This window comes from Dendropsophus ebraccatus, chromosome 9, assembly GCF_027789765.1.
Source record: "Dendropsophus ebraccatus isolate aDenEbr1 chromosome 9, aDenEbr1.pat, whole genome shotgun sequence".
NCBI classification, from domain to species: Eukaryota; Metazoa; Chordata; class Amphibia; order Anura; family Hylidae; genus Dendropsophus; species Dendropsophus ebraccatus.
Window position 1 is genome coordinate 42,163,385 of NC_091462.1, and position 243,793 is coordinate 42,407,177.

The 243,793-nt window shown below is 45.3% G+C and overlaps 7 protein-coding genes and 1 long non-coding RNA gene across 15 annotated transcripts in view; 2 read left to right on the top strand and 6 right to left on the bottom strand.

Annotated features, from left to right (window-relative positions):
- LOC138802057 (uncharacterized) overlaps positions 1–7,515 on the bottom strand; it is a 9,178-nt gene extending 1,663 nt beyond the window's left edge. Inside the window, exons 1-2 of the long non-coding RNA XR_011364673.1 lie at positions 7,343–7,515; positions 5,735–5,756 (exon numbers count right to left, since the gene is read on the bottom strand). This is a non-coding gene — a long non-coding RNA (uncharacterized lncRNA). The remainder of the gene's footprint in view (positions 1–5,734; positions 5,757–7,342) is intronic.
- An 11,139-nt stretch (positions 7,516–18,654) lies between these two features.
- Positions 18,655–27,023, bottom strand: LOC138800901 (proline, histidine and glycine-rich protein 1-like). The gene is made up of 4 exons (XM_069983081.1): positions 26,945–27,023; positions 23,531–23,559; positions 21,759–22,126; positions 18,655–18,969 (listed from the first exon to the last, which is right to left on the bottom strand). Exons 2-4 carry the CDS (start codon positions 23,547–23,549, stop codon positions 18,934–18,936), a joined length of 423 nt encoding a protein of 140 aa, XP_069839182.1. The 5' UTR covers positions 23,550–23,559; positions 26,945–27,023; the 3' UTR covers positions 18,655–18,933.
- A 10,122-nt stretch (positions 27,024–37,145) lies between these two features.
- On the bottom strand, positions 37,146–51,485 carry FTCD (formimidoyltransferase cyclodeaminase). The gene is made up of 14 exons (XM_069983082.1): positions 51,355–51,485; positions 49,504–49,687; positions 48,764–48,892; positions 46,378–46,466; positions 45,039–45,218; positions 44,615–44,752; positions 44,407–44,538; positions 43,748–43,809; positions 43,150–43,276; positions 41,232–41,393; positions 40,328–40,371; positions 39,848–39,986; positions 39,387–39,482; positions 37,146–37,268 (listed from the first exon to the last, which is right to left on the bottom strand). The coding sequence occupies exons 1-14, from the start codon at positions 51,406–51,408 to the stop codon at positions 37,185–37,187; spliced, it is 1,620 nt and encodes a 539-aa protein (XP_069839183.1). The 5' UTR covers positions 51,409–51,485; the 3' UTR covers positions 37,146–37,184.
- A 4,883-nt stretch (positions 51,486–56,368) lies between these two features.
- On the bottom strand, positions 56,369–78,521 carry MCM3AP (minichromosome maintenance complex component 3 associated protein). 2 transcript variants are annotated; one of them, XM_069983084.1, is made up of 28 exons: positions 78,346–78,521; positions 73,501–76,054; positions 73,132–73,355; positions 71,959–72,037; positions 71,437–71,551; positions 71,159–71,349; positions 70,940–71,079; positions 70,480–70,677; positions 70,049–70,317; positions 68,777–68,939; positions 68,525–68,685; positions 68,198–68,430; positions 66,601–66,755; positions 66,401–66,501; positions 65,904–66,038; positions 65,671–65,784; positions 64,850–65,002; positions 64,427–64,618; positions 64,274–64,342; positions 63,835–63,963; positions 63,607–63,754; positions 62,927–63,164; positions 62,240–62,337; positions 60,414–60,804; positions 60,071–60,322; positions 59,239–59,359; positions 58,620–58,793; positions 56,369–57,259 (listed from the first exon to the last, which is right to left on the bottom strand). In XM_069983084.1, exons 2-28 carry the CDS (start codon positions 76,016–76,018, stop codon positions 56,917–56,919), a joined length of 7,104 nt encoding a protein of 2,367 aa, XP_069839185.1. In that variant the 5' UTR covers positions 76,019–76,054; positions 78,346–78,521; the 3' UTR covers positions 56,369–56,916. The 2 variants fall into 2 exon arrangements, with proteins under 2 accessions (XP_069839185.1, XP_069839184.1); XM_069983083.1 differs by lacking the exon at positions 78,346–78,521 and adding an exon at positions 78,127–78,174.
- On the top strand, positions 78,364–100,259 carry YBEY (ybeY metalloendoribonuclease). The gene is made up of 6 exons (XM_069983086.1): positions 78,364–78,609; positions 88,654–88,867; positions 88,956–89,087; positions 91,699–91,767; positions 92,946–93,021; positions 99,927–100,259. Coding segments are annotated over exons 1-6 (570 nt in total). The 5' UTR covers positions 78,364–78,607; the 3' UTR covers positions 100,004–100,259.
- Positions 100,260–117,331: 17,072 nt separating this feature from the next.
- PCNT (pericentrin) lies at positions 117,332–180,519 on the bottom strand. 2 transcript variants are annotated; one of them, XM_069983087.1, is made up of 51 exons: positions 180,307–180,519; positions 174,458–174,637; positions 173,932–174,093; positions 173,395–173,544; positions 171,626–171,790; positions 169,789–171,525; positions 169,620–169,703; positions 169,381–169,530; positions 166,928–168,842; positions 164,115–164,203; positions 163,926–164,037; positions 163,500–163,831; positions 163,196–163,412; positions 162,662–162,786; positions 161,719–161,942; positions 160,413–161,085; positions 157,161–157,379; positions 156,937–157,086; positions 156,690–156,836; positions 155,127–155,278; positions 154,261–154,430; positions 153,202–153,416; positions 152,909–153,071; positions 152,039–152,245; positions 151,177–151,406; positions 150,656–150,769; positions 149,654–149,674; positions 149,200–149,436; positions 147,865–148,035; positions 146,964–147,116; positions 146,751–146,888; positions 144,321–145,226; positions 143,556–143,726; positions 141,449–141,877; positions 135,117–135,210; positions 134,295–134,407; positions 134,013–134,210; positions 133,601–133,765; positions 132,440–132,635; positions 131,549–131,783; positions 131,284–131,425; positions 129,958–130,674; positions 129,540–129,775; positions 129,070–129,163; positions 128,305–128,466; positions 127,759–127,914; positions 127,433–127,671; positions 127,015–127,091; positions 119,799–119,949; positions 119,590–119,717; positions 117,332–117,658 (listed from the first exon to the last, which is right to left on the bottom strand). In XM_069983087.1, the coding sequence occupies exons 1-51, from the start codon at positions 180,361–180,363 to the stop codon at positions 117,612–117,614; spliced, it is 13,515 nt and encodes a 4,504-aa protein (XP_069839188.1). In that variant the 5' UTR covers positions 180,364–180,519; the 3' UTR covers positions 117,332–117,611. The 2 variants fall into 2 exon arrangements, with proteins under 2 accessions (XP_069839188.1, XP_069839189.1); XM_069983088.1 differs by lacking the exon at positions 149,654–149,674.
- Positions 165,377–207,805, top strand: C9H21orf58 (chromosome 9 C21orf58 homolog). 6 transcript variants are annotated; one of them, XM_069983092.1, is made up of 11 exons: positions 180,596–180,652; positions 191,818–191,920; positions 196,937–197,004; positions 198,424–198,484; positions 201,997–202,070; positions 202,170–202,352; positions 202,696–202,810; positions 203,646–203,782; positions 204,779–205,026; positions 205,193–205,251; positions 207,502–207,804. In XM_069983092.1, exons 2-10 carry the CDS (start codon positions 191,872–191,874, stop codon positions 205,239–205,241), a joined length of 984 nt encoding a protein of 327 aa, XP_069839193.1. In that variant the 5' UTR covers positions 180,596–180,652; positions 191,818–191,871; the 3' UTR covers positions 205,242–205,251; positions 207,502–207,804. The 6 variants fall into 6 exon arrangements, with proteins under 6 accessions (XP_069839194.1, XP_069839193.1, XP_069839195.1 ...); XM_069983091.1 differs by lacking the exon at positions 180,596–180,652 and adding an exon at positions 189,100–189,165 and having other exon boundaries at positions 205,188–205,251; positions 207,502–207,805; XM_069983090.1 differs by lacking the exon at positions 180,596–180,652 and adding an exon at positions 189,100–189,165.
- A 4,850-nt stretch (positions 207,806–212,655) lies between these two features.
- LSS (lanosterol synthase) lies at positions 212,656–241,420 on the bottom strand. The gene is made up of 22 exons (XM_069985193.1): positions 241,357–241,420; positions 240,732–240,891; positions 240,314–240,452; positions 240,120–240,228; positions 238,816–238,937; positions 238,601–238,697; positions 230,063–230,198; positions 229,882–229,990; positions 229,029–229,147; positions 228,846–228,943; positions 227,975–228,002; positions 226,419–226,475; positions 226,243–226,314; positions 225,613–225,663; positions 223,860–224,009; positions 223,682–223,778; positions 223,474–223,579; positions 222,410–222,475; positions 222,228–222,308; positions 214,694–214,858; positions 213,997–214,075; positions 212,656–213,271 (listed from the first exon to the last, which is right to left on the bottom strand). Exons 1-22 carry the CDS (start codon positions 241,368–241,370, stop codon positions 213,125–213,127), a joined length of 2,202 nt encoding a protein of 733 aa, XP_069841294.1. The 5' UTR covers positions 241,371–241,420; the 3' UTR covers positions 212,656–213,124.
- Between the last annotated feature and the right edge of the window lie 2,373 nt (positions 241,421–243,793).

Sequence of the window (243,793 nt, forward strand, 5' to 3'; positions counted from 1 at the left end):
TTCAGAGTAGTGGAGTGGAGTTTGTCCTGGGAGTCACAACCCAGGGTAGAAGTGTGCTCTGCCAGAACTTTAGAAGGAGAAGACGTAAAATACTGAAGAATACTTAAAGGGATATTCCAGGGAAAATCAATAATTTAGCAATGGAAAGGGTTAACCAAGGTTAACCCTTTCCTAATATACTTACCTGTCCTTTTTTGGCCCCCCAAGGAGATCTCCCGTCCGGTCACGTGATGGTCCAAGCTGTGATTTGCGGATCCTCTTCTTCCGGTTCGGTGACGTCACCACCCGGCCGGCGACTGACTCTTTCTTATTAGCAGCAGAGCACTGAACCCTGACTGACTTGTAGTGTGTAGCCAATCAGGGTTTAGTGCTCCTGCTGTACGAAGTTAGCCGGGTTCTGATCCCCCCGGCCCCCTCCTTCTCTATCATTACAGCGATCCCCCCGGCCCCCTCCCTGTGCTATAAGCCCGATCCTCCTGGCCTTCTCCTTCCTATGTAATCTGTCCTGATCAAAGATAGCTCACCCGCATCCCCCAGTGTGCTGCGGTGCCGGCCCCCGTAACGGCACTTATTGTAAGCAGCTGTTCTCAGCTGACAGGCGCTGTGTGTGTGTGTATGAGGCAGGAGAGAGTTCATGCTTGCGCTGTGTACGGAGCAAGCATGAACTCTCTCCTGCCTCACACACACAGCGCCTGTCAGCTGAGAACAGCTGCTTACAATAAGTGCCGTTACGGGGGCCGGCACCGCAGCACACTGGGGGATGCGGGTGAGCTATCTTTGATCAGGACAGATTACATAGGAAGGAGAAGGCCAGGAGGATCGGGCTTATAGCACAGGGAGGGGGCCGGGGGGATCGCTGTAATGATAGAGAAGGAGGGGGCCGGGGGGATCAGAACCCGGCTAACTTCGTACAGCAGGAGCACTAAACCCCGATTGGCTACACACTACAAGTCAGTCAGGGTTCAGTGCTCTGCTGCTAATAAGAAAGAGTCAGTCGCCGGCCGGGTGGTGACGTCACCGAACCGGAAGAAGAGGATCCGCGAGTCACAGCTTGGACCATCACGTGACCGGACGGGAGATCTCCGTGGGGGGCCAAAAACGGACAGGTAAGTATATTAGGAAAGGGTTAACCTTGGTTAACCCTTTCCATTGCTAAATTATTGATTTTTCCTGGAATAACCCTTTAACCTCTTAAGGACATAGGACGTACCGGTACGTCCTATGTCCTCACTTGCACTTCAAAGCGGGGCCGCACGGCGGCCCCGCTATGAAGTGCCGCGATCCCGGGTGCCGCGAGTAGCCCGGGACCGCTGCTATTAGCGGGCACGGTCTGATCGCCGTGCCCGCTAATTAGCTAATCGGAGGCAGCTGTCAAAGTTGACAGCTGCCTCCGATTACCGGAGGCAACGTTTCCCTGGTGTCTAGTGGGGGAGATCGCTCCTCCGGGACCTTGTCCCGGAGGAGCGATCTCCGTTACTGATGCCGGCCGGGGACGCGTCCAAGATGGCGCCGTCCCCGGCTCGGCACTCGTTTGTTTCCGGCTGCAGCAGCCGAAAGCAAACGAGTGCCGATCTCATGGATCTCTGCAGCATATCTATGCTGCAGAGATCTCAATGAGAGATCACAGTGTATATACTAGAAGTCCCCCATGGGGGCTTCTAGTATATGTGTAAAAAAAAAAAAAAAAGTGTTGTTAATAGTAAAAAGCCCCCTCCCCTAATAAAAGTCTGAATCACCCCCCTTTTCCCAGGTTTTAAATAAAAGTAAACAAATAAATAAATAAATAAACATGTTTGCTATCGCCGCGTGCGTAATCGCCCGAACTATTAATTAATCACATTCCTGATCTCGTACGGTAAACGGCGTCAGCGCAAAAAAATCCCAAAGTGCAAAATTGCGCATTTTTGGTCGCATCAAATCCAGAAAAAATTTAATAAAAAGCGATCAAAAAGACGTATATGGGCAATCAAGGTACCGATAGAAAGATCACATCATGGCGCAAAAAATGACACCTTGCACAGCCCCATAGACCAAAGGATAAAAGCGCTATAAGCCTGGGAATGGAGCGATTTTAAGGAACGTATATTGGTTAACAACGGTTTGAATTTTTTACAGGCCATCCGATACAATATAAGTTATACATGTTATATATCGTTTTAATCGTAACGACTTGAGGAACATGCATAACAAGTCAGTTTTACCCCAGGGTGAATGGCGTAAAAACACATTTCCCCCAAATAAAAGAAATGCGTTTTTTTTTTCAATTTCACCACACTTTGAATTTTTTTCTGGTTTCGCAGTGTACTTTATGCAAAAATTCAGCCTCTAATTGCAAAGTACAATTAGTGACGCAAAAAATAAGGGCTCATGTGGGTTTCTAGGTGGAAAAATGCAAGTGCTATGACCTTTTAAACCGAAGGAGGAAAAACCGAAAACGTAAAAACGAAAATGGGCCATGTCCTTAAAGGGTTAAAGTGTCACTGTCATTAAAAATGTTTTTGCAGAAATCAATAGTACAGGCGATTTTAAAAAACTTTGTAATTGGGTTTATTAGCCGAAAAATGAATTTTTATCATGAAAAAGCAGTTTGAAGCTCTCCCCCCTGTCTTCATTGTTCTCCTATGGAGAGAGGGAAATGAGACACCAAAACATGACAACAAAGAGTTAATTTAAAGCTACATCATTTCTCCTCCGTCTCTCCTCCCCCCTCCCCTCTCCATAGCACAGACAGGATCCATCTGATTGAGATTTCCTGATTCTGAGTGGATGACAGAAAGGAGAGGAGGGGGGACCTGGGTAAAGTTTTTTTAAATGCAGATAATGGCATATTTGCCTAATAAACCCAAATACAAAGTTTCTTAAAATCGCCTGGACTATTGATTTCTGCAAAAAAAAAATTTTTTACGACAGTGACTCTTTAACCCTTTAACCTCTTAAGGACATAGGACGTACCGGTACGTCCTATGTCCTCACTTGCACTTCAAAGCGGGGCCGCGCGGCGGCCCCGCTTTGAGGTGCCGCGATCCCGGGTGCCGCGTGTAGCCCGGGACCGCCGCTATTAGCGGGCACGGTCTGATCGCCGTGCCCGCTAATTAGCTAATCGGAGGCAGCTGTCAAAGTTGACAGCTGCCTCCGATTACCGGAGGCAACGTTTCCCTGGTGTCTAGTGGGGGAGATCGCTCCTCCGGGACCTTGTCCCGGAGGAGCGATCTCCGTTACTGATGCCGGCCGGGGACGCGTCCAAGATGGCGCCGTCCTCGGCTCGGCACGCGTTCGTTTTCGGCTGCAGCAGCCGAAAGCAAACGAGTGCCGAGCTCATGGATCTCTGCAGCATATCTATGCTGCAGAGATCTCAATGAGAGATCCAAGTGTATATACTAGAAGTCCCCCAGGGGGGCTTCTAGTATATGTGTAAAAAAAAAAAAAAAAAAGTGTTGTTAATAGTAAAAAGCCCCCTCCCCTAATAAAAGTCTGAATCACCCCCCTTTTCCCAGGTTTTAAATAAAAGTAAACAAAAAAATAAATAAATAAACATGTTTGCTATCGCCGCGTGCGTAATCGCCCGAACTATTAATTAATCACATTCCTGATCTCGTACGGTAAACGGCGTCAGCGCAAAAAAATCCCAAAGTGCAAAATTGCGCATTTTTGGTCGCATCAAATCCAGAAAAAATGTAATATAAAGCGATCAAAAAGTCGTATATGCGCAATCAAGGTACCGATAGAAAGATCACATCATGGCGCAAAAAATTACACCTCGCACAGCCCCATAGACCAAAGGATAAAAGTGCTATAAGCCTGGGAATGGAGCGATTTTAAGGCACGTATATTGGTTAACAACGGTTTGAATTTTTTACAGGCCATCAGATACAATATAAGTTATACATGTTATATATCGTTTTAATCGTAACGACTTGAGGAACATGCATAACAAGTCAGTTTTACCACAGGGCGAATGGCGTAAAAACACATTTCCCCCAAATAAAAGAAATGCGTTTTTTTTTTCAATTTCACCACACTTTGAATTTTTTTCTGGTTTCGCAGTGTACTTTATGCAAAAATTCAGCCTGTAATTGCAAAGTACAATTAGTGAAGCAAAAAATAAGGGGTCATGTGGGTTTCTAGGTGGAAAAATGCAAGTGCTATGACCTTTTAAACACAAGGAGGAAAAACCGAAAACGTAAAAACGAAAATGGGCCATGTCCTTAAAGGGTTAAGGACATGGCCCATTTTCGTTTTTACGTTTTCGGTTTTTCCTCCTTGTGTTTAAAAGGTCATAGCACTTGCATTTTTCCACCTAGAAACCCACATGACCCCTTATTTTTTGCGTCACTAATTGTACTTGGCTGCAGCCGAAAACGAACGAGTGCCGAGCCGAGGACGGCGCCATCTTGGACGCGTCCCCGGCCGGCATCAGTAACGGAGATCGCTCCTCCGGGACAAGGTCCCGGAGGAGCGATCTCCCCCACTAGACACCAGGGAAACGTTGCCTCCGGTAATCGGAGGCAGCTGTCAACTTTGACAGCTGCCTCCGATTAGCTAATTAGCGGGCACGGCGATCAGACCGTGCCCGCTAATAGCAGCGGTCCCGGGCTACTCGCGGCACCCGGGATCGCGGCACTTCAAAGCGGGGCCGCCGCGCGGCCCCGCTTTGAAGTGCTAGTGCGGACATATGACGTACCGGTACGTCATATGTCCTTAAGAGGTTAAAGATAGAAGTATACTTGTGCCTGTGTTTCAACCTTTGATGTTGCTGTACTATTAGGGTGACACAAGCCCCAGACCTTGTTACCTGAGTTGAGCAAGGTGGCCAAATTACCTGGTTACACCTGCGTTGCGAGATAGAGTACATAAGCTTGTAGCAACTTTGCTCTATCCAGATCATTTCCTCTTGTTTCAGGATACTGTCCTGCATCTTTAGAGATATTCACGGCGTGGGTTGGGGTGATCTCTGAGTTGACCTCTCCTGAGTGGCTTAACACAGCATAGTTTGAATAAGTGTTGGTTTTAAGGAAAGAGTCTCTGCGTCTCCCATGTGCGTCTGTTTGCTACCACACTCCCGACTAGGCCACAGTGGACTGAAGGAGGACCTGGCAGAGCCAGGGCCCAGCTGAACTATAGCTGAGACTGTCTTGTCTTGCGTCCTCTCTCCACCAAGACTTGTGTAAGACTCTCTAAGTGTGGGTGTGTACTTACTCTTTCCATGTGACAACTTCCTGCAGGAAGTGTAATACCTCCTGTGAGTGGTGGAGAAGAAAGTGCAGAGAGAAGACAGAGAATAGGAATAGGTGGAGAAAAGAAATGAGTTCCTATTGGTGCGCAGATGACAACAAACAATAACCCCTTGTTCACTACAGCTGTGCAATATGCAAGTGCATATACAAACAATAGTGACATCTAGTGGTAAAACTTAGGTACTACTTCATTACCAGGTTTACTTGAAGTACAGATTTTTGCAAGGGGTGTATAAACTAGTAACACCTGTGGTGGGACACCACATTAGCTTGTCAGGAGATCCTCATCTATTATCTAAATGGTATGGGCTACAATAGACTCCTGTTGGCGCACAAACTTGTTGTACTAACAAAGTCCAGTGCAAGAACAAAAAGTCATATAAATGGTCTAGTTACCTAATAAAACACTACAAATGGGATTTGTTCATGATAAAAGTAAAAAAAATAATTCATACTAATTTTATACTATGTTCTAATAAAGATATACAAAGATCACTGACCTTGGTTTGGGTTCCACATAGTCTAGAATAAAAACAGAAAAAAATACTAAGTGTGAATTATCTGTACACACTGCAAACTAGTATTCTTCTCACAAATGATCATTAGATTATTAGTTAAAGGGACCCTGTCTGGTAGACTTCCAAAGGTTTATTGTCCCAAAACTGCTTGTATGACACCCGTGGAGTCCAGCAATGTAAATTTGACTTTCTGGATGTGGGTCCCACTCTCACATCCTAATCTTCCATCGCAGGCGCATTGCGCCAATGAAGGTACATCTCTCTTCGTTACTTGCTTCATAACAGAGGATCACACCATTCACAACAGGTGATGGTCACAGCTCACCTCCCTCCACCTGCATAATGACCATCGCACAGCTTACAGGACATGTCTTGAAAATGCTCACATAGAAGACGAGTTCCCTCCAGTCTATTTCTTATGTCTGTGCAGCTGCTGTCTCTCATATCTCTCATGTTGGGAGATTTAATATTGCAGCCCCCATAATAATGTTCAAAAAACTAAATTTACAATCAAAAAATATAAACAGAAAATAAAAACAAATAATAAAAACTAATCAGTAAAAAAAGTACCTGTCATTAAAAATAACTTTTGACATGTCACTGCTGAGACCTGGTGAGATCAGGAGATATAGTCAAGGAGAGAGCGCAACGGCCGTGCAATTCACCCTCCAACCACAGTTTAGTCTCATTATAATCTGAGGCTAAGGGCCCTTTTACACAGAAAGATTATCTGACAGATTATCTGCCAAAGATTTGAAGCCAAAACCAGAAACAGACTATAAACAGAGATCAGGTCATAAAGGAAAGCCTGAGATTTCTCCTCTTTTTTAAATCCAGTCCTGGCTTTGGCTTCAAATCTTTGGCAGATAATCTGTCAGATAATCTTTCTGTGTAAAAGGGCCCTAAGATGTCTGAATTAATGAGCATCTGAAGAGTGGTTTACATGGCTGCTGGACTCCCTGGCTATATCACCTGATTTCAGCAGGTCTCAGCATTGAGAACGGCTGCGATCAATCAGTAAAGTCCAACAGCACCAAATTAGAAGAAACCTTTATGACCCTAGAGTGCCAAAAATTCTGAATGAAGTGGCCACTTGTATTACATGTTTGAGAAAAACCTATACAAGTTGAATCTTTGCACTCTTTGTTCTTGGTATTTAAATAAAAGTTTTCATGTTACCTTCCGAATGCCATTCGATTCTTTACTTTGTATGCCTGATGACAGGTTATTTTTAACGTCAATGAATCTTTGAGAGTGGTATAGTAACCAATTCATATATATATATATATATATATTTTATTTTATTTTTTTTTTCTAATTGTTTTATAGTTTAATCCAGCTTTTCTATAGAAAACCAGCTTACATTAATAAAGATCTCCTCTACAATATAAATATGGATAATGGTAATACAGATAATGGTAAATTCATACACTGGTACAGAAATATGAAATTTATAAAATTAAGATATAAAGTAACTATTAATTATAACCGATCACAAATTTACCACTCGTTTTTCCTATTATTCACTGTGAAGAACAGTAAGATAAGAAACTAGTTAGTCCTGGTCCTGCACAGGCTGTATGGACTTACCTTTCCTGGATATAGCTGGGATTTCTTTGACTTTACTAAGTCAACTGTACTAATATTTCTAAGAAGATTTAAAAAAAAAAAAAGGCTGGGTGGGAACTATTAAGGGTGGTGATAAGATACAGGTGCCAGGTTTCCATTACAGCATTCGTGACATTGTTTGTTTTTGCTCAGAAATAGTGCACACACATGCCCTCTGCTAAGCTCCGACTGCAATCTTTGGAGATAACCAGAAACAATGCTACCTGCTATACCACTGCATAAAAAGCAGCTTGGATCTACTGGTAACCATATTCTGATTGATAGTAACATACCCTAAAGCCCTTATTACACAGGGCGATTCAGAGAAGCAAGCAAGAGCCGACCTGTCAGGTCAGCACTCGATTGCTCTTCGTTTCCCGCTCGCTGCCGGCGGTATCACATGTGCCGACAGGGTGCTGGTAAGAGCCGGGGGGGGGGGGCGCGGAGGCGTGGGGGCACATATTCACAGACATAGCAACAAAAAAATTATATACAAGCTTGTAATACAATGAAATCCAAATTTGATGTGATCACAAAACACTCAACAAGAAATCACTCAATAAATCAAATCAATCCTCTGTATTCTATAAATTAATGTAAAAAAAATCAATAATACTGACATATCAGAAGTATGTGTTGATGGAGGTCCAGGTGCTGGGGGTCCCCACTAATCACAATAATGAAGGAGCAGAAGCACATGGCTGCATATGCTATGCCCCTACATCTCTGCTGAGCTCACTATAACAAATTGTCAAGAGAATTATAGGGGAAGTATACAGCACTTCCAGCAATTCTACATGAAGAAAGTCCAGTAGACTGACTGACACCACTGACTCTAGCTGTTTAGAGCAAAGATGAAGGGGCACAGCTGATGAATGTGCAGGCATGCACTTCTACCCCTGTATTCCAGTGGGTTCTCAGCACCTGGACTCTAACCAATACAAATGTCTAACATCACTATATGTCAGAAATGTGTTCAAATGACGGGTACACTTTAAGGCCGGGTTCACGAGATGTAAAACACCGGCTGTTCTGTGACCCAGCCGGGTCACAGAACGGCCGCTGTCAGTGAAGATCATTGCGGCCAGTACTGCAGTAGCGGCTGAATAAATCTGTTACCCCTTCTCTCGTGTGTGTGTTCTTAAGCTGGGCAGGAATTTCCCAAGTTGATCCCTGGCAGAAGGAAGAGAACCTACTGCATACCCGAAGAGCTGCAATCAAGATTTGGGCGGAGGCACTGCTCTATAGTGAGGTGGTTACTACATTACCACACACCCTGCCTACAGAGGTTGGCCCAAAGGGGTGTCACAAATGTAATGTGGGACTGGGGTCTAACATTGTCTAAGACGCTTGGGAAAGATGATGCTTATACAATCCATTTAGGTGGCTATGCACTGTTGGCCAAACAATCTGTCCTGTCCTATCCATAACATTCGGGCCTGCTGTGTCTATGTACTCATTGGGGAGTAGTAAGCTGCAGCCAGACTGCTCTGGTGGCAGCTTATCTCTCCAAGAAGAAAGAGGGTAGGGAAAATTCCATCACACCTGACCCCTTTCTCCACCGACAAGATCTATCAGTAGAGACACAGGAGACCCTCATATACTTTATACTTACATAAGTATATAGGGGGAGATTTATCAAAGGGTGTAAAACAGGGGTCTCAAACTCGCGGCCCGCGGGCCAACTGCGGCCCTCGGGACACTAGTTTGCGGCCCCCACCTCAATGGTATCTTCCCTGAAAGTGCGGCCCTCATCAGCTGCTCAGCCGCGATTGGCTGAGCTTAACTTTATGCTCAGCCAATCGCGCCTGAGCAGCTGATGACGCGGCCGAGGGGGGCCGGCATCAGCGACGGTTGCAGCTGTACTGCCAGCCTCCCGAAGACGACGGAGAGGTGGGCGGTGGTGGTGGGGGTGGGAGGCGCCTACAGCCGCCTACAGCCGCCTACAGCCGCCTAGCAGAGCCTCCGCCCCCTAGCGTCCCTGCCGCACATGCAGCTGCCCGGTCTCTGGAGGAGGAGGCCGCAGGGACTGCAAGGTGATCGCAACGCTGCAAGTCCTGGGGCTGTTCAGCAGGATCGGGGGATGCAGTGCAGACCCCCGATCCTGCTTTACAGCCCCAGGGCTTGCAGCGATGCGATCACCTCACCCTGCAGTCCCCGCGGCCTCCTCCTCCAGAGATCGAGGAGCTGCATGTGCGGCTGAGGAGAGCACCCGTGCTGGGGGTGAGAGGAGGAGGGGTGTATGCCCAGCTCCCCCCAATCCCCTCTCAGTGACCCCCAGCTCCCCCCAGTCCCCTGTGTCACCCCCCAGTCCCCTCTCAGAGACTCCCAGTCCCCTGTGTCACCCCCAGTCCCCTGTGTCACCCCCAGTCCCCTCTCAGAGACCCCCAGTCCCCTGTGTCACCCCCTGCTCCCCCCAGTCCCCTGTGTCACCCCCTGCTCCCCCCAGTCCCCTGTGTCACCCCCTGCTCCCCCCAGTCCCCTCTGAGACCCCCAGTCCACTTTGTCACCCCCAGTCCACTCTCAGAGACCCCCAGTCCCCTGTGTCCCCCCCTGCTCCCCTCTCAGAGACTCCCAGTCCCCTGTGTCACCCCCAGTCCCCTGTGTCACCCCCAGTCCCCTCTCAGAGACCCCCAGTCCCCTGTGTCACCCCCTGCTCCCCCAGTCCCCTGTGTCACCCCCTGCTCCCTCCAGTCCCCTGTGTCACCCCCTGCTCCCCCCAGTCCCCTCTGAGACCCCCAGTCCCCTGTGTCACCCCCAGTCCCCTCTCAGAGACCCCCAGTCCCCTGTGTCACCCCCCTGCTCCCCTCAGTCCCCTGTGTCACCCCCTGCTCCCCCAGTCCCCTGTGTCACCCCCCAGTCCCCTCTCAGAGACCCCCAGTCCCCTCTGTCACCCCCAGTCCCCTGTCACCCCCTGCATCACCCTCCAGCTCCCCCCAGTCCCCTGTGTCACCCCTAGTCCCCTCTCAGAGACCCCCAGTCCCCTCTCAGAGACCCCCAGTCCCCTCTCAGAGACCCCCAGTCCCCTCTGTCACCCCCAGTCCCCTCTGTCACCCCCTGCGTCACCCTCCAGCTCCCCCCAGTCCCCTGTGTCACCCTCCAGCTCCCCCCAGTCCCCTGTGTCACCCTCCAGCTCCCCCCAGTCCCCTGTTTCACCCCCCAGCTCCCCCTAGTCCCCTGTTTCACCCCCCAGCTCCCCCAAGTCCCCTGTGTCACCCTCTCCTTCCCCCAGTCCCCTGTGTCACCCGCCAGCTCCCCCCAGTCCCCTGTTTCACCCCCCAGTCCCCTGTGTCACCCTCCAGTCCCCTTCTTGTGGAAAACCTGATGCGGCCCAGCCTCACCCAGACTCTACCTCCAGCGGCCCCCGGGTAAATTGAGTTTGAGACCCATGGTGTAAAATATACACGGGTGTAAACTATCCATAGCAACCAATCACAACTCAGCTTTTAGCTCTGGTAAAAGAGAAGCTGATTGGGCAGTTTACACCACTGTATGTTTTACACCCTTTGATAAATCTGGGCCACTGTGTATGGGGACCTTTAGACAAGATTAGAGTACGTAGACCCTTTCGGCCGAGGCAAAGTTTAAAGTATATCTGTCATCATAAAAAAAAGAATTAAGACCATTGCCCCAGTCTTAATCCTACATAAACAATCAAAAACTTTTTTTAATAAACAAAAGTATTCATTTTTAACAAATTTAGTCAAAACAAAACAAAAAAGACAAAAGGAATCAAAGGTAAAATAGATGAATAGCCAGTCTCATCCGGTGAAGTGAAGAAAAATTGTAGTCTCCACGAGAATACAACGGTGGGCAGTTGTAACTTTGGCTTATGTATGGCTACTGTGTTACTTAACTACTGATACTGGCAAGCTACAGCTGATGGATATTGTAATTCTCTGTTTAGGGATAGCCAATATTTGAATATATGCTGCATTCTGTTATCCTTATTGTATTTACTTACTGATCTATTACCTATATACTAAAGGGGAGGTCAGACATACACCCCTGAACCTTGTTTCCTGATGAACCCAAAGAAACTTTACGGAGGATACACGTAGGAACGTAATTTTTAGTGGAACATAATTATTTCTGTACATAGTTGTTGTTTTTTTAATAGGGCTTTGTTCACATGAGGGTGCTTTCATTTTCTCCATGCACCTAGCAATAGGAAGAGATCACCATTGTGATTGGGGCAAGCCTGTTAAGGCAGTGAAGCAGCCCAAAAGGCAGGGCAAGTGTAATAACTATTTAGTGTAGAAGTGCACTCAACCCCCACCCCCCTCCCTTCAAACACAAGCCAGATATCCATATATCTTCAGCCGGGTATTGCTTGAGTTTTGCAATTGTTTGTTCATTTTGACATTTTTATTAAGGGGCCATTTTTAATAACTCTAATAAAAGTTAATTTTTATGCCTAATTTGGTCTATTTGCCAACGTAAACTAGAAAAAAATGGAGCAAGGATTTCAAATGTTTGTGTTAAGCACAAATACAAACAGATAGTATCAAGAGCTACCGAAATGAAAAACATTACTGAAAACCACTTCTCTCTGAGGTTAGACTGTTGAAGCAAGGTCCATAGACCAATCAAGGGCCTGTAAGCTAAAAGCCTTCTAATAGAGCAGGGCTCTAAAAAAAGCTTGATTCATATGTAAGTAAGAGTTTTTGGCGCTCTAGCGGTGTTCCAGAACGCCTACTAAGCAAAAATTATAATGTTAATTTGTTTTCCCTGAGACCCATTGGCATCACAACAGAATGGGGTATATTCGCCCCTGCGAGGAATCTTTTTAATAAAAACAATTAATCAATCAATTTAATCCCCTCCCACGGAAGTATAAGTGGGCCCCCCCTCACCTAGTCAGTCTCATAGCACGAAACATAACAGGGAGGGAGTCCTGTGATGCCAATGGGTCTCAGGGAAAACAAATTAACATTATAATTTTTGCTTCCCTATCGTCCCATTGGCATCACAACAGAATGGGGAACTAGCAAGTAAATTCCCCTAGGGTGGGTCATCTGTAGAGGCAGCGTTAAGAACAGCCCTGGCAAAGGCCGTTCTTGATGAAAGCTTTTCTTCAATCCTATAGTGCCTGACAAAGGTAGACAATGATGACCATGAGGCAGCTTGACAGATGTCCTGCAATGGCACTGCTGCTCTTTCTGCCCAAGACGAAGCCACTGATCTAGTGGAATGGGCTCTTGTAAACTCCGGTGGAGGTTTTCCTGCGGAAGAATAACATAAACCAATAGAATCACAAATCCATCGGGAGATGGAGGGTTTGGATGCTTTTTTTCCCTTATTTTTTCCTGAAAACAAGATTAGCAAGTTTTCCTCTTTCCTAAACGAATCCACTCTGGATAAGTAAATTCTTAGAGCTCTAGAAACGTCCAACAAGGAGAGATCAACTTGACTCTGTGGTTGGGTCGTGGGGGAAAAAACTGGAAGAATAACCGGCTCATTAATATTGGCAAATGTAGGAACTTCCTTGGGGCTTTACACAGGCGAAGCAAAAAAAGACTGACTAGGTGAGGGGGGGGGGCCCACTTATACTTCCGTGGGAGGGGATTAAAATGATTGATTAATTGTTTTCATTAAAAAGATTCCTTCGTCCCAGGGGCTCGCAGGGGCGAATATACCCCATTCTGTTGTGATGCCAATGGGACGATAGGGAATGTATATTCCCCCTGCAGTTATGTCACTCCCAGCAACTAATGAGGGCCAAATAAATATTCACTAGTTGGTGGTCATGGAGGAACTAAAGGGGTTATCCAGCGCTACAACAACATGGACACTTTTGCCTCACTCTTGTCTCCAGATTGGGGGGGGGGGGGTTGAGACTCAGTTCCATTGAAGTAAATGGAGCTTAATTGCAAACCACACCTGAACTGGAGACAAGAGAGGGGGGAAAAGTGGCCATGTTATTGTAGCGCTGTAGCCTGTCATTGTTAGTTATATTTATGTCTATAACATTATTAGTTATTTGCCTACAAATAGGGATGGTCCGAACCTGCCGAGGTTCGGGTTCGTACGAACCCGGACTCTCGGCAATGATTCCCGCTGTCTTAAACCTCCGTGCAGAGGGTGGATACAGCGGGAGGACCACCTGGAAAACCGGGATACAGCCATAGCCATAGGCTGTATCCCAGTTTTCCAGGCGGTCCTCCCGCTGTATCCACCCTCTCCACGGAGGTTTAAGACAGCGGGAATCATTGCAGAGAGTCCGGGTTTGTACGAACCCGAACCTCGGCAGGTTCGGACCATCCCTACCTACAAACTAATGTATGTGTACAAGTCACTTTCTCTTGGTCACCACTAGGTGGCAGCAATAGACTTTGTAAATGATGACACCTGGCTGTAGCTACTTCCTCCCCTGCATGATTGATGTCCAGGTTTTGTCTTCCAGCACTGAGCATTGATTATCAATCATGCAGAGCATCGAGAGGGGGGGGGGAGCATCGAGAGGGGGGGGGGGGGGGGGAGGCTCCGCATGGACTCTACAATACTTGAGCTTGGAAAGAAACATGATTTTTAATAAACATGCATCAGCCTCCGGACTCTCTGACACACGACATTGAGAAAAGAAGGATCAGGCAAATTGGAAAACTGGCTGATTCCTTTGTTCTTGGAGAGACAAGGCTCTCTGTATTCAGAACACATGAACACTTATGGTGCGTTTACACAGGCAGATTTATCTGACAGATTTTGGAAGCCAAAACCAGGAATGGATTTGAAAAGAGGAGAGATCCCAGTCTTTCATTTATGACCCATTCCCTGTTTATGGTCTGTTCCTGGCTTTGGCTTCAAAAATCTTTCAGATAAATCTGCCTGTGTAAACACACCATTAGGGTCCGTTTACACACACAGATTATCTGACAGATATCTGCCAGACTTTTGCAGCCAAAGCCAGGAATGGAATATAAACAGGGACAAGGTCATAAAGGAAAGACTGAGATTTCTCTTTTTTTTAATCCATTTCTGGTTTTGGCTGCAAAAATCTGGCAGATATCTGTCAGATAATCTGTGTGTGTAAACGGACCCTAATGCTACGTTTACATGAAACGATAATTGGCCCGATCATACGATTAATGATGTCGGAGTAACAATTTTTTTTTTAATAACGATCAGTGTTTAGACGGAACGATATATCGCACGGAAAAATCGTTTTGCGGTCGTTTTAAGATCGCGCGGCCGCAGCCCAGCCCCCTGCTCGCAGCCCGGCCCCCCACTCTTCCACAGCCCGGCCCCATGGTCAACCGCAGCCCCCTGTGCCACCCCGATCGCCGCCCTGATCGCCGCCGTTCCGATCGCAAAACCCCCCCCCCCCCGCCGCGAACATACGTTACCTGCTCCGCGTATCAGGTATTCGAAATCCCCGGCTCCCCTCTTCACTGATTGGCTGAAGAGGAGCTGTTTGAAATTCCCGGCTCACCTCTTCAGCCAATCAATGCGCTGAAGAGCGGAGCCGGGGATTTAGAAGACCTGCTACGCGGAGCAGGTAACGTATGCTCGCGGCGGGGGCGATCGGGGCGGCGGGGGTGGCGATCAGAGCTGCGGGCAAGGGTGGCGATCGAGCCGGCGCAGGGGGCTGAGGATGAGCGGGGAGCCGGGCTGCGAGCGGAGGGCCGGGTGGCGGGCGGGTGTGCGGGCGGCGTGCGGCCGGACTTTCGTGCAACGACTGTTTACACGGAACGATCGGCGAATTTTTTGTGAACACGTTAAAAGATCAAAATGAACGATTTCTCACTTGTCGTTCGATCGTTCCCTGTGTTTACACGTACGATTATCGTTCAAATTCAATCGTTATTGTGCAAATTCGCACAATAATCGTTTCGTGTAAACGCAGCATTAGGGTGCGTTTACACACAAAGATTTATCTGACAGATCTTTGAAGCCAAAACCAGGAACAGACTATAAACAGGGAACAGGTTATAAAGGAAAGACTGTGATTTCTCCTCTTTTCAAATCCATTCCTGGCTTTGGCTTCAAATCTTTGGCAGATAATCTGTCAGATAATCTTTCTGTGTAAATAGACCCTTTTAGCTGAGCTGAATGTTTGTGTGTAGAGGGTGATTGAAGTTGTCAGCCAAGTGAAAAAAATTCTCTGACAACTACTGAAGGTGTATGTTCATACAGTTAGTAATAACCACATGTATAAACCACCTGAGGGAAAAGGCCTCCAAAACCGCTTGTTAGACAGTTTGGTTTTTACATGTAGTTTTTAAAGTACAGGTGTGATGATTACTCTTTTTCAGGCATTTGTTCAAGCTTCCTTTGTATTCAATGGGAGCTGCCAAGCGGATCTGCTCTGAAAAAGCACAGTTATGCTCAGCCAATCGCGGCTGAGCACAGTTATGACGCGGCAGAGGGGGGCCGGCATGAGGGACGGCAGGAGCGGGTCGGCCGGCTCCTGAAGATTACATCACTGTCAGAAGACGGCGGACAGGGGTCGACAGGTATCAGGTATGTATAATGCACTACACTTCCGGGTCCACCGGCGGGGGTCGGAGAGCACAGGGAAGGGGGCCATTCACATACATAGCATACATTACGGCTGTGTTCACACTACGTATATTTCAGTCAGTATTGTGGTCCTCATATTGTAACCAAAACCAGGAGTGGATTGAAAACACAGAAAGGATCTGTTCACACAATGTTGAAATTGAGTGGATGGCCGCCATTTAGTGGCAAATATTTACTGTTATTTTAAAACAACGGCTGTTGTACTGAAATAATGACCGTTATTTACCGTTATATGGCGGCCATCCACTCAATTTCACCATTGTGTGATCAGATCCTTTCTGTGTTTTTAATCCACTCCTGGTTTTGGTTGCAATATGAGGACCACAATACTGATTGAAATATACGTAGTGTGAACCCAGCCTCATGAAGTTGTATAACTTTGTAATGTGTGTTATTTTGTGAATAATTTCTTAGCGCCCCACTACCCCTTTAACATCCTGGTACCAGCGCTATATGTGCATCCTTCCAAGGGGTTAAAGTCTCACAGTCAGCAAAGTTTTATGCAGTGACTAAGAGCACCACAGCTTGAAACACGGAAGCAAATTACCGCTTTTATATGCCTAAAGTCCAATAAAGTCGTTTCATTCAAGGTTTAAAAGAGTGCTGAAAGATAATGTTATAAATGTTCTTGTATCCACATCTTCTTCTTAGTATTATTATTATTTCTTCCTTGTTCAGGTTTTAGATGGTCTTTGATGTCTATGACTGGCAGGCTTGTATTGTTCTTAGGGCCCTATTCCACCAGACGATTATCGTTCAGATAATCGTTAAATCGTTCAAATCTAAACGATAATTGTTCGGTTGAAATGCAGTTAACGATTAACGACCGAACGAGAAATCGTTGATCGCTTTATAAGACCTGGACCTATTTTTATCGTTGCTCATTCGCAAAACGTTCGCAAATCATTCGCATTGAATAAGACGTCATTCGGTCGTTCGCAGTAGATACGAACGCAATAGCAAAGAAAAAACGAACGCAAATACGATCATAAGTAACGATTATCGTTCCATGGAAATGAGTGAACGTTTTCAGGTCTTTCGCAATAGCGGTCATTTCAGATCGTTAATCGTTAACGATTATGCGAACGATAATCGTCCGGTGGAATAGGGCCCTTACATTAAAGACTGATTTATACACATTATACACTCTTTAGTTGGATGCATGCAGCATTTTGCTGTTGTTGCTGTCAGTATGCATGTGTCATTTATTTGCAGAAAGTAAATCTCCACAATACATCTTTTTGGATTTTATATAATATAACAAAAAATCTGCTGAAGAGACATAAGAGGGTAGAGAAAAGTATCATAGACTTATATGGCTGTTGTACTACAGATCCATACAACTCTATGGTTGTACAATATGAGGTTGTGTACAAATACTCTACCATTTTTTTTGTAGTCTTAAAGTGTCACTGTCATGAAATTTTTTTTTGCAGAAATCAATAGTCCAGGCGATTTTAAGAAACTTTGTAATTGGGTTTATTATCAGAAAAATGCATTTTTATCATGAAAAAGCAGTTTGAAGCTCTCCCCCCTGTCTTCATTGTTCTCCTATGGAGAGAGCTAAACAAAAGACCAAAACAGGACAACAAAGAGTTAATCTACAAATATCTCACTGTTATCTTCTTGGACAGTCACCAGTGACCTGTCTGAGCTCAGATTACAGCTGTCACCCAGCTCTGTGCCTGTAATCCTCTGTTATCTGCTTTCTGCTGCCGGCTAACTCCCTCCTTCCTCCTCCCCCCTCCCCTCTCCCTAGAACAGACAGGGTACGTCTCCTGCAACAAGTCACAATTTTCAGATTTTTTGGAGTGGATGAAAAAGAGGAAGGAGGGGGGGACCTGGGAAAAGGCTTTTTACATGCAGATAATGGCAGATTTGGCTAATAAACCCAATTACAAAGTTTCTTAAAATCGCCTGGACTATTGATTTCTGCAAAAAAAAAAAAATACGACAGTGACTCTTTAAAGTGTCACTGTCATTAAAAAAAAAATTTTTGCAGACATCAATAGTACAGGCGATTTTAAGAAAATTTGTAATTGGGTTTATTAGCCGAAAAAATTTTTTTTATCATGAAAAAGCAGTTAAAGCTCTCCCCCCTGTCTTTATGGTTCCCTATGAAGAGGGGAGGGGTTGAGGGAGATGAGGCACCAAAACAGGACAACAAAGAGTTATTTACAGCTACATCACCGGGCTATCTCCTCTGACGTCAGCACTGACCTCTCTGACCTCTGACTACTGGCTCTCACACAGGTCCTGCTGTGTAATCCTTTGTTCTCTGCTCTCTGCTGCCACTAATCTCCCTCCTCCCTCCCCCCTCCCCTCTCCATAGCACAGACAGGATTCAACAGTCGAGATTTCCTGGTAATGAGCAGTGGATGACCAAAAGGAGAGAAGGGGGGGCTGGGAAAAGTCTTTTTGTATGAAGATAATGCCATATTTGCCTAATAAACCAAATTACAAAGTTTCTTAAAATCGTCTAGACTATTGATTTCTGCAAAAAGTTTCAATCAATGGGTATCTGGGAGAGGTATACAGGGGATAATGTCCTTCTTTATTACATCACACTGCAGAATGAACTGCAAAAATTTACTTTGTCTATGTATCGCTGCTATTTTTATCAGACGTCTGGATAATCTGATTGATGGATCATGGATAAGATGAGCTCTTCAGATGTTTCTTATGGCACCAACAGACAAAGTGATAACAAAATAAATGAAAAGTAAATGACATGTAAAAAGTGATCCAATACAATGGCATAATAAACCAAATAAAAGTGTATAGGCTTTATTCACCAAATACACTGTAAATGATCACACCAGTTGTATGTAGATATAGTGAGTGTATCTGACACAAGGAAAGTTCAATGCAGCAATGCCACCATAGAAAGAAATGTTTACTATACAGGAAAGTTTGAGATGACTGGTGATGTAATCCGCTATTTTTTCCTTTTTCGCTCCTTATTACCATCTTGTTGCATGTATGGGATATATAGGTGAAATATTTGATGGATGAGATTCAAGATATTATCCGGAAGCCATATTCATCCTTCAGTCCGAGTCAGAGCTGCTAGATGAACTTCCATGCTGTAATAAGAAAAAGAGAATGTTTATTTCCACTGCTATTGTAACAATCTGGTATTGTATTAGGATATATGATTGATAGATTGTACCGCCTCAATGCCCATGAATTGACGTGCCTGTGATCCTACACTATGACGCTGTAGGTACTCCATGTTTCTTTATATTGTCTCATTTGATAGAACCTGCCACTTTTTTTTACAGAATTACAGAGTGTTCCATGTTTAATCATGACATACAATGAATATTTGGCACAATGGTGCATCTTACATAATATAGAGACAGTGCTGTTCCATACATGACCTTGCAGCATTTACTCCTTTGTACCCAATTATGGTGCAAGTCCATAATACATTTTATTTGAATAGCCATATCCTTCTTATCCACTTTTTTTCCAAATCTATCATACATCTTGCAAAACAGGATTAAAATTGTCATACCCTGCTGATAGCCCCCTAAAGTGCCTGTGACACTAAGGAGGAAGTTATGTGTGTTACCTTCCTCCTTAGTGCTTGTCCCGCGCTGCTAGTTGGAGTAATCTTCACTCCGGTGCTCTCTTAGAAGAACTGCCTCATCATCCGGCCCATCCCCTCCATTGATTATTGTGGTGTCCCACCACGGGTGTTTCTACTAAGAACACTGCTCGCAAAAGCCTTGTACTTCGAAAGTAAAGTGATGATGAAGTTATGTATAAGTTTTGCCACTAGATGTCAGTAGTATGTATATTTCTGAATATATGTTGCACAGCTGTAGACATCTAAGGGATTTGTATTGTATTTTGTGATTCTGTACACCAATGAGAGAGACTCTTTCTTCCTACCTATCTCTATTCTCTTTTCTTCTCACACTCTCTTCTTCACCACTCACAGAAGCTGTTACATACACCCTGTAGGAAGTAGTCACATGGGGAGAGGAAGTGTAGGTCTACATTTTTTTTCTCTGATTCTCAGTGGAGCGAGACACACAGATCAAGCATCCCTGCTGACCTTAGCCAGGAGCCTGGCTCTGCCAAGTTCACTGTCTGGGACAGACCAGCTGTAGTGTACGGACACACGTATGGAGAACACAGAGACTTTCTTTATTAAAGAAATACGTATAGTCAAGATGCAGTGCTAAACACTTAAGGAGGACAAGTCAGAGAACGCTCCAGCCTGTGAATATCTCGAATATCTTGTAGGACAGGTAAATTGACACTATGGAGCAGAAGGTGGTTATAGCAACAAAGGTCGTAACACGGGCACAAGTATTCTTCTACTAAAGTTCCGGCAGAGCACACGACAAGCTCCTCTCCACTCCTATGAACTCTCTACTCTCCTCAGCATGCAACCAAGCCAGCACTGCTATTCTACTCAATACCTCAGCAACTCTCAGTACAGATCCAGTGAAAGCAAGTCTGTATCAGTCATGTATGGTTCTATTCACCTGTATTACAAGAGACTTGTCAGTAAAAAAAAGTTTATTTATTCTACTGATAATTGCACCAGCACCTACACACAGGCTACACTGTCCTTGGGTCATTTCCCCTTTCTATGGGTGGTGGTACGGACAGTCCAGGTGGGTCACATCTCCACTCCAGGCCACTGTGATAAGCGCCCAAGGGGCCCATCACAGCCCGGCAGGTCACCGACCATTGGGGAACAGTATAGCCAGCCACACAGTAAAAGCTGGTATACCACCACACCTGTGTGCTGAGTTAGCACTGGCGTCACAACAACATCCTAACGGCTGAGCTATATTCCACCGACCATCCACCATAGAAGTGGCGTCACACATACCATCTAGCAAGTGACCGGTCGCAGCAGCACCACATTATCATTAGAAGTAGCGGGCCAGATGACACAGTAGAGCTCCTAACAGTGCACCAAAGCGATGATTACTCCGACTAACAGCGCGGGACCAACGCCAGGGGGAAGGTAACACACATACCTTTCTCCTCAGTGTCCCTGGCGCTATAGCAGGCTATCTGCAGGTTAGATTTGTCTAACCTGCTGATAGTCCTCCTTTATTTTTTTAAATACATGTTATTCTACATTTCTTGTGAATTTCATTTGATAAATATGACACAATGTATTATATATTGTGATGATCACCACTCTTAGGCCATGTCACTGGGGGGATTTACACTATTGAGCCTATAAAACAACATAACTTCATATAATCCCCTCTGGATGACAGAATTAGGCTAGATTACTCACATAGGTTTCCTGCATCCCAATAACTTCTACAACTATATGCTGTCACCACCTATACATATCAGGCAAAAGGGGGGGGGCTATTATAGATATCTCACTACATCCCAACACCCAAATTCATCCCACTATAACACAATAGTAACAGTCTCTCTCTTCGAAAGTATAAGTTCTATAAGACTACAAAGAAGCAACTTATAATTTCTTTCATTTAATACACAAGTGCAGTGTCGTACAAAAAGTAGCTGCCAAAAAAACAAAAAGGTTACAAAAGCACATACATACACACAATGCAGTTATGAAAAGAAATAAGGATAAAAACAGCATAATGCCTTACTGGTGAACAGACGTAATATCCTGGCTGTGAAGTACAGCAGAGAAATATGGGCAGCCACTTCAAGCAAAGTATGGATTCCCCATGGACTGACACAATTTTTTCCCTCCAAATTCTGGCTGGTGATATCACTGAGAGGAGGCCGGTCACATGGTAATGAGGGACACTCCTCTTGGGCATACCCCAAGCAACCATCTGATATCAAACACAACTGCATAGCTCATCTATATATGATGATATGTAATGCATATCTTATGCATGATGATCGTTACCTTTCCGTGTCCATGCCCGTGTCCATGTCCATGCCCGTGTCCATGCTCATGGTGTTTATGTTTCTTGTGTTTCTTATGATGTTGTCCTCCATGTGGATGGCAGCCAGGTGGACCATGGCCATGATGGCCAGGGTGTCCATGGTGGCCTGGTGGTGGGGCACATCCACCTGGGTATCCACCAGGTGGGTATCCTCCAGTTGGGTATCCACCAGGTGGGCATCCACCCGGATATCCACCTGGGGCAGGTGGCTGAGCAGGCCCAGGATACCCTGGGTATGGGTTAGTGCCTGGAGGGCACTGGCCAGGATAAGGGCCTTGTTGAGGAGGACAACCTGGTGCCGGGTATCCCGGCTGCCCAAAAGGTGTTCCTGAAACACAAAAAGAAATTATAAGATTAAAAGAAATCATGAGAAATCAGTGAGCCAATCAATATCTGAGACCAGAAAGCACCGCAGCCAGTAATTGGCTGAGCAGCCTGTCACTTAAGGAGCAACTGCTGCGATTAGCGGGGAAAAGACAGCAGGACACTGGAGGAGGCTGGACAGGTAAGTACAATCACTATTATTTTCCACACATCACTATTACACATAGCGATGCACTGCCGGCTGTCCATGATTTTTAGAAATGTCGAAAGACAATGATCAGCCAATGATCGGCTCTACAGCTGATCGCTGTCTTTATTACACAAAGCGATATCTGTCTGAATCAGCCTGTTGCGGCAGATAATCGCTCCATGTAATGGGGCCCTAAGACATTCATGATTGAATTTGATTTCCAAAAATAAACTAAATGTCCTTATCTTATGCTGCGTTCACACGGAACGATTATCGTTGGATTTTTCGCAATAACAATCACATTTGAGCGATAATCGATTTGTGTAAACACAGCAAAAGATCAAGCGATCAGCGAAAAATCTTTCATTTTGATCTTTCAACATGTTCTTAAATTGTCGTTCATCGTACGCTAAAAATTCGCAGATCGTTTCGCGTAAACAGTCTTTCAAAGATTCACCCTATGTAAAAGATGGGCAGAAGCGATCTTTAAAATGATCGCAATAACAATTTTTCTTACGAACTTTCTTACGATTTTTCTAACGATTTATTCATCTAAACGCTGATCGTTATAAAAACCAAATCGTTGCTTCAAAATCATTAAACAATCCAATGGGCGAATTATCGCTTTGTGTAAACGCAACATTAGTTACAGGATTACCCTGCAATAAAGTTCAATATACTTACCACATCGGTCCCGGTCCTGTCCCGGATCCCACTGTTGACACAGAGAAATCACTGAATCCTCTTCTCGCGCCCATTATGGTAATGAGCGCCGCCGGGCCCGAAGTCCAGCCTTCTCCACACCTCCGACGCCTCGGCACATGCGCAGTTCACAATTGAAGACGCTCCCCAGCTTCACCGTTTACTGCGCATGCGCAGAAGAAGTGACAGGACCTTCGCAACGGCACCTGCGCGGTAATTCGTGAGAAGACTGAAGACGTCAATCAAGTTCCAGGAGGCGTGGATGGGCAGCAACGAGAAGAGGACTTCATGAATAAGCTGGACTCATCCATCAATTCCTATGGACGTTGGACTCATCTCGGCTCATTACCATAATGGGCGCGAGAAGAAGATTCGGCGACTTCTCCGTGTCAACAGCGGGACGGGACCGGGACCGATGTGGTAAGCATATTTATTGCAGGGTATGTCCATTTCTGCCTGGGGCCACAGGGTGACCGGTTCCCTTTAAGATTTCCTAAAATATATTACTTCATTTACCTTGGTTCGGGTTCCACATGGTGTTATTTCTAGAGAGAAATAAAAATGATAATTAAAAAATATATTAATCTCTAATGTTTTTATAGAAACTATAATTGTATTTCCGCCTTATAACAGAGTTTATTTGTAAAAATGTACTTTTTTTTTCTATCCCTACCATTATTGTGATAAAAGACATTCGGAGGGGGTTTTGTCAATGCACACACGTGGCCCAGACCAGGGATGGGGAACCTTTGGCCTTCCAGCTGTTGCAAAACTACAATTCCCATCTTACCTGGACAGTCAACAGCTGGAAGGCCAAAGGTTCCCCATCCCTGGCCCAGAGGGAATGTTGCTTCCAACCTGGCCTATATTTCTGTGCCTGGCTCATGGGCGGCTTCAGATCCTCTGAAATAACTGAAAGGAGTGCGCCTCTCAGTAAATTCAGCACATGGGACATGGATGGTTTTTACATAAGACAAGTGTAGGTAAAAGGGCAGATCCTACTAAGGCTGGGTTCACACTGCGTTTTTGCAATCCGTTTTTTTTATCCGTTTTTTGCAAAAAACGGATGGATAAAATGGATGCATTTGTGCGGATCCGGTTTCTTTAACGGACACAAAAGTAGTGTCGGCTATGTTTTTGTATCCGTCAAAAAAACGGATCCGTTTTGCAAAAAACAGATGAAAAAAACGCAGTGTGAACTAAGCCTAAATCTTCGCTATTATACCTGAAGATAGCCACCTGAATACAGTCGTATGAATAGCCTCATTCACACAACTGTACTCAGGATCCATTTAATGCATGAACTTAAAGGGGTTGTTGACCAATTTCTTTTTTCTTTTAAATCGACTGGTGCCAGAAAGTGCCAGAGATTTGTAATTTACTTCTATTGAAAAATTCTCAAGTCATCCAGTACTTATTAGCTGTTGTATGTCGTGCAGAAAGTCGTGTTCTTTCCTGTCTGGAGAGCAGGAGAGGTTTTCTATGAGGATTTGCTATTGATCTATACAGTTCTTGTATAGATGGCCAGTTGCTGTATAGATGGCCAATTCCTGTATAGATGGACAGAGGTGGCCTCCAAAAGCACCGTGTCAGACTGTAGAAAATACACCACTTGCTGCAGGACATACAGCATCTGATAAGTACTGGAAGACTTGATAATTTTTAATTGGAGTAAAATCTATATAACTTTCTGAAACCAGTTGATATGAAAGAAGAAAAAAATTGGTGAACAACCCCTTTAACCCTTTGCTGGCATTTATGGAAGATGGGTGTAAATAGAATTCATAGTTCCCCATAGAAAAATAAGCACAACTGCCACCTAGTGATAAGAAACTGAAGCAGCAGCATAAGTAGCAATAATCAAAAGTTTAGGAGTGCTAAATAGCAGAAAGTAATCTTGTTATACATTATCACTATTGGATGTTACATGTGGTTGATTTCTTCCTGTTCTACGATACCTGGAACACTCTTTATATGCATATCTTTATATGTACAGTACAGTGAAGGGTGTGACACCTATTATAGTATACTTTCCCCAAACCACTGTCACATTTATGCTGATTTATAGTGTTATAGGTTTAAATATCCAATGAGAACATGTCCACCAGCTTTAATTCCTTTTACTAAACATACAGAATAAATATATGAACAAATAAAATATTTGCATAAGATGCCAGGAAGCTGCCTATAGATTATAACAACATGGCAGCTTTGCTATAAGTGATGTGATATTGTTGGGGTGCAAATTTCAGGCAGATGGTAACATTGTGATCCAGGGCCCTAACACCCTGTTCATAAGTATTAGTATTCTGGCCAGTGTTTTGCATCAATAAAATACCCTAATAGCATCACAATCTGTCAGGTAACCAGTATAAGAAGGAATCTGTGCGGAATATGGCAAGCTGATCTAGATACTGAGTGCACAGAATAGTCCGTCAATGATCACGGCACATACCGTGGATAAGCCAGCAGAATACTTACCTTGGAGGCTTCTCTCTCTTTTGATGTTATAGGACCCCTGGTCAAACAGGTTTGTTCTGTCTAACCCGCACCATTGGAATGCAGCTGATTTGTATATAAACCCACCCATGACACAAGGCATGCCCTGCTTCATTCCTTTACCATGAGGTGGAAGCAAGCCCGCATCTCTTCAACGTCAATAGACAGGGATGGGCTTCACACACCATGTTATTAACTGGGGCCAAAGGCTTCTTTAGTCTATATAGGATTATATACAGCATTTGGTTGTATTAATTGTGTATTCCAGATGCTGGACAGTCTTTAGATAGATAGATCGATCGATCGATAGATAGATGTAAGGATGAATTTATTTTTTTTTTAGAAGATGATGACAATTTTGGAAATATCTGACAATGCTCTACGGCCTAACAGACCTTTGGCCAAGGATTAATGTCATGGATTGTTCACACCAAACATTTATTTGGGTGGAAGAGTAACGCGATCAGCGATGTATTCACGTGCGTGAGGCCTAGAAACATGACTTGCAGGTCAGGATGTGAGATACGGTAATAGGAAATTGGCCAGGTGCATGAGGCCTAGAAGCATGACCTGCAACGGTCAGAATGTCTCAATATAAAATGTAAGCCTTGCATGAAGCCTTATTGGTATATCAAGACTGAGACATGCTCAGCTAACAACGTTCCTCTCTCTAGCTGCTCTCATAGACTATAAGTGAGTGATACTATCGTCTGCAACTGCTTTAACATTGCACAGATCCTGTTCACGTTACATAACTCACATGGGCACAAATCCCTATCTAGCAAACATTACAGGCTGCCAAGGAGTCATGTGAGCTTGTGCGTCACAACAGAAAATGCTGAGATTGTCCCTTTAAATATTAAAGCTTCCATATGACAACAGCCTATTGCTCAATTAGAAAGATATCAGTTGTGTATTGTATTCTACAATGTATTCTATGTATTTCCCTACATCTTCATACTACATATATTTGTATGTATGTATGCCAAATTTTAGAACTGGGGTGCCCAACCACTGTTGCAAAACTACAACTCCCATCATGCCCTGGAAAGCAACAAGTTGGGAAACACTGTGCAGCCATTGGCCTACGTGAAAAGTTATTTGCATAGCTTGGTCTTTCACCTGGCACAGATTTCATCCAGCACAACAATCTTCATACAGTATCCGAGAATAAGTTATTATTATTTGAAAATAAGTAATCATATATAAGGTGCAGGCTTAAATAAAAAAAATCTCTTTTTCAAGATATACTGTATAAACTGTATCTGAGTAACCTTTCCTGCAAACACGCTCCATATTCATCACTTATCCCCCCTCCTTAGCATATAAGAATCTGTTCTGCTTTCTGTACATACATGAAAGATACTGATAAGGAGCATTCCAGTATCCCACACCCTGTATAAATATAAGCAAGGTATATACAGTACATACCACTCCCTGGGAATCAGAAGCTTCTCTTTCCTATTGAAGCAAACCTGCTAGTCTTTTAATACTAATGGAATAGGAGATGGGGGAGGAGACACCGGACAGGTTTCATGGCAATTCTGAGTCATCTAGGAAGGAGTGACCGGACACTCCCTTGTCACAACATCCAAGGCACATAGAAGAGTATACAAATGGGACAAGACATAAGAAGCCACAAAAAAACCTGCGACATTTACAGTGATTGTATTGCAATATACATGTATATTTCTCCCCATAAGCTACAAGAGCAGCCCAGATGTAACTTACTAGGCATAGGGCGAAACTTGCTTGACTTTTGGGTTACAGTTTTTGGCTATGTTCACACTACGTATGAGACCGGCCGTTCCGTGACCCCCGGTCTCTGGCCGGATCATCTCGGCCGGTACTTAAGTACCGGCCGGATGATCATTCCAGCCGCAGAGCTCTGATGCGGGCGCATCAGCGTGCGCCCGCATTTGAGCTTACCATAGCACACAGTAAAGCGAGCGGCCGGAGCCGCTCGCTTCACTGTGTGAACTGACAGGTCTTTCTGCAGCCGGAATTCACTGAATTCCGGCCGCACAAAACTGACCTGTCAGTTATTTGCGGGGCCACAGAGATCCCGGCCGGAGCGTATACGATGTGTATACGCTCCGGCCGGGATCCCATTGCTTAATAGGCTGTGTTCCGCTGCGCAAAAACAACGGCCGTTGTTGCCATCAGCAACAACGGCCGTAGTTTTACGTAGTGTGAACATAGCCTTTAGTTGTATTCTTCTATTTATCGGCTTTTATGCTATAAGAGGACTGCAGTAATGAACATTAGTATTACATAATAATAATAATAATAATAATAATAATAATTACCTACATTTTAATAAAAAGAGGGAAGAGTTGTGGAGTGCTGCAGCCTTCATTTATCTGGTATGAGGACTAGGTCACATATAGAAGGATTGTGTGGCTGAGCCCGCCATACTGCTGCCTGCAAATAGACAGAGGACACCTGCAGAAAGCTGGAAGGGCAGTGTCAGTATTTCTAGCATTTGTTTTCATTAAATATTAATATTAATGAGTTTGCCAAAGAAATTCTGGATATTCCCTTTTAGCCTTTGTTCTCACACAGTATTTTGCTCAGTATTTTTTAACCAAAACCAGAAGTGGGTTAAAAACACAGAAAGGCTATGTTCACACGTTTTTTAAGCTCCGTTTAAAATTACGTCCGTTTTTTTGAGTCTAAAATAACGGATGTCGTTCAGCTGTCTGGCCTGCCCTTAGTTAGTGCAATGACGGCTGTTGGTACATTATTCTAGTTTGGGTTACCAATTGGCCTTTGGATGCGGCTTAATTAAAAAGTTTAGTAAAAATGGAGAAAAGAACGGTGAGAAAAGAAAAACTGTGTGAACAACTAATAAAAAAAGTCAGCTGTTTGCAAAAGACGTCCGAAAATAATTGTCATGATCATTATTTTGACTTCCGTGGTGATAAGGTCCGTTATTCAATACATTGTGTGCATTAGTTGTCAGTTAAATCACGGCAAAAACGGACATTACTTTAAATTGCAAGTGGCCGCCTTTTCTCTATTTTTGACGTTGTGTGAACATAGCAATGGCATAGCATTGATCAGCGTATGCAATCCAATGATTGCATGTGAGAGTCACCCAAGGGGACTTGAAAAGGGTAAAAAAAGTTTTTAAGAAATATTTCAAATCCCCCTTCCCCAACAAAAGTTAAAATGACCCCCATTCCCATTATACAAATCTTGTAAAATAAATAAATAAATATATAAACATCTTATATACCGTAGTATGCATAAGTGTCTGATCAATAGGTAAAGTGAACTGTCAGTTGTTTACAAGGTACAACCTGTTTCTGGATATCTCTACACACGACCATCGGCTAGGACACACACGGAAACTGCCCTGGGGGGAACAACACATACAGTCATCTTCTGTGCAACCTCTCTGTCACTCTGCAAGTCTTAAAGTGACACTGTCACCCCCTTTGTGCATTCTGACATCTCTACACAGGTGTAAAGGGTAAATTTCACGTTTTTCATACCTTATTTCATATCATACGTCATGGTGTTTGTTCAAGTAAAAAGTGTCCTTTTATCAACTGCAGATTGTATTAAGTGGGCATGGCCTTGCGGCATTAGCGCCACTTAGCCCCGCCCACAATGGGGCTGTTGATTCTGCCCCCTTTGCGCCCATTGGTTGGCCGACATAAAGGGGGTGGGGTCTAGACTTTTCGGCCAGCCTGTTCCAATGGCCGGCGAGGAGCGGGGCCAACGATGCCGTTGTCGCGAGGCCACGCCCACTTAATACAATCTGCAGTTGATAAAAGGACACTTTTTACTTGAACAAACACCATGACGTATGATATGAAATAAGGTATAAAAGACGCTAAATTTACCCTTTACACCTGTGTAGAGATGTCAGAATGCAAAAAGGAGGTGACAGTGTCACTTTAAGGTCCCCAGCAGGTTTGGCAGTCAGTATAAAGGGCCTTTTACACGGGCTGATTATTTTGGAAAAGATGGATAAATTATTTTATTTTAAACCATAATCTTCTGGTGTAAACACCGCAATGATCAAACTACTGTACGAACGAAAAATTGTTTGTATGTCGTTGATCGCATCTTTTGAGCTGACCTCAAAATCACTGGTAATCATTGTCAAGTTTAAGGCTATGTTCACACAGTGTTTTTTCAGCTCCGTTTAAAATGTCCATTATTTTGAGTCTAAAATAAAGGACGTTATTTAGCAGCCTGGCCTCCCCTTGTGCAATGACTGGTTACTAAAAGTCCATTGAATTTAATAGTAAAAAGGAAGAAAGAACGGTGACAAAAGAAAAACTGTGTGTGAACAACTAAAAAAAATGTCCGCTGTTTGCAAAGGTCGTCCGAAAATAACCATCATGTTCATTATTTTGACGCCAAAAACGTCTGTTATTCAATACACTGTGTGCATTGGACATCTGTTTTCCCATTGACTTCAATGCATTGCCATAGCAGTCAGTTAAATTGCGGTAAAAACTGCCATTTTTTTTTAAATATGAAAATCGGACGCCTTTTCAATGTTTTTGACGTGTCAACACGTTGTGTTATCTTCTAGTCTAAATGCCGATCGTTTATAAGAAAAAAAGTCATCACTTGTCATATGTTAAAAAAGCAATTAAGCAATTTATCTGTGCATGTAAGAGGTCCCTAAGGTATATTGGGCTCTCTCTTCCAAGCCCCTACAGATGATGTCATTGGATCCCTTTGTTCTGGGAGAGATAAGCCGCAGCCAGAGCTCTTGAACCCTCTGCTGTGCCATATGTTTTAGTGTATGGGGAAGAGAGGGGACCTTTAGGAGTAAGAGGAGTTCCCAAAGACACCCTCCTGTCACTGTAATCATAGTGACCCAGACAGGACAAATGAGAGAACTACGACTCTCAGCATGCCAACAGGTCTCCCATCAAGGCTGCTGCACATGTATATATTTAATGAATCTGTCCACAGTCTTACAGTCAACATATTAAGGTAACATACTTCTATCAGACTCTCACGCAAGAAGAGTCTAGGTTCGAAACCCAGAGTATTTAGTCAAGGGTCCCACAGCATATTGAACCATTTAATTTTGTTCTGAATTATTTGACAGCAGGAAGACCCAATTATATCCAGTAATGGGGGGCTATCACTTTCAAAAAGATCTTTTGGGAGAAAGTTTCCATGCATTTCTGTGACAGAATGCAATTCAGTTTTTGGCACTAAATAAACAGCTGTCAGTGATACACGCCACTATACATATCTGTGCTGTCAGTTTTCAGGGCTGAACAATCGATACAAGGGTCGTTCATGCAGCCCGGCAGCTCGATTTCTAGGCACAGAAAACTCGCTGACCAGCGCTCATTTTTGGCCACCCAGGGCAAGAATTGTAAAGTGTAAAAGGAGCTTTAGGGCTGTATCTAACTTCTTTAACCACCAGTAATCAAATGCAATAAACTCAGGTTTGGATGAACCCGAATGTGCTTGAGGTTCGCTCCTCTCTAATCACTTCTCCTGTATAACTCCACTGAGCTGCATACAAAGTAGTCCCTAACACAGAGCCTTCCATATTCACTTCTTTACGCCTGTATAAGTAAAGAGAGAAGCCTAGTATAGTTATATTTCCACAAATAGATAAATGTATACAGGTATATAATAGAGTTGCTATGCAATACTGTTTTTTCTATCTTTACATCTATTTGCTTAATAAAGTGCATATGGGAAGTATATAAAGCAGAAAAATATAAATGCACCTTGTGAGTAGGCCAGCAACAAAACATGTGGGTGCACCAGAAGGTGGCCCCAAAAATCAACAGAACAAAGAACAACAGGGGGTGCTACAACTGACACCAATATTATATGTCTCATAACAAAAAATATTGTTTGCAACCAATCAATTAACTGATATGGATAAATTGTTTGTATACATACTAATGAAATACACACAGTATGGGATAACTTCTTTAAAGGGGTACTCTTAAGTCTTCCAGTACTTATCAGCTGCTGTATGTTCTACAGGAAGTGGTGTATTCTTTACAGTCTGGAGAGCAGGAGAGTTTTTTTTATGGGAAATTGCCACTGCTCTGGACAGTTCCTGTCACAAAAAAGAGGCAGCAGAGAAAACTGTCAGACTGAAGAAACTACTCCACTTCCTGCAGGACACACAGCTGCTGATAAGTACTGGAAGACTGGACATTTTTAATATAAGTAAATTACAAATCTCTGACACAAGTCGATTTGAAAGATTTTTTTTTTCCACTTGGAGTACCCCTTTAATGATCACCTAGGATTATTTCACACAGTATTCTGGCATAGACAGCGGTAAAGTCTTCTATTGTATACTCTGGACATATGTGAATGTATACCGTACGGTTGCATGTATCTGCCACTGAATCAAAATAGAAAAATATATTAAAATAGTGCATCAGCCAGACATAGGCCTAAAAGAGAAAGGACAATCCATTATCGACGATTGATATCATGGTGTTGTAAGCAAAGCATTGCACACTTAGCAGGGTGTTTCCTCTGGCCTGTAGGGTGGAAAGAAATGCACACAGCTCCACTGCACACTAGCAGGCATGGCGTAATACTACATACACCACTACATACTGGGCTGGAAGAGGGGGTTACATGATAAGAGCACAAGCTATTTCCCCCGCCTGCTGCCTTTATGCCCCCTGTCAAGCACAGACTATTGATTCATTGCTGTACTCTCTGTTGGAAAAAATATTTCCTGATAAAATAAATAGTTGAGATTACTAATGTATGACCTTTACTGTACATGGAGACCAGGCACTGCAGGATTTTGTTCAGATCTGCAATTAATAAAAGGCTATGTCAATTTAAAGGGGTTATCTAGTGAAAATCTTTTTCTTTCAAATCAGCTGGTATCAGAAAGTTATACAGATTTGTAATTTACTTCTATTTAAAAATCTCAAGTCTTCCCATACTTATCAGCTGCTGTGTGTCCTGCGGGTAATGTTGTTTACTAGAGATGAGCGAATCAGCCGGATTTCTGGTTCGTATGAATCAGAAATCTCAGCGGCTGACTCCCGCTGTCTGCTGACTCTGTGCAGCAGGTGGATACATCGTAAGGAATGCCTGGAAAACTGGGGTACAGCCATTGGCAGGTGTTCTTTGCGATGTATCCACCCGCTGCACGGAGCCGGCAGACAGCGGGAGTCAGCCGCCGAGATTTCTGATTCATACGAACCAGAAATCCGGCTGGTTCGCTCATCTCTATTGTTTACCTGTACGCCTTGGAAACCTGTCCCCTGGGCGTACCGGTGCGTCCTGTGTTATGAAGCGCACTCCGGAGCGGGACACGCTTCATAGCATGTTGGGCCGGCTGCAATCAGTAATTGTCGGATCTATTAAAATATAACAATCGCCATCCCGTACAGTGAACAGTGTAAACGAAAAGAGGGGAAAAAGCGCCTGGATTACCGATTTTTTGTTACATTATATATAAAAAAAAATAATAAATAGTGATCAAAACGTCCGATCTACACAAATATGGTATTAATAAAAACTATAGATCATGGCGCTTAAAAAGGACACCCCATACAGCCCTGTAGGGGAAAAACTAAAACCCTTATAAGAGAGTCACAATAGGGCTGTTTTATTACTTGCAAAAAAACTAAAGGATTTCATTAAAAAAAACATTAGAAACCTGTGTAAACCTGCATATGGTTGTGTTCGGGCTGACATATCGAATGATTGTATCATGACGCTTTTACCATATAGTGCATTACGTAGACACAGGAACCCCCAAAAGTTACCATATTCTTTTTTTCCTAAACTATGTAATTTTAGGATTTACTTTCTACGTTCAGCGACTGGAACTGAAGATATTTTGGGGAAGTTGTGGCCACCCGACCTTTAGGGCATTAGAGTCATACCAGATATCATTCCGTGAAGGTCAGCAAAAACATAAGGTGTTGCGCAAAGACTCTAGATTCTAGGCGAAAACTTTCATAATAGCTCTAGGGCTTATATTATTAGAAATCTATACACTGATGCACTAATTGCTATAGCTTGTATTTTATGCCGTATTGTGGTTTACCTAAGAGCTGTTGCCATTTCATATAAAAATTTCTTTCCTGTTTATACCTCTGATGATTTGATCATCACTCCTTATACATAGTTTAGTAAACCACAAAAGGAGAAGCTTATTTCCTAATTACCATTGTTCTACTTGGCAAGTGTTGTTGTGTTGTTATTGTGGTAGTACACAGGTGTGATGTCGGTACCTGTTTTGGCCGTTTTATGTCCCCAAATGGTCGGTAACCTCCGGGAGTATTGCAGGTTCCTTGGCACTTGTCACGGTAACCTAGGACAGGCTAGAGGAGCTGTTCCTCACAGCGGGAAAAAGCTGCCCGGGGAAACTTCCTGCAGGTGGATGCCAGATAAGTGTTGCGGAGGGCCACCAGTAGAGAGAGACAGGAGTGGGCGGTTGTTTGAACCTGCAGTGCCACTCCTGCTTCTCACAGGAAACACACATCTTTCCAGAACCTAAGGCAGCGTTTCCCAACCAGGGTGCCGCAGCACACTGGGGTACCGGGAGAACCCGCCAGGGGTGCCGCGGGATCCTGGTGGGAAATGTGCACTGTCTCTTTAAGCATCCTTCTCGGGATGCACAGATCGCTTTGATGTTCCGCCCGCACAGTGAGCGGGGGGGAACATTAAAATGAGCAGAATGTAGGAGCAGGACCTGTCAGCGTCCTGCTCCTACATTCACTCCCATAGGCTGCCGACACTTCATACCTGCAGCCTATGGGACTCTGGGACGTGACCTCTCCGGCAGGCGTGATGATGTGACGTCATCACACCTGCCGGAGGTCCCATCCCTGCGGCTCGCAAGATGGAGCCAGAAGAGAAGGAGAGTTGCTCTCTACAGCCACACAGCGTGGATTAGGTGAGTAGGATGTTTGTTTTTTTAGGGGCACCTCTGGGGGCATTATTAGTTCATAGGGGGCACTTCTGGGGGCATTATTAGTTCATGGGGGGCACCTCTGGGGGCATTATTAGTTCATGGGTGGCACCTCTGGGGGCATTATTAGCTCATGAGGGCCACCTCTGGGGGAATTATTAGTTCATGGGGGAACAGCAGGGCTACCTACATACAGGGGGCATCCCACATTCCTACTCACTTTACTGCACATAACACCAAACAGCGCAGTTACTTTGGGAACCTAAAGGAGGGAGAAAGGAAGTTTCTAGAAATGTGCGGAGCCTAAATTGTTTGTCTCGCAGGTTTTGAAGAGATGAATTGCAGCTGGAAGAAATCATCATGGAGGACTGGACTGGAGAGGGAAAGTGACGCCTCAGATCAAAGAAGACGTCACCTGTGAATCACTGTATGACAATTTTCTTATTTTGTAGAACATTATTTAGTTCCAAGGGGTGCCCCGAGGTGAAAAAGGTTGGGAAGCACTGACCTAATGGCAGAGTTGCCCCCAACTGCCCTCTTTATAGAAGGGGTGCTACACTCACTCCCCACCAAAAAAACACGTAGCATAAGCTCTATAAAAGAGGTGGGAGATATGGTTTTCCCCCTTTGTCCTCAACCTTCACGAGTGAACGCTTACTGCATGCGTTTAAAGAAGGCTGGCAGCTGTAAAGCTGATTATTTAGCTCTAAAGAGTTTTTTTTTTTCAATGGATCTGGGCCAGGGGAAAAGCCCACACCAAATTGTCTTTGCAGTTGTCTTTAGACAAGCTGAAGTGTTTCTTATTTCGTGATGGTATGTACTGTTTTGTTTCCCTAGATACCATACGGTTTGCTGTATTTGCTTTAACCCCTTGGCAACCAGTGATGTACCCGATAAGTCATGGCACTGCTAGTGGGGTTCAGATAGGGGTCACGCTGTGATGCCACTCGTAGCTATCAGCAGCTGGGGAAATGTGGCTAGTAGCAGACAAGCGCCAACTAATTAAGCATTTAAATGCTGCAGTCAAAACTGACAGCAGCATTTAAATGCTCTAACATCATCATCCCTGGTGATCTAGTGGACGTATTGCCCTACTGCAATGTGAAGGTGGAGGAGTGATCCCCGTTTTTTTGACGGGCCTCAGCAACACTATGATGCCGATCTTGGCTTGGCCATTGTTTACTATGTGCTGCAGCAGTCCATATTAAATCGAGCACCCATCTCAGATCAATTCAGTACATATGTACTGTATTGATCACTATGAGATCAGGGTAGAGCGAAAAGTCTCTGCCCACTCTATGAAGAGAGCAGGTGGGAGATGTGCTTCCCCCCCCTCTGCCCCCAGTCTCACCCAGTGTACATTTCTGTGTGTGGGGGAGAACTAAAAGGCAAGTGTCTGTAAGTCTGCTTATATAGCCCTATACTGTTCTATTATGTCATTCCTACTGTGATGTCATGGACATCTTTGCTCACTAGATAGTTGCTTACAACTTTTCCAGAGAAATTCTCTGGTTACAGGTTCATGCTATTGGACTCCACTTGTCTATGACATCACAATTGGGGCATGACGTCATAAAAAAAGTCTCCCCTACCTGCCCCCTTTACACAGGGGGTGGGGGTTGGTGTGCAACACTTTGGCCCTCCAAAGGGAGGAGGGAGGAGGGAGGAGGGGGGGGAACAACAACAACCTTGTAGCATTTCATCATGTTCCATACTGTACTGCTGCCACAATCACTGCACCTACTGCTAATAGCCCTAGACAGCTGCTAACCTCCTGCCTTGTTAACATGTTCCCAACTGTACTACTCATGCTGCTCCTAGCAATATTCTCATAGCCATATTTCTAAACTTATCCTGTATTTCTAGCATAATTTCCCTATTCTCTACTGCTACTAGTCCTACAAAGCTACACATTTTCCCTATCCATTATGATGCATACTGCATTGCTTTAGCTGCATACTCTTATTGCACAGAGCTAGGCCTTATTCTCACATCCTGTACTCCACAGAGGTTGGAAGTTTATTGAGTAGCCTTACGCTCCGTAACCTCTGTGGATTTCAGAGCGTGCGAGTAAGGCCTAAATGTAAAACCTGAAACTCCTTCAAAGAAAGAAATGTTTCCAGCTAAACTAAGTTCCCCATAAGAAGGCATACAGGCAGCCACCCACCTCCCCCGAACATTTTAGAGACGCAGCAGCTTTTGAGCATGAGTCACAAACTTCACCTATAGATTTAAGGACCCACCCATTGTTTCCACACATAGGGAGTGGCGAAAGCAATGCTGATGTGAGGTTGTGAGGGAAACTTCTAAGACAGAATAAGGGGGCTTTACTGTAAAGGATGGTGGCTATAGTTCCCCTTGGGCATACACTGCATAATGTCAGGCCTTCAGCATGTTTAGGGATTGCAATGATGGTGTAGTCCAGAAAGGAGGCTAGGTACTTAGGTCAGTTTCCCCGCCCCCCAACAGCTCATGATTTAATAGATTATATAAAGAACACCTGTGGTGATACATGATGCACTGACTATAATTATATCACCTGTTAAAAACCTAAAAGACACAACCTGTTTGTGGTTTCTGAGAACTGGAGTCAGGGGGACACAGAGCTAGAGTGTATAGCAGGAACAGCTATAGCTGTGGTGTAAACAGGCAGTATTTCAAATGGCACAATATTTCTATGATTACTCACATTACTGTACTTTAGAAATAAAAAACACAGATCACAAGCAGGACAGCAGATTTTTTTTTTATTTTTTCTTTTGTTAACGTTTAATTTCGTTCTGCACATTGTTTCAGCACAGATTCTGCAGACTTTTTAGCCTCATCCAGCAGCTGGGAAACCTTCTTCTGGGTCTACAAGGAAAGAAACACCTGTCAGTTTTAGTAGGCATACAAACCCAGGAGATCCTAACAACCACACGGTATCCTCTTAACCAGTGCTTCTCAAACATTTTCTACTGGAGCCTCACCCAACAGACCAAGGCAATGCCTGGGCCTCAACAGACTGACCAAGAGGGTTCCTGGGCCTCACCATCTGTGGTGAAAGTCCATTTAAAAGCTGAAAATAATACTAGTTTTCACCTGTCTCCCAAGCTCTATATGTTAATAAAGGAAGTACAAAATAAAATAACGTTGTTAAAATAGAGATTTTTGCAAACAGTCAAAGGACTTTGCAGATCATAGTTACTTTTGTGAAAACTGGCTCCCCAGCTGGACCTCACCAACAACTAGGGGGCGCCTCACTGTTTGAGAAGCACTGCTCTAACCCCTTAAGGACAGAGCCAATTTCGATTTTTGCGTTTTCGTTTTTTCCTCCTTGTGCATCAAAGGCCATAGCACTTGCATTTTTCCACCTAGAAACCCACATGAGCCCTTATTTTTTGCGTCACTAATTGTACTTTGCAATTACAGGCTGAATTTTTGCATAAAGTACACTGCGAAACCAGAAAAAAATTCAAAGTGTGGTGAAATTGAAAAAAACGCATTTTGTTTATTTGGGGGAAATGTGTTTTTACGCCATACGCCCTGGGGTAAAATTGACTTGTTATGCACGTTCCTCAAGTCGTTACGATTAAAACGATATATAACATGTATAAAACTTATATTGTATCGGATGGCCTGTAAAAAATTCAAACCATTGTCAACAAATATACGTCACATAAAACCGCTCCATTCCCAGGCTTATAGCGCTTTTATCCTTTGGTCTATGGGGCTATGTCAGGTGTCATTTTTTGCGTCATGATGCGTTCTTTCTATCGGTACCTTGATTGCGCATATAAGACTTTTTGATCGCTTTTTATTACAATTTTTCTGGATTTGATGCGACCAAAAATGCGCAATTTTGCACTTTGGGATTTTTTTGCGCTGACGCCGTTTACCGTACGAGATCAGGAATGTGATTAATTAATAGTTGGGGCGATTACTCACGCGGCGATAGCAAACATGTTTATTTATTTATTTACTTTTATTTATAACCTGGGAAAAGGGGGGTGATTCAGACTTTTATTAGGGGAGGGGGCTTTTTATTGACAACACTATATTTTTTTTTTTTTTTTTTTTTTTTTTTTTTTTACACATATACTAGAAGCCCCCCTAGGGGACTTCTAGTATATACACTTTGATCTCTCATAGAGATCTCTGCAGCATAGATATGCTGCAGAGATCCATGAGATAGGCACTCGTTTACTTCCGGCTGCTGCAGCTGGAAGTAAACGAGTGCCGAGTCGGGGACGACGCCATCTTGGAACGGTCCCCGGCCGGCTTCAGAAACGGAGATCGCTCCTCCGGGATAACATCCCGGAGGAGCGATCTCCGCCACTAGACACCAGGGAAACGCTGGATCCGGTAATCGGATGCAGCTGTCATGTTTGACAGCTGCATCTGATTACTGTATTAGCGGGCACGGCGATCGGACCGTGCCCGCTAATACCTACAGTCCCGGGCTACAAGCGGCACCCGGGACCGCCGCGGTTCAGAGCGGGGTCGCCGTGCGGCCCCGCTCTGAACGCCCTTACCGGCAATAGGACGTACCTATACGCCCTTTGTCGTTAAGGGGCTAAACCGCAAGGTAACATTTATGGGACACCTTCCATGTACACTATAACGCACAGAGACTAGGAGCTGACCACTAACCTTCACAATTCAGTTTTTAGGTCTAAAATGCAATAACAATTTCATAATGTAAATGGGCAACATCATTAACCATCACAAGGACCTAATTTCCTAATGTGTATTCTGTCATTTTATTGATCAGTCGTCTTTGGCCTTTGAATGTGGCCGGAGTAGGTGCAACTTTTCTGTAAAATAAGTCACAAGGACATGTCTGAGACCCTCACCCCGACTCACAGAGACCTCCATCCAGGCATCTCTAATACAAGTATAGGATAGGGGGGAAATGTCAGCTGTGAGAGCGCAGTGTAAGCTGCGGGAATTTTCAATATATTCGTGCAACATTTTAACCTCACTTATTACCTGACTTTTAAATTCTTCATCCTTGATCTCTCGGAGGTTGATGAGAACATTGAAATAGGCTCCAAACACTCCAGTCTCTAAAGCTTTGGCAGCCACCTAAGTTAAAAGCATAAAGTTACAAGTGTATTTTAGTAAAAACATATGCCTCTATGCACAGCACATATACCAGGTAATTCTACTTATATTTACCTCTAAAATTATTCCAATGTGCACATAGCAAGTGCTAGGGGGTACAGGACATTCAGTACCCGGGTGTGGCTGAAACACTGTTATGTTGCCAGAAAGAATACACTGCAGCAGAGGACTAGTGCAGTGTTTTATGGCAATGATCTACCAAAGACTATTAAAAGATTGGGGGGAAGGGGGGGGGAGGGAATTGGTTCCTATAGACATTATTGCTTCTAGTAGTGTTAGCCAACAGATTGAGTGATACCAAGAAAAAATATATATATATATAATACCTGCAAGTCTGATATACATGATGTATTGCCGTGTTTAGAGAGCTCCAATAATGGCTTCCACAAAGTGCCTATTTTCTCAGCCAGACTTAAGGGAACACCTACTGCCTCCTTAAGGCCATTCTGTAAAGCCTGGAAACGTCTGTCATGAAAGCAAAAATACACATACACATCACAACCATACACACTAATATATAAAAGATATCACGTGTCTTCTTGACCTACCAGCTAGCCAACAATGTCAGCAGCTGGGAAGGTGAATTGCAGACAGATTCACTATAAACATGTCTACTGAATTAGGTTGGATTAGCACATAAGATTTCATTTTCCGATGTTTGGGCCCAACAGGGAATTAGGCCGCTACAGGGTTTAATTTGGGAGTCAAGAGGTTACTACACATTTAAATTTGATATTACGTAACCTTTTTTCTATAGCATGAGGTGCTATAGAAAAACATTTAGAGTAGCTAGCATTAGAACTTACTTCTGTTGCTGCTCTTCAGTGTCTTTTGGAAGTTTCAGAGCAGCCTGCAAGTGAAGACAAGAAAAAGGGTAGAAAATAGCGATGAAAAGGTAAGCAAGGACTGGCTGGAGATTTCCCTTTCGCTTTGTGTAATGGGGCCCTTATAAAGACATATTCAGCCAAATAAGGCAGATTATCGCTCTGTGTAATGGAGACTACGACCAGCTGATCGGATGATCGTTTCTTTAGACCCGGACCTAAAATCATTGGCTATCGATTGAACTAACAGTTAGTACATTACCTGTTCACACTCCCGGTCTTCTCCTGCCTTCTGCTCTCTTACCGGCACTGCGTGCTGCAGCTTCTGAGCCGACAGGCTGCTCAGCCAATCACTGGCTGCGGTGGTCCAAGCCAGTGATTGGCTGAGCAGTCTGTTAGCTCAGAGTTCGCTCTAAAGCTGCAGCCGCAGACCGGGAAGCATGCAGAAGGCAGGAGAACACCGGGAGTGTGGACATGTATGTAATAGGCCCAGTAAACAAGCGCCCATCTAGCAGATTGGCATTCATTTACAATATTGATCAGACCTTCATCGGCCTGTTTAATAATACCCCAACTCTCTCTATCTTCCCCCACCCCTCTCAATAGAGTGCTATGGGCAGCCATAACTCTATACATCAGTGATCTGAGACATTTCAAAATAGACAATAGCAGTTTTTCAGAGTGAATTATAAGTTTAGGATGGAGAGGGGAGCAGGAAAGAAGCATTTTTCTATGACAAAATGACACTTTCTATCATTTATTTGTTCTGATCATTTATGCTATGTGTATGCCTATTTAATAGCTAAATCTATAGTCAAGGAAGAAAAAAGAAAAAAAAAAAAAAAAAAAAAAAAAAAAAAAAGTGGACACAATAAATACAACTTGCCATATAGCTTCCAAATGCATTAGAGTCTGCATCTACAAGAGCCAACAACTGATTGGCTGCGTGATGGAAAGGAGGAATCAGCTCTCTCATCACTCCATCCAGAGACTCATATTGACGTTTTCCGTATGTCATCTGGCCCACCATACATCCCAGAGCTGCACCCTACAATGAGAATGGTACAATTCATAAACAGTAAGCCATTCCTCAGTTAAAGGACATTCACCATTTTAGTAGAAGGTGTATCAACCGCATTCGACTCTAGAAATTAATTGCTTAACCGTGCCATCTTTTATTTATTTTTTGTTTTTTTATGCTTCAAGTTATTTTTTCACAGTTCATCACAACGATATTTCAAACATTTAATATACTTAATCAAGGACGTTTCGGTCGGATGACCTTTGTCAACCAGGTATCTGTAGATAACATACAAGCTTTAGTTGGGTTCTCTCATATATATTAATATCTGACATAGTAGATTATTTGTAAATAAGGGAACTGAGAGTTTGTCCGTTAAAGATTAATAAAGTTATTACAACATGATTACAGCAATGTCAATCCGGTGTCTGACTTCTCTAGGTTCTAGGTAACCTAGAGAAGTCAGACACCGGATTGACATTGCTGTAATCATGTTGTAATAACTTTATTAATCTTTAATGGACAAACTTTCAGTAGATTATTTGTAAATAATGTAAATAATAGTGGAACTATGTCAGATAATATATATAAGAGAACCCAACTAATGCTTGTATGTTATTATCTACAGATACCCGCTTGACAAAGGTCATCCGACCAAAACGTCCTTGATAATAATTGCATATAGAATTGGGTAGCAGTATATAATGCATTATTGAATTTTGTATTGTCTACTTACCTGCACCTACATTTTTATCATACTAGGGTATTTTTTTCCCCCTACGTGTCTAGAAGATGTCACCTCTGGGTCACTGGAGGTATAGTAACTGTACATCCTATAATCACATTCTATAATCTTTAGAATTCTATAGTCATTGGATAGGGTCGAATGTTGGGCTTTGTACTGTTTGTATGTGGTAATGGAATAGCAGTAGTTGTTATCTACAGTGTGTTATACCAAAACAAATGCTGTCAGGGTTGTTCCATAGTTTTGCCACTCGTCTATAGGACTCTATATAGTTATGCCACCACCCTTGTGCATATTTCGGCAATTATAGCAGAACAAAGAGGGAATCATCATTACACAGCAAATCAAAAACAGCAGTCAAGAAATGGACTCCATAACTGTGGAGAAGTGACAGGGGCTTTGCAGCAGACACAGTAATAAGGATAGACAGTGAGTCCTGTCTGCTAGTGTTGACAATATTTGCGCAGAAAAAAAAAAAAAAAAGTGTCAGGGGTGCAGAGGGAGTAGTCACACCTCTTAAGGCGGCCCAGGGGCACAAAAAAAATGACACTGTTCTCAGGGGTTGGTCAAGAGAGTTCAATAACCACCTGACCCACTAGATACTCAAAACATTCCAAGAAAAGGATTTTTTTATTTTTTCCATCTCTCCATAGGTGGAAATGTTTTACAAGATAGAAGACTAAGAACCCTTTCCTCTGTGACTATTGAGCTCAGATATCAAACAATTCATCTCTTATATTCTGCAAAGATTTCAGTCTGGCATCTAAATATACGAAGCCTGGCTACTGAGGAAGGAAGTAGAGAGCAAGATCATGTAATCTCGATGTCTGCATTTTAGAGGAAGCGCCGAATGGCAAGGCATAGAATGGAAGAATCTTGTACCTGCCAATGCCTGGTAATTGGATTGTATCCTCCTTTAGGGGAATCAGGTCAGGACATAAATGAGTTGGTTTTGTTTAGCTTTATTGCTCTAAATAGCACTGTCTTGGGAAGAGAAGTATACTATCGCCATTAGTTGTGCCGATCCTCTGTACTTACCATAGCTGACACAGCAGCTGATACAGAGCCACCTCCAGGGGTAGCGGACCTTGCTCCCACACTTTGCACAAACCCTTTCAAAGTCTGTGTGATAAGTGCCCCAGACATGCCATCCTGAACAAGATACCTGTAATACATAGAGTAGACATTGCAAATGTAGAAGGGGTATGATACCAAAGATTGGGTTATTAAGAAAAAAAAAAAACACCATTTAAAAAGGAACCCTCTGAAGTCTATATCATACTTAGCTGTTTGGGAGATAAAACCTCTCTCTTAGCTGGTGGTTGCAAAGTTCTAAAATCATGTTTTCCTTGTAAGCTTAAGTGCCGTAGAGGCCAGACTGAGCTGCAGAATGCACACCTCCTCCCTCCCCCACATCAATAGAACAAGGCTCAGGGCTGTTAGCCGAAATCAGGTGTGCATACTGCAGCTCAGCACATTCTCTATGCTACTGACCTTGGGGGGAAACATGATTTTATAGTCTGGTATCATTTGTTTTATGTCCTTGTCAGGAGCCCTGATCATAACATAGATCTGACAGATTCCTGAAGTTATTTCTTTGTTATAATGAATATACTTTTAATGAAAGGTCACTCACTCAATAATTCTTTTACGAGGTTCAAAGGGAGCCAGGGAGTCCAGTCCAAGTCTGTTAATAACCTAAAAACCCAGATGACATGTCTTGATTCAATTTAATGGATTATAAATATCTATACAAGTTTTTAAACCTTAAATCATGAAACATTTTATAATTTTAATGAAATCTCCAAGACCACTAAAGTTACATTGAAACAAGTCCTTCAGGAGGACAGTGCTCTTAAAAGGGAGTTATTGTAAAAATTCCCACAGCAGGATATGGATTCTACAGAAAAACTGCAGGGAAAAGGAGTGCTCACATAATTGCTCCTTCCCAGTGTCGGACTCTGGTATCTGGGGGCCTGGGCCCACCAAAGAAATGATGAGGGCCAACCAAGGAAGAACCAGTGGGAAATGACATGTCAGTCAGTGTTAGCGCAGGTTCTAGAGCTGGGGGCCCACCAGACCCTCCGGTCCTCTGGTGGGCCAATCAGATACTGCATCTTCCTGTATGTTCTAGGAATTGATGGGGGGTTAAGACACGGTGAAAACTTTTGACATTCACAGTGTGTTGTCCAATTTGCCACTGAAATGGCATGTATCAAGATACATGGAAGGCAATGAACACAGGACAATAGTTATCAAAACCGTTCTATATTTTAGGTAGGGAGCAGAAGTTACCAATCGAATTTTGTGTTCTTCTTCCAATATAAACAATTTTTCTTCTTTAATATAATATTCTGCAGAAGCCAACAATGCTTGAAGAGGCACTAACCCCACCAACTGGGAGCCGAGAATTGGGAGGTTTAACTCCTGAAAAGACAACAAAGCAGTTTTGGTAAACCAGTCATCCCACATGGCCTATGGGCACAAAATGCAGAACAAGCACCTTGGCATCTTTGCGGGACTCTTCATACACCATGTGTAGAGGGGTAATCTCATAATCCAACAGATTTGCAGATACTTGTGCCAAATTCTCTTCTTCCAGATACCAACCAATAGCCTGCACTTTCTTGAGACGCCCAGGCTGAAAAAAATAAATAAATAAATAAAAAGTGCAAAAATACTTATATTGGGCAAATGCCAAAAATATAATTTTAATATGTACATCACAAAGATGCAACTACTTATTGCCCAGGAAGCATTTTACTAAAAAAAAAAAAAAGTCTTAAACTTTGGCAGGAGGTCCAATAATCTCCAATCTTAACATGCACAGTATTGGGTAATGAATCATTACCTCCAGTTATACAGACAATTTGCCACTTTGTTCTATTCATTCAATAATTTAATTCATCACGGTCATTTCTTCTCACCTGATCCTTCCCACGACCACCTTCTCTGATGTTAAGCGCTATACGATGAGCCAGCTCTTTAGTAGTCAACAGATTTATATTGTACGCAATAAGAAATTTCCGAGCTCCCGTCACAGTTGCCCCCCAGTTTGGAACAAAAACTGACTCCCCAAAATCTGGTTTCCATTCTGGATTTTGCAACTGGAGGAGAAACAATTATACCTTTATAGTTCAGTGCAATGTTATATACGGTAAAGTGTTTATACACAATATGTTATAAAAAGATGTTCTTATTTAAGAGGAACGGATAGAACCCACTATTAGCCTTCATTACAAGTTGGAAATCTAAGGTGACATGGTTGCATGAGGGTAATGCAATGTAGCTCTGTATGTTATATCCGCATAGTTGGTGGAAATTACCAGGGCACCATAAGAGAATTATAATTTTTTTCTTGGTGGGCATTGCATAGTAAATTCCTATATGATAACTTTCTGTATGTGTCTCAGCTAACATCACTAAAAGGAGGAATGAATTTCATCAATCACTTGGTGCAGACTACAGAGATGATCCAATTGGAACCACAATTATAGAACATCTCTAGAACCCACCATTTAGAACGCTAGCGCATGGTAGGGATAACCATATTGGCAGATTACCTTATCAAACGCAGATAGTAATTTCTTCACATCCTTACTGGATGTGGGTAAAGAAAACATTTGCATTAAAATAAAAATATCCACAATTGTGGATAAGTAGCTGCTTAAAAGTATGAAAGTTACAGGGGTTTTCCAAGCAAAAGGAAAAATTCCCTTAGGCAGCATTCCCATATTTGAGCTACATGTAGCCCAAGACATACCTCCATACAGTCACCCATGGGTAGCTACTGAAGGGTATGCTAGTCACACACATTTATCATCTATCCAGGTGGGAAGCCAACACCTGGGAACTTCGCCAATGCCCAGTCGCTGACAATGGACGAGCAGGAGACACATGTTCTGTCAATATCAAATCCTACTACAACAGATTGAAAAAAAAGAATTGTGTACAAAGTATGGAAGTGCCAGGAATAGTTAGGAGGATATTTATATCAAATATGTATTTAAATTTTTTATACAATACAAAAGATACAGCTGTAGTGGGTTTTATATTTCTGGGCTTTATAATAAAGAACAAATAAAAAAAAAAAAAAATTTAACACATGCGAAACTTCACAATGCCAACAACATTGAATATTTCCTAATGAAAACAGGCCACATATTACACACAGTTGTCACCTGCATTGCGGCATAAAATACACATTGGAAAATGCTTGAGAGGTACGCTGTGGCCTAAGGTTTATAGCTAGGAAGCCTCATTTACCTTGGTAGGAAGAGCTTCATACTCTCCGGCTCTTATAGCTGGCAGGGTCCTTCGACTCTCAGTGCGTGCAGCCTCTGCATAAAGATACACTGGAAGAAAAAGAGATATGTTATTTCAGTGTATTGTGTGCTGAATTCTTATAACAGTGCTGCTGCAATAGGCAATATGCTTATGGACAAGTATTGGTTACCATTTAATGGTGGCAAAATTCTTAAAACTATGAGGAATTAATAAATAGAGTAGGCAGATTTGAAAAGAAAAAAAAATAAATCCAAAACAACAACTTTAATTTCTCTAAGATGTACTGTAACACGTAATACCCCTTTAACGTCTGTCATGCATTATGTGTTTGATTTCTCAAGATTTTCTTTTTGCTAATCTCCAGATACCATCACACATGCAACCCACACCTACAGTCTATGCCTCAGGCATCTCTCCTCTTTCAGTCATACCATCTGCCAATCTAATCCCTCAAAAGCAGGTCAACTCACCTTTTTTTAACATGTATTTACCTGGCCTATTGCACCCACTCAATGGCTAGTTTTGTTAACCATTTTCCAACAGTTTATCTATCCCCTGTACAGCAGAGATTTTCACCTTACATGAGCCTTTTACTGATGTATCTATTGTATGACTAATATGCTTTAGGGTATAAACCCACACACCGTATATGCAGCGTATTTACTGCTGCGATACGCAGCAAATACGCAGCAAATACGCAGCAGATTAGATCTAAATAACTGAACACAGCATCAAATCTGTACCAACAAATCTGCTGCGTATTTGCTGCGTATTTGTTGCGTATCTGCTGTGTATACGGTGTGTGGGTTTGTACCCTAAATGGTCACTGTCATTTCAAACAACTCCCCACATGCCCGTTAAAGGGGTTATTCAGCTTTAGAAAAAGTTGGCCACTTTCTTCCAGAGACAGCACCACTCTTGTCTCCAGTTCAAGTGTGGTTTGCAATTAAGCTCCATTCACTTTAATGGAAAGGAGTTGCATAACCTGCACCCAAACTGCAGACAAGAGTGATGCCGTCTCTGGAAGAAAGTGGCCATGTTTTTCTAACATTGGATAATCCCTTTAAAGGAATAGGTAGTCTTAACATCATTGCTTTTTGCAGGTATACTGGAATCACTTGAAATAGATAAATCACTGAGCTTAGCAGGTACACTGAGTTTTGTAGAAACTTGACAAAGTTTATTAGAGGAGATTACTTGCTAGCCATTAAGGCAACCTCTTAGGCCCTAGCGAAGTGCAGCAGAGTAGGGCCTTATTGCCATGTTCCATGTGTATGCCGTATATAGGGATTCTACATGATGCCAGGAGCTTCAATGATCCATTTTGCTGTACACCATTTGTATAGATAGCTTGTGCATGGAAGGTGGGAATAAGGTCTAAGGAAGCTGTAGTTGCTGTTTCCAAACCACTGTCTGTAGAAAAGCTCCTGGTGAACGTGCAGGGCTTGTAGTTCAGAATACCCCCTCAACGTGAATAAGACTAAGACTTTCTCTTCATCAACAGTAGCCACACCAGAGGTTCCCTAGCCAAACATGGCTAGGTTGTAGGAGTGCTTGAAGGTGACAGGATAAAGATCTGTATACAACCTTTGACTCAATGGAGCGCCCAGCATAGGGCCCTGGCCCACTGGACAGGCCCTGGGAAGTCTCAACAGGCAATACTTGTTCTGGCTCTCACAAACACTGGAAATGACTAGACTAAAAAAAAAAAAAAAAAGAGCTACACATGGCCTGGTTCACCTGTACATATATTGACCTGAGGGAGCTTACAGGTTGGTGGAGAGAATAGAAGGAGACTGTGAGACTGACTTGCAATAGGTTGCTAAACAGAGAAGGGACAATTGTTAGGTACTCTTGGGGTTTGGCCAGCTAACAGCGAGACACCTAATGGTGGGAGTGCAGAAGGCACCTTAAAATTCACAGACTAAGCCAATGGTTTCCTTTCAGTGCAGACCTACATAGAGACAGAACAGCAATGGCACATTGGTTCTGGGACATTACATACATGCAAGCCAGTCTGCCTGCTGAAGACTCATACTGTTCCTGAAAGGTAAAGCAATGCTTTTGTCTCATCATCTATACAGGTATGGGTATCTGTCCCTTGTACAAATACGTGTGCCTACTGCTGTATGTCCACAGCCCTGCAGTGTAATCAACACCCACCTTGCCTCTCCATTCTGTATGTGTACCACTGGCAAACAGCCCGGCTCTGGTTCTGCCCAATTAGAGGGCAGAGAAATAATCTAACAAAACCGTTTTGAAACGGAGGGTTTTAAAGCATTAGAGAGGTCAGATGTATTACATGTATAACTCCATGGTGACTGATAACCACATCCTTTTTATAACCATTTGCCTCACTTCTCACCTGGGACATGCAGTTCTTTCACTAGTTTTTCAGCAAATTTATTTGCACAGGAAACACATTCAGCCATGGTGACATTCCGGACAGGAATAAAAGGGCACACGTCCAGAGCGCCCATACGAGGATGCTCCCCTGAAGAGCAGGGTAAATGACATACCTGATTAATGTGATCATTGCATATAATAGATGAACAGATGTAATACAAGTAAAAAAAAATAAAAATTTTCAGGGGAAAGTATATATTTACTTTTTTTAGCCCTTTAAATTTGTGCATGCTTAGCTGAACAAAACAAAGGCAAGCACTTCATAAACGTGCTAGAAACCAACTCTACTTTGCAAATGAGACACAGTTATAGGGAAAAGAAAAAGAAACTAGAGGCACACAGAGAATGGGATCAACGATATTGCTCACATTATGGGGTGGGGACTGTTATTTTGCCGTAGAATATAATTGTAATGGTACTTAAAAGGGGATTGCCCAAGAAAGGCACTCCTCCTAGTTGGGTACACACTGTCGCTCCATTCAAATCCATTAGCCAAATGAAAATAGGAGTACAGCACTCAACTAACTTGGTCCATAGCATTAAACAGAAGGAAAGCATGCATTTCCAGCCACCAATCTATTCAACCAGAACCCATCATTTGTGGGGATGCCAATAGTCAGGCCGTCATCAGACACCCATCCACTATCTTTTGAAAAGGGGATACATTTAATTAAAGATACTGAAGAAGCAGTAACCCACCTTTGTGCTTACTCATATCGATCATCTTAAAAGCAACACGTGCTGCATTTAGTGCCCCTTCGACAACTGCCTCTGGGGTGCCCACAAAGGTGTACACTGTTCTATTGGTGGATGCTCCAGGGTCCACATCTAACAATCGACATCCTTCTGTCTCAGAAATAGCGGCTGCCAGTGCATCAATAATCTAGGGAATGGGGACATTGCAAGAACAGATTACATGAGGCCGCTGTTGTCCCAAAAAAAAACATCACATTCATTGTGCAGATTATTAAAAATGTTTGCCATTCACATAATATAAAAAAAGTGAAGAGTTATGGCATAGTGCCTCCTGTGTTCAATTCATATGTCCACCTAGTGAGCTACTGGAGGACACACCTGCTCAGTCCCTGGACTCTTGCTTAGTGATTCTTAGGGATCACTAAGATTATCTAAGAGATTTTTAAAGCCAGAGCCAGGGATGGATGTGAAAAGAGGAAAACTCAGTTTCTCCTTTATGACCTATTCTCTGTTTATAGTCTGTTCCTGGCCTTGGCTTCAAAAATCTGTCAGATAAATCTCTGTGTAAAAGTACCCATAGTAGCCAATAGTAATAGCCTTCTGCCTTGCATGGAACAGATACTATGGATATCACACAATACAGGCCATCACCACTCTGGATCCCACAATACCCATCTGCAAAGAAAATGAGAAGGAACTATTCAGTCAGCTGCAAGATGAGAAAGGAGACTTATGTGGACTGGAGGCCTTAATATTGGCTGTGCATGGAAAGAAAGACGCTGTGGTGCAGTGCAGTATGGGTTATGGTGGTTTTACACGGAACGATTTATCGTTCGAATTTGCACAATAACAATCGAATTCAAACGATAATCGTAGGTGTACACGCAGCAAACGATCAAGCGACGAGCAAGAAATCGTTCATTTTGATCTTTTAACATGTTCTCAAATCGTCTTGATCGTTTGCAAAAAATTCACAGATCGTTCCGTGTAAACATTCTTTCAACTATTTCACCTATGTGTGAGATAGGCTTAAAAGATCGCATAACGTTTTTTCCGTACGATGTATCGTTCCATCTAAACGCTGATTGTTATAAAAAAATAAAAATAAATTGTTCATTCAAAATCGTTAATCATGCAATCGGGCGAATTATCACTCCGTGTAAAACCACCATAAGGGTGCTTTCACACACACCGGATCCGAAGCGGATTTTAGAGTGCGGATTTAATGCTGTGTTCATTCATTTAGTCAAATCTGCTGCGGATCCGGTAGGTGTGGAGGCACCCTAAGGGTGCGTTCACACCTACAGGATCCGCAGCAGATTTGATGGTGCAGATTTGTTGCTGTGTTCAGTTATTTAAATGAAATCTGCTGCGGATCCACAGCAGAACATCAGCTGCGGATCCGGTAAGTGTGAACGTACCCTAAGGCAAGGTTCACACATCTCACTCACACACACACAAAGAGGGGAGCACCAGACCCAGATAAAGCATTTGCCTTTTTTACACATTCACCATTATTGCACCATTCTCCCCCTGATTAAATGAAAAAAGGTGATGTCAAAAGAGCCTCATAAAGATGCCACTGGTCATTTATAACTGGTTGTGAAGTATAATATAAAATAATTAGGTTGAAAACACTTGATCTGGCTGTGCTGCTGCTTCATTAATTCTAAAATGCTGCCATTAGGCTAGACATTTTCCCATGGCCCCAAAACACTACAAACTACTACTAGAGTAAGATAACCCCAGAAAAACCAGCAGCAAAACTACTGGCAAGGTTTCAGCCATTTTTGTGGCTTTTTTACCATGCTTTTTGTTGTTTTTGAGTGCCAAACAACATGTACACATTCTTACCTCTTTGTTTCTCCCTTCTGAGAAATTAGGGACACATTCCACAATTTTGGACATGTTTTTGCTGATTCTCGTGCCCCTTCCCTCAGACTGTCTGTCTACAACGCTGCTCAGTTACCTGGTTAAAATGTTGTTCTATCTGCAGGAGTTACAAATTAACTCATCAACTGGAGCCACATGATAGGAGAGACAACCCTGCAGCGCCCACAGGTGCTTTTCAGATCCTGCATGGGATTGAGACCGTGCCCCCTACATTCTCCAATGGGCACACAGTGTTGTCAAAAGTCCCAGCAACATCGATCATTACATTGGAGAATGCAAGGGAGCGTAATTTTAAATGTATGAGTTTGTTTTCATGTGGGAATCTAGCCGAACTTGTACATTCTTTGGACGGATAAAGGAATCCGCCTGTGCATAGAATGGAGTCTAGGACACAGGCGGAGATGTGTGCGCCCACATCAGTCTGCCAGTGGGTGCCAGCTGCGGAATGTGCGACGGGTTTTCCACTGCCATTCCGTAGTGTGCACACACCCGAAGGCTATGTTCCCACACAGTACTTTAGCTCCGGATTTTGGTCAGTATTCTTTAACCAAACCAGGAATAGATTGAAAACAGAAAGGCTATGTTCACACACTGCTGAAATTAGTGGATGGCCGCTATTTAATGGCAAATAATTGTCGTTATTTTAAAACAACGCCCATTGTGTGGGGCTATGTTCACACACAGTATTTTTGCTCAGTATTTTGGTCAGTGTTTTGCAACCAAAACCAGGAGTGAATTGAAAACACAGTTCACACACTGTTAAAATTTAGTAAATGGCTGCCATTTAATGGCAAATAATTGCTGTTATTTAGAACAACGACCATTGTTTTGAAATAATGTCCGTTATTTGCCATTCAATGATGGCCAACTAGTCAGTTTAAACAGTGTGTGAACATAGCCTTTGTGTTTTCAATCCACTCCTGGTTTTGGTTGTAAAATACTGACCAAAAATACTGTGTGTGAACATAGTCCAAAGCAGGACATGCCTGCACAGCCCATCACTGCAGTGGTTTCCTGGCCAAAGGTTCCACCTCGACCTCATCATGGAAGCAGGGGAGACCCGGAGCTGCAAGCTTCTGCATATTTGGTAAAACTACAACTCCCAGCATGCCCAACAAGATGTAGCTTCAGAGAGCTACAAACAGCTCTGCAAACTCTCTGGCCTAATATTTATGACTGGGTGTTATTTTGTACAAAACAATATATGGAAGAAGGGGTCAGACATGCAAAGGTGACAGGTCCCTTTAATATTTAACAAGTTGTTGTGCAAATGGGACAAAGCAAACAGGGCTGATAAGATTATACATATATTCAGCATTATAAACAACAGTAAAGAATAAGCTCTATTAGAGGAGGGATTCCCTCCAAGGATGACCCAATATTACTATATATACGCATAGACCAGATTACTTCTTCTGTACAAAATAAATACCCATAAATGATCCAACTCAGTTTGACATTTCACACTGTGTTCAGGCAGGCCTTCTGTTCTGCTCATGAAGAAGCATTGGTTTCCCAAGAAATCCTATTCTGTGTCCTTCTCCTTGGCTCAATCTCAGTTTCTTATTTTGCTTGATATACTCTATTCAGTAGAGCAATTCCCAGCTACACCAACTTTTGTACAACAATTCCCAACTGTGATGTGCCAGTCTTTTAAAGAACAGATTCCCACAGATTTTTTTATTGGCTCCCTGGCTGCAGGCCTGTATACTTGCCCATAATGATCGATTTCCTGCGGCGCATGTTATTCTGGGGCTCTAACGCCTTTTGGATTCTGCTGGTACATCACTTTTCTTCTGACCCCCTTGAGTCACATGGGTGCCAGCAGGATTTGAACAATGTTGGAGCAACAGAACAACGCTGCACTGCAGGAAAGTGATCATCATGGGTGAGTATACGGGTGAGCCTACAACCTGGGAGCAAATAAAAAAAAAAAATATCTGAGAATTGCAGCTTTAAAAAGAATCTGTCAGCTCTAGATCATGGTCTGAGCTCAATGGTCAAGGAAGTGGTGCTGAACTGAAGCATAAATGTCTCCTTCTTCCCCCACCCCTCCTGCTGGGCTATTATATGTGTAAGGGGGGGGGGGGGGAATGAGGCATGCATGCAACGGCAGCTCAGCACTACTTCATTGACACTTGAGCTCTGACCATGATAGAGAAGCAGACAGATTCCTTTTAAGTGGATCTGCACTGTAGCATTTGCTTCAGAAATGGCCACCACAGATCATGACTAGAAGCAAACACTGCCCACTGCATGGCACTAGATTTGAGGGATGGGCCAGGTTGGAAATAAAGGCTTCTGCCTATTAATCAACGCACACAAGTAATTTACAGATGTGCACTGGAGCGTAATGGCTGGACCTAGCTTGGCTTTTGCAGTCTGGGGAAATGCCCCGTAGGCTTTAGCAGCTAATGGTATCTACTAAATCATAGTAGGCAGTCCTGTTTTACCATGCCTTTACATACTATAAAAGCTGCTGACAGGTCAGCCTTAAAGACAGCTAGTCATCATTAATTTGTTTTTATCACCATAGAGGCCAGAGATATGAGGCTTTTAGTTAATATGTAAATGAGGCTTTAAAGGCCAGGGGATGTTCCAATAAAAGCAAAAGCCCAGGTAAGTCCATCCTATCTCCTCTGTATTTAGTGGTTGTCAGTCAAATGGAGTAGATGGATGCTAGTGGATACAGAGCTGGAGAATAAGGATGGGTTTTCACCATGGTCGGGAATACCCCCTTTGGCTTTTAAGCCTCATTTACACATTAACAAAAGGCCTTACATCTCTGCCGCATAAAGGACTATGGAGATAGATGACAATCCTGATGAGAAGCCCTATCTAGTCAAAGGCCCAGATTTATTAGTCTGCCTAAATTAAAAATTGTCTGGGATTGCTCATAGCAACCAATCACAGCTCAGCTTTTGTATCTCGAGTTTTTGTAAAAAAAAAACAAAAAAAAAAACGAAGATGCGATTGGTTGACATGGGTAAAATCAGACAACTTTAGCAGACTAATAAATATATATAATATTAAAACCATAGTAAGGCTTCTATTTAGTTTCCTAATGACACAAACAAGGCCGATATCTACAACTATGAGCTCCGGTATTTGTATTTAACTTTAGAAGAACTTTGAACTTATCAGGAAGGGAGGGGGAATCTCTGGGGAGGGAAGGTCTGCTTCTAAAAATGTGGGAACTATAGCAGATGCCCAGGTTTCAGCTATTGACGTATGACAAACATTTTGGTAAAAAAGTTTTACAGACCTTGTTGTTTTAAAAGCAAATGTGACAAACAGCAGCAGCTTACAACCTCGGTGTGACACAGTGATGGGATGTGCTCTAAACAAATGGCTTAATAGATCATTTGCACATATGTGCTACGATTGTTGCACTGTGCTTGGTGTCCTTTTATAAAAACACTTCTGTTAAAACAGCTGCATGATACAACGTATAGGGTTACTGAGGCATCAGGTAAAAAAAATAGTAAAATGCTGCAGAAACATATAGCATTGCTTTCCTGTTTGACCCAGTTCTGAAACAACCAAAAATCTATTTGTTCATTCTATACTTCCTGGTTTTCCAGTTGCTCAGTACTAGAAAACCTAGAATGCTTTGCTCTCATTTAGTCCCCAACCACAGCACTCCTGCCAGATACCTGCCCAGAGCTGTTGCAGAACATATAATTTCCCAGCAGACTATTGTGCAAACGATGAGGTTTCTGCACCTGCCAAGGCCATCGCCTGCAGCATCACCAGGGAGGAGAAACACCAGGAAAGGCAAGAGCTATACAGCTTCGTCAGGGGAGACTCAAGCAAAGCATGATTCAGTACAATTTGTGATAACACTATATTAGTAAGTTATATATCTTGGGGTGAGGCTGTTATGAGAGCTGGACCCCTCAACAGTAGAGGGCAGGATGAAGGCTGACTGAGAAAGCCACCTTTTGCAGTAGGATTGAGATGTTAAAGTGGTTGTCCAGGCTTTGAAAAACAGCTGTTGGTGTCACCTAATTTTTTTTTTTTTTTATACAAAGGCAGCGCAGAATGGCCTATAAGGAGCCACTTTACCAACACCCCCAGTGCTGCTACAAAGTCTAAAACTAGGCTGCAAATTATATTTTTATTCAGTTTATGACGATTTTTGTCACTATATGGAGCCTCGTCAGATTTTTATTTTATCCACATTCAGGCTATGTTCACACTGCGCATGATTCAGTCCGTAGTGCGAACCGCAAATATACGCACGTAGTTTTGAGGTTGATGCGTTCACTTGGAAGTATACGATATACGGCCGCACAATGCACACTACGTATGAGCTTACGGCCGGATCGTATACGGCGCAGTGAAAAATGAACAAGACCATTGTTTGAGGACGGAAATGTTGAAACTCACGGCAGTGGATTGAACCTGATTTTTCGATCCAAAAGGTTCTGTGTGGTTTACGGGGCTGGGCGAAGATTTCCAAGTAAATGACCTGTTTCAGATCACTTCGAAACAAGCTAGGGAAGCATAACTGTACTACGGGCGTATGTTCGCGGTTTGTAAGCATCCGGCCGCATGTCTATTTTTCCCACGCCCGTAGTTTCAGCCGCACATGTACGGCGGCGTACGATCTACGGACGGAATCATACGCAGTGTGAACATAGCCTCATAGTTGATCATTTTGCCTCATGGTGTATCCTGATGCTTACCAGGATATGTGCAGGGTCTAGGCTAGGGCTACTGGTGGATTTTAACAACTGCAGTGCATTGATTGTATACCTTTGTCTGCCTTTGGACTTCAGTTATAGCTGTATAGTTAAAATCAATTAGTAGTACATGAAGCCCCAGTGTAGCCATAGACTCATAGCACCTTCTGAAGACGTGGTTTGCTAAAAGATTTTCATTCTTCCTGCTACAATCTATTTTAGATTTGACCAGATAATATGGGGCTGTATACTGTTAACATCAATAGGCATCGCACAGACATATCATATAATTTACCATGAAGCAAACTTTATTAAAATATAATGCATTTTAGAAAGCACATAATCGAATGGCTGAGGATTCGTGTTGTATTCCCAACTATATTTACAGTCTAAAGTTAAATATTTGGCCAGCTTATTTTCTCAGATTCCAAAAGATACACACATGAAACATGACAACTATTAGATGATGCAATGTTATGGTAAAAAGAGAAAAAAATATTATATATTTTTGCCTCTGTTGAAATACCAGAAGACGCCATTCACTAATTCTTATAGTATACAGCGCTGTACAAGTACAATAAAATGAATACATTCATCTATAGATCTGCAACTTTGTAGTTACATACATCTCAGAATATATCAGCTGAGATTAAAAAGGCATCAACTCCACATATGCAATGAATACAATGTATTATCATTGTAACTGGGTAAATATAATGCTCCTTTATAGAGGATTTAATTCTTTATTACAGATGTAGGTAATTTCTTCTTTTCCTCATAGACTTCTACTGTAGATATTCAGCATAGGTGGTAGCTGGTTGTGAATGTTATATTTTTACTTTAGGGAAATGCTTCCTTCCTCAAATTTGGCTACATCAAGCAATGTGCTAAGGTGTAAGCTGAAGGTGATGTCCTCCTCTTGATTCCCTCTTAACTTCATGTTCAGCTCCTTTATTCTGTCTTTCACAGATGGCCTTAGTGAGTGGGAGCGAACAATAGGGTCTCGCATGGTTGGAGAAAACATTGTAGTAGTGTGTGTGGATGACTTCTGCAGGGCTGGTACAATAACAGAATTTTCTAAAGAATCCGACATAGAAGGGATGGGTAGGTATACCGGCAGGGAAAGAGATGCATCGAGAGGGTCTTCCATGAGTAGCTGCTGCAGTTTTTCATTAAATCTGAAATGATAAACTCACATATTAGTTCTCCAGTGTTATTTTTATTTGTTTGCTAACTGCCCATAGGAAAACAAATTGCTGATGGCTCTGGGCATGCTCTGCTCTTACATGCACTGGATCTGGTGTTAAGCCTAGTTAGGTCCAGCACCAGAATATAGTCTACAATGCTTTATTTCTTCTCTATTAAAAATGTAAAACATGTGAAGCTTCCTTGATGCCAACCTTTCATCAGTACCTGGAAGTCCTTATGGCCTTTTACCGCTGGCGCAAACACAGGACATCCTGGTCACTGTACTTTGTGAGCGAAGATGCCAATTTGCATGTTTTGCATGAAAGGCAGCAAATTATTGTTAGTTTAGCAGTTCATCCTGCTGGACAACAGTGGCTTCAAATGTATGTAAAATCATGTCCTAGTCTTCTTCCCATACCTTACTCCGTTCTTATATGCTATTTAAAGGGAATATCCAGGACTGGAAAAAAACACAGCTACTTTCTTGCAAAAACAGCACCAGGTTGTGTGTGGCATTAAAATTCAGCTTCACTCACTTCAATACCACACCCAAACTGAGGGAAAGAGTGGTGTGAATCATGGAAGAAAGCAGCTAAGTTTTTATAAGGCTATGTTCACACGAACGGGCTCGCAGCGAGAGGTCCTGGGTCCTGGCAGTTCCCATACACTACATGCTGCGGTCTAAACGACCGCAGCGAGTATGTAATTATACCGCCCTTAACCCCTTCTGCTTCCGCCCCGGCTCCCCCGCTATAAAAGCATACATTACCTGTCCTTGCTGCACAGGTCCGGCGTCCTGCTCTCCTGTCCGGCCAATTAGTGTGTTGCCCAGCCGCAGCCACTGATTGGCCGGACAGGAGAGCAGGACGACGGACCCGTGCAGCAAGGACAGGTAATGTATGCTTTTACAGCGGGGGAGCCGGGGCGGGAGCAGAAGGGGTTAAGGGCGGTATAATTACATACTCGCTGCGGTCGTTTAGACCGCAGCAAGTATGTAGTGTATGGGAACTGCCAGGACCTGCCGGGCTTGCAGCGAGAATCTTGCTGCGAGCCCGTTCGTGTGAATATACCCTAAGGCTGGATAACTCCTTTAACATTTTGTTTTTCTTCATACAGACAGACCACTAACCACAAAGCAGGCAGTATTTCTGTAACTAGAAAGCTTTCTGGGAACTCAAATGACAATAACACAGAGTAAAGCAAACTATTTTTTTTTCACTAACGTTATGTATACCTTAAAATCTGTACATGAAAGAAAAGTATACTGAACCTTTTATGGGGTTCATAACTGTGAAATGTGAAGGTTTCTTTAAAACAGTATTCCATAGTGGCAAAAATGCTTTTTTTTACCTTTCATTCTCCTCTTTCTCCGCTAAAATAGTGCGGTTCAGCTGTGATGGAAGAGAGGTCATATCAGGCAGCTCAGGATGTCTTGGGACTTTCTGTGCATCATCTTCACTGGACACAATGACAGAGTGTACAGTCTGAGATGTCTGGGAGTGACGCTTCCTTCTACTTTGAGGGCTGCAATGTGGTAGGGGAGAAAACACAGTAGTTCAGTTGTGGCACTGCAACGGTATCATAACACATTGTTTCTACTAGTATTATGGCCCTGTGCTTCAGAGATTATTGACAACAGGAGCTTTCATTTATTTCATTCCTGTCTTCAGCCATAACTATTTTTCCATCCAGAGCGCTATGTGTTAGGTAGGACAAGTTATACTTCTTAATGGCATGCTTCATTTTACCATATAATGTATAAGAAAAACAAAAAATGGGGATAACCCCCCCACTACCAACAACTTCTGGGATGAAAACGAGAAAAAGAAGGAAACAAAAACAAACATGCAATTTTTTTTTTTTTTGAGAAGGTCAGTATGATTCAAACAATACCCCAAAAAAAAGAAAAAAAAGGGAGGTTCATTACTTATCTATTCCACATTGTAAAGCACAAATGAAGAACAATTACCTGCTAGTAGTTACAAGTGCATTCTGAAGCGTGGAGGCACGAGCATTTTCCCATGTTTCTGGGTATGCAAATGTTTTTAAATCTTCCTCAAAGAAATAGACATAAAGATCCTCTTCGGAAACTGTAAAGAAAGAGAAAACAGCAATGATCTACAGTACCTGATAAATATATTGCATAACACTTCACCAACCACTAAATCAATGATTGGCTACTACCCCCAGTGCACCAAAATGTCTAATCATCATAGGAAATAAATTACTAATATCACAAACAATGGCACCGAGGATGAAGGTAAGAAATTTACCTTCATCCTCAGCACCCCGTGCACTATATGCTTCTAACCTGCTAATGGTTTCCCTTTAAGAAGGCTTCTGTGGGGGTGGGTGAAGTATGCCCAAATACTTATTTGGCCTAGAGCTATTTCTTAAAGTCAATGAGAAGAGAGAAATAGGCTAATAGGAACGTCTGGACATGCTAAAATTCTGACAACTGCTGTCTGTGAACATTCAGGAGGTTCGGGTATACATTAGATCGCATGTGTCAAACTCAGGCCCTCCAGCTGTTTCAAAACTACAATTCCCATCATGCCTGGACAGCCAAAGCTAAAGCTTTGGCTGCCTAGGCATGATGGGAATTGTAGTTTTGCAACAGCTGGAGAGCCTGCGTTTGACATCCCTGCATTAGACCATTGATGGGCTTGGCTGACTTCTAGCTATTCATTATTAGTATTATAAATTGTATGTAACCAATGTATTCCTGCTAAATTAACCATTTAAGATGAATAAATATTTTATATACCGTAATTATCCAAGTGAAAAATATGAGGTGTTACCTTTTGAATCAGAAATGGATGGGGGGTCCCAGGCTCTCAGTTTGTGATTGATGCAAAGAGCAATAATCTCATCCCAAGGAATCTCTTGCACTGACGGTGTAAATCCTGCAATTCCTTCCTGTTCAAACCAGTGTTTCTTTATGCGATCCAAAAGAAGCTGTACTTCAGAGAACAACAGGGGTTTACTTGATGGTGCTCGAGCGATCTGTGACACATAGCCCATAATCATAGAGCAGACAGGGCCCCAAGGAGCTGCAAGGGAAATGGTACAATAATATTTAATAGTTATAAAAAATTAACATTAGCCACCCCTCTTCTATCTCTAAAATATGTACTTGCTTACCTCCTTGAGGAGGCTTGTCCATTTGTGGAAGCTGAAAACCAAGTATAGCTTTTCTTAGCCACAAAAGATGTCTGGAACAGTTCCAGTCAGTAGGTGGCATTAAGGAGCTGCCACTTGAAGATGTGAACTCTGTTACGGGCCAGGACAGTTCAGTAAGTTGCTCTGAAGAGACTATCTCAGCTAGGAACGCAATGGTTCCATTGTACAAGTCAATGATGGCAGCTGGATCCTGTGAGGGAAGTCCAGATTTCCTTCTTTCCATCTTATCCAGATAAAAAGCATTACTGAATGCACTGCATACGCCATCCTCTATATACTGTCGGAAAGGGAGACTGCGAAGCTCCAAAGAACGGGGGCAGTGAGACAGCAGAAACTCTACAGCAGAGGAGACCTAGGAAAATGGAACGTAAAATCAATAGATTACATGAAACATGGCAATATACCTGACCGAAACGTCTGGAAATTACATTTAAAAAAAAAAAATTTTTTTTAATTCACTGTAATTATTTTTAAGTGTTATGAAATAAATAAATGGTACTTTTCACCACATCCACTGAGTCAATCAGCAAATTGACCATGCCGTGACGCTAACTGTGCGTGACTCCCATTGTAATTCCAATTGGGGTTACGTGCATTACCATCTTGGCGAAGTAGTCTCCATAACTGAACTTCTGGTCGCAGAGTGGAATTCAGCACTGATTGGGTCAGTGGATGTGGTGACAAGTATGGATGTGGGGACAAGCTTTTAAGTTATTCATATGTTAAGGTGGCCCACACTTTCAACTATAGGCAAAATAAACACTTGGCAGACATTATCCCTCCGGACCTCCCCATACAAATGAACATTTGGCAGACCAATCATTCAAGTGTTCTTTATGGGGAGTGGTAAGCTGCAGTCAAACAGCTCTGGCACCAGCTTATATCTCCCAGAGAAAAAGGGTCAGGCAGCTAACATCCAAGATGCTCAACCTTTCTCTCCACAGACTTCATCTGTCAGCGAGGAATCAGAAAAACCACCACATGCCTTAGATTATTTGACAGAACCCAGCAATGGGATTGGTTAACTTTAAAGTGTCACTATCGTTTAATTTTTTTTTGCAGAAATAGTACAGGCGATTTTAAGGAACTTTGTAATTGGTTTATTAGACGAAAAATGCATTTTTATCATGAAAAAGCAGTTTTTAATCTCTCCCCCCTGTCTTTACGGTTCTCTTATGGAGAGGGGAGGGGTGGAGGGAGATGAGGCACCAAAACAGGACAACAAAGAGTTAATTTACAGCTACATCACCGGGCTCCTCTGAAGTCAGCACTGACCTCTCTGACTTCTGAATACCGGCTTTCACACAGGTCCCGCTGTGTAATCCTTTGTTCTCTGGTCTCTGCTGCCAACTAATCTCCCTCCTCCCCTCTCCCCATTCCATAGAACAGACAGTACACGTGATGTAAAAGAGTCGAGATAATGAGCAGTGAATGAGAGAGAGGAGGGAAGTGGGGACCTGGGAAAAGTCTTTTAGAATGCAGATAATGGCATATTTGCCTAATAAACCCAATTACAAAGTTTCTTAAAAGCGCCTGTACTATTGATTTTTGCAAAAAAAAAAACACGACAGTGACTCTTTAATCTTAGTTGTGTGGGAACCTTTACTGGTGATACAAGATACTGCAGTGTTGTTAAGTTCATATCAGCAAGACAACATTGCAGCACTTTGCACGACCACAACTTGTTTTGTTTTTCTGCCATACCTCTGGGTGGAAAAGGGTGGTGGTGGGGAATAACTATCAATATTATGAATGGATCATGACGCATCCTTTAATACTAATCTTACCATGTTTGTTCCATTCATGTCATTTATGCCATCAGGTATGGGGAACACATTATAATCTGAAATTAATCCACTTGACACTAGATCTGATATATTGAGGTCTGAAAGAAACACATGAAGATATAAAATTGTAACATAAAACTAGCAAGTGCTGAAGACATAACTATTAAAATCAATGAAATATTACACATACATAAAATGTCTGCCATAAAAGATGCATTGCATACAGTGTTGGTTCACAACAAGAACAGATGAAATTAATGGACTAAATCAGACTTAAAGAGGACCTGTTCCCCCCCCCCCCCCCGTGCCAGGTGACAGGCTCCCGACCCCCAGCTAGATCCCCTTATACTTACCCGATTCCGCCAAGTCCCGCTGCCGGAGCCAGTCTGGAGAGAGGTCCGGCGTCCATAGAGAATGAATGGAGCCGGACTCATTTCTGATGCGTGCGCACAACTCCATTCATTCTCTATGGACGCCGGACCTCTCTCCAGAACGCGTGCGCCGGCTTCTGACCGGGATATCTCCGTCCTGGGACTCGGCGGGATCAGGTACGTATAAGGGGATCTAGCTGGGGGTCGGGAGCCTGTCACCCTGGCACGGGGGGTGATAGGTCTCCTTTAAGAGAGAATTTAACACTTTTGCAAACTGTAGCTACATTGCAAGCTGCCATTCTTCCACCTTATTCACCTTCTTCTACGACGCTCTCTGGATCTGCATAAGATGAAGGTACCAGAACAGCGAGAGCAGGGGGTGGCTTGAAAGGTTTAGCTTGGAGTAGCTGCTTCAGTTGCAGTATTGCTGCGATGTGACACACATCTGTATCTGACTGCGCTGGCAAAAGGAGGACAATACCACTTGTTCCCAATAACTGGTTTTGAAGCTCAGCTTGTTCTAACTCATTCTCTGTCAGGGGACCATGTACAGCCTGCAGGAGAGACATATCAAGGGGCACGTTTAAAAAGTCAAAATAAAATATAAACATAGTTTAAATAGGTTGTCCATGATTTAAAAATATACAGCTTCTTTCTCTCAGAAGTAAATGGAACTCAGCTGTAATACTGCACACAACCAACTGTACCGCCCAGCGTGGCCTGCATCTGCGAATGCTGGAAGTGAAGATGGCACGGCCCTCACACTCTGGGGATACACTCCTTAAAGTATTGCCCCCCCAAAAAAAAAAAAAAAAAAAAGACAGCCACAATGGTGCCTGTTGGGATTTCATGCTGCCTGTGTCGGGCAACATAAACCTCCGGCTACCTTTACAAATAATCAAAAAGAATACAAGGTTGATTTTTCCAATTCTTCAGTGATTATTTCATTGGCAACATTTCCAAAATGTAGTACAGTCCCTCATCTTACAGCCTCACCTTTACACACACATTAACCCGAACCGAGCATCCTTCCTGAGACTCTAAGGAGCTGTATAGCGCTAGGGTTTCAACTTGCTGCTTCAGATCACCCTCAGGCTTGACACCCGCCCAACAGAATTTGGCCTTTAACCACTCCGACAGAACACTGCAACAAATAATGACAACGTTTATAAAAGACAAGGCTACATCGGTTGCACAATACACCAGAGGATGGTCTTTGCTCACCTTGTAGGATCATCAGGATCTTCAACTTCAGGCAAAGCAAGGACTACTTTCCAAAAGATGCATTGCTTCCATGTGGGAAGATGCTTAACAATCAGAGACGGCAGCTCTACTGGCGACCATGCAGCATCACTGCATTGCAAAAACAGATTCATTTATAAATTAAAGCCTATACAAATACTTGAATAATCTTAAGAAGGCCTCATGGCAAAAACTCTAGTCCAAACGCTCTATTACGGCATATGGACATCAGGGATGCGCTGCTGTATATACGCTTCCAGTTCTTGCAGACTCAAAGAAATTACAAGAAATGCCATTTATATTAAATGCCGCCATGTGGCTGGCTGTAGCTTCCCTCAGAAAAATCAGCTGTTTGCCAGGGGGGGGGGCACATTCTGAAAGGCATTGTCTAGGATAAAAGTAAATGAAGTTATATACAAACCACAACAACTCTTGGAAATAATGCTGAACCTTCATCTGATGAAATATCTGTTCCCTGAGCTGTTGACATCTGAAGGCAAAAAATATTAAATTGTTAAATAAAAGTAGAAAGAAATATTATCAACTTTTTCATTAAAAAGACCAAAAAGCCCACCTGGTAAAGGAAACGCTTAATTTTCCAGCATGACCCAAGTTAACAATTCCTTTAGACAAATTCTGTACATCATGGGTGGCGCTGGGAATCAAAGCTTTCAGTCTACCATCACGGCCTACAGACCCAGGCGCTGCTGGGAAAGCACGCATTTGACGTCTTAACTTCTTTCGTGCAGCTAAAACCTCCCGCCACCTGAAAACAAAGCATATTTAAGGGATTATCTAGAACAGTGGTGTCAAACTCAGGCCCTTCAGCTGTTACAAAACTGCATTTCCAATCATGCCTGGACAGCCAAAGCTACAGCTGCCCAGGCATGATGGGAACTACTGTTTCTGAAAGAAAGGTGCTAAGTTTTTCTAATGCTGGAAAACCTCTTTAAGAAGTTACAGGACATGTTTACAAAATAAAAAAGGCCCAACAGACCTCTGGATGTATTTGCTGCAACACTGCATCTCATAAAGGGTATCTCTGGCTATCTGGGATATCTCCTCATCCACAAATCGACCAACGCACTGGTCACAGACCTTCTGGGAGCACCGTAAAATGCGGTTATTATGATCAATTTGTACCGCTTTCCTGGAATATTAAAAAAAAAATGGTACTGTGGTCAAGGATATAAAAAAAAAAATACTGAAATTGGATGAGTTAAATAGACATGATTATATGAACTCCAAGTTACTACAGCACTCATACTTCTCAACATGTTTATCCATACATTAACTTGTATGTATATTGTTAAAGAGAATCTGTCGGTAGGTGTATGCTGCCTTGAATGAAAGCAGCATACACTAGTGACAGAAATACTCAACAGAATTATTACATACAACATTTTGTTCAGCAGTTCTGTTCTGCCTATATACAGGATAGATAGACCTCTCCCAATCAGTGGCTGGTGGGCAGAGTGTGCTGCTGCTCATGAATATACAGGACTACTGAGCACATAATGGAGAGGACTAGTTATTGTACTTGTCATTTAGAAGGATCTCAATCTGAATTAGCTGCACAGAACAATGTAAGCAATACGTCATTCTATTTAGCTTCTCTGTCACTAGTTAATGCTACCCTTAGCTAGGGCAGCATAAAACTACTAACAGAGTCTCTGCAACTCTGAAATTAACATTACTAAATTGGTGGAGGTAGGTCGGGATAGACTTCTTCATTTTCTAAACATGAAAAGTGCATATACAAAGTTTATTTGATATGGTAAAGGCCTAGTCTGACAAATTATTCCTAGAGACACTCACTGCAGCTCTTCCTTGGATATTTTGTGGATATTCTCTGTAATGACTTCATTTATCAGGTCATGACATTGGGACTGGCTCTCCAGAGAAAGAAATCGCTCTCTTTCTTGAATCCTCCTGTTGTAAAATTAAAAGTCAGATATTCTTACTAACTCAACATTCCAACACTGTCACAAAGCAATGAAAGCGTTAATTCTAGTGTTGTTCCTGCTGAGCAGCAGAATGCAGCCTCATACCTGGCTTCTTCTGCCTTCCTTCGCTTCTCCTCTTTCACCCTTTCGATCTCGGCTTTTATCTCGTCTTCTGCAATTGTTCTTGAAAGATTCACGACAGCTTCTGCAAGCAGCTGATCGGAAACCACAGACGACTCTCTTAAGCAATACAGACAGGAAAATTATTTAGATGGGAATTTACGGATTAAAATAATCCAAAAAAAGAATAAGTTAAAGAATGTTGTTTTTTTACTGCCCTTCTTGCTGGAACCCATAACATTTTTATTTTTCACATGGGGGTCTTATTTGTCTCGGGCCAAGTACTTTTATTGGTTCCCTTCATTACACCATATAGTGTATTGTGAAATCAGACAAACGGTACATACACTTTTTACACATTAAAGTGTACCTGTCATTAAATAAAACATTTGCTATATCAGAGTTACATACAGTATCAAATGTTTTTATCAGTCAGGGTCTGATTGCCCATTTAAAAAAAAACAAAAAAAGCACTGTTATACCCAAGCGCAGCCGAGACGTATGCTGCCACATTGTCGACATAGGGAGCACTCAATTGTTTCACTGTTTCTTCCAAAATATCTTCAAAAACATCAGCCACATCCTAAATAAAATATAAGAGGATAATATTAATAACAATAGTAAAAGCAACCTATACCAGTATAGCACAATTTTTTTATATTTTTTTTTATTTGGTAAGTACCTTGTCACTAAATTTTGGCTTAGGGGGAGATGGTGGTGGTTCAGGAGGCAAGATGGGCTGAAACACTGCCTGAGCAGGCACTGCACCCACTTCCTTGGCTTCAGGCACAAGCACAATTGCCCGTTTATTTGATACTTCTTCAGGGGTATGTTTTTCTGTTAATACAAAAAAGTGAACTAGAATTTAAACTAAAGTCCAAACTAAAGGACTGCTCCGCCCAAACATAACTTTGCATTAGTTGCTGCCCATGGCGAGACTAACAGTTCATTCCGTACTTATAATCTATTCAGTATCTGTGCCCTAACTTTGCACAACCTCCTGTCCCTCCTCCCCGCCCTCCTCATCATTAGGAATGCTCCAGGCAGATTGCCTCCTATTCCCCACCTGTAGCAGCCCGGCACATGGGCTGGATCGTTAAGAACCTGTGCAATGTTCAGCATGGAGAAAATGTTTCAGTGGCATTCCTAATGATGAGGAGGAGGGTGGGGAGGAGGGACGGAGGGGTGGTGCAAAGTTAGGGCACAGATACTCCCGTTTGGCACGGGCTTCAAGTTTAAAAGTATTTTTTTAGGACAATAACTGCATCACCTGCTGAACGGACCGCAAGACAGCAATGTGACCTCAGATTAACCCTTCCAGCATTACAAAGAAGCTACAAGCTGCAGATAGGGACTTGTTTACATCAGTCGTCTTGGAAGGGAGGGGGGGAAACTGAGAGAAAAGCTTACACAGTTTTTGTGTCTTCAGCAAAAAGCAGCAGCTCAGAACGGTCAGAAGATGACCTTATCTTTTCAGTCTCCTTCTGCCAGTTTTGAGCTGCTGCTTTTTGCTGAAGACAAAAAAAAACTGTGTGAGCTTTACTCTCTGTCTCCCCCTCCCTTCCTGATGTAAACAAGTCCCTATCTGCAGTACGGAAAGAACAGTTATTGTCATCATGGGCAGCAACATATTTAAAGTTATGTTTGTGCGGAATACCCCTTTAAATCGAGTTGACTACATCTGCATGCATGCAAAACAAGTAACTTACAGCTTTAGGCTATGTTCACACTACGTGTGTATATATATATATATATATATATATATATATATATATATATATATATATATATATTTACACGTGTTAAACTCCGGCCTGGGATTTACGTAAGTTGCGGCCGGCTACGTACGGTCCGCGAACTTACACCCGTAGTCTACTTACGCTTCCCGAGCGCCCTACGTAGCGATCTGACAGCGGTCTTTTACTTGGAAATCTTCGCCTAGCCCCGGACACCCCACAGAACCTTTTGGATCGGCAAAGAAAAGTGCAAAAATGAAGAAATCACCACTACGTACGGGACCGCATGTTACGCTACAGGCGTAAGTTACAGCATTTTCGTCCTCAAACAATGGTCTGGTTAATTTTTTACGACGACGCGTACGATCCTGGCATAAGTTCTTGCGTAGTGTGAACTGTGCAGCCGTACATCGTATACTTTCCAATGTACGCAAACTACGTAAATCTCCGGCCGCCTATTCACGGAACGCGCTACGTCCGGAGACTTACGTAGTGTGAACATAGCCTTACCCTTCATTCTTCCTGAGTTCCTTTATTACTGACCTGTAGGCTCTGGTAACATTCTGAGTCCTGGCTCATAAATGCTGCTGCTTCCAGTATATTTATCCTGTAAATCAAAGCTGCAAACAGGCACATGCGGAGAGAATTGGGGGAGTGGAGCTCCATTCACAACTTCCCCCACCGACCCTTGGCGCTTATGACTGATATACAAGCACCTCTTTGGCTGCAATGGAACCACCGGCTCGGCAAACGCAGCACGATTTAGCTCTACAAAACTTTGAGAGAAAAAAAAAAAAAAACATAGTAAGAATCAAGGACAATGAAAAATGTTTGTGACCTTTGACCTTTTCTCTTCTGAGGTACACTTACCTTTCACCCACACTTAGGCCAAAGGCTGTAAGGAAATCCGTAGCTTCTTCTGCATCTTGGAAAAACAAGAGGCGAACTATGTTTTCTAGAGGAAATAAGGTGGGTCTCTGAGAGCTAGTTGTGTACGCTACATTCAAGACACGTAATGCATCTCTTCGTATCTGAAAGAAAAGACAAAGATATGGCATAAAACTGCACCCAAGCCAACATAAAAACTCAAAGACTCGACTAAATCCAGAATAAATCTATTACCTGGGGAAAATAACAGTGTAATATGCAGCTGTTAAGGTAAGAGGCAGAACGAACAAGCCTGAAGAACCGGACAAAGTTTGTACTATTCAGTGCTGCAAACACTTGGACAGCAAACTTCACTTCTTCTGAGTTGCGAACAGACTCAGGAAACTGTTGCACCTCTCTGAAAAAAAAAAGAAGAAAGCTGTCACAATATTTCTAAATGAGACATGTTTTGCAAAGTAGAGATGTTATAAAAATCACAAAAGCACAACCTAGTACAGTAACACTGCCCTGAACACAATTTTAATATAACAATGGGCTACATCCCCTTATTTTTATATAAAGTAAAACAACACTTATGGCATACATACACATTATATTATATATATACATATACACACACACACACTTTATTATTAATCAAGTTACAACATCCAGCAAGAAACTATGGGTGATGTAATCTCTCTGCTGCCTATACAGAGCGGGCATTTCTTGTCCACACAGTATGTAAGCAATGAAGAAGAGGACGAAAACTAGGCAGTCTAGAAACTGGCAATAGCAGGGGAACAGGGGAATTAAGCATATATTCTTGTTATGGCAGCCTGGGCCAGGTATGAAAAAGGTGTTACAGGACAACCCCTTTAAAGTGTACATGTAATGCCAATCTCAAGCCTGTTCTTTAGATCAGGTGTGGAGAGACACTTAGAGCCCTATTACACAGCCTGATATGGAGCAGCAAGCGAGCTCCGACCAATCAGGTCAATGTCCCCTCGTTCCTCGTGCCCCGCTCACTGTTGGCACAATTGCATATGCCAGGGTAAGAATGTGTGTGTGGGGGGCGCGGAGAGCTGCAGGAGGGACTCCCCAATCGCCTGGGTGTCCCATAGGAAATAGTGGCAGTCTGTTGCCATTGATCCTATAACCCAGAGCAACAGCAAGCAGACCATCGCTATCGGCATCAGGATTTTGGTTCCTGTTGTAAACCAGCGATCAGCCAACATCGTACATGTCAGCTGATCATTATTTTACAATATGAGCTTTTACACAAAGCCGGGACGGCCAATTACGCGCAATAGTCACTCCGTGTGATAGTACCCTAAGGCAATCATGAGTTCCATTTAGTATTAATAGGAATCATTCAAGAAACTCACTGTACATTGTACAATTGTCCCATAACCCAATCAGTTCAGCATGGAGCAGTGACTCTCCATGCCCGAACTGAACAACAAAAGCGAGCTCAGCATTTCAGGCCCACTTTATTATTAAATTAATAGCTGAGGAAGATTTTACCTGAGAATATCTCCCTTGTTGAGATTGAGTAGAACGCTATAGCCTCTGAACTCAGGTTCACAAGGACAGGTCTCGCCACGATTTTGTAGGTCCTGGTACATCTCCTTAAGGCTCTGCAAACACTTTGTCAAATTCTCATTATTGATTTTTGGATCAAATGAGGACATTGGCTCCTCACAAAGCTGATAGGCACAGTGAATGTGAAAACGCATACACTTCTCCATCAAGGACACAGTTACAGGGTCACACAAGTGTTGCTGTGTAATATCCTAAAACACAAAATATACAAAACTTACATGGTTAATAAATTTCACAAATCCAGTTAATTTCTACTATTCTGCAATACTTTACTTTTATACAGTTTAAAAGATGAAATCTAACAATAAACTATTCACTGTCTCTCCTTACATTATAATTAAGGCTATACTTGCCTTTCGAATCCCACGTGTTCGGTTCCAGACAAAGTCATACCAATCTCGATAATTGTCCTCTCCCTGATCCATTATGTGGTTCACCAAATAATCCATGGTCATGCACAGTACTGGTACAGGACGCAACTCATGAGGGAGGGGCTCCTCTTGATCAGCTGAAGATCGACTGTACTCTTTTATTGCAGCTGCATGGTCCAGCTATAAAAGGAAGGGATTATGTGAGTAGGGAGTCAAAAAGATAATCAAACCTTAAACATACATAAAACACTAGGCTAAAATTCATCTAGAACATTTAGCTTAGTGTCCGAGTGTCTGCAAGAGGGTTATAGCCTGTGCGCAGTGAACTAACACTTTTTGCTTAGCATCACCACCTAGTCTTCAGTGTCTCCCAAAGATACAAGTGAGAAACATATCTGGATATTTGCACAAAACCTGCTGAAGGAAGGCAGTAGATAGTTACCTTATCTGATCCTGGATGTAACTCATAGATGCTAAGCTGATTTCGGGTATCCCTCATGTACCTCTCCTTTTCAGGGCACATGTCAGGACAAGTTCCTACAAAAACTTTGGCTTGATCTAACCCCGTTCTTTTAACTCGAGCTACAAGAAGAGAGGAGATATGAAGGGTAAATGTATAACATATAAACTTGTCTATCTATATTAAATCATCAGATCATACCTTGTCTCAGTATCTTGTCCCTCTGGTCTAAGAGACGATACTTCTCTTCTGAAGTCTCAGCCACGATTCCCACAAGATGTAAAAGTGAAGGCGGTAAAGTCACTGTGGTGTCAGAGGAAGGTGCTGGGGCATCTACATTGTCAGCACTAAACTGAATAATCTTGCAAAACGTGGCATTCTTTATAGGAGATCTGATTAATAAACCAAGCAAAGAAATAGTTTAGTATAAGAAAAAGTTTTGTGAAAAGTTTTATAAAACAGCTATGTGTATTACTCACCCCTTCACTCCTCGGAGAAGAGGTCTGCGTACAGGGGAAACGCCTGGAATGCTCTCAGGCTCATTCTCCATTTCTTGTCTCTCTTCTGCCTGAGCCTTTTTTTTCTTTGCAGGACCTGAGAAATGATAATAATTACAATAAGTCTTAACAGATAATATATGGCAGGATTAATAGCCTATGCACACAGGTGTAGTATGGTTCTGCACAACCTCTGAGCTATATGGAGCTGTTCATATGGCACCCATATGTATTCCTCCAATGGTATACAAATGTGCTATGCTTCACCAGGTGCCGTTTTTGGGGTATGCTCTCACACACACTTATTCTGCTGCAAATTTTGTGCTGTGGATTTGACTTATATAAATAAATAGCTGAATTCCACAGCAAATTGAATATGTGTGAATGTACCATTATGGACAATATCTCTCTTTAAAGCATTGTTTCTACTGCAGAATATCTCCATAATGTGACGCTATAAGGCGGCATTGTATGGCAGTACATGAAGGAAATCAAAATACTCACTTGTTTTTTTCCGGTGCCAGAAAACTGAAATATTCTGACCGAGTTGTACTGCCGCCTTCTTTGCCGCAGCTGCAGAGTTCTGTAAAAGCAAAACCAATAGCCCAGTTGAGATTCTTTTTTTCTTTCCCCCCAAAAAATATATCATAAAATATTAATGCGGCATACCCAACTCAAAAAGTGATGGTACATCCACAGGACATGACATCACTTTAGAAAGAGTGTGGGAATACCGCCTCTAGGATCACACTGATTGTGAGAATAAAGCGGATGTATAGCAGCACAGTAACCTGGCCGTGCTTGGAACAAACCATGAAAGATCAATGAGGGTTCCAGAGCTCAGATAGAAGATATGCAATAACTTTGAGATGGGGAAAAAAGATGGCAACCAAAAGTTATGTAATTGCTTAAAGGATTATTTTACCTGCCTACGATCACCACCACCAGTGTTACTTATTTTTCCTAACCAAAGTCTCGGGCAAAATATTCTCCTAACCACCACTGGGACTTGCTGTTTTCTATGTAACTGTCACATACATTGCTTATGTCCCTTTTTCACCGGAAATCTAAATATATTAAGCACTTAGCTGAGAAAGATTTCTACTTTTACAAAATTTTCCATCAGAAAAAAGCTGTATATAGAACAGTTATGATTAGGATACAGCTGTCCCTTCACTTCTCTGAAATTATTCTTCCAAGAAGTGAATAGAAAGAAAGCACCAGAAAGCTAGAGGCATCAGCCATATTCTGTCCCCTTTAAGGGGTTTTCCAGGCTTTTAGGAAAATTGATCTTGGGACAGGGGACGGGCGAATTGAAAAAAAAAACCAAAAAAACACTGCGCGTATGCCATCGCTGGCTCAGAGTTCTGCGCTGCTGGTATTCGACTGCCAGGCTCAAGTTTCTTGTTCGAGTGACTATATACAGGAAAGTGAAGCCAATTCCTGGCCTCCGCTGCTGTGAAAATGAAAGGCATAAGATAATAAACAGGTACCAGGCCGCATTTCTGTGCAACAATAACTATGATGGAGCCAGTGGTAATCCCGGTCTGACCTCTATGGACTGTGTATTCTTGTGAAAAGCCATCACTTCTAACCATAGTAAGGCCCTTTTAACCAATGCTCCCATAGTACACTTTATAAGAATTATTTTTGTGTGTTTTTTTTTTTTTTACTTACATTGTTATTAAAATAAATGTAGGCCATTTGTTGCATCATTCTGCAATTTACACGTTGAATTTTTCCAAACTTCTTGAAGAATTCCACCAGTTTTTGTTTCTTATTCAGATTATTTGGCAGTCCTTTCAAACAAAGAGCTGTCAGCTCACTGGGGGGAACATGAGCTTGGCGCACAGGGCTATCAGAATGTTTGGCTTTGCTTGCTGCAGTCTTGGGAGAGGTATCTGTATAAAACAGAATAAAATGTAAAAGGCAACATACAGTATTCACATGACTCAAAGTATACCAACTTTATCACCCAAATAAACATAGAATTTTGTTACTACTCTCAACCTACTGAACAGAAAAAAAAAAAAAGTTTGCAGGTACCTTGAATTTCCTTTGGCAGCTCTCCTTCCTCTAGCAAGGGCCGAATTCTCAGAGACATCAGTTCAGGAGGTCCAGCTGAAGAATGATCCCTGCTAGATGCTTGCTGGCTCTGTCCTACAAAAGAAACCATTCTGGAAGGTGGTGTCTGACTTGTAGGTACCAGCTGGGACTTAGTGAAAGGTACTTGACTGGATAATGGTGCTGAGATAGTTTTAACAGGTTCAGTTTGGTTAGGTCCAGTTGAAGAAAAATTTCTTCCAAATGACTGATTTGTCGCTGGAGACTCTGCTTCTGCAACCTTAGGCTGCGGAGCAGCATCATCACCTTTTTTTACCTCTTTCCCATGTTGAGTTTTCATTTGACTTTTCACAACATCATACAAGCTCCTTACCAACATGTTAGCACCCCCTTTCAATTCTCGATTCAATCGACCTGCCCTTTTTACTGGTGGATGTTCACCATGGGTTTCTGAAGATGATTCACCTGAGGTAGCAACATCATTTCTATGTGGGGAATGATCTTGCTCCTCTCTTCGCTTTACTCCTCTCAGTGCTTCATCTCTTCTAGGTTCTTCGGCAAAACTAGAGAAGCTGCTGTTAGCACTTGCAAATGAAGGCCTGGATATTTCACCTTTACTTATCTTGTCTGAAGACAAAGAGAAGTAGTTAATGTTCCCTGGCGTGGATGATACTGAGGGAGTTCCAAATACTGGTTGGTCTTTTGACTCATTTTTAGTGGACATGCTAAACGTAGATGTGGAAGTTTCCTCGGATTTACTTGTTCCAGTTAAGATTGGCTTGAAAGTTGTATGAGCAGGGGGTTTAAAGCTGTGTTCGGAACTGGTTGACACCTGAGCAAAAGGTGATCCTGCCATACTTGTGGGAAAACTAAAGTTTGAGATACTAGAACTGGTACTTATCTGTGTGCTGGTGCCAAACACACTTCCAGTCTGACCTGTGGACATATTTGATGACTGACCAAAGATAGACGTCTTCTCGGTTTCTTCTGCTTTGCTATTTTGTGTGGACTGTGTATTTCCAAATGCAGAAGAGGATGGTTGAGAAGGCTGAGGTTGCCCAAATTCAGAGAGAGAACCAGACTCCTGCTTACTAAATGCAGACTGGAAGCCAGATGGCTGGCTGAAAAAGTTACTCTGCCCAATGTTTACCTGTCCAAAGCCAGAAATCTGGCTTTTTCCCTCCTGCCCAGATTTAATGGAGCCTGTCTGACCAAAATTTTGCCCAGTTGTATTCTGCCCAAACAAAGGTGTTTGGCTTGGGGTTGTCTGGCCAAATAAAAATCGACTATTGGGCGATTGCTGTCCGAACTGTGAACCCTGTGATCCATCTTCAGACTGCCTGGATGTTGCAGATGCCCCAGATGCTGCCTGCCCAAAAACAGAAGCATTGCTTCCAAAGGGGGAGGCTGACTGGCTAGTTGTTGGCTGTGTAAAGAAAGATGCCGACTGGTTAGTAGTGGCCTGAGCAAAGAGGGATGTAGATTGGCTAGATGGTACTTGTGAAAAAGGAGATGCAGAGTTACTGGTAGTAGACTGCCCAAATACAGATGATTGATTGTTACTGCCTTGTCCAAATGTGGGGCCTGTCTGCCCAGCAGATGTCTGTCCAAATGCTGGTACTGACTGGGTATTAGCTGCCTGTCCAAAGAGGGAAGAGGACTGTCTGGTTGTTGACAGGCCAAACAATGAACCTGTTTGTCCTGAAGATTGTTGTGCAAAGGGAGAAGACGACTGATTACTGGTAGTCTGTCCAAAGGGAAAACCAGACTGTCCTGCTGTGATCTGTCCAAACGCTGGAGCAGACTGTGCAGAAGATGCCTGTCCAAATGCACGTGCAGTTGGACCAGATGCGGCCTGCCCAAACACAGTTGTAGACTGACCAGAAGTGCTCTGTCCAAATACTGGGGTAGACTGTGCAGACGTACCCTGTCCAAAAGCAGGTGTTGATTGACTGGAGGCCTGCCCAAATGAAGGATTAGACTGCCCAGAACTTGCCTGTCCAAACAATGGAGCACTCTGTCCAGATGTTGCTATTCCAAATGCTGAAGAAGTTGCTTGCCCAAAAGTAGAAGCAGCCTGTACAGAAGTGGTTTGTCCAAATGTGGGAGCAGACTGCACAGAAGTGGCTTGACCAAACACAGAGTTAGACTGCCCAGCCGTGGCCTGCCCAAATACAGAACCAGACTGACTAGGGGCAGCTTGCCCAAACACTGGTGCTGTTAGTGCAGCAGAATTCTGCCCAAACGCAGAAGCTGACAATCCACCACTTGTCTGGCCAAATGCTGAAGTGTTCTGAGCTGGATTAGCCTGTCCAAAGACAGATGACTGTTGTCCAAACAGGGGAGCAGCCTGGCCCATGGATGACTGTCCAAATGCTGGGGCCGACTGTGCAGGGGCATTCTGGCCAAATAACGATGTCTGCCCAAACATGAACGTGTTCTGATTTTGTGTATTGGTGTTTGAGGTCTGCTGGCCACCGAAGAGGCCGTTATTGTTCATTGTCCGGTGGGGCAACAAAACTTGTGCCTTTAAAACCTAAAAAACATAAAAAGGAAAGGTTAAAATCATAAAAGAGAGACTTATGTCTACAAAATATTGCACTGTGACTGCCCAAGTTTTTCAATCTGCTTTATCATATATCAGGTTGCTAAATGCAGACTGGAAGCAAGATGGCTGGCAAATTTTTATTAAAGTATTTTATTGCCACCCAAAAGTTATAAAAATCCCCAATATACACTTATTACGGGAAATGCTTATAAAGTGCTTTTTCCCTGCACTTACTACTGCATCAAGGCTTCATTACCTGGATAACATGGTGATGTCACGACCCGACTCCCAGAGCTGTGCGGGCTGTGGCTGCTGGAAAGGATGATGGCAGAGAGACACTGAGGGACACAGGGCACTGGAGGGACACTGAGCATCCCCCTGTCATCATCCTCTCCAGCAGCCACAGCCCTGGGAGTTGGGTCGTGACATCACCATGTTATCCAGGAAGGGAAGCCTTGATGTAGTAGTAATCGCAGGGAAAAAAGCACTTTATGTACATTTCCCATAATAAGTGTATATTGGGGATTGGTATAACTTTTGTGGGGCAATACAATACATTAATAAAAAATTTTGCCGGACTTCTCCCTTAAAACTAAGCCCATGACAGACAGGGTTTTTTAGCACCTTTCATACCTTTCACCTGTTGTTCTTGTACTTCTGCTGCATAAAAAAAACACTATTTTACAAATATGCACATTAGTCTTAAGGGCCTATGAGATGTTCCCCAGTAATCCCTGCACTTTTCAGTGCTTGGAGCAGCAAAACAGGCCCACCAAGGGAAAGATATAAAAGTCACCTTGCTGCTAAATCATATCTGACCATAGAGTCATAGCATCACTCATTTAAAGGGGTTGTCCATTGAAAATCCTGTTTCGAATCATCTGGTGTCAGAAAGTTATATAGATTTGTAATTTACTTCTATTTAAAAATATTTAGTTTTCCAGTACTTATCAGCTGTTGTATGTCCTGCAGGAAGTGGTGGATTCTTTTCTGTCTGACACAGTGCTCTCTGCTGCCACCTCTGTGCATGTCAGGAACTGTTCAGAGCAGGAAAGGTTTTCTATGGGGATTTGCTAGAGATTTTTAAACAGAAGTAAATAACAAAGCCATATAACTTTCTAAAACCAAAAGTTTTTTGCTAGAGTCTTCTTTAGGAAAAAGACATGTTAAATGTTTTGATCCGTCAGGGTCTGCATGCTTGACCATCGCACAAGGTGATAAGAGGGCCAAATTCTTATGACAGGTGGAGGTCCCATCTGTGGGGCCTCAGCAATCAGATACCTATAACCTATCCTCTAGAATAGATAGCTGAAAAGATTTAAAGGTTTTTCCCTATTGCAAAATTAGTGATCGGGTATAACTATCTGATCAGGGGGGGTCTGACGGTTGGACCCCAATCTTCCCATTAGAGAATTCTAAAATGAAAATGAGGTCCCTGTTCTTGAAATCATGAGGGGCCCCATTGGTCAGACACCCCATCAGTCATCTCCTATTCGGCGCATAGGGGTATAACCATGCAAGATGAGACAAAACCCCTTTAACTATTGGGTTGCTTACATTTGCACTGTGAACATCATCACAGCCCACTTTAAAATTACACTTAAAGTGACTGTACCACCAGGCCCAGGCTGAAGCACTGTAGGCGGGCCGACCCACACTTAGTGGAAAGAAACTCCAGCCCCTCCATGACGTGACTCCATTAGAATCAATGGAACCCTATCATAGAGGGGCAGTGGTTTCCTCCCACTAAGGGTGGGTCGGCCGCCTCCGGTGCTTCAGCCTGGGCCTGGTGGTACAGTCACTTTAAAGGGTGCGTTCACACGTACAGGATCCACAACAGATCCGCAGCAGATTTGATGTGTTCAGTTATTTAGTTACATTGATGCCAAATCTGCTGCAGATCCTGTAAGTGTGAACGCACCCTAAAAACAAATGTGAATGTAGCCTTATTGCCAACTGTCACAATATAAAGAGTTGACCACATAGTCTAAAAAACAGCGCCACACTTCTCGATGGGTGTTGTCTGGTACTGCAGAAACCAGAAAGCCCAGTGTCCCTACATCCCAATGTAGCAGAACTACAACGCTCATCATGATGGAAGTTGATGGGCATGATGAGAGCCACAAGTTGTTGGAAACTGCTATAGTCTAATGCATATGAAGCAGAAGAGACAAGCTAGGTGCTCGTACAGGTCAGACATGCTGAGGAGAACTAAAAGCTTCAGCAATCCCAGTCATCCGAGGAGTAGGAGACGCCATGACACAACAGACAGGACATACCGGCGGCCGCGCTCCGTACACTGACACATCTACACACGCTCCGGTAACAGGCGCTTTCTATCAACAGAATAAAAAAAAAAAAAACACCATCAAGAAACTCGGACTACTTCCGGTGTCAGGTTCTACTTCCGGTGTGTCCGTGTCCGAGGTGGGGTCTAAGCAAAGTTGATGCCGCGACGAAGGTTCCGCTGTCTTTAGGGGACCGGTCTTGACGGACTCATCGCTCCTGTCGTCCAATCACAGCAGTCAGTGTCGGAGCTGGATGTAAGTCATGGAGTCGGTTCTCGTGATTCTCTTCACAAATTTCTTTAAGACTTTTGCATTTTTCTTAAGACCCCGCAGAAGTAGAGACTGTGACATTGCTAGACTCATCTATGTGTGTGGGTTTGTTTGTTTTTTTTACATTGGTTATTTCCTCTATTTTCTGCCTTATAAATCATAGGGGATAAGTATCAGATTAAGAGGTGTCCCAGCACTGGAAGCCCCCCCAGTCCTGAGAATGAAGCCCTGAATGGTTGTATAGAATGGAGGGTGAGTTACATATGTACTGGTGCTCCAGCCATTGTCTGTGGAGCTGCTGGTGACAGCTGAGTGCTGTGCTCCTTCATCTCATCTCAGGATATATGTGACCCCCCCCATTAATGAGATTATGCCTCCTGAAGTGATGGCATATCACCTGGATTACCCCTTTAAATAAACACATCCTCCCCCATTCTCCCAGCATTGTCGGACTGGACTGTAGCTTGTGTCCCTTTGTTCTTTTTATTTTATTAGATTTTTTATTTCATCCCTTTCCCTTTCTCTTTTACTGCTCTCATGCTTTTTATTAGGAATTGGCAAATTTACAGCACTAGTAAAGGGTAGCACTTCGCTAGGCTTGGCGGTTGGTTTGTCACAGGGCAGTTACTAGGTCATTTTGACAACAGGGCAAATATTGATAAAAGCGCCCCCCCTCCCCCCGCCCTGGGGAAGGAAGGGGGGGGGGGGGGTTACTCCAGCTACTAGGAAGAATATAGTAATAATGCTTACTGCTGTACCCTCCATATAGTAATAATGTCTCCTGCTGTGTGTTTTCCGTAGTAAAATGCCTCCACTGCTGTGCCCTGTGCCTATATAGTAATAATGTGCCTGCTGTACCCACCATAGTAATAAAGTACCCCACCTACCCCCCCGCAACACACAAACACACTACCCCCACCTAACCCACCTGACCCCCCCCCTACACACACTATCTCACCTGACCCCCCCTACACACACTATCCCACCTGCCCCCCCCTACACACACTATCCCACCTGCCCCCCCCTCACACACACTATCCCACCTGACCCCCCCCCTACACACACTATCCCACCTGACCCCCCCCTACACACACTATCCCACCTGACCCCCCCCCTACACACACTATCCCACCTGCCCCCCCCCCTACACACACTATCCCACCTGCCCCCCCCTACACACACTATCCCACCTGCCCCCCCCTACACACACTATCCCACCTGCCCCCCCCTACACACACTATCCCACCTGCCCCCCCCCTCACACACTATCCCACCTGCCCCCCCCTCACACACTATCCCACCTGACCCCCCCCCTACACACACTATCCCACCTGACCCCCCCTACACACACTATCCCACCTGACCCCCCCTACACACACTATCCCACCTGACCCTCCCTACACACACTATCCCACCTGACCCCCCCCTACACACACTATCCCACCTGACCCCCCCCTACACACACTATCCCACCTGACCCCCCCTACACACACTATCCCACCTGACCCCCCCCTACACACACTATCCCACCTGACCCCCCCCTACACACACTATCCCACCTGACCCCCCCCTACACACACTATCCCACCTGACCCTCCCCTAAACACACTATCCCACCTGACCCGCCACACACACACACACACACACACACACTACCCCACTTGGCCACCATTCCAACAGACACGCCACTCCACAGTATCAGGAGATAGAGATATACTACAGGGTCGCAGATGTAGCAGAGCTCAACTTCCTGAGACCTGCAGTCCCATGTAACACCACAGATAACACAGTGATATCTCTGAGTACAGATAATGTAGTAGCTGTCACCTGCAGTCCTATGTAACACCACGGATAACACAGTAATGTCTCTGAGTACAGATAATGTAGTAGATGTGGCCTGCAGTCCTATGTAACACCACAGATAACACAGTGATATCTCTCTGAGTACAGATAATGGAATAGATGTGGCCTGCAGTCCTATGTAACACCACAGATAACACAGTGATATCTCTGAGTACAGATAATGTAGTAGGTGTCACCTGCAGTCCTGTGTAACACCACAGTGATATCTCTGTACAGATAATGTAATAGATGTGGCCTGCAGTCCTATGTAACACCACAGTGATATCTCTGAGTACAGATAATGTAGTAGCTGTCCCCTGCAGTCCTTTGTAACAGCACAGATAACACAGTGATATCTCTGAGTACAGATAATGTAGTAGCTGTCACCTGCAGTCCTATGTAACACCACAGATAACACAGTGATATCTCTCTGGGTATAGTATAGAATATGGGGACAGGAGCACAGTATTGGGGACATACTGCATTACCCCCATAGTAAGAGTCCTCCTGCACTGCCTCAACACAAGAAAACAAAACAAAAACAAACCAATATACTCACCTAATCCAGGCCCCGGTCTTCCTCTCTTCTCTTCTCTTCTCTCCAGCCTGTCAGCTGCCGCACGGATCCTCTAGCAGGCCCGATGACGTAATCACTGGCCTGCTGGGGAATCTGTCTTACAGAGATGCAGTGAGATCCGTGCAGGGGGAGAGGGGGCTGGCGCCGGCAGCTTGCAGGGGATCATCAGTGAGGTCTGTAGGGGAGGGGCGCTGGCAGCTTGCAGGAGATCATCAGTGAGGTCTGGAGGGGAGGGGGCGCCAATTACTTGGTCAGGGCAGGAGCTGGGCGCTGTCAGCGCTCCGTGCGGTGGCCCAGCCCGCCCGGTCCTAGAAACGGCCCTGGTTTGTCAGCCTTTGTCCACTGTAGGTGCCTGAAAAAGCTGGATCCAGTCCTGGGAAACTTCTCTTTGAATCTAGCTTTTCTAGGAACCCTGAGCAGCACAGAGTTCAAAGACAGATGGCTGACTCTGCTTCACTATTAGGGTCCATTCACACAGAAAGATTACCTGGCAGATTATCTGCCAACGATTTGAAGCCAAAGCCAGGAATGGATTTGAAAAGAGGAGAAATCTCAGGCATTCCTTTTTGACCTGATCTCTGTTTATAGTCTGTTTCTGGCTTTGGCTTTAAAGGGGTACCCCAGCAGGGGGAGCATTTTTTTCCTGGGACCTGGGGTGGAGGGGGCTGAGGGAAACAACGTCCATTCACCTCCCCGGTTCCAGCGGCGGGTCCCGCATCTTGGCGCTCCGGTCCCCGGTTCCTGGCCGCTTCCTGGTGTCTGACGCGGGCCCGAGACGTGACGCCTTGAGACGGGCCCGCGTCAAACACCAGGAAGCGGCCGGGAACCGGAGCACCGCGATGCGGGACCCGCCACTGGAACCGGGGAGGTGAGTGGATGTCGTTTCCCTCAGCCACCTCCTCCCCGGTCCCAGGAAAAAAAATGCCCCCCCGCTGGAGTACCCCTTTAAATCTTTGGCAGATAATCTGTCAGATTATAATCTTTCTGTGTGAATGGACCCTTATGCTGCATTTACACGGAATGATTATCGTTTGAATTTTCGCAATAACAACCGCATTTGAGCGATAATCGTTCCAGGTAAACACAGCAAACGATCAAGCAACGAGCGAGAAATCGTTCCTTTTGATCTCTCAACATGTTCTCAAATCATCATTCGTCGTTTGCTAAAAATTTGCAGATCACTTTGTGTAAACAGTCTTTCAGATGGAGCAATTTTTAACTATAAACGATCGCAAACAAGATTGTTTATCGCTAACTGGAAATCGTTCACCATATTACACAGAACGACAATCGTTAGTTGCAATTGTTACTATGATCGTTTACTTCATCTGATCCCAGCAAAACAATGAACAATGTGCAATTACACTGAACGATTAGTGAACAAATGCGGAACTTGAGCGAATGAAGCAAAAATTATAATGTTAATTTGTTTTCCCTAAGACCCATTGGCATCACAACGATAGGGGTATTTTCGCCCCTGCGAGCCCCTGGGACGAAGGAAGTATAAATAGATCCTCCTCCCCACAATCATCAGTCAATCAACAAGAACAATAAAGGGTAGGGAGTCTTGTGATGCCAATGGGTCTTAGGGAAAACAAATTAACATTATAATTTTTGCTTCCCTTGCGTCCCATTGGCATCACAACGATAGGGGAACTAGCAAGTATCATCCCCTAGGGCGGGACATCCGGAACAGCGGCATTAAGCACTGATCTAGCAAACGCTGTTCTGATCGAAAGTTTAGCATCCAGCCTGTAATGCCTAACAAACGTAGAGGTAGATGACCATGAAGCAGCCTGACAGATGTCTTCTAAGGAGACCAAAGATCTTTCTGCCCAGGTAGAAGCCACAGCTCTAGTCGAGTGGGCTCTAGTGAAGGATGGTGGCGATTTACCGGCTGTAGAATAGCATACCTCAATAGCTTCACAGATCCATCTGGAAATAGATGGTTTTGAGGCCTTTTTCCCTTTGTTTTTTCCCGAGAAAAGGATCAGCAGATTTTCTTCCTTTCTCAAAGGATCCATTCTGTTCAAATAAATCTTTAATGTTCTAGTGACATCTAATAGAGAAAGATCCATCTCCTGAGATGGATCCGAAGGTGAGTATGCCGGAAGGATAATGGGCTCATTTATGTTTACAAATGAAGCCACTTTTGGAATAAATCCTGGCAAGAATCTAAGTGTGACCTTGTCTTCCGTGAATAAAATGTATGGAGATGTAGATCCGAGAGCCTGAAGCTCTCCCACACGTTTAGCCAACGTCACCGCCAGAAGAAGAACACATTTTAGAGTGAGGAATTTCAAATCCACTGTCTCTAGTGGTTCAAATGGGGGAAGACATAACTGTTGTAGAACTAAAGAGAGATCCCAGGAATCAATATGCCTATTCAATCTTGGCCTTAGTCTCGTAATGGCTTTGACAAAGCATTTTACCTGCGATATCTGGAACAGCCTGCACTTCAGATGGGCTGATAAGGCTGCAATCTGAACCTTGATGGAACTTGGAGTTAGTCCCTTATCAAAGCCTTCCTGGAAAAATTCCAGGAGTTGAGGAGTAGAAAGTTTATCTTCATTCAAGCCTTTAGAATTGCACCAGGATTGGAAAATTCTCCATATACGGGCATATGATAGGTTGGTTGCATGGCTGCGGGCATGAGATAAGGTCTGTAAGACTCTATCCGAGAATTCTTCAGTTCTTAATAAAGACCCTTCAGCCTCCAGGCCGTTAGGTTGAGGCTGGGAAGATCCTGGCAAAGATGATGACCCTGGGATATTAAGTCTGGTAACATTGGAAGCTTCCAAAATTCTCCCCTGCTCATCATCATGAGTAGGGCAAACCACGATCTTTTGGGCCAAAATGGCGTGATCATGATTACTGACGCTTGATCCTGCCTGATCTTCATTATGACCCTGGGGATCATGGAGATCGGAGGAAAGATGTATGCCAGCTGGAATTTCCACTGGATAGACATCGCATCCACCACCGTCGGATTGTCCGCCGAGTATAGGGAACAAAAATTCCTCAGTTTGGCATTGCTTTTCGTTGCCATAAGGTCTATCTGAGGATGTCCCCATCTTTGGGTTAATTGGAAAAACACTTTCTTTGAAAGCGACCACTCCCCTGGTATCGTCATTCCTCGGCTCAGACGGTCTGCTAATGTATTGTGGATACCTCTTATATGCAGTGCGGTCAATTTCATTATTCTGGGTTCCGCCCAATTGAATGTGTTCTACTTCCCTGAGAAGTAGGGGAGATTTGGTGCCTCCCTGTTTGTTTATATATGCAACACATGCAATGTTGTCCGTACGGATCCTGACAGCCATCTGTATTAGCTTCTGAGAAAAATGAAGAAGGGCTAGATATATAGCCCTTAGCTCCCGTACATTGGATGGAAGAGCCGCTTCTTGGCTGTTCCAGGTACCCGATATCGTCATCTCCTCTAGATGCGCTCCCCACCCTGAGCCTGACGCATCCGTGGTGATTGTTATCCATTGTGGTTCTAGTATGTCTGTTCCATGCTTGACCTGTCTCCACCAGGTTAAAGATTGGCGGGTTTTTGTGGACAGTACGTGAAGTGTGTCTAGATGTTCTATCTGTCGATTCCAGACTGTCAGAACTTCCCTTTGGAGATATCGCATGTGCCACAATGCCCACGGGACTGCGTCTGAAGAGAGAAGACCTAGATATCTCATCAAGGTCCGAATCGAGACTTGACGTTGAGGGATCAGAAATTGAGCGCCTCTCTGTATGCGCATTACTCTGGGTGGTGAGAGAAACAGCTTCATCTGTGATGAGTCTATTATGAATCCCAAAAAAATTTTTCTCTTGGATGGTGTCAGATCTCATTTTTCTGGATTGATTATCCAACCCCATTGCTGAAGAATGTCCAAGACATAGGTCAGTTGAGAGCTCAGAAGAGTCTGAGTCTGGGCCATAATCAACCAATCGTCTAGGTAGGGAATGATCTTTATTCCCTGAAGTCTGAACAGGACCATCATAGACGAAACAACCTTTGTGAACACAAAAGGGGCTGATGTTATGCCGAATGGAAGAACTCTGAATTGAAGGTGACTTACCCTTCCCTGTAGATGGACCGCAATCCTCAAATACTTTCTGTGTGCAGGCAGAATGGGAATGTGAAAATAGGCGTCCTGCAGATCTATTGAGGCCATAAAGTCTTCCTCCTGGAGGATGTTCTTTACAGACTTTATATTTTCCATCCGGAATTTTTTCTTTATCATATACTTGTTTAAGTATCGCAGATCTATAATAGTCCTCCACGTTCCTGACGGCTTGGGCACGAGAAATATCGGAGAGTAGATCCCTAATCCGACTTCTTCGGGAGGAACCTCTTCCAGAGCCTTTATGTCCAGGAGGTGAAGGACTTCTTCTTCTAATATTGGCTGTCTTGCTGAACCTAGAAGACGGGAGAGAAGAAATCTTGGTGGGGGAAGCGCCGAAAAAGGAAGCACGTAACCATATTGGATAATGCTTATGACCCACCGGTCTTTAATTAATCTTATCCAGGCAGGGAGAAACTCGGTAAGACGCCCTCCTACTGGAGTACTTCTGGCGTCAGAAGTCTGGCTTTTTATTTGCATCCTTTTGTTGCTTACCAGACCCTCTTTTATTATAGTATCTGCCTCTCCCTTTGAGCTGGTACCTGGTTTTACCTCGTTGAGGAGATCTTCCTCTACGAAAGGACCCACGATTTCTTGTGTAAGACCCACTAGCAGAAGTTAGAGGTAACGACTTCCCTTTTTTGTCCAAAACTTCCTCCATTAGTTTATCCAATTCCGAACCAAATAGTCTTCCTGGCTGAAATTCCATGTTACATAGTTGGAATTTTGAGTTGGCATCCCCAGCCCAAGGTTTCAGCCAAAGTGCACGACGACCTGCTGTTGATAAGGCCATAGACTTGGAAGCCAGTCTGGTCTCTTGGGATGCTGCATCGCACAGAAATTCAATTCCCATATTGATTTTCTTGAATGAACGTAGGACCTTGTCCCTGTTCACTCCAGATTCAAGATTCTCTTGAGCTTTTGCCAACCATCTTCTTAGACTCCTTGCTACTTCAAAAGAACATATAGCAACTGCCCCTTGGGCTGCTGCTGCTGCATAGGATCTTTTAAATGCAACTTCTATTCTTCTATCCATAGGGTCTTTTAGATTAGACCCGTCCTCTGCAGGAAGAACAGTGTTCTTAGATATTTTACCTATAGCCGTATCTACCTTTGGCGGCTCAGCCCAATCCTTGGATTGTTCCTCCTTGAGGACCTACAAGGTTTTAAATCTTTTACTTAATACCGGAGCTTTTTCCGGTTTCTTCCATTCTATTTGAAGCATAGACATAGATGTTTCCCCCACCGAAAAAGCCCTAGGCTTTTTTGCAGAGGGACCATCTTCTACTTCTTCCGGATGAATTTCAGCCTGAACGGCTTTACGTAATTTATTAATGCTATCCACAGGGAAATAGCCTTTAAACACTTCATTATCATCTTCGGAAGTAGAAGATGAGTCAGAATCATAAATGTATTCAATAAATGTATTCAATCAGTACATTAGGTTTATCACAGTAAGCCCGCTGATCCGCCACACTCCCGCCGATACACTGAACTACTGCTCCCATCATCTGCTCATTGTATGAGCAGGTGATGGGAGTAGTAGCTGGGTTATGGCTATCACTTGCCGGGCGCAGGGGGGAGCCCCTCATCACACAGGAGCGCTCCCCCCTCCTCCTCCTTCCGGGATACCTTCCCCCTATACCACTGGTGACTCCCCGCCTGGCCGCCGCTCTCCGCTCTCATATACAGGCTCCCGATCGGCTCCCCCCTGTGCCCGGCAAGTGATAGCCATAACCCAGTTACTACTCCCATCACCTGCTCATACTATGAGCAGATGATGGGAGCAGTAGTTCAGTGTATCGGCGGGAGTGCGGCGGATCAGCAGGCTTACTGTGATAAACCTAATGTACTGATTGAATACATTTAAGCAATACTTTGGGGAGCAAGGACACTTGCTCCCCAAAGTATTCCATGGATGTATTCATTCAATAAAGCATACGGTACACTACATTACATTACTTTACATAGAAATCCATAGAAACATTAAAGTGTCACTGTCGTGAATTTTTTTTTTGCAGAAATCAATAGTCCAGGCGATTTTAAGAAACTTTGTAATTGGGTTTATTATCCGAAAAATGCATTTTTATCATGAAAAAGCAGTTTGAAGCTCTCCCCCCTGTCTTCATTGTTCTCCTATGGAGAGAGCTAAAGAAAAGACCAAAACAGGACAACAAAGAGTTAAATCTACAAATCCCTCACGGGATATCTCCTGTGACAGTCACCAGTGACCTGTCTGAGCTCGGATTACAGCTGTCACCCAGCTCCGTGCCTGTAATCCTCTGTTATCTGCTTTCTGCTGCCGGCTAACTCCCTCCTTCCTCCTCCCCCCTCCCCTCTCCCTAGAGCAGACAGGGGACGTCTCCTGCAACAAGTCATAATTTTCAGATTTTTCAGAGTGGATGAAAAAGAGGAAGGAGGGGGGGACCTGGGAAAAGGCTTTTTACATGCAGATAATGGCAGATTTGGCTAATAAACCCAATTACAAAGTTTCTTAAAATCGCCTGGACTATTGATTTCTGCAACAAAAAAAAAAATACGACAGTGACTCTTTAAAGTTCCATAGACTTCTACATATAGAGTGCCCCCTGCTGGACACTCCATAGGAATTACACCTTTCGTCATGACGTCACTGTATCTGAGAGAATTCTAACACTTCCTGATCTACTAAATTAAGGCAAATAGCCCTATATGTGCATTTCCCATAATTAATGTACATTACAAATTTGTATAACTTTCCGTAAGTAATAACATATCAAAAATTAATTTTGGCCGGACTTTTTAACAGGGTCTATATGGAGTGCAACAGGACAAAGGAATACCTGTAATTTCAAACAGACTCTGACGCAGTGTGAACCTAGCCTAACAAAAAAGGGGCAGGGTTATATAGCAATGACATGTAGTGGTCATTATACATGTAAAAAAAAAAATATTTACTCTCAGAAAATCCCACCCAGCATCATGTAAATGACACTTCATACAGTTTACCAATGAGATTCTGCTGGCTGTTGCTCTCGGTGCTTAACTCTTTTGTCTTTTAGGGCCCATTCACATTGAGTAAAAGTGGCGGAATTTCAAGCGGATGCCGCTTGCAATTCAGCCTGTCACATTGATTCAATGCAATGCCTCGAGCGCCTCCGCTCTCCACTGTAAGAATTGACATGTCAATTCTTTGGGCGGAGAGTGGTGGAGAGTGGAGGCGCGGCATTAGATTAATGTGACAGGCTGAATTGCAAGCGGCGTCCATGGTACGGGCTCCGCTTGAAATTCCACTACTTTTACTCAGTATGAATGGGTCCTTAGTCAGTAAGCATATTCGGTTCTAACAGGGCTAACCACTATGTTTATATGGGATAAATATTACACAATATTTAGCAGGCTGCTGTCATCCCAAGGTACAGGCAGAACACTTTGTAGTCATCTTATTTTTAAGGTACCATTTTGAACAGGTAGGCATTAACCAAAATAGAGTTTTTTGTTTTTTTCCAGGGTTATGTCTCTTCTAGTTCGGAATCTGCAGCATGTGATCCCACTTCGCAGAGCTCCTTTACGCAAAAATCTGGAAATTGCCAGAAACTGTCTCCACGTGAAAAGGTTTGATGTCGGGGTAATATGTGTAAATAATACAAAGATCCGACGGCTGAACAGCCTTTACAGACAACAAGATAAAGCTACAGACGTGTTGTCATTTCCTTTTCATGAGGTAAGCAAGGTAATCGGAATTATGTACCATATGCATTAACTATAAGACTTCGTATTTGCTATATGACTTTGTGCTTATATACTTACAGAATTTGTGGCCCGGATCATTGCCTGATCCACCCTTCCCGGATGAATACAATTTAGGAGACATTTACCTCGGAGTTGAGTTCATCTATCAAGAGTGCAAAAAAGCAAAGGAGGATTTCAACAATGTCTTGACCGTAAGTGATGCTCAATGCAAAGGTTATGGTGGCTGTGATACAGTAAATAACAATTCTCTATAGTTTTATGGTAGCTTTTGTACCTGTAAAAGCCTGAGCTAACATTTAAGCGAAATTTGCTGGTGAAACTTAAAGGAGAAGTCCAGACAAAATGAAACATCCTCTGCAGGCAGGGGGGTGTAGGAACATAATATATAGAAACCGGCAAGGGCCTGCTCAGCCAATCAGTGACTGTAGAGCTGTCCCGCCCTAGTAACTGGCTGAGTGGGCATTCCCGAGCCAGGTTGTGAAGTTACAGGATCCGGAGATCCAATAGCCGGCAGCAGTCAGTGAGTCTGTGACACCGCATTTCGGGGGCACAGGTAAGGGTTAGTATACATCCTTTATTATGCTACTGCAGCCCCCTACCTGCAGTGGATTTTTCATTTTAGCCAGACTTCTCCCTAAATAACTATACTGGCAAATGTATGTGTCACCTCAGGCAGGGCTGGGACAAGGCGTTTTGGTGCCCTAGGCAGAGAAGGCAAATGGTGCCCCCCCCCACCCCCCACCCCCCACCCCCCAAAAAAAAAAAAAAAAAATATGCATAAAAAAGACATGTATACACACTTTTAAACACATTTGAGATAGAGCAATCATAAATTTATGTTATTAATATAAATAGTGTTTTTTCCCTGTAACTAGTGCAAGCAACTATACGTATAGACCCACATAGCATCCACATCGTTGAGTATCACATGGTGTATAGCCCCCCCCCCCCCCCCCCCAGAAGGTAGAGGAGGGTAAGATACTCTGCATGAAGTTAGGGAGATTTTCTATAGGTGGAGGAGGGAGAGATGTTCTGCAGAAGACAGAGGGGCGAGATGCTGTACCGAAGGTAAAGGGAGAGTGAAATTCTCTGCAGAAAAATGGAGTGAGACATTCTGTAGAAGAGGGACTGAGACGCTCTGCAGCAGGTGAGGGGGAGTGAGGTGTTCTGCAGAAGATAGAGGGGGATAAGATGCTGAGCAGTGGGTGGAAGAGGGTTAGCAGACGGGGTGAGATGCTCTGCAGCAGATAGAGGGGGTGAGATGCTCTGTAGCAGATAGAGGGGTGAGACACTCTGCAGCAGATAGAAGGGGGTGAGACGCTCTGCAGCAGATAGAAGGGGGTGAGACGCTCTGCAGCAGATAGAAGGGGGTGAGACACTCTGCAGCAGATAGAATAGCCCTCTCAGTGTATAGCCTCCTGGCTGCCCTCCCCATAATGTACAGTCTCCACACACCCCTATAGCCCCCACTGTGTACATACATTATGTGGTGGCAGCCATACACCCCCATACATAGTATAGCCCACACAGTGTACATACATTATGTGGTGGCAGCCATACACCCCCTTACATAGTATAGCCCCCACTGTGTAGCAGCAGCCCCCATTACCTGATCATGAGGCAGCTTTGCAGCACTCCTCTACTCTCCTGATTGGCTCCAGACATCATGTGACATTGGTCAGAAGGTCCAGAGCCAAGCAGGAGTGAGGAGGAGGAGCGTAGATGCCTGCCACTGCGGGACTAGAGATGGGAAGGGGGGAGGAGGAGGAGTGCTGTCGGCTCGGCTAGGAGAAATTATGCTGCTGCAGGTGAGGGGATTTTCTCACTGCCTGGGAGGGGGAGAGAGTGGGAGGACATGAGGGCGCAGCACTGGTGGTATGTGAGCGCAGAGGCAGCCACCAGGAGTACAGTAGCTAACATTTTTTTTTTAAAGACACTGAAATTGCACCCCCGGAAATTTACCACTAGGTGGCGCCCTAGGCCATCGCCTACCCTGGCCTACCCTTTGTCCCGGCCCTGACCTCAAGTATAGTAAGTAAACTATGCTTGTTTTGTCATGTGTAAAATTAAAGCTAAAGCGTTTTTTCCAAGAATAAAACTTAAAAGGGGTTATCCAAAATTAGATAAAACACCTACTTTCTTGAGGGGGGGGGGGGGGAAGCACCCACCCCCTCCTCAGTTTATGTGCGGTATCAGGGTGCATTCACACATGCAGGATCTGCACAGCAGATTTGACGGCGCAGATTTGAAGCTGTAGATTCAAAGCAAATCTGCAGCTTCAAATCAGTGCCATCTGCTGCAGATCCTGTACGTGTAAATGCACCCTTAAAGTTCATCTCCTCTCACTTCAGTGGAACTGAGATGCAAAACCCACACCCAAACTAAGCAGGAGAGTGTTGCTGATGTTAGATAAAAGCAGCCATGTTTTTGTCTGGTTAATCCCTTTAACATCTATCCATAGGACAGTATGTGATCTGTGGGGCCTTGACCACTGTTTGTCTGCCACCAGTTTCTAATCCAATGAAAAGCTAGAAGAGTACACTGCTTGACTATCTTTGGGTGTCCCGTAGCAAGTAAATGAGGTAGCAGCTAAGCATGTGCTTGAGCTTCATTCACTTGAGACAAGAGACCCCTGTTTTTTTTATTGCTAGGACCCCACCAATCAGATATTTATCACCTATCCTGTAGATAGGTGATACATGGGATAATCCATTTAAGGTTTTGGCTCCTGGTGCTTTTTAGTGAACGATTGCAGTAACACTACTACCATGAAACTCAAACTTAAGATATTCTCTCTGACAGGTGACTGCAGTACATGGCCTATGTCATTTACTTGGTTATACACACCATGATCCAGAAGACTGGAAAAAGGTTGGTTGGTTAGATACATTTTATTTTAACATTTTGCTAATATTATAAGATCATAGTGGTCAAGTTATCGAGCGTTAGAAAAACATGGCCACTTTCTTCCAGAGACAGCCCCACTCTTGTCTCAAGTTTGGGTGCAGGTTATGCAGCTCATTACCATTGAAGTGAATGAAGCCTAATTGCAAACCAGGCCTATACTGGAGACACGGGTTGTGTTGTCTCTGGGAGAAAGTGGCCATGTTTTTCTAGTGCTAGCATAAGCTATACTGTAAGCCTGGTGCAGCCTGCTCAAAAGGGTTCTTTTTTTTTTTTTTTTTGTAAATGCATTGCCTTAATAAAGTTTATATAACTTTAGTAAATCTCAGTAAATCTCCCCCTTAATCCCCTCTATCTCTACTAAACCAGAGGCATCATGGAAAATGTAGGCTGCATTAGGATGCCTTTACACAGAGAGATTTATCTGACAAAGCCAAAGCCAGGAAGTCTTACCTATTCTCTGTATATAGTCTGATCCTGCCTTTGGCTTTAAAAATCTGTCAGATAAATCTCTCTGTGTAAAGGCACCCTTAGAAAACCATACCAGAGGGGAAATAAAAATCAAGACTGCTAGGTATACAAAAGAGCCTCTACAGTATTTTCTAGTAATAGCCTATGTTATCACCATTTAAAGTGAATATACCATTTTGTAATGCCATTCTTTTTTCATCACCCTACCCACAGGCCTTTTTTCAAAATGCCACCCGATTCCTGAGCTCACCAATGTTTTCTCCCTGTGCATCAACCCGCTCTATGTACTTGGGGGGGGGGGTGCTCCTAGTGTAATGATATCTCCTCCCCGCAGTGATGCTCCTCTATTAGAATCAAGCCTAGCGCATCACCAATTGGAGGGGATATCATTACACTGGGGGCACCTGGCCTGCCTCCAGTGTATAGAGTGGGCGGGTGCACAAGAAGAAAACGGCACTGAGCGCGGGAAATGGATGGTGTAAAAATGGACTGTGCTACGGGGATCACTGCACCAGCACCGACAGGATAATGGGGGGGGAAATTGTATTACGAGTTGGTACATTCGCTTTAAGGAAAAAATAATGGACTGTTTCTTTAAGACTATTGTAAATCGGCCTAGTGTTTTAGAAATAAAAATAATTGTTCTGTTCTCATATATATGTTATTCACAACAGATGTTTGAGAAGGAAAGTGAAGTTCTTATGGAGATAAACAGAGCTACTGGATCTGCACTCAAGCCACTGTCTTCAGGTCATTTTAGCCAACAATAATACAGCTTGTCCCCAAAAAGAAGGTTGCTGTTATGTTTTCTCCTCACTTGTAAATATACTGGAAAACAAATAGACATGTAACATAATCAAGTATATTGGTGGGGCAATAGACCTTTATTCAGTTCACTAGGGAATAAAATGGATCTCTACAGGCTTATCATTGACATAAGAGAAAGCTCTCCATTCTTATGAGATTAAATATTCCAAAAGATAGATTGTAAGCTCTTGTGAGCCAAGCTCTTACTCCCTTTGTATTGATAAGAGATAAACAAAACATTGGAATCCAGTATTAGTCTGAACATTTGAAAAACTTTGTTTCTGAAAAAAAAAAAAAAAACACATTTTGTGAACTTGCCAGCTACGCATGGATTAGAGAGCTGGAAGGAAGAGGAGGAAAGAAGCCCAGGAAAGAGAGATCACCCATAATGCAGACAGCCCATGTTCAGCTGAACCCCAACAAACCCCCCACCCACCCTGTGATGTCACTCATTGTAGTCACATATAACCTAAGGTCGGCTACCGGCAACCATATCCTCACACAGCTTAGATAGGGATAGCGTCTCTGTCAGAACGAAGAGCGCAGGGAAAGCTAGAATTGGAGTCAGCTGAGTTCTTATAAGCACTACAGTTCTTTGCATATTACCATCCTCCAGCAAGTGTCTTTTAACCGGTGGGGGGAGGGGGGGGGGGTCATTTGCTGGCGTTTGTTTTTTGTGGTGTATACAAGTGCACAAATCTAGTGCAATTTAGTTGTGGGAACATTTGCTCTCCTCTGTTTTTGAGTGAGTACAAGTTTGTTTGTATGGCAGAAAGCTACCTGCATTTTACCAAGTTGTAAATAATCAGATAGGGGGTTTACCTCAATGGTTGTGGGTAAATTTGCTCTCATCCATTTTTGGGGTTAAATAGATCAAAGTTCATTTTAGCACACAAAAAAATATTGAAATTGAACAATTTTGATAGTAGTTCTGGGGTAAATTATCTCTTGTCTGTTTTTGGGCTCAATAAATTCTTTTTAACTGCAAATATCCTTGTGAATAACAACTTTTTTCAACTTCATAGTTGGTATGGCAAACCGTAAGGTGCCCAATGTAGGGAGTAGAAGCAGCAGCAGCAGAAGGCGTGGTGATAGCAGCAGTCCTGACAATTGGGTAGAGCTTCCAATAACATCAAGCGGCCATGTATTGACCAGCCAGCCTGCAGACTTAGAGTGGATGACTCAGAATTCTGAGTCAATTTTACCCACTACACAATCATGCAGGCAGGAATTGGTGGGTTCCTCCTACACCACAACTCCTTGGCGAGGGCAGACACATTCCTCTGGACCTTCTCGTATCCAGAATATGCCTCAACCCTTTGTTGTACCGTCTCCAAGAGAATTATTGGCAGGCATGGGCTCTGAACAGCTTTTCAGTGATAAAGAGTTTGGGAAGGATAGTCAGCGGTTAGGGGGTAGTGGTGATCTTGAGGAGACATCCGCAGTGCAGAACATAAGGGTTGAAAGCACCCGTGAGAGACGGAGGGGGGTACATTCAGGTGGAGGTGAGGGAACTCTGCATCAGAGAGTTCAGGAAGACAGCAGTGAAAGTGAAACCTGCATTGATAATGATGTTACCGATGTCACGTGGCATCCGCGTAATGAGCCAGCATCATCAGGGGACAAGGGTGATGGTGTGCCACTGACCCAGCAGGGTGGCAGCAGTGGAAGAGCCCGAGCCAAACGTGGGAAGAGTACACGGTCTGCTAGTCGAAAGACAAGCTTGGAGGAACACAGTGGACAAACAGCTGGAAATCAGTCATCACGCAGGCATTCTGAAGTGTGGGAGTTTTTCCATCTAACAGAGGATATTTGTGTGGCGGTGTGCAATCTGTGCCAGCAGAGGTTGAGGCGCGGACATGGTAGTCATGTGGGCACTACTACTTTGCGTTCACACATGCAACGCTACCACGGCGTTGCCTGGGAGAACCGTGGCAAAGATATTGCTTCACAGCCCGATTCATCAACATCTCCCAGCACGTCCCATACTTGGGGCTCCTCAGTATCTGCTAACGGAAGCAGTCTGTCTTACCCATCCCCCTCTGTGTCCGCCATTGTTTCGATGCACCTATTCAATTCAGACAGCAATCGCTCCCTGAGACGATTACTAAAAGACACCAGTATGCATGCGCTCATCCACTCGGGCGGAAGCTCACTGCTCACCTGGCCAAGTTGCTAGTTCTACAGTCCCTCCCTTTCCATGTAGTGGACTCTGCACCTTTCAGAGACCTAATGGCTTGTGCCCAGCCCAGGTGGAGAGTCCCAAGCAGGCATTACTTCTCCAAAAAAGCAGTACCAGCCATGCACACCTACGTGCAGCAGAAGGTGGGACAGTCCCTGGGTCTTTCGGTCTCTGCTACTGTGCACTTCAGTGCCGACATATGGAGCTCTACCAATGGGCAAGGGCAGTATATGTCCATCACAGGCCACTGGATAAACATCTTTCCTAGCCAAGCACTACAGCAACCTGGCCAGGTCACGGCAATGTCGCCTCCACGGTGCAATCGTGGGCTTTCCACGCATGCTGACTCTGCCTCCACCTTGTCCTCGCCCTCCCATCCATCCACAGTTCACCTTGTTCCATCTTCCTACCACCAATGTCAGGCCCGCCGTTGTCACGCGGTCCTGCACCTGGTGAGTCTGGGCGAACACAGCCACACTGGGGAGGAACTGCTCTGCTGCATGAGACAGGAAATAACCTCCTGGTTGTTCCCTCGCCAACTTCACATCGGAACCATAGTCACTAACAACAGGAGAAATATCTTGTTGGCACTGCATCAGGGAGGGCTGACTCATGCGCCATGCATGGCGAATGTGTTTAATCTTGTTGTGACCAGGTTCCTGAAGTCCTTTACTGATTTAAAGCAGCTGTTAACAATGTCACGCAAACTGTGCATGCATTTCAGTCACTCCTATCATTCAAGAAACACCCTCCTGGAGCTGCAAAGAAAAAATGCTGTTCCAGAACATCGCCTGATATGCGATGTGCCGACCCGATGGAATTCATCACTCCATATGTTAGACCGGCTGTACGAGCAGAGAACAGCCATACATGACTTCCTCACGCAGCAGTCAGTCAGCTTTACTGCCCACTGCAACTTCAAAGTGAGCCACTGGCGGATGATGCGTGATGTCTGCCGCTTGCTGAGACCGTTTGAGGAAGCCACTCTGCTTATCAGCCGGCAAGACTACAGTATTAATGATGTAATTCCAATGCTCCATGTTCTGGAGGGTGTCCTAAAAGATCATATTGGCGAGGGGACCCAGACTGCTGATGACGTCTATCATGGCCACTTGAGCCCAGAGCAGGATGAAGTGTCAGATGAGGAGCATGATGAGGACACATTTGTGTTGTCTGCTGAAGGGACACAAGAGGAGCATCAGCTAGAGGACCTTGAAGAAGAGGATGACCCCAACACACTGTGGCAGTATTCCATGGACAGTGGAGAGGATGGGCGCTCGGATTCCCTCGTCCGAATGGCACGATGCCTGCTCGCATGCTTGCGCAGTGACAGCCGCATTATACAAATTCGCCAGAGAGATGACTATTGGCTGGCGACATTGCTAGACCCTCGGTTTCGCAGCAAAATGACTGTTTTCTTTCCACCTGCAGAGAGGGATGCCAAAATGTCGTACTACCGCCAATTACTTTGCAGTCGGTTGGTCACAGCCTACCAGTATGATGCAGAATCATCACAAAAAGGTCAACAGGGGGACAATCAGGACTCTCTCTCCACTCCCATGACTGCAAGTGGGGGCAGGAGCAGCAGCAACAGTGAAAGTAGGCATTTAAGCCTTGAGTCTTTGATGAGCAGTTTCATCCAGCCCCCCACTGAACAAAGCAGCCAACAGCTAAAGCACATTACCGTCAAGCAGCAGGTGGCGGCATATCTAGAATCTCCCCTGTCCCAGGACAACCTGGATCCCTTGGAGTACTGGATAGGTAAACTGGATGTGTGGCCGCAACTGGCTGAATTTGCCATGTCCTTGCTTTCCTGTCCTGCCAGTAGTGTTTCATCAGAGAGGGTCTTCAATGAGGCAGAGGCCATCATAATCCCAAGGAGAACTCGCCTGTCGTGCCAAAATGCAGAAATCCTAAAATTTGTAAAGATGAATCAAGCATGGTTCACAGAAGATTTCAATACACCAGTGCCTGATATTACAGACTAGAGCCGTAATCTACAATAGTGCTGCTGCTTCAATCCTATGGAAAATTGTGTATCCAATGCCATTTGGGGGTCAAACAAATTGCTGCTGCTTCGATTTCCTTAGTAAATTGTGTACACTAGGCCTTGTGGGGTCAAAAACAGTGCTGCTTCCATCTTCAACTATGTATGCTAGCCCCTTTGGGGTCATTCTCAACTGTGGGTTTTATCCACAAGTGTTTGCCGCTGCTAATTCCATTTTCAACTGTGTATCTTAGTCCCTGGGAGGTCCCTGGGACCCCTCTTCTTTCTTTGCACCCTCTGCTGGGGTTGATCTTCAAAGGATCTAATCTTGAAGCTGTAGCCATCCTTAACTTGGCGTAGGCCAAACACAGACCGCTCCTACTGCTGCCTCAGAGATGTATCCAATATTGCCACCTAAATTGCCTGATACCCCACAAGGCAGAATAGGAATACAGGAAGATTTGTTTCACTGTTCTGAAGCAGTCACTGCTATTCATTCTTCCCCTTTACTGATGTTCTTACTGTTATCGGAGGCGTTCTCCTGGATATTCCTCTTATGTTCATGCAGATTCTGAACTCTTGAATGAATTTCTTTTTTTTTGTATATTTAGTTCATGGTAAAGTATATTTGGTGACTTGAGGAATGTTATGTGGACTATCATATGGGCTGACACTGGCCTAGATTAGACATTCCTGGACACAATGACAGTAACACAACTAGCTTGTTGTGCTAATTGGAGATACTTACCTGTCGTCAGTGATTATATAACTGTCAAAGGTTATTGCTTATTTTTATCAATAAATTGTCATTTATTATGCAATACCCTACACCCATTACTCATTATTTCATGTATATTTAGTTCATTTAGATTTTCTCTCAGATTGTCCTTCTGTTCAAAAGCCTCATCTAGAAGTTCCACATGGTGTCCCTCTGTGCTTGTCAGGCAAACAAGATACACAAGCCACGTCCTGATGCCCTGATGTTAAAATTATCTAATTTTGTATTTTAAGTTACCTAATCTGGACAAAATGGATTGCCTCTTGCACATTTAACTGTGCAGAAGTTCTGATTGCTAGAAAATGGATAGATATCAGTCCTCCGACAGTAGAGGAACAAAAGTGTGTGGTGGATAAAGTTCAGAAACATGAAGGGTCGCTGGCTTAGGTTTCAAAAAGAATGACCAATTGCTTTAAGAAACCCTGGGGGAATGAGTAGAAAAGGGCAAAAAGAAAAAAAAAAAAATTCTCACTGCCAAGGGATTTTGGGGGGGGGGGGGGGGGGGGGGGGGAGATTAATGAATGATAATGTTAATAGCTTGTGGTGTGGTGTGGTGTGCTTGTACAATGAATGTTATTTTGTATTTTTTTTTTAAACTTGTAAAAAAAATAATGTAAGAAGAAAAAAAATATATTTATTGCACACACAAAAATTACCCAATCTTAGTCATTTATCTTATACCCTGTGGCGCCCCCTCTGTTAATGGTAAAATGATCTAATCTTGAAGCTGTAGCCACACAACTCTCTGTTGTAGTCCCTATGGGGGATCTATTGGTGACATTAGTAGACCCTTTGTTCTGTTGCAAGATTGGTGTTTTGTTTTTTTTTTGTTTTTTTTTTTTCTTAATTTAATCTCAAAGCTGTAGCCAGCCTCATCTGTAATCCCTATGGGGTCATTGAGACTGCTGCTATTGCCAACAGCTGAATGAAATGCTATATTCCTAATATTGCTACTTAAAGGGGTACTCTGGCCTGGGGGTATTTTTCAGCTATGGCCGGGGATGGGGTGGTTATGGACGGCGGAGGTCACTTACCTCCCCGGGTCCCTGATCGCGCCGCCCGGTACACCCGTCCCGCGGCCGCTTCCTGGTGTGAGCTGCTGCATGAGACATGATGTCTCAAGGCAGCCCAGCCATTCAGCGGCCGTAACAAAGTCCCTCGGCCGCTGAATGGCTGAGCTGCCTTGAGACTTCACGTCTCATGCAGCAGCTCACACCAGGAAGCGGCCGCGGGATGGGTGTACCGGGCGGCGCGATCCGGGACCCGGCGCTGGAACCGGGGAGGTAAGTGACCTCTGCAGTCCATAACCACCCCATCCCCGGCCATAGCTGAAAAATACCCCCGGGCCGGAGTACCCCTTTAAATTCCCAGACACCCCACAAAACAGAATAGGGATGCAGAGACATTTGTTTCACTGTACGGTTCTGAAGCAATCACTGCTATTCCTTCTTTCCCTTTTTCTCTTTGTTCTGTGGTAGATACACTGTCCCTAGCTAAGCTGTGTGAGCAAATGACCGCTCCTCTGATGCTGCATCGGACATCTTGCATACTCTGTAATGGTCCCACTATTGTAGCTTAGCTGATTTTTAATGTTTCGTTTTGCTTCAATTTGGATCGAGATCGAAAATTGGGAGAAAAATTAGCAAATCATCCGAATCGAACTTTTTGAAAATTCACTCGATGATTAGTTTACTATGTGTATGTACCTGCTGAATTATCAAGTGCTGTGGAATATAATGGCACCATATAAAATAAAGACTATTGAATTTATAAAGTTGTAGTCATAGAGCCTATGCAGTTGCCCCTGCACAAAATTTACAATAACTCAGAATATTGATCAAGTCAGTGTATGGGTCCCTAAACTTTTTTTTTTTTTTTAAATCCTTTATTATCATTGTCAGATTGGAGCCACAAAAGTGATGGGATCATATTCTATAAGACCCAACTTCAGGGTCTTACAATCCGCCTGTCAGTGTGATACTGATGAAGTAATACACTCAGCCTTACAGTCACACTGCTGCATGCTATACCAACCACCAAAGAACTTTCCTAAAAGTTAACCTAGTTAGAAGTTACTGCTGCTGACAGGTGATACATTGCATTGCATGGTGTCTATGTGTACCCAAGTTGGAGGGTGGAATGGATCCTGATCCCCTCGAGTATTTTTATTTTATTTCTGTATACAGTGTTAGTTTAAGCCTTTTGTGTCTAATAAAAGTATATTTTATATTTAATACTATTTGTTTGATGTGCACAGTCTTTTTGTCTATCTTAGGCTTTTTTCTTTTCTTGTGGGCATGGGTTGGGAAAGATGACAGCTAGACAAAAAGCCTGGTTAGATGGTACTGCTGCTGATGGAATAGTACTGACAGCCATCAATCAATGATGGGAAGAGGCGCTCCTGAAAGAGTGGAGAGCCAGTACAGAACTAGTCACTGGAAGGGCTGATGAACAACATGCTTAACAGCCCCCACAGAGTTAGGCTAGGTTCACACTGCGTTTTCAGCATCCGTTTAACGCATCCGTTTTTTGCAAAAAACGCATGAAAAACGGATTGCAAAAAACGGATTCATTTGTGTGCATCCGTTTTTCCATTGACTTCCATTATAAAAAAAAACGGATCCGTTTTTTTTGGCGGACCAAAACGGACCAAAAAACGTTGCTGACCCTATTTTTCTGGACGTTAAAAAAAACGGATCCGTTAAACGGATGCTGAAAACGCAGTGTGAACCTAGCCTTAGCTGAAAAAAGTTAAGCAAAAAATGACCTAGTCCCTAGTGCAAACTGCTGCGCTGCGGGCAGAGATGGTTCAGTGGGTTGTGGTTATACAGGAAGCCAGTAACCTTTTGCAGAATCAAGGCAAAGCAGGACTGCTAGGTGCCAAATGGAGACAAGAAAGAGGATACTAAGTTGACGCTCAGTGAGAAGCTGACCACGGCCGTCAAGGTGTACCCCAAGTTAAGACACAAAAAAGGAACCTGCAGGAAAACAAAGCCATAGAGAAGGTCCATAAATGAGGAGCCAGAAAAACGGTTTCCTGATGCATAGAGGCTTAAAGCGTCTGAAGATGTGAAAAGACTGTTCCATATCGTTCTATGGCAGCACAACAATTGGGTAATCACATGTTTCCTACTTATAGGCAGAAGAAACAAAATCAATTAATTCATTAACCGTCTCAAGGTGTGATAGAGGACTCCATAAAAGCACCCCTGAGACAGTAACCAGACATGTTTTTTGTTTCTTCTGCAGGCAGGTTTGTTTTTTTGTTTCTCAATCTGAGGGCATGGGGCTCTGGCTAGGTTTTACCTTAACCCCTTGCCTCCGCAGCCTGTTTTGGCCTTAATGACCAAGCTCATTTTTTATCATCTGACCAGTCTCTCTTTATATCATTATAACTCTGCAATGCTTTAACATATGCTTGCGATTCTTGGACTGTTTTCACGTGACACATTGTAATTAATGTTATTGTATTCGATTGGCCAATATATTTAGTGTTTGTTGGGGAAAAAATGCAAAATGTAAAAAAAATGTTAAAAAAATTTGCATTAGTATGACTTTGAAAATTTCTACTTCTAAAAAAGTTAGTCATACCACAAATATTAGTTACCATGTCACATTAGTAATTTGTCTAGTATGTGGTTGCATGATTTGGTAAACATTTTTTACTTTCTTAGGATGTTACAAAGCTTACAAGTTTATGAGCAATTTTCAAAATTTCCAAAATCAATTTTTTTTAGGGACCAGTTCATTTGTGAAGTGAATTGGAGCAGCCTGTTTGGTGTGAACCCTAAAAAGTCACCCCATATTAAAAACTGCATCCCTTAAAGATTTTATCGAGAGGTATAGTGAGCATTTTGACCTCACAGGTGTTTGAGAAAAGCGTTTCTTATTAGGACATAAAAATTTTTAAAAAAATTCTTTTTCCATTAGTATTTTCTTTTAGTTTAAAATTTCATATTTTCACAAAGAACAAAGGCAAAAATGAACCCCGAAATTTGTAACACAAGTTCTCCTGAGTACAACAACACCCCATATGTGGGCGTAAACCGCTGTTTGGTCACATGGCAGGGCTCGGAAGGGAAGGAGCGTCCTTTTGCATTTTCAGTGCAGATTTTCATGGAGCCATTTCTGGGTGCAACATGCGCTTGCCGAGTTCACCCCCACATGTGACCCCATTTTGTAAATTACACCCCTCAACGTAATCATCAAGGGGTGTAGTAAGTATAAGGACTCTACTGTTTGAGGAAAGTATCTAGCAGTGGACAATGAAAATGAACATTTATTTTTTTTTCCAGTAACATTCATTTTTGGCTTGCAATTTAATTTTCACAAGAAAGACAGGGAAATAAGCCATTAAAAAACTTAATACGGTTTTATAGAACAGGTCGCTACGAATGCGGCAATATCAAATATGTTTTTTTTCCCCCCCGTTTTTTTATAATAATACATGCCTTTATTGGGGAAGGATCAAAGGATCGCTTTTTATGTTCTTACACTTTATTATTATTTTTTTTTATTTTTACACTTTATTTTATTTTTTTTCCCTTTATTTTTTTGTTCTTCTAGGGGACTTAACACTGCCATTGTTAGATCGCTAGTATAGCACATAGCAGTACATCAGTACTGTTATGTGCTATACCTGTCAGTTTTACACTGACAGCCTGTGAGAGGGAGCCTGCAGCTCCCTCTCTGAGGAGGGTTCCATACTGGAGGTGCTGGGGGCCAAGTGCACAGCTCAGGCACACATCAGGACCCTGCAATTCCTAGTATGACACATAGCAGTACATCAGTACTGCTATGTGCTATACCTGCACTGACAGGTATAGCACATAGCAGTGCTGATGTACTGCTATGTGTCATACTAGGGATCGGAGGGTCCTGATGTGTGCATTAGAGTTGACAGGAGGAGGGAGCTTCCCCTGTCACCCATCGGGGGTCCCGATGTGCTCCTGTTCAATCATGGCCCCCATTCTCCTTATGCCAAACATTTACCCCCATACAGTATGTGGCCCCCGTTGTGTGTGCAATCAGGTTAAGAAAAGAAGGGGCTCCCCCTGTCACTCATCGGGACCCCTGCAGTGTGATCGCGGGGTCCCGATGTGTCCCTGAGCCTCCTGATTCATGGCACAAGCAACTGCTGCTACAGAAGCCTGTGAGATCGCGCCGCAGGCTCTGGCAGGCTGACAGTTTTACACTAACACTTAGCCTGTGAGACAAAGCCGCGGCGCGATCTCACAGGCTTCTGTAGCAGCAGATGCTTGTGCCATGAATCGGGAGGCTCAGGGACACATCGGGACCCCGCGATCGCACTGCAGGGGTCCCGATGAGTGACAGGGGGAGCTCCCTCTTTTCTTAACCTGATTGCACACACAACGGGGGCCACATACTGTATGGGGGTAAATGTTTGGCATAAGGAGACCGGATGGGGGGGCAAAGGGCGGCATGATTTAGTACATACCAAGCTCAGGAACACATCGGGACCCCGCGATCGCTCTGCGAGGGTCCCGATGTGTGACACGGGATCCCTCTCCTCCTGTCAACCTTATAGATTCTGTGGTCAGTACTGACCACGGCATCTATAGGGTTAAACAGACTGGCGGGGCTTGGGTTTGTCTCCTGGCTGTTGCCAGGAGACCCTAGGTCCTGCAGGCGGCCCGGAGCAGTACACATTCGCGTGGTGCATGTTAACGCATTATGACGTCCCAGGACGTCATGAATGTAAAGTACTGGCTTTTCATGATGTCCCAGGACGTCATATTGGGGCAAGGGGTTAAAGAAGCAGTTCACTTTTTTTTTTGGGGCCCCCCAAATAGCCTGTGGCATGTATACTTACAGAAGATGATCGGTGTCCCGCGGCGTAGCTCCGGTCCCGTGGTGCCATTCAAATCCGGCGTGCGCTCACTTCCGCCGGCTGCTGTCAGTCCTCTGCTCTGTCCTGCAATTATACGCCAGAAGTCAATTGCTTCCATGCATTCTCTATGGAAGCGCGTGACTTCCGGCGTTCAAATTACAAGGCCGAGAAGAGGAGTCACAGCGCCAGCGGAAGTGAGCACGTGCCGGATTTGTACGGCACCGCGGGACGGGACCGGAGCTACGCCGTGGGACACCGATCATCTTCTGTAAGTATACATGCCACAGGCTACCGGGGGGGCCCAAAAAAAAAAAGAACTGCTTCTTTAAGTCATCCCCTCATTCATCCAGTCATGAGAGCTATGGTGCGGAACCCAAGATTCATGCAGGGTAGAAGATTGGTTGTCAGCCCTCACTACCCCATCATCCCGCCAGCTCCTGGATGTGATGGCGTCCTACTCGGGCGTTTCATCGTTACCGGTCGCTCCGCAAGTCCCGCCAGGTGAGAGGACGTTTTTGGCACAGGCCTTAGGGCCCTATTCCACAGGAATGATAATCGGCCCAATATCGCTCGGTGGAATAGAGAAAACAATCAGCCGATGATCGTGTCATCGGCTGATCGTTCATTTAGGGCCAGACCTAAAATCATCGTTCCTCCACCGCGCATCACTACGGTGGAATAGTGGTGCGCAGCGGGCGACCGACGATTTGAGAAGCGCGGCATAAATTACCTGGAGGGCTTCTCCGCTCTGTCTTCCTCCCCGGGTCCCGTGCGCTCTAGCTTCAAAATGGCCTGTCAGCTGACGGAGCGCTGAGTCAATCACAGGCCGGGACCGCCGTGGCCTATGATTGGCTGAGTGGCCTGTCAGCTGACAGGCCATTCTGAAGCTAGAGCGCGCGGGACCCGGGGAGGAAGACAGAGCGGAGGAGAAGCCCTGACAGGTAATATATGCTGCAAGGACATCAATGGTAACAATGTCCCTGCAGCCCTCGCTCAACAATCATGGGCCGTGGAATAGGCCCAGTAAATGAGCGGCGATCTAGCAGATCGGCGCTCGTTTACATTGTTGATCGGGCCCTGCTCGGCCCGTGGAATAGGACCCTTAGAATTACAGTCGCCGTTACAAAGGCAAAGGTCAAACACAGGTAGAAGGTTGACACAGACTTCTAGAAAGGGAGGCATGGGCGAACTATAATAAGCAGTGGGGAACTACGCCATGGATGACCCCACCATAGAAACAGACATATGTTAACTTGCAGAACAGATGCTTTCCAAACGCTATAGAGTTCATGGAAAGGGAGAAACAGAAGAGGAAAAGCCCATGAATCCTGTGTAGATCACCCGTTGTCCTGGAAGGAGCATGGTAGTACCTTGTGCCCATTTAATGCTCTACTACAAAAAAGGGTAAGGGAAATACAGTGGGAAGGGTAGATCATCCTCAAAAAGTTCCACCCCAAAAGGGGGTGGTGATGCAAAATAGTCTTCTCGAGGATGAAATTAGAGGTGGCTCAAGAGTACCCGATTCTCAACTAGAATCTGTTATAGAAAACAGAATTAGGGCCAACCACCACAAGTGCTGTCACAGGAGCACTGGATACAACCAGTAATGCGCAGACTAGGAGAGAATATAGGTTTACCAGATCTAGAAACGCCAACACCTTGAAAGGTGCCCAGGTAGGATGCTTTGCATAGAAACAGAGCAGCAAGAGCCAGAAAAGAAAAAAGTAATGTGCAGGCTGTGGTTGCTGGAGAGGATGATGGCTCAGCATCCCTCCGGAACCCTGTGTCCCTCTGCCATCATCCATCTCCAGCAGCCACAGCCCGCACAGCTCTGGGAGTCGGGTTGTGACATCACCATTTTATCCAGAGCTGAGCAAGCTAGAAGCCATGTGATGCATTCCAGCCAATGAAAAAGGCTGCTGGTGCGCATGCACACCGGCAGCCTTTTTGCTCCCATTCATTCTAAAGGAAGACGGGGAAGCAGAGGAAGACTAGGTCCCCCCGACCCCCACCCCCCTTGGGACGACATAGTCACAAAATGGCAGCGGGTGAAGAGGACGGGGTCGACAGCAAATGAGTAAGTATAGGGTTTGGGGGTTTTTTTTAACTTCCGGGGGAGGAAATGAGGCGGAACGGCTCCAGGCAGGTGACTAACACACATTACAAGGTTATATAACTTTGTAATGTGTGTTAGTTAAAAAGAAAAAAAAACGTGGGAGTTGTCCTTTTTTAATAAGTGTATATTGATGATTTGCATAACTTTTTGGGGGGGGGGGGCAATACCATACTTTGATAAAAATTTTCACCAGACTTCTCCTTTAACGCTACCTACATACAGAATGAATGATCATGATCATTTAGTCCGGCCAAAGGTAGTGTTAAACAACGGCCATTCACGCAGAACGGCCGTTGTTTCTACAAGGTGTGATCACAGCCTTAAAAGGAACCAATCCCGTTAAAATGGCTATTAAGCTAGGGAAATGTACTGATAAATCACTCAAGCACACTTCCCACACATGTCCCTATTTCCTCCGTCCCTGCAAAGGAAAACAAACTTACCTTTACAAATTGGCGCGCCGTATGGTAATGACCCCCAAGTAGTCATCTGGGCGATGGAGTGTTGGAAGGTCGTCACAGTTTGATAAGAACGTTGGGGCACGTCTCTGGATGACGTCACAGCTTCACTGGAGTTTTAATAACATGATTTGATTACATTGCCAAACCGCCCTGAGGACTGTGACTACCCTTTAACAGCCCACCGCCCAGATGACCACTTGGTGGTCATTACCATACGGAATGCCAATCTGTAAAGGTAAGTTTATAAGTTTAGACATGTATAATTTATCAGCATTTCCCTAGCCTAATAGCCATTTTAAACGTGATTCCCTTTAAAGTGACACTGTCACCCCCTTTTTGCATTTTGACTGCTCTCCACAGGTGTAAAGGGTAAATTTTTCAGCTTTCATTACTTATTTTATATTATAAGTCATGATCCTTGTTCTGGTAAAAAGTGGTTTTTAACATCTGTGGATTGGGATATGAGGCCGGGGCTTTACGGCCTAAGCGCCACATCGCCCCCTCCGTGATGTCATCGCTGCATAGGCCCCGCCCCCACAGCCATTGGAAGGGCCAGCCTAAAGATCTAGGACCCACCCCCCTAAATTGATCAACACCAATGGCTGCTGAGGGGGTGGGGCTAAGTGCGGTGATGATGGATGGGGCGGGGCTAATTGGCCCTAGATGCGGGGCAATGTGGCGCTTAGTCCGCAAAGCCCCACCCACATCCCAATCCACAGATAAAATACACTTACCAGAACAAGCACCATGACCTATAATATAAAATAAATAATGAAAGCTGTAAAATGTACCCTTTACACCTGTGAAGAGCAGTCAAAATGCAAAAAGGGTGTGACAGTGTCACTTTAATGTGAGAAGATCAGGTGTTACTTGTCAAAGAACGGTGGTTGATCAAGGGGTTAACCAGCATTCGAAAAATATGGCCACTTTCTTCCAGAGACAGCACCATCCAGTTTGGATGGATTGAACTGAATAGAGCTTAATTGTAAACCACACCTGAACCGGAGACGAGAGGTGCGCTCTCTGGCAGAAAGTGGCCATGTTTTTCTAATGCTGGATAACGCCTTTGAGCTTATAGAAGAGAAAAACATTAGAAAAAGGGCCAGACATGAGCAGTTCGAGCGACGCATTTACAAAAAGGAGCCTTCAGAGGAGGAGCTTTGTGAGAACTCCAACGTGGAAGAGAAGCTAAGGGATAAGGGCTGGGAGCCCCATCAAGGGAGCATGGCAGAGACAACAAAATGACCAAGGTCAAGTACTAGCGGTCATAGAAACCAGAACATATCGTACTAGTCTGCCAGAAAAGGTGAAAAATTGTAGATACAATGCTCCGAGATGATAACCAAAGAACTGTATCATGACAGCGACACCAAGAGGTTGTAGCATAAAATCAGGACCCAAGTAATGCAACTGCACTGCCTGGGAACAGGAACTGGGAATGGTTCCCTATTGTGTCTTGGGTACATTGACAGATGGGGGACGCAGAAATGAATAACGCAATTGCCTCACATAATTTGACTGACAGGTGTCAGGAGTAGCTGGTAGTGAGGGCTGCAGAAAAAAAAACTGCAGGGTGGGAGCCGAGTGACTGTAAACGGTACTGGCCGTGGACAGGAATACTGTTTTTTTTTCGCTTTATAAGACGCACTTTTTAGCAAGAAAATATCTTGCTAAAAAGTGCCTGCCTCTTATATTCAGGAGACAGGGCAGCCCGACACTGTCAGACTGCCCTGACTCCTTCCCTGATGGTCAGGAAGGCTGCATAAGCTGTGCAGTCCTCTGCCTCCTCCTGTCGGTACTGATCAGTGAGATCAGTGCTCTGCAGGAGAAAAATCTTGAGGGGATATGCACAGCAACCTGCTGAAGGACCTTCGGTGATGTCACAATCATGTGACTAATCACACGACTCAAATCCCTCAAGTCCTACACTGTATTATAACTAAAGAGCAGCAGAGGTATGTGTGTTAGAACATTTTGTGTGTGCCTGTGGATATGTTTGTACAGCTGAGGGTGTGTATGATACAGCAGAGCTGAGAGTGTATGGTGCAGCAGAGCTGAGAGTGTATGATACAGCAGAGCTGAGAGTGTATGGTGCAGCAGAGCTGAGAGTGTGTGGTGCATGCAGTAGCTGTGTATGTGTAGGTACAAGGCACTGTCATTTTAATAAACTTTGACCCCTTCACTGCATTATCCCCTTCATGACCTTAGACCACCAGGGAAGTTTAATTAGCATGAATTTTTTCCTGTTTGCAGTGGTCCAAATCAGGGATGCGTCTTATAGACAGGTGCGTCTTATACAGCGAAAAATACGGTACTAGATGTTGCTTCTTTTTTGGGGGGGGGGGGGCTGAGATTATAATAATCTCTGAGGAAGGGGCATTTGTCCCAGCTACATGTCAGACCTGTTATTATAGTGCTTGAAAAGCACTATATTGTAATCCGTATTCTTCTTCCAGCCATTTTTCTGCGCGTAATACAGCCCAAACCGCTTTGTGCACACACTCTGTTCAAACTGCGTTTCGAAGCCCTCGGCGGTGTGTGGTGTGCTATCTATTTTTTCGTTTCGATCGGATTTGTCGTTTTTAAGAAATTTACGTTAAACGACCCCAAATTTCCCATAGAAAATAATGGCCCATTGCAAATAATGGCCACACTCTAACCGCTGACAGCCAATCACAGCACATATGCAAATAGCTAAATATAGCAGCCAATAGGAACTCTAAGGTCTCGTCATGCAACGTATCACACCATCCACAGTCACATGTCCACTATTGGCCAATAGAAGATGTAATATATGGAAGGTCCTTAACGATTTTGTCCCCCCGACATGAGTAAGATTGTCATGGTAACCGAGCAATGATCTTTACCATTATAAGTACTCAGATCGCTCTTAAAGGGACCCAGGTCACCCTTAAAGGAACGCAAGTCGCTCTTAAAGGGACCCAAGTCTCTCTTAAAGGGACGGGAGCCATGTCTCTCTTAAAGGGACGGGAGCCATGTCGCTCTTAAAGGGACCCAAGTTGCTCTTAAAGGGACGGGAGCCATGTCGCTCTTAAAGGGACCCAAGTCGTTCTTAAAGGTACCCAAGTCGCTCTTAAAGTGGCGGGACCCAAGTCGCTCTTAAAGGGACGGGACCCAAGTCGCTCTTAAAGGGTCCCATGTAGCTCTTAAAGGGATCCAAGTCGCTCTTAACCCCTTAAGGTCAAAGCCAATTTTCGTTTTTGCGCTTTTGCTTTTTCCATTTTATGTTTAAAAGTCCATAGCGCTTGCATTTTATCACCTAGAGACGTATATGAGCGCTTATTTTTTGCGAAACCAATTGTACTTTGCAATTACAGGCATAATTTTTCCATAAAATATGTTGTGAAACCGGAAAAAAATCATTTGCGCTGTCAAATTGAAAAAAAAACGAATTTGTTTTGATTTCGGGGAGTTTTGCATTTACGCCGTTCGCCCTATGGTAAAACTGACTTGTTATGCATGTTCCTCAAGTCGTTACGATTACAACGATATATAACATGTAAAACTTATATTGTATCTGATGGCCTGTAAAAAATTCAAACCATTGTTAACAAATATATGTCACTTAAAATCGCTCCATTCCCAGGCTTATAGCGCTTTTATCCTTTGGTCTATGGGGCTGTGTGAGGTGTCAGTTTTTGCGCCATGATGCGTTTTTTCTACCGGTACCTTGATTGCGCATATACAACTTTTTGATCGCTTTTTATTAAATCTTTTCTGGATTTGATGCGACCAAAAATGCGCAATTTTGCACTTTAAGAGAAACAGATTGCTGAACTCAGGGAGAACAGCCAAATGACAACACTGCCGGCTGCTAATGAAAGCGCTCAATGCAGTGAAGTCCTAGGTGCATTGCCCCCTGGGAAACATGAGTATGCAAAAGAGGAGTCCGTGGAGCCTCATTGAAGAGTCTCAAAACACAGGACTAGCCAGATATCCCTCCGGGAAGGACCTAGCCAAGTGGCAGCTCCTGTTAGGAAACCACCAAATCCACCATATTAAGTGGCCCTATAAGTCAGTGTAATGACAAGGGGATAAACCAAGGCTAGGTAACCATCCACAGACAGCTGTTTCGGGGTGTTGCCCCTCATCAGTGTGGAGCAGGATTCTGGCTAGGTGGGAGCAATGCCTAGTAGAGCCATAAGAGAAACAGATTGCTGAAATCAGGGAGAACAGCCAAATGACAACACTGCCGGCTGCTAATGAAAGCGCTCAATGCAGTGAAGTCCTAGGTGCATTGCCCCCTGGGAAACATGAGTATGCAAAAGAGGAGTCCGTGGAGCCTCATTGAAGAGTCTCAAAACACACGACTAGCCAGATATCCCTCCGGGAAGGACCTAGCCAAGTGGCAGCTCCTGTTAGGAAACCACCAAATCCACCATATTAAGTGGCCCTATAAGTCAGTGTAATGACAAGGGATAAACCAAGGCTAGGTAACCATCCACAGACAGCTGTTTCGGGGTGTTGCCCCTCATCAGTGTGGAGCAGGATTCTGGCTAGGTGGGAGCAATGCCTAGTAGAGCCATAAGAGAAACAGATTGCTGAACTCAGGGAGAACAGCCAAATGACAACACTGCCGGCTGCTAATGAAAGCGCTCAATGCAGTGAAGTCCTAGGTGCATTGCCAATTTTGCACTTTGGGATTTTTTTGCGCTTACGCCGTTTACCGTGCGAGATCAGGAATGTGATTAATTAATAGTTCGGGCGATTACGTGTGCGGTGATACTAAATATTAAATTTTTTTTCCCATTCTGTTTGCTGCAGCTATGGTGAGCGCAATACCTTATCCAGACTTGTGCTGCTTGGGGGCGACCTTCTCCGCCGGCGGTGCTGGCCGGGTTCTGGTGTGGTGTTTTTGGGTCTGGTCCTGTGGCATGGGGGTCGCAGGGCCGTCCCATGGCCCCCGTTCCCTGGCTGTGCACGCCTGCGGGGTTGGTGGCCACTGACTGGCACGGTGTGGACTTAGTGTAGGGACCCATGTGTATCAGATACCGGCACGAGGTACATGGGGCAGTATGGCTTGATCAATTCATACACAAAATTCTGATGTGTTTTTTATTTAGCCAAGCGGCACTAGTATCAGCCATAGGTGTGAGGTGCAGCACTCTGTTTCTTCCCTGAACCGCATTTTGTTTCTCTCTTTTCTCCGTGTATTGCACTCCTCCTGGTGAGACCCACATGACCGCAATTAGCAGGAGACACCTGAGTGCACATGGTTTTAATCCCTCCTGTTTTTTTCCCATTCTGTTTGCTGCAGCTATGGTGAGCGCAATACCTTATCCAGACTTGTGCTGCTTGGGGGCGACCTTCTCCGCCGGCGGTGCTGGCCGGGTTCTGGTGTGGTGTTTTTGGGTCTGGTCCTGTGGCATGGGGGTCGCAGGGCCGTCCCATGGCCCCCGTTCCCTGGCTGTGCACGCCTGCGGGGTTGGTGGCCACTGACTGGCACGGTGTGGACTTAGTGTAGGGACCCATGTGTATCAGATACCGGCACGAGGTACATGGGGCAGTATGGCTTGATCAATTCATACACAAAATTCTGATGTGTTTTTTATTTAGCCAAGCGGCACTAGTATCAGCCATAGGTGTGAGGTGCAGCACTCTGTTTCTTCCCTGAACCGTGATACTAAATATGTTTATTAATTTATTTATTTATTAATTTATATTTATAAAATGGGAAAAGGGGGGTGATTTGGACTTTTATTAGGGGAGGGGATTTTTTATTAATAAAAACACTTTACTTTTCTTTTTTACATACACTAGAAGCCCCCCTGGGGGGCTTGTATATACATAGCACTGATCTCTCATAGAGATCAATGCTGTGTATATACACAGCAAAGATCCATTAGATCGGTCATAAATTGCTATGGCCTGCTGCAGGCCACAGCAATCTATTGTCGAGTCGGGATCAGTGTCATTCCGACGCTGAGGCCCGACACGGGCAGAAGAACGGATCTCCTCCCCGCGATCGCATCGCGGGGGGGAGATCCGTCCCACTAGACACCAGGGCTGCACGAAGGAAAGCACTTCAATGCAGCTGTCAGGTTTGACAGCTGCATTGAAGGGCTTAATTAGCCGGCGCGGCAACGGGACCCGTGCCGGCTAATAGAGGCACTGCCCGGCTGCAGATTGCAGCCGGGATCGGTGCCGTTCAGAGCGGGGTCCCTGCGGCACCATGACGTATCAGATACGTCATGGGTCGCTAAGGGGTTAAAGGGACGGGACCCAAGTTGCTCTTAAACGGACGGGACACTCCAAAAGGTATGGGACCCATGTCGCTCTTAGAGACCCATGTCGCTAGAGCGGCCCGGGTCCCTTTTAAGAGCGACCTGGGTCCTTTTTAAGAGCGAAATATGTCCCTTCAAGAGCGACCAAGGTCCCTTTAAGAGCGAAATTGGTCCCTTTAAGAGCAACCTGGGTCCCTTCTAGAGCAAAATATGTTCCTTTAAGAGCGAAATGTCCCTTTAAGAGCGACCTGGGTCCCTTTAAGAGCGAAATATGTCGCTTTAAGAGCAAAATGGGTCCTTTTAAGAGCGACCTGGGTCCCTTTAAAAACAAAATGGGTCCCTTTAAGAGCAAAATGGGTCCCTTTAAGAGCGACCTGGGTCCCTTTAAGAGCGACCTGGGTCCCTTTAAGAGCAAAATATGTCCCTATAAGAGCAAAATATGTCCCTTTAAGAGTGAAATATGTCCCTTTAAGAGCGACCTGGGTCCCTTTAAGCGCAAAATGGGTCCCTTTAAGAGCGACCTGGGTCCCTTTAAGAGCAAAATATGTCCCTTTAAGAGCGAAATATGTCCCTTTAAGAGCGAAATATGTCCCTTTAAGAGCAAAATATGTCCCTTTAAGAGCAAAATATGTCCCTTTAAGAGCAAAATATGTCCCTTTAAGAGCAAAATATGTCCCTTTAAGAGCAAAATATGTCCCTTTAAGAGCAAAATATGTCCCTTTAAGAGCAAAATATGTCCCTTTAAGAGCGACCTGGGTCCCTTTAAGAGCGACCTGGGTCCCTTTAAGAGCGACCTGGGTCCCTTTAAGAGCGACCTGGGTCCCTTTAAGAGCGACCTGGGTCCCTTTAAGAGCGACCTGGGTCCCTTTAAGAGCGACCTGGGTCCCTTTAAGAGCGAAATATGTCCCTTTAAGAGCAAAATGGGTCCTTTTAAGAGAGAACTGGGTCCCTTTAAGAGTGAAATGGGTCCCTTTAAGAGCGACCTGGGTCCCTTTAAAAGCCATTTGGGTCCCTTTAAGTGCAACGGGGGCCCTTTAAGAGCGACCTGGGGCCCTTTTAGAGTGAAATTGGTCCCTTTAAGAGTGATCAGGGTCGTCTAGGGGTTAAAGGGACCCAGGACGTAGGGTTACGTCATGGAAGTCTGTCCCCAGACGACCCATGACGTAACCTTACGTCCTGGGTGTTTTTCCCGCTATGAAGCTTCATAGCAGGTGGGGGCCGGCTGCAATCAGCAGCCGGGACCTTACCGGTAATGACACGCTGCAGCGATCGCGCTGCCGCGTGTCATTAACCCCCTGTCACTTACCGATCGGGACCCCCGCAGTGTGACTGCGGGGGTCCCGATCGTTGAAACGGACTGCCGGAGGTCTCTTACCTGCCTCCGTGCGGTCCGATCGGCGATCTGCTACACTGAGCCTGCACAGGCAGGCTCAATGAGCAGATCGCCGATAACACTGATCAATGCTATGCCTATGGCATAGCATTCATCAGTGTAGAAATCACACAAGTGTATGTACAAGTCCCCCAAAGGGACTTCAAAAGTGTAAAAAAAAAAAAAAAAGTTCAAAACACTATTACACTACCCCAAAGCCCCTCCCCCAATAAAAGTCTAAATCACCCCCCTTTCCCATTATATAAATAAAACATATAAAAATGAATAAATAGATAAACATATAATATACCGCAGCGTGCGTAATTGTCCGATCTATTAAAATATAACAAGCGTCATTGCGACCGGTAAACGGCGTACACGAAAAGAGGGGAAAAAGTGCGCAGATTACCGATTTTATGTTACATTATATATTTTAAAAAGATCAATAAAAAGTGATCAAAACGTCCGATCTTCACAAATATGGTATTAATAAAAACTAGAGATCATGGCGGAAAAAATGACACCCCATACAGCCCCGTAGGTGAAAAAATAAAACCGTTATAAGCGTCACAATAGGCCCATTTTATTAATATTTAATTGCCAAAAAAAAGGATTTCATAAAAAAATACATATATAACATTAGAGAATCTGTGTAACCTGCATATGGTTGTGTTCGGACTGACCTATAGAAAAATAGTGTCATGTCGCTGTTACCATATAGTGCATTACGTAGACACAGGAACCCCCCAAACGTTACCATATTGCATTCTTTTTTACGATTTCACCTATTTATATCTTCATAAATAATATATTTGGGATTCCATCATACGTGTTATGGTAAAATGAATGACGCCATTACAAAGTACAACTATTCCTGTAAAAAACAAGCACTTACATGGCCTGTAGATAGAAAACTGAGAGTGCTAGAGCTCTTAGAAGGGGAGGAGGGAAAAACGAAAGCACTAAGATCAAAATTTGCGCGGTCCACTGGGTCATTTTGGGCCTGGTCCTCAAAGGGTTAAGAGCGAAATGGGTTCCATTAAGAGAGACCTGGGTCCCTTTAAGAGCGACCTGGGTCCCTTTAAGAGCGACCTGGGACCCTTTAAGAGTGATCTAGGTACCTTTAAGAGCGACCTGGGTTCCTTTAAGAGTGACATGGGTTCCGTTAAGAGTGACCTGGGTCCCTTCAAGAGCGAAGGGACCCACGTCGCTCTTAAAGGGACGGGAGCCAAGTTGCTCTTAAAGGGATGGGACCCAAGTCGCTCTTAAAGGGACGGCACCCAGGATTAAAGTTAAATGGAAGTCACTGGTAAAGGGGCGCTCTTTTCAAGCACTATGTATTTCCCTGGAAATGCAAATCTAGTATTTTATTGTAATCCGTATTCTTCTTCTTCCAGCCATTTTTCTGCGATTAATACAGCCCGCACCGCTTTGCGTACAGACTGCGTTTCGAAGCCCTCAGCGGTGACAGGTGTGCTATCTATTTTCGGTTTTGATCGGATTTGTCATTTTTAAGAAATTTACATTTAAAGACCCGTAAATTCCCATTGAAAATAATGGCCCATTGGAAATAATGGCCACACTGTAAACGCTAACAGCCGATCACAGCACATATGTAAATAGCTGAAATATAGCAGCCAATAGAAGTTCTAAGGTCCTGTCAGGCAATGTATCACAACATTCATACAGTCACATGTCCACTATTGGCCAATAGAAGACGTAGAAGATGGAAGGTCCTTAACGATTTTGTCTCACTGACATAAGATTGTCATGGTAACAGAGCAATGATCTTTACCATTATAAGTAGCAGAGTTCAGTCAGTAAAATAGCAGAGCTGAGGGGACGGTACCCAAGCTGCGCTTAAAGGGACGGTACCCAAGCTGCTCTTAAAGGGACGGTACCCAAGCCGCTCTTAAAGGGACGGTACCCGAGTTGCTCTTAAAGGGACAGTACATGAGTCACTCTTAAAGGGACGTTACCCAAGCCGCTCTTAAAGGGACGTTACCCAAGCCGCTCTTAAAGGGACGTTACCCAAGCCGCTCTTAAAGGGACGTTACCCAAGCCGCTCTTAAAAGGGACGTTACCCAAGCCGCTCTTAAAAGGGACAGCACCCGAGCCGCTCTTAAAGGGACAGCACCCGAGCCGCTCTTAAAGGGACAGCACCCGAGCCGCTCTTAAAGGGACAGCACCCGAGCCGCTCTTAAAGGGACAGCACCCGAGCCGCTCTTAAAGGGATGGTGCCCAAATCGCTTTTAAAGGGGCGGTACCCAAGCCGCTCTTAAAGGGTCAGTACCTAAGCTGGTCTTCAAAGGGTTGTACCTAAGTCACTTTTAAAGGTAGAGTACTTAAGCTGGTCTTAAAGGGATAGTATATAGGTCATTCAAAGCGTTGTCACCAAAGTCCCTCCTTAAGCAACTGTACCAAAGTTGCTCTTAAAGGGACTATACTAAAGTTGCTCTTAAAAGCGACTGTACCAAAGTCGCTCTTAAAGGGAGAGTATCAAGGGTTAAAGTTTCTCTTAAAGGGAAGTCACTGTTAAAGGGGCGCTCTTTTCAAGCACTATGTATTTCCCTGGAAATGCAAATCTAGTTAAATGTGTTATATTTTATGCCTGGAGTCTTTGGCAATAACCTTCCCTACGGTTGAGTATAAAAGTGAAGATTATTGGAGATGTAATAACCCATGCTGGATATCGGAGGTGCTGCCATCACTGGGAGTCTTGTAGTCACGCTTTCCAGGCCGGTAGAGGACTGAAGTGATTACGTCTCTACATTGAGCAAAACGAGGATTACCATTGGTATTACAATCAGAATAATTTTGGGCTTTCCTAATTTTTATTTTTTTGTGTTGATCAATGAAACTCAAAATAAATGTGGCACGAATTGTGCCAGAATTCTGCTACTTTCCCAGTTAAAAAAAAAATAAATAAAAAATTCTGGGGCATATTGTCTACGTGGAGACATCCAGTTATTGTTATGTGGTGTCTGGATTTGGTTACAACTAGTCGGCCCTCACAATCAGGGACCTCAGAATATCCCTTGCAGAAACATCTAGAGGAAACTGATAATGATAACTGTTTGCCATCAATTATCAGAAAAAAAAAAAAAAAAAAATCAGACTGATGAATCTGGGCCAAAGTGCTCTGTTGCTACAAAGGGTAAGTTTTGTCTTTTGAACTCCAATATATATGGTAATAGAAATTCCCCAAATTGTTGGACTCCGAAAAATAAAATAGAAACAAAATTATTTAAATGAGGATTGTAAATTTATTTTTTTTTTTTACAAAATGACAAGAGTATAAACACATAAAAAGCATTGACCACCCAGTGATCACCCAAATTATGGAGTCTCTGTGAACTGAGACTTAAGTGATTGTGCGCTCCTCCACAAACAAACTTATTACAATACATTAAAAAAGACATACTTTATACAGGTGCTAAAACATCTAGTGTATAAATAGGTTTATTGCATAATAGAAAAATACAAAATCAGTTTTTACATATTAAAAAAAATATAAAAAAAGTAGGAGGGACCGATTTCCTTATTTCCGGGCATATTTACCACCAAGAGTTTGTCCTGGAGAAGAACCTGCAGAGAGGAAGAAAGAACAGAGCTTTTAAACTTTAGGAGATTTTCTACAAATCTGATGAAACTTTATGCTAAAATACAAAGTGGTTAAAGGAGAAGTCCGGCCAAAATTATTTTTTTATATGTTATTACTGATGGAAAGTTATACAATTTTCTAATGTACATTAATTATGGGAAATGCTCCTATACTGCTATTTCCCTTAATTTAGTGTACCAGGAAGTGTTAGAATTCTCTCAGAAGCAGTGACGTCACGACGAAAGGTGTAATTCCTATGGAGTGTCCAGCAGGGGGTGCACTATATATAGAAGTCAATGAGTACCATTGACTTCTATATATAGTGCGCCCCTGCTGGACACTCCATTGGAATTACAATGGATGTGTATGTAATGTAATATACAGTGTTTTTGATTGAATACATTTATGAAATACTTTGGGGAGCAAGTGTCCTTGCTCCCCAAAGTATTCCATAAATGTAAGCAATCAGTACATCACAGTAAGCCCGCCGCTACTGAACGCCCGCCGCTGCCACCACTGCCGCCGCTACCAAACGCCCGCCGCTGTGGACTACTCTCAACTACTACTCTCCCCACCTGCTCATAGCATGTGCAGGTGATGGGAGAGTAGTAGCCGGGTTATATGGCTGAGATCGCCGCCGCGATGCCGCGCAGGGGGAGCCGCTCATCACTGCAGCTATCATCTCCCTCTGCTCCCCCCTCCTGCTGCTTCCTTACTCTATGTGATAGCTGACTTCCTGCCGGGCCGTCGCTCTCCGTTCACACGTGCCGGCGGCCGGGCAGGAAGTCAGCTATCACATAGAGTGAGGAAGCAGTAGGAGGGGGGAGCGGAGGGGGATGATAGCTGCAGTGATGAGCGGCTCCCCCTGCGCGGCATCGCGGTGGCGATCTCAGCCATATAACCCGGCTACTACTCTCCCATCACCTGCACATGCTATGAGCAGGTGGGGAGAGTAGTAGTTGAGAGTAGTCCGTAGCGGCGGGCTTACTGTGATGTACTGATTGCTTACATTTATGGAATACTTTGGGGAGCAAGGACACTTGCTCCCCAAAGTATTTCATAAATGTATTCAATCAAAAACACTGTATATTACATTACATACACATCCATTGTAATTCCAATGGAGTGTCCAGCAGGGGCGCACTATATATAGAAGTCAATGGTACTCATTGACTTCTATATATATAGTGCGCCCCCTGCTGGACACTCCATAGGAATTACACCTTTCGTCGTGACGTCACTGCTTCTGAGAGAATTGTAACACTTCCTGGTACACTAAATTAAGGGAAATAGCAGTATAGGAGCATTTCCCATAATTAATATACATTAGAAAATTGTATAACTTTCCATCAGTAATAACATATAAAAAAATAATTTTCGCCGGACTTCTCCTTTAAGTGCAGTCACTAGAGAGAGCCTAGAAGCCCTATTACATGGAAAGATTATTGGGTGAAAATAGTTATATATTGTTGGAATTTAAGTGATAATCTTTCCGTGTGTATGACAAAAGGCACCTGTGCAGTGTTCACTGCAGAGGAATAGGAAAAATCCTGCCAGTGGCATTCCTAATGATGAAGAGGGTGGGGAGGAGGGATGGAGGAATGGTGCAAAGTTAGGGCACAGATACTCCAGGCCACGGCCGTTTGACACACGGCTGCCAGTTTAAAAGTTGTTTTTTAGGCCAATAACTGCATTTACTGCCGAACGGACCTCAGGACAGATCTTGGATTAAAAGCAGCTACCCGAAGGTACAAGTGTTTTTTTTTTTTTTGTTTTTTTTTTTTTGGGGGGGGGGGGGGGGGTTGGGGGGGTACAGATTGTGGCTACAGAGTCACTTTAATTTAATTTCTACAGGAAAATTTTGCAGTACTACAACAGTCTGATGTGATAAGGCCTACATTTTTATTAGGCTTACCGGTCTGGAGCCCGCCCAGTCGTCTTTGGACCGTCTCCAGATGGTGAATATACTCTGTAATAGAATTCTCAGGATCATGAGAGGAATGGTGAGATCTCTCAGGGGTGAGGACTGGGGAGTGTCCCGCCCTGTAAACAAAAATGCATAAGTTAGTATCACTTATATTCTTAGAAACACAGTTAATGCAAATATATATCCCTCTTACTCACCATTTTGATATCCATGGTGATGACCTCAGAGGTTTCGTACCAGTACTGGTGTTAGGACTACGGTAGGGGCTATACGGCAGGTCTCGGGTTGGAGGGGAGTTCAGTGTTGTACCACCCAGCTGTTGTAAAACATCCAGTCTATTCACTGCCACTAAAAATAGGGGTAAATAAATTGTAACATTAATGGACTATAAATTAAAACATATTAAACAGTTTTGCTGCTGGGAAATTTTTCATCGCACACAAAAATCTGAACTTTAAAAAGGAGAAAGGAGGAAGGAGGGAAGGAAACATCAGCATTAGATTTTTACTGATGATGAGCGAATCAGGTTTGAGTCCATCCGAACCCGAACGTTCGGCATTTGATTAGCTGGGGCTGCTGAACTTGGATAAAGCTCTAAGGTTGTCTGGAAAACATGGATACAGCCAATGACTATATCCATGTTTTCCACATAGCCTTAGGGCTTTATTCAACTTTAGCAGCCACCGCTTATCAAATGCCAAAGGTTCGTATGGACTCTAACATGCTCGAGGTTCGCACATCTCTAATATTTATTTAAGGACCTTTTACATTAGCCGATTTCTTGGCCAGGGGCTGCAACAAACGAGTGTCCCTCAGCAAGATCGGCGCTCATTTGCAGTGCCTTTACATGGTACAAGAAAATCAAGTAGCCAGGCTTGTATCGTTCGTGCAGCCATGGGAACTCACAGCACAGACATACATACATACATACATACATATATCCCTGCTGTCAGTTTCTAGATCGTATCTACCTCTTATGGACACTAGACTAGAGTTAGCCTGGTGTCTGTAGGAGGGATATAGTCTGCCAGGCACAGTCACTTCTTCTGTCTAGTGGCAGCAGCCTATACCCACTGGTGCTCTGTCCCCCAATGAAGCCACAAGAAAGGGATTTCTTGTGCCTGTCATTGGGGGACACAGCACCAGTGGGTATAGGCTACTGCCACTAGGAGGCGACACTAGACAGAAGAAGAAGTGACTCCGCCTGGCAGCCTATACCCCTCCTACAGACACCAGGCTAACTCAGTTTTAGTCTAGTGTCCGTATGAGGTAGACACAGGTGCCATGCACCTCCATTTTTTATTTTAGTTTTATTTCTTTTTCCTTTCTTTTAGGTTATCAGGGGGACCGTCGGCGTGGGCTGCCACATCAGACGCAGTTCCCCCTGAGGGTGCATGGAAAGTTTCTTTTCCCTGCGCCGGTCACCCGTCCCCCAACGCCCGCTCCCTGCGGCAGGATACCGGTCCCCCACAAAGGTGCGAGGCGACCGAGGGGGTGACCCTGCGCGCACCTGAAGACGCCGGACAGGTGAGTATTCCTGTCCTTAGCCTTCCTTGGAATCTGGGGGGGGGGGGGGTCATCCTACCAGGGCACCTAAATATCTCTCCCCCCTGTCTCTCTCCTTTCTGCCTCTCTCCCTCCCTGCCTCTCTCCCTCCCTGCCTTCCCCCTCAGAGGCCCTGAGCAGGATGGTCTGTGCGGGCCTCTTTCTTCAGGGAGAGGGGGTGGAGGGAGTCTCTGGAGCTCCTGCCCGCAGGCAGCAGCTCCATAGGGGCGACCGGGTGGTTTACCGGGCTCTTCTCCATTCCTTTCTGCCGGCGGCCGCGTTTTTCAGCGCTCCGCGCCGCCGTCTCGCTGCCGCCGGCCTGCCCATAAATTTAGCCCCCGGCTTCTGCCGGAGCTAGGCCGCATCGGCGCACGTGAGTGACGTCACGTTCCCGCCGCTGGCTTGCCTCTTATTGGCTACTCCTGTAGCCCCCACCTGCTCCTTCCTGTGCCCCCTCCCTTCCTCCTCTCGTCTCTGCAGCGCAGCAGCTTGTGGCCTCCTGCTGTTCTCTCTGCCTGCCAGTACAGCAGCCTCAGCTCCCTGTGCACAGCAGCAGCAGCTCAGAATCCACAGCATACAGTGCAGTCCCTGCATCCAGTGCAGCTCCAGCATCCAGTGCAGTTCCAGCGTGCTCCAGCATCCAGTGCAGCTCCAGCATCCAGTGCGGCAGCAGCTCCAGGGTCGGGTAGGCTCACCCAGTGGGTGATATTCCCCTCCTCCACTCCCCAGGCTACCAGCCCTAGCTACCATGTCTGGTCCCCGGGACGAGCCCCCTAGGCAGCTCGCTCCTGCGGCTGTGGCGACACACTTTGCGTGTGCTCGCTGCAATAAGAAGTTCCCCTGCGGTCAGCCTGGCCCCCTCTGTCTGCTATGCCTTAACCCTAGTGCCACCTCCCAGGAGACCTCCCCTGCAGGTTCAGATGTAGCCTCCCCTGAGTGGGCTAGGTCCCTGTCCCAGGCGATCGGTGACCTCTCTAAGCTGTCCCAGGTCATGATCCATGCCATTGAGCGGTTGCCTTCCCAAGCGCCTCCAGCGGCGGGACCCTCCAGGGTATCTCCTGACTCGCCTTCCAGAGGACGGTCTCATAAGAGATCTAGACTCTCTGTCTCACGGTCACCTTCTAGGTGTTCCTCAGACCCTTCTCCGGACAGATCCACTGCAGGCGGTTCCGCTTCCCAGCGACCCCTCTCCGCCTCCTCGGGGGACCCCTCTGACTCTGCCTCAGAGTCCGACAGGGAGGATCAGCTGGCCTCTGCAGTGCAAGCCTTGATCCGTGCAGTGCGGGACACCTTACATAGTGAAGAAGAGTCCCCTTCTACTTCCAGGAGTGAAGTCTCTTTCAGTCGCCATAAGCGACAGCCTTTGGTTTTTCCCAACCATAAGGATTTTGAAGATCTTCTAGCCAAGGAGTGGAATCACCCTGACCGGCGGATTCCATCCTCTAAGCGTGCCGAGGCCTTGTTTCCCTTCTCCCCTGACATGGTCACTACATGGACAGTGCCCCCATCTGTGGACCCTCCGGTTTCTCGACTTTCCAAGTCAACTACTCTGCCTCTGGCAGATGGTGCTTCACTCACTGACCCAGTCGACAAGAAAATCGACGCTTTTTCGAAGTCTGTCTTTATTGCGGCTGGTTCGGCCCTACGTCCTACCTTTGCTGCATCCTGGGTCAGCAAGGCTTGTTCCTCTTGGGCCAGGCAGTTAGTCCATGACCTCTCCCTGGACACCCCGCGTGAGGATCTCCTGTCTCTGGCCTCGCAGATTCTGCATGCGTCCAAATACTTGTGCGACGCTTCTCAGGAAGCCGCTCGTTTGTCTGCGCGGGCCCTGGCTAACTCTGTAGCCATCCGACGATCTGTCTGGTTAAAATGCTGGTCAGCTGATGCCGCCTCCAAGAAGGCTCTGACTTCTCTTCCCTTTGCAGGGAACAGACTTTTCGGGGAGCGGCTTGATAAATTAATCTCGGACGCTACAGGGGGGAAGAGTTCCTTGCTCCCTCAAAACCGGTCCCGGCGCCCTCAGCCTCACAGGCGTTCTAGCCGTTTCCGCTCCTTTGAGCCTCCGGCGCGTCGTCGCCCGGCTAAGGATGCGCCTCCAGCTCCTTCTAGGAAGCCCTCTTTCAAACCCCGCCCCTCCTGGCAGCCCCGTTCTCGCCCTTCTAAAGGTCCTGCCCCCAAGTCTTCTTCCTGATGGTCCTTTCCCTGTCGGGTCTCTCCCTCAGGTAGGGGGTCGTCTGCTCTCCTTCAAGGAGATTTGGCTCGCCCATGTGCCCGATGTGTGGGTACGGGAGGTGGTGTCTTCAGGATACAAAATCGAGTTCGCGTCCATGCCGCCTCCTCGCTTTTTTCCATCAAATCTCTCACGCTCTTCGGCGCGGCTTTCCGAGCTTTTTCGGGCGGTTCAGAATCTCCTAGCTCAAGGAGTTGTGGTCCCAGTTCCTCCCTCCGAGCACTTCCAGGGATTCTATTCCAATCTGTTCACAGTCCCCAAAAAGGACGGCTCGGTCCGTCCTATCCTGGATTTGAAACGGCTGAACAGGTTTGTTCGCCTTCGGCGGTTCCGCATGGAATCCTTGCGGTCGGTGGTCGCGTCTCTAGAGCAGGACGAATTTCTTGCTTCTATAGACATCCGCGACGCCTATCTGCATGTTCCCATTGCAGCCAGTCATCAACGTTTCCTACGTTTCGCCGTCGGTTCTGGACATTTCCAGTTCGTTGCCCTGCCCTTCGGGCTCGCCACGGCGCCTCGGGTCTTTACCAAGATCCTTGCACCTTTGATGGCTCTGCTTCGGTCAAAGGGGGTGGCTGTCCTGCCATACCTGGACGACCTTTTGGTAAAGGGCCGCTCCAAGCAGGACACTTTGTCCAGCCTCCAGATCACACTCGATCTCTTGACCAATTTCGGTTGGGTGATCAATTACCAAAAATCTTCCCTACTTCCCTCCCGCTCTATGGAGTTTCTCGGGATGCTATTCAACACCGAGATGGCCCGCGTCCTCCTTCCTCCAAACAAAGTTGCCTCCCTGCGCTCGGCAGTCTCTCTGCTCCGCTCGGGCGCCCCCTGTTCGATTCGCCTTTGCATGCGAGTCCTGGGCAAGATGGTCTCCTCTTTCGAGGCGATCCCCTTTGCTCAGTTTCATTCGCGCCCTCTGCAGCAAGCGATTCTGTCACAGTGGGACAGGTCCCCTCTGTCTCTCCACAAGAAGATCCTCCTGTCCCCTGCTGTTCGCAGGGAGCTTCTTTGGTGGTTGACGTCTCCGGTGGTCCTCCTCGGCCGCTCGTTCCTCCCCCTCAATTGGCTGGTCGTCTCTACGGATGCCAGCCTGTCCGGGTGGGGGGCTGTCTTCGGGAGCCACACAGCTCAGGGCTCTTGGTCGCCGACAGAGGCTCGGCTTCACATCAATATCCTGGAGCTCCGGGCCATCTTTCTCGCCCTGTCTCAGTGGACCGATCGCCTGAGGGGTTATCCGGTCCGTGTTCAGACCGACAACGTCACCGCCGTTGCTTATCTGAACCGTCAAGGCGGCACCAGGAGCCGCTCTGTCATGACCGAGGCCGCTCGCATTCTCCGTTGGGCGGAGCGGGTTGTTCTAGCTCTCTCGGCAGTCCACATTCCCGGGGTGGACAATTGGGCGGCGGACTACCTCAGCCGCGAAAGACTGGATCAGGGCGAATGGGCTCTACATCCCGAGGTGTTTCTTCAAATCTGCCGGCGGTGGGGATCCCCAGATGTGGATCTCTTCGCCTCCAGGCTGAACCACAAACTCCCCATCTATGTGACTCGGGCCCGGGATCCTTGTGCGTTCGCGGTCGACGCCTTGGTGACTCCATGGGAGCAGTTCTCCCTGGTTTACGCCTTTCCTCCTCTGCCCATTCTCCCACGAGTCCTGAAGCACATCAAGGCACTCGGCGTTCCCGCCATTCTTGTCGCTCCAGACTGGCCGCGCCGGTCCTGGTACGCCGACGTAGTGCACCTCCTGGCCGACGCCCCCTGGCGCCTTCCCCTGCGGGCCGACCTCCTTTCACAAGGGCCAATATTCCACCCCAATTTACCTCAGCTGAGTTTGACGGCGTGGCTGTTGAAGCCGCGGTATTGAGGTTTCGTGGGTTCTCGGAACCAGTCATCCAAACCATGCTTAAGGCCCGTAAGCCTCAGTCAGCTCGGGTCTACCATCGCGTGTGGAAGGCCTTCTTTTCTTGGTGCGAACAGAATAATTTTCACCCCTTGGTGTGTTCCACGCCCAAGATTCTTTCCTTTTTACAGTCCGGGCTGGATAAAGGCCTCAGTCATTCCACTTTGCGTTCGCAGATTTCCGCCCTGTCTGTTCTTTTTCAGCGGGCTCTCGCTTTCCGCCCCCAGGTGAAGACCTTTCTTCAGGGGGTGGTCCATTTGGCCCCTCCTTTTCGTCAGCCTTTAGAGCCCTGGGACCTTAATTTAGTCCTCGAGGTTCTACAAGGTCCTCCCTTTGAGCCTCTTCGGGAGGTGTCTCTCTGTTTCCTTTCTTGGAAAGTCGCCTTCCTGGTGGCGATTACCTCCATCCGTAGGGTGTCTGAGCTGGCAGCGCTCTCTTGTCGCTCCCCTTATCTGGTCCTTCACAAGGACAAGGTGGTGCTTCGTCCTCTTCCTTCCTTCCTGCCGAAGGTCGTGTCTGCATTCCACCTTAATGAGGACATCATTCTCCCCTCTTTTTGCCCTGCGCCCTCCCATCCTAGGGAACGGTCCCTGCATTGTTTGGACCTTGTCCGGGCAATACGGATCTACTTGTCAGTCACTGCTTCCTTCCGCCGCTCGGATTCCTTGTTCGTGGTCCCGTCGGGTCCGCGCAAGGGGCTGGCGGCTTCCAAGACCACCATTGGGCGTTGGATCAGGGCAGCCATCGCAGAGGCCTACCGCGTTCGTGACAGGGCTCCTCCTTTTCGGGTCACCGCTCATTCTACTCGAGCTGTGGGGGCCTCTTGGGCGGTTCACCATCAGGCCTCAGTGTCCCAGGTCTGCAAGGCCGCCACCTGGTCTTCAGTTCACACTTTTTCAAAGTTTTATCAGGTCCATATCCTGGCTTCCTCTGACGCCAGTCTGGGCCGCAAGGTTCTGCAGGCCGCCGTGCGTTAGGCAGGCCGCATGGGGATTGTAATCTTCTTTCCCCACCCTCTGGGACTGCTTTTGTACGTCCCACTGGTGCTGTGTCCCCCAATGACAGGCACAAGAAAAGAGGATTTTTTTGTACTCACCGTAAAATCCCTTTCTTGTGGCTTCATTGGGGGACACAGCTCCCACCCTGTTTGAGGTTGTGCTCCCGGGGCTTGTTCTGTTCTTGGGGTTTTCGTTCCCGGGACCAGCCTGGTTTTTGTTACTACTTTCTACTGCTTGTGACTAAACTGAGTTAGCCTGGTGTCTGTAGGAGGGGTATAGGCTGCCAGGCGGAGTCACTTCTTCTTCTGTCTAGTGTCGCCTCCTAGTGGCAGTAGCCTATACCCACTGGTGCTGTGTCCCCCAATGAAGCCACAAGAAAGGGATTTTTTGGTGAGTACAAAAAAATCCTCTTTTTACATTGAGTACAAAAATCCTCCTATCCATGCTGTCAGTTTTCGGATCACACAGCAGTATATCAGCCGAGGGAAATAAAAATCCCCACAACATACTTGGTCTGTAATACAGACATGAAAATGTTCATCAAATGCGCTTCTGTGGGAAGCCTTACACAGAATGGGAAGTGGATCTTGTGGCCATGAGATGAACTTTAAAATGCACCTTTACAGCTCAATGAATAAGGCCAAAACACTAAAAACAGACTAATGTGACCCACCCCTTGAGGTCAGCTACTTTTACTAAAAATAAATTGCCAATGCACGAGTTTTTATTTTTTTTACCTTGTCGTGTCGCTGTATCTTCCCCTCCACCACTTTTCCGGTTTCCTTTATGCCATTTCCTAACTAAGAACTTTAACCTGCAAGAAAGATTTCCTTGTAAGCACAAAACAGCTATGATGTGCAGGCAGCACTTAATGGCATACAGATTTTAGCTACAGGATACATTGTACAAACATCTGGATTCCCGATTTTGTTCTAGCAATATAAATTTGTACTTGGAATCCTGCTGGGAACTATAATCAATGTATCATACTTTAGCAACCAATAAAGTGCATCATGACTCTTGACTAGCTACAATGTAGGTTGGTTTATGGATAAGAAATTTGACATAGATGCTATAGAAAACCAAATGTCCGGCAAGGGATCCCCCACGGTTTATCTAACCACTGCTCTAGAAAAGTCAAGACTGTATTTGTACCTTGAAATGGCGATTACAGCCCTCACCGCTGAACGAAATCTACCAAGGCCAGTCTGGCATTTGCTTTGAATTTGAAGGTCTGCGGGAGAAGGATATACACCCATGCGTGCAATCAGAGAGAGAGTGGCCTTTTCACAAGCTTGAAATCCACCAAGGAGGAGGAGCAGATATTTCTTTTGGTACACTAAGGCTTTGCGGAAGCTTTCCGCTCTGAGGTATTTCCGGTAAAGGCGTTGTATCTATAAAATGAATAATGATCGAAGACTTAGTGTTGTGCTATAGAGGTAGAAGCCACTTCTAGAGAAAGCGTGATGACAGAAATTCACCTTGGAATTTGGAACATCTTGCAGTGGTCTGTTTTCCGTAGTTACTTTGCTCAGTTCCGCCTCTGCATGTTTCAATGCATTCTGTAAGAGACGCTTTTCTCGGAGCCATACAGCACGTTCTGCATCAAGGACCGAGTCTACAACATCAGCATGCAGCTAGAATAAAAAGATATTTAATCAATTACTTTTTAGATTTCCAGTCATCTGTAACCTTCTGAAGGTTACCCAAAGGCACAGATGTTTGCTTAGAACAAGCCAAAAGGTTTTTTCATGTTAACCAGACCCTGAAGTCAAACTGTATACCGGCTATGATTTCCCCAGGAAAGTGAGCAGCTGGAGTCCTTGTCTAGTTTGGTCGCTAAATCTAGGATACCTATAGCTATGTTCCTAACAAAATTATACCCATTTGCCTTTGGGCCATATGAACTTTTTTATGGTCTCTCATCAAGATCCAGAGTTGTTGCTCAGAGATCTGGAAAACAGATTCATAACACCTAGTAAGACCATCCAAGATGGACTGTAGATTACTTCTTTATTGCAAAGTACCTGATCATTGGTTCTCTGTGTAGATTCTTGTTGGATCTTGGTTAGTCTGGACACTTGATTTCTCAGCTCCAGTTTCTCTTTGGTTAGCTGTGATACAGAACCGGCAAGCTCCTCATTCTCACGCTTCAGTACATCGATCACACTGGATGGCGATTGTGATTGCTGCAAAGATTTATAAATAAATAATATTCCAGTGCCCAAATCCGCATACCTAACACAGATGCGGCAAGATATCACTAGTACTGGGCAATCTAGAAAGGCTATTGCAAATCGGAATTTTATCTTACTCCTGGTTTTATAGGAAATTTTGCAGCAGGTCAGGGCATCCTAGATAGCGCCTAACAAGGGACATTACACCGAGGCACATAGTGACTTAAAAATGGCGTTTCGATCCTATGACCAAAGCATTTTATTAATATGTTAATAGGGCTGTTCGGTGGACAGCTACAGCAGTCTACCCACTCTTCTAGCAAAACCCTAATACTGAGGCCACCCCTCAGCAGCTGTCATAGATGGGAAGCTCTGTATTCAATAGGAGCAGGCAGGTGGCCATATTGGTGCATTTGGCACTTTACTCTTGTCTCATTAACATAATAAAATGCTTGTTTAAAAAAAAAAAAAAAAAATTAAAAAGCGAACTGGAGCACCATTTAGGCAAGTGTAATACAACTGCATCACATATTATGGCTGCAAGTCCCAGACTGATCACAGGTCTACTGACCCGAAAGATTGCCATGATGCTGTACCACACATTAAGACCCTTACCTGGACGTATCCTTTCTGCAGCTCAGACTTCAGCTCTAATAGAGTCTCCAACAACGCCATCACCTCAGCCTCATCTGGGAACCCTTCATGCATTCTGAAAAAAAACAGCATAAGGGGAAAAATTACCAATACTTCAAGATATGCCACATTTACCACATTGGTTCACACTGATAGTCTTCAGATGCATGAGATTTAACTATCAAGTGAGTCTATCTATAGTTTGCTCACTATGCCAGAATGAAGCACAAAACTTTTGGTGCATTTTTTTGGCCCTGGAGTAATCACAATGGAACTTTCCCTACGTAAAAACCTAATACCTTTAGATATCTTAATATTGGTTCCTCTATGATCATTAACTAGTTGAGTCTTTAGTATACAGTTGAAGTTTTTTTATGCTTTTAAAACGAAAAAAAAAAACAACTATTTGTCTAAACTCCTAAAAGAGCTCTTTAGCATCCTGTACGGCTTACCTGTCACCCTTGTTCTGCACCCACTTCTTCACTTGAAGCACAGCATGAATCAGCTGCTGCCATACTCTCTGCAGGTTAGTGGATAAGTGAGCAGCATTTCTAGCAGTAGGACTACCATCATTCCTGAGTTTGCTCCTCCGGGATGCTAGGGCACGCTCTTGTTCTTCTAGGTCTGCAAGCATCTGTTGAAGTTCCTGGATACGGCGTCTGTCTCGTTCATGTTGTAACTGTAAGCCCTATTTAAACAACACGTCAATGAAAACAATACCTTGTTCCTTTCAGACTGCACAATACACAAAACTAAACAAACAGGTATAATTTGTGTGAAGAAAAATACAAAAGAAAGATTTGAACATGAAGGAACAGAAAAGACTCCCACTTTACAGCAGTGTAAAACACCCGTCTGCTCAGGGCTCACCATTATTTGACGATCATGCTCCTCTCCTTGCACTCTACTTGCTTCAGCTTGTTTTAGTCTTTTTGACTCTTGCTCAAATTCTTTTACCCAGGTCCTTTCCTTTTCCTGAAGGATCAAAACTTGAGCTTGGTACTGATCCCGCTCCTTCTGCAGCCGAAGTTCACGTTCCTTCTGCTGCTCCAATACGCTGTCCAGTTGTTGTTTCTGACTCTGTAAGGACTCCAACAGTGCGCGTAACTTAACAGCAGCCTCTCTCTCTTTTTGCATTTCCTCACGACAGGCCTGTACTTCGGATTCGAGTTGCCGTTTGGCATGGACGGCCTGCTGTTGGGTCTTCTCAATCATGGCAGCAAGGTCCCTGGCACGCTTTCTCTCCCCTTCCAATTCACTCTGCAATGTCCGTACCAACTTGTGTTCCTGCTGCCTCTCCTCCTCTTTTCTGTATAGTTCTCGATCATGCTGCTGTCTGAGCTGCTCAAGAACACCACGCTCAAGAGTCAAGGCATTTGAAAGACTTAAGGAATTCTGCTTTTCCTTCTCCAACTCCTTTGCTGCCTCTAAGAGTTTGCTGTGCTCTTGAACAAGAAGAGCTTTACAGCGAGACTGTTCAATTTCCAGTTCTTTCTTCAGGTTGCTGCAAGTGGTTTGCTCTTGGGAGAGAGCTGCTGACATTTTGGCGTTGAGCGTTTTCTGCTCCTCGAGAGATAGTGAGGCTTCCTGACATGACAAGAAATAAGAATGTTAGGTCTAGTAACCAAGCACAGAAACAGTTATATGGGTTTTCCCATTATTCACTTATCACCTATCCAGTCTTTTAGCTCCCATGGACCCATGGATATGGCAAAATGGTTACTAACCCTACATTCAGTACAAGTTCTCCCCACTATGGGCATCTACAGAAGGAGCAACAGTCCTACAAAATCAATAACAGATAACGTTTAACGTTTGGGGTAGTCACACTGCCAGGACCTTATATTTATCAACAATAAGTGACATAAGGTGCTAAATGTTAATAGGCAGAAAACACTTAAAATGGGATTCCCTACGCACAGAATATGAGATGACGGCTATGAGGTAGGGGGTCAGACTTCTGGCACTCCCATGAACAGGGACATTACTGCCCTAGAATGAATTGGGGAAAGGGGCAGTGGGACCGCATGTGCAAAACTAACACTTTAATCATTAGGAAATGTTCAGTGGCCCCATAGAGAAGGAATAGAGTGTTCTCAAGATCAGTGGGGGTCTCAGCAGCTAGTTATCCTGTGGATAGAGGATAATAATGACATGGGAATCCTGCTTCAACAGATTGAGTTTAATTGCCTTTACCTGCAAGGATTTCTCCTTGATTTCCAAAGTTCTTTGAATAAGAGTCTTTTCCTCATACAGTCTCTGTTTTTCCACTTGGCCTTCAGTCTGCATTGTCTTTATATTAGCAGCCATATTCTTTTCTTTATTTTCCAGTTCATCTCTAAATAGGAAGAGGGGGGAAACAACTTTGAACTTGCTTTACCATGGATAAGTAGTTAATCTAAAGTAGTGGTGATATAAACAGATAAAACTGAATATTTTATTAAACACTTGTGACTCATACCTCAGTTTGGAAGTTTCTCTCTGAAGCTCCTTCTGCAGCCCCAATTGTGACTTTCTGAGGTTCTCTATCTCCAGCACTTTCTCCTCCAGGTCAGATCGAAGCTGAGAAATGGTTGCCTGTTCCTGGAGTAGGAGCTTGTACTGTTCTGTCGCTCTTTCAGTCTCACGCAACAAAGAGCCTTTGACTTCTTCAGCAATGGACACTTCCTGCTGTAGTTTGTATTCCAACAATTCAACTAATAAGAAGATGAAGTCTAATTTTAGCCATAGTCATCATTTCTGTGATTGCATAAGAAAAAAAAAAAAAAAAAAAACACAAACAATAAACTAGACCACAAAACTATAGAGCATTCCAAGGGCCTAATTCAACCTAAAACTTAAAAATAAAAAAGTCTTCTCCAACTCTGGATTACGACCTCAACTCAATCTCATTGGGCATGAAAAGAAATATGGATCACTGATTTTACTGATTTTGACCTTAGGGGAAAAAAATTTTTTCCCCATCAGCATTCATCCATGCCAATTCTGCAGTCAGATGCAGCTAAAGCACCACATGAGAATGCTGAAAAATCACACAGTATTGTATCTGTCTATTCTCTGAGCGGGTCTGTGACATCACAACCCCATACCAGGAACAAACTGTACATCTATCTAAAAAAATAGTGCCCCATGAGGAACAATTGCCTTCACCTCCGAGAACCACCTAGTCAAGTAATACTAGAAGTGGGACCAAGACTGGACAAATACGATTTAGTTGTTTTTTTTTTTTTTAGAAACACTGTTGCATCTGGATGAGAATATACCACCACAGAAGTAATCACAGACTGTTTACAGATTTGTGATGCCTAACAAGCTTTGTAGTATAAATGAGCCATTAAATCAGTTTCCTTACCTTGTCTTCGTAGCTGGTGTTCTCTCGTATGGCCTTTCTCCTCAGTGCTGGTAAGAGTGTCTTGCAGTTTTTGAAGTTTTTCCTGGTTTTGTAGATGAGCCATACGCAACTGTGAGCGAAGGTCCTGAATTTCAGAGAGCAGGCTACTACGATCCACAGCAAGAACATGCTCTAAGACAAGACGTTTCTGCTCCTCCTGCAAATAACAGATTTTTTAGTTTCCATGCAGAAAACTTAACCCTTAAAAGGAATGTTTTTGCAAAGAATTTGTACACATGGTTTTATCCCATTACATTATCAAATACAGCTACCATGAAGGAAATGCATATGCAAGAGTTAAAGGTGCTCCAATGCTGCTCTTACTAGTGCCGTCTGCGTCTCATTATTTTACCTTGTCATTCTGATATGTTATTACTTGGAAATTGGGAAGCTTGTTGGGGGGGGGGGGGGGGGTAAGGATTTGCTTTCTCTACATGACCACATTAAGCTGTTCTGCACCTGCTTAAAAGTAAAGGACCTGGATCTGGAAAGTTTGGGAAGGTGGGGAGAGGGCGTTTATGAATCGGTACACAGACCACAAGTTGGAGGTCCTTGAAGAACCAGATGATTTCTGTGTAACATGGCTGCAATACACTTCCGGCCGGGTGTGCGCTGGATATTCATCCAACGGCGGGCCTCCCCCCGTTATCCGTATTCATAGCTTGTCTCTGTATTGTATTTTGTCTGTCAGTAAACCATGTTAATTTACTTCGCTATCGTGTCCAGACCTATTTATTGATGCATATCAGAATTCTGTAAAACAGAAGCATTTAACCCTTATTTTACAATTTTATATTATTACTATTAACAATGGCAGCCACAGAGGCCTAGTAAAGACCTCAGACTGCCATTGCAACCAATGTGCACTCCATAATCACATTGCAGAAGTGCTGACTGAAAACCCAAGAAGTGTGGCACCTGTCATTTAACCTTTAACTGTGATACTAAACATCGGTCAGTCATAAGCAGTAAGTGATGACTGATAGCAGCCGATATTCTCCAGGTATAAAATATGCTTAGCCCCGGAGCATGCCTCAGACACCCATTCACACAGCTGATGTAAATAGCTGCAAGAATGTTGTGATAGGGTTCAAGCCAAAAGTAAATTTAGTTTATGCCAACCTGTTCCTTAATGAGATGCTCCATCTTTTCTGACAGGGAATTTTTGTCTCCAGAGCCATGTCGAATGTCAGACTGAAGGTCCAGTCGTAGATATTCTCTCTCACTTTCCAACAGTGCCTGCACACTCTGCAAGAGATCCCTTCTCCAGTCCACGGTGGCGCTTTCCTAGTATGTGACAAGAAGGGAAATAATAAAGTGGTTGTAGAACGTGATGGCTCATCCACCAGAAAGGCTATCAATCTCGAATCAGGAGGAGTCTGGCTTCCAATACCACTACCAATCTTTTGTATAAAGTCATAGCATAGTGCCGCAGACTGTTTAATGTTTATTTTATGCTTGCTTGGCTATTCTATAAGTAGTGGCAGAGCAAAGTACTAGCCCATTGTCACACACTAGCATTTAGAAGCTGTACCTGGTCTCCTTTGTCAGCAGCCTGAGCTAAAGCCGAACTCAGTGACTGGATGGTTTCTTGCAAGGTCTCTTTCTCCTTCTGCCAAGTGTCTATCTTCATTACAAGATCCGAACTGTCTGGAACAGTAGACTTAACCAGAGGACGTTCGGACAATTCTAGAATTTTGCAGCTTTCTTCGTGCACCATATTCAACATTCGCTGCACATAGTGATGAAACAAAACAAGTGCATTAGCATTAGGTATTCCTGAAAAAGATAAACAGAAGTTGAGATAAAAGTCTACCTGCAATTGTGGAGATAGTCCAGTGGTGCCCAGTGTATCCATTTTTTGTCTAATGTGAAGCAAGTTCTCCATGTAATTCATCTCTGTCTTGCTGCTAACTTCAGGCTTGTAATCTATAAATTTAATAAAATTTATAAATTTGTAATATAATCTATAGATTTATTTTCAGTATAGAAGTATCCACAAAACCAAGTTTTGTTGTGTTCATTATATACATGTATGGCCAGCAATTGACCACATTCTGAAATAAATAACATACTGTACTGGCACATGAATATTTCAACTACAGCATTGCCTTAGCGCCCTATTACACGGAGCAATAATCTGCCAAAGTTGCCCATTAATGCTCAGCGTAATAGAGACAACGATCAGCCGATAAAGCGATCATCAGCTGATCTCTGCTTTAGGCCCAAACCTAAAACCATCGGCCGCCAACCGCGCATCGTTAAAAGCAATAGTGATGTGCGGCCCCGCGTGCTGCAGCTTCAGAGAAGCCAGGCCGCTCAGCTACTCACTGTCCGGGACCGCTGCTGCCAGTGGTTGGCTGAGTGACCTGTCAGCTCAGGCAGGCCGATCTGAAGCTGCAGCGCGCGGGACCCGGGAAGAAGTAGTTGGCAGGAGTAACCCTGGAGCATGGATAGCTAATGTATAACATTTAAGCAAGTGGTAAGGAGCATGCAGCCCTTGCTAAACAATTATCAGGCTCAATAAACGAGCGCCAAACTACCAGATTGGCACTCGTTTACAGTATTCATCGGGCCCCCAACGGCCCATGTAATAGAACCCTTAGAGCGGTAAGATATTTATGCAATTTACACTTACCCACTTCATCAGACCTTTCAGAATCCATCTGATCATCCCTAGAGCTCCCCAGGTCATCACAAGAGCCATAATCTGTGAGTCCTGCATCTCTTAGCTGAAGGAGAAAAACATTTTAATATGGTTTAAAAAAAAAAAAAAAAAAAAAAAAAAAAAACCCTGACCATTTTACTCATCATACACTGTAACTTACAATTGTAAAAACCTATGACTAGTAAAAAGAGGATTTTTTTGTACTCACCGTAAAATCCCTTTCTTGTGGCTTCATTGGGGGACACAGCACCAGTGGGTATAGGCTACTGCCACTAGGAGGCGACACTAGACAGAAGAAGAAGTGACTCCGCCTGGCAGCCTATACCCCTCCTACAGACACCAGGCTAACTCAGTTTAGTCACAAGCAGTAGAAAGTAGTAACAAAAACAGGCAAAAAAACCAGGCTGGTCCCGGGAACGAAAAAACCCCAAGAACAGAACAAGCCCCGGGAGCACAACCTCAAACAGGGTGGGAGCTGTGTCCCCCAATGAAGCCACAAGAAAGGGATTTTACGGTGAGTACAAAAAAATCCTCTTTTCTTGTGCCTGTCATTGGGGGACACAGCACCAGTGGGACGTACAAAAGCAGTCCCAGAGGGTGGGGAAAGAAGATTACAATCCCCATGCGGCCTGCCTAACGCACGGCGGCCTGCAGAACCTTGCGGCCCAGACTGGCGTCAGAGGAAGCCAGGATATGGACCTGATAAAACTTTGAAAAAGTGTGAACTGAAGACCAGGTGGCGGCCTTGCAGACCTGGGACACTGAGGCCTGATGGCGAACCGCCCAAGAGGCCCCCACAGCTCGAGTAGAATGAGCGGTGACCCGAAAAGGAGGAGCCCTGCCACGAACGCGGTAGGCCTCTGCGATGGCTGCCCTGATCCAACGCCCAATGGTGGTCTTGGAAGCCGCCAGCCCCTTGCGCGGACCCGACGGGACCACGAACAAGGAATCCGAGCGGCGGAAGGAAGCAGTGACTGACAAGTAGATCCGTATGGCCCGGACAAGGTCCAAACAATGCAGGGACCGTTCCCTAGGATGGGAGGGCGCAGGGCAAAAAGAGGGGAGAATGATGTCCTCATTAAGGTGGAATGCAGACACGACCTTCGGCAGGAAGGAAGGAAGAGGACGAAGCACCACCTTGTCCTTGTGAAGGACCAGATAAGGGGAGCGACAAGAGAGCGCTGCCAGTTCAGACACCCTACGGATGGAGGTAACCGCCACCAGGAAGGCGACTTTCCAAGAAAGGAAACAAAGAGACACCTCCCGAAGAGGCTCAAAGGGAGGACCTTGCAGAACCTCGAGGACTAAATTAAGGTCCCAGGGCTCTAAAGGCTGACGAAAAGGAGGGGCCAAATGGACCACCCCCTGAAGAAAGGTCTTCACCTGGGTGCGGAAAGCTAGAGCCCGCTGAAAAAGAACAGACAGGGCGGAAATCTGCGAACGCAAAGTGGAATGACTGAGGCCTTTATCCAGCCCGGATTGTAAAAAGGAAAGAATCTTGGGCGTGGAACACACCAAGGGGTGAAAATTATTCTGTTCGCACGAAGAAAAGAAGGCCTTCCACACGCGATGGTAGACCCGAGCTGACTGAGGCTTAGGGGCCTTAAGCATGGTTTGGATGACTGGTTCCGAGAACCCACGAAACCTCAACACCGCGGCCTCAACAGCCACGCCGTCAAACTCAGCTGAGGTAAATTGGGGTGGAATATTGGCCCTTGTGAAAGGAGGTCGGCCCGCAGGGGAAGGCGCCAGGGGGCGTCGGCCAGGAGGTGCACTACGTCGGCGTACCAGGACCGGCGCGGCCAGTCTGGAGCGACAAGAATGGCGGGAACGCCGAGTGCCTTGATGCGCTTCAGGACTCGTGGGAGAATGGGCAGAGGAGGAAAGGCGTAAACCAGGGAGAACTGCTCCCATGGGGTCACCAAGGCGTCGACCGCGAACGCGCAAGGATCCCGGGCCCGAGTCACATAGATGGGGAGTTTGTGGTTCAGCCTGGAGGCGAAGAGATCCACATCTGGGGATCCCCACCGCCGGCAGATTTGAAGAAACACCTCGGGATGTAGAGCCCATTCGCCCTGATCCAGTCTTTCGCGGCTGAGGTAGTCCGCCGCCCAATTGTCCACCCCGGGAATGTGGACTGCCGAGAGAGCTGGAACAACCCGCTCCGCCCAACGGAGAATGCGAGCGGCCTCGGTCATGACAGAGCGGCTCCTGGTGCCGCCTTGACGGTTCAGATAGGCAACGGCGGTGACGTTGTCGGTCTGAACACGGACCGGATAACCCCTCAGGCGATCGGTCCACTGAGACAGGGCGAGAAAGATGGCCCGGAGCTCCAGGATATTGATGTGAAGCCGAGCCTCTGTCGGCGACCAAGAGCCCTGAGCTGTGTGGCTCCCGAAGACAGCCCCCCACCCGGACAGGCTGGCATCCGTAGAGACGACCAGCCAATTGAGGGGGAGGAACGAGCGGCCGAGGAGGACCACCGGAGACGTCAACCACCAAAGAAGCTCCCTGCGAACAGCAGGGGACAGGAGGATCTTCTTGTGGAGAGACAGAGGGGACCTGTCCCACTGCGACAGGATCGCTTGCTGCAGAGGGCGCGAATGAAACTGAGCAAAGGGGATCGCCTCGAAAGAGGAGACCATCTTGCCCAGGACTCGCATGCAAAGGCGAATCGAACAGGGGGCGCCCGAGCGGAGCAGAGAGACTGCCGAGCGCAGGGAGGCAACTTTGTTTGGAGGAAGGAGGACGCGGGCCATCTCGGTGTTGAATAGCATCCCGAGAAACTCCATAGAGCGGGAGGGAAGTAGGGAAGATTTTTGATAATTGATCACCCAACCGAAATTGGTCAAGAGATCGAGTGTGATCTGGAGGCTGGACAAAGTGTCCTGCTTGGAGCGGCCCTTTACCAAAAGGTCGTCCAGGTATGGCAGGACAGCCACCCCCTTTGACCGAAGCAGAGCCATCAAAGGTGCAAGGATCTTGGTAAAGACCCGAGGCGCCGTGGCGAGCCCGAAGGGCAGGGCAACGAACTGGAAATGTCCAGAACCGACGGCGAAACGTAGGAAACGTTGATGACTGGCTGCGATGGGAACATGCAGATAGGCGTCGCGGATGTCTATAGAAGCAAGAAATTCGTCCTGCTCTAGAGACGCGACCACCGACCGCAAGGATTCCATGCGGAACCGCCGAAGGCGAACAAACCTGTTCAGCCGTTTCAAATCCAGGATAGGACGGACCGAGCCGTCCTTTTTGGGGACTGTGAACAGATTGGAATAGAATCCCTGGAAGTGCTCGGAGGGAGGAACTGGGACCACAACTCCTTGAGCTAGGAGATTCTGAACCGCCCGAAAAAGCTCGGAAAGCCGTGCCGAAGAGCGTGGGAGATTTGATGGAAAAAAGCGAGGAGGTGGAATGCACACAAACTCGATTTTGTACCCTGAGGACACCACCTCCCGAGCCCACACATCGGACACATGGGCGAGCCAAATCTCCTTGAAGGAGAGCAGACGACCCCCTACTTGAGGGAGAGACCCGAGTGGTGAAGGACCCTCAGGAAGAAGACTTGGGTGCAGGACCCTTAGAAGGGCGAGAACGGGGCTGCCAGGTGGGGCGGGGTTTGAAGGAGGGCTTCCTAGAAGGAGCTGGAGGCGTATCCTTAGCCGGGCGACGACGTGCCGGAGGCTCAAAAGAGCGGAAACGGCTGGAACGCCTGGGAGGCTGAGGGCGCCGGGATCGGTTTTGAGGAAGCAAGGAGCTCTTCCCCCCCGTAGCGTCCGAGATTATCTTATCCAGCCGCTCCCCAAAAAGTCTGTTTCCTGCAAAGGGAAGAGAAGTCAGAGCCTTCTTGGAGGCGGCGTCAGCTGACCAGCATTTTAACCAGACAGAGCGTCGGATGGCTACAGAGTTTGCCAGGGCCCGCGCAGACAAACGAGCAGCTTCCTGAGAAGCGTCGCACAAGTATTTGGACGCATGTAGAATTTGTGAGGCCAGAGACAGGAGATCCTCACGCGGGGTGTCCAGGGAGACTAACTGCCTGGCCCAAGAGGAACAAGCCTTGCTGACCCAGGATGCAGCAAAGGTAGGACGTAGGGCCGAACCAGCTGCAACAAAGACAGACTTCGAAAAAGCGTCGATTTTCTTGTCCACCGGGTCAGTGAGTGAAGCACCATCTGCCAGAGGCAGAGTAGTTGACTTGGAGAGTCGAGAAACTGGAGGATCCACAGATGGGGGCACTGTCCATGTAGTGACCAGGTCAGGGGAGAAGGGAAACAAAGCCTCGGCACGCTTAGAGGATGGAATCCGCCGGTCAGGGTGATTCCACTCCTTGGCTAGGAGGTCCTCAAAATCCTTATGGCTGGGAAAAACCAATGGCTGTCGCTTCTGGCGACGGAAGGAAACCTCACTCTTGGAGGTAGAAGAGGACTCCTCCTCAATATGTAAGGTGTCTCGCACTGCACGGATCAAGGCTTGCACTGCAGAGGCCAGCTGATCCTCCCTGTCAGACTCTGAAGCAGAGTCAGAGGGGTCCCCCGAGGTGGCGGAGAGGGGTCGCTGGGAAGCGGAACCGCCTGCAGTGGATCTGGGAGGAGAAAGGTCTGAGGAACACCTAGAGGGCGACCGTGAGACAGAGAGTCTAGGTCTCTTATGAGACCGTCCTCTGGAAGGGGAGTCAGGAGATACCCTGGAGGGTCCTGCTGCTGGAGGCGCCTGGGAGGGCAACCGCTCAATGGCATGGATCATGACCTGCGACAGCTTAGAGAGGTCACCGATCGCCTGGGACAGGGATCTAGCCCACTCAGGAGAAGCTACATCAGGACCTGGAGGGGGGGCCTCCTGGGAAGTGGCACCAGGGTTAAGGCATAGCAGGCAGAGGGAACCAGGCTGACCACAGGGGAATTTCTTATTGCAACGAGCACACGCAAAGTGTGTCGCCACAGCCGCGGGAGCGAGCTGCCTAGGGGGGTCATCCCGGGGACCAGACATGGTAGCTAGGGCTGTTAGCCTGGGGAGTGGAGGAGGGGAATATCACCCACTGGGTGAGCCTACCAGACCCTGGAGTTGCTGCTGCACTGGATGCTGGAGCTGCTGCCGCACTGGATGCTGGAGCTGCTGCCGCACTGGATGCTGGAGCTGCACTGGAACGACTGCACTGGATGCTGGAGCTGCACTGGAACGACTGCACTGGAAGCTGTAGCTGGTGCACGCTGGAATAGCTGCACTGGATGCTAGACTGCTGCTGTGCACAGGGAGCTGAGGCTGCTGTACTGGCAGAGATAACAGCAGGAGGCCACGAGCTGAAGCTGCTGCCGGCAAGAGGGGGAAGGGAGGGGGCAAGGAGGAAAAAGGTGGGGGCTACAGAGTAGCCAATAGGAGAAAGGGCTGTGGCGGGAGGAGCCGAAAAACGGGCGGGCGCCCCGCCCCCAGTGACGTCACTAGCGTGCGCCGACGCGGCCTAGCTCCGGCAGAAGCCGGGGCCTAAATTTGTGGGGCAGGCCGGCGGCAGTGAGACGGCGGCGCGGAGCGCCAGAAAACGCGACCGGAAAGGGAGAGAGGAGCCCAGCAATCCCCCAGCTGTCCCTTATGAAGCCGCTGCGGGCTGCAGTGGCTCCTGGATGAAAGGGGGTGGGCATCAGCCCAGGCTAGGAGGGAGATGAGAAGGGGGATCAGGAGACAACCTGTCCAGTAGGACAGGGGATAGAGGAGAGAGGGCTGCGCTGCAGGGAAGTGTGCACTGTGGCAATGGGGACTAGGGAGAGCAGGCAAGAGGCTACTGGTTGCCCTAGCCAGGATGACCCCCCCCCCCCAAGGACAGGACTACTCACCTGTCCGGCGTCTTCGGGTGCTCGCAGGGTCACCCCCTCGGTAACCTCGCACCTGGGTGGGGTACCGGCATCCTGCGCAGGGAGCTGGCAATGGGGGACGGGTGACCGGCGCATGGGAAGTGAAAACTTCCAGTGCACCCTCAGGGGGAGGCTACGTCTGGTGTGGCAGCCCACGCCGACGGTCCCCCTGATAACCTAGAAAGAAAGAAAAAGAAATAAAACTAAAATAATAAAGAGGTGCGTGGCACCTGTGTCTACCTCATACGGACACTAGACTAAAACTGAGTTAGCCTGGTGTCTGTAGGAGGGGTATAGGCTGCCAGGCGGAGTCACTTCTTCTTCTGTCTAGTGTCGCCTCCTAGTGGCAGTAGCCTATACCCACTGGTGCTGTGTCCCCCAATGACAGGCACAAGAAATCAGAATTACTATTGCCTTACTAAAACATACATCAGATATATATGAACATCATAAACTTACCGGACTCGCCCTCTGCGCTGAGAAATTGCTTTCAGACAGAGATGGAGTGCTGGATCCTAAGAGATCACAACGTTCAGGTCTTTTGATGCAAGAAGATTTGGTTCTCATAAGCTCGGCGCTGTGGTCAATGCTCAGTTCAGAGAAGGGTGTAAATGCCCCCATACTATGTACAGCCTCCTCTTGTTTTCTAACCATATCAGGAGAGTCCCAAGTACTCAGTTCTGTTAGGCTTTCAGAGAAGCTGCTAGCTTTTTCAGGTCTTGACAGCTCAGGCTTTAGTTTCAGATCTTCAAAGCTCCTTTTTGGTAAGTCACCTGACATCAGTGCAATCATGGCTTCTTGGCTTATAAGAACATCTTGCAGTCTCTTAACCTGAGTACCAAGATTCTGGGAATGTGTCTGCAGCTCAGCAACACACATCTCTCGTTTCTGTTATAAAAAAATAATAATAATAAAACGCCATTGATTTGTGTGGACATTTTTAGCATGACTTAGACCCCTTAGAAGTGGTGACATGTAATTTTGGAATATCTTTTCTTACAACTATGTTTTATGGTGTCCTTCTGTTATTCCTCCTGACCATTTATAAATAGGTAAAAGGAGGGTTATCCCGCAATTGTTGAAGAGCAGAGTCCCTAGAGTAGAGTGTCATTGTTTATTCTGTCAGTCAATGTCGGACACCAGTATCTCATGACACCTAGTTGTCTATTTTGTTCACAAATTTTCAAGAGGAATACCAGGAACAGCATAAAGTAAAAGATGCTTTGGAACTGTTATTTAATGGAGAATATGAATATTTTCCCAAGTCAGTCAGGAGAGTTGGCAGATTCCCTCTATGGGACCATTCACACCAGTTATGCCTTCCAAGGCAACCTGCTAAAACAGTTTGCCAACCTGTCCTGTGTGTACATAGTGTATATATAGGCACCTGTCCCCTCCTTTGTGTACATAGTGTATATATAGACACCTCTCCCCCTTCCTCCTGTGTGTATATATATAGATCTGTCCCCCCTCCTGTGTGTACATAGTGTATATAAAGAGACCTGTCCCCCCCTCGTGTGTACCTAGCTGTATAACCCTGCTGAGACGCCCTAATGATGTCAAATAATAATGACAACAAACTAAATTCACGACCTTGAGTTGCTGTTCAGAGTTTTTTTGGTTTTTTTTTTATTAACTTTTTTGAAACAAGTGGGCGTGGCTTGCAAAAGGGGTGATTACAAAGGGCGTGTCATAATTATGGCAGATTTAGGCCAATACTGCCCAGCCCTAACCAGGGTCTCTGTGACTGTCACTATCCCCAGATAGGGCAGGATAAAATTGAAAAAATTGACAGATTATTTAAAGTTAAATCCATTTTTACTTGTGACCATAACTAATAACTGGCCTGAAGCCCAAAAAGGTCAACTAAATGAGAAAAATAAGCCAATACATAAGAGATTATACTTGTGACAGCGGCTGTCTATGTGGGGGGTTGAAGCTTCTTCAGGGTCCTCTACAGCAGTGCTTCTCAAACTGAGGCGGGCCTCACCAGTGAGGCGCCCCCTAGTTGTTGGTGAGGCCCAGCTGGGGAGCCAGTTTTCACAAATTAACTATGATCTGCACAGTCATTTTGCTTTTTTGCAGAAATCTCTATTTTAGCAACATTATTAATATATTTTGTACTGATTTATTAGTATATAGAGCTTGGGAGGCGGGTGAAAGCATTATTTTCAGCTTTTAAATAGACTTTCACCACAGATAGTGAGACCCAGGCACCCTCTTGGTCAGTCTGGTGAGGCCCAGGCATTGCCTTGGTCTGTTAGGTGAGGCTCCAGTAGAATAAGTTTGAGAAGCACTGCTCTACAGTACAAACATCATACCATAAAATAAAATGCAGCTGTCCGACACATCAGTGTCACACAGACACTACAACACAGCCAATTTGTGCCAGGACTTCTACAACAGAGGCGATTTACCACTAAAAATACTCATTCTGATTGACATTCTGTGACAATTCTTTGGAAGATCTAGCCAATCTGTGGCATTGTATTTTTACGAGGAGCACAGGAAACCCATTGTAATTTGCTGCAAAACCACTGAACAATCTCATTGTTTATGTTCACACCTGAAGCTGCTGTAGAAAATCTTGGGCTTTGGCCTCTCTTCGTTCACACTCGGCATGCAATTCCTCTAGTTCTTGCTTCATATTGGCAAGCTGAGCCTGGGCATTGTGAAGATCGGCTTCTCTCAAACGTGCTAAATTCTCAGCGGCCCTCAACTGTTCCTTCAAAGCAACCTAAGAACATGGATGGGTAAATGGAAACAAAACATGTGTAGTTTATAGTTTTCTAAAGGCTATGGACAGTACTTATATTTAACTGTAGATATGGCAATGCATAATACATACATAATGTTTATTTAAACCTTCATAACCAAAAGGTCATTGATGCACGGATGTCCAGGTCACACAAGCAGTGCTATCCTCCTCACCTTCCAAGAGTTATAACACTTACTTTTCCATCCATGGGGCTGGTTATGGGCTGGTAGAAGCAATGATTAGACTGCTTATACTGGTCAATGCTATGCCACTGCAGGGAAACTGGTCGCAGTGCGACTGCCGGTGCGCAGGTCAGTGACAGGTACCACTCCTGGCACTGACACCCTTAAACACAGAAATCTCTACAGATTGCTGCTTTTAAGGGGTTAATGGCAGGCAGCCGCATGAGCAGCACCACACAAATTAAAGACCCCTTCATGTCAGGAATGTTTATATACACTGCAATTGCACAGGTCATCGTAATGTACATATGACTGACTTGAAGGGGGTCACCACAAAACAAAAATATTTTTTATATATATGAGAGAAAGATACTAAGAAATCAAGGCTCACCGGATGGGAAAGTGCCTGCAATTCCATAAATTTATCCTCTGTCTGTGTCTGTACCTCTTCAGTCAGGCTCTGAGCTTTTCCCTCCCAATCGCTGATCAGTTTCTTCAGATACTGGATTTCTTGTTTGTACTCTTCCTCCTTCGCCTTTTGTTCATTTGAACATATAGACAGTAAATCCTGAAGAGAAACCCTCTCCTCTTGCATTATTCGAAGGTCAGTTTTAGCGGCCTCTAAGGACAGCGCACTCTGAGCCAGAAGATTCTCAAATTCTGCCCGATCGCCTGCATTCTGCTGCTGCATGGTCTGAACTAGAAGCTCTTTTTCCATAAGGAAACCATCCTTCTTCCGTAATACATCTTGTGATTCTTGAAGCTGAGAGGCAAGTCTCACAATTTGTTCTTCTCGCTCTGAAAAACGACTCAGGAGAAGCTCATTCTCCTCCTGCAGATTGCGTTGTTGCACTTGAAGGGTCTCCAGTACTTGCTCGTGCTGCCTGCCTGACTGCTGTATGTTGTGTAAATTCCTTTCTAGGACCTCAATGTCAGTGATATGCTGAGCTTTCTTCTCTTCCAGTTCGCGCTGTAAAGCTTCCAGTTCAGTCTTGTATGAGGGCCCAGCATTATCTTGTCTTGGGCTTCCTCCTCGTAATTGTTGCGCTCCTTTTCTCAGTTCCCGTTGTAGGTTCTCCACTTCACCAAGCCCCAGCTGATCCAAACTTTCTTGACTGTCGCTGATCTCGTGCCTGTTTGGACCCAATTGTTCCAGCTCTTGTTGTAATTTCACAATCACTTCATGAAGCTGTTCAACCTCCTCTTCCTTGTCCTTGCGTAATCTGTCTAGGTCACTGCGAAGACGTTCTACAAGTGATCTTAACTCCTCTACTTCTGCAGATTGAGAACATGTTGCCTGGATTTGAGGGGAAAGGAAAAACTTAATTTGGTAAAAGCCCATCGATTGTCTCACAATTTTAGGGCATAACTTGTATATGGCATTCACTGAAACAGTCACAGTATGGAGAACATTATATAATAGTATTGAGCAATTTAAGCCATGAATCAACCCTGGTGTGAGATCTAATACTTATTATAAACTCTTGCAGTCTCTGTTTCTTGCCATTTTCAGCCACTTCCTCCAGTGCTCTCCATAGACTTCTATGGTCGGCATGTAACAGATTCCTCAGTGATAGATTTAAGTCATTATTAAATGATACTCAATGTTAAAAGGGGTATTCCAGGAAAAATCAATAAATTGCTAATGGAAAGGGTTAACCAAGGTTAACCCTTTCCTAATATACTTACCTGCCCTTTTTTGGCCCCCCAAGGAGATCTCCAGTCCGGTCACGTGATCTTTCAAGTTGGACTAGCGGATCCTCTGTCCTTCCGGTCCGGTGACGTCACTATACCCGGCCGGCGTCAGCTCTCCGTCTCAGCAGCAGATGTCACACAACAGCACCCTGCAGGGACCCCTCACAGTAACCTGCTGTACAGTTAGCCGGGTGCTGACCCCTGGCCCCCTTCTCCTATATCATTGCGATCCCCCCGGCCCCCTCCTTCCTGTATCATTGCCACCGAGATCCCCCCGGCCCCCTCCTTCATGTATCATTGCCACCGCGATCCCCCCGGCCCCCTCCTTCCTGTATCATTCCGGCCCCCCTCCCTGTGTATGATTGCAATACACAGATCACTCACCCCCACCCCCTGGTGTAAGCGTGTTGCAGCGCTGGACCTGATCTCGGCGCTGCTAAAATCAGCTCAAGCTGCTATCCTCAGCTGACAGGCACTCTGTATGAGTGCAGGAGAGATTCCTTTCTTGCTCCGTACACAGCGCCTGTCAATAGCCCTGATACAACTTGCGGGGATCGCGGTGGCAATGATACAGGAAGGAGGGGGCCGGGGGGAATCGCAATGATATAGGAGAAGGGGGCCAGGGGGTCAGCACCCGGCTAACTGTACAGCAGGTTACTGTGAGGGGTCCCTGCAGGGTGCTGTTGTGTGACATCTGCTGCTGAGACGGAGAGCAGACGCCGGCCGGGTATAGTGACGTCACCGGACCGGAAGGACAGAGGATCCGCGAGTCATAACTTGGAAGATCACGTGACCGAACCGGAGATCTCCTTGGGGGGCCAAAAAAGGACAGGTAAGTATATTAGGAAAGGGTTAACCTTGGTTAACCCTTTCCATTAGCAATTTATTGATTATTCCTGGAATACCCCTTTAATGTCAAGCCCAGATGTATACCCTATGTGGCATTACCGTGAGAGGGGGTTCCCTCTGTAAGCCCACTGCAGCCCCCAGCAAGATCACAGAGAAGTGCATATTCAAGTTTTACACAAGTGGCACTTTGGGGCTAATTTAATTAACTACTTGTACCATCCTCACTGGTGCAGGGCATATCAGAAATATGGGTTTGGTGCACAATGCAGCCCCTTACCTCTTGCTGTAATCTCACGATCTGCTCATTCAGATGGTCAATCTCTTGGTTCTTCTCCTGAAGCAACGCCTGAGGAAGTTGCAAGGTAGAGCTAGAGAGAACATCAGTGTTTTGGGAGCGCAAGGTAGACATTTCATCCTGTTAGACCAAATAAAAACAATTACATCCAAAGTCAGATATATATAATTTGTACCCATGATAATATATACGTGCCTTCAACCGCAAGTATTCCTCTTGGGCTTGCTGCAGAGCTTGTTCATACTGCTTACGCTGGATGTCAAGCTGCATGTTAAGTTGGAAGACTTCCTCTGTTTTGTTCATCAATTCTTCTCTATACTGCTCTAGCTGTTCAACCAAGCTCTCAGCCTGTATTAAAAAAACAAAAGAGGGAATGTGTTAGGGTATGTGCACACTGTGGATTCCACGCGGAGAACTTTAAGAGGATTCTGAAAAGCGCCCCTCCCATAGGCTCCATGGCTCTCTGCCTGTCCGTGTACGTGTACAGTCAGGGGATGACCGACAGGGAGAGAGACCCATTAGTGGCCTCTCTGGCTGTCAATCATCCATGCACTGTGCGCCAACAGGCAGAGAGCCGTGACTAGTCATGGGTGGAGAGCCACCCAGATGACTAATTGCTGCCACTCTCCTGGCCTTGAGCCCTGTAATAAAACATTTTACCCTTTGTAAAGCCACTGCTGTAGCCGCAACTGGTATGCTCCGCAAGCTGCACATTATATCTATAATGTGCTGCTGGGAACCATATCAGCACAATTATGCTGGTTCCCTTTAAAAATATTTAAGTGTTACAGTCATTTAATAAAACTTTTGACATTTCAAAAAGTTTAAAAAAAAGTTTCCATACCCCCAACTAATCAATAGTTAAGTGCTTTTCCAGGCTTCTTCTAAGAGCAAGATGAGAGTGAGTAGCACTGAGAGCTTCTCCTGACTGGTTTAAGTAATTGTGGATGTTAAATAGTCTCAGGCCATTCAAAAAAATTTGACATGCCTCTAAGGCTTGCTAAAAGTTTTGTTAAATCACAATAACATTAAGTATAAGGTATTGCCAGAATGGTTTTACTGTAGTTAGAAGTGGCTATATTATTGGAGCAGGTACCTCTTTCTCTTTTCTCTGCAGGGCTTCCCGCTCTGTCTGCAGCTCTTGCTTTAAGTGTTGGTCAGGCTCCCCCTCTATGGGTACTCTATGGCGGGCCTCATCAAGCTTGGACTGAAGAGCAGAGATCTGTAGGACATTATTGTACTGCTGCTGTTGTAGTGCTTCTTTGTCCTTAACCATGTAAAAAGATTACGTATCAACATATAGAAAGAACAGATAAACACATCAGCAGACAAACCACTAATCTGCCTATGCATCTGTCAGTACAGAGATGTGCCAAAATAAAAGATTATGCTGGCAGGCATTCAGTCAGTCAATATATTGTGTGTAGCATTAGTATTAGATAAAGTCATTCACCAATATGGCAAATGCATAAAATAATAAAGGGGTTTTACAAAACTTTATTGATGGCCTTTCCTCAGTACAGATTGTCAATATCCAACTGGTGGGGAGGCCACCTCCTGACACACCTGCTGATCAGATGGCTGAAGAGGAAGCAGTAAACTTCCACTGTACAGCCTGAGGCATTAGTAACTGGACCCACACCGTTTGGATGCTGATGGTCAGTCCTAAGGATGGGCCATTAATATGAAGTCTTAGAAGCTCAGTGTTGTATCTTATACAGAGCCGGAGATATAGCAGTTTAAAGCCAGGACTTTTAGCACACATCTGATAAATCATGGCAAGGTGGTATTTCAGTTGCCACAAATAAGTCCTTGACAGGGATTAAAAAAGGAGAAGTCCAGCGTTTTCTAAAACCCGGCATCCTGCAGGTGGAGGGGGGTGATTGATCAGCGGGAAGTAATTTTCCCCAGATTGTGAGGACGTCAGTACCCCAGGGGAAAAGGCCTGCCCCGTCTGCTGAACTGACCACTCAGCCAATCAGTGACTGGAGCCAGTCCCATCAGTCGGGTTGCGACGTGGACACCCCAGAGCCCGGCCAGGGTCCAGCCACTCACAGAGTGCAAGAGGAAAGGTAAGTTAGTAATTGTGATCAATATCTCCCCTCCCCCTGCAGGATGCCGGTTTTTAGAAAAAGCCAGGCTTTTCATTTAATGGGCCCAGACTGCAGTAATAGCAGCAGCTTTTCGGAGGCCATTCTCAAGTGATGCACTTCTCCTAAAAATGGTGACAAAGACTATAAAACTCCTGAAAATCACAGTGTGCAAGATATGATTATATATTACACACACTCCAATTTACCTTTTGAACTACATGCAAATGTCACGTGTAGTCACAAGGGATTCTGAGAACTACAAGGAATTTCCTAGATTCCAAAGACATAATAGAAAGAAGAACTGACCTGACCTCTGACAACTGTGAACATCGCCTTACCTGTGTAAGTTCCTTCTCCATCTTCTGCATTTTTTGCAGCTCTACCTCCAGCTGGCTACACCTCTTGGCAGCATCAGCATTGCTCAGGGCAGCCTGCTCCAGCTCTTGTATTCTTAACAACATCTTATCTATTTCTTCATTTCTTTCTGCAATCTGCTGCTCCAATTGCTCTCTTCCCTGAAGCAGTAGTTTACAGTCAGCTGCTTTCTCTTTCATACGAGCCTCCAAAGTCTCGATCTGGAGAAAATATCACACAGATCCATTATTCACCTAAACATTAGAAGGCGCTAGTCTAAATGCAATTAAACAGGCATTGCCATGCAGGGCTATGGAGTTAAAGCAAACAAGCAGCTTCTATCTACTATTGAAGACAATCATGCTGGAATTTTACTGCATGCATGGGACAACATATGGATAACTAAAGGATTTCAGATGCAGACATGACCGGTCATACCTGGGCACTCCAGTCATGGAGCTGTGGCATAGTTATACAGAAGGAGAGAGGAAAAAATAAAAGAAGAATATTAAACACTTAAGTGGTCAAGTTGTTCCAATGATGCTGATTTTCAAAAACTTTTGACACGTTATAGAGACATAACCACAAACAAAGTGCCCTATTCCATCGGATGATTATCGTTTGCATAATCGTTACGATTAACGATCTCAAACGACCGCTACTGCGAAAGACCTGAAAACGTTCACTAATTTCCATAGAACGATAATCGTTACTTATGATTGTAATTGCGATCGTTTCTTCTTCGCTATTGCGTTCGTATCTAATGTGAACGACCGAACGATGTGCGAACGAGCAATGATAAAAATAGGTCCAGGTCTTATAAAGCGATCAACGATTTCTCGTTCGGTCGTTAATCGTAAACTGCATGTCAACCGAACGATTATCATTTAGATTCGAACGATTTAACGATAATCTGAACGATAATTGTCTGGTGGAATAGGGCCCAAAGGAGTCCAACAGCACCAAAGTAGTCTGTAAGGCTGTAGTAAAGCGAGACTGCACCTCAGCTGGCCAGTAGTGCTTAGTCATGTGCTTCTCCTGGCTCATTTTAGCAAATGTTGTGGGTCTGCACAAACAGACCCCAATTGATTAAAAAACATATTCCTACCCAGTCCTCCAGCTTCCATTCAGTTTTGACCAGTCCTTTGAGCTCTCTGGCCAAGACTGGACATTGGGGGACCAGGGCTAGGCAAGTTTTTTTTTTTTCGATCCGCTTTTATAATCACAATGTTCATTTTTATTCTAGGACCAGAATACCCCTTTAACTTTTGGCTTATTCAACTGACCTACTGCATGATACAGATAATGCATCATAGCAATGACTGACTGTCCTAAATGACAAATCCCCTCCTTTGACATTAATATGCTGTAACAAGGCATAAGCCAAAGGGTTGTCTTCATGATACTGTTAAACCACAAGTTAGTGCTACTGTTACTCACCCCATAGGCTTTAGAGTCTCCATGAGTTTTCAATGCCTGCTTCAGCTGCTCCTCTAGATTCTGAATCTCTTGCTGGAACTCATCTCTCTCATGCTCTCGCTCTATGGCTTGCTCCTGAAACGGTGCACAAGATCACATGAGATGAACAGTCATAGTAGAATTTGGACTTTGACGTGGCAAAATCTACCAAATGAAATCTATCAACTACTGCTATCTAAAATATATGGCAGGGTCTGACAATTAATACACAGCATCTAAACCTCCTTGGAAGCAAAAATTTTGATGTTTGTAAAGTATAGATTGTATCCATTTCATGGCACACGCTATTCACTGTCAAAACTTATGCCAGAAATTGGCATGCATTTTGTCAAATCTTCCACGGAAGGTCCCGTCCTGTTAAACACCACCTGCTATTTGAGAAGCACCATAGGCATCATAAAAGTTTCTGATTTTATAGGGCCATGATAAATCCCCCCCTTCGTATTTTGTATGCTATAATATAAGAAGTTAACGGCACTCACATCCATAAAGTGCCTTTGGCTCTTCAGCTGCTTCTCCAGAGACTGGATCTGCTGTTGGAGGTCTGTCATTTCCTTTGTTTTCTTCATCAGTTCCTGGTTACGGGCCATTTGCTCTTCCAGTTCCATTTCCAACATTTTCATCTGGGAAATCAGGTTGGAGCGGTCCTGCTTTGCTTGACAGTGTAACTCCAGCTCTTCCTTTAACAAACGTTCAGTTTCTTTCAGTAGCTCTAAAAGAGATACAGCAATGGGAGCGTTTTAGACAACATTGTTGCACCCTCATGTTTTCTTTGACTGAAAGGTTATGCAGCCTATCTCCTGCAGAAAGGCAGATCAAGCAGCAAGCTAGGGATTGCCGAGCCGTGCACTTTACTCTAACATTCAATAGGGGCCAAAAACGAGCCCCCGACTGTTCAAAACCTGTGACAATTCAGAAGCTCTGTGTGTTGTGGAAAAGACCGTATCACTAGAGGGGTGGCATCAGCAGTGTACAGACCCTTAGTCTTAAGCAAGAGCTTACACATCATTGGGGATTGTTGCTGCATCTACCATGATGACAGTTTTCATTTACGTCAACAGCAAAGGTTTAGTGTCTTTTCACCAACACTGTAGACACCTCTGACCATGTGTCAGAGAAACACTGATGCAGAAACACATAACATTCCTGATTGTCACCCACAGACACTGAATCATGCACTTTACAAATTTTCCGCAATCGTAACACCATATTGGCTTTTGCATAAATTGTGGGAAACATACTGCCAAATAAAAATTCTACCTAAGTTTGTCAGGTTCATGGTTTCATAGCAATTAGTGAATGCTTATTTTAAAAGACAAACATATACTGCACCAAGATTCTCACCAGAGTCAATGTCACTGCCAGCCAAGACCTCCTGCAGTCTCTGCAACACTTCCTGCTCCTTTCCAGACACAGAGGGCTCTTGTGTCAGGATCTTCAGCTGCTCACGAGACTTCTCCAGTTCAACAACGAGTTGGTGCTCTGAATTCTCCTTTGATAATAATGCCTCTTCTAGTGCAGCTTTCTCGAGTGCAAAACCGTCGATAAGTCCTGTGTTACACAACGAGACAAACTTCATCTCCATTTCATACAGAGTAGGACATAGCATTAAAAATGCACTATTACACGGAGCAATTTTCTGCCAATTCAGGCAGATATCGCCCCCTGTAATAAAGACAATGAACAGCTGAGGAGCCAATAGGCTGATCAATATCTTTCAACATGTTATAAAATAGTCTGGCGATTGCCATGTTTAAAAGCTATATGTGACCAAAAGGTGATGAGAGGGCAAAGAAAATAAAGATGAATGCTCACCTGTCCATTCTCCCCCAGTGTCCTTCTGTTTCTAGCCCTGCTCGCCACAGCCGCCTGACACTTCCGACCCAGGCCACTCAGCCAATCACTGGCTGAGATGGGACAGCACCACAACAAGTGACTGGCTGAGTAGCCTTTCACTTCAGAGATTGGTTCGGAAGGGTCAAAGGTGGCCACGGTGAGCGGCGGATCCCAGAAACAAACGTAAACAGGTAAGGAACATGTTTATTATTTTCTATATAAAGCTGCACTGACATTAACTATGTCCATGCAGCCCTTAGCACACATAATCGAGCAGTGTAATAGCCTAGTTAACAAGCACAGAGCTTGCATCGGGCCGTGTAATACAACCCTTAGATTTACTTCTTCATGACCTTTCCCTTGGCCCGGTTGTCTTACCCTGGGATTTGTGCAGCTCCACCTGCAGATGGTTCTTTTCCTCGGTCTCTTTCGCCAGTTGTTGCAATAGATCCTGATTCTGAATCACCACTTGAGCCATATCCTGGTTCCGGCTTTTAAATTCCTCCTCAAAACATTTCTGCATTTCACGAGTCTGTTCTATCTGCATTCGGAATTAAGGCGTTTCAGGAGCATGTTAATGGGAATATCAAAGTTATAGAAACTGCGCTCCATACTGAATCTTTTACAGATACACAAATTTATAAAACTAACATACAGAGGAGACTTCATACCTGAAGAGTGGAGTCTGTAACCATGTCCAGCAGCCGCTCCACAGCAGCACGTAGCCGATGGCCCATGCGAACAATCTTCTCCCCGTTTTCCAGACCTACTTCCAAGCTGCCGAGTACACTGTCACACAGGTATTCAGACAGCTCATAGCCTTCATCTGTAGACATCAGGCTGTGCTCAGTCATAGTCTCACAATCTGGGCTCAGGCGGTTTTTATCTAGAATTTCATTAGATTCTTCATTAGCAGTGCAGCCCATTTAGCAATAGTGACGTAAGAACAAAGGAATGTGTCATACTGTGCACGGAAGCGATGACTCAAACAACGTGTAGCCATTAGAACCTATCTAGGACATCCAAATTCGCTATCAAGGCATATTGACATCACTTCGCAAGACAACCCTTAGTAAGGAAATTGGACATTTACTATCGTTGGGCCCCTCGCGTACACCAGGGAGAAGGCACAGATTCTTACAATCTCCCTAGCATACCCTGCCATATCCCCAATCGCCTGATGGGCAAGGTGGAGAAGATTTATTTTAATTTACGACTGCTTCACTAAGAGGCCGGCCGTACAAATATGCCAGTCTCGATAATTCACCTTTATGTACTGAACATGCTTGTATACATGGGTAAAGGTGAGCAGCTGTGGGTCTTTTAAAGGGAACCAATCAGCACACTTGCCCTAATATGGTTCCCAGCTGCACAGTATAGATCTAATGTGCAGCTCCCCAAGGCTACCAGCCGCATCTGCAGCTTTACATCTGCCACGTAAGGCCGGGAGAGGGGCAGCAACTAGTCACCTGGGCGCAGAGCTGCCTGTGGCTAGTCATGGCTCTCTGCCTGTCATCATAACTAGTCCGCTCAGATGACTAGTTACCGTTTCAAACGCAGTGGAATAAAACTTTTTCCCCAATGTAAAGCTGATAATAACCCCATGTAATAGGATCGGTAAGTAAGTGCTGATGTAGAAGATTGGCAGTCATATTGGGCAGCAGTCTAGGCAGGCTGTAGAACAGTGTATATACGCAGTTTTGTGTAACCTTTTAGACAGTGGAAAATACCTGATGATTTTGCCAAGTTGTCCATAGTTCTTTCATCATCAGTTTGGGACACGCTGTTGTCCAAGCAGAGACCAATCTTTTTGCTGATTAAATCCTCCGTAACTAGAGTGCTTTTAAGAACGTCTGCAAAAATCTTAAGAAGACGCTGACAGGAATCTTGCAACTTTCTCCTGGAAGGTTAAGAAAACAATTTTGAGGTGCTGAACTCCATTAAAATGTCTCAAGACAGGCCAAAGGGCAAATCTGATTTCTACATTAAAGGGGTACTCGGGGGGCAGGAACCTTATTGGCAGTCAGTTCAGACACATCATATCCTGCAGACAGATGAATGTTTTTGGTGGGCTAAACACATTTATATAGTGTCCCTGTCACATTAAAAGAACTAGACACATGTCAAAGGTTTTGACTGGTTGGGGTCTGCGTGCTCAGAGCCCCACTAATTGTTAGATACAGTCAGGAGAAGTGCTTGGCTGAGCCCTACACTCTATAGTTCGCAGTGATCTCCATCATGCTGCAGGTGGTGGTCACGAATAACTTAAAATGGTGACCAATGATCAGCTTAGTGCACACTTGTACCAAGTAGTGCACAGCTGTATCTAAAGACGAGTGGGGTGGTCCGATCACTCAGAGCCTGACCAATCAAAAATGTTGACATGTCTCTAAGGAACATGAAAAGTTTATGAGTGACTGTGCCCATTTTTTGCTGCTGAAAAGGGGGGGGGGGGGGAGAGAGAGACAGTTTTAAAAAATGAAACCCATTAAATAGCAGAATTTGCAACATGTAAATTAATAAGCAGTAATCGTATCCTGTTCACCTATAATACGACTTCTAAATCCCCAATACCAAAAAGTAGAAGTGTACTCACTGCTCCTGCTGAGCACTCTGCACGTCCGATCGCAGCATTGCTACCAAGTGCTCTCCTTCTTGGTTTTCTCGCTCTCTTCTCTGCACAAGCACATCCATCTGTGACTGAGAAGCGTCCATTTCCTTCGTTAAAGTTGAGACTTTATCCTGTAACTGAGAGTTTCGGATCATAGAGAAAACGGTCAGAAAGCTGATCATGACCCAAACATGATAACCCTGGATTAAACTTGCTTTCCAAGACAAATGGAACAAAAGCGATCCACCTGCAGTTCAGTTATTAGATGCCATTAAATGGCCATAGTTAAAAAGTAATTATCAGCAATGCTAGGTAGGAAGGCATTGCAAAGTTAAGCTGGCAGAAAGCAGCACTTCTCACTGGTGAATGCAAAGGGCATTATTCACAGCTTCACTTCAGGCCCAGTCACCAGGACAACAGCTTGGAAGCTTGACAAGCCAAAACACAAGACGCCTCCTGGCCGCCTCCCCGCCCTGAGATTCCCTTTACATGTAGAGTGAATAATTTAACAGTCTGACACCTTTAGACATAAGACTTTCATGCTTCACATACAATATGTCAGCATTTGGTGAAAAACCCTGGAAACATCAGCAAAAGATTATTGTGGAGCAAGGGAACAGAGCAGTCCTACAAACCATGGTGCACAGAGCACTAGACTCCATTGTTTTCTACCAGAGGAAACCATATATAGTAAGGGTTATTAATGTAACTATTTTCACCTGATCAAACAATTTAACATGTTCAAACAAAACAAAGTTTCAGAACAAAAAAAAAAAAAATCATTTCCACCAAGGCTAAACCTAACAAACCACCCAGTCTGAACAGGTTTCCATGGAGTAGTAACTGGGAATGGCTATCTGCAGGAAAACTTAATCGAAGACTATTCACACCGACTGATCAAATGAACAGCAAAAAACAGCCACTTAGTCCAGTGAAATGATCTGTGGATACAGACGGCTACAATAGCCAGTGACAGACTACAAAGTGCACTAGGCTTACATTACTGTTTAACCGAGTTAAAACTTAACTCTATTGAGCAGATGGCTTAGAAATTACCCAAACTATGGGTTCATCACACTTAAAGGGGTATTCCTATGTAAACCTGGTATCACCTATCCACAGGAGAAAATGGTCTCCATTCTTGGAATCAGTGGAAGTCCTCGTAGTTGGGCCCCTAAGAGCCCAAGAACAGAGACAAAATGATCCCCAGAATAAATTGTGTACACTGTGTATGAACAGCCAGCACCTCATTCATTCTCTATTGAGTCCCCATTCTCTGGATCAGTGGGAATCCCAGTGGTTGACTAGCCGTTTTAGGGAATGCCCCTTTAAAGGCATATTCCAGTATATAAAACCTAACTCCATTGTATTGTACAAAGCATAACCCCCAGACTCTCATAAAATTAGTTATTATGCACACCAGCCTGTGTGACTGACATGGGAAATACTGTGCCTACTTTATAAAATATATGGGAGGAGATCAGATTTTTTTTTTCTCCTCACCCACAGAATTACTACTGCATTGTGCCCCCTCTCAGGTATACACACCTGTAACATTTCTCTGTTTTTATCTTCCAGCTGCTTTATAAAGTGATCCTTCTCCATCTGATGCTCAGCTTTCACCTTCTCCATGTCTTCATTGAACTGTTCTTCAAGTTCCTGTAATGCAGACTTTTTCTCTGCACTGAATTCATCCTGAGAAGACAAATGCACTGATGCTAGAACAGATTCTGTGTGTCGTCTGCATGGAATGATATAATAAATGTAGGCGTTATAAAGTATACACAAGTCTTACTTTTAGGAGACTGATCTGCTGTTCCAGCAACATCTCGGACTGACACTTCAACAACTCGATCTCCTCCTGGAACTGCAGCTGCAGATCAGACTTCCTCTGTACTTCTGTAGACAGGGTTTGCCGTTCACTAGTAAGTTCTGCGAGTAGCAGCTGAAGAGACACATACACGTCATTGTACTGGGAGTCAGGACTAGAGATACTAGGACAGGCTGACAATCACTGACCTCCTGTTTGTGGAGCTCCTCGGCCATCTTCTTCATCTCCTCCTGAAGGTGAAGGGTTTGATGTTCAACTTCTACTTTGTGCAGGTCACGAAGCTCCTGCAGGGCCAGCTGGTTCTGAGCTTCCATTCTTAAAACCTCTTCTTGCAAGACATCTAAGGCTCGTTTCTTCTCCTCCTCTAGTTGTAGAAGTTGCTGATCGAGCTGCAGTCTAAGGTTCTCCTAAAAAGTTGAATAAAAGTTCATAGTGCTAGTCAGTTGTTCTGTGGATACATCTTCTGCAAAGATGTTCATCCCCATGAGATTAGTGCAGCGAGGCGGAAGAGTCGTTCTAATTCTAGGAGATGTTTATATGATGCAAAGGACGTTGTTTTAAAGGGGGGGGGGAGCATACGAAGAATGAGTGATAAATAATGGAATCTGGACCAATTTACTACAAGAAAGAGCATTCTCAATTGCTACCAGTACCCTTGCAAATATGTCCCTTCCCTACAAATGTTCCACCTATGGGAAGCTTAGGTCATGTTCACACCTCGTTTCTTAGGTATGTTTTTTCCTTTAGTTAACTTAGGCCTTATGCACACGTTCAGTATTTTTTTCTGGTCCTGAAACAACCCGTGAGAAATTGCGGATTGGACATCCGTATTCCATCCGTATTTCTGTACTTCCATTTTTTTACTACTCATTGCTTTTCAATGCACTTCATCCGGATTTTTTTGCGGAAATACGGATGCCAACATGTTACAATCCGTAAACAATCCGTAACCAATTGATTTCAATGAGAGGATCCGCAAAAAAAAAAAAATGGGTCCGCACCCGGTCCGCACTAGGACATGTCCTTTTTTTTTTTACGGATTGATTTTCATCCATTTCTGCTACTGATCGTGTGAATAGCCCAATAGACTTCAATGTGCACTAACTCGGATCCGGAAATACGGATCCGTAAATTACGGAACGTGTGAATAAGGCCTTAAGGGGGGAAAAAAAAAAAAAAAAAAAAAAAAAGTGTCTACTATACTTTCCTTTCTAGAAAAATAAGAACTAGCTAGAGCTACACATATTAATACATTATTATTTGACCTCCCCAAAGACTTGTGGTTTGGGCAGCATTATGACGACAAGGTCCCTTTAAGACTTGGGTTGACCTTTTTCCAATTCTAAGAAATTTCAAATTCACCAATTCATTCTTACTCTATGGGGCTGCTAAACACTGAACTTAGAAGCAGTCGACCGCCCCATAGTGAATGTATGTAGCACCAGTCGCAGTGGGAATATATATATTTTTTTTTTCCTCTTTTGTTAGTATGTCAAATTCCCATAAACATTACTACAATCCATGCATTAGCTAGGCTTTGCTACCAGGTGGAATCCCAGGTATTTCTGTAGCCTAGAGACACAGTAACTCATGTTCTCATGTCAGGGTTAGGGCATGCAGAAGGCACAGCAATCACATTAGTGACAGTCACATGGAAAGGATTTAAGCAATTCAAAAACCAAACAAAGCTTTTCATGCAATTTACCCACTAGTTCCAGCCACTGTTTTCTTTTCTTGAACATCATAATATTACAAGTTATGGGCATTAGACTTCCGGTGATAGGTTGATCCAGGGATTATTCTAATTGGATTGGGGGGGGGGGGGGGGCTTTTAGTTCTCTCCCTGTGATGGGGCGGTTTGCCTTCCCACACAGTACGGTTTCCCTAGATTGAACCTGATGGACTCTTGTCTTTCAACCTTATTAACTATGTAACTGTTGGGTTTCCTATACAATTATCTTAGACTTAGTATTTGCACCTCATCTATTTGACAGACACTATAATCCGTTGTTGACTGATCTATTGTTGGCAGCATTAAAAAAAAGAGCCTGTACCAATGCACACGAAAAAAATAAAAAAATATTTTAAGCTGTTACTACCATTAAGTAGTTATAAAACCCTCCTTTTACAATGCCTTGATACGCCCCACCGCCATTCCTGAGATTTGTAACTTTATAATTTGCTGGACAATTCCGTTATAGCCAGATGGGCGCGAACAGTTTCAATAATGGGAGTAAATGTCACATGGAGCACAATACAGTGGCAGCGCTAGGGAGCCATAATGGCAATTTTCAGTACAATACATGTGAATCAGACCTTCATAACCCCATCCACACAGTGGGCAAACCAGAAAAATCTGAAATATCATCCACACCGGGGAAGCATATTTTTGGAGCTGTATTCACACATTACAGTTTTTGCCACGTTTCTAAAATAAAAATCACAGCCAAAACCAGTGTGTTATGGCGACATCAGAATGTGTGAACATGGCATAAAGAGGCTTTTTGGCTCTCTCTAGTCTCCTCATTATTTCCTAGTATGACCGGTTTGATAGAAGTCAGGTAGCCAGGGCTTAGGTGTAATGAGCCACCTGCTGTGATAGTCTATCCTAGCAACAAGATCCCTCGGGAGCGTGCAGACACCTGGCAGGTAAGGGGCTGGGCCTGTAACAATGGTGAAATGCTGGAACTGGTTAGAACAAAACCCATGATTCACTTTAACACAAAAAGAACCGTAACAAAGCACTTCAACTGAAGATAAAAGCAAACAGACGTCACTCACCCTACAATCTTAAGATTCCATGGTGGCAGAGTACAATATAAGAATAGATATATACAATATAAGAATAGATACACAATAAAAGGATATATATTGTTTACTTCCTGTACCCAAGACATCAATCTTGTTTGCACACTCCAATTCTAGTAGTTTGTATACACATATTGGTATTACACAGATATATAACTTATATAAGTGTCACGGTTTAAATTTTTTTGCAGAAATCAATAGTACAGGCGATTTTAAGAAACTTTGTAATGGGGTTTATTAGCCGAAAAATTCATTTTTTGTTGTGAAAAAGCAGTTTGAAGCTCTCCCCCTTGTCTTTATGATTTTCTATGGAGAGGGGAGGGGTGGAGGGAGATGAGGTACCAAAACAGGACAAATAGTAAATTTACAGCTACATCGCAGGGCTATATCCTCTGAGGTCAGCACTGCCCTCTCTGACCTCTGAATACCAGCTTTCACATAGTTCCCGCTGTGTAATCCTTTGTTCTCTGCTCTCTGCTGCAGACTAATCTCCATCCTCCCTCCCCTCTCCATAGAACAGACAGGGCCTGACTGATGTAAAAGAGTCAAGATTTTCTGATAATGAGCCTGTACTATTGATTTCTGCAAAAAAAAAAAAAAAAAAATGACAGTGACACTAAGTTTCTCCTTACCCTGTGGGCAGCTTCCAGCTCTTCTGCCATGGCCTGGAATTTCTCCAGCTGTACAGATGCCAGCTCTTGGCGCAGACGCTGCAGCTCCTGCTCTTGTTCCTGTAACCACTGCACCCTGGACGTTTCCAACTTGTCTTGAACCTCTTTTTCCTTCTCTTGGAGTAGGCTATACAAGCAGCTTTCAAGCTCTTCCACAGCAACTGCATGTTCATCTCTGATCGTCTGTATTTCTGACAGGTATGAAGACTCCAAGGTGTCCAGCTTTACCAGATGTGAAGCGTCTAGAGAGTGAATCTGAGCTTCGTGCTCTAGATCACGAGTACGTAGCACCTCTTGGTGCCTTTGAGTCAGCTCTTTTAACAGAGTGTACAGTTCCTTCTTGTGGTGGCTTTGCAGCTCTGACAGACTGATATTTAGCTTAGTACCAGAACACAGTTCTGATAGACAATCAGAAATTCTCTCATCATCTGGAACACCTAAGGGCAAGTCTCCATCACCAGGTTCTTGATAGTGGTGCGCCTCCTCAGCTTTAAAAGAGATGAGATTATCTTCTGACTGCAAGCTAGGATCATCATTACCAACCTCCTGGTATCCCACAGAGGCCGTTCTCTTTAGCATTTCTCTCTGGAGATCTTCCTGTAGCTTTGCTTTTTCCAAGCATATTTGGGCAATCCTAGAGGAAGACAATGATTAATTTAAAACGTTATCCTAAATTACATGGTTCATAAAAGGATTCAAAACTTCTAGTAAAGCTGACACCCAACATAAGTGATAGGATAGACGATGAAAGTCTGATCAGTGAGGGTTTGTCAGTCATTCACTGTAGAGCCTTGGGAATCTATAGAGTTGAATATGGCAAATCGATCAAAAAAAAAAAAAAATATGCACCTAAATTATACAACTTCTGACATGTCACAAATTGTGATAAGTGAGGGCCAAGCTGATGACACCCCCCAACAATTGCTAAAACGAAGGGGCAGAAGAGCTCAGCTGTGCCCTCTGGTGTCTGCTCGACTTTCAGGAGGTCTCAGAAACACATACAGACTTATAGCACCTGTACTCCATCTGGAAAGGTGAGAAGAAACTAAGATACTGTGCACAGCTGAGCACTTCAATCCCTTTGTTTCTAACAAGCTACGACATGCCGGAAGTTGTATAAAAGTTTAGGCAGACTTCAAGTATACATCAAATACTATTATACACTGCATACACTGTGACATATATGCCCACCTGGCTATTTGCCATGTAACACACACGCTCACTCAATGCGAACAATGAAAACCTGCATGAGAATACTGTAGCCCACCTTTCCTCCGCTTCCCTCAGTGCAATCTCTTTCTCTACTTTCAGCCTTTTTGCAAGTTCCTCCAAGTCATTTGCCATCTTTTCTCTGGCATCTGCCAGCTCCTTAGCATGGACAGCCCGCAATGCATCCAGCCGTGACATCAGCACTTCTCCATCGCTTTGCTCTTGTTTTTCACCACCAGAATCTGATGCAGATTCACAATCTGTTTGGCACATTTTAGAATCCTGCATAGAATATAGGACTAGGATCAATTATTTTGATAGCTTTTTACATTAGGTGCTAATCATGCATCAAAACATTTAAGGGCATGAGCATGATGGCTCCATAATACAGTCCTGTGTACTCATGTTCCATGTCACTGTAGAGTGAATATGTGATGGATCAACTCATTACTAGAAGTCTTTGGCCATCAAGGGACTGCAAAACTGCATTGACCACCTACAGATATATGCAAACTGCAGAAGCCAAAAAAAAAAAAAAAACGACAACAATTTGCTTATAAAAAAAACGCACAGTTTTAGTTGTAAAAATAATATAAATTTAAAAAAATATATATATAAATAATAATATTTTTATTTATTTATTTTAATTCAATGCTTTTAGGACCAGTTCACACAGAGTAAAACTGGCAGAAAGTTTCACAGCGGAATCCTGACAGCCTCCACTGCCACTGGCAGTCTATGGGAGGGCTCGTGTGCCTCCTCTCTCCACGCCTCTCCGCTCTGAAAAACTGATATGTCAATTCTTCCACGTGGAAAAAGGAGGTGCGACCCCTCCCATAGACTGCCAGTATGACACAGAGGCTGTCGGGATTCCGCAGCGGAGAGTTCACTCAGTGTGAACTGGCCCTTAAAGTAAGCAAAGTAGTTTATAAGAGCTCTGAGAGCTTATTATATTTAGTATGGAAATAGGGTAAATGTATGAATTTTTTCACTAAACTTGCCTTCTCCGGCTGCTTTAAAGGTATATGATGATCAGTGGCGGGAACCTCTGAAATCTTCACATCATGCGGCCGCTCTGCAGCAGAGATCTGGTCATTGGTGTTTTGCATTTGCATCCGTGTTATCTCTAAAAAAAAAAAAAAAAAAAAAAAAAAAAATATCCCACAACATTAGCACCTCCACATCCTACAGTATGGAGCCCTTCATTTTCCCCCTTTCACATTATTAATGACAAACAAGCTTTTGTTCTATACACCAGCAGTTCGCCAGTAGAGATTTACATGGTCTATCCCACTACATCTATAGGAAATAAGCCAGTAGTTTGTGATAGTTGCTTAAAAGTAATGGTTTTAATCTGAAGTTTCACCTACAAGCGTCACTGCAAGAGATAAATGTGTATAAACTTGTTTCCAGGTGTAATGTACCCCTAGGTATAAAAGGTATACTGTACTTCATTTTAGACATCTTTGTCCCAACAGATATTCCCCAAATCTAAAATCTAATTGTGGAATAAATTCCCGGGTTTCATATTTCACCTCTGATGTGTTCCTCAGACAATCGGGCCCTCAGCTGCTCCAGTTCCATACAGTGCTTCTTCTTTAAGGTCTCGATCTCAGCTGTATACCTCTCAGTCAGGTCACTCTTCAGGTTTACTATATCCTCCTTGTACTGCAGGGTCAGAGCTGCACGCAGGTTTTCTAGCTCCTGCTTGTGCTTTGCTTCAATATGAAGCTGTGAATAAGCAAGATCTTCCTGTGCAAAAATGAATAAGGCAAGTGTATAGGTGCAAAATATAGTACAACCATGTCTAAACTAAAATAGAATATACACCAGACTAACCTTGTGTTCCTCCAGCTGCTCTGTCAAGTGTTGCAGAATAAACAGCTTTTCACTTTCAAAAGACTCTTCTAAAGTCAAAGTAGAACAGTTCAGGGGAGTCATTTCCACCTTTTCCTCATCATTCATTTCTCTAAGACGCTGATGTAGAATCTCCAGCTCTTCTCTGTATGTCTCCTCTGCAGCGCTGGACTTCTGCTCAAAGTAAATCCTAAGCTCCTCCATCTCCTTCTCGTGTTCAGCTTTAAGCAGCAGTCTCTCCTGCTCAAAGTCTCTCCTCATCCTCTCAATTTCTTCTAACTGCGTGGAACGGGCAACGAGCTGCTCCTTTAGATCTAAAAATAAAAATATATATGATATCTTAATATACACCTATGAAGGAGGAGACTAGAGAGTCAGCAAGTTTTCAGCCAGCAATAAAAGGCTTACCATTAAGTTCCTGACGACTTGCTCTGGACCTGTCAATCTGGGACCATAAAAGATGAATTTCTTCACTGGATGTAATTTTGACCTCACTATAATTAATCCACCTTGTGTTTGTCTATTGAGAGAAATCCGCATTTCAGTGAAATAACTAAATATGTACAACAAAGAAAATACTTGACAATGACTCAATACCTGATACTGTTTTCCCTTGGTAACACAGTCACTCAGAACGTCATTCTCCAGCAGTTGTGCAATGTCTTCTGGCTGCCCATGGTCAAGTACTAATGAAAATAGGGGGGGGAGGAAAGATTAGTAAATAGAAAATTTCATATGCTGTATCTACACCGCATGTGGATCTGTTAGTCCATGCACTTAACGCAGTCTGTCAAGCTACTATTCTCCCTATCTATAAGTACCACATTTTCCGGCGTATAAGACGACTTTTTAACTAAGAAAGATCTTTTTAGTAGTCGGGGGTCGTCTTATATCCAGGGTATGGTTGCCCCATACGGTGGGGGAGCTGAAAAATGTCCACATCCCCACCGTATGGGGTGACCACTATTTAAAAAAAAAAAAAAAAAAACCCACACAGTTAACTCACCTGGAGCCCGTACCCGGCATCCGCGTGTCTCTCGGCCCATTCCCGCCGCAGGCAGTGCGACACACACCGACTGCGCCGGGAATCCCCGAAGCTCTCCCGAGCAGCCGACCGTCTCGTCAGAGAAGCTCACAGATGCTCGGCTGCCAGGAGAGCTTCGGGAGAATGATAGAGGCGCCAGAAGTCACCAAAGCCTCTGTCATTTTCCCGAAGCTCTCCCGGCAGCCGAGCGTCTCAGAGCTTATCCGATGAGACGCTTGGCGGCTCGGGAGAGCTTCAGGGATCTCCAGCACAGGCAGTGTACGTCACTGCCTGCGCCGGCAACGGGCCAGGAGTAGCACGGATGCCGGCAATGGGTCACAGGTGAGTTAAAGGGGTTGTCCGGCGAAAAAAATTATTCACAGAATAACACACATTACAAAGTTATACAACTTTGTAATGTATGTTATGTCTGTGAATGGCCCCCTTCCCCGTGTCCCACCACCCCCACCCGTGTACCCGGAAGTGTGGTGCGCTATACATTACCTGTCACGTGCCGACCACGGTCTCCGATCTTCAGTAGTGACGTCTTCTTCGGGAGGCCAGCGGATCTTCCCGAGTGCTGGCCGCCCTCTGCAGCGTCATCCGAAGCTCAGCCGCGATTGGCTGAGCATAACTGTGCTCAGCCAATCGCGGCTGAGCAGCTGATGACGTGGCCGCGTCATCAGCCGCTCAGCCGCGATTGGCTGAGCATAACTGTGCTCAGCCAATCGCGGCTGAGCGGCTGATGACGCGGCCACGTCATCAGCTGCTCAGCCGCGATTGGCTGAGCACAGTTATGCTCAGCCAATCGCGGCTGAGCTTCGGATGACGCTGCAGAGGGCGGCCGGCACTCGGGAAGATCCGCCGAACTTACGAAGAAGACGTCACTGCTGACGATCGGAGACCGTGGACGACACGACATGCGGTGAGTATAATGCACCACACTTCCGGGTCTAGCGTGGGTGGGGGGAAACACGGGGAAGGGGGCCATTCACAGACATAACATACATTACAAAGTTGTATAACTTTTTAATGTGTGTTATTCTGTGAATAATTTTTTTCGCCGGACAACCCCTTTAACTGTTTGCTTTTTAATTTAGCTAAAGTTAACCCTGCCTGACTGCAACAGGGCTTCAGTAGAACCCCTGACAATTTTCTTAAAAGTCAGGGGTCTTATACACCGGGAAATACGGTAAGAAGCAAGTATATTCCCTTAAAGGAGTTAAAGATTATCTGATTGGTTGTGGTCAAGAATGGAGTGGCAGTCAGACATCTGCAGTGCAGCTCCATTCAACTGCCTGACAAAAGGTAGTCAAGTATAGAGCTAAGCAATCTTAGGCCAGATTTACACATCCATGATATACAGCTTATTGTATATCAAGGATTGAAATCTGTCTCTGTCAGGACTTCCTGCATTATAATGCAATGAGCTCCCAAATGGCCAGAGCATTGCGCTACTGAACTGACACAGCTGTGTCAGCCCAATAGCGGAGTGCTTTAACTGTTCCAGAGGTCACTGTATCATGATAAATTATGATGCAGGGAGTCCCATAGAGTTCAGTTTGCGATATACAACAAGTTTACTGTGTGAATCAGGCCTTATTCAGGTATAGAGACATTTCCTTTGTTCCACTCGGTCCATCAGTAAGACAATCGCGTGATCAATTGGAGCCCTTTCGATCTACATTAACAATAAATGCTGTTCATAGGAGACAACATTTATTGCAACTCCTCTTGCACGTTCTATAGTTTTCTATTAAAAGGGAGAGTGCATGGCAGTAGGCCTCTGAGTCTCCTATCCTGTCGATTTAGGGGTTTTCAGCTATTGTATCAATACTGACCAACATAATCATCAAGTCAGTTTTATTGGGAGGAATACACTATAAGGCTATGTTCCCACGCTGTATAAACAGCCGCTCCCCGTGAACAGCCATTGTTCAACGATACCTATGCCCAGAATTTATGATCATGAATTCTGGACATTAGTAGCATTAGATAACGGCCATTCACGCGGAACGACTGTTTCTACAGTGTCTGAACAAAGCCTTAAACAGAAACGCTACCATATCCAAATTAGCCTTTACAATCGGCATGCTAAGACTGTACAGCATTAAACTATTACTTTCATGCAGCCTAAACAAGTGATTCGGACAGCCCCTGATGGCTTCTGCCTGCCCCACTTGCCTTGAGTGATAGATCTCTCCATATACTCAAACAGGGAGAGTTTAAGGTTGGTGGGAAGGGAAGTAGTAACCAGGGACTGTGCCAATAACTCAAGACTCATGCAGCATTAGCATAGTCATATGCTCCCTTTAAGGAAACGCTGAACACAGTATAGACACAACAGTATTTATGACTTGAACTCTGATCATATTCAATACTTTACCCATATGAAGCAGGGGACTGGACTCTCTTGTATGTTCACGATGCTCAGCAGTAGCCTCCGTCCGCTTCTTATGTTCATCCTGCAGCTCCTGCACATCTCGTCCCTTTATAAGCTGTGCAGTATCTTCTTGAGAATGCAGAGCTGCTGTGTAGTTTAGTTGTCCACCATGTTGTTCGACTTTCTCAAATAAAATATTTTCTTTTGCATGACTCTCTTCGATCAGACCAGCCTCTTCCTTAAGCAGTCCTTGGTGATGGCATTTAGATTCTGTATCATTTTCCAGGAGTATTTTAGGACTATGCATCTGCTGAAGAGAATCAGCCTGCTTCTCCCACTGTTCTCTCTCTTTGATATGAATATCATTCAGTCGCTGGATTTCAAGACAATGTTGTTGTTGTAGCTCTAATACCTGTTTTGAGCATTCTTCTCGTATTTGATCTATTTGCTTGAAATGTTGTTCTTGTTTCTGTAAGGAGTCTTGTAGTAGTTCTTCTCCAATGCGTTTCAACTCCTGTGAATGCTGATTGACCAGAAAATCCAATTCCTGGGAGTGCTGGTCTCTCTGCTTCTCCCACTCCTCATTTTCCAGGATGTGCTGCTCTTGTATTTCTTCTATTTCCTTGCGATGTTGCTCCTGTAGTTGCGTCATTGCTTCAGAATGCTTTTCCTGAAGCTGTGCAATTTCTTCATTCAATCTTTTCAGATGTTTAGACTGCTGCTCTGTTTGCTTCTCCCACTCACTTTTCTCCAGAAGATGAGTATTCTTTAAGGTCTCCATGTTTTCACACTGCAGTTCCAGCTGCAAAATATTCTTAGCATTCTCATCTTGCTGCCTTGTCCAGTCTTGTTTTTCCAGGGTGAGAAGATCTTTAAGCTCCGTCATCTCCTTTGAGTGAGCGTCCTGTAGCTGTAATAACTCTGCTGAGTGTTTCTGCTGAAGTTGGTCGATTTCATTCAGATGTAGCTTGGCCATCTGGGAAAGCTCTTTCTTTAGTTGTTCCAGCTCCTGGACGTGTTGGTTTCTTTGTTTGTCCAAGTCTTGTTTCTCGCTAAAATGATCCTGTTCTAGGATTTCTCTTTCTTTGTTATTTTGCTCTTGTAGTTTTGATATAGTGCTTGCATGCTCCTCAGAAAGCAACCTGATCTGGCCTGAAAGCTCTTCATTGTGCTGTAAAGTGGCTGAAAGTTCTTTTTGCATTTGTTCCATCTCATCACAATGTTTAGAAATTGTTTCTTTCAATGCAGTTCTTTTGTTGTCATTTTGTTCTTCTAAATGTAGCATCTCCTTTTTGTTGAGGTCACTTTCCTCTGAAGCATCTTTAAGTTTCCGGGAAAGTTCATCTTGCTTTATTTCTAACTGTCTCATTTCTTCTCGATGCAGAGCTAGCATCTCCTCTTTCTTCTCGATATGTAGGTCTTCTAAGTTTGACAAATTAGCTAAACTTTCTTCTTCTACCAGTTTGAGTTCCTCTGCCATTTTCTGCAAATTTTCCTGAGCAAATTCTTTTCGAAGCTTCTCTTGTTTCTCAATCAACTCAAGTCTTTCCTCCTCAAAGAGCTTTTGCATCAAGTCAACCTCTTTCCTGTGCCTTGCTTCCGATTCCAATGTTTCTGCTACATGTTTCTCCTTTAGAAGCTCGATTTCTTTCAAGTGTTGCGAGATTTCCTTTGAAAGTTCTTCTCGTAAATTCTCTAAAGCTTGACTGTGCTCATTGCGCATATGCTCTACTTCAAACTGATTCTTGCTCTGGAGGATCGTTAGTTCTTGTGCCCACCTGTCATTTAATCGCTCACGCAACTGTACCAAGGCATCATCCTTTTCTTTAAGTAGGTTCGACTGACTGAGTTCAAGATGTGCAGTGTGCATGTTGTTCAGACTAAGACGCAAGGCTTCCATTTCCATATTGTGTGCTGACTAAACATGAAACATAGCAAAGGGTTAAAAAGGTTGCATTAATGTCGTTATTCAGAACTAGAAAAAGCACAGCTACTTTCTTGCAAAAACAGCACAAACACTGTCCCTTAGGTAGCATGTGGTATTACAGTTCAGCTCTATTCACTTTAAAGCAAATGTACCATCAGGTACATTCACTTTAAGTATTACCCATGTATAGAATGGCGCCATTCTATTCACGGGTAGCTGGCCCCCAGTGAGAGGAAACCCCTGGCCTGCTACCCGTGAATAGAACGGTGCCGTACATGGGAACCGGGCCGCAGTTCAAATAAAAGACAGCGGCACCGGCACCACTCTATACATGGGTAATACTTAAAGCGAATGTACCTGATGGTACATTCGCTTTAAAGGAACAGAGCTACAAAACCATACCCACATAGACAAGAATGGTGCAGTTTCTGGAGAAAAAAAGGCCATCTTTTTATATATATACCTGGGCAACTACTTTAAAAACTGTATAAATGAAGAGAGCGTTAAACTTTAAAATTCTATGACATACCTGGGTCTGCTCAGTCTCTATACTATGCACTTTCTCTAGCTGTTGCTGAAGTTCCTCCAGTTTCTGTTTCTCTAAGTTCAGGTCTAAAGACATCTTTTCCAGCTCTCTCTCATGACTGTCTTTTAGAAGCACAATTTCACCTTCATACTCCTGTAGAAGACAAGTCAACAAAGTTTTCATACAACAAAACAAAGGACAAAGAATTCTGTGTGTTAAGGTTACTGCTCAGTGTCAATTACCTGCTTTACTAATGTAATCTGCTCCTTCCAGCTCTGGCCAGAAACCTCCATCTTCTTCTCAAACTCTGCATTCAGACGACTGACCTGAAGAACAAGTGAACAAAAACACAAACACTTTACCCCATGTTTAAAATGGAGAAACTCACAGGACAAACTCTGCTCTACTAACCTCTTCTCGCAGCTTATTCTCTAGCTCTTCCTTCACCTGCCTTAGTAAGGCAACTTCTTCCCGCAGGTTCTCCTCTCTCTGGTAAAATTCTGCCTCCTTGGCGCTTATCGATTCTTGCAGTAGCTGCAGCTCTACCCCTTTTAAGTTCAGTTTATTATCAAATTCCTGACGCTCAGACTCTCGACCTATTTCAGAGTTCTGAAAATTCTGGGTAAGATTAAGATGGCTTATCTCTAGACTTTTGTACGACTCAAGGGTTTTTTCCAAGTCTTTCTCTACAGCGGACAACCTTCTTTCTAGGGTAGCCTTCTCTTCTACAAGATGTGACAACTTCTCATCGTTCACAGATTTCTGTTCCTGGACCTCTCTAAGTTGTTGTTCTTGGTCTGTTACCTGTCTTCTTAGTTTATCCCTCTCTGACTTTATTTCCTCTAACATTCTCTGTTGTTCTTCCCAGTATTCTTTATTAGTTTTCTCCTCCAGTTCTAGTTTTGTAGCGGAAAGCTCAGCGGTCACATCCCTCCACTTCTGTAAGGCCTCAGCCAAAGCCTCAGAGCTTTTCTGTAACTGTTGTTCTTTGTCCTCAAGTTTTTCCATTAGGGCTGTGCATTTCTGAACCAAGTCTTCAGCTTGTACAGGACTAAGCTCAGCATTCTCATTATCAGTATTACTGGTAAGATAGACAGCAAAGGACTCTGGATCTAAAAGAGTACCTAAGGTGGCACCATCTGCTAGGACACCAGTGATGGGCATTGGAGAAGAAAGAAGATTCATATTTCCTTCCATTGTAGAATTGAAACTTTGCTCCAGTATAAAGTCACTATCAAGCTCAAACTTACTGTGTTCGCTTAAGTCTTCTCGACTATTATTAAGCTCATAAATCTCACCTTGGACACTTGGGATCAAGTACTTGTCCAATGAGGTCAATGCTGGTGGATCAACTTCATCTTCTGCTTTGTGAAGCTGGACAGCTATTGAATTCTCAAGTTCTTTTCTGGCTTTAACCCTGCTCAGGTTCTTCTTAAGATCTTCCAACTCATGTCTAAAATCAACTTTTGTATCTATATTTCTTTTATCAGTCACCTCATCATAAAAATAGTCTTCGGCATCCTGATCTTTTGAGATACTGCATAGCTGTTGGTTCAGTTTTGTTTTATCCTCTTCCAGGCTCTGTAGCCTCATATCATACATTTGTAGGTCTCTCTCATGCTGCAGTTTTAAGGCTTTGCTACTTTCAGCTTCTAACCTTAAATTATTTTTCAGATCTTGAAGCTCTTGGTTCAGACGGTCTTTCTCATGCTTGTCCTGAGCTGCAATCTCCTCTGCTTGCTGCAGTTTCAGAGTAAGATTAGCTACCATGTCATTGTGCTTTTGTTCCCAGGAAGATCTTTCCATTTGGAAAGCCTGCATTTGTTCATCTATCTTCATGCGTAAAGTCTCCCGAAGAGTTTCTGATTCTGCAAGTCTTTCTTTCAAATCTACAACTAGGGCAGCTAGAGACTCTTTGTCTATTTCACTGGCATCACTTGTAGAATCTCCACCACCAAGGTTAGTCAATGAGAAGTCGGTCTGAATGGACACAGAACTCTTATGTTTAAGTTGAGCGACTTCGTGATTTCTTTCAGAAAGTTCTTGCTGCAGGAGAGACACTGAATTTTCAGACTGCTCCAGCTTTTCCTGTTGCTCCTGCATCAAATGTTCAAGTTCTGCCACATGGTTCTTATTTTCTTTAGTTTCCTATAGGGCAACATATTGCCAGTAAGTTATCCGTGAAGACATATACTATAAATGTTGATCTTATACACTGTACAGAATAACTTTTTGGACTTATTCTTACCTTCTGAGAGTTTTCCAGCTCCCTTTCTAGTGCTTGTGCTCGTTTGTTTAATTGATTCATGACCTTTGTTTGGTTCATCAGACTGCTCTGGAGCAGGCAAAACTTTTGTTGAGCTTCATACAGCTCTGCTTTTCCTGGACTTTTGCCTTTTAAAAGTTTATTTGCCTTAAAGTGTAAAAAAAAAAAAAAAAAAAAAAAAAAAGGAGGAATGAAAAGGGAATAGTTATTTAACAGCACATCATACTATTTCCACTATGTTCAGGCCCAAACCCATCTCTAAATACGGCAGCTGTGCAGGTCACTTCCCAAATCCTTGCATAAGACAGGCTCTATCATAAATCCATAAAGTTATGGTACATTTACACAGACAGAATTATCTGACAGATCCTTGAAGCCATAACCAGGAACAGACTATAAACAGGGATCAGGTCATAAAGGATAGACTGGGATCTATACTCTTTTCAAATCCATTCATGGCTTTGGCTTCCAAAATCTGTCAGATAAATCTTTGTGTAAATGCATCCTTAGGCTGGGTTCACACTACGTATATTTCAATCAGTATATGTATATTTCCTTCAGTATATTTCAGTCAGTATTGTGGTCCTCATATTGCAACCAAAACCAGTGGATTAAAAACACAGAAAGGATCTGTTCACACAATGTTGAAATTGAGTGGATGGCCGCCATTTAATGGCAAATATTTGCTGTTATTTTAGAACAACGGCTGTTATATTGAAATAATGGCAGTTATTTACTGTTATATGGCGGCCATCCACTTAATTTCACCATTGTGTGAACAGATCCTTTCTGTGTTTTTAATCCACTCCTGGTTTTGGTTGCTATACTGACTGAAATATACTGACTGAAATATACGTAGTGTGAACCCAGCCTAAGTCTTGTGCATTGAGATGGAGATCACAGGGGGCCAGAGAGAGAAGTGAACTCCCATGCACTCCCTCTCCCAGCTATATCTAGCCATCAGTGGGTTTCTGAACACCCAGAATGTGATTGATTAAAACCATTTATTTAAAAAGGGAAAAGGGACACCTCAAGTATCAATAATAGTACATCTGTAAAGCAAATCTAAAGGCTTATATGCTCTGCATGATACTTGTGCTGGATCTCGCTGTAGCAGTAAAAAGTACTCAGAAGAGTATGCTGAAGTTTACTGTGGCTTACAGTAGGAAGTCTCCTATTCACTGCCCACAGAGAGAAGATATCCTCTTCCTCCATAGCACACTCGCATGCAAAAGCAGTATGGAAGACAATGGATGATATTTAGTTTTACTCGACTTTAGAGAAGGGTGTGTGATCGAGAAACTGATGAATCACTTGGGAGTTCTTGCTAGTTTCTTTACATTTCTAGCATCAGATTATACCTTGCCAGTTTTGATACAGTTTTTTTCCTACAGAACTATTATTTATTGGGTTAAATAAAAGTATTATACAAGTATAAATTATAATTTAGTGGTTAGCTTTACAGGCCTCCACCTTTTTGGAGCCAGTGCTAGTTCTGTTTTATTTAAAAAAAAAAAAAAATAATTAATAATATATATAAATATAGATATGAAATAAAAATGTGCAGATGCAAATACACTTATACTTTTGGAACCAGTTTGGCCATTAATTCTAGAGTTCCTTACTCATGTCATAGGACACTGACACGGTAAATGTTTGAGATGCCAGTGGAAAGAAAACTACAGGTACTAAACCTTCATTCCTGCAGTCCTTTGAAGAACAAAACTCTGTCACTTTGCTGTAATACTCACATTTTTCAGCTGACTCTGAATAGCTTGGATTTGGCTGGATAGGCCTAGAGCCTCTGCTTCCATTTGCTCATGACTCTGTAGTGCTTGCTGCAAGTTACTGGATAACTGGGTTATGATTCCATCCCGATCACACACTGCTGTCTGCATCACCTATATAAACAATCATTGTAAATAATCATTAATCCCAACATATTCAAAATTAGTTATTCTGAATTAGTGCTGATAGTTTTGCCACAAAGTAATAATTCCGCTCCAAGCTCAAGTGTCAAGAGGCCGGGCTGAGCTGCCGAAACTAAATTTTCCTCCGTGGTCCGCCTCCCTGCCCTGATATACAGAGCTTGGCTTAGGGTGCCAAGCCCAGTCTCCAAATCCTGTGCTGCAGCACCTAAGCAAGCCCGGCCCTTGACATGATGAATATACCCTTTAAGACTAGGTTATCTAAAAGGTTATCTCTGTCTCAACAATTCACCCTAAAATAATCTAACAAATATAAAATATACTGCATTCAAACTATGGTCATATGAAGAATTACAGTACCTCCTGTAAGAGATCAATTGACAAATTCTCTTGCAGTGGTGCTTGTGGGCCTGTGAAGCCATCTGTAAACCTATCCATGTCATCTGGTGTTGGCTCAAGTCTAGCTTCCAGGTCTGTAGTCTTGTCTGGCAATTCAGACGCATCCAATAAACTGTTCATGCTCTGTTAAAAGAAACATTTATGGAGCTTGTTAGGGTAATAGAGCTTTTAAATGGGCGGATAAGGCGGATAAGTCTCTACTGAAAGAAAAGGAATCATCAGTTTCAGCTTTATAATTATTTTCATATGATAATTTTTTTTTTAACTATATAAATATATATTACTGACCTACATAACAAAACAGCACCACCCCTGTCCTCAGGTTGTGTGTGATATTACAATTCAGCTCCATAAACTTCATTCACTTCAATGGAATAAACTGCAACCAAACCAAGGACAAAAGCGGTGCTGTTTCTAGAAGAAAGCGGGTATGTTTTTGTAAGCCTTGATAGCCCCTTTATGAATTAACAGTTATGTGAGCAGGTACCTCTGTTGTGATGTCTTCAGCCCCAGTCACTTGATCCCTCTCTGCATATTCTACTTTGGTTAACGTGCTCTCCTCCTTCGGAACGTCATTCGCGTGTACAGCCTTATTCTTCCTCTTCTGCGACTTTTTCTGCGCCTTTGAGCTTTCCCCTTTTGTTTTGCGCTGTCTGAAGTTAGCAAGCTGCACAGGAAGGTAAAGGATAGATAGAGTGAGAGGTAACTGAGGAACAGGTAACAGGGCCACAAGACGCTCATCGTTTTCATAAACAGAGGGGAGCACAGACGCAAGGGAAACCTGTGCAACATCATCCTTAAGCTTGGGAGTGATGCCGTCCATGAACAAGCATTATAAAAGAGGATATCCCAAGTGGAAAATCCCAAACAAATAAAGAGAAGACAGCTCGGGAAGAAGAGTGGAGAAATCCCGGCTCTCCAATGAAAATCACATATGGTAACCTAAACATCTCACTACGGATAAGTCATAAGAAGATTGAGAAGGATTAGGGATTTACATGTTCACCTGCTTATATATTACACAGGCATGGCTTGTGCCATACAGACATGGGCCTGAAACAGGTGATCATAACAATGGAGAGAATTGAAAAAAAAAAAAAAAAGGTTTATTTTTGTTATAACTTCTTTTTCTGAAAGATAGTGGGCATGTTTTTATGTTTTTTAAACCCAGACAAAGATGTTATGCCAAGATTCAACATAATTTCCCATAGATCAGTGGAACAGGAGCCCCTTGACCCAAGTGAATGGGGTGGTAGCAGGCTTGCCCAGCCACCACACCAGTGTCTATGGGTGAATGAATGGAGCAGTGCCAACTCCATTCGCTCATTAAACAAATTACCTCTGCTCTTGTGAATGGCGGTGGTCTCAGCAGTTAGACCCCCACCAATCAGGTAGTTATTCCCTATCCTGTGGATATGGGATGACCGCCTACACCCCCCCCCCACCACCACCACCACGCCTGGTGCCATGTCAAATTTTTGAATGACAGGAACGCTTTAAGCCAGATGCACCACTTTGCCTCTCCTGTAATGGTTTATCCATGGAGAAGTAGAATCATATAGGACATATACATTGTGCTGGTCTTAGTGCACAAAGGAGCCATATAACACCAATGTGTACGTATAGTGGATACCTGGCAGATTACAGGTGGTTCAGTGAGTAAGTGCTCCTGCTACACAAACGTTGTCTTATACTTTTGTTAGAAATGTCTTTAGCTCTTGTGTTCACTTACACAACCCTGATGAGGTTCTTGGCCCAGCTTCAGGGCTCTTATGAAACCATCTCCAACACTGAAGTCTATGAACTGTAGGACACATGATCAATAGCACAGCAAACTACAATACTCCATACAGAAGTTAGTTTGTTTTTATCCCTTGATTTTTCAGTGGAATCCTGTGGACTGAAGGCTGGATTTGCATTTTGGGAAACTCTTCCATCTCAAACCCCAGATTGATACCTTACATTTTTCAGAGACTGACCATATACATATATTGCAGACCGCCTTGAAGTTAAAAAAAAAAAAAACACACACACACACACAACAATACATACACAATGCATCAATGGCTTACATAATCCTAATGAAAATTTAAAAGGGGTTTAAAAAAATTCTTTCAGATCAACTGGTGCCAGAAAGTTATATAGATTTGTAACTTATTTCTATGAAAAAAAAATATCCTCCAGTACTTATTAGCTGCTGTATGTCCTGCAGGAAGTGGTGTATTGGTTCTAGTCTGACAGTGCTCTCTGCTGCCACCTCTGTCCATGTAAGGAACTGTCCAGAGCAGTAGCAAATGCCCCATAAAAACCTGTCCTGCTCTCCAGACTGGAAAGACTACCCAACTTCCTGCAGGACATACAGCAGATGATAAGTAATGGAAGACTTGAGATCTTTTTCAGATAAGTAAATTGCAAATCTTTATCACCTGTTAATTTCAAAAGGGAAAAAAATGGTGAACAACCCCTTTAGAATCTGCAGGTCTTTTTTTTAAATGTGTATAGCGGCCGTTTCTTATGTATCGTTGGAGGGGGGGGGGGCGCCATTTCTACAAATCCCACACACCCTGCTGCTACCAGTCATAAGCTATTTTCTACATACAAATGCCCTATGGAAACAGACAAAACAAAGAAGCTATGTGAGCATACTCTACAGAGGAAAACAAAGCAGGACATGTCCCAACCTTTCTATAAATGTCACTGATGTCATTATCAAAGCAAAAAACAGTTCTCCCTCTCTACAGAGACTCAGCTGAGCTCAACGCGCGCTGCTCCTCTAAGCTCCGAGGCCATGAAGAAAAGCGCCACATTTGTATATGCAAATTACTAAAGCCTGGCCTGCGGTGTTACTGCTGTTATCCCCAATATCCCTCCTCTCAGAGATCTAAGAAGCTGAGGGAGTTGTTTGCTAGCGGACTTAAGCTGCTTTTACACAGAAAGATTCGTTTGAGTTTTCGCGATAACGATCGCATTTGAGCGATCAAGCGACAAGTGAGAAATTGTTCATTTTGATCTTTCAACATGTTCTCAAATAGTCGTATGTCGTTCGCTAAAAATTCGCATATCGCTTTGTGTAAACAGTCTTTTACCAATTCACCCTATGCATGAGCTAGGCTTAAGCGATCTTAAAACGATAGCAATAACGATTTTTTCAAACAATGCATCGTTCCGTCTAAACGCTAATCGTTATAAAAAACACATTGTTATTTCGATTGGGTGAGTTATCACTCCGTGTAAACGCAGCATTAGACTTAGCATGTGCTGCTGCTGAGGGAACCTTGGTAATCCATGATTTTTCAGTGGTTTTCTAGGACTTTTATTTTGACTGATTTCCTTAAGACGGCCAATGCGTGTGTGATAGGAGGGGGTCTAACACTCAACACCCTCACAGATCAATGGTCAGTCATGGTGCTTCCACATACAGAGAGCAGACAGCGCCATACATTGTGTAGTGGCCATGGTGCATTAGTGCAGCTCAGTTCCAATTGCAGGGAATACAAATCGTTACACTTCTACAAACAGTAACACAATGTAAGGATAGGTAAACAATAAAGAGGCTGCAGTACACATTAGCCCCACCCCAACTGATTTTTTGGGAGGCTGGGGGTCAGATCTCAAGCTGAACTACCATTGATGGTCACCAATATTTACCAGTTGGGTATCCCCTTTATAAAGAGTACCTATCATTTCAACAACTTCTGACGTGTCATAGTAAAGGCAAGGGCAGTCAGTGAAGGTTGTCTGTCTGAAATTTACTCCAGCATTTTGTGTGGATATAGTGGTAAATATCAGTACAGAATCTTAGACAGATAGAATCACCCGTCTAAACTTATGCTGGGTTTACACGGAACGATTATCGTGCGAATTTGCATGATAATGATCGAATTCGAACGATAATCGTACATGTAAACGCAGCGAACGATCGAACGACGAGCGAGAAATCGTTCATTTTGATCTTTTTACTTGTTCTTAAATCGTCGTTTGCAAAAAATTCGCTGATCGTTCCGTGTAATCAGTCGTTCACTGATTTTACCTATGTGCGAGATAGGCTTAAGCGATCGAAAAACGAATTTTCTGTACGATATATCGTTCCATCTAAACGCTGATCGTTATAAAACAAAAATTGTTACTTCGAAATCGTTAATCGTACGATTGGGCGAATTATCGCTCCGTGTAAACCCAGCATAAGGGTCCATTTACACAGAAAGATTATCGGACAGATTATCTGACAAAGATTTGAAGCCAAAGCCAGGAATGGATTTGAAAAGGAGAAATCTCAGTCTTTCCTTTATGACCTGATCTCTGTTTATAGTCTGTTTCTGGCTTTGGCTTCAAATCTTTGGCAGATAATCTTTCTGTGTAAATGGACCCTAAGGGGTGCGATTTTTAACGATTGCAAACAAGATTGTTTATCGTTAACCTGAAATCGTTCACCATATTACACAGAACGATGGTCGTTAGATACGATCGTTACTATGATCGTTTATTCCTTCTGATCTCAATGAAAACAATGGACAATGTGCAATTACAGTAAACGATTAGTGAAAAAATGTGGAACTTGAGCAAACGATTGTGGAATTACAGCAAACGATTAACGATAATTTTAGGTTCAGATCTAATGATCAAACGACATACGAACGATTTTTCAATCGTTGCCTGCAATTACACAGAACGATCATCATTTAAATTCGAACGATATAGCGATTTTTCGCACGATAATCACCCCGTGTAATAGGGCCCTAAGAAGCGCTTTGTTTAATCTGCATGCAGCTTATCAGCCGTCTGCCTCTCAACTATGCCTGCCAGGAAAAGCTGGATCCAGTTCTGGGAAACTGGATCTACACACACATTAGATCCAGGAGCTTTCTGCAGTAAAAAATGACATCCTCTGGATTTAAAAATCTACATTACAGATCATAACATCAAGCACAATCCAAGTGGATTCCGCTTGTCATTCTGCCTGTCCTATTGCTTCAATGGGATTTCTCATGCACCTCTGCCCTCCACTCAAAGAATTAAAATGTTCATACTTGGAGCAGAGAGAAGACGCACCCACAGAAATCCCATTGAAGCAATAAGACAGGCAGAATGACAAGCGGAATCCACCGCGCAGACTCCGCTTGTAAAAATCGTCTCTTTTACTCAGTGCGCAAGGGCCCGAATAACTGACTATAAAACGTTAGGTGGGAACATCAAGCCTATGGCACTCCAGAACTGCCAATTTCTCATCCTTTCTAGCTCATCTTAGCACTCGGCACACCAGGGATTTCTAAACAAGATTTTGAATAGAACATTTACCCCCATCCGGCCTTGTAGTCCTCCTATACAGGATTCCAGCCCAGTCCACTAGAACAGTATCTGCCTGTACAGAACAGGGGAGCCCCTTTCATCACTGGTTTCTAACCTGTGGCAGAACTACAACTCCCAGCATGCCCTGGCAGCTGAAGGCCAATAGGACATGCTAAGTTTGCAGCAGCTGGTTTGCCACAGGTTACAGATCACTCCCTTACTATGTCAGGGCATGCTGGGAGTTGTAGTTTGCAGCAGCTGGCATGCCACAGGGTGAATATCACTGGCTTACTAGGTCAGGGCATGCTGGGAGTTGTAGTGTGCAGCAGCTGGTGTGCCACAGGTTGAAGATCACTGGCTTATAGGATGTCTATGTGCTGTAGTAAGCCTATTACATCTAATCCATGGTCAGTATGGAGGCTCTCTCTGTAACACAATGACTACCACCTCCCACATCTACAGCCGGGACTAGGAGAACCCTGTACCCCCATAGACACGCACCCTGCACCCCCATAGACACACACCCCGCACCCCCATAGACATACACCCCGCACCCCCATACACATACACCCCGCACCCCCATACACATACACCCCGTACCCCCATAGACATACACCCCGCACCCCCATACACATACACCCCGCACCCCCATACACATACACCCCGTACCCCCATACACATACACCCCGTACCCCCATACACATACACCCCGTACCCCCATACACATACACCCGTACCCCCATACACATACACCCTGTACCCCCATAGATATACACCCTGTACCCCCATACACATACACCCTTCAGCCCCATAGACATACAGCCTGCACCCCCATAGACATACACCCTATACCCCCATAGACATACACCCCCATAGATATACACCCTGTACCCCCATAGACCTACACCCTGTACCCCCATACACATACACCCTGCAGCCCAGCAGCTGACAGTAGTGGCAGAAGTTTCCGCACAGCACCATAGTGCAGGCAGCAGGCGCTCACAGCAGCACAGAGGAATCCGCCTCACAGCCACATTCCAGCAGTCTCACCTTCTCCCTGCCGGCCTGCAGCTTCTGCCTCCGCTGCTCCTCGTCGGTCCCCTCCATACTTTGTACTTAACTGTCACTTACAAGACTCAACATGGCGCTACCGAGCCCGCCTCATCCGCCAAAAAGCGTACCCAATCGTTATAAAGTTTTGGCCAATCAGCTCTGAAACATTCGCTATGGCCCCGCCCACAAAACGAACTTGTAGCGCAGTAACCGGATTGGAGGAACTCAAGTTTAGACCCCACCTCCCCGTAGAGGGCGTGTCCCAGTTACTATGGGAATCAGATTCCTGAGGAAAGAGCTCATGTCTCTTTCTTCCGCGTCTTGACCATAGAAAACGAAGCCTGTGAGTAGCCACGCCCCCCTGAGCGCAACCACCAATCAGGGGCGGGCATACAGCGAACCGGGAAATACAAGCTTTATGTAGCGCAGAAGAGGCGGGCAGATACCTCATGAGACGTATCGCTGCCTATGTGCTTGTGTAATACCTCTGTGGCGCTTTGCAAAGCGTTTTTAAGGGTGCCTTCACACCTACCGTATCGCAGCAGAAAATCCGCAGCGGATTTTCTGCTGCAATACGGTAGGTGTGAAGGCACCCTAAGGGTGCGTTCACACCTACAGGATCTGCAGCAGATCTGCAGCAGATTTGATGCTGTGTTCAGTTATTTAAATGAAATCTGCTGCAGAAAATCAGCTGCAGATCCTGTAGGTGTGAAGGCACCCTAACTGTGTTTTATTATACAGTGCGTTTTTTATAGGCTTTTTTTTTTTCATGTTAAACGTATACGTTTGTTAAGTGATCAAAACCTATTAGGGTGCCTTCACACATACCGTATCACTGCGTACCTATCGTGAAACTCGCACTAAAGTATCTGCGTTTGTGGTGTTAAACTCTCCTGTGAAAATCAAAACTCGCATGTAAAAATCGCACCAAACGCAGCGAGAATACACATACATTGACTTTATAGCAATCAGTATCACTGTGGATTTATGTGCGAGAAACTCGCAGTGATAAATACGCAGCGATACGGTACGTGTGAAGGCAAGGCAAGTTTTCCATGTTTCTCAGTGATTTTGCAAGATCCAAAAGGCCACAGGGCGATAAGTGTCACCTGACAGCAAATCATATCCATATATATTGTGCACCTTGCTCACGCACAGCTTTATTACAGATCTGTAATTGAGGTTAATAAAAATTGCAAAATCGCTTTAGGCCATGTTCACACACTGTATTTTTGCATTAAACAACGGCTGTTGTTGCATGTTGCAACAACGGCCGTCGTTTAATGACATTGATCAATTACATTACACTGTATACATTATGGCCGTTGTTCTCTGCGGCCGCTCAAAATAACTGACAGGTCTATTTTGTGCGGCCGCTATTCAGTGAAAAACGGCCATACAAGATAGCCTAGCTCCTGGCAAATTGGTGCGCAGGCTCACCCAAATGTGCCTGCATTCCAATTAAAATAAAGTGAAGTTCATCTGGCCGATACTGCAGTATTGGCTGGGTGACACATGTAAGGGCCAGTTCACACGGAGTAAAAGTGGCGGAATACCGCCAGCCTTTGTGTCATACTGGCAGTCTATCGGAGGGCTCGCACACCTCCTCTCTCTGTGCAGAAGAATGGACATGTCCAGGGGCGTAGTTAATGTCTCCTGGGCCCTGGTGCGAGAGGTCAACTTGGGCCCCCCACACCCATCTTTCACGACCAAGTGATGCTACTGGTATATATATATATATATATATATATATATACACACATACACACCAAGACAGGTATTACCAATAACACCAGCATATAGGAAGAGGAAATATTATCATCATACATATTACCGCCATACTGTTACTGACCAAATCCTGTATACTAAGACCAATATTACCAGTATATAGGGAGGAAATATTACCGCCACACCACAACCACTACCATCACAGGGCTCCAGATGGCGACCAAAATGGTCGCCAATGCGACTGACATTTTGCAAATGGCGCCCAGATTTATTAATCTGGGCGCCATTTGCGACTGGCCCCGGCGGTGCGCTGTCTCTTTAAGTCCGGGCCCCCGGCTGATGCGCGGCTGCCGGGGGTGTCCCGTCCTATCCCCGGCAGCGCGGCGCATCAGTGAGCTACCTGGGGCCCTGACTTCCGGCACAGGAAGCGCACGTCAGAGACGCTTCCTGTGTCAGAAGTCACAGCCCCGGCGTACAGGGAGCTCACTGACGCGCCGCGCTGCCGGGGATAGGACGGGACACCCCCGGCAGCCGCGCATCAGCCGGGGACAGCGCCTGAAGAAGAACAGGATTGCCGGGGGAGCGGGTTGTCAGGTGAGTTTGTGTGTTTGTTTTTTTTAAAGGGAACCATTCACCCCGTGGCCCCCGTTAGAAACAGACATACAGTGACATAAAGGTCAATATACTTACCATATCGCTCCCGGTCCCGTCCCGGATCCCGTTGTTGACACGGAGAAATCGCCGATTCTTCTTCTCGCGCCCATTATGGTAATGAGCGCCGCCGGCCCGAAGTCCTGCCTTCTCCCCGCCTCCGACACTTGATTGACGCCGGATCTTCTTCCTCCTCGTCTTCTATCTTCTCGCCGGATCCCGCGCAGGCGCCGTGACAGTCGTTTTCGGCGCATGCGCAGTTCACAATTGAAGCCGCTCCGCAGCTTCACTGTTTACTGCGCGTGCGCCGATTGGCTCGAACACGTATCCTGTTTACCGCGCAGGCGCAGAAGAGGTGACGAGACCATCGCAACGGCGCCTGCGCGGGAATTCGGCAGAAGACTGAAGACGTCAATCAAGTTCCAGGAGGCGTGGATGGGCGGCGACGAGAAGAGGACCTCATGAATAAGTTGGACTCGTCCGTCGTTTCCTATGGACGTTGGACTCATCTCAGCTCATTACCATAATGGGCGGGAGAAGAAGAATCGGCGATTTCTCCGTGTCAACAACGGGATCCGGGACGGGACCGGGAGCGATGTGGTAAGTATATTGACCTTTATGTCACTGTATGTCTGTTTCTAACGGGGGCCACGGGGTGAATGGTTCCCTTTAAATACTGCTTAGCATAGAGGAAAGGGGGGGGGCATCTATAATGGGGGGAGAAGAGGGGACATCTTCAAGGGGGGGGAGAGGGGGCCATCTATAAGGGGAGGGGGTATCTATAAGGGGGGGAGAAGAGGGGGCATCTATAATGGGGGGGGGAGAGGAGGCATCTATAAGGGGAGGGGGTATCTATAAGGGGGGGAGAAGAGGGGGCATCTATAATGGGGGGGGAGAGGGGGCATCTATAATGGGGGTAGAGGGGGTCATCTATAAGGGGAGGGGGTATCTATAAGGGGGGGAGAAAAGGGGGCATCTATAATGGGGGGGAGAGGGGGCATCTATAATGGGGGGGAGGAGGGGGCATCTATAATGGGGGTAGAGGGGGTCATCTATAAGGGGAGGGGGTATCTATAAGGGGGGGAGAAGAGGGGGCATCTATAATGGGGGGAGAGGGGGCATCTATAATGGGGGGGAGGAGGGGGCATCTATAATGGGGGGAGGAGGGGGCATCTATAATGGGGGTAGAGGGGGTCATCTATAAGGGGAGGGGGCCATCTATAAGTGTAGGGCAAACTGGCTGCAGACACTGGGAGATAGATATATGCACAATTATTATTATCAGGGCCCCTCAGGTGTCTGTATTGTAGGGGGTCACTTGCATTAGTCACTAGGTGAGATATATATCTATCTATATACACATCTTGTGGGGGGTCACTATGGCTGCAGTCATAAGTCTAGCTCAGTATGTATAGACTGTTGCAAGCTTTTAAAGGGAACCTGTCACCCCCGGTGACGGGGTGACAGGCTCCCAACCCCCCGTTAGAACCCCCTATACTCACCTCATCGCGCCGGGTCCCACTTCTGGAGGTGGTCAGGTCACGGAGATCTCAGCCGCTGCAGCCCGGCGCGCACACTGAGAGATGAGTCCAACGCTCATAGAGAATGACGGAGCGCTGGACTCTCCCGTCATTCTCTATGAGCGTTGGACTCATCTCTCAGTGTGCACGCCGGGCTGCAGCGGCTGAGATCTCCATGACCCGGCCATCTTCAGAAGCGGGACCCGGCGCAATGAGGTGAGTATAGGGGGGTTGGGAGCCTGTCACCCCGGCACGGGGGTCGACAGGTTCCCTTTAAGTTCAAGTTCAGAAGAGTAAGCCTCATTAAAAGGCTAGCCAAGTGAAGCTGAAGTACTGAGTCAGACTGTATATGGTTGTCAAGTTGCAAGTTTCCATGTTGAACGTTTTCAAACTAAGAAAAGAAAGAATCTAAAGGAGGAGGAGGCTGCCGTAACCTCTGCACACAGTAAGTCCCATTTAACATAACATTAATTTTACATGGTTTAAAATGTTGGCGACCAAATATTCTATTTGGCGCCTAAATTTTTCAGGTTAGGAGCCAATGGCTCCCAGGTAAATTTTTTAGTCTGGAGCCCTGCATCAACACCATATTGTTACTGACCAAATCCTGTATACTAAGACCAATAAAACACAGACTAATACCACCACATACTGACTAACAACACCGCTGCTACTGACTAATACCACCACATACTAAGTAACACCGCCACATGCTGACTAAGGGCCCTATTCCACGGGACGATCATGGTTCAGATTATCGTTAAATCATTCCAATCTAAACGATAATCGTTTGGTTGAGTAGCAGTTAATGACTAATGACCGAACGAGAAATCGATCGTTTAGTAAGACCTGGACCTATTTTTATTGTTGCTCGTTCGCAAATCGTTCGCATTGAATAAGACATCGTTCGCAGTAGTGACGAACGCAATAGCGACGACAAGACAACCGCAAGAATAATCATAAGTAACGATTATCGTTCCATGTAAATGGGTGAACGATTTCAGGTCTTTCACAATAGCAGTCATTTGGATCGTTTATCGTTAACGATTATGCGAACGATAATCGTCCCGTGGAATAGGGCCCTAACACCAACGCTGCTACTGACTACCACTACCACACTGTACACAGATCACTATCACCTCATACAGTCATGTAGAGGTGGACGCAACTCTACATAGGTTTTGTACACCAAATATATTACAGGGCAGTTACATCAGGTGACTCACAGGGGACGTCTTCTCTCATCAGAGTTCTTCCCTTTTCATCTTCTTCTCCATCTGCCCTGGGCCATTATGAGAACTTCTCCAAGCCACAAGTCTACAGAATCTGACAGACAAATATAATAGACTCCTCACTCTCGCACCATCCTCATCTCTCTACAAACTGCACATCTGTATTGGCCCCTTTGTGCCTTCATTTAGTGGGTAGGCTGACTGTATGTGACCCCCTTATAGTATATGCCCCCCACTATGTAGCCTCCTTATATATGCCCCCTCTGTGTATCCCCTCTTATAGATGGCCCCGTGTTGTCCCCCTTATAGATGGCCCCCTCTACCCCTTTGTTGTCCCCTTATAGATGGCCCCCTCTCCCCTATGATGGCCCCTCCCTTATAGATATCCTTCTCCTCCCCCCTTATAGATGGCCCCCTCTCTCCCCCTTATAGATGGCCCCCTGTCTTCCCCCCCTTTATAGATGGCCCCCTCTCCCCCCTTTATAGATGGCCCCCTCTCTTCCCCCCTCTATAGATTGCCCCCTCTCTTCCCCCCTTTATAGATGGCCCCCTCTCCCCCCCATAGATGGACCCCTCTCTCCCCCCTTTATAGATTGCACCCTCTCTTCCCCCCTTTATAGATGGCCCCCTCTGCCCCCCCCTCTTATAGATGGCCCTCTCTATTCCCCCTTCATAGATTTCCCCCTCTCTCCCCCCTTCCTATAGATGCCCCCCTCTCTTCCCCCCTTTATAGATGGCCCCCTCTCCCCCCTCCTATAGATGGCCCCCTCTCTTCCCCCCTTTATAGATGGCCCCCTCCCCTACCCCCCTCCTATAGATGGCCCCCTCTCCTATAGATTGCCCCCTCTCCTATAGATTGCCCCCTCCACTCCCCCCCTCCTATAGATGGCCCCCTCCCCTCCCCCCTCCTATAGATGGCCCCCTCTCCTATAGATGCCCCCCCTCCTATAGAAGGCTCCCCTCTCCCCCTCTCTCCTATAGATGGCCCCCTCTTTTTTATGTGCAAGCAAATAAAAAAAACACACACACAACTCACCTAACGCGCTCCCCCGTCGATCCTGTCTCTTTCTTCAGCCTCCGTTTGCCCCTGGCTGATGCGCCGCTGCCTGAGGTGTCCCGTCCTATCCCCGGCAGCGCACGCACCAGAGAACTCCCTGTACGCCGGGGCTGGGACTTCCGGTACAGAAAGCGTCTCACTGAAAGTCACAGCCACAGGTATCTCTATGATGCGCGTGCTGCCGGGGATAGGACGGGACACCTCAGGCAGCGGCGCATCAGCCAGGTGCGAGCTGAGAATTCTGTAACGGAGTTTCCATCATAATTACTCAGTGTGCACATACCCTAACAAAGAATTGACATCATTCTGCACTCTGTACAAAGAATTGACATGCCAACTCTTTGGGTAGAAGGCAGAATCTGCCTGAGCATGGAATTGCGGATGTTCCTGAATGTGCGTGCACGGTCAGGGGAGGAAAAACGGATGTCAGAGATTGACAGAATTTCCAAAGAGTAGGCAAAGATGGTTTATTATTGTGTAAAAGGAGAGATCACAGGCACTACTCACTGTTTTTGGTTTGTACGTTATATGTAGACATACTGTGTGGACTATGACTAATATGCAATGGGGGTGCTCCTCGCCACGGCCGGATTAAAGGGGGGGCACAAGGGGCACGTGCCCCTGGCCTCCACCACTAGGGGGCCCCCACCAGCTGGAACCCGGAAGGGGAGTTCCGGAGCTTTTCTTTTTTTTTTTTTTTGTTAAACCCCTCCGCGCCCGGGCGGTTTGGGGGGGGGGGGGCTCAGGGGAGTGATGGGTCGGCCGGGGGATCAGGCTGGAAAGGTCTCCCCCATGCAGGGCTGGCGTGAGCTTCCGGTACACACAGACCAGAAGCTCACAGTGCAGCCCCGCTATGCCCAAACCTCTCTCCTGTTTGGCAGCGGCGTGATGACGTCACACGCACGCTGCTGAGCAGGGAAGAAGTTCGGGTATCGCGGGGCTTCACTGTGAGCTTCCGGCCTGTCTGTACCGGAAGCTCACGCCGGCCCTGCATGGGGGAGACCTTTCCAGCCTGCCTCTGTACCTGCCGCCCTGCTGATCCCCCGGCTGGTCCCCCTGACAGCCGGCTAATCCCCCGGACCCCCGGCTGGTCTCCCTGTAAGCCGGCTAATCCCCCTGACCCCCGGCTGGTCTCCCTGTAAGCCGGCTAATCCCCCTGACCCCCGACTGGTCGCCCTGCCACCCAGCTGATCCCTCAGCCCCCCGACCGCTCCCTCTTCCCTCCCTGCCTGTCACCTCTACTGCCCCCACCCATCCTCTCCCCCTGCCTCCCCAGCTTACCCCGATCTTCTCCCCCAGCCCCCCGATCTTCTGCCCCTGCAACCCCAGCCTCCCTCCCATCTTCTCCCCCTGCCACCCCAGCTGCCCCCCATCTTCTCCCCCTGCAACCCCAGCCGCCCTCCCATCTTCTCCCCCTGCAACCCCAGCCGCCCTCCCATCTTCTCCCCCTGCAACCCCAGCCGCCCTCCCATCTTCTCCCCCTGCCACCCCAGCTGTCCCCCATCTTCTTCCCCTGCAACCCCAGCTGCCCGACCATCTTCTCCCCCTGCCACCCCAGCTGCCCCCCATCTTCTCCCCCTGCAACCCCAGCCGCCCCCATCTTCTCCCCCTGCAACCCCAGCTGCCCTCCCATCTTCTTCCCCTGCCGTCCCAACTGCCCTCACATCTTCTCCCCCTGTTGCCCCAGCTGCTCCCCCTGTTCCCCAGGTTCTCTCCCTCCCCCAGTCACCCCAGCTGCTCTCCCTGAACCCCCAGATTATCCCCCTGCCACCCCAGCTGCCCTTCCATCTTCTCCCCCTGTCACCCCAGCTTCTCCCCCTCCCCCTGCCACCCCAGCTGCCCTCCCATCTTCTCCCCCTGTCACCCCAGCTTCTCCCCCTCCCCCTGCCACCCCAGCTGCCCTCCCATCTTCTCCCCCTGTCACCCCAGCTTCTCCCCCTCCCCCTGCCACCCCAGCTGCCCTCCCATCTTCTCCCCCTGTCACCCCAGCTTCTCCCCCTCCCCCTGCCACCCCAGCTGCCCTCCCATCTTCTCCCCCTGTCACCCCAGCTTCTCCCCCTCCCCCTGCCACCCCAGCTGCCCTCCCATCTTCTCCCCCTGTCACCCCAGCTTCTCCCCCTCCCCCTGCCACCCCAGCTGCCCTCCCATCTTCTCCCCCTGTCACCCCAGCTGCTCCCCCTGTTCCCCAGGTTCTCCCCCCTACCCCGGTCACCCCAGCTGCTCCCCCTGTTCCCCAGGTTCTCCCCCGGTTGCCCCAGCTGATCTCCCTGCCCCCCAGCTTCTTCCCCTCCCCCTGTTGCCCCAGCTGCTATCCCTGCCTCCCTTCCCCAGTCCCCACCAGCTGCCTCCCTTCCCCAGTCCCCCCCAGCTGCCTCCCTTCCCCAGTCCCCCCCCCCAGCTGCCTCCCTTCCCCAGTCCCCCCCCAGCTGCCTCCCTTCCCCGGTCCCCCCCAGCTGCCTCCCTTCCCCAGTCCCCCCCAGCTGCCTCCCTTCCCCAGTCCCCCCCCAGCTGCCTCCCTTCCCCAGTCACCCTCAGCTGCCTCCCTTCCCCAGTCACCCCCAGCTGCCCGCCTGCAGATGAGTTGTGGTCGGAGAAGTCTTCATGATGGCTGCTCCAGATGGAGAAGAAAGCGAAGTGTGAGCGACGGCAAAAGGAGAAGACGTCACCTGTGAGTCATTAGTAACTGCACTATAATCACTTCTATACTGTGCAGAGCCTGTGTACCATTGGGGTCTTAATGGGTCAGTGTATCGTTTGCGGTAGTGTACTGACACAGCCCCGGGGTCACTACAGTACACTAGCGCAAATTTTTAAACTAGGACCCAACTACAAGAGCTGCAGGCACTACAACTCCCAGCGTATGCTGAGGGCTGCAGACTGTCAGTAAATGCTGGGAGTTGTAGTGCCTGCAGCTGTTGTAGTTGGGTCCTGTGTGCATTATACACTGGATGCTTTGTGGGAGATCAGAATACAAAGATCTGTGGGGGCTCAGTGCAGGGAAGTGACCCCAGAACATCACTAATAGGGGATAGGGGGAGATGTTTTTGTTCTATCCCCTATTAATGATGTTCTGGGGTCACTTCCCTACACTGAGCCCCCACAGATCTCTGTATTCTGATCTCCCACAACGCCTCCAGGACCCAACTACAACAGCTGCAGGCACTACAACTCCCAGAACAGTCTGCAGCCCTCAGGATATGCTGGGAGTTGTAGTGCCTGCAGCTCTTGTAGTTGGGTCCTAGGTGCATTATACACTTTGTGGCATATAAGAATACATAGATCTGTGGGGGCTCAGTGCAGGGAAGTGACCCCAGAACATCACTAATAGGGGATAGGGGGAGATGTTTTTGTTCTGTCCCCTATTAGTGATGTTCTGGGGTCACTTCCTTGCACTGAGCCCCCACAGATCTATGTATTCTGATCTGCCACAAAGCATCCAGTGTATAGGACCTAACTACAACAGCTGCAGGCACTACAACTCCCAGCATGTACTGACAGTCTGCAGCCCTCAGGATATGCTGGGAGTTGTAGTACAGCAGTACAATCCTCTCATAACTGTAGACAGATGTATTGCTGGACCTTCAGGGCTGATAGTAGTCACCCACAGACTGCAGCCACCAGGACACTCTGCACACAGTGATTTATTCAGAGACTACAACTCCCAGCATACCCTGAGTTTTAGTTCGACTGAAAATGTTATTTACAAGGGATTTGTCACAGATACAGATGAATCCAGGAAAGGAGCGGGTCAGCATGTCACATTTCACTGGTTCTATACTGGTGGGCCCCAGGTGCCCCAGTCCGACACTGGACAGAAGCGGTCCCCAAATTAAGTCCCCGGCCTCCTTCCTTCCTCCATCACGTCTGTTTGATGAGAGGAGCGGGCATCAACCAAAGCGGCACCCCAGTACCTAGTACTACTGCCAGCCGGGGGGTGCCGCTCAGTAGTACTGGGTGCTGGAGTGCCGGCCTCCAGCACCCAGTATACACCATGCAGGTAACCTGTCAGTGCCGAGGGGAAGGGGGGGGGGGACATTACAGCAGGGGTATATATACTATGGGGGACATTACAGCAGGTGGTATATATACTATGGAGGACATTACAGCAGGTGGTATATATACTATGGGGGACATTACAGCAGGTGGTATATACCATGGAGGACATTACAGCAGGTGTATATATACTATGGAGGACATTACAGCAGGTGTATATATATTATGGAGGACATTACAGCAGGTGTATATACTATGGAGGACATTACAGCAGGGGTATATATACTATGGGGGACATTACAGCAGGGGTATATACTATGGGGGTCATTACAGCAGGGGTATATATTATGGAGGACATTACAGCCGGTGGTATATACTATGGGGGACATTACAGCAGGGGTATATACTATGGAAGACATTACAGCAGGGGTATATACTATGGAGGACATTACAGCAGGGGTATATACTATGGGGAAAATTACAGCAGGGGTATATACTATGGGGGACATTACAGCAGGGGTATATACTATGGAGGACATTACAGCAGGTGTATATACTATGGGGGACATTACAGCAGGGGTATATATACTATGGAGGACATTACAGCAGGTGTATATACTATGGAGGACATTACAGCAGGTGGTATATACTATGGGGGACATTACAGTAGGGGTATATATACTATGTATGGGGACACATATCAGAGCAGGAGGTATATACTATGTATGGGGACATTACAGCAGGGGGCATATACTGTACTATGTATGGGGTCACATATCAGAGCAGGGGGCATATACTATGGGGGCACATTCGAGAAGGTGGTATATACTATGTATGGGGACACATATCAGAGCAGGGGGCATATACTATGTAAGGGGACATTACAGCAGGGGGCATATACTATGGGGGCACATATCAGAGCAGGGGGTATATACTATGTATGGAGACACATATCAGAACAGGGGTATATACTATGTATGGGGACACATATCAGAGCATGGGCCATATACTATGGAGGCACATTAGAGCAGGGGGTATATACTATGGAAGCACATTACAGCAGGGGGCACAGCAGGGCTGGACATTATTACTATATGATGGCACAGCAGGGGGCAATATTACTATAAGTGGGCACAACATGAGGACTTTATTACTATACGGAGGCACAACAGGAGATATTATTACTATATGTGGGCACAGGGGACATTATTACTATATGGGAGCACAGCAGAGGATGCTACATACAGGGGAAAACCCACACACTCATTAAGAAAAAAGGGAAGGAAATTGAAGGAAATGTGCGGAGCCTGAGATGTTTGTCTTGCAGGTTGTAAAGAGAAGAATTGTAGCTGCAAGAAATCATCCTGGAGGTCCAGGCCAGATGGACAGGAAAAGGAAAGTGACACCTGAGATTGAAGAAGACGTCACCTGTGAGTCACTGAATTACATGTTTTTTCTTAGTTTTTTTGTAGAAAACTATTTGGTAGGGAACCCTGAAGTTAAAAGGGAAATATTGCTCTTTGCCATAATACACACGCTGCTTTTTAATAGCAGAGTTTTACTGTATCAGCTGAAATTGTGGCAAAACTGCATGAGATAATAATTCTGTAGTCTGTGTGCAGCATATGGTATATACTGTATATAGTCTGTGTGCAGCATATGGTATATACTGTATATACTCTGGGTGCAGCATATGGTATATACTGTATATAGCCTGTGTGCAGCATATGGTATATACTGTATATAGTCTGTGTGCAGCATATGGTATGAAGAATTGTAGCTGCAAGAAATCATCCTGGAGGTCCAGGCCAGATGGAGAGGAAAAGGAAAGTGACACCTGAGATTAAAGAAGACGTCACCTGTGAGTCACTGAATTACATGTTTTTTCTTTGTTTTTTTGTAGAAAACTATTTGGTAGGGAACCCTGAAGTGAAAAGGGAAATATTGCTCTTTGCCATAATACACACGCTGCTTTTTAATAGCAGAGTTTTACTGTATCAGCTGAAATTGTGGCAAAACTGCATGAGATAATAATTCTGTAGTCTGTGTGCAGCATATGGTATATACTGTATACAGTCTGTGTGCAGCATGTGGTATATACTGTATATAGTCTGTGTGCAGCATATGATATATAGCCTGTGTGCAGCATGTGGTATATACTGTATATAGTTTGTGTGCAGCATATAGTATATACTGTATATAGTCTGTGTGCAGCATATGGTATATACTGTATATACTCTGGGTGCAGCATATGGTATATACTGTATATAGCCTGTGTGCAGCATATGGTATATACTGTATATAGTCTGTGTGCAGCATATGGTATATACTGTATATAGTCTGTGTGCAGCATATGGTATATACTGTATATAGTCTGTGTGCAGCATATGATATATAGCCTGTGTGCAGCATATGGTATATACTGTATATAGTCTGTGTGCAGCATATGGTATATACTGTATATAGTCTGTGTGCAGCATATGGTATATACTGTATATAGTCTGTGTGCAGCATATGATATATAGCCTGTGTGCAGCATATGGTATATACTGTATATAGTCTGTGTGCAGCATATGGTATATACTGTATATATTCTGTGTGCAGCATATGACATATAGCCTGTGTGCAGCATATGGTATATACTGTATATAGTCTGTGTGCAGCATATGGTATATACTGTATATAGTCTGAGTGCAGCATATGGTATATACTGTATATAGTCTGTGTGCAGCATATGGTATATACTGTATATAGTCTGTGTGCAGCATATGATATACAGTATAGCCTGAGAGCAGTAGATGATATATAGCCTGTGTGCAGCATATGATATATAGCCTGAGAGCAGTGTATGGTATATAGCCTGTGTGCAGCATATGGTGTATATCCTATGTATGTCATATGCTGCACACAGGCTATATATGGCATATCATGGGCTTCACACAGCTGTGTATTTTAATCCTTAGGGTACGTTCACATGTACCCTATCCGCTATATATTCTACACAGCCTTTAAGTACTTTCTGGTTGCTCCTTACTGCTTCAGCTAGTGTATATGGTTTGGAACTGCAGATGGGACTTAGATTTGCAAGTCCAGGTTCCTTCAGCGATTCACATCTGCATATGCTGCTGTGGGGGCTAACACAGGGGGCAAGAGAGCACAGAAAGTACTGAAGTGCTGTGTTCTCGCATTATGCATTATTAACATAAACACAAAGTGGGAATACACCCCTCCCCGTCCTGTCTCTAGGGCCTGGCATCTTCCTCTGGACTGCGGCCTGTAGTGACCATCACATGCAAAACAGAGGAGGATGCTGAGCCACACAGCCAGGAGTGAGGAGGGGTAGGTGCTAAGTCTGCTACAGTAAGTAGCCACCTGTATAGATCGCTGTATGGGATATATTTGGAAGAAAAAAAAATGGGGGGGCCCCCAACAAAATTTTTGCCCAGGGCCTCCACCAACCTTAATCCGGCCCTGCTCCTCGCATATGAATAAATATGTAAACAGTCCAAATAAATAGAGAGGAGATGAGGGCACTCACCCATACGTTGCAAAATTCTTCTTTATTCACATATCGTGCAGTTTAAAATTCCATGAAACATCTCTCATGTGGGCAGACGCCATACCGCCTTCACAGCGTTAACGGATGAAGCGCGCATGAGCGTGAAATGGCCATCATGTTAACGCTGTGAAGGCGGTATGGCGTCTGCCCACATGAGAGATGTTTCATGGAATTTTAAACTGCACGATATGTGATAAAGGTGAATTTTGCAACGTATGAGTGAGCGCCCTCATCTCCTCTCTATTTATTTGGACTGGTTTATTATTGTGTGTACCTTCTTGTGGGATACGGCTTCTCTCTGTGATCAAGCTTTACTCCAATATAACTGGGGCAGAAAATACACAAAGATTTTCCTTTCTTTCCACCTACTGGTCATAATATTTAAAGGTGGAAAATAAAATGAACCAAATAAAATAAATACTAAGATGGAAATAACATACAACTATAGCCCCACATATCAGAGGGGAAGGAAAAAGTAATATTTAAATGATCAAACAAAAAGAAAATCTGGAGTTTTCAACTTGCGTGTACCTAAAAAGTGTGGTCAGTACTGTGGCCACTTTAGTAGTTGCATCAGTACATTGATAGATAATAAGTGAGGGATTAGGGTGACATCAGATAACTGTCACTATGAAACCGTACACATAGCACAATGAGTGGTGACTGATCCGGGCGTGGAGGGGGATTGCCATGACCAGTCACATGCCTTAGATACAAGATTGTTTACAGGTAGAGTCAGGCAACAAGCACTGCAGCTCAGTGAACAGGATTATATCCAGGATAACACATTGCTGGGAATAAGGACGAAAGGATCCAGGTAACTGCAATCTATTATCTCTATTATATACAGAAGGAAGCACCGATCAGATCAGATCATTTCATTCAATTTAAACGCAACTTCTTATAAGTCACTTAATCAAAGCAGCAGAGCAGAAAATATAGACTGTTTCCGAAAACCTCTATAAGGCTATGTTCACACAATGTCTTTTTTTAGGCAAAATAACAGCCGTTGTTTGATAATGATGGCCGTAAATAATGATTATGATCATTCTAAAATAACAGCAGCTATTTTAAAAACATCGGCTTCCATTTTGCATAAGAGATGTTGTGGGAACATAGCCTTAGGCTTCCTTCAGACGCTGATTTTGCATGGTGTTTATTTTTTGTTGGGGGGGGGGGTAAACACTGCACCAGTTTTTACTGCTTTTTTTTTTCAATTTAGTGTATATTAGTATAGGTTGTTTTTTTTTATTTGACGTCATGTACCCTAATTTTTTTTTCCCCCTTTGCAAGCCATGTGATTTTTTCATTCTGAAGTCTGTGGCAGGAAAAACACCACTATTTTTTGGGGAAAAAAATGTTGTACTCTGCGTAGCATGCTGCGTTTTTGATAAAAACACTGGTTTAATGTGAAATCAATAATTTCTTTAGGAAAACTGAAAAACCCAAGTGGTTATGGTGCTTCATAGTTCACAGCCACACAGCAATTATGCTCCTTTTTTTCTGTTTTCCTTTTTTTTTTTTTTTTTTTTTTAAAAACTTCAAGTGGGAATCCAAACTGGGTGCATTTACACCTACAGAGAAATTGCTTAAGCGCTCGTTTAAAAGCTATCTTTTAAACGATAGGTGTTTAGACGAGAAGATAAATCGCTATGAAAAGTCATTAATACAATCTTAATTACAATCGTAACTGTGTCCGCAAATATCTGTGAATGATGATTGCTTACACTGAAAGACTTGACATCGATTAACAATGATTTTGCGGTCAGCTCAAAAGATGCGATCAACGGCATGAGAACGCATTTTCGTTCACGGTTTGATCATTGCCGCATTTACACCTGAAGAATATTGCTTGAATTCAAAAGATTTAACAATTTTTTTGCAGGATAATTATCCTGTGTTAAAGGCCCTTTAGGCTGCCATCACATACAGAAGTAACTGCTTCTGCAAAAGAAATACAGCAGAAAGCAGACGTATACCTCCTTTATAGTTTTAGTGGTAGTTTTCCACTGGAGTTGGTCAAGAGTCATACACTGCATGTAAACATGCCCATACACCTTCAAAAGCTGTTGGTTTATCAATTGTTTGTCAGCTATTCCTACCATCCCATCTCCTCAGTGAGAATGTGTGCATGCTCAGTGTCAGAGCACGTATATGCGGGTACAGGGCAGTAAGCTGCTGCCAGACTCCTCCAGTTGCTTATCTCCCTCAGCATGGCCGGGCCTTCCTTCCCCCAACATCATCTGTTGGGGGGAAAATAAGTCCCTATACACATGAGATAGCTGGGTGAACCCACCGAAGTCAATACATTTACCTGATTTTGTTCTTCTGTGTATAGTGGATGACAGTGTATGTGTTTAGCCTATGTTGACACTGATCACAGGCAGAGACAGAAAAAGCACCCAACGTCACATGAAACCTTTGTATACACTACACAGCACACAAAGAAACAAACAAACAAACAAAAGAACATTATGAAGAGGGGGGGGCTGCTTGGTGATTGCTAGATCGTCCGGGCAGCCCATAGAGGATAGCGGCAGTCTGCTGCCCCCGCTCCTATTTCACGCATATCACTGCTATCACAGTCGTTTGTCTTTCAACATACTGACCTGTGTATTGAAGAGTACCTCTAGTCTATTTTTCACAAATTACCATTGTGCAGCACTGTGCTTGATAGTCATTTCTGTAATGCACATGTATTTTGAGTACAGATAGCAGTCCCATAATCATGGCTAAGTTCCATGATGAAGGGACTGCGTCCAGAAACTCATTGGCATGTTTTTTAATGTACCTGTATGGATTTTAAGAGGCATTACTACATACATAGATATATCACAGAGGACATATCCCATCTGTAAGACAAATTATTTTAATATGTTTTTCACAGCTACAAACATGACAGACCCTTCCTTGATGGATCATATGACTAGGCTAAAGCTGAAACTTTTAGAAAAGGTAAGGTCAAACAGTGAATTTGTCCTACTGTCCTAAATTTTCTGCTATATGTTACCATACAAATATGCTACATCCACCCAACGTTTGTTTTCTGACTTATTTTTGGACAGCCGGCATTTTGTGACCATAATACGGCTGGTATTTTGAAAATTACAGCCGTGTTTTTGCCTCAGAATGATGACCATCCAAAAATACGTCCGAAAACAAACATTGTGTAAGCATAGCCTAATACAGTACATATGACTAAAAGTGAAATTGAAGATATATTTTATAGTCAGTAGTCTAATTTCTATTTGTAATTTCTATTTGTAGTATAAAGGTGGTTTCACACATATCAGAATTGCAGCGGATTTCACGCTGCAACTCCTGGTACTGTCAGTTTGAATGGGTTTACATACTCGCAGCAGATTTTTCATTCCACTGCGAGTGTGTAAACGCCGCCCTCTTGACCCGCCAAGGCCCAGTGAATACTTTACCTGTCCACGCTCCGGCTGCTTCTGGGGCTCCCGCAGGTCCCGCTCAACCAATCAGTACACTGCCCCGCCTCAGCCAGTGATTGGCTGAGCGGGACCTACGGGAGCCAGGAGCCCCAGAAGCAAGCCGGAGCATAGATGAGTAATGTATTCTCCTGTCATCTGAGGGTTAAGGGGAACAGCGTTTATATACTTGCAGCAGAACAAAAAATCTGCTGCAAGTATGTAAACCCATTCAAACTGACAGGGGAATCACAGAAGATTTCGCTACATTATCGCAGCATGAAATCTGTTGCAAAACTATACATGTGAAGCTACCTTTAAGCTCCATTCACTTCAATTGTGTTGCAAAACCCCACCCAAACTGGAGACAAGAGTGGTGCTGTCTCTGGAAGAAAGTGGCCATGTTTTTCTAACATTGGATAACCCCTTTAATGGGGTCTTCTGGGGTTTCATCATGGTGTCTCTTATTTTAATAGATACCACACTACTACTGATGGGCTACTCTGGCCTGTCACAATTTTAAAGGAGAAGTCCAGCGGATTAGACACGTCACAACCCAGCTGATGGAGAGTGGCTGCTCAGCCAGTCAGTGACTAGGGTGGGACGCCGCTCCAGTCACTAATTGGCTGAGCAGCCAGTCCATCGGCCAGGAAAGGCCTTTTCCGACAGGCTTTCCATCGGGAGTCCAGCGGCCAAACTCCAGTCGCTTACCGCAGGCACAGGGAGAGGTAAGTTGGTACTTGTAATCATTTCCTTCCTGCCTCTGCCGGCTTCAGGATTTTATAATCCGACGGACTTCTCCTTCTCCTAAATTATCTGTTACAGAGGCTTCTAACGAAATCCCCAATGTAGATGGGAACACAGCCCACAATTTCTTTCTACTTTTATTTTAGAAATGCAAAAATATTGGTTTTATATAAAATTAGTTTTCTTGCCATTATAGAGATTAGAAAATGAGCGTGATATTGCTGATGATTCATCGGATACAGAACCAGTTACAGCAAGTAAGAATTGTGAACAAAATTGTTAAATAGGAGTTAAAGTGTTTCTCCACTGTATATTACAGAAATGGCTATCCTATAGCATTGTGCATCATGGTCATTTCTCTAATGTAAAGGTGTTTTGAATTTGGAGCCAGCATAGGCTTCTCCCCGTCCTATACAGTGAAACCTAATAAGGTTCTGTGGTGACCCCCGGAGGATGTTGTAGCAGTGGGACAACCAGTCAATTGCTAGATGGAAGTGTGACGCCACTCCTTGGGGTGGATGGCCGAGATACAGCCGGACCTTAAGGGTTTTGTCACGTGACAGCAGTGCCTGGTGGGCACACTGGTGTGATGGCACGCCTGCTTTTAGAGTGTAAGGCCGGTTGTACCCTTCTCCCCTGTGGTCAGTGTCCTGTTGGGTTGCTGCAGGGTCCCTTGGGATAGTGTAGTGACGGGGTCAGAGCGGTGTAGTAACCCTCCCGAATAGTGGTAGGACCCACCACCCACAGAAAGGGGAAGTGTCCCAAGGTTGCGGTATAAGTGCTGTGCAGATGGTGGTGAATAATCACTGACTCAGTTGATAACGTTGACTGGGTTTACTACTTGTAAATGTGCAGCAGGTAATACAAAGAAGCTTTAGATACACTTGATACAGTTCCAATAAATACACGAACAGAGAACCACCAGATCTGTGGGATAAGTGCTGAGTAGGATGTAGTAGGGTTGATAAGGTTGTACTGAGGTAGCGTAGTAGAGAGGAGAGTGCCGTGAGAGTCTCAACCCAAGTAGTAATGTGCTCTGCCGGGAGGTTGGAGTGCATAGAAGAATACTTGTAGAAGACAACCTGTGCCTGTGTATTGACCTTTCCTATAGTCTTCACACCACCTTATGCCCACTAACGTTGGCAGAACCGTACTAATGAGTGACACAGGCCCCAGACCTTGTTACCTGGGATGAGTGGAATGGTCAGAATTTTCTGGGTACACCTGCGATGCAAGATGGAGTTCATCGACTGTCATTAACTTTGCTCCACCCGGATCAGTTCCTAGCTCTTTGGCTTTTTTGTGGATACTGTCCTGCACTGTGTAACTGCTAGTCCTCAGCATGGGTTGAGGTGATCTGTTGGCTAGTCCTCTCTTGAAGGGTTTAGCAGTGCATCACACAGCGTGTTGGGTGCTTCAAGAAAGAGTTTTGTAAGTGGGCTCTGTCCTGCGTCCTACCCATGTGGGGTACTGACTAAGACTAGGACTGTAGAGGGGACCTGGCAGAGGGCCAGGGCCCAGGCAGAACCAATGTGTGGAGAGCTATCTGAGCTGCGTCCTTTCTCCACCGAAGCTCAACTAAGACTCCTCCTTCACCCAAGGGACTAACTTCCTAACCAGCGTGTAAGGTGTGCTGTGGTTGGGTGGAAAGAGTGCAACAGAAGAGTGGAAAGAAAAGAGGTAATAGGACAGAAGAAAGGAGAGATCCTACTGGTTAACAGAATCTGATACACACAAATACAATAACCCTTTGAGACACTTCAGCTGTGCAGCTTCCATACTTTAGTTATACAATACAGCAACCTCTAGTGGTCATCTTTAGTAATACTGTAGCTGCAATAAGACCACAAAAAGCATAGACTTTTATGAAGGGTGTGAATAGTAGAACTTTCTGCTCCGTCTCCACAGCACCCATTCCCAGTAAGAGACCCAGCGCCACAGACTTACATGATGCTGGGTGTCTCACTGAAGATGGGAGCTATGGAGATAGAGCTGAAGTTTTGTTCACTGTATGCAGTGGGAAGCACCAAGAACAAATGTTCAGAAGCCTATTCTGGTGCCAAATTTAAAGTTGATTTAGATCAGATAAGTGACTATTGTGAACAGTGCTGTCATATCTGGGGGGGTAAAAAAAACACTAGAGGTACACTTTAAAGTGAATGTACCATCAGTACATTCGCTTTAAGCTTTGTACACCGATAGAACGGCGCTGGCATGGGGAAGCCAGAGCTGCGGTTCTTTTCCTCCCTCCTCCAGTGCTTCAGGCCGAGCCGGTTCCTGGGAATAGACTGGCAACATATGTGGGAACTAGGCCGCACTTAAAAAAAAGCACCATGGCATCGGCTTCCCCACATCTGTGCCGTACTATCGATGTGCAAAACTTAAACTAATGTACTGCTGGTACATTCGCTTTAAGGTTTATCAACATGGCAGATTTGTTGCAGAACTTTTTGCAACTTAAAGTCAGTTCCTTTTACATAAGGATCTCTTTGGAGCATGCACGTGAATTGCTGCAAGCCCGATTAAGATGAGTGGTAGTCATAGAAAGTGCAACATATTTCTCGCATGTGTACGTACAGTATATACCCTTACTTATAGATTATCCTAAATACCTGCTTATAAGAAGATTTAATCCAGCTTTTATTGTGGAAAAAAACCTCCTATACACATACATATAAAAACCCAACATTTAGTCATGTTATGTGGAATCATTGAGGATCATGATTTGCAACTTGTGTCCCCAATGAAATAATAGGCCCCCTGCTTCCCTCATGCCATTTATAATACTGGTGTTAACATATGTGGCAGGGGGCCTCCTGTGGCATTAGTACCTGGGCGTGATTGCTATCATTATAACTCCGTGTTCACACATGTTGGAGTTGCATTGCAGTACTGTGGAAGTACCACAGCATTTTTACAGAAATTATCTAGTACTTCAATTAAATAGTGCAGTACTGTAATGTGAGCACAGCCCTATAGTTACACTCATGTGTGGTGCACATTTTACAACCCCCCCAAAATAAATAAATAAATAACCAAACAAATTATGACAATTAACAATTGAGCAAGTAATATCTGTCACTTTTCGTTCATTTGCATTAAATGGGTTATCCTAAGGGAAATATTATTAATTAATGGAAAGACATAAAAGTAAATAATTTTTTGAAATGCGTTAAGAAATGTTTATTGAAATAACTAGCGCTATCTAGTGAATCAAGCAACACTTGTCTTGCTCTGAAATTAAAGGGGTTATTCCCATCCATCTTATAGTCAAAATCAGCTTACTATCTACCATGGAGAGTGGATAACCATCTTAGGGGGGGGGGGGGGGGGAGATATCTGACTGCTGTTACTTGCGATCTCAAGAACAGGGACCTCAGTCTCCTGTTAGAATGGAGCAGTGGGTCCATTTATTCACTGCTGCTGCTTCATTTATTCTCTATGGTAGTTGCCCAAAACAGTCTAACGTCATCATTTTCCATGACTCCCATAGGGAATGAAAGGAGCGGCTACAGCAGTTGGGCCCCTGCAATCCTGTTAATAGATGATAATTTCTCGAGATGGGAATACCCCTTTAATCCAGTCTGGTTATGCTGCAGTGTCCGCATATGCACCTTCCCTGCTTGTCAGAGGAGCAAAGGAGACAAGGAGAGAAGCATGTGCAAATGACATCACTGTATCACCAGGATTAGTGCAGGGGCCTAAGCTGTTCCTCTGTGGCAAGTTGCAGAGTGTTTATTATGCCTATAACCTCACTTTGTTTTCTCAGGAAGCTACGATGGTCAGGAAGAGGCTTTACAATCTGCACTGCGCAGGAGAAAGGATCTGCTGCACAAATTGCGAGTAAGTAATTCATGGCTCTTCAGTATATCAATATGTAATATATTGCCCCATTACTCCATGCATTTATCTTTGTTTTTATTCTTAATCTCTCTAACATAGGAGCAACGACTCCTAGATGAGATAGCTAGGCCTCATACCTGGGAAGGGACACGCAGGAAAAAAGTGACTATAGACCAAGTTCCTCCAATACACCTCTATAACACAGCACCTCCTCCGGAACCCCCGATGCGTTATTATCCTCCACCTCCTCCACCAGAACCACCAAGGATTATCCAGCAACAGGTATGCATAAAAGGATATGCTATAAACTTTATCCAGAGCATCATACAGCCCCACGTCAAATTTATTCTTGACTAGCACCATTGTCATTAGATTTCACTGTTATTCACTTCACTTTTGGTTGTTTTTTGTTATAGCTGATTGGTGTATAGTGTATTCCGAATTCTAGACTGTTTTCATTTTTTCTGTAACATTACTGATGTTAACTTAGCTGTAACCAAGTTATGTTATTCTTCCAACACAGTACACTGCATTTTATGGGGGAAAAATGCCCCAACACCTTCATACACATGATTCTGATAGTACATAACATATATCACGTGCTAAACGTCCTTTGTTCTATTAGTTACCCCAGCAGCCAGCAACTATAATTCAGCAGCTACCTCCGCAGCAGCCATTGATCACTCAGATTCCACCTCCACAGGCCTATCAGCCACCACGCTCAGGCAGCATTAAAGAGGGTAAGAAATTGTGAATTGTGTTGTTATTCTACACTTAAAGTGTCACTGTCGTGAATTTTTTTTTTTTTTGCAGAAATCAATAGTCCAGGCGATTTTAAGAAACTTTGTAATTGGGTTTATTATCCGAAAAAAAGGATAAGGCTTTTTACATGCAGATAATGGCAGATTTGGCTAATAAACCCAATTACAAAGTTTCTTAAAATCGCCTGGACTATTGATTTCTGCAAAAAAAAAAAAAATACGACAGTGACTCTTTAAAGCGACATTAGAAGAAAGTGCCATAACCTTATGTTTAGAGGACGTTCAACATTTTGGGCCCTCACCAATCTCACAGCTGGGTGGTCCCTGTATAGGGAAAACCTGGAAAGGGGAAGCAACGCTAAACCAACACTGCATCCCTTTGTTCCCAGGATTGGTAAAGATTCCAGATGTCAGACCCTCACTGATAATAATATAATATTCTAGTCATAGGCCATCTCTTTATATGGTGAGAATTCCCCTTAATATGCTATATAGTCTCTTTTTGCAGAGATCACAGAATAAACTATAGAAAATAAAAATGAGAAGAATACAACTGAAGGTCTTCTATTCCTAGTTTTATTTTTGGTGGAAACGCACTTTAAAGGGCTTGACCAGTAGGGTGCAATAAAAAGTATGTGTGCGGTGGGGGCAGACTAAAAGCAGTATTTACCTCATTGATCTTGTGGCACTGACATTCCAATGGTGCCCTTGTCTCTGCTGATCGCCACCAAGAAATGCCTGCTCACCCACCCAAACAATGACTAAGGTGGGTCACTGAGTACCTGTGGTAGTCTTAATCTCTTCTTTCCTACAGATATGGTGGAGATGATGCTCATGCAGAATGCCCAAATGCACCAGATCATCATGCAAAACATGATGCTGAAAGCACTGCCCCCTATGGCCTTGTCACAAGCTGCCGGAAATGCACCACCAGCGCTACCTCAGTCACACGTATGTGTTTCCTTAATATGATTTTAGTAGACTGTGTTACCTACAAGTTAAAGGAGGTATAAGGCAATCCGGCTCATATCTCCTCATGAGGTGCATGGAGATGCGAGCTTCACCATTAAATGATAACTAATAATACATCAATAAATCAAATTAAACTTTAATTAAAATGTCCTTTATTATTTTAAATAAGAAGGTTGTGCCATCTGGACATTCCCTTGCTGTCACTTTGGCCATTAAATGACCACCACAATTTCGTATCCTTGGTGCTGGTAAAATCATTCAATAATGATCATCATCATTACTTATAAATATTGTCAAAACTAGACCCTATTAAAATATTACTGTATATGTAGAAACTGAATGGTCACTGTCGTTCCAAGCAACTTCCCTCCATGCGATACGTACAGTATTTGTATCTGGCACTGGTAATAGCTACATGAGGACAGATCACAAGAAGTGGGGGCTGGGCTTACCATGTGCTATGTGCAAGAGAGACTGAGAAAGCCTGGACTGTGCACCTGCAAGATGAGCCAGTCTGTCTGTGGAAAATGATCCACACTGTTACTAAAAGTTAAATCAAGGATTTCCCCTCCTTACTTACCACATATAAAACTCAGGACAGCCGCACCTTGAGTACATACAGTCCAGTATACCTACTTTTGTATGTTCAGAGTCCTGCAGTGCAATCCCCTCTCCCTCCTCCATTTTGCTTCTCAGTCACAGCAACAGCAGTTCAGTGCTTAGTGTGCTGCATAGCAGAGAGGATTATGTGCTGTGCTGTGATTGGCTACAGCAGTAAGGTATGAAAAGCTGGTGCGTGTACTACTAGCATACAGCTGAGCTCTGGTCCTGCCCCCTTAGAATGAAATAAATCTGTGCACTATGAAGGAGACTCTCAGGGGCTCAACAAAAACCAGTGAGAGCACGAATATCACCTTGTCATCAGAGGTAAGCTTTAATGTACAATGAATTTCTGACAGTTCTTCATCTTTTCAGGATCATCAGATGAGCAACCCTGTACTTCTGAAAGCTGAGAAGATCCGTCCATCATCAGTACACCATCACCACCACTACACACCACCGGGCCTTCCGCCTAATCCACCGTCAATGCAGCCAGGAATGGGATATCCACAAATGTGGCCACAAATGATGCCGTCAAATACCATGGGGCAGATGGGAGGAGGATTTCCTCATGCAGTTCACCATGTGACTGGACCAACTACAACACTTCCAGCAATGCACATGTAAGCCATCTGGGGAACAGAACATTTCTTGATGCCAACTTATCACCGATATATCACCAGCTTAGTATATAAATCAGCTACTTCACCACTTCTCAGTTACCCAGTACATTAGTTTTTTCTGATTTGCCTTATCCGTCCTCTCATACATTTCCTTTTTCAAGTGCAGCAATGGATGGAATCTCCCACAGAGTCCCGAGCGCACTATAAGACCGTGAGCTGATGAAGGTGAGAGGCACGGATTAGTCTTCTTGTTATACTAAACCCTTCCTGCAAAATATATTAGAAATAACAGTCTATGTAAATAAAACCTTTGCAATTAATTGTACAATTTCAAAAAATACAAGTGTTGTATTAACTTACTATTTTCAAGTTCACTTGAGTGAATTATACCCAGTTTTGAGAGTGTATCTTCTTGGTGCCATCTGCCATAAATTTACATTGCAGTTGTCAGCTTTGTTTTTAGGCCGAGTTCAGACTAGCATAATACGGACACATTTTTCACTAATACTACAGCAGCAGGTCCCGGTTTAACTGCAGGACTCATGATTTAACTCAACCGAGCCTCTATTTGCAGCCATAATATAGATTCAAATGTGTCTATATTAAAGTGTCACTGTCGTTTACATTTTTTTGCAGAAATCAATAGTACAGGCATTTTTAAGAAACTTTGTAATTGGGTTTTTTAGCCGAAAAAATGCATTTTTATCATGAAAAAACTGTTTAAATCTCTTCATGGTTCTCTTATAGAGAGGGGAGGGGTGGAGGGAGATAAGGCACCAAAACAAGGCACCAAAACAGGACAACAAAGAGTTGATTTACAGCTACGTCACCGGGCTATCTCCTCTGAAGTCAGCACTGACCTCTCTGACCTCTGAATACCGGCTTCACACAGATTCCGCTGTGTAATCCTTTGTTTTCTGCTCTCTGCTGGCGACTAATCTCCCTCCTCCCCCCTCCATAGAACAGACAGGGCCCGAGATTTCCTGATAATGAGCAGTGAATAAGAAGGGGGGGCTGGGGAAAGTCTTTTTGAATGCAGATAATGGCATATTTGCCTAATACACCCATTTACAAAGTTTATTAAAATCGCCTGGACTATTGATTTCTGCAAAAAAAAAAAAAAAAAAGCTATAGTTGAGCTATAGTGCAACTGGCCTTAGGCTGAGAGTTAGCTAAAATCACTATGTTAAAAAATAACACTGACCCTGGCCATTAAAGGGGTTATCCAGCGCTACAAAAACATGGCCACTTTTCTCCCTACTGTTGTCTCCAGTTCAGGTGTGGTTTGCAATTAAGCTCCATTTACTTCAATGGAACTGAGTTTCAAAACCCCACCCAAACTGGAGACTACAGTAGGGAGAAAGTGGCTGGATAACCCCTTTAAAGTCTCTCTGTCAATAGAGACATGTTACAGAGACATGTCAGAAGTTTTTATTGGTCAGGGTATAAGTGTTCAGGTCCCCACTGATCTTTAAACAAGTGGGGAAAAGTGGGTGGTTATATACTTCACGTCCTGGCTCGCTGCAATCTCTGCAGTCTCACTGCTCCATTATAAGGGTCCTATTAGACGGCCTCATCATAAAGTGTAAATGAGCGCAGATCTGCTAGATCACCGCTCATTTACTGAGCAATTACATGGGCCAACTATTCGCAGCAAGGGCTGCACGGACATCGTTAACAATGTCTGTGCAGCCCTTGCCTTTAGTGTAAAATAATAAAGTATTTACTTACCCTACCACATTCCTGAAAGTCCCTGGTCTCTGCAGCTCTGTCTTCTGTTCCCGTCTGGTCCAGTCTCTGCACTGACAGGCCGCTCAGCCAATCACTGGCAAAGACAGGACCAGTGATTAGCTGAGCGGCCTGTCAGTGCAGAGACCGGACCAGAACAGAAGACAGAGCTGCAGAGACCAGGCAAGGCCCCCAAGGACACAGGGGAAAGCCAGAGGACACCCGTGAACATGGTATTTTATATTACAATTATCAGCCGCCATCCACACATCGCTATTACATCTAGTAATGCACGCCCAACGCACAAAGATTTTAGGTCTGGACCTAAAGAAACGATCAGCCGATGATTGTTTCATCGGCTGATCTTTTTCTCTATTACACGAAGCGGTAATAACCTGAATCAGCCTGTGCAGAGGGACAGAAAAAACTGCGAGCTGGGGGGTTTGCACTTCTCCAAGCTTGTTTTAGAGTTTGTGTGGATCTGAACACACAGATCAAAACTTTTTCCATGTGTCTGCAACATACATGTGTTTTTTGAATGATGGACGCTTTCCCATTATATACCAAAGTCAATAGGGACTGCAGCATTTAAGGAGTTAGACAAAGACAGGAGGCTAAGGCTGGGTTCACACCGGATATGCCTTGATGAAGACGACAAAATCATACCAGTGGTTTAGGAGGGGGCTGTGCGGCAGTACAGCTTCGCTTTTTGTAGTTAAAATCTCTTTATGTTTTTTTTTTCCTCAGTAATATTTCTTGCAGAACGGCCCTTGTTAAACCAAGAAATAGCTTTTGAATTAGCTCAGAACAACTCATGTGGAAAGTCTGACGACCACACAGCCATACTCTCATCTAAGGGCAGTAAGATCTGCTAAGGGAATCCATGGAGAGAGCTGCTGGCCATCATACCTAAGATATACCTCTGACAATGTACTCAATAACTCAATAATAAAACACAATATGATAATGTAAAAGGATACAACTATTTTTTTTGCTTGTATTACATGTTTTAATAAAATGTAAAAAGTGGAGATCTCATCATTTGAAATTATAAATACAATTAAAGAATAAATGATAAAATACACAAACAAGGCCAAAAGCATTTACTTTCAGAATGAAAGGGCACTCAGTTATCTACATCACCGCTTAAAGATTTCTGCTACCGAACATTTGACACAAGTCTTATTCAATGAGTAGTAAGGGTCAGGTGATCAGAAAGGGTTAATGCTACCTCTCCTCACACATACAGTGTGTGACTCCTATGGGCCCAAAATATGCTAGTCTCTTTGGCATCTGTATTGATTTACCATTTAAAGGCATCTGCTATACACATCTCCCATGTTTAAAAAACAAACAACCCATAAACCACACAATAAACTTATTATTTATTTTTACTGTATGCTGCTTTATGGAATAGCACTATCCCATACAGGATATGGCTGCGTTCACACTACGTATATTTCAGTCAGTATATTTCAGTCAGTATTGCAACCAAAACCAGGAGTGGATTAAAAACACAGAAAGGATCTGTTCACACAATGTTGAAATTGAGTGGATGGCCGCCATATAACAGTAAATAACGGCCATTATTTCAATATAACAGCAGTTGTTCTAAAATAACAGCGAATATTTGCCATTAAATGGCGGCCATCCACTCAATTTCAACATTGTGTGAACAGAGCCTTTCTGTGTTTTTAATCCACTCCTGGTTTTGGTTGCAATACTGACTGAAATATACTGACTGAAATATACGTAGTGTGAACGCAGCCTAAGGCTCGATTCACACGTTGTAAGAGTGCGGCTGTATTTGCGGCTGTAACTGTGCGGCGGTATTTTTGGTGGTTCGTGTGTATGCTTGGAAGTATAGGATATGCGGCTGCACAGTGCACACTATGTATGAATCTACGGCCCTATCGTAAACGGACCCGTAAAAAATGAACAAGACCATTGTTTGCGGCTGAATATGCGGCCGTGGATTGACAGGCGGTCCGTACGGAGTACTTCAAAAATAGCCGGCAATGATGCCGAATGCCGATGCCTCTAATAGTTAATATATTAAATTAATCAAACACATTTTCTTTGTAATCAAGACACTTTCGTTGATCAATAATTTATTTCTAACGAATCCATCATTTTGCAATTAAATATACTGTTAAAAAAAATAGATATATAAATAAATGTATATTTATCTATATATTTATTTTTTGACAGTATATTGAATTGCACAATGATGGATTCGTTAGAAATAAATTATTGACCAACGAAACTGTATTTATTTCAACGAAAATGTGTTTTTTTAATTAAATATTAATTAGTACAGGAAGCTCTATAAGCCGTTAATTCATATGCCGGCAATAGAGCATTCTGTACTAATCATCACTTTACTTTAATGAAAACATCAAATGTTTCTTCTAATTATGTTATGACAATAGCATTATTAGAAGAAACATTTAGAATTATATGTGCGCTCAGCTGATTGGCTGTTCGGCTGAGCGCACATATAATAAGCCGGTCCGCAGCACAGTGACTTCATTGTGCTGCGGACCAGCGAAGAGTACACATCAGGGTGAGTATAGAGCTCTCCACACCCCCTCCCCAGCACTGCACCCCTCCCAGCAAGGAAGGGGGGGTCAGTTAACCCCTTCCTTGCTGGGATGGGTGCAGTCTCACATCAGTCTGGCCCCCAGGGGGTTAAGGGGGATGCAATACATCCTCCCTTAACCCCTTGGGGGCCAGACTGTAAGCAGCGATCTGTAAAGATGCTGCATACTGTAAGGTGCACAACACCGCTCACAATGATGGGTGTTGTGCTCCTGTTTGTGTGTTTTTGTGTGTTTCTCCCTTTTTGTTTTTCAGATATCGGTATCCTGGGGATTACGTCGAATTCCATGGACTACGTCGATGACCAGCGTTTTTTTAATGTTTTTTTTTAATAAAATGGTCAATGAGGGGTGTGGGGGTGTTTTTATTTGAATAAAAAAATTTGTAAACTTGTGTCTTGTCTTTATTTCTTTACTTTATAGACTTAGTAGTGGAAGCCGTCTAATAGACGGAATCCATTACTAAGTCGGGGCCTAGTGTTAGCCGGTATAAAATGGCTAACACTAACCCCCTATTATTACCCCAGTACCCAATGCCACCAGGGGTACTGGGAAGAGCCGGGTGCCAGTGGTCCTGGAGCGTCAAAATTGGCGCTCCTGGACCGGGCGGCAGCAGGCTGGTAAGATTTAGGCTGGGGAGGGCCTAAACCAATGGCTCTTCCCACCCTGGTGTTACCAGGCTGCTGTCGTTTGGTTTTTAACCCGGCTGGTTATAAAAATAGGGGGGACCCTATGCGTTTTTTTTTAATTATTTATTTATTTAAAAAAAAAAAACGCATAGGGTCCCCCCTATTTTTATAACCAGCCGGGTTAAAAACCAAACGACAGCAGCCTGGTAACACCAGGGTGGGAAGAGCCATTGGTTTAGGCCCTCCCCAGCCTAAATCTTACCAGCCTGCTGCCGCCCGGTCCAGGAGCGCCAATTTTGACGCTCCAGGACCACTGGCACCCGGCTCTTCCCAGTACCCCTGGTGGCATTGGGTACTGGGGTAATAATAGGGGGTTAGTGTTAGCCATTTTATACCGGCTAACACTAGGCCCCGACTTAGTAATGGATTCCGTCTATTAGACGGCTTCCACTACTAAGTCTATAAAGTAAAGAAATAAAGACAAGACACAAGTTTACAAATTTTTTTATTCAAATAAAAACACCCCCACACCCCTCATTGACCATTTTATTAAAAAAAAACATTAAAAAAACGCTGGTCATCGACGTAGTCCATGGAATCCGACGTAATCCCCAGGATACCGATATCTGAAAAACAAAAAGGGAGAAACACACAAAAACACACAAACAGGAGCACAACACCCATCATTGTGAGCGGTGTTGTGCTCCTTACAGTATGCAGCATCTTTACAGATCGCTGCTTACAGTCTGACCCCCAAGGGGTTAAGGGAGGATGTATTGCATCCCCCTTAACCCCTTGGGGGCCAGACTGATGTCAGACTGCACCCATCCCAGCAAGGAAGGGGTTAAGTGACCCCCCTTCCTTGCTGGGAGGGGTGCAGTGCAGGGGAGGGGTTGGGGAGAGCTCTATACTCACCCCGATGCGTCCTCTTCGCTGGTCCGCAGCACAATGAAGTCACTGTGCTGCGGACCGGCTCTTTATATGTGCGCTCAGCCGATCAGCCAATCAGCTGAGCGCACATATAATTCTAAATGTTTCTTCTAATAATGCTATTGTGATAACGTAATTAGAAGAAACATTTGATGTTTTCATTAAAGTTAAGTGATGATTAGTACAGAATGCTCTATTGCCGGCATATGAATTACCGGCTTATGGAGTTTCCTGTACTAATTAATATTTAATTAAGAAAACACATTTTCGTTTAAATAAATTCAGTTTCGTTGGTCAATAATTTAATTCTAACGAATCCATCATTGTGCAATTCAATATACTGTCAAAAAATAAATATATATATAAATATACATTTATTTATATATATATTTATTTTAACAGTATATTTAATTGCAAAATGATGGAATCGTTTACATTTAATTATTGAACAATAAAAGGGACTTTATTAGACAGAAAATGTGTTTCATTAATTCAATATATTAACCATGAGAGACATCGGCTATAGTGCAGAGGATCGCAAACCCCGGTAATAGCGATTCATGTAAACTGTGTTCCCTGCTTTCCCAGATGCATCCAGAGGTGTTTCCATCACTTTCTTAACATTTTATTTGTTATTTTTAGTTGAACCAGATTTCCAAGTAAATGACCGTATGTTTTGAGCCGCATGTCTATTTTTTCCCACGGCCGGAGTTTCACCCGCACATTTACAGCCGCATAAAAAATACAGCCGCACAGTTACAGCGTGTGAATCCAGCCTATATATGTAAACCCTAACGCAAGCCACCTGAACAGATGAACAGAGACCAAAATGACACTCTTTGCCTCTGTCTAATAATAAGGGTCTATGGATAAACCTACTCCATAGAGTAAATGTGCACTGCTAATGCATTTTGAAAAGAGCCTTATAATGGCGCACTGTGGGGAATATATGCAACTATACGAAATATTGTTGTATTAGTAAAAGGCAGGTGTTGGATGTATCAGGAGCATTTAGTGACCTTAGAACAAATGAATACCATAAATGTAATGTGAATACAGTTTATAAAAAATTTGTACTGTAGTGGGAAAAGGCTTTGAGTGTGCTATAGAGCCTTTTATTATTGACATTCATGGTGATCTGAGATGTGCACTTCATCAATATGCGAAAATACATGGAAAATCACGAGATCAGTATGACCGGATAATACCCTTTTAAGAAGCTGTTCCAGAGTTTTTTTTTATAGCCAAGAGGTGAGTGACACCTAAATAACTGGGCCTCAGTTTGTCAAAGCACATTAAAAGTAATAATAATTCTACTCCAGGTAGATTACTAAAGTCTGGTTCGGCATGTGATATAGATTAAGTATAATGCATGTACTCTATATGTATTCTATAACAAGAGAGGTATTATAAAATCTTTATTTCTTCATAGCTACATTCACTTGTATCACAGCTTTGCTGGTGTAAAAGAGTTACATCATCTACATTAGTCAGTTTTCAAGATCTGATTTAAATTAAACTGATCCCAGATGTCAATGGGGGAGATTTATCAAACATGGTGTAAAGTGAAACTGGCTCAGTTGCCCCTAGCAACCAATCAGATTCCACCTTTCATTCCTGACAGACTCTTTGGAAAATGAAAGGTGGAATCTGATTGGTTGCTAGGGGCAACTGAGCCAGTTTCACTTTACACCATGTTTGATAAATCTCCCCCAATGTCTTAAATCAATATAAATTATTAAAAAATGTTCAAAACGGAAATAACTCCATGTTATTATAAATTAAATACCGCACAGGTAAGTGAATCAAAGGAGAAGTCCGGGCTCAGACTTTTTTTTCCTTCAAAACAGGGGTTTGCTGACATCCACTCCAGTTCCCCAGCCACTTCTGAGTCTGAGTGGGGACCTGGGACGTGACGTGTCAAGCCCGCTCAGCCAGTGGCTGTAGTGGGGTCCCACCTCGGCCGCTGACTGGCTGAGCGGGCCTGACACATCACTGAACTGAAGCGGACGATAGCTGACCCGAGCGCTGGAGCCTCCTCCTCCGCTGTTTAAAAAAAAAAAGTCTGAGCCCAGACTTCTCCTTTAAGAACGGAGAACAGGTAATCCCGGAGAGACAAAGGTAAAAAAAAAAACGGAAAATAAAAGAGTGAATTTATAAAAGGAAGGAGGTAGGCTATTTCTGTACACTGTTGCTGGTCTGACTTCCTGTTCAGCCATGCCTGCTCTGGTGAACTCCAGCCAGGGGATTCTCTGGGTAAAGGCGGGAAAAGCGTCCAAGTGTCCATATTGGAAAGACATTGCGATATGAGGTGTAGCTGATAGCACAGCTCTTGTTAAAGACACCTGATATGTTCTCCTGCAGAGCAAAGATAACATATGGTTTTAGCAGGTTTCTGCAGTACAGCAAGGTTTGATTGTAGATATGTAGATGCCAAACATAGCAAAACACTCTACGCACCTACCTTTAGGGTAGCTTCACATGGACTGTATCACAGCGGATTTGATGGTGCAGATCCGCAGTAGATTTGATCTAAATAACTGAACACAACATCAAATCTGCACCATTAAATGTGCTGCGGATCCTGTACGTGTGAACAGAGAACTTGGGCAGTATGACTTTTTTTTAAATGCCCGGGGATGGGGTGGTAGAAAAAAATAACATCAGCTTAACTCCTTGGCTCCAGTGCTGTTGGACACATTCTGCCCTTCTGAGGCCTGGCCGTTTTGTGCTCTACAGACAGGACAGGAGATGTGACTCGGCAGGCCCACTTAGCCAGTCGATGACTCTATTGGTGTCCCGCCTCTGCCACCGACTGCCTGAGCAGGCCTGTGACATAATGACCCAAGTCCTGTCTCTACAGCTGGAAGCAGCCTTGGACCAGAGTGGCGGAAGCTTAATAGACAGGAAGGAGCCTGTGTCAGGAGCGCTGCAGGTGTGACACAGTGTAGCAGAGCAATCGCTGATTAACAGTTAACCCTGCTCGCTCTGCTACACTGTGCAGTGGCTGTAGCGCTACCTTTAGGGTTGTCCAATATATTTTGGATACATATGTTTTATGTGTCTGTTATGTGATAACATACCTGAGGCCAGTCTCCATTGCTAAGTTGCTTTTCCAGCAGCAGTTTGACTCCTCTCTCCAAAACAGCAACATTGGGAAACCTGCAAAAGATCTGTAAACTCAACAGGGTGCAGCATACATAAAACTACTAATATGAAAACACATTGGGGAATCCAAAACCCAGGCAGATATCTCTCAAACATCTCAAACACCTTCTACTTCTAAGCTTTACTCTAGTCTGTCAGTGATGTCAGAAAAATTTATATCAATGCTATCAAATGGCTGTATTTAATGTAACTTAATGTAATACAATGTCATGGTCAAAACTGAAATCTCAGGAATATTCTTGAATTATATATTTGAAAATGTTGACCTTTCTTCTACTGTTTATAGCTTTAATGTTAATAAAACACTTACTGAAAAAATAGCACCATATTTATAAGTTAAAAGGTATCTTCTATCCATATTATAAGGCATAAATACTTGCTAAGTGGGGGTTTAGCTGCTGGGACCTTCACCAATCCTGAGTATAAAGCTGAAATGTCCCCCACATTGCCAGACTTGGTGTGGTGTGCACCATTCATTCCAGGGACATTTATCTCCCCTTTCTTTGGGATGGAGGGGTCCCAGCAATCAGCTAGTTATTCCCTATGTTATGGATAGAGGGATAGCCCCTTTAACTTCACACACTTTATAGTACATTATATTGTATAACTTACCTGGCAGCCATTAGACCCAGCAATGCCCAGCATGTGTTGTGTATTTGAGAGTTAGCACTCTGAACGTATCTTCTTTCTTCACATGACTCAAAATCTTCCCCCCAGCCTCCATCTTCCATTTGGTGAGAGAGAAGAAAATCACAGGCACGGGTGACCTCTGGGCAACTAAACAATATGAGAAAAGAGGATTTTTTTGTACTCACCGTAAAATCCCTTTCTTGTGGCTTCATTGGGGGACACAGCACCAGTGGGTATAGGCTACTGCCACTAGGAGGCGACACTAGACAGAAGAAGAAGTGACTCCGCCTGGCAGCCTATACCCCTCCTACAGACACCAGGCTAACTCAGTTTAGTCACAAGCAGTAGAAAGTAGTAACAAAAACAGGCAAAAAAACCAGGCTGGTCCCGGGAACGAAAAAACCCCAAGAACAGAACAAGCCCCGGGAGCACAACCTCAAACAGGGTGGGAGCTGTGTCCCCCAATGAAGCCACAAGAAAGGGATTTTACGGTGAGTACAAAAAAATCCTCTTTTCTTGTGCCTGTCATTGGGGGACACAGCACCAGTGGGACGTACAAAAGCAGTCCCAGAGGGTGGGGAAAGAAGATTACAATCCCCATGCGGCCTGCCTAACGCACGGCGGCCTGCAGAACCTTGCGGCCCAGACTGGCGTCAGAGGAAGCCAGGATATGGACCTGATAAAACTTTGAAAAAGTGTGAACTGAAGACCAGGTGGCGGCCTTGCAGACCTGGGACACTGAGGCCTGATGGCGAACCGCCCAAGAGGCCCCCACAGCTCGAGTAGAATGAGCGGTGACCCGAAAAGGAGGAGCCCTGCCACGAACGCGGTAGGCCTCTGCGATGGCTGCCCTGATCCAACGCCCAATGGTGGTCTTGGAAGCCGCCAGCCCCTTGCGCGGACCCGACGGGACCACGAACAAGGAATCCGAGCGGCGGAAGGAAGCAGTGACTGACAAGTAGATCCGTATGGCCCGGACAAGGTCCAAACAATGCAGGGACCGTTCCCTAGGATGGGAGGGCGCAGGGCAAAAAGAGGGGAGAATGATGTCCTCATTAAGGTGGAATGCAGACACGACCTTCGGCAGGAAGGAAGGAAGAGGACGAAGCACCACCTTGTCCTTGTGAAGGACTAGATAAGGGGAGCGACAAGAGAGCGCTGCCAGTTCAGACACCCTACGGATGGAGGTAACCGCCACCAGGAAGGCGACTTTCCAAGAAAGGAAACAAAGAGACACCTCCCGAAGAGGCTCAAAGGGAGGACCTTGCAGAACCTCGAGGACTAAATTAAGGTCCCAGGGCTCTAAAGGCTGACGAAAAGGAGGGGCCAAATGGACCACCCCCTGAAGAAAGGTCTTCACCTGGGGGCGGAAAGCTAGAGCCCGCTGAAAAAGAACAGACAGGGCGGAAATCTGCGAACGCAAAGTGGAATGACTGAGGCCTTTATCCAGCCCGGACTGTAAAAAGGAAAGAATCTTGGGCGTGGAACACACCAAGGGGTGAAAATTATTCTGTTCGCACCAAGAAAAGAAGGCCTTCCACACGCGATGGTAGACCCGAGCTGACTGAGGCTTACGGGCCTTAAGCATGGTTTGGATGACTGGTTCCGAGAACCCACGAAACCTCAACACCGCGGCCTCAACAGCCACGCCGTCAAACTCAGCTGAGGTAAATTGGGGTGGAATATTGGCCCTTGTGAAAGGAGGTCGGCCCGCAGGGGAAGGCGCCAGGGGGCGTCGGCCAGGAGGTGCACTACGTCGGCGTACCAGGACCGGCGCGGCCAGTCTGGAGCGACAAGAATGGCGGGAACGCCGAGTGCCTTGATGCGCTTCAGGACTCGTGGGAGAATGGGCAGAGGAGGAAAGGCGTAAACCAGGGAGAACTGCTCCCATGGGGTCACCAAGGCGTCGACCGCGAACGCGCAAGGATCCCGGGCCCGAGTCACATAGATGGGGAGTTTGTGGTTCAGCCTGGAGGCGAAGAGATCCACATCTGGGGATCCCCACCGCCGGCAGATTTGAAGAAACACCTCGGGATGTAGAGCCCATTCGCCCTGATCCAGTCTTTCGCGGCTGAGGTAGTCCGCCGCCCAATTGTCCACCCCGGGAATGTGGACTGCCGAGAGAGCTGGAACAACCCGCTCCGCCCAACGGAGAATGCGAGCGGCCTCGGTCATGACAGAGCGGCTCCTGGTGCCGCCTTGACGGTTCAGATAGGCAACGGCGGTGACGTTGTCGGTCTGAACACGGACCGGATAACCCCTCAGGCGATCGGTCCACTGAGACAGGGCGAGAAAGATGGCCCGGAGCTCCAGGATATTGATGTGAAGCCGAGCCTCTGTCGGCGACCAAAAGCCCTGAGCTGTGTGGCTCCCGAAGACAGCCCCCCACCCGGACAGGCTGGCATCCGTAGAGACGACCAGCCAATTGAGGGGGAGGAACGAGCGGCCGAGGAGGACCACCGGAGACGTCAACCACCAAAGAAGCTCCCTGCGAACAGCAGGGGACAGGAGGATCTTCTTGTGGAGAGACAGAGGGGACCTGTCCCACTGCGACAGAATCGCTTGCTGCAGAGGGCGCGAATGAAACTGAGCAAAGGGGATCGCCTCGAAAGAGGAGACCATCTTGCCCAGGACTCGCATGCAAAGGCGAATCGAACAGGGGGCGCCCGAGCGGAGCAGAGAGACTGCCGAGCGCAGGGAGGCAACTTTGTTTGGAGGAAGGAGGACGCGGGCCATCTCGGTGTTGAATAGCATCCCGAGAAACTCCATAGAGCGGGAGGGAAGTAGGGAAGATTTTTGATAATTGATCACCCAACCGAAATTGGTCAAGAGATCGAGTGTGATCTGGAGGCTGGACAAAGTGTCCTGCTTGGAGCGGCCCTTTACCAAAAGGTCGTCCAGGTATGGCAGGACAGCCACCCCCTTTGACCGAAGCAGAGCCATCAAAGGTGCAAGGATCTTGGTAAAGACCCGAGGCGCCGTGGCGAGCCCGAAGGGCAGGGCAACGAACTGGAAATGTCCAGAACCGACGGCGAAACGTAGGAAACGTTGATGACTGGCTGCGATGGGAACATGCAGATAGGCGTCGCGGATGTCTATAGAAGCAAGAAATTCGTCCTGCTCTAGAGACGCGACCACCGACCGCAAGGATTCCATGCGGAACCGCCGAAGGCGAACAAACCTGTTCAGCCGTTTCAAATCCAGGATAGGACGGACCGAGCCGTCCTTTTTGGGGACTGTGAACAGATTGGAATAGAATCCCTGGAAGTGCTCGGAGGGAGGAACTGGGACCACAACTCCTTGAGCTAGGAGATTCTGAACCGCCCGAAAAAGCTCGGAAAGCCGTGCCGAAGAGCGTGGGAGATTTGATGGAAAAAAGCGAGGAGGTGGAATGCACACAAACTCGATTTTGTACCCTGAGGACACCACCTCCCGAGCCCACACATCGGACACATGGGCGAGCCAAATCTCCTTGAAGGAGAGCAGACGACCCCCTACTTGAGGGAGAGACCCGAGTGGTGAAGGACCCTCAGGAAGAAGACTTGGGTGCAGGACCCTTAGAAGGGCGAGAACGGGGCTGCCAGGTGGGGCGGGGTTTGAAGGAGGGCTTCCTAGAAGGAGCTGGAGGCGTATCCTTAGCCGGGCGACGACGTGCCGGAGGCTCAAAAGAGCGGAAACGGCTGGAACGCCTGGGAGGCTGAGGGCGCCGGGATCGGTTTTGAGGAAGCAAGGAGCTCTTCCCCCCCGTAGCGTCCGAGATTATCTTATCCAGCCGCTCCCCAAAAAGTCTGTTTCCTGCAAAGGGAAGAGAAGTCAGAGCCTTCTTGGAGGCGGCGTCAGCTGACCAGCATTTTAACCAGACAGAGCGTCGGATGGCTACAGAGTTTGCCAGGGCCCGCGCAGACAAACGAGCAGCTTCCTGAGAAGCGTCGCACAAGTATTTGGACGCATGTAGAATTTGTGAGGCCAGAGACAGGAGATCCTCACGCGGGGTGTCCAGGGAGAGGTCATGGACTAACTGCCTGGCCCAAGAGGAACAAGCCTTGCTGACCCAGGATGCAGCAAAGGTAGGACGTAGGGCCGAACCAGCTGCAACAAAGACAGACTTCGAAAAAGCGTCGATTTTCTTGTCCACCGGGTCAGTGAGTGAAGCACCATCTGCCAGAGGCAGAGTAGTTGACTTGGAGAGTCGAGAAACTGGAGGATCCACAGATGGGGGCACTGTCCATGTAGTGACCAGGTCAGGGGAGAAGGGAAACAAAGCCTCGGCACGCTTAGAGGATGGAATCCGCCGGTCAGGGTGATTCCACTCCTTGGCTAGGAGGTCCTCAAAATCCTTATGGCTGGGAAAAACCAATGGCTGTCGCTTCTGGCGACGGAAGGAAACCTCACTCTTGGAGGTAGAAGAGGACTCCTCCTCAATATGTAAGGTGTCTCGCACTGCACGGATCAAGGCTTGCACTGCAGAGGCCAGCTGATCCTCCCTGTCAGACTCTGAAGCAGAGTCAGAGGGGTCCCCCGAGGTGGCGGAGAGGGGTCGCTGGGAAGCGGAACCGCCTGCAGTGGATCTGGGAGGAGAAAGGTCTGAGGAACACCTAGAGGGCGACCGTGAGACAGAGAGTCTAGGTCTCTTATGAGACCGTCCTCTGGAAGGGGAGTCAGGAGATACCCTGGAGGGTCCTGCTGCTGGAGGCGCCTGAGAGGGCAACCGCTCAATGGCATGGATCATGACCTGCGACAGCTTAGAGAGGTCACCGATCGCCTGGGACAGGGATCTAGCCCACTCAGGAGAAGCTACATCAGGACCTGGAGGGGGGGCCTCCTGGGAAGTGGCACCAGGGTTAAGGCATAGCAGGCAGAGGGAACCAGGCTGACCACAGGGGAATTTCTTATTGCAACGAGCACACGCAAAGTGTGTCGCCACAGCCGCGGGAGCGAGCTGCCTAGGGGGGTCATCCCGGGGACCAGACATGGTAGCTAGGGCTGTTAGCCTGGGGAGTGGAGGAGGGGAATATCACCCACTGGGTGAGCCTACCAGACCCTGGAGTTGCTGCTGCACTGGATGCTGGAGCTGCTGCCGCACTGGATGCTGGAGCTGCTGCCGCACTGGATGCTGGAGCTGCACTGGAACGACTGCACTGGATGCTGGAGCTGCACTGGAACGACTGCACTGGAAGCTGTAGCTGGTGCACGCTGGAATAGCTGCACTGGATGCTAGACTGCTGCTGTGCACAGGGAGCTGAGGCTGCTGTACTGGCAGAGATAACAGCAGGAGGCCACGAGCTGAAGCTGCTGCCGGCAAGAGGAGGAAGGGAGGGGGCAAGGAGGAAAAAGGTGGGGGCTACAGAGTAGCCAATAGGAGAAAGGGCTGAGGCGGGAGGAGCCGAAAAACGGGCGGGCGCCCCGCCCCCAGTGACGTCACTAGCGTGCGCCGACGCGGCCTAGCTCCGGCAGAAGCCGGGGCCTAAATTTGTGGGGCAGGCCGGCGGCAGTGAGACGGCGGCGCGGAGCGCCAGAAAACGCGACCGGAAAGGGAGAGAGGAGCCCAGCAATCCCCCAGCTGTCCCTTATGAAGCCGCTGCGGGCTGCAGTGGCTCCTGGATGAAAGGGGGTGGGCATCAGCCCAGGCTAGGAGGGAGATGAGAAGGGGGATCAGGAGACAACCTGTCCAGTAGGACAGGGGATAGAGGAGAGAGGGCTGCGCTGCAGGGAAGTGTGCACTGTGGCAATGGGGACTAGGGAGAGCAGGCAAGAGGCTACTGGTTGCCCTAGCCAGGATGACCCCCCCCCCCAAGGACAGGACTACTCACCTGTCCGGCGTCTTCGGGTGCTCGCAGGGTCACCCCCTCGGTAACCTCGCACCTGGGTGGGGTACCGGCATCCTGCACAGGGAGCTGGCAATGGGGGACGGGTGACCGGCGCATGGGAAGTGAAAACTTCCAGTGCACCCTCAGGGGGAGGCTACGTCTGGTGTGGCAGCCCACGCCGACGGTCCCCCTGATAACCTAGAAAGAAAGAAAAAGAAATAAAACTAAAATAATAAAGAGGTGCGTGGCACCTGTGTCTACCTCATACGGACACTAGACTAAAACTGAGTTAGCCTGGTGTCTGTAGGAGGGGTATAGGCTGCCAGGCGGAGTCACTTCTTCTTCTGTCTAGTGTCGCCTCCTAGTGGCAGTAGCCTATACCCACTGGTGCTGTGTCCCCCAATGACAGGCACAAGAAAGAATACATGTGTATTGGTTTAAAAGAAGTACACCCAGAATGAATACAAATGATGTTGCTAAAGTCAGAGTTAAAGTTAGGCCTGACAGCATATAAAACTTTGAGTATGTTATTAAAATCTAGAAGTGGTTGCCACCTCTGGGACCAACTTCTAACCTTAGATCAAGGGCTCCACTGCCAACTCTGACCTGGATTCTGTTGCTGACAGATTTGGAAGCGGAAAACAGTCAATTTGTATAACCACACCCTGCACCCCTCTGATCAGCTAATCTATGTCCACACTACACAGTGAACGGTGCTAGGAGCCGTTGTCTCCATTCACTGTGTAGCAGTGGCGACCTGTAACTGCAGCTCAGCTCCTGTTTAAGTGAATGGCAGCAGAGCTGCAGTAACCAGGTCCGGCCACTACGGTGGACAAAGACAACTTCCAGCTCCATTAAGGCTGCATTCCCACGTGGAATGCATGTACCGGAGTCCCCCCGCGCCGGACAGCATCTGTAATTAGATGCTGGGAGCGGGGGAGACTGTATTCATAGGCGCTTATGAATACAGTCTCCCCGCATCCCAGCATCTAATTACAGATGCTGTCCGGGCGCGGGGGGACTCCGGTACATGCATTCCACGTCCATGATCCGTTAGGATCACGGAACGTGGGAATGCAGCCTTACTGTGTAGTGTGGGCACTGAACAGCTGTGGATAGGACATCAATCTGTTCTGCCTGGAAAATTTCTTAAGGGTTTGTAGCAGATTTGATTGGGCAGATCCGAAGCAGATTTGATGGCCCAGATTTGCATCTACAACTTCAAATCTGCACCATCAAATCTGCTGTGGATTCTATACGTGTGAACGCACCCTAAAAAAGCCACCTTAGCTGTTTTCGCCTTCCCAACCACCTTAGGCAGGCAAGAGAGGCGCAGGGAGCCCTCATTCCCACATGACAACATCCCTTAAACCTGCATATTACAAAATGACTATGAGATATAAAAATGTATATAGACTAGAGATGAGCGAATCAGGTTCGGGTTCGAGTCCATCCAAACCCCATCATTCGGCATTTGATTAGTGGTGGCTGCTGAAGTTGGATAAAGCCCTAAGGTTGTCTGGAAAACATGGATACAGCCAATGACTATATCCATGTTTTCCACATAGCCTTAGGGCTTTATCCAACTTCAGCAGCCACCGCTAATCAAATGCCGAAAGTTCGGGTTCGGATGGACTCGAACCTGAACCCAGTTTGCTCATCTCTAATATAGACATTAGTGTTTTATATAACTTTTTATAGACACTCACCTATCTGAGTATTTATATCCCATGCAAGCAAAGGCCTCCAACCCAAACCATATACCATATGTGAAGCATACACCCCAGGACCTGCACAACACAGAGGAACAATATATGATCATCTACAAATAAATAACAGAACGCCAGCAATGTAACAATAAAATATTACAAAACACTTTAACAATACTTACCCTTCCCAGGATCCATCTTTTCTCTGAACCCTGCGGCAGTATTCCAGGCCATCTTGGAGGGTCTCTCTAAAAGAAGCAAAACAATAGTCCAGATCAAAAACCTGTCTTTTAAGAAGGATTTTCTAAAGTAGTTATAGTCTTGATAAAGACCTTCCTTGCAGCCAGAACTCGGGAAGTGATGTGATGAGGCACAATTTTGGTGGACCAGCCGGTCCGCCTCTCCTAATGAACTTACACAAGAATGTAGTCGACCTAATTTTTGTGTCCGTTAAAAAAACGGATCCGTTTTTTATAATGGAAGTCAATGGAAAAACGGATCAAAACAAACGCACACAAATGCATCCGTTTTTCTTTGCAAAAAATGGATTGCAAAAACGTAGTGTGAACCCAGTGTAAGAGCTTATTAATGCTACCAAATTCCCTTGTTAGGGTGTGTTCACACACACAGGATCCGCAGCAGATTTGACTAAATGACTGAACACAGCATCAAATCTGCGCCCTCAGATCTGCTGCGGATCCTGTACGTGTGAATGCACCCTTAGGCCATGTTCAGGCGCTGTATGAGACCAGCCGTTCTATGACCCAGTAGGGCCACGGAACGGCCAGTCTCAGAAAAGATCATTCCGGCTGGTACTGCAGTACCAGCCGGATGATCTTTAGCGCCGCTAAGTTATGATGCAGGCGCATCAGTGCGCGCCCGAATCAGAACTCCCCACTGCACACAATGGCCGCTCGCTCCACTGTGTGCACTGACAGGGTTTTCTGCGGGCTGCTATTCAATGAATAGTGGCTGCAGAAAACTGACATGTCAGTTTTCTACGGCGCCGCTAGGGATCCCGGCCAGAGTGTATACTATGTGTATACACTCCGTGATCACTACGAAACTTACGTTGTGTGAACATAGCCTTAAATAGATTCATAGAATAACGGTTTAAAAATATCTACAGAATATGACATAAATGTCAGATTTTTAGGGCCATATCTTTCACAGTCCAACCTATCACAGCAGGAGTCCCCTGACCCTCATCCTCCAAGCATCCCCATACTCTTGTATGACAGATCACCTGATGTCATCTGCTCTGTAGTCCGGGTCCCATGCTTGATAATGTTTCAAGGCTTGCATTACAGCAGATGTGCACTCCACGTACGTGTAGTCAATCATGATATCCCCTGCAGTAGATAAATGCATTATGTATTGTTTTTTATTTCGCATACATATATATTTGTGAATGTGATGTCATCAGGTATATAACTACATTATCATGTACATACCAAATACTTCAGATGGATTAAGGAGTTCCAGCAGGCGGCCCCCACGTTTGGTTTCATAGGTAGCGAACCCCCCATCGGAATTCTTCATACTAAGTAACTATGACATATCACCATTGTCAAGTTACACCACTGAAAACATCCAGTTCCCACAAACATACACACAGTCTATGTATCTTACCACATCTACGGCATCTTGTAATCTGTTCCTTGGAATATGTTCAGATAAGAAAGGACAGTTTTCTTGGAGCAACATTGCAGATTTCAGCCCCTCTGCGGTACAGTCGGCCACAATCCAACCACAGTCACGGGTGCTGAATGGGAATCCACCCTGTTTTACAACAAAGAGTCGCTTCTTAGAATCATAATAACATAGGAAGGATTAATATATTTTTCTTTAAAATTAATAATTGATGCACTTGAACTTTTAAAAGTGTTTTGATTCTGAGTCACATGATTAACAGTTAATATGAACTATGCAAGGAATACAGAACATGTCTTTATTTATGTGATTATTTATGGACGTCTGTCACCTGGATAGGGCTGTTACACAAAGGCCCCCCCAAAAAATAAAATGCAGAAAAGAAGACCTTTACCTTTAAAGGCTAGGAACATATCTGACAATGGATGGAGCGATAACTGCAACCTGCAACCATAATTCCTTATGGAGCAAATGAACACTTTCAGGAGCTGAACTTGAAAATATTCAGTGTCACCATTGAGGATGAATGGAGTGCAGGCCACAGTGACCAAATAGGCTCAATGAGTGATCTATTCATTGCAGAGACAACTGCATCCACGATCTTGAGATCAGTGGGGATCCCAACAGTTGGACCCCCAGTGGTCAGCTTGTCATCCCCTATTCTATATTTGTAGGAGATCTGGAAAGGCTTGTGGTGATGTACCCCTCATTCACAGACACCATTTAAGCCTAGGAAGTGGGGGTGAACTTGGTGCAGCCAGCATGACTGTACAAGAAAGAGCCATGACATTTGTGACAGGAAAAAAATGAAAATATGAATACGGCATGAATGCTGTTTAAATGTCAATACCTATATAAAAGAATGTTCAGAACGGGTTTCAGCTGCAATGCAAAAGTACTGAGGCAGGTTACATGTTAAAGGCTACCGATCATTAGGAGTGGGTGGTAGGATACGCCACAAATATCCTGCTGGTGGGCTGTCCATTTGGGTGCACACAGCAGACAGATTTCTTCCGGCTCAGCATTTGCCTGCACTGTAAGTGTACACAGCCAAAGGCCAAGGTGGAAGAACTCTGTCTCCTGTGTGCCCCCGAACGGACAGCCCGCCGGTGGTTTTTTTGCGGCAAATCCTGCCGCCCGCTCCAAATGACAGGTACCCTTTAACAGGGAGATGACAGATTACCTTTAAGAGAGTCCTAACAAAAATGAATACAATAAAAATTGTGGATGATGCTGACACGCCTGTGATCAGGCACAGCAAATCAAACAACAGTGTTAGAAATAAGTATATAAGTTGCGGGCACTATGGCATCCACAAATATACACTGTGGAAAATTAAAAAGACTTAATAGCCAAATTACTGATCTGGGTTAGACATAATGGCAGAAGCTTGACTTAGGAAAGTCCTCTACTGTGTGTTTGCAGATATAATGTATTGTGTGTCCTGTAAACATCCCAGGAAACCTGCAGATTGATATAGACGCTCCCTCAGGGTGCCTTCACACCTACCGTATCGCAGCAAAAAATTCGCTGCGGATCCGCAGCAGATCCGCAGCAGATTTAACTAAATGAATGAACACAGCATCAAATCCGCACTTACAAATCTGCTGCGGATTTGACAGTGCGTATTTAATGCTGTGTTCATTCATTTAGTTAAATCTGCTGCGGATCTGCAGCGGATTTTCTACTGCGATACGGTAGGTGTGAAGGCACCCTCAGAAAACATACACACCTTGTTCATTTGTCTGTAGTATTTCTTGTAGTCTGGTGGGTTATCTGGTACCTGTAACAGGAAGAAAAAATAATCATATAACATGGACTCATCAGTTTGTACAATACGGTTATATTTGTCCTTTGGTTGGATCAAACACCTATAACCCCCTGTCAGTGATGTGTATTAACAATGGTCTGTAACCAGGGGTGATCCAGTGTGCCAGGTATGGCTGGCAGCTGGAGTGTTACAGCTCACAGATCACTGCTATAAACCTTCTGTCCCACTCAGCTTAAAGTGTTATTTTAGAAAACTTGTCACATGTCATAGAGACATGTCAAAAGTTTTCATTCATGAGGGTCTGGGTGCTAAGACCCCCATCTATCACTAGACCGAATGTGGAGAAGCACTAGTTTAGTGTGGTTTCTCCCCACGGCTGTGTACAGGCCCCATAAACTTCCTATAGAGACCTTTCACGGCAGTGCAGAGACTGATCAAACCAGCCCTTCTCATTCAATCTCAGCGCCCAGACTCCCACCAATAAAAACTTTTGACACGTCTCTATGAGATGTCAAAAGTTTTCCAAAGTGACAGGTACACTTTAATAATGGACATCCTAAAGCTTTTTTGTAAAATCCCACTAAAAATCACCTGAGTTATACGAAGAAATTCATGTGCCTTCTCCAAAGACTTCTGAAACTGTTTTCTCTTGTGTGCTCCGGCCTATAGACAAAGAGCAAAAGGGAAATAAATAATAATACACCACCTACACAAACCGAAATATAAATTATAGGGATTCTACTTGTACTATAGTTGATAATCTTTACCTCCAAATATGCCTGGATTGCAAAAGCTGTGTCCCAGAGCTGAGATCCATTTGTGCCCTAAAAGAAATGAACACGTCTAGATGGTGACTACAGAAGCTGTATGGTTAAAAAAAAAAAAGGAGACAACATGTTGTGAGCTGACTTGGTGGGTATATGAGGTATGCAATGCCTATGTTCACATGCTGCTGTGGTAAAAGTGTATACTGAGAGGACAAATAGACGGTCTTTGTCGTGTCAGGTATGAAACATCAGAAAACAAAGACCCTGCAACAATTGGTAGCAGCATTATGGCATTGGGAATGTTTTTATAGCATTATCTGGGCCACTCATCCACGTGAAAGGCAAATCTCAACCGATTTGGGTATGAGTCCATCCTTCACATCCAGGTCACATACACCCATACATGCTGATTGTATTCCCTGAGGCAGATGGCATCTTCCAATAAGACAATGCAAAATTTCAAACTGCTAGAAATGTCTGACATTGGTACTTCCATGGCCCCCTAAATCCCGAGACTTGAACCTAACTCCAAGAGCTGCGGGGTGTACTGCAGTCATCATGGCTCCAGATACATGGGACAAACTACCAGGACCTTTTGTCATAATAATGTGACTGTGTATATATACTCCATCTGCATGTAACAGAAAAAAAATGTGCAGAAATCATCATATCCTATGGCTTTTCAAATGTGCACAAGTCAGATTTTTCAAACCTTCTTGACACATTTTTTAACCCCTCAAAATGGATAGTCTACAAAATACATTATAACATAAACTGTGACCAAAGAAAAATTAAAAGAAAAAAATGGTTATCAAAAGGGATAAAAAAAAGATTAATCCATAAATCTAAACAAAAATGCAGGCGTAGGTTTCTCAGGCTACCACACGGCAGATGTGATGCATTTATTGAAAGGCTTGCGCTTTTTAATAGATTCTGTGTGGGACACTGGTGTCTTATTAAATCCCTCCCACAGCCTCATTCTGTTAGAGGAATTAAAGGGGTTATTCCGCCTTAGAAAAACATGGCCGCTTTATTCCAAAAACTGTTATTCACACATAACAGATTACACTAACAGTAAAGACAGTCCAACATCTTCACCAGGTTAAATATACCATGGTGCCTTTAATTTCTCCTCCATCAGGGACGTAAGGTCACAGGGCTGTTCATCCAATTAGTGGCTAAGGAGGGACATGGCTGCCTGTGATGTCATGTCCCCAAACCTGGAAGCACCACACAGTGGTGACCTAATACTGGCAGTAGTGCATAAACCAGTCAGGAAAAAGTTCTTTTTTTTTTAATCTTGTGATATATCATAATAAAGCTCTACCTGCACAACATATCTGTTTATCGAGCCTTCACATCTCTTCTGAAAGGGGATATACAGTTGCAAAATTGTACAGCAGTGAACGTAAAATAACCACATACTGCGATCTACACCACCCAAAAAACACCATCACAAAGACCCAAAGATTTCAGTGTGTATTTCCTGGAACTCTATTTTCGGTACAGGAAGTAGATACACCTCAATGAAACAATAAAAGCAGAGCCATATTTACCTGCATTTTCATCCCATCCAAACCCAACCTGCAAAAAGATAATTGTATAAGAAACACATGTTCTTCTTAATTCACACATTGTTAACAGGGCCTTCCAGGATTTTATTTATTTATTTTTTATTTAACTGGGTTATCCAGTTAGGTAAAATACATGTAGAATCGCCCCCTCTCCTGGAGAGTAACAATTCATTCCATCCATGTCACTACCTTTTCAGTCTCCTTCCCTCAGTTCTGAGCCTGCAGCTTTGTGCTGAAGACACAAAAAACTGTGTATGAGCTGTTGTCTCCATCCAGAAAAAGAGCCTGAAAAAGACAGCCCTATACATGGTGTAGTGGCTGTGCGGGGTTAATACAAATAAATGGGAGCTGAGCTGCAGTAACCCTGGATGGCCACTACAAAATATATGGAGCTGTATGTTTCTAACTCTGTTCATTGTGCATGCAGGCACCATAGTCCTAACAAAGATCTGCCTTAAAGGGGTTATCCAGCGCTACAAAAACATGGCCACTTTCCCCCCTAAAGTTGTCTCCAGTTCAGGTGCGGTTTGCAATTAAGCTCCATTTACTTCAATGGAACTGAGTTTCAAAACCACACCCAAACTGGAGACAACAGTAGGGGAAAAGTGGCCATGTTTTTGTAGCACTGGATAACCCCTTTAAATACAGTTGGTGAGAAATTTGTCACCTTTAATTTTGTTCGAAAAAAATAGTTTCCATACTCTAAGTGAACACAAAACAGCACACGTAATACATTTAAAAAAAATTCTAAATAAAAATGTTGAAATCACACACTATAAAGCACATGTTTAGATTTTTCAAGTTAACCCAAACTAGTTTAGAAAACGTAAACTGGATAAAGAATGCTTCATACCAAAGGTAATCGGGGATGCGCTCCACATGTTCTTGGAATGAAGAAGACTGTGGTCCATCTACATGCCAACGCACCAGCATATTAATCACTTTCGAGATCTGTGGGGCACAAAGGTTTGTTTCAGAACCACAATCCCCAATACAAATAATTCAGGTGTCTACTGTGTTTAGGTATGACACATACCGGACCGATGCTGATACACTTTGTAAACCGGTCGTCTGCTGTTATGTGGTCATACAGTTCATGCACTGCGCGCCGACGTAGGGCGGGAATGTGGTATGTCTCATATATATTCAACAGGACTGTAAACAAAAGTGTGTGGGGGGGGGAAAGATACTTCAGTGAGAAAGTGGTGGAAAGCTTAAATTAAAATATGTATACTTAAAGAGTCACTGTCGTATTTTTTTTTTGCAGAAATCAATAGTCCAGGCGATTTTAAGAAACTTTGTAATTGGGTTTATTAGCCAAATCTGCCATTATCTGCATGTAAAAAGCCTTTTCCCAGGTCCCCCCCCCTCCTTCCTCTTTTTCATCCACTCTGAAAAATCTGAAAATTGTGACTTGTTGCAGGAGACGTACCCTGTCTGCTCTAGGGAGAGGGGAGGGGGGAGGAGGAAGGAGGGAGTTAGCCGGCAGCAGAAAGCAGATAACAGAGGATTACAGGCACGGAGCTGGGTGACAGCTGTAATCCGAGCTCAGACAGGTCACTGGTGACTGTCACAGGAGATATCCCGTGAGGGATTTGTAGATTAACTCTTTGTTGTCCTGTTTTGGTCTTTTCTTTAGCTCTCTCCATAGGAGAACAATGAAGACAGGGGGGAGAGCTTCAAACTGCTTTTTCATGATAAAAATGCATTTTTCGGATAATAAACCCAATTACAAAGTTTCTTAAAATCGCCTGGACTATTGATTTCTGCAAAAAAAAAGAAATTCACAACAGTGACACTTTAAAGCATACATATTTTTGCAGCTACATTCATTTAGCAAACTCTCCTGATTCATAACCTTGTAACTAAAGTAAATCAGGGTCTCTTACCATAAGCAAAGTTTAGCAGTGTGCTGTGCGGTGTGTACAAGTCACAAGCAGCAACATTGTTCCTCTGTGCAGGCCAATTGATACTGCTGTATTCCTGCGTGTACAGTTCCTGCACCACAAGCAAACATGTAAGTAGTAGATACCAATAACGAAGAAAGTAAATTCCCTAGATGTTCCTTACCTGTCTTAAGCTGTGGATCAAGTCATCCTCATGGGCACTCAAACGTGTGGCATAGCAGTAACTCATGGGCAAGTACACCTGTCGGCAGTGACACCAAAGAGTGCTGGGGTGTGCAGGAAACCACTGGGGGAGAAGCCTAAATGAAAACACTGGACATTACAGAAGAACTAAGAGAATTAACATCACATTCCCTGTAAGACTATTAACAGGATACAGAAATGCAATACATTGCCTAATGTGACATATACTGTGTAACTTAAAGGGGTTATCCAGCTTTAGAAGAACATGGCCACTTTCATCCAGTTTGGGTGCAGGTGTTTTGTAACTAAGTAGTTCCATTGAAGTGAATGGAGCTTAACTGCAAAACACACCTGAACTGGAGACAAGAGTGGTACTATCTTTGGAAGAAAGTTTTTCTAATGCTGGATAATCCCTTTAAAGAAGCAGTTCACGTTTTGTTTTTTTTTTCGCCCCCCCGGGTAGCCGCTCTCATGTATACTTACAGAAGATGATCGGTGTCCCGTTCCCGTCGGTCAGTTCCCGTCCCGCAGTGCCGTTCAAATCGGGCGCACTCACTTCCGTCGGCTGCTGCGAGTCCTCTTCTCTGACCAGTGATTATATGCCGGAAGTCACTCGCTTCCATGCAGGCAGGCGTTCAAATTACAAGGCCGAGAAGAGGAGTCACAGCGCCGGCGGAAGTGAGCGCGCGCCGGATTTGAACGGCACCGCGGGACGGGACCGGAGCTACGCCGCGGGACACTGATCATCTTCTGTAAGTATACATGACAGCGGCTACCCAGGGGGCCGTAAAAAAAAAAAAAAACTGAACTGCTTCTTTAAGGCTACGTTCACACTACGTAAGTTTCCGGCCGTAGCGCGCTCCGTGAATAAGCGGCCGGAGATTTACGTAGTTTGCGTACAATGTAAAGTATACGATCTACGGCCGCACAGTTCACACTACGTACGAACTTACGCCCGGATCGTATGCGGCGCCGTAAAAAATGAACCACACCATTGTTTCGGGACGGAAATGCTGTAACTTACGCCCGTAGCGTAACATGCGGTCCCGTACGGAGTGGTGATTTCTTCATTTTAACACCTTTTTGTGCCGATCCAAAAGGTTCTGTGGGGTGTCCGGGGCTAGGCGAAGATATCCAAGTAAAAGACCGCTGTCAGATCGCTACGTACGCTGCTCGGGAAGCGTACGTAGCTTACGGGTGTAAGTTCGTGGACCGTACGTAGCCGGCCGCAACTTGCGTAAATCCCGGCCGGAGTTTTACACGTATATGTCCGGCCGCGAAAAATATGCGGCCGGACATATACGTAATGTGAACATAGCCTAAAGATGTAAAGTGAGGTGATCCCTAGTAAAAATACACCAAATGCTAGTTGCAAACTCCTATCTACTGAAAACAAGTTGATTTGAAAGCATCATGGTAGTAAGGCCTCCTTCACACAAAGATTTTGTTAGGGGTTACATACTGTCCTTCATAGGACCTACTGGGTTCTATGGCCCCAAACCCACATACATTTTTTCTTGTGCCTGTCATTGGGGGACACAGCACCAGTGGGTATAGGCTACTGCCACTAGGAGGCGACACTAGACAGAAGAAGGAGTGACTCCGCCTGGCAGCCTATACCCCTCCTACAGACACCAGGCTAACTCAGTTTTAGTCTAGTGTCCGTAGAGGTAGACACAGGTGCCATGCACCTCCATTTTTTATTTCTTTTTCTTTTCTTTTAGGTTATCAGGGGGACCGTCGGCGTGGGCTGCCACATCAGACGCAGTTCCCCCTGAGGGTGCATGGAAAGTTTCTTTTCCCTGCGCCGGTCACCCGTCCCCCAACGCCCGCTCCCTGCGGCAGGATACCGGTCCCCCACTAAGGTGCGAGGTGACCGAAGGGGTGACCCTGCGCGCACCTGAAGATGCCGGACAGGTGAGTATTCCTGTCCTTAGCCTTCCTTGGAATCTGGGGGGGGGGGGGGGGGGTCATCCTACCAGGGCACCTAAATATCTCTCCCCCCTGTCTCTCTCTCCTTTCTGCCTCTCTCCCTCCCTGCCTTCCCCCTCAGAGGCCCTGAGCAGGATGGTCTGTGCGGGCCTCTTTCTTCAGGGAGAGGGGGTGGAGGGAGTCTCTGGAGCTCCTGCCCGCAGGCAGCAGCTCCATAGGGGCGACCGGGTGGTTTGCCGGGCACTTCTCCATTCCCTTCTGCCGGCGGCCGCGTTTTTCAGCGCTCCGCGCCGCCGTCTCGCTGCCGCCGGCCTGCCCATAAATTTAGCCCCCGGCTTCTGCCGGAGCTAGGCCGCATCGGCGCACGCGAGTGACGTCACGGGGGCGGAGCGCCCGCCCGTTTTCGGCCCTTCCCGCCGCTGGCTTGCCTCTTATTGGCTACTCCTGTAGCCCCCACCTGCTCCTTCCTGTGCCCCCTCCCTTCCTCCTCTCGTCTCTGCAGCAGCTTGTGGCCTCCTGCTGTTCTCTCTGCCTGCCAGCTCCCTGTGCACAGCAGCAGCAGCTCAGAATCCACAGCATACAGTGCAGTCCCTGCATCCAGTGCAGCTCCAGCTTCCAGTGCAGTTCCAGCGTGCTCCAGCATCCAGTGCAGCTCCAGCATCCAGTGCGGCAGCAGCTCCAGGGTCGGGTAGGCTCACCCAGTGGGTGATATTCCCCTCCTCCACTCCCCAGGCTACCAGCCCTAGCTACCATGTCTGGTCCCCGGGACGAGCCCCCTAGGCAGCTCGCTCCTGCGGCTGTGGCGACACACTTTGCGTGTGCTCGCTGCAATAAAAAGTTCCCCTGCGGTCAGCCTGGCCCCCTCTGTCTGCTATGCCTTAACCCTAGTGCCACCTCCCAGGAGACCTCCCCTGCAGGTTCAGATGTAGCCTCCCCTGAGTGGGCTAGGTCCCTGTCCCAGGCGATTGGTGACCTCTCTAAGCTGTCCCAGGTCATGATCCATGCCATTGAGCGGTTGCCTTCCCAAGCGCCTCCAGCGGCGGGACCCTCCAGGGTATCTCCTGACTCGCCTTCCAGAGGACGGTGTCATAAGAGATCTAGACTCTCTGTCTCACGGTCACCTTCTAGGTGTTCCTCAGACCCTTCTCCGGACAGATCCACTGCAGGCGGTTCCGCTTCCCAGCGACCCCTCTCCGCCTCCTCGGGGGACCCCTCTGACTCTGCCTCAGAGTCCGACAGGGAGGATCAGCTGGCCTCTGCAGTGCAAGCCTTGATCCGTGCAGTGCGGGACACCTTACATATTGAAGAAGAGTCCCCTTCTACTTCAAGGAGTGAAGTCTCTTTCAGTCGCCATAAGCGACAGCCTTTGGTTTTTCCCAACCATAGGGATTTTGAAGATCTTCTAGCCAAGGAGTGGAATCACCCTGACCGGCGGATTCCATCCTCTAAGCGTGCCGAGGCCTTGTTTCCCTTCTCCCCTGACTTGGTCACTACATGGACAGTGCCCCCATCTGTGGACCCTCCGGTTTCTCGACTTTCCAAGTCAACTACTCTGCCTCTGGCAGATGGTGCTTCACTCACTGACCCAGTCGACAAGAAAATCGACGCTTTTTCGAAGTCTGTCTTTGTTGCGGCTGGTTCGGCCCTACGTCCTACCTTTGCCGCATCCTGGGTCAGCAAGGCTTGTTCCTCTTGGGCCAGGCAGTTAGTCCATGACCTCTCCCTGGACACCCCGCGTGAGGATCTCCTGTCTCTGGCCTCGCAGATTCTGCATGCGTCCAAATACTTGTGCGACGCTTCTCAGGAAGCCGCTCGTTTGTCTGCGCGGGCCCTGGCTAACTCTGTAGCCATCCGACGATCTGTCTGGTTAAAATGCTGGTCAGCTGATGCCGCCTCCAAGAAGGCTCTGACTTCTCTTCCCTTTGCAGGGAACAGACTTTTCGGGGAGCGGCTTGATAAAATAATCTCGGACGCTACAGGGGGGAAGAGTTCCTTGCTCCCTCAAAACCGGTCCCGGCGCCCTCAGCCTCACAGGCGTTCTAGCCGTTTCCGCTCCTTTGAGCCTCCGGCGCGTCGTCGCCCGGCTAAGGATGCGCCTCCAGCTCCTTCTAGGAAGCCCTCTTTCAAACCCCGCCCCTCCTGGCAGCCCCGTTCTCGCCCTTCTAAGGGTCCTGCCCCCAAGTCTTCTTCCTGATGGTCCTTTCCCTGTCGGGTCTCTCCCTCAAGTAGGGGGTCGTCTGCTCTCCTTCAAGGAGATTTGGCTCGCCCATGTGCCCGATGTGTGGGTACGGGAGGTGGTGTCTTCAGGATACAAAATCGAGTTCGCGTCCATGCCGCCTCCTCGCTTTTTTCCATCAAATCTCCCACGCTCTTCGGCGCGGCTTTCCGAGCTTTTTCGGGCGGTTCGGAATCTCCTAGCTCAAGGAGTTGTGGTCCCAGTTCCTCCCTCCGAGCACTTCCAGGGATTCTATTCCAATCTGTTCACAGTCCCCAAAAAGGACGGCTCGGTCCGTCCCATCCTGGATTTGAAACGGCTGAACAGGTTTGTTCGCCTTCGGCGGTTCCGCATGGAATCCTTGCGGTCGGTGGTCGCGTCTCTAGAGCAGGACGAATTTCTTGCTTCTATAGACATCCGCGACGCCTATCTGCATGTTCCCATTGCAGCCAGTCATCAACGTTTCCTACGTTTCACCGTCGGTTCTGGACATTTCCAGTTCGTTGCCCTGCCCTTCGGGCTCGCCACGGCGCCTCGGGTCTTTACCAAGATCCTTGCACCTTTGATGGCTCTGCTTCGGTCAAAGGGGGTGGCTGTCCTGCCATACCTGGACGACCTTTTGGTAAAGGGCCGCTCCAAGCAGGACACTTTGTCCAGCCTCCAGATCACACTCGATCTCTTGACCAATTTCGGTTGGGTGATCAATTACCAAAAATCTTCCCTACTTCCCTCCCGCTCTATGGAGTTTCTCGGGATGCTATTCAACACCGAGATGGCCCGCGTCCTCCTTCCTCCAAACAAAGTTGCCTCCCTGCGCTCGGCAGTCTCTCTGCTCCGCTCGGGCGCCCCCTGTTCGATTCGCCTTTGCATGCGAGTCCTGGGCAAGATGGTCTCCTCTTTCGAGGCGATCCCCTTTGCTCAGTTTCATTCGCGCCCTCTGCAGCAAGCGATTCTGTCACAGTGGGACAGGTCCCCTCTGTCTCTCCACAAGAAGATCCTCCTGTCCCCTGCTGTTCGCAGGGAGCTTCTTTGGTGGTTGACGTCTCCGGTGGTCCTCCTCGGCCGCTCGTTCCTCCCCCTCAATTGGCTGGTCGTCTCTACGGATGCCAGCCTGTCCGGGTGGGGGGCTGTCTTCGGGAGCCACACAGCTCAGGGCTCTTGGTCGCCGACAGAGGCTCGGCTTCACATCAATATCCTGGAGCTCCGGGCCATCTTTCTCGCCCTGTCTCAGTGGACCGATCGCCTGAGGGGTTATCCGGTCCGTGTTCAGACCGACAACGTCACCGCCGTTGCTTATCTGAACCGTCAAGGCGGCACCAGGAGCCGCTCTGTCATGACCGAGGCCGCTCGCATTCTCCGTTGGGCGGAGCGGGTTGTTCCAGCTCTCTCGGCAGTCCACATTCCCGGGGTGGACAATTGGGCGGCGGACTACCTCAGCCGCGAAAGACTGGATCAGGGCGAATGGGCTCTACATCCCGAGGTGTTTCTTCAAATCTGCCGGCGGTGGGGATCCCCAGATGTGGATCTCTTCGCCTCCAGGCTGAACCACAAACTCCCCATCTATGTGACTCGGGCCCGGGATCCTTGCGCGTTCGCGGTCGACGCCTTGGTGACCCCATGGGAGCAGTTCCCCCTGGTTTACGCCTTTCCTCCTCTGCCCATTCTCCCACGAGTCCTGAAGCGCATCAAGGCACTCGGCGTTCCCGCCATTCTTGTCGCTCCAGACTGGCCGCGCCGGTCCTGGTACGCCGACGTAGTGCACCTCCTGGCCGACGCCCCCTGGCGCCTTCCCCTGCGGGCCGACCTCCTTTCACAAGGGCCAATATTCCACCCCAATTTACCTCAGCTGAGTTTGACGGCGTGGCTGTTGAAGCCGCGGTATTGAGGTTTCGTGGGTTCTCGGAACCAGTCATCCAAACCATGCTTAAGGCCCGTAAGCCTCAGTCAGCTCGGGTCTACCATCGCGTGTGGAAGTCCTTCTTTTCTTGGTGCGAACAGAATAATTTTCACCCCTTGGTGTGTTCCACGCCCAAGATTCTTTCCTTTTTACAGTCCGGGCTGGATAAAGGCCTCAGTCATTCCACTTTGCGTTCGCAGATTTCCGCCCTGTCTGTTCTTTTTCAGCGGGCTCTCGCTTTCCGCCCCCAGGTGAAGACCTTTCTTCAGGGGGTGGTCCATTTGGCCCCTCCTTTTCGTCAGCCTTTAGAGCCCTGGGACCTTAATTTAGTCCTCGAGGTTCTACAAGGTCCTCCCTTTGAGCCTCTTCGGGAGGTGTCTCTCTGTTTCCTTTCTTGGAAAGTCGCCTTCCTGGTGGCGATTACCTCCATCCGTAGGGTGTCTGAACTGGCAGCGCTCTCTTGTCGCTCCCCTTATCTGGTCCTTCACAAGGACAAGGTGGTGCTTCGTCCTCTTCCTTCCTTCCTGCCGAAGGTCGTGTCTGCATTCCACCTTAATGAGGACATCATTCTCCCCTCTTTTTGCCCTGCGCCCTCCCATCCTAGGGAACGGTCCCTGCATTGTTTGGACCTTGTCCGGGCCATACGGATCTACTTGGCAGTCACTGCTCCCTTCCGCCGCTCGGATTCCTTGTTCGTGGTCCCGTCGGGTCCCCGCAAGGGGCTGGCGGCTTCCAAGACCACCATTGGGCGTTGGATCAGGGCAGCCATCGCAGAGGCCTACCGCGTTCGTGACAGGGCTCCTCCTTTTCGGGTCACCGCTCATTCTACTCGAGCTGTGGGGGCCTCTTGGGCGGTTCGCCATCAGGCCTCAGTGTCCGAGGTCTGCAAGGCCGCCACCTGGTCTTCAGTTCACACTTTTTCAAAGTTTTATCAGGTCCCTATCCTGGCTTCCTCTGACGCCAGTCTGGGCTGCAAGGTTCTGCAGGCCGCCGTGCGTTAGGCAGGCCGCATGGGGATTGTAATCTTCTTTCCCCACCCTCTGGGACTGCTTTTGTACGTCCCACTGGTGCTGTGTCCCCCAATGACAGGCACAAGAAAAGAGGATTTTTTTGTACTCACCGTAAAATCCTTTTCTTGTGGCTTCATTGGGGGACACAGCTCCCACCCTGTTTGAGGTTGTGCTCCCGGGGCTTGTTCTGTTCTTGGGGTTTTCGTTCCCGGGACCAGCCTGGTTTTTTTTTGCCTGTTTTCGTTACTACTTTCTACTGCTTGTGACTAAACTGAGTTAGCCTGGTGTCTGTAGGAGGGGTATAGGCTGCCAGGCGGAGTCACTCCTTCTTCTGTCTAGTGTCGCCTCCTAGTGGCAGTAGCCTATACCCACTGGTGCTGTGTCCCCCAATGAAGCCACAAGAAAAGGATTTTACGGTGAGTACAAAAAAATCCTCTTTTTTACAGATTTAGATCTGGATCTGCAAGCAAGTAGGACCTGCATTTATATGAACTGTATTTGCAGAATAGAGGTGCCCATAAAAGCCAGTGGGTCCATGAAAAATATGGACGGAATATAGATTACTATCCATATTCAAAACACCTGGCTAGGCTCCTCCTTGCAGCCATCTTAAACAGCACTTTTTTTTGTGGATCCACAAATATGGATGACATACAAATGTGCAGACAGCTGATGAGTAGTTTTGCAATCCGCAATACAGCCTTGTGAAGAAGGCCTAAGTCCATACAAAGAATTAAAGCGAATGTACCATCAGGTACATTCGCTTTAAGTGTTGCATATGAATACACCAGCGCCAGCGGGGGGGGGGGGGGGGAGGTGGTGCCACGGTCCTTTTTTTGAACCGAGGCCCGGTTCCCACACACGGCGCCAGTCTATTATCGAGCACCAGTCTGGGCTGAAGCACTGAAGTCAGGCCAATCCACCACAGCTGGTGACACAGCTCTATTCATTCTAATGGAGCTGTGTCACAGAGGGGCAGCGGGGTTTCCTCTCACTGGGGGTGGGTTGGCGCGACTTCAGTGCTTCAGCCCGATGCTCAGTGACAGACCGGGGCTGTGCGTGGGAATCGGCCACTGTGGCACTGGCTTCCCCAAGCAGGCGCCATTCTGATGGTACATTTGCTTTACGAATTTTAGTGTATCCCATTGATAATAGAATTCACTGCCAATTTTCTGATTACTACTGCCACAATTTTTTTATGTCAAAAGTTTTAATTGGTGGCGGTCCGGGTGCCAAAAAAACTAAAAAAGAGAAGCAGAAGCACTAAGACCTTCTACCAATCTGTACACCAAACACTTGGCTCAGAAACAGAGGGGTACAACGCTTAGCTGAGCACTCATTAGCAGTCGGTGGGGTTCTCAGCATCTAGGCCCAAACCGATTAAAAATTATGACGCATCAAAAGTTATTAAAAATGGTATTGTTTGGTCTGTCACATGCAAGGAAATGAAGAAAAAAACCTCACCACATCTCTGGGAACAGCGTGCTCATTCCCTCCCAACTGTACACATTGAGCACAGCTAGCCAAAACTTCCCCCAGGAAGGAATACCAATGGCGCCCCCTGTAACAAAATATGGATACATCTGACCAAAACATTGCAAAAATAGATACACACTAACATGCTACACGTGATTGTAAGCTGCGCTGACTAGAGCTATTAGCTTGTGTACACAACTTACCTTTACTATGAAGATTGTTGCGAGCCCGGGTCATATCTGGATCATCCTGGGACACACCAAGAAGACGTAATGAGGTATAACTGAGAGCAGTGCCAAACACCGTACTCTTATCTTCAATGTGCCTAAGGTTTAAGACAGCTCCTTACTACAGAGGAACATTACATCAAGTTTTTATCCCAATAACATCATATATTATAGCTAATAAAGTGCTTAAAGAAGCAGTTCCCAAAAAATAATTATTGGCCCCCACCGGTAGGCGCTGGCAGGTATACTCACCGCAGCAGATCGGTCCTGCGACGCCATTCAAATCCAGCGCGCGCTCACTTCCGCCTCTGCTGTGACTCCTGTTCTGTGTCCTGTGACTGAACGCCTGAAGTCACGCGCTTCTATAGAGAATGCATAAAAGCCCGTGTGTTCGGCATACAATCACAAGAGACAGAAAAGGAGTCACAGCAGAGGCGGAAGTGAGCACGCGCCGGATTTGAACGGCGCCACGGGAGCGGAATGAAGCAGTGTCGCGGGACACTGATCAGCTGCAGTGAGTATACGTGCAATATTTATTTTTTGAGAACTGCTTCTTTAAACACCAAATATACATTTAGGCTATGTGCACACTAAGGAATCCCGACGGAACACTCGCTGTGGATTCGGCAGCTCGAACCAGCTTGTGGATGTGCGCATCTCCGCGGGTTCATTCTTCAGGCGGACAGCGGAATCTGCCAAACCATAGAATGAAGCCTATGGGAGTAGTGGAGATGCGCGCTGCCGCCAGGATCTGCGAGCGGGTGTGAGCTGTGGCGGGGGTTCCATCTGGATTCTGTAGTGTGCACATACCCTTACATGGAAATTGAGAGAAATGTACATTATATCCTTAAAGTGTTACCGACTCTTTAAATTAGAAAAAAAGAAAACCGTCTGGACATGTAACAAAATAGGTGGTGTCTGGGTGTTCCGACCTCTGCAATCGCTAGAACAAGTTAGCTCACTGCTCAATCATTACAGGAGACAGGTTCTATAGTAAGTCTATGGAGCCCATCCCAAATGCTCAGCTGCATATTTCTCCTTGCTCTATCTAGCAATTGGTGGCAGTCTGAACACCAAAAAGCCGCCCAATCAAAAGCTTCAAAAAGTCTGTATCAAAAGTTCTTTAAAGTGAAATAACACTCTAAGCAAATGAACCTTGACCAGTCTATCTAGGCATGCCTAAAAGGGGTCCCCTACTTAAAAGGGACCTCCATACACACACAATGCACACAGTTTGTACATATGTAGGTCTTTAGAAACCCTGAAACAAATATACTCACAGGCCCCATCCTCCACCAGGAAGCTGCACAGATCGGAGGTACCGTATCATCTCCTTCTTAGTGGTGTCAGGGAGGGGAGTCTGAGTAACGTGGCATGCGATCAGAAGACCTAAAAAAAAAAAAGCCTGAGATTTACAGAAAATCTTTCACATGACATCGAGTGATGGGAGTCATGTAAAGCTAAAAAGCCTCACCTGGCATAAGGAACAGTGGCCCGCCATAATCCCCAGCCCAATGCCCATCCTCTGCTTGTAAAGCCGAATAAAACGTTAGTCCATTTTCAGCTCCGTCTTGTGCGGTATGTGCCTTTGGTAAATCCTTTAAAAACTCGCTCTGGATAGAAGGAGAAAATCTATATTATTTACACACAGAGGATTACATTAAAGATGTCAAAATATACACAATATGACCAACAATGGTAAATTGGTAAATTCAACTCCGCTTTACTATAGCCCAAAAATCTATGTAAAATATTTAACATGAACTCGCTTTCAGTTCAGTATAGGGGCCCACTTTAAGTAGTCTCAACCTAAATAACTTCAGCCTGGACCATCTTTGTGGTGTCTGCAGTAGATAAGTACAGTCTACAATGTAATGTTATGTCTTAGGTACCGTATCCAACCCCAGAGAGTGCGCCTCCAGGGCCGTCTGTGGCCGTTCTTCTCCCTCTGCATAGCGCCAGGTCTGTCTACCCTCTGTACATGTGAGGCGCCAACGTGTCAGGTCTGTCGCTGGAGCGGTCTTGTAGGGCCCCCCTCTTCTGCGTAGGCACCTGGAGGGAAAATCATTGTGTACGGTAGGAGTATTACACATTGAGTAATGTCTATGTAGGCCAGGGCTGAGAAACCTTTGGCTCTCCAGCTGTTGCAAACTACAACTCCCATAATCCCTGGGCAGCCAAAACTTTAACCCTGGCTGTCCAGGCTTGATGGGAGTTGTAGTTTTGCAACAGCTGAAGAGAAAAGGTTCCTCATCCCTGATGTAGACTGAGGTATTAGGCACTTGCAGAAAATCTGCAAGAAATTCCATGTTGCAGAAAATCTGCAGGAAATTCCATGTTTGTTAGTGGCAGTCATATACCCAATACAATATAACAGGGAGGCAGTAAAGCAGCTGTAATAACTTACTAGTACTGTATTATACGACTAAATAATACATGACACAGCTCGCTTTACTTAACATGGTTGTATTGCATCCTATACAGCTTCTATATTGCTATATACAGCACGATACTTACGTCCCCGCACTCATCTCTGCGCTGTCTGCTCCCGGTTACTGTCTACCGCTCCATCCCTTTAGCTGAAGAGAGTAATATAGCAACACGCAGAGGGTTCTGGGACTCGTAGTTCTTGGAACTTCTCTTTGCATAGCCAAGATACAGTATAGGACTACATTTCCCAGTCGGCATCGCGCCGCCCGATCCTGCATCACGCTATGCTGACATGAGCAGAGGCAGCAGGAGCCAATGGTGGCGCTGATAGCTTTATACACAGAGGCGTGGCCATACGCTGTCAGCCAATGAACGGAGAGAAATAGAGACGCGTGCTCCAGTAGTGTCAGCTAGTCCGCGCATCTGGTCAGGGAGCGGGAGGTCAGATGACTGGTGGTCATTGTCACTTAGTCCCTGGACAGACAATGCGGATTATACAATGTCACAGGTGTCTATAACCGGTGCAGATGTAGAATATAAGGGCCGTCCAAGAGTAATTAAAGAGGACCTGCCATTAAGAATATGTTTTGATGTGTGTCAAAAGTTATTGATTGCAGTGGGTCTCACTCCTGAGTCCTGACACCCACTGTGAGGAGGAACTACTATATAGCATAGGTGCGGTATGCAATTAAAGTGTAACTATTGGCAGGATACGCTATCAAAATGCTGCCGCAGCACTCCCGCTGCAGGTGGTGTAGCGGATACGGAATTCTTCTATTAGCATTGTACCATTGTATAATGCAATCAGCTCCGCTGCCGGAATAATTCCGTCTCTGGTGCATGCCTGCTCTGGGAGCATGGTGGCACATGATAGTGCCTGTACTTTGTGAAAACTTTTGACATGTAATAGCGACATCAAAAGTTGTGATTGGTCCTGGTCTGAGTGTTCAGACCCGTACTGATTGGGCGGACGAGCTGGGAGAAGACCGCCCTAAGCACCATCCTCTCCAACCCTATGTCACGTGATCAGTCAGGATCTGACTGATTTTTTTATTGAGCCCGACTGATATCACAAGACACAGAGGCGGGAGAGGATTGTGCTTAGAGCAGTCTTCTCCCGCCTTGTTCTCCCGATCGGTCAGGGTCTAAACACTCAGGACCCTATTACATGGGATGATTATTGTGCGAAAAGTCATTCAAATCTAAATGATAATCGTTCTGTGTAATTGCCGGCAACGATCGGAAAATTGTTCATTTGTCGTTGATCGTTGATATAGATCTGAACCTAAAATCATTGGTAATCGTTTGCAAGTCGATTGCTAACCGTTCGCTGTAATTCCACATTCGTTCGCTGTAGTTCCTCATTTTATCACTAACAGGGGCGGTTTAACTTAACCCAAGCTTGGGCCCCCCCACCCCACTGTAACTATGGCAGCACTAGCCTGGCGTTACAGGACAGATAATGTCATGATATCCTGATTTGTGCAAAATTGACATAAAAAACAGTGATATTTTGCAAATCATGGCGGAAGTGTAGCCAGGAGACAGTACACCACTGAAAGTATAGGTCTTTTTGGGTGGTCATGGGCCCCCCAGGAGCTCAAGGCCCTGGGCTGCCGCCCGAAACGCCTCTATTATAATCCACTACTGGTCACTAATCGTTCAGTGTAATTACACATTTTTCATTGTTTTGCTGCGATCAGATGGAGTAAACGATCATAGTAACGATCACAATAACAATTGTATCTAACAACCATCGTTCTGTGTAATATGGTGAACTATGGGTCCATTTACACACACAGATATCTGACAGATTTTTGCAACCAAAGCCAGGAATGGACAATAAACAGGGAACAGGTCATAAAGGAAAGACTGAGATTTCTCTTTTTTTCAAATCCAGTTCTGGTTTTGGCTGCAAAAATCTGGCAGATATCTGTCAGATAATCTGTGTGTGTAAATGGACCCTATTTTAGGCTAATAAAAAACAATCTCGTTTGCGATTGTTTATTGTTAGTCGTTAATCGTTAAAAATCGGACCCGGACCAATCAAAACTTTTGACATGTCGCTCACACAAACGGAAAAAAACATGTATAAGGTGCACCCTGATCAAATATTGCAACTGAATATATCAGAGTATATTTTATTGAAAAACAATTGAGAATGGAATTAACAGCAATGTTCCTATCTTTGCAGATGACACCAAGCTTTGTAGTACAGTACAGTCTATGGAGGATGTGCAGATGTTACAGGATGACTTAGACACACTGAGTGTTTGGGCGTCCACTTGGCAAATGAGGTTCAATGTGGATAAATGCAGGGCCGCTTTAACCAGAGGGCACATGGTGCACGTGCATCGGGCCCACTGGTTAAAGGGGCCCACCCTGAGCAGGGCCGGCCTTTGCTCTGTGCGACCAGTGCGGTCGCACAGGGCTCCGGCCACCAGCCTGCCAGGGGGGCGCCATCGGGATGGGTAAGTTACCCATCCATAGCGCCCCCTGCAGGCCCCCCTGCCGCAGACTTGCC

What these genes read in the sequence shown, in the direction of transcription:
- MCM3AP (XM_069983083.1), bottom strand. Translation starts at nt 78,159, where the DNA reads ATGATGAGCGTTGTAGTTCTGCTACATTGGGAT. An exon ending in TACGTCTCGGCTGCGCTTGG is followed by an intron (nt 66,039 to 66,400) that starts GTATAACAGTGC and finishes GTATTGCTTAAG; the next exon opens with AGAGTCGTCTGTGGTTTCCG. An exon ending in TTAAGCGTTTCCTTTACCAG is followed by an intron (nt 64,343 to 64,426) that starts GTGGGCTTTTTG and finishes TTTTGCCTTCAG; the next exon opens with ATGTCAACAGCTCAGGGAAC.
- FTCD (XM_069983082.1), bottom strand. Translation starts at nt 51,408, where the DNA reads ATGTCCAAAATTGTGGAATGTGTCCCTAATTTCTCAGAAGGGAGAAAC. An exon ending in ATGAAGCTCTTCCTACCAAG is followed by an intron (nt 45,219 to 46,377) that starts GTAAATGAGGCT and finishes TTTCTCCTCCAG; the next exon opens with TTGCAAAATCCAGAATGGAA. An exon ending in GTGGTCGTGGGAAGGATCAG is followed by an intron (nt 44,753 to 45,038) that starts GTGAGAAGAAAT and finishes TATTTTTTTCAG; the next exon opens with CCTGGGCGTCTCAAGAAAGT.
- PCNT (XM_069983087.1), bottom strand. Translation starts at nt 180,363, where the DNA reads ATGGAGGGGACCGACGAGGAGCAGCGGAGGCAGAAGCTGCAGGCCGGC. An exon ending in CTGAAGACATCACAACAGAG is followed by an intron (nt 174,094 to 174,457) that starts GTACCTGCTCAC and finishes TTCTTTTAACAG; the next exon opens with AGCATGAACAGTTTATTGGA. An exon ending in GCCAAAGGCACTTTATGGAT is followed by an intron (nt 150,770 to 151,176) that starts GTGAGTGCCGTT and finishes GCACCGTTTCAG; the next exon opens with GAGCAAGCCATAGAGCGAGA.
- C9H21orf58 (XM_069983090.1), top strand. Translation starts at nt 189,115, where the DNA reads ATGGAGAAGAAAGCGAAGTGTGAGCGACGGCAAAAGGAGAAGACGTCA. An exon ending in AGCTGAAACTTTTAGAAAAG is followed by an intron (nt 197,005 to 198,423) that starts GTAAGGTCAAAC and finishes TTGCCATTATAG; the next exon opens with AGATTAGAAAATGAGCGTGA. An exon ending in TACAGAACCAGTTACAGCAA is followed by an intron (nt 198,485 to 201,996) that starts GTAAGAATTGTG and finishes TTGTTTTCTCAG; the next exon opens with GAAGCTACGATGGTCAGGAA.
- YBEY (XM_069983086.1), top strand. An exon ending in TGTCATTTCCTTTTCATGAG is followed by an intron (nt 88,868 to 88,955) that starts GTAAGCAAGGTA and finishes ATATACTTACAG; the next exon opens with AATTTGTGGCCCGGATCATT. An exon ending in ACTCAAGCCACTGTCTTCAG is followed by an intron (nt 93,022 to 99,926) that starts GTCATTTTAGCC and finishes TATCATTGTCAG; the next exon opens with ATTGGAGCCACAAAAGTGAT.
- LSS (XM_069985193.1), bottom strand. An exon ending in ACTCTCTGGGGTTGGATACG is followed by an intron (nt 240,453 to 240,731) that starts GTACCTAAGACA and finishes CCTTCTATCCAG; the next exon opens with AGCGAGTTTTTAAAGGATTT. An exon ending in ACTGCTAAACTTTGCTTATG is followed by an intron (nt 229,148 to 229,881) that starts GTAAGAGACCCT and finishes TTTTGTTTACAG; the next exon opens with TCCTGTTGAATATATATGAG.
- LOC138800901 (XM_069983081.1), bottom strand. An exon ending in ACGGGCATGGACACGGAAAG is followed by an intron (nt 18,970 to 21,758) that starts GTAACGATCATC and finishes TTCTTATTACAG; the next exon opens with CATGGAAGTTCATCTAGCAG.